The 243705-nt window shown below is 37.3% G+C and overlaps 1 protein-coding gene and 1 long non-coding RNA gene across 6 annotated transcripts; both read left to right on the top strand.

Annotated features, from left to right (window-relative positions):
• Window positions 1-14584: 14584 nt before the first annotated feature.
• Window positions 14585-181351, top strand: CFTR (CF transmembrane conductance regulator). 5 transcript variants are annotated; one of them, XM_047695523.1, is made up of 27 exons: window positions 14585-15035; window positions 44052-44162; window positions 48061-48169; window positions 58651-58866; window positions 61546-61635; window positions 62500-62663; window positions 63454-63579; window positions 67136-67382; window positions 69291-69383; window positions 75870-76052; window positions 83537-83728; window positions 104010-104104; window positions 106708-106794; window positions 108740-109469; window positions 111856-111984; window positions 119684-119721; window positions 120187-120437; window positions 121957-122036; window positions 127529-127679; window positions 128555-128782; window positions 131994-132094; window positions 144921-145175; window positions 159892-160047; window positions 168976-169065; window positions 177326-177498; window positions 178325-178430; window positions 179641-181351. In XM_047695523.1, exons 3-27 carry the CDS (start codon window positions 48140-48142, stop codon window positions 179839-179841), a joined length of 4212 nt encoding a protein of 1403 aa, XP_047551479.1. In that variant the 5' UTR covers window positions 14585-15035; window positions 44052-44162; window positions 48061-48139; the 3' UTR covers window positions 179842-181351. The 5 variants fall into 5 exon arrangements, with proteins under 5 accessions (XP_047551479.1, XP_047551476.1, XP_047551480.1 ...); XM_047695520.1 differs by lacking the exon at window positions 14585-15035 and adding an exon at window positions 15305-15465; XM_047695524.1 differs by lacking the exon at window positions 14585-15035 and adding an exon at window positions 15305-15465 and having other exon boundaries at window positions 109100-109469.
• A 6232-nt stretch (window positions 181352-187583) lies between these two features.
• On the top strand, window positions 187584-203848 carry LOC125080920 (uncharacterized). Its single transcript, XR_007121540.1, has 3 exons — window positions 187584-187741; window positions 202400-202513; window positions 203733-203848. It is a non-coding gene; the product is annotated as an uncharacterized LOC125080920 (long non-coding RNA).
• The last annotated feature ends 39857 nt before the right edge of the window (window positions 203849-243705 follow it).

A 243705-nucleotide genomic window follows, 5' to 3' on the forward strand; every position in this document is an offset into this window, starting at 1 on the left:
TCTTTACTTCCCCTTTGTTCTGTAGCATGGACTTCTTGGGACTTGAGGAAACAACCCCACAGAATTCTTTTTTGCTAAATGCCAAAAATCTGTGTGATGTTGGGCCAGTTGAATTTTCTAGTTTAAATTATTTCACTGGTATTACACAGTAAAAACTTAAAAATTCTTTTCTCAGTTAAGATCTCTTGTTAAAAATATAATGGAAATTAATACAACTTCCTATTCTCAATGATTTTGGTTCACTGAATGACCTTTTTACCCCACAACAATGTAGTGAAGGAGAATGGTCTTGGGATTGGCTAGATCTAATCCAGGACAACCTGTACTCGATGATAAGTATGTGAAAGATTCTTTTGAAACTTCTTTTCTTCAAGAGTAAAATGGTATAATAATAATTATCTTATGATAATAATTATAATAATACTGAGAGAGTTAAATGAGGAAAACACATTAAAAGTATAGCACTTTAGAGACTCCATACTAATTAATTTCTTGCATTTAGATAATCCTGGGTATACAAGTGGGTTTGATTCAGATTGGAAAACAAGCCAGGTACAATCAAGGGAGGAACAAAGATGCATGTGCCTCAATGTCTTCTAATATTAGTGGTTCCACAAAGAAAAATATTGTGTTTTTAAAACAGGTGTTACTACACATTTTTCAAAGGAGATGTCAAACCTATGGCTGAAAAACTATTTCCAGAATACTTTTTTTGAGGTAAATGTGACAGCTCTTTGTCAATTCATAGTGATCCATGTAAACATTTAAAGATGAAAATCAGGGGCACCTGGATGGCTCAGTTGGTTAAGCTTCGGCATTCGGCTCAGGTCATGATCTCAGGGTCCTGGGAGTAAGTCCCACATCAGGCTCCTTGCTCAGCAGGAAGCCATGCCTACCCCTCTGACTCTGCTCTCCCTGCTTGTGCTTTCTCTCTCTGACAAATAAATAAGTAAACTCTTTAAAAAAATAAAAATAAAGCTAAAAATCAGTAACTATATAGTATAGGAATGAGAGAACAGAGTGAGTGGAAAGGTGGAAAGGGAATTACACAGATTGAATACAATTATTTAAGTAAAACATTCAAAGAAAATATTTAGAGAAATTAAAGACTAGACCCTTGAAGGTGCATGTTTTAATCCATTTTTTTTAAGAATCCAAATTTTTTTTATGCAATACCTGGGAGTAAAAAGATGTTATCACCCTGTGGCCAAATTCACTTTTATTTTTAAGTCATACAACTTTTATAGTGAGTAGCTAATATTACCTTGAAACTTTGGCATGATTGATGAATTCCATCTTCTTAATAGTAGCTATAGATTATTGAATAATTGCAGATGAGTTTGATGGTCCTGAGTTGACAAGGGAACATGAGGATTTTATTTTTCTTGTGAACTTTCGTGGGATCAAGAAATTTAGTAGGGTTTTGTTTAGTTTTGATTTATTTTAAAGAAGTGTTCATTGACTCTTGTTTTTTACATGAATTATTTCCCACTGGGAATGGGAAGTTTTTTTAAGGTCAAAGAGGAACTAAATTTTTTTTTTTTTAAAGATTTTATTTATTTATTTGACAGAGAGAAATCACAAGCAGGCAGAGAGGCAGGCAGAGAGAGAGAGGAGGAAGCAGGCTCCCCGCTGAGCAGAAAGCCCGATGTGGGGCTCGAACCCAGGACCTGGGATCATGACCTGAGCCGAAGGCAGCGGCTTAACCCACTGAGCCACCCAGGCGCCCCAAAGAGGAACTAAATTTGAAGCCAATTTTCCAGACCTATGAGGTTTTATGTTCTAAGACCCAGATCCTATTGTCACCCCTTCAAAAGAAATAATTAATTGAGAATTATAAATGTGAAGAATATTAACTTTGAAAATGCTAAATATGAGATAAGAGGATCTGACTGGGCTTGAGTTATTATTATTAAATGTTATTTTCTTAAAGATTCATTTATTTATTTTAGAGAGAGAAAGAGCAAGTGAGTGCAAGTGGGGGAAGGAGCAGAGGGAGAGAACCTTCAAGCAGACTCCCCATTGAGCACGAAGCCGGAAGTGGGGCTCGATCTCAGGACCTGTGAGATTATGATTGATCCAAAACCAAAACTTGGGCACTTAACTGACTGAGCCACCCAGGCGTCCCTATTAAATATTACTAATGTTCAAATTGTTAATAATTTGTTGTTACATGGAAAATGTGCCACATACGAAACATTTTCCTTAGCTTTTAAATACAAATTTTAATTTTTATATCAAAACAGTTTTAGGGGCGCCTGGGTGGCTCAGTCATTAAGCAGCTGCCTTTGGCTCAGGTCATGATCCCAGGGTCCTGGGATTGAACCCCGCATCGGGCTTCCTGCTCAGTGAGAAGCCTGCTTCTTCCTCTCTCACGCTCCCTGCTTGTATTCCTTCCCTCTCTGTCAAATAAATAAATAAACTCTTAAAAAAAAAAAAACAGTTTTAGATTTATGGAAAAATTATGAGGGTACTACAGAGAAGTCCTGTATACCCCACACTCAGTTTTAATATTATTAATATCCCACATAAGTATGGTACATTTGTCAAAATTAATGAACAAATATAGATACATTATTATTAACTGAAGTCCATACTTTATTCATATTTTCCCAGTTTTAACCTAATGATCTTTTTCTGCTCCAAGTTCCCATCCAGGATAACACACTAGATTTACTTCTGTTGTCTCTTTAGGCTCCTCTTGGCTGTTACAGCTTCTCAGATTTTCCTTATTTTTGATGACTTTCAGGGTTGGGGATTTGTTAGTTTTGTTTTGTTTTTTTCCTATGATTAAACCAGCATTATGGATTTTTTGGGAGGAGGACCACAAAGGTAAAGTACCATTTTCATCCCATAATATCAAGGGTATGTACTATCAACATGACCTATCACTGTTGATGTTGATCTTGATCATCTGAGTTAGTGTTTGTCAGTTTCCTTCATAGTAAAGTTACTCTCTCTCCCCTCAAATACTTCTTTGGAAAGAAGTCATCATGTACCGTCCACACTTAAAAGGAGTAAAGAGTTGAGCTCCACTTCCTTGCGAGTGTTGTATCTTCATAAATTATCTGGAATTCTTCTGTATAGGAAATTTGTCCATTCTCCCCTGTTAATTTATTAAATTATTTATTTATGTCAGCATGGACTTGTGGACATTTATTTTATCCTTGGGTTATAATTAAATTGGTTTATAATTTCATTGGCATATTGTTCTAGCTTTTACCATGGGGGGGGGTTTACCTGACTCTTGTGTCCCTTTAAAATACACATCATTGTGATTTTTGTTGTTACTGTTTGTTTGCTGGTTTTTTTAAAGCACTTCCTAGCACTACAGGTTGCTCCACACTCATCTTGTGCATTTCCTGCCTTGGTCCTAAAAGGAATTCTGATTTCTCTTATTAAGGAATAGTATTACAAATCAAGATCTGGGTGTTAGGGTATGTTGGTTGCTACTGAGCTGACAGAGCAAGAAAATATATGTATGTATACTCACTTTGTGCATACACACATCTATAAATATTTCTGTATGTAAACATCTATATCTTTATTAAGCTAAATGTGAGTTTGTACTGCTGTCTCTAATTCTAATTCATTACCACACGGATCATTCTAACCTCCTCCCCTTGCTTATCTGTCACTTCCCACTCAAACAGTGGGAAACCTGACTTCCATCATCCACTATCTGTTTATTTAATTTTTCATTTCCATTATACGTGCATGGTGTTTTCAGAATTGTTCATTGGTACCCTGTGGGATACAATTTCATCAGCCAGAGGTGTACTTCATGTTGGCCCTTCTACTGTTAGCATTTCCAAAGTAAGTTAGTACACAGCCTTTTCCTCCCACTCCTTCCAGTGACATTGTTTCATATATTCGTAATACATTTAGATTTCTCTTGTCACATTCTGCATTCCATCCTGGAATTTCTCCCCACCCCCCATCTCCTAAATTATTTTCTTAAAAATTCATATACTGAATAGTTTCACTGTCCTAAAAATATTCCTTGTGCTTTACCTATTATTAACCTTAAAAAATAAACTGTCAGTTATTTTACCAGTAAAAAGGGTTCATCCAGGAATAATAGAGAATTGCAACTCGGGACATGTAGGCTATGGAAAAACAATAAGCAAGTCTGAGGTCCTCTTTTATAGAGGAAAAGCTGGGGGTTGGGGAGGAACAGGGTTTGGTTGGGAGGGGCTGTTATAAACAAAAAGCCCATTGAAGTTAACTGGGAGTTCTCAGTTTAGTGGCTTTTCATTGGCTGTGTTTTGATAGTCTCTCATTGGCTGGTCTGTTGCTGGACAAGGAGAAAATATTTCTTCTTCCTAATGGGGTATAGACTTCTTTCTGTGAGGAATGCAGGTTGTGCCTTCCTGTTTATATCTGCAATTAAGGAGGAGTATTAGGGCATGAGAGTTCCCCTGATCACCAGCTCCATTTTAAGTGAAGTTTCATTTTATTAATTTTCACACTATTTAACTCTTCCCTTCCTCATCCCAAACTCCTGGCAACCGTTGATTTGTTACCATCTCTATATAGCTGTGCTTTTTCCAAGATATGTGTAATTGAAATCATACAGTATGTAGGCTTTTCATTAGCAATATGCATTTATGTTCATTCATGTCTTTTCATAGCTTAATAATTCATTTCTTTTTGGAGTGCCTGGGTGACTCAGTCTGTTGAGCATCAGACTCTTAATTCTGGCTCAGGTCATGAACTCACTGAGATCGGACATTGTGGGGCTTCGTACTCAGCGGGGAGTCTGTTGGAGACTCTCTCTCTCTCCTTCCCTCTGCTCCTCTCCCTGCTTCTTCGTACTCTCTCTCTCTAAAATAAATAAATAAATCTTTTTTTTTTAAATGTTTGTTCCTTTTCATCACTGAGTAGTATTCCATTTTGTAGATGTACCACAGTTTATCTATTCACTGATGGAAGTATACTTGTTTACTTACAGGTTTTGGCAATTGTGTATATAACTATAAACGTTTGCCTGGAGATTTTTGTGTAGATTGAAGTTCTGTAATCAGTTGGGTAAATATCTCAAAGTGTGATTACTAGATTATATAGTAGGACTATATTTAACTTCGTAAAACACTGCCAAACTGCATTCCAAAGTAGCTATACCATTTTGCATCCCCGCCAGCAATCCTCCCCAGTGACTGGAATTGTCAGTTTTTTGGATTTTAGCCATTCTAAAGGGTGAGCAGTAGTATCTTATGGTTGTTTTCATTTACAATTCCCTGATGAAAAATGAAGATGAGCATCTTCTCATAGGCTTATTGGCTATCTGTATATATTCTTTGTTGTAATATCTGTTCAGATGTTTGGCTTATTTTTTAAATTGGGTTATTTCCTTATTGTTGAGTTTTCTTTTTCTTTTTTTTCTTTTTTTTGAAGGACTAAATAAACAAAAACTAAAACTGGTTGAGGAGATGTGCATTTAAAAAGTCATAAAGAATTATCCCATACATGTTTCCTTCTTTCTTGTAATAAAAAATCATGGAAGGACAAGTTTAGCTTTCAGTAAATCACTAATGTGAGGGTATGATGTTTGAAACACACACACACAGACACACAGACACACACAGTATTATTGAGCACTTATTCTGTGTCAGGCAATGCATTAAATTTTTTTCCTTATAGGAACTCATTTACTTCTCATAACAACCCTATGTAATGGAAACTCTTGTTTCCCCCATATTACAAATGAAGAAATCTCAGCTTCCAGTGGAAGAGCTATGATTCCCTGTGCCATGCTATCTGATAGAAAATAAATTTTAAAATGAGATAATCACACAGTAAAATGAAATTATATTTTAAAATTAAGTCTGAGTGAACATAGAAACAGATTCCAGAAAATAGTCCATTTTTCCTGAATTACTCAGATTGTTACAAGCCTCAGATTGGTTCAGGTTTGTGTGAACATCCACTCAGGAGATTGAATAGAGGTCTACACTTTCTCTCAGATCTTTAAATCTAAATTTACTTTGGAATTTTTTTTTAACCCTCACTTTCTTGAAAGCAAACAAGATATAACGTTAATCATCAAATAGGCTGGTCTTCCCTACCTGATCATTTCCAAGACTCATTTGCTTTATTATTTAATAGGTATTAACAAAAAGAATTCCTAAAGACAAGTAGAATGATAACCAAAGTGGGTCTTCAAAGCGACAATAGCACATTTGCAGCTGGGGGCTGGCTTGGAGCCTGGCAAGGAGCCTGCAGTGTGGGACTGTGTGTTCCACCCAGCCTGGCTATCCTCCAGGGAGCTGTCAGTTGCCGGGTTCCCACAGTGCCAAGCACTAGCAGGTGCAGAAACGTTCAAGGTTTCTGTTCCCTAGTAGTGTTGAGGGCATGCAGGTTGTCTGACAGTTAACATGACGAGTACTCTGTGGACCCTGAGGGGCATGAGGAGTGGAGCTCCTGCTTTACTTTGGGGGGGTTGATGTTGGCATTGACAGGTGTGTGAGAACCCACTACTGCTCCTCACAGGCTTCTGAGAGGAGTGAGGAGTTTGCACAGTCTTCTGGAGAAACAGAGGACTGGGACGTTCCCATTTTGGAGGCTTTTAGTGTTTGTTTGTTTTAAGGAAGAAATTGCCAAGGTAGAATTTTAAAAATTGTGTTTTATTTTATATGTTTGTGTTTTAAAATTTAATGCTCCTAACATGCAAAAAATAAAATGTGGTGTACTGTGCACTTACACAGATATGTAAAGATATACATAAAACTCCTAGGATTTATCAGAATATTATCTTCTAATGAACTACCGGTGGTGGGAGCAGATTATGGGTCAAATGTTTAAAGTTACTTGAAGCAAGGATTTTTCTTCTACTCCCCACAGGGCATCTTTGTGACTGGATGTAATGATCTCTGAGATGATTTTGTTTTCAGTCTCCAAACCAGGAATGGGGAAAGAATGCAGGCCTGCCGTTGGGGGTAAAAGAAAGGGAGGTGAAAGAGATTTAGGGAGTTACTGTAGATTTTGCAGGGCCAACAAGAATCCAGAGTAAATGAAAGAAACATTGATGCTGGTCATTTCCTCTGGGCTCAGGCAACTAATGCTTTGCTTTGTCAGTTTGAGTAGCAATTTAAGATCCAAGAAGCCCTTTGAAAGTTGTAGCAGAATTCTGTCTTGTTCATTTTTCCCCTTTCCTGGCAAAAAGCTGGAACTATAGGCTTTCCAAAAACATTTGTGGAATGGAGTCAGAAAGCCACTTTATTTCTCAGGATGCATTCCTTTTGCTTGTTCTGCAGAAATACTTGAAATGTTTAGAAATTTATGGCATGAAATGATTATTACATCTGTCCCTCCAAGCTTTTATTCAATATATATATGCAACTTGTATGTCTTGTATGTCTCTTTTCACCTACTTTTTGGGATACAAGTAAGGTCACATGGCTTTTTAACTTTTAAATGTTGAAGTTAGCAAGAAGCCTGGAAATTTTTTCATAAGCTGGACTTCCAAAGTTTCTTCAGTAGTTTCGAAAGCCTACCCAGCATCCCATGCTGGGTATGCAAAGGCAAACTTCCAGTTTCCTCAGCTAAGTGGCCCATCTCCCACCAAGCAGTAAGCATTGGCATTAAACTTCTCTCATGGTGCGTCATGTCTTCTTTGGGCACCCTTCGCATGCATATTTGAACAATTCAGTCAGGATCATCTCCACTCATGAAATAATTTCTAACTATGTTAAATCTCAAAAGAAAAGAAGAGGAAAAGTTTTTCTTCAGTCCTTACTGCCCTGTGGATCCCAACCTACTTTACATTCCCATAACGAATAGTCGTCTTAGTGGTTTCCGAAGAAAAGAAGAAAAAAAAGGAAAAAACAAAACAGAAACTCCTTTATGATAAATACCTGTTTTCAGCTAAACAGAGAAGCAAATGGGCAAACTGTAAAAGGCAGCTCCTCTTAAAACAATCCTATATGGTCCAGTTATACACCCAGCGTGGTGATTAAGTGCCCAGCTTTGGAGTTTCATTCAAATTCTGGCTCTATTTCTTGAACTGATGCTTGGCATTTAAGCTTCTATATCTCAATTTCTTTTTCTGTGAAAGGGAATGAGAGGATAATCAAATATGCCAACTTTTGGGGCGCCTGGGTGGCTCAGTGGGTTAAGCCGCTGCCTTCGGCTCAGGTCATGATCCCAGAGTCCTGGGATTGAGCCCCGTGTCGGGCTCTCTGCTCAGCAGGGAGCCTGCCTCCATCTCTCTCTCTGCCTGCCTCTCTGCCTACTTGTGATCTCTGTCTGTCAAATAAATAAATAAAACCTTTAAAAAAAAGAGTTCCAAAGTCTTTTGCCATAGTTCCATCAGTGCTGCCTCTTAACAGCCTTTGAAATGAAGACATTCCAGTCACTCTGGGAGATGTGGAGATGTGGGTGGTAGAGGCCAATGAGCTGTAGTCACAGAACCAGGAATTGGTTGTCCTTCTGATCATACGGATTCATCACCACAGTTTCACCCATTGTATTGAACTTGAAAATCAATAAATGACCAGCATAGTGTCCTAAAAGAAGAAGATCTCACAAACTCTGTCTATGTAGGCTAAGTTAAAGCAAAGCAGAACCTGGGGGTTTTCAAGTTATAGTTTCCGGCTGAACAAGAACTCCCTTGAATAATTGACTTCCTGTTGTATCCTTGATGTTCATCGGCATAAGAAATGACCATGAAACAAATGATTCTGAAAAAAAAATAATAGCTAAAAATGCCATCTGTGATATCAGTCAGTGACAATTCTACAAGCTCTCAGGGGCAACCCTTCCAAATTGGGTTGAAGGGAGGATGGCTTTTATTTCCAGGTGAACTTGAGCAATAACTTCTACCAAATATCAGACAATAGGAATAATACAACATGTTGGAGTTTGAGGGTCAAGACATTCATAATTACTTTTAGTTCCTAGGTGCATTAACAGTCTCCCACTGAGTCTCTCTTATTCTTTATTTCACATATTTCTTTATTTACATGTTGTTATTATAAATTATCTACTTGGGGGAAAATAGTTATAACTGACTACCTGCTGTACTCCAATGCCTTTCCAAATGTGACTCTTTTATGTAGCATATAAGTTAGTATAGAATTCACCTGAAGAAATAAACTATCACTTTTCTTCCTAGAGTCTATATATATAAGACCACAGTTTCAATGCTGTAGATTGCACCTGGTTTTCAGCCTGCTATCACTAGTGAAAATTTAATCTGGTGTTATAAATTCTCTTGTTTCTAAAAAAGCTTCAGCAGGAAAGTGAAAAGAAAACCAGCATAAATATGAAACGTTTCATCAACAGCAGTTTTAGAAAACCCCAGAATTATTAGCTTTTATACTCATGACAAAGCTGTATCACTGAAAATATTGTTCATAATTGTTCCAGTTTATTAATAGCACTAGTAAGTTCTCATTTTGTACAGATTGAGGATCTTTAAGATTTCCTTTATGAGGAGGTGTCTTTAATTTACAGAAGACCCATCAGGGTGCCAAATTCTATCTGGATACAGTAGTTAACAATATAACACTGGTGATGAGCTGAAAATTTAAGGAACTGAAAAACAGAGGTTTCAAATGTCATTTCAATGCAAAGGAGTGAGGACTTTCACCATACAAAAATCTAGTTCTGCCTCTAAATGTAAATTACCATATAGTTAGAAAAGTACCTAAATTTCCCCCTTTTCATCTTTCCTAAATACAAGCAAATAACTTCAGAGGGAATGAGAGAATCCAATGTTCCTGAGAATTCTGATAGCCTTAGGGAGTTCAGTTTTCTGTAGCATTTTCTTTTGCAATGCTACTGATTTCTGATTTATCACCAGTGATATATAACAACAATTTCTAAAATTCATTGAGTGCTTATTCAGTTTGAAACACTTTATGTCTGTTACATGCATCATATTTAAGTAATTTCATCCAGTGATTCTCAACCAAGAGCAATTTTGCCCTTGCCACCTTCCAGGGGATTTGGCAATCTCTGGAGACAATTTTTGTTTTCACAACTTGGGTGCTGGTGGGAGGCTAGTTCTACTGGCGTTCAGTGGGTAGAAGTTAGAGCTGCTGCTAAACATTCTATACTGCACAGGACAGTCCACCACATCAGTGAATTACCTAGCCCCAAATGTCAGTAGTGCCAAGGTAGAAAGAACCCGACTTAATCCATTCAACAACCTGGTGAGGTGGGTATTTTTATTATTTTTGTTATTAAAATATATTTTAACATTGTGTAAATGTAAGGAGTACGAAATATTAATGACACACTCATATTATAAGATGAGTGCCACTGTCGTGATAATTAGTGCCTCTATCACCTTACCTAATTATTCTTTCTAGTAGTTGGAATAGTTACATTCTAGTCTCTTAGCAAGGTTGATGATTATAGTACAATATTGTTGTCTGGATTCCCTGTGCTGTGCATGAGGTAGATATGATTAACCTCGTTTTCAACGAAGAGAACTGACACGGGAAATGTGACCATACAGCCAAGTAAGTAGTGGTGCCAGGACTGAAAGTTTAGCTATTTTCTCAAAGCCCAAGCTCTTTCAGTTATGCTGTGCTACCATCTTCAGAGAATTTTGATGATCCCTGGTAGAGTCTGAGCTTTGAAGAGTGGAGATTCTGCCATATTCTGTGTACGTGCCTTAGCAGTGAGCTCTTGCCTGCCAAAAGATTGATGGTAATCATCCATCTCTTGAGCATCTTCAGATTTCCCCTTGAGCATAATATTTCAACTCTTAGGTCAGTAAGTCCAAGAGAAAATTGTTATTTGATTACATAGACTGTATTACTAAACAAAAGATGAGTAAAAGGAAAACAGAAGACACAGTTCCTGTCTCCAAGCAGGTTGTGGGGCAAAGAAGGTAAGTGTGTGTGTATATAAATAAAAGTATGTGTTATGTGTATCTATAAACATATATAATTGTCAGATCAAACGTAGTAGTGAAAGCAGTAAAAGTAAATGATCATTTGGCCTCCCATGTGCCAGGAACTTCTATCTGGGTCTGAAACGTCTTTGTAAGCCTATATAGTGTGTCTTTACATATGCTTGGTCATCACTGCAGCACACTAAAGAGCCTTGGCTGCCCTTGCCCTTCCCTCTTAGATGAGTTTATAAGCAGAACCAGCCTATGAACTTGAATCTAACAAGGCCTTGCCTTTCTCTTTTTTTATGAGCTTCCTGATGGGGGCGACTTTTCCCTTTCTCGTTTTACTTGGCCTGTTTTCAGTGCACTCATGGCCACTACTTAACTTATCACAATTAAAGCCCATTCTCAGGAAAGAATCTGAGGAACATTCTCAAATGAAATGGAATCTAATGGATAAGTAAAGTATAGTGAAGTTTTGCTCTGGTGATATCTAATGATGGGACTTGAGCCATCATCTGGCAGAGTAACCTATGACAGGAAGGTTATCTCATAAGCTTTCATATATCCAGATCATTTGTAGGAAGCATATGACACATTGCTGAACACATAGTAGGTACTAAATAAATGTTGGCTTCCTTTTTTTCATCTTTTTTAATTAATTAATTTACAAATATTTAATTTACTTATTAGAGAGAGAGGGAGAGAGCACAAGTGGGGGTGGGACTGGGGGAGGGAGAGGGACAGAAGGAGAGGGAAAAGCAGACTCCTCGCTGAGCCAGGAGCACAACAAGAGGGCTTGATCACCAGTTCCAGGGATCATGACCTGAGCCTGAGCCGAAGACAGATGCTTAACCAACTGAGCCACCTAGGTATCCCTTATTACCTCATTTTTTTAATCCATACCCAGCCTAGGGCTCAAACTTACAACCCTGAGATTAAGAGTGACATGCTCCTTCTACTGAGCCAGCCAGGTACCCCTCTTCTTGCTTCCTTTTAACATACTTTAACATACTTTTAAAATGATGCCACATAATTTGTACACCACTGTTCATAACAGTGTCAGTCAGTGGATGAATTGATAAACAAAATGTGATATATACCTACAATGGAATATTGTTTAGCCTGAACAAGGAAAGAAATTCCACAATATGCTACAACATGAATAAATCTTGAGGATATTATGCTAAGTGAAATAAGCCAGTCACAGAAAGACAAATACTGTCTGATTCTACTTCTATGAGGGTACTTAGAGAAGTCAAAATCATAAAGATAAGAAAGTATAATGTGGTTGCCAGGGGTTAGGGGGAGGGGAGAATGGGGAGTTACTGTGTAACGGGTATAGTGTTTCAGTTTTTCAAGATAAAAAGGGTTGTAGGGATGGATAGTAGTGATGGTTGCACAAAAATATGAGGGTATTACCACTGAACTGTACATTTAAAAAATGGTTTTAGATGGTAAATTGATGTTATGTATATGCATTTTACCACAATAAAAAATGCTATACAAATGGCCACCTAATCTTTTTAAGATTTTAAAAGTAATCTCTGTACCCAATATGGACCTTGAACTTAGAACCCTGAAGATCAAGAGTTGCGTGCCACCATGTAACCAACTGGCCAACCAGGCAGGCACCCCTAGTCATCTAATCTTCTAAATTGAATATCAGTTCTGCTTACAACAATAGGAAATTCTGTCAGGGAAGTATGTGTAGTGGGTAAAAGTTTGGCTCTGGCAACAGAATGTTTAGGTTCAAGTCTGTTTTCTCTGTTATATACTGTGGAACTTGCTTGGGAAAATTGCTAGCTTCTTTGTACCTTAGTTTATTCACCTGTAATGTGTGGATAATGAAAAAGATACCTATCCCATGAGAGTGTTATAAAGATTAAAAAAGGCAAAGCATGTCATGTATTTGACACAGCAGTTGGCATATATACAGTAAGTGCTCAACAAATACAAGCTATTATAATAAAATTTTATGGGTTGATATTTAGGCAGCTTGGAGGGAAGAGCATCACAATTTCTTACTACCTCTTTCCATTCTCATCCTGGCTATTGATTTCTTTCCTATTCTTGACATCTCAAAGCCACATTTAGGATTTCAGTTATGACCTTCAGCCACGTTTGAGCACTTTCCTGCAGCATAAGTCTGCATTCCCTCAGTAGGTATGTACCTAGATGCAAATTTAGAGTATCATGTCTCAGTTCATTTGTTCATATCTGCTAACAGTGTTAATGTTCTGAATAATAGTGACATCCTACTTATACCCAGAACAAATTTGGGGTGTAATCTTTTATGATAAAAATCTGGGGTCTTCCTATATGCATGCATGTGTACATGCTTAAAATAGACTATCATAATTAAATGTCTTTTATTAAAAATATAAAGCTTCAATAGCTACTTGGTTTGTAGATTTTTGCTTTCTTATCTCAGTCCTGAAAAGGTCTAGCAGTTATGATTTCATGAAACCAATATGAGGAGAAAAACTGGGTTCGTGTGTAAGTTATAGTATATATCAATATAGGAGGGATGATTTGATTAGAACCAATGTTATATACTGGTAGGAGTCCTGGTTTGGAATTAGACCAAGTTTGAATCTTAGCTCTACCATTTACCTAATTGAGACATTTACCTAATTGCTCTTATCTGTTTCCTTAACCAAAAATTGGGGAAAATAACACCTGTTTACATGGTTGTTATAAGGTTTACATGGGATGATGCCTGGCAAATAGTAAGAACTCAAGAAATAGTCACTGTTTTATTTATTCTTTCCAGAGGAAGGTGATGGATTAACATACTTGGGGTCTTTTCAAACCATACCACTTGGTCAGCTTCTGTGTTCTTTGGATATAATTGTTAATCCCTTTATTATCACTTGCTGTTTGGTAACAAAGAGGAACTGATTGCTAATTCATTTCAAAATGTGTGTACTATATTTGATGGGTCACACTAGCAGTTATAAAGCAAACAATAGAGTGGGGGTGGGGAAGTGGATGGAGTGAGTTCAATCACATACCTGGGAAAAGTCAATAATAAAGACTGAAAGAACCTTGATTTGTATGTCAAACCAGAGGGAGGAAAACATGGGTACAGGATTTGAAGCAAGGATCATGAATTAGAAATGCTGAAGTTCTTTCTTGGTATCTCACTCCATCCATTTTGGTTTATATCTTTGCTCTATTTTCTCTACTGTTAAAGTTTAGAGTAATGGAATTTAAATGTTTATACAACCTAGATTAAGATGGGGAAAAAAAGGTAGCATTGAAATTGAAAGTGAAGCTATAAAAACTTGCTGAATATGTTTATTAATTTAAATGTGTATTCCTATTACTGTGAAATGCACGTTTTATTTGTACTGTATTTGGGTGACCACAAATCAACAATATGGTAATTTACAAGTAAACACCCTTTCCTTACTTGTAGTTTCCTTAGTTGTAGGCAGTTATCAGACCAAAATTGAATTTGAATTTTTCAATTTAAATTCAGTGTACCCTTGTTTTTACACAACAGGATTCAGGTCGGGGTTAACACGCTACCTTCCCTTCAAAGACTGGATTCCTTTCGGTGTATTAGTCAAGATGTTTTGCTGACCGAGACTAGGAAATCTATAGGAGGGCGGGTTAGTTTACACACTGTCGATTTGTCATCTTAGTCGCAAACACACACAAAAGCCTTCCTTCAGAACTTAAGCCGGGCTGAAAATTTAAGACAATGAACAAATCCTGAGCGCGTACAGGACAAAGCGATTACCATTTTATAGGATTTCCCCCCATGAGTGCGTCTCCCAGGGGTTTGAGCAGCACTCAGCTCACCTAAGCCTGAAACTAACAAAGCTTGGTTCTTCCCTCCGACACTCAAAGGAAGCGCTAAGGTGAACACAGCATTCGCTGCCTCCAAACTTTTCTGGTCTCTAAGGCTGCATTTTGTTACAGCAGAGACATATTTTCGTTGCCCCTTCAGAACGCACCTTGCAAAAACGGAACGCGAGCCTGGCTAGGTTCTCGGAAGAAGCGAGAGAAAAAAGGCTCAGAAGTTGGCTGCCGTGTGCCTCGCGTTCCCCCGAACCTGGCGCGGAGGAGGGTCCAAGAAGCTGCCCCTGAGCAGTTTTGCTCCCGCTGAGCGTCGGAGACGGGACCCAGAGTAAGGCCGCGACTGTCCCCCACCTGCAGGCTGGGTGGGGGCTCAACGGTAGGGACGCGGGCGTGGAAGGAACGCGCATGAGGGAGGAAGGCTGGGAGTCAGAATGGGAAAAGGGAAACGCGGAGCAGCCAGGGAGCAAAGGAGAGAAGGAGCGGTCAGGGTGCGCAGAGGGTGGGGAAAGCCGCTAGGGCAAATTGGGGGCTGGACTAGGCAGCGCCCAGCTTTTAACCTGGGCAGTGGAGGCGGGGGAAGGAACTAAAGGGAAGGGGAGGTGTGTGGGATGGGGTGGGGGGGTTGGAAGCAAATGACATCACAGCAGGTCAGAGAAAAAGGGGCGAGCAGCCTGTGCCAGAGGAGTAAGGCGTTTGGCATTAGGAGCTTGAGTCCAGCCTGCCCCGGAAGGGACACCGACGCCCGCAGAGACCATGCAGAGGTCGCCTCTGGAGAAGGCCAGCGTCCTCTCCAAACTTTTTTTCAGGTGAGGGGGTGTCCTGCCGAGTTTTGGAAGGACACGTGCCCATGAAAGAAGAGGGCGTGTGTGTATGGGCTGGGTTTTGGGGAAAGAAGAATAGCTTTTTTTTTTTTTTTTTTTTAAAGATGTGCTATCATTCATTGTTATGGGAGAGAATGTGGGTTTTGTGAACAAAATAGGAAACATGAAAAAGAGATTAAAGAATAAAGGGAAGCCAATTGTTTGGATAGAGAGCTTTAGCTTAACTGAAGTCTGAACGACTTGGAACTGAAAGTTGCACTTTGGAGACCCAAATGTGCTCTGTGCAAGGGTTTTCTTTAAATTTTCTAAGAAATTAGTGAATGAAAATCTTGTTGATAACAAATACTTCAATTTGGTCTCTTACTGTTGCCATTTAGTGCCTTGGAAACTTAGATGTCTTTGGCATCCTATTCCAAGTGCCATGTTTGCATGTAGTAGGTGCTCAGAAAACACTTTTTTGGAGGGAGATGTGTGAAGTGGGTAAGATGACCTTAAAGTTCTTATTGTTATGATACTGAGTAAATCTAAGAAGTATTTGCCACCATTCCATTATTTTTTTAAGGATGAAAGCAAATCCTTTGAAATATCTTTTTAAAGAAAAACAAATTCTACAAGTTAAACTTTTCTTTCTTTCTTTTTTTTTTTTTAAGAGGGGAAGGAGCAGAGGGAAGGGGAAAATCCCAAGCAGGGCAACACTGGGCTCCATCCCAGACCCTGAGATCATGACCTGAGCTGGAATCAAGAGTCCAGTGCTCAACCAAATGAGCCACCCAGACACCCCTGCAAGTTACACATTTAAGCGCAGGGGGGGGGGGAGTGGGGGGGGATCAGAATGATCATGGAAATGTGAAGATATAGGACAGGATACGAAGTTATGCACAATTGACATGTAATAAATTTTACTCTTATCTTCCTTTGCATGTGATGAGTCATAAAAGCTTGGAACTTCATCTAATGATGTTCTTAAAAATGCAGTCTAAATTCAGAGTCTTAGGCAAAGTGTAATTAGATATAGCATTTTAAATTTGAGGTGTTCTTTGGATACTGTATCTACTTTGTTCCTGTCACATTATGTGAATGAATGAATGAATAGGTATAGCTCTGTCATGGAATATTACTTGACTCATGATTATCCAATGAATCGGCATACTTTGTATCAGAGAAGCCAAATATAAATATGCGTGTGTGGGGGGGCGAAGGGACTCGCTTATCTATGTTTTATTCTCTGCATGTGCAGTAAATGTGGAACTCAGGTGCGAAGGAATGACTCCTGACCATTGATCATCCCTGTGGATAAGAGAGAAGGACTATACTCTTTAGAATTACCTTTAGTATTTATGTTTTCAGCACCTTTTGTTACCCCATCTATAAAAATTAGATTATCTGTCCATTTATTTTCCTACTATTTACAAAATCAGAATGCTAATTGTCATAAATTGTAGACTTTTTAGCAGAGCACTTTGCGGAACATAAGTGCCAATCAGTCTAAAATGCAGTTTTCAGAAAAATGAATATCCTAGACCTACTTCTAAGTGTTAAGGAACTTTTAATTAATACATTGTTGATTTAAATTAGATCACTCTTACTCTATCAAAATATTTTTTAGCAGATCACCTCATATATTTTAGGATAGTTTAAAAAATGTCTTGTGGTTGATTTATTAAAAATATGTATTATAATCACTACTGAGTTTGTTAAGAGCATACTCATTCTTGTTCTCCAAATATTTCATAATAATTTGCTCTAAGAAGAGGTGTATTTTTTAAAAGTTAAGTTTCTACTATTTATGGGAACTGACAGTCACCTAAAAGAGCAGTGATTATCAACTTTCTTCTTGGTTTTAATTCTAAAAGGGTAAAAAATTTATTTTCTGCATAGGGTCAGAAATTTACTTTCTGCATTGACCACTACTGCTTTGGGGTCAGGGGTTTTACCTTTGCATTCAGACTGTTTTGATTCAGATTGTTTAGATTGAGCTGTGTGACCTGAGGCAAGTCCCTTAACATCTCTGTATTTGTGTGACTTGATCTTTAAAACTTGAGACTAATAGGACCTAAGGCCTAGGGGTTTATCTGTTGAGAAAAATGCATGTAAAGTGGTTAGCCCAGTAAATGTTAGCTAGTTTTATTATCATATTTTTACATTCATTATAATACCAAGCACGTTGTTTATATAAGATCCTCAATTCTTCTTTGTTGAATATAATTTTGTGACTATCAGTCTGTAAGAAGCCTGGGCCTGGATGAGAACTTAATTTAGGTACTATCTCAACTAGAATGGCAGGTTAATTACTTTAGAATTTAACTTTCTGAATATGATCCATTCAGTTTCAGAGTCATCAAAGAGTAAAGCTATTATGGTCTGGATTAGAGATTATATTAAATCCTTCATTGTTCAGGTTTTATTATTAGAAAAGCTAGTAAAGTTTGGGATAATTTTAAGTAGTACTTTCTTAATTTTGCATGGGCTTCACATCAAGTACAAAATTTGAAAGACATCTGAAGTCTTGAATACCTTGAAGTGTAGTCATGGCATCCATACCAGGAGTCTAGATCAATGCTTGAAGAATTGTCAGAGCCCCACAGAATCCAAGTGCCACAGAGTCTTGTAAAACTGGACAGAGTGGGCGCCTGGGTGGCTCAGTTGGTTAGGTGACTGCCCTCAGCTCAGGTCATGATCCTGGAGTCCTGGGATCGAGTCCCACATCGGGCTCCCTGCTCCACAGGGAGTCTGCTTCTCCCTCTGACCTTCTCCTCTCTCATGCTCTCTCTCACTGTCTCTCTCTCAAATAAATAAATAAAATATAAAAAAAAAAACAACAAAACTGGACGGGGTTCCTGATAAACTCCACAGAGAAATGTCAAATAAGATCAAAGAGTAAATACAGCAATATTAGGATCTAAGGCCAAGAATTACAGAAGTCTCAGTTTAATAATAGAATCATTTAAGATACTTTAATAAGTACTAAATAATTTAAGATACTTTTAAAAAAGGTTTTATTTATTTGTCAGAGAGAGAGAGAGAGCGCACAAACAGGGGGAACCGGAAGGGCAGGTGGTAGAAGCAGGCTCCCCACTGAGTAAGGAGCCCAACCCTGGACTTGATCCCAGAACCCTGGGATCATGACCTGAGCAGAAGGCAGCTGCTTAAATGACTGAGGCACCCAGATGTCCCTAAGATACTTTCATAACTACTAAATACAAAGTAATAAGAGGTTTTTAAACAAACTAGAATTTATGTATTAGAATGGGTATGGTGAATCAAAATAGCTATCAATGAAAAATAAACTCTCATTCTAAACATTCTGCTTTTGATCAAAATAGTTCAGATTCTTTTTATGAAATTACCTTTAAAAATAGTATATAAGTTTCTTCTCATGGGTATATAGTGGGCCCATTACTTTTTAGCCACTATTTTTAGTTGTAGCTTGCATTAGATTATTAATCCTATTACCCAGACTGGAACTTGCTCTTAAATGACTTATGGCTGTATCTTGAAATCAAATCCACCCTGATAGTATAAAGATTCCTCATCAGAATTTGCTTTGTTAAAGCCAAGTGCTACTTAAGTTTAGGTATTTTCATTCAAAAAAATGTATTGCAAACTTTAGACATTTCCTAATGAAGAGAAACATAAGTGCTTTTTTTTTTTTTTAAATATAAGTGCTTTGAGCAACAGAAGCATACTTGCAATCAGTTTATAATGAAAGAACCATGAAATCACAGTTCTGAAGGGGGCCATACTTGTTTGATTAAATAAATTATGGCATATTGTAAAAAAATATAGTGATTTTGTATTTAGATTTCACTACTTGTTGGTAAGGCATGAGGAAATCTAAAATTACGGCAGAATCATAAACATTTTTGCAGTTTGTTGGCAGGCATTTGTAGAACCATTGCAGAGAAAGACCAGTTGGCCATTCAAACAAGGGTCTAGTCTTATCCTGATCAATACACATGCATTATCTCGGGTTTGTCTCTCAGACAAAGTTGAACCTCTGCAGATCAGAAGACACAGATGCATGAAACAAAAGACCAACATGAAACACACAATTCATCTTGAGATGTCCAGCTGCCAAGGAGGCCTGAATACCATGAGTCCATCTAGTCAGTCTGTGCACAGATGTCTTCCAGTGAGGATGACCCAGGGTTTCCTTATGCTCTCTTGGCTTTGTCTCCCAGAGGAATTGAAGGAGACCACTTTTGGAACAGACACCTCTTTCTCTTGGACGGTGTTGTCTGAACACTGTCAAATGTTGACTCCCTACATCAGTCCTTGACTATCCCTTTCTATCCATCCACCTTTTGCCGATCATGTATAATACAGTTCAGATTTTCCAACCTGGGATGTGTCAATCTTGATTGATTTAACTTTATGAATTCTAAAATTATCTCTTTCGTATAATATGACTGAAACTGAAGTTATGTATATATATTAATATGTAAAGTATATGTATATATAATTAAATTCCTTTTAGTTAATTTTGCTTGTTTAAAAAATTCCTCCCCCCCCCTTTTTTTTTAAGATTTTGTTTATTTATTTGACAGAGATCACAAGTAGACAGAGAGAGGCAGGCAGAAAGAGGGGGAAGCAGGCTCCCCACCGAGCAGAGAGCCCTATGGAGGGCTCGATCCCAGGACCCGGAGATCATGACCCCAGTGGAAAGCAGAGGCTCAACACACTGAGCCACCCAGGTGCCTCTCCTCCTTGGTTTTGAAGTGTATTTCAGTGGTTCAAATTATTACTTACTTTACAGTCCAGGAGTATTCTTTTTTTTTTTTTTTTTAAAGATTTTATTTATTTGTTTGACAGAGAGATCACAAGTAGGCAGAGAGGCAGACAGAGAGAGAGAGGGGGAAGCAGGCTCCCTGCTGAGCAGAGAGCCCAATGCGGGGCTTGATCCCAGGACTCTGAGATCACGACCTGAGCCTAAGGCAGCGGCCCAACCCACTGAGCCACCCAGGCGCCCCAGGAGTATTCTTATACACTTAAAAATGCATAGAAGGGGCACCTGGGTGGCTCAGTGGGTTAAGCCTCTACCTTCAGCTCAGGTCATGATCTCAGGGTCCTGAGATCCATCCCCACATCCAGCTCTCTGCTCAGTGGAGAGCCTGCTTTCCCCTCTCTCTCTGCCTGCCTCTCTGTCTACTTGTGATCTCCCTCTCTGTCAAATAAACAAATAAAATCTTTAAAAAAACAAAACAACAGCAGCAAAAAAATGCATAGCAGATGGTTTAGCTTTAATGTTCAATTCTTTCTTAAACAGAGAAGTGGAATCTATTTTTCTTAAACTCCTTCGTCAATATTTTATTTTATTTTTGAAGATTTTATTTATTTATTTGATAGAGATCACAAGTAGGCAGAGAGGAGGCAGAGAGAGGGGGAAGCAGGCTCCTTGCAGAGCAGAGACCCTATGCCGGGCTCGATCCCAGGACCCTGAGATCATGACCTGAGCCTAAGGCAGAGGCTTAACCCACTGAGCCACCCCGGCGCCCCATCAATATTTTATGTTTGATGTGACAAACAAAATATCCCTCGGAGCCAACTGATACTCTAGGGAAATCACGGTTTTTCAGTTTTCCGTTTGTGTTTTGTGGGAGGAAGTAGGACTTAGTATGATAATATTCAATGCATAAATGTTCAAACTTGTTTAAAAGGCCCTTAAAGGAGCACCACTATAAGATGTATTATTATTGTTAGTGTTGTTTCACAGGAACCTGTAATTTCAGTGTGATACAGTTACAATATAAGTATAGGATTGCGAAACCATCAGGAAAGGGTGTTAACCATTTAGCATGCAGCTATATGTTGTTTGTTAAATTTTTAAAAACACCTCTGACTCAGCAGCAATTTTGGCAATTTTGATTCCACGGATTCCTGACGCATCTGTGTAAAGCACGTCCCTGGAACCGAATCCCGGAGCTGTAATGAGGTCAAGAGGGGAAAACAGATTACAATGGAGGTCTGGTTGTGGACCCTGCCTGAAGGTGTATTGTATCCAAACCGTTAAGTACTTTATCACCAGAGCAAAACATTACCATTTCAGAGGTTTCTCACCAGCTCTGGAAGAATTTACCTGGTAGTTGTTTGAGAGGGAAATTAGCATTACAAAGTGGCTTAACTATTGAGTTTCGTGTCAGCCCGGAGCTTAGGCTTCTTTTAGCAAGGAACCTGTAAAAATTCAATTAGATTTTTCTGTGTAGAGAATGAATATATTTCTTACAGAGCTCTGAAAGATCTGGCTTTCGCAGCTGTTTCCAAGTGGCAAGGCTTGTCAAGGTTGCTATTCTCTTTGCAGCTCCGTTAGCTTATTACTGTCTTTTAACATCAATGATGATTTTCTAACTATAAAGCCCTGGATGTCAGGACCTTCTATGACTCGTTTAATATAGTATTCAGACCACAGCATGTAATGGTTTAATAAATATTTCTTTGTGATGATGGTGATTCCATGATCAACCTGAGAGGCTTATAGGTACTGTACACTCAACAGTTTTGTAATGCACCACTGTTCTGATAAAAAGGGGTCAATGCAAGCAGGGCCATGGACAGATTTTTTATTGCCCAGAACAATTATTCTGTCAAATGTTTTTTGTGTCCCTTTATGGCCAGGTCTTAGCCTTTCTGGGGAAGACTGCTTGGTTGTTCCTTGCTTATGGGATAAGGAAATGATTTAAAGGTTTCTGCTAAGTCCTTATTGTTAGGATTCTCAGCCCTGAAACTTGGCTTTACTCTGGTATAATCAGAGAAATCTCCCAGAGGTTGCTACAAGGAGCTGAATCAGAACAGTACTTCCTTTGTAGGTTCATTCATTCACTACCTTCTGTATGCTACGCAGGGCGTTAATAGAGTTGAGATGAACAAGAAAGAAATTGGTGTTGCCTTAGTGGAATGAATTCTCTGAAACCCAGAGTCACAGAGGCTTGTAAAAACACTCTGTGGCACATCCAATCCAGTCTAAGGCTGGTTAAGGAAGGCTTGCTGGAGAAGTGACTCCTAAGTTGACACCTAAAGGAGATTGTCCAGAGAGGGCGGGGATGTGTTAGGAAAAATGTAAACATGGAAGCAGCAGACTTTGTATAGGACTGTCAGCAAGAGGGAGCATGACACCTTCAAAGAATTCAGAGACTTTCCCTGTGACTTTCACTTCCCCAGTGACTAGAACATAAGATAAGTGACAGATTTGTGGGAGATGCATCTGAAATACTAGTCAGGGCCTGATTAAAAGGGACTTGGTGAGCTTCGTTTGGGCTTTATCATATTAGAAATGAAAAGCCATGGATTTCAAGAAGAGTGACATGACCAGTTCAAAGCTGTTGCAGTTTTGCCAAGGAAATAGGAGGCTGTAGGGATAGAAAGATGAATTTGAAAGACATAGTGGGGGGGGCGTGCACATGGCTGGCTCAGTTAATTAGAGCATGTGACTCTTGATTTTAGCGTCATGATTTCTAGCCCCATATTGGGTGTAGAGATTACTTAAAAGTAAAAAATCTTAGGAATAAAAAAGAGAAAAAGACATTTGGGAGCGGGAGTAGGCTTGGCAATAGATTAGAAGTGGAAGGTGAAGGATAGAGAAGCATCAAGGATAATGTCTAGATGTGCTGTCTTGGGTAATTGGGGGATGAAATGTGCTGGGTGAGGAGATTGGGAAAAGGCTTGGGGGTGGGGGATGGAAGATCTAGTGGACCCTCTGCTCCCTTTTAAACTTAAAAAAGAAAATGATATATATGGCTCAAGGCCAGGTAATAAGACTATTTGAAAATATCGTAAAGTGATTTCCAGCTTGAGGTAAGAAAATTAAGAAGTCTGAAGTGACAGGATTATAAATACTGTCCTCGTGCTGTTCAGTAAAAAGTCCAGGACAGTGTCCAGGGAAGGATTTAGAGTGGCTCCTTGTTTGGCTTTATTGTGCTATGGAGTCACCTTGAGAGTGTCAGGAGTCAGCAGCTGTGTTCTAGGGATGGCAGGAGATAAGATTTACTTAGATATTCTACCTTCCCCGCTCCAAACCCACTGACTCAGGTGGGGTCTGAAGTGCCTCCATGTCACTGAAAGTTCACTTCTTTCAGTGGTTTTTACATATTTGATTTCTAAGATCATAGACATTCAGGGAGGTATGAAAATCGGCTGGGGCTGCAGGTCCTGTCTGCAGTGACTGAGTAAATAAAAGCACACCTACTAGCATGAAATATTTTGTGTTTGTGTTAACAAAAGATTCTCATTACTCTGGAAAAGATCAGGTATCATTGTTTCGTGTTCAAACTTTGAGCTTTTTAAAATACACAGAGCTTTCTTAACACTGCCTACCGAGCTTCTACCCAATGTCATCCTCCCACTCCCCCCACTCCCCCCAAATGCCTAGTGATTTTCTCAAAGTTCTTAATTTGAAAGAGAGACCCACAAATTCCATCTTGTACCATTCAGGTCAGTATGTGAAAATGAAGCTGAAAAGGCAGAATCCCAGATGTCTGACAGCTGTGTTTAGAAGTTTTTCAAGGCCAGAGTTTGGAGGCCAGTGTTGGTTGTGGGAGCAACAAAAGAATAATCTCCTACTGGTGGGGTTTACCAGTCCTACTTCTAGAGGAAGTATCTTGGAGAAACTATATAGGAAGCTCTGTACACATCTTGTTTATTTTAAACATCCTTATAAACTCTGGAAAATAGAGCTAACAAAGCTTCACATTCTCAACCCAGGTTCATTGCTATACTTTATTATTTATTTATTTATTTAAAATAGTGTTTATGCCTTATGCAGAGGCCAATGCAGGGCCCAGTGTGGGCCTTGAACTCACAACACTGAGATGGAGACCTGGGCCAAAATCAAGGGTTGGATACTTAACCGACTAAGCCACCCAGGAGCCCCAAGTTCATTGCTATTCTTTAGATTAGAGTTTGGCAAACTTTTCCTGTAAAGGTCCAGGTAGTAAATATTTTCAATGCTGTGGGCCATGTGCTTTCTGTCATTGTGGAAAAGCAGCCAGAGACAATATGCAAACAAGTGGGCATGGCTGTGTTCCAATAAAACTTCATTTATGGGCACTGAAATTTGAATTTCATGTAGTTTTCTTCCTTCCTTTTTTTTTTTTTAAAGGTTTTATTTATTTATTTATTTATTTGTCAGAGAGAGAGAGAGCGCGTGCACAAGCAGGTAGAGTGGCAGGCAGAGGTGGAGAGAGAAGCAGGCTCCTGTCAAGCAAGAAGCCCAATGCGGGACTCGATTCCAGGACCCTGGCATCATGACCTGAGCCGAAGGCAGCGGTTTAACCAACTGAGCCACCCAGATGTCCCTCATAGTTTTCACCTATAATTTTCAACAGTTAGACATTAGGTATTTACATAATCAGTCACAATATATTCTTTTTTAAAAAAAGTCTATTGCAAGAAGCTTCAAAATGTACAGCTTTAAAATTACTTAAAGATCTAGAAAAAGTTTCTAAGGCTTGTATATAATTCATATTATTGTTATTCAGTAATTGAGTAATTTTAAAGGGGAGTGAAACACACAAAGTTTAAAAGTGAAGCAAAATGGTTTTTTCCGAAGAGGAAAATAGTAGCTTAACAGCTATTAATTTCTCAGAATAGTTTTTTCTCTTGGGAACCTGTTGACCATTTCTTCTTGACTTCCTGTTTGCCTAAGCACCTTTTCATGTGTCCTTCAAGGCAGAAGCTCTTATCCAATTTTTTGGTACTAGGCATCTGTCTGACTCCTTGACCTAATAGGCCCTTAAGATATACTTGTTAAGTGAATAAAACTTGACTAATTCAGTTTATGGATATACTTCTAAAATTTAATTTTTGATGGAAATGTAAAAATTTACTTGTACACATGGACATTAAACTTTGATATTCTGAAGATAAAATGTCTAATTTTGAATAAAAATATTAATTGTTTTTACCAAATCCATGTGTTCTGAAGTATTACATGAAATAGGAAAATCAGTTTCCTTTGTTTTCTTGTGTAATATATGGCACTTTATAGGAAAATTCCAGCTTAGTAAACTATCATTTTTCTTTAGGAGATCGATGATGACCAACTTTGCTATAGATAGACTTTTCCCCTGAAGTATTTTATTCTTCAGATCTCATATTAGTCTTCAGTGTGTCTGACAGTTTAATTTTAAATCAGGTTATTAAAATGACTATTTCTAAAATGTCTTCCTAAATGTATGTACCACAATTTAGTCTTTTAAAAAGAGGACCTTTAATTCATTTTAGTCTTGGACCTCTAAATACATTTTTCAACAGAATAATAAGCAGGCTAATGAATATTTGTTACCAAAAGTACTTCTTTCAACTCAAAGATAGGGTTGACTTCTAAAAACTCATATTAGCTTTTTTTCTTACCCTTCCATCTGATATTTAATAGGGTTACTCTATTTTATCCACAAAAGTCAATGTATAGCTGGTATATATGCTCTGTGAATGAAAGTACACAACACAAATAAATCCCCCATGGGTTAATTTGATTCTAGAGTCAACTGGGACCTACATCATTAAAACAATTAGACATTAGGTATTTACATAAATCAGTTAACTGAGAGCATAAAATATAAAAAGAGTGAGAGAGGCAAACCATCACTATTGAGGATAAACTGATGGTTACCCAAGGGGAGGTGGGGGAGAGGGATGGGTTAGAAAGGTGATGGAAATTGAGGAGGACACTTGTGATGAACACTGGGTGTTTTATGTAAGTGATGAATCATTGTATTGTACATCTGAAATGAATATTTACACTATGTTAACCACCTGGACTTTAAATAAAAACTTTAAAAAGTATGTATATGCTTATAATGAGATCCAAAATTGTATTCACATATTGAAGAATTTATGAACTGATGAAATTAAAGCTCAGAAGTAGCTTTAATCAGAACTAAGTTTTATGTAGTGGAATTTTATAAGAAGGACAATCACTATAAAATGAACTAATTAATGTAAAAATAATAACTTTGAAATGCCTATGTGATTGTCAAGTCATTCATCCTTGAACACATACATGCATTTATTTAACATAAATATTGAGTGTCTGGTATGTTCCAGGAATATAATACTTTGAATTAGAACACGTCAAAACTTATTATACATTCTAATTATTATTCTTTTATGTTTGTATTTTTTACATAAAAATATAGAATTTTTATATAAAATTCTATATATAAAACATAAGAAAGAATTTTTATGTTTATATTTTTAATGATGCAGTTGTTTTCCCTTTGGAGCACAGATGTCATCATCTATACATCTTTCCCTTGCCCCGTTTAATGAAGGAAACTTAAATATTTTATTGATTTATAAAATTGACTGAATAAAGATCATCTCACATAATAAAATTAACTTGAAGTCAACAGTACAATTCCTTGACAACAAAAATTGATGCATTTTTTAAAATTAAAAAAAATTTCCTATGAAATAGAAACTTAAGGTGATTACATTTAGAAATGTATATTGGAATTTTTTTTTTAAGATTTTATTTGATAGAGTGAGAGAGCACAAGCAAGGGGAACAGCAGAGGGAGAGAGAAGCTGGTGCTTGATGCGGGGCTCGGGGCTCACGGCTTGCAGGACCCTGGGATCAGGACCTGAGCCAAAGGTAGATGCTTAACTGACTGAGCCACCCCAGGTGCCCCTGTATGTCAGATTTAATCCTTGAACAGAGTATTTGGATCCCTTGAGGTATTAAGTTGGTAATTTGGCAGCCTTTTTGAACTCATGTAAACTTTTGCTGACTCAGTTGTTTTGTTTTTTTAAAGATTTCATTTATTTATTAGAGGAAGAAAGAGAGAGAATGTGTGCATGAACAGATGGGCACATGCATGCAGGTTTGGGGGTGGGAGTGGGGAGTGGGGTGGAGCAGAGGGGAAGGGAGAGGAGGGAAAAGGAGAGAATACCAAGCAGACTCTGCACTGAGCACATAACCCAATGTGGAGCTCAGTTTCACAACACTGAGATCACAACCTGAGCAAAACCAAGAGTCAGAGGATGCTTAACTGACTGAGCCATCCAGGTGCCCCTGATTCAATTGTTTTTGCTGCTGTTAAGGGTATCGACACAACTCATGGCTTTCCCAAGTCACACTCTGTCACGCTAGCCACAATTACTGCAGGACAGAGTCAAATTCTGGGATTAGGAGATATGTATAAGTTATTATGAAAAAAACAATGAGCATCAAATCTGCTGCTTCTGGAAATTTGATCGAAATTTAGTTATTCTGTTGAAAGAGATATCTAACTAGAAATGAGATAAAGAAATTCTTAAGGTGAATACATGTGCTCTGAAAATTAGGAGCCTCTTCATAATTAACAATATTTGTATAGCTTTAGGGAAGTGCTCATCAGACTGCCCTGCCAAATACCTGCTTTAAAAAATATTGACCTATTAATAAGTGGATTATTAAATTAATTATCAATTAAGTAAAGTTAAATTAAGATAGAAGTAACACATCAAATACGCAGATTCCTAGATCTCACTCTGTCCTTACTAAGTCACAATCTTTGGGAGAGGGCAACCACATTTTTCTCAATATTCCAGGTGATTCTTCTTGTCTACTAAAATCTGGAACCCTTAGGTCAGTCTTAAGAAACTGTTTAAATGGCCTGACTACTGCTTCTCAACCTTAGTAAAAGATTGGAAAACTATAGATTTGAGGATAAACAATGGGATTCTACCACATAATCATAAAATGAGGGATATGGAGGTGATTCCATCTTCTCCCAGCTCCAAGAAACTTCTCTCTCCCAACATTCCTCTTTTCCAACCTTAGTGTCCAAGGGAAGAGGATTTTGAATTTATTGACATTTTTTCAGTAAATTAACAACAGAAACATAGATACAGTTTAATGTGCCACAGAATTCAAAATTTCCTCTCGCATAGTTATTGAGAGATCTGTACTTTGGTCTCCCACTACCTCCTAACATATTTCTAAGCACTTTCAATGTACCAGGGATTGTCTGTATTACCTTGGTGAATTCTTCAATTCCAAACAGATTCTACATGTAAGAAATATGTGGTTTAGAAAGATTATGAAGAGTTTATACAAGGTCACCCAGCTAATTACTATGAAATCAAGATGTGTATTTATATTGGTCCAAATCCAGAGCTCTGGATATACTGCTCTTAACCAGTACAACACACTATCCAAAAGCCTAGAATGGAGTTGGTGAATTTAATAATTTCACTTCGTTCTTATATAGATTTTCTTACCTCTAAAATTTATTATTTTTGATATAAGCATTATAAATAATGTCATTTAAATAAGGCATTAGACTCTATTCTTCTTGGAAGTTCCAGAAACATACCTTCCCACTAGGTCCATGTGACAAGCTGCTTGGGATGAAGATGAGAGGATGGAGAGGGGTGAAAGGGCATTGTCTTATCTTGGGTTAATGGTGTCTTCAAAATTCCAAAGGTCCCATTGGAGAATGAAAGATGTGATCAGCCAAAAAGCATGCCACTAGCCAACCATTATCACATGGGAACACCTCAGTTGTACAATACCAGACCGCACTTCTTATGCTGATTTGTTCCATCCAGGTACTAGCCATCACCCTTCATTGTTTTTGTTTTCCAATCCACCTTCCTGTCATTTTCCACTTCATCACATCTGCTACTCCAGGCTTCCTGGCGAGTTTTGCTTCCATTCTTCACATGACCAACTTCAGCCCTCACCTGCATCCCCAGTTCAGTCTGTTCAGTGTTCCCCTCCTTGGAGCCAGCTGTGATCACCAAGTCCTAGATGTTCATCATTTTTGTCTTCTGTTTCTCTCTGTGTACTCTTATTCTGTTTCTTTGAATTGAAGGAAGAGGCAGAGAGACCCGTCAGATGGTTCTTCAGCATGAAGTTTGACACTTTGTTTTAAGTAAGTGTCAAATTTTCCTACTCATGGTGGTTTTCACAATTTTTTTTAAAAACAATAGGTTCATAAATGAATCCCAGCTTGCAAATGGAATCTCCCATGAAACTGCAATATATGCAAATAAAAGTGACAATGTAAGACAACAACTCTTCCATTAACACAAAGATACAGTTAATTTCTTGCTCCCAAATAAAGGTTGAAATGATTATATAAAATTTATGCATTATTTTCTTGGTCCCATATGTTTGCTTTATGCACAATGTTTCTGAAATTGAGATGCCTCTTACAACTGATGTCAAAGGAAACTTGTCAGCCAGCAGGCCCAGGAAGGAATTATAATATGGAAACTTAGCAATATATTGAAGGTATATATTCCTGTGGCCTCAGTTGAATTATTTGTACTCTTTGCACCTCACAAGGTTGACTTTTACTTAAATTTAGTTTCTTGCTTGCAATTTCTTGAGAAAGATTACTCTGTGGTTTAGTTTTGAAAGGAACAGTTAATATTTATTGTGAAGTTTGTCAGCCCAGACTCTATAATTAAAGTTGAAGTTGCCAACCTCAGCACTTCACTGTGCCTCAAAATTATCTTGCCTCTCCTACAGGAGGCTCTGTTACGAATGCAGCTTGTCACTGTAACCCTCTTCATAGCTGTGAGTAGCCAAGAGTGAATCAAAAGAATATTTTTGATCTGAATGTGAAGAAGCCTTAGAATAAAACTTAGATTATGATAATAAATAGAAAGGGATAGGTAATTGCCTAAGTGTTTAATATTGAAAATTTCTTTAAAAAAGGATTTTTAATGTAGTAATTCTTTTTGGAAAGGCTAGTACTAAATTGATGGTGAGTTTTATAATCAATTTCACTGTATTGTGGTATAAACATGATAAAGTATTGTAAAACCATGATGATACCTGATGTGGCTTGTTAGTATTCCCTGGAGATTGCACAATTCTGTTAGTGCTTGTGTGAGCAGGAATGCAGAGATATGGTGGGCTTGGCCCACCTGAGCTTGGCCCACGTGCATCCATAGTGACAAGCTCACTTCTGAAGTGTGAAAATAACCAATGGCAGATGATAATATTTTAAAATATGTGCAAAGAGATGTCAAGGGAACCCTTCCTCCAGAGTGGACACTGAATGAGTTGGCCTGACTGTCCAGGAACATGTTTGGATGAATCCAGTAGGCTAAAATTTTCATATAATACATACAAGAATGTGTGATGTTTTTAATTCCTATTTTTAAAATAGTTAAACAAGCTTAAAAACATTGACACCTCAAATCAACAGTTGGTGAGCTCCTTGAAGTATTTCTGGGGACTATCAGATGGTGGGACCCACAGTTTGAAGATCACAGAGCTAGTGTTCCCTCCTGTAATTGTTGTTTTTGACCTTCTCTTGAGTTTCTTAGTTCACCCACTCCATACTCTGATAAAATAATCTCACATTCTACTTTGTGTCTAATCCTTATTGTCAACTCCTAGATGGCAATATATAGTGGAAGAAGATGTACTTTGGAGTCAGACAAACCTGGTTGGAATCCTTACTTTGTAACTTATTAACAGTGTGATCTTGGGCAATTTACTTATCTTCCAATGATGATATTATGCTCGTCAGTACAATCACTTGTCCTCATTTAACACAGCTCAGCATTCATATGATATCTAACATTCATTGAGTGTTTACTGTGTGTATTAGTCAGGGTCAGAGATGTCAGAGAAACAGACCAATAGGATATACATATGTATATACATATGATTTATTCTAAGAATTGGCTCAGGTGATTATGAAGGCTGGCAAGTGCAAAATCTGCAGGGTGGGCTGTTAGACTGGAGACCCAGGAGAGCTGATGTTCCCAGGTTATTCTGAAGGCAGTACATGGGGCAATTCTCTTTTGCTTTGGGTGGCCAGCCTTTTGTTCTGTTCAGGCCTTCAACTGACTATATGAGACCCATCAACATTTTAGAGGGCAATCTGCTTTACCCAGAGTTCACAATTTAAATATAAATCTCATTCAAAAACACCCTCTAAGTTAACACATGAAATTAAGTACTGTCCATATATTAAATGACAGCGAGTAATGCCAGACAGGGAATACATCTTTAATAAATGGTAAAGACTGCCATCAGCATGATTATTATAGTTAATCCTTATTCATCTTCACTGCCAGGCTTTAAGAAAATACCTTTCTCTAAGTTTAACCCTTCTCTTTTGTGAATGAGGCCCAGTGAATTCTCTAAATTATGGAGGTTGCATTCTCCCAAATGCTCCTGCCTGATTCCACATCTGCACCCTGTACTTTGCTATTGGCTTTTATCTCCAACTTTTAACCTTATCTTAAAACCTCAGAGTATCTCCTTTGTTCACTTGTCCCTTTGCATGCACTGTCCTAACATGGAGTTTTTCTGTTGCTGGGGGCCAGGGTATTAGTTTGCTAGAGCTGCTACAACAAGGCACCAAAAACTGGGCAGTTTAAACCACAGACATTTATTGTCTTAAAATTCTAAACTTGAAAAGTCCAAGATCAAGTTGTCAGCAAGTTTGGTTTCTTCTGAGGCTCTGAAGGGGAATCTGTGCTGTGCTTCTCCCCGAGCTTCTAGTGATTGGCTGGCACTCTTGGCATTCTCTAACTTGAAGAGGCCTCACTTTGACCTGTGCCCTCATCTTCATGTGGTATTCTATCGGTGTCTCTGTCTCTGTGTTCAAATCTCCCTTTTTAAAATAAGGGCACCATTTGTATTGGGTCAGGGCCCACTCTGCATGAATTCATTTTTACATGATCACCTCTGTAAAGATCCTATCACCAAATAAGGTCACATTTTGAGATACTGAGAGCTAGGATTCCAACATATCTTTTTTGGGGGAATACAATTCATTTCCCAATAGTAACAGTGGTCAGAACAGAATGAAATAGAGAAGCAATTTGAAACTGTAAAATATAATACACATAAGGAGTTATACTTGTTTATGAATCTTTTAAAAAGTTGTATGTATTTCATCTTTCATGTACAGAAATGACATGGAGATAATGGAGAAAATGGAGAAGATGACATGATTGTCAAGGAGGGTAGAATAAAAGGGACCATTTGCTCCTACTAGAGTGAAGAATTACTTTCCATTTATGAAACTTTGGTACATCTCCATTAAGAATAAACAGAATGGGGGCGCCTGGGTGGCTCAGTGGGTTAAGCTGCTGCCTTCAGCTCAGGTCATGATCTCCGAGTCCTGGGATCGAGCCTCGCATCGGGCTCTCTGCTCAGCGGGGAGCCTGCTTCCTCCTCTCTCTGCCTGCCTCTCTGCCTGCTTGTGATGTCTCTGTCAAATAAATAAAAATAAAAATCTTAAAAAAAAAAAGAATAAACAGAATGAAGGTCAGATATTTGGAAGAACATTTGGTAATGAAAGATGTTAAATATGAAAATATTTTATTGAGAATTAAATAATTTGGGCTAGAATTTTTAAGATTATTGGCTTAGGTTATGACTCAGAAATCTTTTTCAAGAATGGTCACTAAGCCAGCCCTAACATTTGAGTATATATCATATGAGGATATAGACCCCTTGACATTTGCATTGCATTTACCATACACTTTAAAAATGTGTTGACCTTGTTTTTGACTTTTAATTCATTTGTTGTTTATTTTAATTTGTTTGTTTCTTGTTTTGTTTGCTTCTTGTTTTAAGATTTTATTTATTTATTTGACAGACAGATCACCAGTAGGCAGAGTCAGGCAGAGAGAGAGGGGGAAGCAGGCTCCCCACCAAATGAAAAGCCCGATGTGGGGCTTGATCTCAGGACTCTGAAATCATGACCTAAGCCAAAGTCAGAGGCTTAACCCACTGAGCCACCCAGGCGCCCCCTTTTAATACATTTGAACAGATGTATTGGCTGAACAGCACTTATTTGCAGTCATATCAGTGTCCTCAGATGGGCTATAAACATCCCATCTTTGAGTAATTAGTTAATACATTAACTTATTCTATTTGTTGTTGTCCTAAACACTGAAGAAGAAAACGGAGATATAAAGATTTATATGACACTTACATTGTTCAAGAAGTCTGTCTTATAAGGAAAATAAACTAGCAAACACAGTATGATGTAACATTAACAATTTTGAAAATAATTATTGAAAGTTATGCACTGTATGATAGGTGGAGGGGATACAGCAGAAAAAGAAAAAATCTATAAGGTCTTTGCCCTCATGGAGCTGACGGTGCAGTGTGTTTGGAGACCGGGGATTTTAGACGAGTAAACAGACAATTTGTGGTTACGGCTCAGGTGGAGGAAGTACAGGTGAGAATAGAGCACACAGGAAGAAAATTAAACCTGGATTGCAGAAAGGCTCATGCATACATAATATATATGAAACTATTTCAGTGCATTTGAATTTTCTTGGAAATAGGGGTCAGATTTTATTTCAAGGAATTTATTAATTTTTCTTCAGGGTAAGCTGGCACCTAGGTTAGTATTGGTATAAAACCAGAAAATGCCCTGTTAGGTGATGAGAGTAGGAGAATCCTTTCAAAAATTCAGAGCCCCCTTATTACCAATGGTTTCATCCAGTGGGAACCCCTGCAGAGTTCAAAAGGAAGAGAATCTGGCTCGGTATTTCCTTGAAAGTTCATTTTCCTAAAGTGCATGTGGAAGCAAGAGATCATGACATTTTAAGATCACAGTAATTCCTAAATGCCTATAAAATGAGTTTCGCTAAACTATCATGATTTGTTTTATGATTTGTGTTTTCAGTGACCTGATTGGAAAGGTGACCATTTTGAACACTTAACTTGCTTATTAGGATCAGTTAATAATTCAGGCATCTTTTATTGTGTGTTTTACTATTGGGGAGAGAAAAGCTACGCCGAGTGTCGACCTTTATTTACCTGTATGTTTCTTATATGATAAAAGATGTAAATATTAAGCGAAGGGGATTTAAAGTAAGACTCTTACAGTAGAGTTTTATTTCCTTGGTCATCCTTGAACCACTGGCTGTCTCCATGCCTTGCCTCTGTCAGGCTCCTTTATTTCCGGGATTCACAGTGAAGCAAGGGTGAGGTTATAGCCACCTCTCCTCCTCCCTGAACCTCTCAGGAGTTTGATTGTCAGTGTCTTCTGCCTGCCTCCCCACAGGAATATCAAGGCTCTAAGAAAATGAGAAATAGCATTAGCATTGCTCCACAACCTTAGGAACGGGATCTAAAATTTAACTCTTGAGTTATGCAATGTGTCACCAAAGGGAGAAGACATAGAGAGGATGCTAAATTTACCGTTCAGTGCTATAATTTGAATAATAAATATTTGAAATAGCAATAGAAGCATAAAATGGGTTAAAATGTGACTGATAACGAAATTCCACATATAGTTTGAAGATGGGAAATCATCTGAAGCTGGGAAGTCTGAATCCATTGCCATGGTCCTCTTTGAATCATTCTGAGAAGTAATCATGAGTAACAGCAGACAGCATAAATAAATTAAGGTGAAGAAAAGGTTAAGATAAATGAGAAAAAATCTAAAATGTGACTGACCATTTATCTGGCTAGATGATTTCAAGCAGAACCCTCAAGACCAACTTTATCATGACTGAATTTAAAAAATCATCAACTTTGTTTTCCTGACGCAGCATGTATAAGTGTTACCATGGGAGTATTATTTCCAAGGTGGCCTCTAACCTCCATTTTATCATTTCATCTTTCAAGCAAAATAAACAAATGAGTGAACATCAGAATAAACTGTGTTGGGTTGGAATCACACTGTATTTTTATTTTATTTTTTTATTTTATTTTTTATTTTTGGGAAAGGCTTTGTCAAGGCAGTGAGTAGAAAGTCTATTTCAGAGAGGATTTAATAAGTAGTGATACTTGTTGTACAGAGAGGTATCATTAAGTGATTTGGATGTTAAAGGTCATGAGAGTTAGCTTCTGCTTTGCCTGTGGTGGCTCATACCAAATATACCTCAGAGCTTCTTAGAGGATTACTGTCCCCAGGAGAGACTTATTATCTCCACACTATGAGAAACATTTTAACAGAGAAAAATCAAGTACCTTTGATTCCAGATGTTGAGTTAACTCTAGAATGAAAACCAGGCCTTAGAAAGGTTATGGATATTTTATTGCTGAAGAATGAATGCAGAAGTGCATCAGACTGTTTACTTTGGGTTGTAGTCATGGGGTCCAACCAAACAAAGAGCTTCCATAAAGGATTCAGGGTTTTACAAAAAGGGAGGGAATACCAGGTAAATGGGATAGTTATAAAATAAATACCAGCAAAGTTAAATCAATATATCATGTGGTTGATATCCTTAATATATCATTCCTGTGAAGTAGGTTTTGTTCCTACCTCAGAGAGAAGAAGAGACAGAACTTGTTTTCCTTCTTTGCCTCTCATCTCGCACTGAGCATGCTTGGAACCATTGCCCCACTCTGTTCTCCAGAATGCAATTGTCTAAAATAACAGTAAGAGTGGTGAGGTCCTGACAGTAACACAGGTTTCTCTCTGTAAGCTTTTACAAATGCCAGCCAGTAACCCAGTGGCATTTCTACCGTAAAATCTTAAGGCCAATCCATTTCCCCGCTTCCTTATTTTCTTGGTTTCAAATATATTTTTTATTGCCAATGGAAATAAAACCCAGAAATTAGAGAGCGATGGTGTTACTTGTCTTTCTTAGTTGGCAAAAAGCTCCTAAAAGTGAACTTATATAGGACATAGCGATTTTAGCGGACAGTTCATCATCCTATCTTTCTGGCAGTTGTTCCAGCTATGAAAAATTGCGTGGCTTTTATTGGTGGCTTCCTGCCCAAATAGAATAAAAAGCAAACAAAAATCATGGAATACCACTTGGAGGCTGCTTTTGAAAAGTACATGGGCATAGGCTATAAATCACAATGCTTTGTTTCTTCTCTGTTATCTTTCAAGATGGATGGGCATTTTTGTACCATTGCTTATTGTCTCACTTGCTTGAGTTCCTGAAATCCAGTGAATGAGGTCGAGCTGGTACAAACAGTTTTTTGTCAATGGTACCTATTCCTCGGTTTCTTTATTATCACTATGGTCACTTTTTCTGTATTTATAGTAATTTAAGCTATGAAGCACCTTGCTTCTGGGGGCAGGCAGGAAATAAGCTATTTGTATAACTTACAATGCATGTCACCAATCCTTAGATCCCTTTACGGAAAGGGTGTTAATCAGTTGCAGGTCCTGCCCACACACTAACCTGTTGGAGTGGGCTTAGAGTGTCAAAGTCACCATAATAAGAATTTGCCTTTTGCAAGTTCTAGGGGTGAAAAATAAAATGTGGTAAAACTTTCCAAAATCAACACTGACAGTCAATTTCTGTATGCTATTTGTCGTAATACCAGCTTTATTGAGATATAATTCACATGCCAAACCATTTACCCATTTTAAAATACTCAATTCCACGGTTTTGGCAGATAGTGAAACAATCTCTATCAGTTTTAGAATGCTTTCCGGGCCTGGGTGGCTCAGTTGGTCAAGCATCTGCTTTCGGGTTGGGTCACAGTCTCAGGATCCTGGAATTGAGTCCCTCATCAGGCTCTCTGTTCAGTGGAGAGTCAGCTTCTTCCTCTCATCCTCTGTCCATGCTCTCCCTCTTTCTCAAATAAGTAATAAAGTCTTAAAAAAATTTTTTTTTAGAATACTTTCATGACTTCATACCTGTAAGCAGGCATTACCTGTCCTCTACCCCATCCTAAACAGCTGCTGATTTGCTTTCTATCTCTATAGACTGATGATTCTGGGCATTTCATATGCATGGAACCATGCACTTTTAATGACTGACTTCTTTCATTTAGTGTGATGTTCTCAAGATTCGCCCATGCTGTACTATGTGTCAGTACATCATTCTTTTTTTATCACTGAGTAATATTCTATTTGTAGGAATACCCATTTATCCATTCAACAGTTGACATCTGGATTATTTCTACTTTTTTGCTTATTACAAAAAATGCTGCTGTGAACATTCGTGTTCAAGTTTTGGCACAGACGTCTGTTTTCATCTCTCTTGGGCATGTACCAGCAACTAGAATTGCTGGATCATAGGGAAACTTTATGTTTCATATTTTGAGGACATGCCTCAAAGACCATTTTAAGGTTATTTTTTGCAAAGTGCCTACATCATTTTACATTCCCACCACAGGAGATGAAGTTTCTAATTTTTCCATGTCTTTTTGGACACTTATTACCTCTTACTTATGATAACCATCCTAGCAGGTGTAAGGTGGTATCTCATTGTGGTTTTGATTTACATTTCCCCAATGGCTAATGAGTTTGAATATCCTTTCATTTGCATTTTTGGGAGAAATATCTGTTCAGATCCTTTGCCCCTGACTAAAGTGAGTTGTCTTACTATTATGAGAGTCCCTAAATACTAGAGATGAGATAAAACTCTTTATCACATGTATGATTTGCAAAAATTTTCTCCCATTCTTTGGGTTATTTTTCCACTTTCTTGACAGTGTCCTTTAAAACATAAAAATGTTTAATTTTTATGATGTCGTTTATCTAATTTTTTTCTACTATTGCTTGTGCTTTTGGTGTTACATCTAAGTATATGCTTTTTTTTTTTAATTGGTCCTAATATTGCACATTTGATACAAGTATAGGCTTTGGTATCACAGTCTTATTTTTTAATTCTAACTCTTCTGTGGACAAATTATTTAAGCTCCCTCAGGCTCAGTTATTTATCTGTAAGAGGGAGATACTGCTAGGACTTATGAATTGTTGTGGAGGGTCAAATGAAATAATATATATGAAATCCCTAGCATTTTGCAGGGCTGTGGTAAAACTCTATTAATGTTTGCTGTTACTATTATACTCCCAGTAATAATAAACTCTAGCGCTCTGAGAATTAAACTGAAGCCAAGCATTTTCTTACATGAAGAAGTGCTTAAGAAAGTACATTTGTACTGCTTTATAGACAACATTGCATTTGGCCTCCATGAAAACCAGGTAAAGTAGTCATAGTAGTTGTTCTTTCCATCAGGAGCTGCAGCTGAGAGATCCAGAACATTTTCCAAGATCATGTGACTGAAAAATGCTAGAGACAGGGTGAGAACCTGGAGTGGTCTTTTTTTCTTAAAATCACAAATTCAGGGGCGCCTGGGTGGCTCAGTGGGTTAAGCCGCTGCCTTCGGCTCAGGTCATGATCCCAGGTCCTGGGTTTGAGCCCCACATCGGGCCTACTGCTCAGCGGGGAGCCTGCTTCCTCCTCTCTCTCTGCCTGCCTCTCTGCTTACTTGTGATTTCTCTCTGTCAAATAAATAAAATCTTTAAAAAAAAATCACAAATTCAGTTTCTTCAGTAAAAGATTTATGGTAGGAGTCAAGTGACTGGTATTTTGTAGTCTTCATGTTGAGGTAGTACCTCAATCATATCAGGGGAAAAAATTATTTTGTGAGAAATTAGCACTGATAGTGAACATTATGTAAGAATCATGGAGTTAGAACACATTTGACTGAGACTGGGTGACTCAGTCAGTTAAGAGTCCGCCTTTGGCTCAGGCTGTGATCCCAGGGTCCTGGGATTGAGCCCTGCTATCAGACTACCTACCTGCTCGGTGGGTATCTGACTACCTGCTTCTCTCTCTGACTCCCCCTGCCTATGCTTGCTTTCTCTCTCTCTCTCTCTCAAATAAATAAAAATTAAAAGCAAACAAACACATTTGACTAGAAAGTTTATGTTGGATAGCCATTACAAGTAATGGATTATAACTATATGTTTCTTCTTTAATTAAAAAGAACTTCCTTATTTCCAAAGTTACACATGCTCATAGTTAAACACTGGAGAATATAGATAACCAAAAAAGAAAATATCCTTTCAGACATTTCCTTATATGCATACATTCCTAATATACTTATATTTAGAAGCATCTTATAAAATGGGCAGATAGATTTTTCTATTTAATGTTTGGATTCTTTAGGCATGAAGTTAAGTTAATTTATATTAGGATGCCTGTATGGCTATAAATTCTGGACTTCCAGAAGATTTTCAGATTTGGTTCGTTGTCTTTTTTTAAGCAGCAATTAATTATCTTTCCAGACTGTCTGAAATTCATTGACTACATTTACTATACTTTTCACTCATCTAGAGAAAGAAAAAGAACTTAATACAGTTTTCCTGGTAAAATTAGATCCTCATAAGTAATTAACTCTCAAATGCAAAAATGGCTGATCTTTAGCAAAGCATGTTCTTCCTAAAGGTTTTCGAGCTGACTCAAGTTGCTGTTACTTATAAATTCACCATTTTATGGATAAGCAGCAAACACTGCTTAAACATGTCCATAATTAGAGAATGACTCCCTGACCTGATCTGCACCCCAGAGCTATTACTTTGGGGTGCACCCTTGAAGCCTGTAAGATTTACACAGGACTTTTGAGAGCCAAATATCACTACTATCTCAAGTGTTATTTTCACTAAAATTCAATGAGAATAATACATCTGACTATGAGATAATGTTGAATCTAAGTTGATAAAACAACTGTGACATTTGAAGTATTATTTCTTTTCTTTTCTTTCTTTCTTTCTTTTTTTTTTTTTTTTTTTTAAAGATTTTGCTTATTTATTTGACAGAGAGAGAGACAGCAAGAGAGGGAATGCAAGCAGGGGCAGAAGGAGAGGGAGAAGCAGACTCCTGCTGAGCAGGGAGCCCAGTGTGGGACTGATCCTAGGACCCCTGGACCACGACCTGAGCCAAAGGCAGACACTAACACCTGAGCCACTCAGGCACCTCTGAAGTATTACTTCTACGACTTTTTTTCTTTAAATCCTTATAAAGATGAGAATGACTTCTGGTCTCAAATCAATCCTTCCCATCATAGCCATTTATCAAAAAACAAAAACAAACAAACAAAAGAAGCAACTATCCCTCCCCTGCAAAAAACCAAAGCAAAATGATAGTGCTTTGCTGCAGAAATTTGAGATTTATTATCACAATGTGTTTAAGTGAATCCCCATCTTTCGTCTGCATTGAATTTAGCATTCCCTTCAATTAGGACTATTCAGATTATTTGGGCTAGGAAAATCTCTGGTATATTTAAATTTGTCTACACAAAATATTTTAGAGTAATTTCTACTTAATTCCTCAAACATTAATTATATCATGCAAAAAGGAAAAAGGCTATTACTCTTGAGTATATCAATTTGTCAGTATTTTCAAGAAGTGTCATGTAACCAGTGTTTGTTGGATTTGCTCTTTTATTTCATTTGGCCAGTTAAAATGTAAAGTGAAATACTGTGGAAACATGATGGTTTTATAGAGACAAAATCATTTTGAGGTGAAAAGGTCTAACACCTGACCTTAATCTTAAATTCTAGCACATGAAAATGTCAGATGTCTCTGTTGGATTAATAAAGCCAAATGTCAAGTGGAAAAATGATTATGAGCTCTAAATATGTGGTTTTAGGGAGATAGGTTTTGTGAAAATCAAGGCTTTAACAGTGGCTATGATTGAAAAATTATTTTCATTATAAGAAATTACAAGTCACTCTAGGGGCACCTGGGTAGCTCAGTTGTTAAGCATCTGCCTTTGGCTCAGGTCATGATTCCGGGTCCTGGGATGGAGCCCTACATCCAGCTCCCCGCCCAGCGGGAAGCCTGCCTCTCCTTCTCCCACTCCTCCTGCTTGTGTTCCCTCTCTCGCTGTCTCTCTCTCTGTCAAATAAATAAATAAAATATTTAAAAAAAAAAAGAAATTATAAGTCACTCTGTGCAAAAATTGGAAGTATTATCCTAAGAAATGAAATTTTTAAAAATTTCTTCTATTTGTGTGTTTTTAAAAAATGAAGTGATAATATCTTTCCTCAATAGAACCTGAAGCCTCATAGAGTTAAGTGAATAGAACAGCATATCCTGAGTACTAGACCCTTTTTTTTTTTTTTCAAAATTACTTTAACACTTTTAAGTTATAAAGAACTGTATACCTTAGGGATGTCTGTTACCCCATATGTAAATATTAGCTAGTTTTGTTAGAAATAGCCAGAATTTTGGAAACTGACACAATTTCTTTTTTCTTTTTTTTAAGTTTCTTTTCAGTGTAACAGTATGCATGTTTTTTTGCACCACACCCAGTGCTCCATGCAATACGTGCCCTCCCTAATACCCACCACCTGGTTCCCCCGCTGACACAATTTCTAAGACCATTTTTTAAGCCCATTGTCACTATATACTGACTGGTTATGAATGAAGAAGGATAAAATTAATTAGAGATGAGAGGAAAATATGGTGGGAGCAGATTTGAAGAAGAGAAGGACAGGGTGTATTGTTTTGATTATTCCAGGCATATCTGCTTTGCTTCATGAACCACCTGACGTTCATTGATTCCCAAAGAAAGAAATATGGAAGTAGCAATCCTGACCAGACATTCCTAAATTCTATCCAAGTATGTTTAATCTACTCAGGATTATTCAAAAGGAGTGGCGGCTGGAGTTTTACAGTGTCTAATGTTTCATAAAGTGTTTAAAGGTGTAGATATCTGGGGAAGTTTTTGTTTTGTCTTTGTTTTTATATTTCTAAGATTGGCTTGAGGCAGGCATGGAGAACTCATTGGAGCAGAAATTTCATTCAGTGTTACCAGTTTAACCTAACAGGATACAATTTTGTTTTCTCTAGGGTAAGTCTGGTGATTGCTAGGCTGCCTAAAGTCAATTGATTTTAGTTCTCATAATTCACTTTAAGCCAAGTTTCTATTTCAGAATACAAATACGGGTTCACTGTGTTAACCTATCAGGAAACACTAAATTTTATTAATAATTGTAAATGGCTAACTTGAGTTTTAATACTACTGAATATGTTTGGTTTGATGATGCTGGGCTATGGAACTCTGATAATCAAACCTAGATATCAAGGTGTAATATACATATTAAAATGGGCACAAATTACACAGGAAGCTTTTGATAGAGGCAGCCAACAAAGTGTATTACTTTAAAATGAGCTTGAAACTCATTCATGGGAATGATCATCACATCTTAGATATGGACCAAAAGATGTATGTTTATATATTTTCTAAAGAGATGAAAAGATTTATTTTTTAATTTCCTGCTAATGTCTTATTGTATTTGAAATTTATAGATAGTAAAATTCTGTTTACTTGTAAATTTGGTATATTTCAATAATCTTAAATATACTGAACATGGAATATTTATTAATTGATGGAGTATATTTTTCTTTTTACTAGATCTTCTATAGATCCCTTCCTTTCTGTGTTCAATGCCATTACCCTTGTCTCAAGTCTTTCAACTATCTGGTAATCATGATCTTCTGCCGTTGGCCTTTTCTGGCTGAGCAGATTGTTAAATTTTTAGGAAGTCTGTGAGCTCATTGCTAAGTACAAGAAGTATTAAAAATTGGGTGATATAAACTTACACTTAAATTATATTAAAACAAATGTAATAAAAACTCAAAAATTGTTACTGCCTACTTTGATGTTTTACTATTATCTATGCGATTGAGGTTATTTACCTTCATTGTAGCTGAAAGGTGAACGTACTATGTAATAATATGCAACTGTGTATCTCTTCCAAACTCTATGTTCATTGACTTCACATTTGGTAATTTGAAACTGGACAGAGTGGGAGTATTTACACCACAGAAATTGGCAAATGACTTAAGTCCCTTTTTTTTTCTCCTGGAGAAGGGCTGGTTGAAGATTTGCCTGAGTACCACCCCACTCCCTGCAGTCTGCCAGCTTTTAGTCTGTGTCTAGGCTCTTTATCTCTTTGGAGATTGTTTTGTCTTATCCATACTAGTTAGAAACAATATACTTAAAAATAACGGAAAGAAAAGAACCAGAGTATCCTGTCTCATTATTGACCACACTAGCTTCACTAGTTTCCACCAAAAATTGTTCTTTATTAGAGGTATAGAGGGCAGGTGTGTTAGCTGCTGTGGGATGCAGCTACAACTGCAGAGGAGAGACAATGTAAAGTCATGATCCCCACCCTCAAGTAATGATTCAGGAGTGATAATTAGGTTAACAAACCCGTACAAACTATTTATTAATCCTTCAGCTATAGTCAGTTCATTTAATAAATAACTTGTTGCTGAGGACCATGTACTACAAGAACAACATTGTGTAGGGATATTGATTGAGAGTCCATTCTGTCATCATTCATAAATCATTTTATACTTAAAATGATAGAGACTGGACTTCAGCCCTTATAAACTCCTAGTATCTTGTTATTTGGGACAGCTTTAAAAAAAAAGATTATTTACTTAAGAAAGTGTTCAGTGGGGACAGGTGCAGGGAGAGGAAGAGGGAAACTTAAACAGATTCCATCCATGCTGAGGGCAGCAACTGATTCGGGGCTTGATCTCAGGACCATGAGAACAGACCTGAGCCAAAACCAAGAGTCAGACACTTAACCAACTGAGCCACCCAGGTGTCCCTGGGGCAGTTTTTGTTTATTTGTTTGTTTGTAAGACTACTTTTAATATAAAATGTGTAGTGGCTTGTTTTTTCCTCTGGGAAGGAGTCTACTATCATTCCTGATACTTTCTCTCAGTCCCATTAGTTCAAAGGTATTGGTGTTTTATACAGATGTGTTCTATAAGAGATGACACACTGGTATTTTTATACATTGGATTGTTTATTCTCATATTTGTGTATACACCATTTCCCATCTGCCAGAAGATTTAAAACAGTGTCAGGTTCCAAGTCTATATTGGAGACCAAATCAAGTGAATATTTACATCTGTCCCATCTCTTTGTTTTAGCTGGACCAGACCAATTTTGACGAAAGGATATAGACAGCGCCTGGAATTATCAGACATATACCAAATCCCTTCTGCTGATTCTGCTGACAATCTGTCTGAAAAATTGGAAAGGTATGTTCATGCACAATGTTCGTTAGTTGAAGGGAGGAATTAACACTGTTAATTATTTATATTATTAATACTCTGTTTAGATGATGGAGAACTAACTTATTAGATGGCTTAAATCTCAAAATGGTATCTTTAAAATAGGAGCATCTTAATTTCTTGCTGAAGTGTTGATCAATTAAAAATTAAACAATGAAAGTTTGAAGGATTAACCATTTTCCTGGTAAATGACTTTTTTCTGAAATAATTCTGAGAAGTTACTTGTCTTTAAAGAACATGAAATGGATATTGTAAAGACTGAAGTAGCATCTTTATGAAGCAAATTGTGTATGTTTGTCTCCAAAATCTTAATTTGTGAATACGAATACATATACTTGCAAATCCTAAGGTAATGGCTATTGGATATAAAAAAATGTAAATATTTCATATTTTTGAGTACATATTAAATGATAGGTATAGTATTTCCTCTCAGCTCTTGGAAGAAAGCATTGCTACCTCCATCTTGCAGAGAGCGAACAGAGACTCAGAGAGGTGATGGAATTTTCCATCTAACCCCTCACAGTGCTACGATTCTAACACAGATCTGCACTTATCACCTCCTCATGTTCAGTGCTTCCCATTGTAGGCAAGTTCTCAGAGTTCCCTTTTCTAGGTATTGGTTAGAACTCTTTTGATTGCCAGTGACAGAATCCAATAACTAGCTTAAGTAAATAGAAGGAACTTGTTGGCTCCTGTACCTACTTGTGTGAGGGGCGTGGGCAGAGGACTGGCCTTAGGGACTCAGTGGAACCAGGGAGTCTGATGCCACTTGGTGGCATTTGCTTGTGTGGTTTATTATTTCGGATTCCTCTGTGCAGCAGGTCCTTAGAACTCTGCTCATTTCTCTACAAACCACAGAGAAAAGAGACCTTTCTCCTTGGCCAAATGTGAAAAATCCCAGAGACTCTAGGGTCACACACTCACTCCTTAGACCAAAGGGGGAAAAAAAAAGAAACAAAAAGAAAAAGCTACTACAGGACCCAAAATTTAAAAAAAATAAAAGTTGAGACTTGTAATTTGTTTACCTTATTTACAATCAACTCATTTTCCTTTAAAAAATATTTTCAAGGCAAAGTAAGACATTCAGTCTTATTTTTCTTGATTTTATTCAAAGAATTAGGCTAGTGGGAATAATAGATTCATATTTCCAAGATCAAGGCCCCATTTCTATTATCGAGGACTTAGTGTGTGGAAATGCCATGAAAGCAAGGATATTTTGGTTGGTTTGGTTTGGTTTGGTTTAGAATAGGGTCTGGCATATAGTAGATGCTCAATAAATATTTGTTGAATAAATGATAATTGAATGAAATGACTATCATTATGTAAAACCTGTAATATTGTTACAGAGATAAGATATATAAATATAAAACATTGTAGGTATGTCAGCAAGTTCACAATAAAACAGTAGATATTGAATACCTATGTTCTAAATGGATGCTGAGGTAAAGATTAATCAGAGAAGGGGTAGGTTAATAAAAGACTATGTACTCCAGATAAACATTTATTTATGGCCAAATAGAGGATACCTGAATTTGTAGGATTATCTGGCCTAAGGCTTTTTTCTCCTGTTTTTATTATATCTCCCATATCAATTCAATTAAAAATATACCTATTTTTTTAATTCAACAACTCTGTGCCAGCATAGGTCCGTAAGTTCTGTCTTTCTTACTTTTGCCTTTATTTTGTATCTGTTTTAACCCTATGCACTTCTTTTCTTAAAAAAAATTTTTTTATTATAATAAAAAATTTAAAAAGTAAAATTATTATTTAGAATTTATGGAAACATTTTGGAAGATTGACATACCATTTCTAGTACTTTGTACCTCTGCAACCTTAGAAGTGACCCCGGCCTCCCATATCATAACTGCCTTGTGACAAAGGTCCTTGGTGGTCACCACTTTGTTGAGGCCCACTGGGCCTTTGGGCTCTGTTTGTGGTATTGAACCCTTTACATCACCCCTTCGTGCAATCTGCTCATCTGTTCCATGAAAAGCTACAAAACTGATAATTATAGAGCTTCTTCCTTTGTAATTTAACTCTCAGTGTTTGGGGATTCTTATTGTGTCTCTCATGGTGCTGAGGAAACCACATCAATTCCTCTTCCCTACTCATTCCTTCTCTCAGGCTATCCATTGTTCAAATCCCACCCATTAAAATAAATTCTCCCACCTGGCCTCTCCCTCAGGTTGCTGCCTCAATCTCCCCTCCCCCCCTTGTTTCATAGCTGTTATTTCTCTGCTCTCCTGATCTCTCCACTTCTTCACCTTACCTTTATACCTCAGTTCCTTAAAATATGGTTTCCGTGATTGCTGTGTTGCTAAAATGACATTGACTAGGGTCACCAGAGGTCCCTTAATGTCAAATAAAATGGACTCTTTCCTACGTGACTTCATGTTGACTACTTCTTCCCACCTTGAAACCATTTCTTTGGTGTATGTACCACCTCTCTTTCATGACTTTCTCATCTGACTCATTCTTCCTTTAAAAGAGAGGTTGAATCTGCCTCCATACTTAGCTACTTACCCTGTTGTGAGTTGTTGAATGATATGGATGGGAACAAGTCCTGTGTATTAGTGAAAGAGTGAAGAGGTGTATAGATGGGAGAGGGTGATTAGGCATTGTAGACAGTAAGCTTCTTGGGGCAGCCAGAGTCCGTGCACAGAGACTGCCATGTTGCCGTCACATCCCACTTGTTCCCGTGTTCTTCCTTCGGTGTAACTTAAAACCACTTCTGATAATCATAGAGGAATAGTAATGGACATAGTTCTTAATGAAATGCAAAACTTCACTTGTTATTGCCTGTGAAATTTTCATCTCTGTACAGTTTAGTAATGAAGGCCAGGGTAATATTTAGAGATATATTTTAACCATTTGGGAAGAGAAAGAGCCTTCATTAACAGATAGAAGTGGTTATAATGTAAATATAATCCATCGATAAACTTATGGTTTTTATTTTTTTATTTTATTATTTTTTTTAAAGATTTTATTTATTTGACAGACAGAGATCACAAGTAGGCAGAGAGGCAGGCAGAGAGATAGAGAGGGAAGAAGGCTCTCTGCCGAGCAGAAAGTCCAACACGGGGCTCGATCCCAGGACCCTGGGATCATGACCTGAGCTGAAGGCAGAGGCTTAACCCACTGAGCCACCCAGGTGCCCCAAACTTTCGGTTTTTAAAAGAAAACTTATTTGATACTACAATTCTTTCACACTATATGGTGTCTTTTCCTACCAGAAAATATAGAATGTGATTCTGTTCTAATTTTCTAGAGAATTTTACTCTAATAAATGACTTTAATAGTTGAAAATGAAGTTTGACAGTATTTGTTTTATACCCTTACATTTAATAACAGCCATTTAGACAAGTTTTTCTAATGTTAAGTAAAAGAAAAATCTACCTGACTTTTTACGTTGAGGTTTTGGGGTTTGTTTGTTTTTTTGACTTTTAAATTTTGTAAAATCTACTAAAGTTTTAAGCAAGTAAAGATCAAAGGGTGAAGGGGGAAAAAGTTAAATTTTTGCTTATTTTTCACTTTGTCCCAAGCACAGTAATGTATATTTGTAAGAAGTGTATTTTGTCCACCTATTGCGTTGCTCTTAAGCAAGAATCTTCCTTTAATTCATAAAATCTGACCTTGTTATGGAGTCAACTCCCTGAAAATTGATATATGGAGAAGCATCAAATTCTGCAAGATACCTTACTGACTGTTGGTGTTGGAAGGTCTCCACAAGGTGTTTTTGTCTCTCCAATCACTTGGGTTAATCTCCTTGGATGTCTTTCTGAGACTAAAACTATGTTAAGGGAAATAGAACAACTCAAATATTTGTACATACAACTTATTGGTCCTGTTTTTCATTCTTTTGCAGAGAATGGGACAGAGAGCTGGCATCAAAGAAAAACCCCAAACTCATTAATGCCCTTCGGCGATGCTTTTTCTGGAGATTTATGTTCTATGGAATCATATTATATTTAGGGGTAAGGATCTCATTTGTAAATTTATTATGGATAATAAGTGTATTCATTATTACGATTTTATTAATCTAAAGGACTTACATCCATTTTTATGACGAGGGTAATCTTGTGTTTAGCTAAAAGGACTAATTCAACTCCAAATACAAAGAAACCACTAAAACTCTAGTAGAGACAAGTAAAAATGCCCTAAGGTGCCCTGGAATGCAGGTGGCAATCTACTTTAAAGTGGGTAAATAAATAAATAAACAAATAATGGTTTCAGTAAGATAGATTTTTTTGAAGAGGTTTATTTTCTGTTATGATCCCAAATCATGTTATCTTACTAGAATATCAAATTGCTGGTGCTTTTATTCTTCTGTATTTGACAGTAGAATTTCAAGATATAACATCAAGAGAAGATTGAAGTCAAGTTTAGCCAATTATCTATATGAATACCTGTAATATTTTGAAATCATATCTGCATAATGAGTTTCAAGGAAAAATAGCAAAAATTTAAAATTTGGCAGGGAGGTGTGGTTGCAATATATTTTCTCAGTCTTCTATGTCTCCATCAGTGAGAAGAGAGTTCTGTGCCTGAAAGCCCCAGGATTTCTGGTGTTTATATGCAGTCTGAGATATTTCCCAGCTGCTGTTAAATTTGACTTGGATTTATTATTTTTTATATCACCAGAGCATCATTTCATATCCTTGGTTATAACCTATAAAAGGCAATGATGGGTTGAAATTTGTTTAGTCTTTAAGTAAAGGATGTGTATAATATTTGCTTTGGTAAAAGTACCATCTGGATTCACATATATTCATATTGGTCTTCATGCATTGGAGAATTAGAAGTGCCATCAAGTCTCCCAAAAAAATGTCATTCAAGTTGTATGTTTTTAAGAATTTGTAGTTTTGTACATGACAAGAAAAAATGCATTTAAAAATTTGTCTCAACAAAGATGATCACATTTAGATCCAGAATGTTCTGTAATGCTCCTGACAATCACCTGTAAACATTCTTCTGGCTTTTGAAATTATCTGTCATCCATCCATCCATCCATCCATCCATCCATCCACCCACCCACATCTACGTACCTACCTACCTACATACCTATCTGTCTGTCTATCTTTCTTCCACTCTATTCCTGTAGAAACCTGCAACAGTTTGGTGGTAAAAATATTTTTTTGTAAATATGAGTAAGGTAGCTCAAGAACTAATTACCTTTTAAGATGTCTTTGAGGTGATTTTTCTCTGTGAGAACACTCAGAACTTTGGGAAATAGTTTTATCCATAACATCTGGCTCTATTTGACTTAATTTAAAAAATCTTTTATTGTTGTTTTAATGATTATACTGTATACATTTGAGTCAGTGTATAGCAATACAATTCACTCTGGTTATTGTTGGATTGACATGAATAACACTTCCAACAATTGTTATGTCATGACTGAGACGGTGGTGAGACTGACAGTTCTCCTCAGTCATGCTCCATCACGAGCTGCTTCCACTGATTAACATAAGCACTACCAAGTAGAAGCAGGAAGAGAGGCCTCATGATCAAGCACCTTTTATGCCCTGGCTTCTGAAATAATTTATCCAGCAGCATCAAAGATTCATGCAAACAAAAACACTCACTAAATATGAAAGTTAAGATAATACATGAGCATATTTATCAATTTTTTTTGTCATCTGTACAAAACCACAATGAATACAGTTTAATATTTATTGAGTTTAATGTTTATTTTACCTAATCTATTCCAAGTTCAGCATTAAGTCCTTTATGCAGATTGTTTTATTTAATTCTTCTAGTAACTCCATGGAACAGATATTATTATCCTAATATACAGAGAAGAAAATTGAAACTCAGAAATTATGAAACTTCCCAGAGTCACACATATGGTAAATTTGAGTGATAGGTCTCTTTAGCTCCAAAGTCTATGAACCTTCTGCAATAACAGATTATAATTGTGATATCATTATATCTGTAATGATTATATTTAGTTACTCAACAGAATGGTGTCTCTGGTAACCAGTCTTTGGTCTGCTGAGTTTTCTTTGCATCTTCTCAGGAGACCTAGGTTAACAGAAGCTGAAAGATTGAGGATTCTTCCAGGGTCATCTCGGGGGCAAATCTGCAGAAAGTTCACAGTAGGAAGCAGGATGGGGACTAAAGAGAATCTTCTCCCTTGCTTATGCTCCAGAAGGAACTATGTGAAATCCACCCAAGGACCAGTAGTGCTAGGGTCAAACTTATAAACAAAATTAAGGGAGAATGGAGTGGGTGTGGAGAGGGACTCACTCTTAAACTTCTCAAGTCTTTAACATATCCCAGCAAAAGGAATCTGAAAGCTTTTCCCGGGGGTGGTGATGAGGGATGAGGCACTCTTCAGCTACCCTGAGCCCTGGGTTGTAGGTCGGAACCATCTGCATGTTTGAAAGGCCATAGTTTACTTCCAGAAGAAAAGAAGGGGAGAAAATGTAACTGTTCTTATAAGACCTCTGTCTTTTTAAACAACTTACACCAATGCTTTAGTATTGATGGTATTCTCTTTGACCGTTCCTTTTTTTTCCTCTGTGTATATCAGCTCGGTAATTGTTTAAAGTCCATGAAATGACTGAAGATTCTTGAAATTGCTGTAACGCCACTCTTGGTAAAAGGTGGACGTGCTTTCAAAATGTCCTATACATCCTTAGTCCCTCTGAATAAGGGCAGTTGTGATATAAGGAGCATTTGGTTGGTTTCAGGACTGATAGAAAAAGTACTATGAAATCTGCTCTCGACTGTGAAAGGTTAAAAAACAAAAAGGAAATGCTATCATAAAGGAGCTTGTCTCTCTGTAAGAGTTGATATAATTTTAAATCATATTAGCTATGGCCTCTCTTCATTAGTTAGCTCTGTGCTTGTTTTTTTTCCTCCATCTGACTCAGCAGCCAAATAAAACATTATCTTTCACATTTAAGACTCATAGCATAGAAGAGAAACTAGGAGACTGGCTATTGAAAAGCTGAGCATGAGAGTCAATTAAGGATCTTGAGAGGCAAACCAAGTGCAGAGAGTTCTGTAAGCAGATTACTGAGAGAAGATGGTTATCCTTTCTCAGGTCCTAGGCAGCTCTGGGCATATTTCCATTATCAAGGTGAGATGCGTGTCAGGGCAGCTTGGGTCAAACTCTTTTTACTCATTAAAACCCAAGAAGGTTAAGGACGTAAAGGAGAAGCCCTAGTACTAATGTGAATAGAGTTCTCAAGTCCTGCGGTCTGTATTGCAGAAGATCTTTGTCTGTTATGGTTTGACAAAGACATTGAATGGGGATTTGAATACAAGCCTACTGATAAGGAAAGGAAAATCTTTGGGGAATTCTGCATACAGACCCTGGTTTAGGCTTTGACTTATGTTATGTCCCTTTCGCATGATTGTTTACCTAAGGATAGCTATCTCTAGCAAATCTCCTTCTTGCAGATGCCTACTAGGTAGGACCCCTTTCTCACCTTCCTTCCCATGCTACCTCTCCCCATCTGTAGCTCCCTCTCTAATCCCAGCAGTGACTTGCCTGCTGTATTCCTTAAACTGGCCCTATATCCTATTTCTACTCCCTACTAGAACCCCATCTCTAAAACACACTTTCTTGTGCTCTCTACCTGAATGAAGACAATGTACACCTTCCCTCAGTTCCTGTGATAAGAAGAGTTTGAAGTTCTTGGGGTTTGGATTTCTTTGAAATATAAGGAATTTTTATGTCACTCTTTAAAGTATACAGAAGTGCCACCCTAGATAATGTGATTTAATTTGTTTGGGCCCTGGGATACTAGTATCCTTGTCAAGGTCCCCTGGTGATTCTGATTCAGGTAGACAAGCACCATTATCACTGAATGTATCTCACTTTTGCTAGAATCTAAGGGAGGCATTGGGTAGCCCACTTTGAGAGAACTCTTTAGGGTTAGTTTGATTTTTTTCTTAATGATAATATGGAAAAATTTTAAAACATATAAAAATGAATATTAACTCTTAGTGACAAAAGAGCAATGCTTCTCAAACTTTAATATATGTATTAAAGATATATATATTTATTGAGAGGGAGGGAAAGAGAGAGAACAGGAGTGAAGGCCGGAGGGAGAAGGAGAGAGAACCTCAGGCAGACTCTGTACTGAGCATGGAGCCTGACATGGGGCTTAATCTCAAGATACTGAGATCAGGACCTGAGCTGAAACCAAGAGTTGGGGTCTTAACCAACTGTGGCACCACAGCACCCCACCTTGAAGGTTAAACTGGGAATCCAATACTATGTCCAGTAGAATACCATTATCTAAGACAAAGTGCATCTCCTGTTCACTCATGTAGAATTTTGGAACAAAATTGAATTGTAAATTAGGAATTGTGATCATATTTTTTAAAACTTACACTGATTATGAGGGCATCCAGGCCTCCCTTTCCTGGTGGGAGTATGCTGCATTTTTTAGCTCTTATAGTTAACCACTATCCAGTAGTGACTAATGAATAAGATATGCTGAAATAAAATAAAATATATGGGATGCACTCAAGTATGTATTTTTTTTCAAAAGAGGGATTTTTTTTTTTTTTTCTTAACTCCTCTTGGGTGTGCTCGTTCCTTGTTGCCACAAGTTTGTTTTACGATCTTGGGACAAATCGAAGAACTTGCTGGATCTCAGTTTCCTTGACTATATGGTGAAAAGGAAAAGTGTATAACTTCTGTGATCTCTTCAACCTTTTAAATTATGTGTCCATGCTATGGGTTCTAGAGAAGTGGCATTTATCTTAAATCACAGTGATCTAAACTTATAACATGATTTGCTGTTGGATGTTGAACTAATCATAATCCTTGCACTAATGGTCAGTTGAGAGAGAAACAGTTCATGTTATAACTTTTCCATTTCAGTTTATGGTTATGAATAAGAGGAAGGCTTTGGAGTCAAATGGTTGGTTCGAAGCCTAGCTTTACCACTTGGTAGCTGTGTGACACTGGGCGAGGTTTTCAAGCTTGAAGAGATTGTAGTACATAGCAAGTGCTTTGTAAATGATAGCTATTACTATATCTTTAACTTAGAATATCTACCTACCTGCATGAATACTCACGTCATTTGCATTTCCCTCTATATGCTGCAAGCAATCTTAAAGCACACGTATGATTTTTATAGGGCACAGAAATATGTTTTGCTAATGTTTAAAAATGATAGCTATTTTCTAAGCTTTATTTCAGAAATTAAAATTAATATTTTAATGCATATTCCATTATTGCATTTTCTGGATTAAACCTATTATTCCTGCTATTCAACAAATCCAAAAACTTTTTCCTATAAAATATGAAGAATATAGCTTAGATTTCCAGTGAGGACGTTGCTGAAAAGTTAACAAATCAATAAAGCCTAAAAGGAAAATAGCAAAAGCAAAACATTTTGTGTTAAGCATTGAATCTAAAAGCACGATTCAGAGGTAGACAGAATCTCAGTATTTTTTGAGATTCTAGTCTTGGTATGGTATACAGACAATTTTATAAAAACTACAAACAATTGAGGCAGGGAATAGGTGTTATTTTCTATGCCAAATATGGGCAAATTCTTCCTTTAGCGCTCAGTATAAAGCCAAAAATTACCATCAGACTCTAGTGTATCAAGATAAACAAAAACATGACACTCTTGTTTATCATGTCAAAAGCAGAATCTGAAGCCTTTGCTTTGGTATATAAGCCAGTACTCTTTGTATCTAATGAAAAGTTCTAGGCGTATACCTGCATGTGTGTTTACTTTCTTTTAGAAATGTTTTTGTGTGCATGTTTTCTTTTTACCATTTATTAATTATCAGTAAGTTATATGCAATTTTCTTTCCAAAATTTTTTTATTCTTTTAAGTATTTTTTATGATTATGAAAGCAATTAGATAATTACTGATAGATTTATGTCTATCCAGTTTTTTTTCCCATGGGAATATATACTTAATAAAGGGAGGGTGATCATTGCTTTATATAATGTTATAAATCTGTTTCTCTTCTTAATGTATTTCCTGTCATTAGCTGCTTTTCTACCTAGTCACCTTAATGTTTAATGACTCATGTGGCTATGCCATAATTTATCAGTTCCCCATTGTTAAATATTTATATTGCCTCTAATTTTTCATAATTAAAAGTAGTCCTTCAGAGGCCGCCTGGGTGGCTCAGTGGGTTAAGCCTCTGCCTTCAGCTTAGGTCATGATCTTATGGTCCTGGGATCAAGCCCCACATCGGGCTCTCTGCTCAGTAGGGAGCCTGCTTCTTCCTCTCTCTCTCTGCCTGCCTCTCCGCCTACTTGTGATCTCTCTCTGTCAAATAAATAAAATAAAATCTTTAAAAATCAAAACAAAACAGTCCTTCAATGCACATTCATTTAAAACCTAATTTTAGCAGATTTGCAGATTTTCAAATTGCAAATCAAGAGGTATACTAATTTACTTTCTTGCTACTAAAGTGTGCAAATTCAGTCCTCGCCAATAATAGGTATTATCATTTAAAAAATATTTCTAAATTGCTCGGTGAGAAAGAGTATGTTATTATTTTTACTTGCATTATTTTTGGTTTCCAGTGAGTTTAAACAGTTTTTATATATCAAGCATTTGTATTTCTCTTTGTACATGCAACTGAATTTTTGTATTTTTTTGTCTATTTTAGTACTTGTCTTTTTCTTTTTGACATATGAGAAAATAATTTCCCCAGCCTACCATTTGTTTCTAGTGAATTTTTACCTTTTAACGATTAGAAGTTTTGATTTTTAAAAATTTGCTCCCAAATCTATAAACTTTTTCCTTTGTTCTCTGCTTTTGTCATCAGATGTTTTTAAATGTCCTTCCTACCTAAATATTTATGTTTATACATGTAAATATCTAATCCATTTGGGATTTATTTTGGTGTATGTTTGAGATAGAAATCTAATTTAAAAAATGAGTGTCCAGTTTCTTCATCATTTATTGCATAATCTAGACCTTCTCCACTGAATTAAAATGCCATATCCTACGTAAAATTATTACATGTACTTGGACCTGTTCACAGATAAATCTGTTTCTTTGTCATGCCATGTATTATAACAGGTGTATAATATGACTTCGTATGCAGTATTGTAAACCTTCTCACATTTTTCTTATTCCTCAAATGTTTTTGATTAGTTTCTCATTTTTTCAAATGGAATTTAGAATCCTTTTTCCATTGATTCAACAAATACTCACTGAGTGGATATTTTGTGGTAGGTGTTGTGCATTATGTTGGGATTGTTGTAGAAACTAAAACAAACAGTCCCTGCTAGTTTGGTGCTGAAATTTCAGTTCCAAAGAATCTACTTGAAATTCTGGTGAAGATTGTGTTAGTCTTACAAAATAATTTGGATGAGAATGGAATTTTCATAGTGTTCAGTTTTTCTTTATAGATAATTTTTAAGTCCTTCAGATTTTTATTTAAGACTTTATGTCTTAGGAATGTTTAGAAAATACATTTAAGATATATATATATATATATACACATATATATACGCATATATATATATTTGGTATTTATAATGTCTCATATTATATCAATTGTTATATTAATGAGATCCTTATTTAATATTATGCTTGGTATAAAGGAATTTATTTTCTTAGTATAATTATTTTTTTAAACTTCTACCCATTATACTCTTGATTCACATAAATTTTTGTATGGATAGTCATATTCTATGCTGATAATAATAATTTTCACTTTTTTAAAAGATTTTATTTATTTATTTGAGAGAGAGAGAGAGTGAGAGAGAGCATGAGATGGGAGAAGGTCAGAGGGAGAACAGACTCCCTGGAGCTGGGACCCTGATGTGGGACTCAAACCTGGTACTCAGGGATCATGACCTGAGCCAAAGGCAGTTGCTCAACCAACTGAGCCACCCAGGCGCTCTAATTTTCACTTCTTTATGATAATCATACATCGATCATTTCTCTTGAGTTGTATCAGCTAAAAGTTCTGGAAAAATGTTAAATTGTTCTAATAACCAGTATTCCTATTGTTTGTGTTCGCCTAAACCTAAAGGTAATGCTTCTAGAGTTTTATTACTTACTTTATTAGTATTAATTAATTAGGTGCTGATTGTTGTCTTGAGGGAGAATTTCTTTCTTATGTTAATGTAACACTTTTATATTCAAGAATATTTATAATGTATCAGTGCCAGTTTTGAATGAAGTTTTATCAGATTTCTTTACGGTTGTTTCTTGAGATAAACATAGATTCTTCTACAGTCTTTTGGTACTCTATTAATTTCTCAATATTGAGAAATCTTAACTTCTTAATATTTCTCAAATAATGTCTAGTATTCCTGAGATAAAGACATAAAATATATTTAAAACAAGTTGATATGATGATGATGATGGTGATGATTTTGCTGACCACACACTATAGAAAATCATGTAACTTTAGAAGTTCTTCAACTAATTGTGTACCTTTATCAGAAGAAACAACTGTGCTTTGGACTTAGAAATGTAGTTTTTAAAGTAGTCTTGTAATTGCAAGCCTGAACAAAGTTTCTCTTTTCACCTGAATTTTCTTTCATGATCTGAATATCAGGCAGACTTCCCTTTTTCTAGAAGCATTTGGCCCTGTCCAAGGTATGCAGGTAGAACAGAAATGATGAAAGAATTTAGGCTCATCTACAGTGATTTGAGCTTTGGTATGGAGGATCCTTATGGAAGACCAGATGTGGCTCCCAGCAGGTCTTTTCAGTCTTCTTAAATTTTCTCTGGGAGGCTGATCTGAATTGAGACTCACGATTATTCCCACCGGGAATGCAATCACTTGTGTATCTAACTTGACCCTCTCTACCCAAATAGTCTTCTGAACTCACACTGTTCTGACCTGCATCCCCCTAAGTAGATGCTGCCTATGGCGGTGGCAGGATATGGACCAGGAAAATTGCCAAAGGAATCTCTAGCCTCTGTCAGGTGACTCCTCAGACTCAAATCATATAAACAGAGATATTAGCACTGGAGGGGACCTTCAAGATCACCTTGCCCCCACTTGGTTTGTCAGTGGTGAAAATGTCCAGAGAAAGGAAGAGACTAAGGTGACATAGATAGTGTAGGTAATGTAGATAGGAACTTGGGTTTCATGACTCTGAATTTCACTGTTGCGCTAGCTTAAAAATAGATATTCAGGCTTCTGTTATCTAAGTGAAACATTAAGTGAATTGCATCTTGGTTTGTGTCATAAAATATGTAATAAACATGTAATAATAAAAACAATAAACATGTAATAAACAATATAATGAAACGTAATCAAATTTTCAAATAAATTTATGTTAGTCCTTATGACATTCGAAGCTCAGTTGGCTTCCACTATTCTATTTGGTGGCAAATTGGGAAATTTCTTTAGTCCCAGAATAGTCCAAACCATGAAGTATACAAAGCTCTCACATATCAAGAATAGAGGACTTTGTTATTCCTAGTCATTTATAGGGATGATTTTTTTAAAGGACTCTGTTTCAGAGACCAAGCTTGTTACCATCATTTTCCTTCTTAAAAAAAAAAAAAAAAAAAATCAGATGTTATCTGTAAGTGGTTCCGTTGTAAATATTAGAGAACATGCTGCTTCAAACAGATTAGGGAAAATACTGTTGAGGGGAGGATTGGAGTGCTGACTTTGTCCTTGAATGTTGACAGTTCCATGTTGTGGTGAGATTTATATTGGTTTGCTATTTGCAGATGATCCTATTATATTGACATTTTTCTCTACCAAAAATAAACTACATTTTTTTTCTATGAATATGAACCCTCCCAAAGTAGTACTAGTGATGTCTTTGTGGAATAGCCATTACTGTTCAAAGAGAGTATGTCATCTTTTGGTGGAGGCAAGATGAAACTAATTCAGTACTGACATATGTAAAATAGATGCCTGAATCAGATTAAGACACATTTTACTTATTTTGTTAAAAACTGCAGCTGAATAACCACTCACCAAGTAGGTCTGTTGTGTAAGAGATGGCAGCTTATGGGAAAAATATACTGGCTAGACAGTCGCAGGGAGTGTAGTTCAAATTACTCAAGAGGAAGAACATTTAGGTACAGCTGTACATTTCTAATTCTAAAAACTCTGTGTACAGCTCAACTGCCAAAATATTTCATGTATGTCATGATAATCAACTGAAACTATTTCATAAACCCTGCTATGTAGCTATAGTAGTGCTATGTAGATTATTATTATGTAGGTCATTAGTAATGAACACACCATTCCAGAAACCACAGCTTTGCTCTATGGTCACTATTCACTTTTCAGTCAAAATACCCTATACATAAACTCATCTCCAAATGACTTTTGCTAGAATCAAAAATCTAATCTTATTTCAAAGCTCTAAGATATTGAAAGTAATGTCAAGTGTTTTAAATATGGTGTGGCCCTCTGTGTAGGCCCGTTTTAAATCCTCCTCTAAAAATGAGAATCCTTGTGTTGAAATTGTGGGGCCATTTGATGAAAGGGAAATGAAATCTAATTTCTTTGTTTTTCTTCTTTTCAGGAAGTCACCAAATCGGTCCAGCCTCTCTTACTGGGAAGAATCATAGCTTCCTACGATCCAGATAACAAGGAGGAACGCTCTATCGCGATTTACCTAGCCATAGGCTTATGCCTTCTCTTTGTCATGAGGACGCTGCTCCTGCACCCAGCCATTTTTGGCCTTCATCGTATTGGAATGCAGATGAGGATAGCTATGTTTAGCTTGATTTATAAGAAGGTAATGCTTTCTTGCACAGTCTCCGTGTTTTAAATGTCTTAAACATCATGTTGATATACATATGGGATAAACACAAGTCAGTTTTGTATGCTTGTGAAGTAAATGGCAGCAATAATTAATGTTTCTACTTGGTAATTAATTCAGTACATTTCAGCTAATAATTATTGATCATCTTCTATAAACTGCCTGTATTATAGATTTCATTTTTAAAAACTAGTCATGTCATCATTTTTTGGAATCTTTGGCTCCCCATTAAAATAATACTTACTGTCTGCATTAAAGTCATTGACAAATTATTATCTTGTGGTAAAATGCCATGTATCATTATGTTCGCTAATGAGTATAGTACACAATTGTTAGTGATAATTCAAGCACTAACAGTATCTACCTTAATTAGTTGTGATACTCATCCACTATTTTATTTTGAGTTAGATTTTTGTCATCCTGTGGGTCCTGCAAATTAAAAATTTTTGCAACAACACATGCATGGCAACCCTAAGATCCTTTTCTGCTTTTCTGTATGCATTTTCCAGTCAGAAGGCCAAGTTGCTGAAGCTTGATTTAGGTGAATGCAGATTAGACCTACCCATCTTATAAAAACAACTTAAGGTCATTTCAGTGACATGTGTTTTCTAGACTATGTGTCACTGCTTGGCTCTACCAAGTCATTATAGAAAGCTCTTTTGGTTGAATCATTTGGGTATTGCTTTACCCTTCTTTTCTTTTTCTTCCCCCCAATGTGAAAACTTTATATACTTGGCTTATAAGGGACATGGATCTGAAATTACCTGGCAAATAACCCATAACACTTCCATAATATAAATGCAAGGTCAGGTGTACTGTAAAACCTTGATAGTCATACTTTATTGTTCAAAACAGCCTTTTATGGAGGCAGAAGAAAAAAATGGAGTCCACAGTTTAATCAGATCACCTCAGCTACAATCTCCTCAGTTCACAAGTACCAGGAAAACATATGTAATAAATCAACAAAAATTTTATTTTGATCCAGAAATTTTAGGTAAGCGAATAAATTATTAGGTATTACTTGGGAGGTAGAATTGCACACATGAATATTAAAAGAAATTCAATTCAGTCTAAAAAATATTTACAAAAACTGCTTATTATCATCATAATAAGTGATAGCTAACGACGTACATGACAAGCTTCTAAGTGAACTAGGTGTATTATTTCGTTTATCTCCTCCAAAACTCTCTATGGTAGGAACTATTATCCCTGTTTTATGCATAAAATGTTTTAAGAAACTAAGACCTAAAAAGTATAGAGAATTGTGCAAAAACTTCAAAATTTCTGAAATGGGTAAATCATAGTCCTTGATGTGGAGGATTTTCCAAATATTAGAGCGGAAAAGCACTGGAATAATATAGCAAGGCAAATTGTGTTATATGGGAGGAGAGAGGTATAAAGTACTCTGGGCTAAGGGGGAGGAGAGATCAAAGAAGGAGCAGGTTAGTTTGTAAATAAGTCCATATATAACATTGAGCACAAATACAGCAATATATGTGCTTTCAGATCCAGAACACATTCACGAAAGGTTTGAAGCTATTTTATCTGTCCTTCTTTCTGTGTTATTACCTGGTTTATTTACCCCTCTGGGCACACTTATTGGCCTGCCTTGGCGTCATCACCAGAAAATGCAGTTGTATCTTCATGTGGCTGTGGTTGTTGGGTCCCTAAAGTGAGCCTGAAGTTAACTGGTTCCATATCTGACCGGCTCCATCCACATGGCAGGCAGCTACTAGCTCTAATAGTATCCCAGATTTTGTCCCACAATGCTGTTTTGCTTTGTTCTAAAGTCTGCAGCTATGATACATTCAAATTATATTTTAAATAATGAACCTAAATATATTATATAAATGTCAAATCACTATGTTGTACGCCTGAAACTAAGATCAGATTGTATGTCAACTATACCTCAATTAAAAATTAAGAAATACAAGAATATAATGAATCTAAATACAAACTAAATTATCTTTACCTGTGAATTTACCTGTGACTAGAAGATAGAGATAATTAAATGAACAAATATTTACTGAGGTGCTTACTCTGCACATAGCTCCCTGGGAAGCCCTCTGGAGAACTCAGAATCACCTGAGACAGTCTGCTACTGAATCATGTGTAATACAGCTCTGTAGAATTTTCCCTGTCATCTGTTCTAATAGTGTTTTGAAATTAACTGCTTTGATTCCTTCTTCATCTGTGCTTACCTAAATGCTAGTCATTATTCCACACCCATCTTAAATTCTACCTCCTCGATAAAATCCAGATTTTCGGGGCGCCTGGGTGGCTCAGTGGGTTAAGCCTCTGCCTTCGGCTCAGGTCATGATCCCAGGGTCCTGGGATCGAGCCCCACATCGGGCTCTCTGCTCAGCAGGGAGCCTGCTTCCTCCTCTCTCTCTGCCTGCCTCTCTGCCTGCTTGTGATCTCTATCTGTCAAATAAATAAAATCTTAAAAAAAAAAATCCAGATTTTCATAATCGGGTATGTGGACTTTCTCTTAACCACCCTATTAATATATACTCATTTATATAAGTTAATGTATATATTATAAATTAACTCATTCAATTTATCATATGTGTGTACTAGGTTACCTTGAGGCAACCTATTCATATCTTTTTCTTCTCTTTGTCATGATCACCTAACTTCCCATTTTCCCTTTAGACTTTAAAGCTGTCAAGCCGTGTTCTGGATAAAATAAGTATTGGACAACTTGTTAGTCTCCTTTCCAACAACCTGAACAAATTTGATGAAGTACGTACCTACTGATTTAATCTTTTCTGCATTATTGTTATAACTCATACAAGCCCAAGGGTTTTCCTGGGTCAGTTAACAGTGATATGGGGTTAAGTTATACACATCCCTACCCTTGCCCATTTCTGCCATTGATGGTTGTGTAGCAGAGCACTATTCTGGGGTTTCATAGTACCACCCAATGCAAAGACAACTTAGCTCACTGTGTATTTAATAACGTTTTTCAAAATTCAAGTTTTATCAGATCTTGTTTCCTTTTAATACTTTAAATCAGTTATTTACTTTGGCTGAATATGATTCTCTGAACAATTCTTGTTCAGTGCTCTCTTATTACACAAATAAATGCAAGGTCTTTGAGGACAGACCGTGTAATGTGTTTTATTTATTTTAGCATTCTCAGTATCTAACAGATTGTTAAACCCACAGCAGGTGCTAAATAAGTTACTATTAAATTAAGCATGCATTTATTCTTAATATTTTGTCAGGTGATAGAGTTAATACACTGAGAGCCTTTGGAAACCCCTTTACTCTTGCGTGTTTACACCATGGCTCTTGCGTTAGTCAAATAGAAGTAAGTTATGAAAAATAAATCCCTGACATGATACCTAAGATAGTTCATCTTAAGCCCATTGAATAAAAATACATTGAAAAATGCAATGACTCGAAATTTGTTCCTTGGGAAATCCTAGTCTATTTGTAGAATGTTTAAGCACGTTGCTGTGTGCTCCACGGAATGAACACCTTGATGTTAGCATTTTGGGAACCATGATGTATTTGATTATCTAAGTTCTCTGTGCTCACTTTCTCTCATCTAGCCTTGTTTGTCTGTCCATCACTGGTTTTCACTGTGATTTTATTTTCCAGGGACTTGCATTGGCACATTTTGTGTGGATTGCTCCTTTACAAGTGACGCTCTTGATGGGGCTGCTCTGGGATTTGTTACAAGCCTCCGCCTTCTGTGGTCTTGCTTTCCTCATAGTCCTTGCCCTTTTTCAAGCCGGGTTGGGGAGAATGATGATGAAGTACAGGTAGCAGCACTCTGGTTACATAGCTCAGAAGGGTTTTAAATTAGATTTTCACAAAGTCTACTGTAGTAAATCCAGGACCACTCTATTTACTGAACCGGGATCTACTTACTGGGTGTCACTGAAAAGGAATTATTTTAATGATGTAAATAATATTCCCTATATCAACAGGGCATTTTTTTTGGTTTATCAGCCTGTAGGATTTCTTTTTGAATATGTGAAGATTCAGTTCATTTGTATAGATCACAAGGTTTAGGTAGAAGGGATAATGTGTGTATGTGTATGGGAGGGAATGCATGTATTTTGGATGGAGTTTCATAAGTTTTTCCTACTCTAGTTCATGGATCATCACACCAGAACCATAGTTACTTTTTATTACAGAATGAATCAGTGATACCAGTGCCAGTTTATGATAGAGGACTTCTAGAGTTTGTCAGCTAGAAGATGATAGAATGTATACAAATTTTGGAGTCTATTAGCTCTTGGCTTGAATTCCAAGTCACTTTGCCTCACTGAGTCTCTGGTTTTTCATCTTTAAAATGGAGATAACCACTTTTCGTGGAGCACCATGAAGTGTCCTATACTGCGACAGTCTATGGAATGTGTCCAATAGTGTCTGGTACAGAGAGGGCATTTATTAAAAGATAGCTATTATTTTTTGTTATCCTCCATCAGATAGTAAAATAAATGTCCACCTGTTTAATAAGAAGTGTGGCCTTTAAAAAAAAAAACACCTTTGTAGTTCTTAGTGACAATTTGACTTGGTTTTACTAAGTATTTGATTGATTTACAGAGATCAGAGAGCTGGAAAGATCAACGAAAGACTCGTAATCACCTCAGAAATGATTGAAAATATCCAATCTGTTAAGGCATATTGCTGGGAGGAAGCAATGGAAAAAATGATTGAAAGCATAAGACAGTAAGTCCTTCTGATAATTTTAATATCATTAGCCAGTTAATGTTTAATATTTTAAAAATTAGTATGTCACAGTGGACTTACTTCCAGTTCGTATTTGAAGTTTCTGTCAATTGTTTTAAGTTATATCAATATTCATGCATCAGTATTAAGTGGCATAAAGTCATTTTCATGGGCTGTACTTTTATGTAGTTGGTAAAGTGTGTTATTTTTCATTACAAGGATATTTATGCCTTATAGAAGAATCTCCTATATGTGTTTCTAGCTGCTTATTATACTTGCTTGACTAAGATAATGATCACAATGCTGGAGGGTGATTGAAACCTTAAATGAAACTACCAGAGTCCTAACTGTATAATTCTGAACCAAATAAGCGGTTTTCTGTTACTCCATTTCACTTAACTTCTGTTACGGCTCATGAAAAATGAAAGAAACCCTTCTCTTCGGTTAAAATATCATATCATTGTTCTTCCCTAACCTAAGAGTAATAATGCACGTAATATCCATAAACTGTGTTTCTAAAAACCTCGTAATTGAGAGGTCAGCTGAAGCAAGAAAGCCATCACCTGAGATAGAATCAGAACTTGGCACCTGTCTCTAGTCTTGTTTCACATCAGATATCCTCTCTTTCACTGATCAGTAAAGATTATATCCAACAAAAAAAGTACAGCCCAGATTGAGATATTCCTGTGACAGTTTGGGGCACAATATAAATTAGGACATTTCTGGAGCCGTGAGACCATTTTTTTCTTCAGTCAATGTCCACATTCTATAAACTGTAGTCGAAAAGGATTCTAGGAGACTCAATGATAGACGTACTACTGTTGAAGACCAGATAATTTCAGGTCCTATAGCACATGAGAGTTTCACAGGGGAAAAGTGTACAAGCATAGTACCTTTTGGATGGTGTGAATATGGTTATGAGGAATTGGGGCTGCTGATTCTGGTAGACAGTGCTAACTGAGCTGCAGGTGTGTGATTGGAACAACAAAAGAAATGCTGAAATATTAAGTCCTTTGCCATGTAAATAGAAAGAGTGAAAGAGTAAATATTTCCCAAACATCATTGGTCACCTGTTTTTATTATGCCTTTCAAGACAAATCCAGGAAAGGAATTGTATTTTCTTTCCAGAAACATCCTTAAAGATCTTAGGGAATTGTTTAGTCAGTTGAAGTTGTTTTTCTTATTAACAGTGAGTTCTCCATCAGACTTACCCCCTTGGTCACTTCTATGCCTGTAAGCACAGGCATACCAAGAAGGGGATGAGGAGTTGATCAGAAGATCTGGTTGTCTCAGACCTGAACTTAAACTCCTGGTCATTCTAGGTGCTGACTTTTCTTGACTTTGGTTTTTATTTTTCTTCCTCAGAAGATGAAATTCATCCTTTCTATTTCGTATTTCTGTCTGACCAATTCTAATACCAAATGGTTGGTTGTAACGTGTATAATCTGGTTCCTTAATCTGGCATGAAATTGTTACCCAAAAAGGCTGGGAAGTGCTGACGTAAATATGGGAAAACAAGAGTTGCTTGCACTCAAAAAAATAAAATGTGATATTCTGAAAGAAATTGCCAGGATATGCTTCGAAGGGGTGATTACCTCAGCCTGGGCCTCTATTGAACTGGGCGGAGACTATGTAAAATTCCCTGGCAAACTACTCCTTTACTGCTCTTCTGTAATAAAGTCACTTTCAAGTTCTTTTTTTTTTTAAATAAGAAACTGATAAAGTATTTTTATGACTCATAAAGTACAAGTGATTTTATTATGGCGGATACTGCTTTCTGTAAGTGATCCCTATAAATGTTCTTGAGTCCATTATTCTTTTCTTGTCATACCACTTCTTCCATTTTCCTCAATGGTTTCTAACACATTTCAACAACAATTTTCACAGATTTGTGAACATTTTGGTGAACAGGGTTTTCTAGCATTTTATTAACATGAGCCTAGCCAATATTATTCTTTTTTTTTTCTGTTGAAGATTAAGGATTCTAAGCGTAGATTCTTAGTGCCAGGCCCTCTGCTGTGTTCTCATTTATCGTGGCAACGACTCTGCCTGGGAGATGGTATGTTTCTCTTCTACACATGTGGATGTATGTAAGATGGCGTAGCTATCACTGGCAGAACCAGGAGTCAAGCCCCAATGAGATTCCAAAATCCTAGTCTGCCTTCAGTGCCAAATGATTGAAATAAGTAAGCCTTAGACCACGTTAGAATGTGAATCACTGTCTAGGTTGGGCACATGGAACTCAATTTTCTTTATCAGAGTGCTCAGGATTAGACTTTTTTTCAGACTAAAAAAAAAAAAAAGAAAGAAAAAATTTTTTTTCCCCTGAATTCTACCACTTGAGAATGAGAACTTCTCTGAATTTTACAAATGTGTGAAACTAGCCCCCAGATGCCAGGCACAGCTCTTGTGTTGCTCTTTGCCACAGAACCCTCTGTTCTCTGTTCCTGGCTGCCTTTCCCCCAGCAAGAGCCGAAGAGGAGGATCACAACTGACTTTAATTTTTCTGGTCCTGGCAGAGTGGGGTGGAGGTTGAAGACAGCTTTGTTCTCTTATTACCAGCATCGGCACTCCCTGTTTTCTATCTGCTAGAGTACCGAATCCTCTTTGATATGTGTTAAAAAAAAAAAATAGTTCACATTTGCAGTTCAGATTAGAAGATCAGAAGTAAAAAATGATTGTTGCAGGGGTACCTGGCTGGCTCAGTTGGTGGAGTGTGTAATTCTTGATGCTGGGGTTGTGGCTTTGAGCCCCAGGATGGGTGTAGAGATTACTTAGAAATCAAATCTTTAAAAAGATGATTTTTGCAAGTAATTATACTAACGTGAGAGACAGAAAGGATAGAGTAGCTATTCTTTTCTAGCTTTTCAAAAGCTACCTGCAACAGAATTGCTTGGGTTCTAGTTTAAAACATGGATTCTGGAAGCCTATTGAAAACTCAGTCAGTATCTCTCAGTGGTGGGCCTGAGGCTGTATTTTAACAAGTTTTTCAGGTGATTTTCACCCATGCTAAGGTTTGAGAAACTATACCTTTGTTGCTTAGTTGTTGTTTTCAGTGTTCCCCAAAGCCAAGCTAGAATTTCTAAAATGTTAAGAATCCATTAGGAAATCACAAAGGAAAAATCACATTTTCCTTTATAACTCTTACAATGTTGTCCTCATTCCCACACTTAACTGCTTGAAACACCAAATAAAAAATTGGAATCAAAGTCTTACTAATCTTATGAACTAATAATGAAGTGATTAAAGATATTAACATATTGTTATCCTAACAATATAAATAATAATTGAGATTATGAATTATAATATAAAAATAATATTTACAGATATGATGTCCAAGACACTGGTGCATTCATTACCATCCCTCTCTCAGAGAAGGTAACTGAGGCCCAGGGAGATTAAATAACTTGCCCAAAATCACACAGCTCATATAGGGTGGTGCTAGGATCAGAACACAGAAAACCTTGAGAGCTTCTGGTCAGGTATTTACATTCCAAGATGCCTGATATTTGAAAAGTTAATAAGAATTCCAAATTTTATATATTTTTTTTTATAGAACAGAACTGAAACTGACCCGGAAGGCAGCCTATGTGAGATACTTCAATAGCTCAGCCTTCTTCTTCTCAGGGTTCTTTGTGGTGTTTTTATCTGTGCTTCCCTATGCACTGATCAAAACAATCGTCCTCCGAAAAATATTCACAACCATCTCATTCTGCATCGTTTTGCGCATGGCAGTCACTCGGCAATTCCCCTGGGCTGTACAAACATGGTATGACTCTCTTGGAGCAATAAACAAAATACAGGTAATGTACTTAACATTGCATCATATGCAATGATTTTAGAACAGTTTTGAACTTTTATAGCAAGCAAACTCTCTGGAAATGAAGTCTTGGTCTTGGGCTGGTTCGATGCACAGGATTTCCTCTCTTGGTATCTATGTGTGGTCTAATGAGCCTCTGTGATGAAGCCCAGTGAAATAAATGAAGGCCTGTGAGATTCTCTTAAATCAAAGAAGTTGAAGAAAATATTATTTCTGTATTCTGGAGAATTTTATTTAAGTAATCAACCAATAGATCAGTTCTAATGAATTTGGTGAATGTGCAAAAAATTAACCAGGAAGTTATAAAATATTCCAGCTAAAACTGAGAATATTCACCTTAAACTTTTAAAAAATTTTTCAACATACTTTCCAGAATGTAAGATAGATGAGAGTGACATTTTATGTCACACGCTGGCAATGCTGATGTAGCTGGTAGCTTGGAAGAGAAGTTCTAAAGCCCTCAGGTGATTATACCCAGTATATGGGAAAGCTAATTGAATCACCAGCATGAATTTCTGTGTGGTTATAATTTTTATAATTAATGTGCAGATCAAAAATGTATTATTATACTTTTTTGATACTCATTTAAATATTTAACCAGAAAAAAAAATCACTGTGATAGAAGGAAAAATGAGGGTGCAGCATGAGCCGCTTTTAGGTCATTCTGCCATTATGTAATCTTGTCCAGACTATGCCAGTGGTTGCCCATGGACCTAATTTTGGCCTTGAAACTGTTTCTACTTGACCTTTAAATTAAAAACAACCCATTTGCATTAGTTGCGAGCATTTAAAAGTTGGGAGATGTTACATATACAATAAATCGTATCTTCAGCCTCTTTTGAAGAATTGGAATATGTAGGAACTGGGTCCTCTTTCCTTATAAGCTGTGGCAACTCCTCCCTCAAAGGGGGACTGCCCTTTCCAGTTCTGCACAATCTCTACTCAGGCACCCTCCTTAAGTTTATCTTCTTGAAAATATGTGAGTTTGAGATCTCTGAGTTAGACTAATTGGAGAATGTAGCTCAGGACCATAGCAGCTCTTGGACTAATCTTATTTTGTCTGTTAACCCTTCTCAACTGAGAGAGAGCGAGAGAGAAGAGAGAGAGAACATGAACATACATACAGACTCAAAGAGAGAATATCACAAAGACAGGGAGAGTCAGTGAATAGGAACACCGGCAGAGAAACAAAACTGGGAGAAGAAGAGAGAAACCAAAACAGAGATAGTGAGTGAGAGAAGATTAGAGGAGAAAAAGCAAAAGTGAGGCAAGGAGCAGGCTGTCCTCTATACCTGCTGTGGTGAGTACTTCAGGATATAGGCACTTAATTCTTCCTGATGCTCCCACCTTTCCTCATAGAACCCTACCAATGTCTAATAAGGCCCTTCTTTTAGAGTCAAGGTTCTGATGCTTTATAATCAGTTATATCAGCTCTTCATACATTTACATAACCCAAAGAAATGATGCTATCAATGCTTCTAATAAGGAGGGTGCTGCAGATGTGAAGACGTTAGCTTTCTGTCTGTCCTAATGTTGAATTGAGGTACATTGGTGGGTAACTCAGGGAGGCCTTATAAATTTATCACCAGGTTCATATGTAAGAATAGAAGGAAGAATCAGTTGTGTGTTACAATCTCATGTATAAAACCAGTTTTATAAAATAGCACACATTTTAAAAGTGCCTTTCAAATGTGATAAATCCAAGTGCTTGGCAAATTAACTTTAGAATATTGTGAACAATTATTTTATTAAGAAGCAATTTCTAATATATTCAGTAGTCTTCATAAAATCCAAATACAGGATACAGAACCATCAGAGTGTAAAATAGATGTAATAATGCAGTAATGCTATTCTAGTTCTACAATATGTTTTTGCCTTCTTTTGTAAACAGGATTTCTTACAAAAGCAAGAGTATAAGACGTTGGAATATAACTTAACAACTACAGAAGTAGTGATGGAGAATGTAACAGCCTTCTGGGAGGAGGTCAGAATTCTTTCTTTAATTGTTTGCTCTAAATACTTCAACAATTTCTCCTTTGTGAATCTGGTTTTCATCCTAATAGACAAGAAAGTTAGAATGATAATTGAACTGGTAGCTCCGGGAGGGGAGCTGCTACTTTTACTCGATCAATTACGATTGGGAAGTGATTCTAGCCTCATAGGTTTTGGAGCTCAGGAAGAGCAGGGCGTGAATTCTAGCTCTGCCATGTCTTCTGTGTGTAATCAATATCAAATTACTTGTGGAGAACTTGGTTCTCCAGCCATAAAATGAAATATTAATATTTCCCTTGCAACCAGTGCCTGGTTTCTTGCAAGTTTGTGGTGAAGCATGAAGCGTGAAGTGCTCAGCAGAGAACCATGCACATAATAGTTCCTCAAGAAATGCTCCTTTCTGTGATGTCATGTTCCTGTCCAGTGTGTTTGCAACATAGTGGTCTACATAAAGATGTTGGAAAGACACATGCCTGTGTTGTTTTCTATTTTTACTTATTTCCATTCCCTCCTAAAAATTCTCTTGTATATCTCCAAGTCAGAAAAATATTATCAAGAATATTCAGCCTCTCAAGAAGGAATATTTGATGATTGAGAACACCTATTGAGTTCCTATTATCATTTATATCTGTTGCGTAAAGATAGGAGTTATGAAACCACTGTCCTATTTCTACATTTTCCAAAATATCTGAAACTGGTTTTATTTATATAAGCAACTTAATAGCCAGGACTACATTTTACTTCATTTTTGAAGATGCAGATTAGAGAATAATTCTTTATCTGCCTAGCAAAATTGTTTGTGGGAAAGTGTCATGTCAGAAAGGGATCAGATTGATTTTACTTCTTTGTTTTTAGGAGTTTCCAAGGCCATTCTAGGCATGAGGGGAAAATAAGAAGTTTAACATTTTCCCTCCTAATTTCAGACAAAATTGTTTCCCTGCTTGCTGTGAAAATCTTCCATTTCCCCCTTCTTCCATCTTATAAAATAGGTGGGATGTTCGAAACCTTACTCTGTGCCAGGGCCTAGGATGAGTGCTTTAAACGTGTTGTCTTGTTTAATTCACTTAACATTCCTGTGACCTAAGTAATTTACTGATAACAAAGTGGAAGCTAAGAAAGGTTAAGTGTCCTGCTTCAGCTCACACACCTGTCAGAAACTGAAGCCAGAATTTGGATCCAGAAGTCATAGTCTACAAGCCGTTCGCCTGACTGTTGCCTCCCATCTGGCTATATCCTTGTCCTTCAGTCTTGATCACCTGCCAAACTCCGGATACTTCTTGATCATATTTGCTCAGGATAGTGGTGCTTGTTTACAAATGTTACACTCTGAAATCTTGTTCCCAGCCCAGAATTTCCTAACCAACCGTTCAGCTCTGTCTCTAAATCCTACCAGTACTATAGTCTTTCAGGTTCAAGGTTTCTAGTTTCTTCAGTGCTCCCTTTGGACCCTGCCTGTTTGAACATCTGCTTATTCCAAGACCGGTCATTTCAGTTCTTCTACAACTCTCTCAATTCCCCTTTCCTTCCACTGAATCCTTTGCTGCAAAACATTACTTTATGGACCTTGGTGAAGTAGGTGTTGGGAAAAATAATACAACTCCGTCATTTGTAAGCTTTACACTGCTCTTGTTTCAACTCAGTGGGGCCCGTAAACCTTCTTGGGAAATCTTTTCATTTGTCTTTAGTTCATTTTCTTTACCATTTCCCCAGCAGCTATTCCAGATTTTTACCACTTTCCTGAGTCCCTACTTCTCTCATGATCTGCATGGCCTTTCCTCCTACAAAACAGGAAGAAAGGAGAAGCCATTATCATGTATGAATGCTTCTGGCTTCCTGTTCACCTTCGGAATTATGTGTTCCTCTTTCCTTCATGTCTAAGAGAAAGACGGATGTTTCCCCCTGCCCTTGACTGAACTATTATGACCTTGCTTCATCTTCTTAGAAGAGGAGGCCAGCAGTCCTCTCTCTAGAAGCTTCAATAACTCCTTTCAACTGACTCCTTTTCCCATTCAAATATTTTCCAGTTTAAAAAAAAAAAGTCTTCTCTTGTTTTAGCCCACCCAGCTTCATCCTCCAAACCTTATTCATCTCTCTGTCCCTGTGTTGCCACAACTGTTGTCATTTCCTCATCTTTCATGGGTTTCTCCCTATTGCAGTCTGGATTCTGCACTCGCCAACCCAAGAAAACAGTTCCTTTCTTCTTGAATTGATGACTTAGCTTTAGTGTAACCTCTCTTTCCATATTATTTATCCTCAGATCACAACTTCTACCTCTTCCCTGCTGCTTCCATGGTGATGGGCACTGGGTCCCACTTAGGTTTTCTTTTAGCATTTCGTGCCCTTTCTGGGTGACTTCAAGCTCAGTGCTTGAGCTCAGGGCCAACTGACATCAATGTGCTGATGGTCTTAAAGGCAAATTTATGGCCCCGGCTTTTTTCATGACTTCTTACATGTATTTCTAAATTTCCTGCATGCTCCTCAAGCACTTTACATTCACCACTCACCAAACTTCACACACCTGCCTCTTCTAGTGTATTTGCTATTTCCTTTGCTGGCGTCACCATTCACCCAGTTACCCAAGGGGCAAGTCCTTGGTGAATTATATATGATTCCATACTCAGTCCAAACCTGGCAATGGGTAGAATTACTACTTACTTATTAGGAAGCTGAAACTTAGTTTAAACAACTGGAAGATAACTAATTAGGGAAGAGCTAAAAGGTCAGCCTGTTTCTCTGACTCCAAAACCCTTTGCTACTCACCATACTGCTCCATATTTAAACAAAACAAAAAAGGGTGACTGCTGCCTTACCATATATTGCTTTCACATGTATATGATTTCATTTGATACCCTCAACAACACCAGAGACTGAAGTTCAGTATGTTACAATGACTTGTTAACTATTAGCCAGATACATGAAAAGATGTCACAAGAATGGGGTAAAAACAAAGGATATCATAAGCATTTCATGTACAACTAAGGGGACATGTAACCATGGAAACTCTTCAGTCTCATTACGGAGCAAATAAATAAAAGTGAGATCAATAGTGAGATTCCATTTTCACCTATAAAACCACACAAAAAAAGTTAAAACAAGTCTAAAACCAAAAATCAGTATTGATAAGGGTTCTTGAAAATAGCACTTGAAAATGCTAAGTTTAATAACCATCTGTCACCATACAAAGTATTACAATAATATTGACTATATTTGCTTTCCTGTACCCTTCATCCCTGGTTATATGTATATATTTATATATAAAATCATATATATTTTTATATATATAGGTAAGAAAGTGGAGGGATTTTTTTCTTTTAATATTTTTTATTTATTCATTTGAGAGAGACAGAATTAGCAAGAACACAAGCAGCGGGAGGGCAGAGGGAGAAGAGAAGCAAACTCCCTGCTGAGCAGGGAGGCTGATGCGGGGCTTGATCCCAAGACCTTGGGATTATGACTTGAGCTGAAGGTAGACACCTAACCAACTGAGACAGCCAGGCGTCCTGAGAAAGTGGAGGGATTTCAGTTGAAAGGTTAAGTATGGTTTCTTCACAGTGGTAGTACTACAAGTGATTTCTATTTGTTCTGCTTTTCTGTATTTTCCAATTGTCTTGAAATAAGCATCTTAACTTCTGTAAACAGAAGCGAAAATTATTAGCTACAAAAGCCTCCCGTTGGTCCTATTGGTTAAAAGTCCCACTTTCAACAGACTGCATTACCCTTCTTACCAAGGACATCTTTTGTCATTTTGTCACATACATCTGACCTGGCCACTCACCATTTCCGAGACATATTCTGTTTTTTAAGCCTGAACCATTGTATATGCAGATCTGTCTTCTGGAGCCTATACCATTTGTTGGTCTTGTGAGATCTCACTTCTATCCCTCCTAACTCAGCCTACATGTCATTTACTTGGTCAAGTTCCAGGCTGAGTTGCTTTCCCTCCGTAATATACTCCTATAAAATTTGGTGTAATTTTCAGTTCTAGCACTAAGCATGTTTCAGTACTAATATCTACTCATAGTTATTCTCTCATGTGGGATTTTTGAAGTGGTCTTTATTTTTTTTCTTAAGATTTTATTTATTTAGGGGTGCCTGGGTGGCTCAGTGAGTTAAGCCTCTGCCTTTGGCTCAGGTCATGATCTCGGGGTCCTGGGATCAAGCCCCGCATCAGGCTCCCTGCTTGACAGGGAGCCTGCTTCCCACTATCCCACCCTCCCTGCCCCTCACTCTGCCTGCCTCTCTGCCTACTGGTGATCTCTGTCAAATAAAAAAAAAAAAAAAAAAAGATTTTATTTATTTATCTGACAGAGATCACCGTAGGCAGAGAGGCAGGCAGAAAGAGAGAGGAGGAAGCAGGCTCCCTGCTGAACAGAGAGCCCGATGTGGGTCTTGATCCCAGGACCCCAAGATCATGACCTAAGCCGAAGGCAGAGGCTTTAACCCACTGAGCCACCCAGGCACCCATGAAGTGGTCTTTAATACAGAGGTGATGTTCAATAAATATCTGTGAGGTAAATAAATAAATAAGGGAGGGGTCCCTGACTTTTGGTTTTGGCTCAGGTCATGATCACAGGGTCCTGAGATTGAGCCCCGGGTCAGGCTCTATGTTCATTTGGGAGTCTGCTTGAGATTCTCTCTCCTTCTCCCTCTGCCCCTTCCTCTGCTCACACTCTCTGTTTCTAAAATAAATAAATAAATCTTAAAAAAAATTTAATAGGGGCGCCTGGCTGGCTCAATGGGTTAAAGCCTCTGCCTTCGGCTCAGGTCATGATCTCAGGGTCCTGGGATCAAGCCCCACATCGGGCTCTCTGCTCCACGGGGAGCCTGCTTCCTCCTCTCTCTCTCTCTGCCTGCCTTTCTGCCTGCTTGTGATCTCTGTCTGTCAAATAAATAAATAAAAATCTTTAAAAAAAATTAATAACAAAATAACAAATGCCTTTGTCCTATTTTAAAAAGACTTTTTATTGTCTGCTTCTTAAAAGCTTTGCTTTTAGTTGTTTGATTACTAAGGGGGACGTTAGCTGTCCATATCATGAGAACTCAAAGCAGTGGTTTCCAAACTTCATGGCTTATATATGACATAAAGGAATTTTGGAATACTATGACACATAATCCTCTGACACATTGTCGAGTTGACATAAATTCTTATGTAGTTTTAAGTGGTGGCAAGACATGTAATTCCTGTTTATTATATATTGTCTAAGCATGTTAAATGGATTTTTGTCAAAACTTTGGCATTATAGTTTGAGTGCATTTAGTTTATGGAAAATAAATCAATTTATGAAGTCAGTTCTCATTGTCAAGCCTTCAGCTTGCTTTATGTCAGAAAAATTATCATAACCTTACAATGCAAATAATTAATATGTACCAACTAAATTTATTAAATTATTAAAAATTAAGTAAGTTATCAAAGAATTAGTTAATTAAAATGCCTTATCCTGCCACTCATTTCTACAATCTTATTCTAATCTTGGTAAGACCCACAGGTTGCCTTCAGGTGAAATGAGATGTTTTCTCCTTCAGTATTCCTGGCTTTGTTTCTATGGGACCCTCTTTCATGAAAAAATTATTCTTCTGTGGTCCCTTTCTGTGTGTCTTAGAAGATTTTAGACTCCAGGAAGGACAGCACAATAAGACTTAGGACTGAGGACAAACTCCTCTTCTGTGTCAAGTGAGACAAGTATGATTGTGAGCCAGGAAGTGGGAAAGAAGAAATGATAAACAGCTAGTGGATCTCAGGCAGACTGATTTTAGGAAGGAGTGTATTTGGAGCCTGAGGATGTGGAATCAATTTCCTTAAGACTGTGTGCATGAGGTTCCTCATGATCAGTCTTTGGGGCTGGTTACTCTGGATTGAAGACTGCTCCCCTAAAGCTTCTCATGGGGCAATAGAGAAACAGGGCACTTTCAAAAGGGAATTCCTTCCTCCCACTATTCTCCTATAAGGGAATTCATCTGAATTATCTGGCATTCTTATCACATTTATACTTGATTATTACTTAAATGCTTTAGGCTTCTTAGAAGAAGGTGCCAGCAGCATGTTAGAATAGAGATCAGATTGGGTTGTAATTCACTCTGGCCAATTTAGTCATTTCATCTCTGAGTCACAAGGTCTATAGCTTTGAAAGAGGTGGATTGGAAAATCTACCTCTGATATTATTATTGTGCTGAGGATTAGATAACATTTATTTGCTCATCCTATAGGAGAAGGTACACATATTCTTCAGTATTAAATAAAGTTTAATTTAGGGGTGAGTGACAGTCTAGGATATTGAGGTTATGTTTCTGTTAAACGCTTTATTAAAATTTTCAGTGTTTCGCATCATGTGCTCTAGAACTCATGTATATAATTACATGCTATAAAGTGTGGATCAGATGCCATGTGCTAATACATGAAACAAATACATATTGTTTCACAAATACCCATTGATAATACCTGAAAAACTTACCTTTGTATTTTCTATATTTTTTTTTTCAGGGATTTGGGGAATTACTTGAGAAAGCAAAACAAAACAGTAACGACAGAAAAATTTCCAATGCTGACAACAGCCTCTTCTTCAGCAATTTCTCACTTCTCGGTGCTCCTGTCCTGAAAGACATCAGTTTCAAGATAGAAAGAGGACAGTTGTTGGCAGTTGCTGGATCTACTGGAGCAGGCAAGGTAATGTCTCCTATTTCTTATCATTGAGAACTTAATTTGGCACGCATTTCTTTCTTTTCCTAGTTTCTAGTGTAAGAGGATCTATTGGAGAAATTCTAACATCGGTAGTAGGAGAATTCTTGGATAGAGTGTCCCTTATAATATAAATTATTCCACTGACAATATTCTGTAGTCTTATTTTTTCCCTTCATTTTACTTCCAGTGACTTTTTCTTCTGCATCTTTATGTGGCACATGGCACACAACACAGTGGTTTTTTTCTATGAGTTGATATTTATATTTATTAAAAATGTTTTTCTTTTTAAAATTGGAACATAGTTGACATCCAGTGTTACCTTAATTTCAGATGTACAATATAACGATTGAACACCTCTGTACATTACACTGTGCTCACAAATGTAGCTACTGTCACCACACAAAGCTATGATAATATCATTGGATCTATTCCCTATGCTGTATCACACATCCATGTGACTTCTTCATCCCATAACTGGAAGCCTGTATCTCCCACTCCTCTTTACTCATTTCGCCCATCTCCCCATACCTCTTCCCCTGGCAAACATCAGTTTGTTTTCTGTATTTATGGGCATTTTAAATGTTTGTTTGTTTATTCTTTGTTTTTTAGAGTTCACATATAAGTCAACACAGTGTCTTACACATGGTGGACATTCAGTAACTTTATTGAATAAATGAACCATTCATTTTTACCCATCTTTGGCATAGACATTTTTTCAGGGCTGGTCGAGGAAAATCATGGCATAGATTTTACCTCGGAACCACATAGGCAGAAGGTCCTTATTTTGTTGATTTAGGATTTTAGGGAATGGACTCAGACTTGCTTAGGATTTATTATGAGGAAAAATTACTGACTAAGATAGCTTTTTGAAAGAAATACATAGGAATGTTGATTTATTCATTGCTGGTCAGCTTCCCAGTCCCGGTCAGCTTCCCAGTCCCTACCCCATCCCAACTTATATAAGTCAAGAATATTTAGAGATATGTCTGACAAAAATTAATAGGTTAAAAAGCAAAAATAGCTAAAAGGTTAAACTCAAGGATGAAAGGGAAGGAAGGAAAGAAGGAAGGGAGGAAAAAAGGAGGGAAGGAGCACTGAAGCTTCAAGATAAAAATGTATGTAAAAGTAGAAATTAAGAAACATTTTTGAAACACATTCATTAATATCTAATATGGGAAGAACGATATATTTGGAGAATTTAATTTTAAACTTGGGAAACAAAATGCTGCAGAAAATATCTAGTTGTTAAATTTGGTGTCCACAACGCTACTAATGCAATTTGGTTGTTTCTCTCTCCAGTTATGTTTTTTACATGTGAAACAGGTTTTTTATTTTATTTATTTACTTATTTATTTAGAAATAGGCCTTTTAAATAAAGTAGTTGTAGTTGTATATTTTCTTCTTAGGAGAACTTATTCCTCCTTTTAAGTATTATTTTTCCTTCTATTTCTTATATAGTATTAGTAGTAATTTTCACTATTAAAATAAAAAGATAACCATAGTCTCTCATTGGTTTGAAGAGGTGGGGGGGTAGGAGGTTGGGGGAACCAGGTGGTGGGTATTAGAGAGGGTACGGACTGCATGGAGCACTGGGTGTGGTACAAAAACAATGAATACTGTTATGCTGAAAATAAATTAAAAAAAAAAAAGATTAAAAAAAAAGAGATAACCATAGGAGGAGCTGTTCATCAGCAAAGTATCGATGATCTAAACAAGAATGTTTGCTGCTGAGAGGTAATTGTATTTCATGTAATTCTTAAAATTCTGTTTATAGGCTTAAAGTTACTTCTCTGAAAGGTATACAAAAATAGATTTGGACTCACAAATTGCAAGACTTACCAACAATTAAATTTCAGGCAATTCTATTAAAAATTGGTGAGCAGAAAATTGCTGGCTGGAGTTGAATTTGCATCTTCTGAGAAGTTGCTCTGAAGACCGAGTCTAAGGAAAGCAGTGGTTCCTTCGGGATACGTTTGAGGGTTTGGCAGCTCAGTCCAGGAGGGAGGCTTTTCATAGTATTAGGAATGGAGTATTTTATAATCTACCAGACAGAAGATCTAGCTAACATATAAGATTGAATAATTGCAAATATTAGTATTTGAAGTCAAATCCCATCTCACCCAGTTTGATATATCAAAAGCCCTCAAGATAACTGAATAATTCTTCTACTTGTATGACTTAACCTAGTATGTTTGCTGAGATTTTATAGCATAGAGGTATTCATCACAACATTGTTTGAATAAAAAAAATTGGAGGGACCCCTAAATATCTACTATTAAGGAATCGATTAGACAAATTTTAGTGTAGTGATAGAATGGCATGTTATTCAGTCAGTAAAAAGGATGTTTAAAATGGTTGTGAAGGATACGTATTTATATATTGTTAAGAAAGAACAAGTTATAAAATATTATATACATAATGATTTGTGTTTTTAAAAGCATGTATATATGTATATGTGTGTCTGGAAGGATATTTATGGATCAAGTGGCTATCTCTGAGATTTTGGGTATATTTTGATGAGATCGGGCATGTTCAGGGTGGTATGGCTGTAGATAATTTCGGGTATGTTTTGTATCTCTAGATTTTCCAAAGTTACAACAATTTATATCTATATTAATATATATTATTTTCTTTAAACACTAAGGTCAGGTTTAATTTTATCCCTCTTTCTTGTTACAATTATCTAGACTCTAAGGGAACCATGTCTCCTTTACTCTGTATTCCAAGGAGTATCTTAGCGGTTGATACAAATTTATTTAATTGAACAATCTTTGGGAAAACAGATTTTTTGTTCTAATCCACATTAAGTGTCTTTCATCTATGAAACCTCTGTGAATTGTTGTAATTAAGCAAAATTGGTATAAGAGTCTGCAGTACTGGGTACACTTGACTGAAGGCTTGGTAAATAATTTTTATATATTTCATATATAATATAGTTATTTTAGTATTTGTATTATATCAATAAATATTAACATTAATATATAATATAATATAAATATATAATGTAAATATATGCATTTAACAAGGATAGTAAGATCTTTTCCATTTATAAAGCTCATCTATAGTAAGATATTGTTTCTAAAAATATTTAAAAATAACTATTTTTTCTAGCTTTAATTTTTTTTTTTAAAGATTTTATTTATTTGACAGAGAGAGAGAGATCACAAGTAGGCAGAGAGGCAGGCAGAGAGAGAGAGAGGGAAGCAGGCTCCCTGCTGAGCAGAGAGCCCGATATGGGGCTCGATCCCAGGACCCTGAGATCATGACCTGAGCCGAAGGCAAAGGCTTTAACCCACTGAGCCACCCAGGCGCCCCTCTAGCTTTAATTTTTATACAAAAGGATTTTACATAGAAATAACGTATTTTAGATTTTTCTTCATATAATAAAAATTACAAAATATACCGAAATCTATAACATAAAGAGGTCTGTTACTTAATCCTGCCTTCTTCCTAATGTATTTTAGGTGATATTATTATTTATTAAAATTTAATTGACAATTAAAAACTTTAGAAAATTAGGGGCACCTGGGTGGCTCAGTGCGTTAAAGCCTCTGGCTCCGGCTCAGGTCGTGATCTCAGGGTCCTGTGATCCAGCCCCTCTGCTCAGCAGGGAGCCTGCTTCCTCCTCTCTCTCTCTCTCTGCCTGCCTCTCTGTCTACTTGTGATCTCTGTCTGACAAATAAATAAAAAGAATCTTTAAGAAAAAAAAAACTTTAGAAAATTAGAAGATATAAAAAGTTGAAAAATTTCCCTTTCAGTCTATTTCTGCTCAGTTTTCACCACTTTTTCACTCACTTTTCACCAATCTCTCCCCCAACCCACATAGCCAATTTTAATCTTTTTGAATATATATATATATATAAATAACTGCATAGTATTCTACTGTACAGGTGGATGTTATATGATGTAATGAATCATCAATTGATTGATATTTGGGTTATTTCCAGAGTTTTGCTAACTCAAAATGACACTGAATATCCTTGCACACATGTCATTTAGCACATCTGCAAGTGTATCAGTAGGATAGCTTCCTTGAAATGGTAAAGCATTTGTGTATTCATTGGGCTTCTATCCCTGAAGATTGCACTAATCTATGTGTGTACCATATGATCTATGTAAAAGTGTGGATTTCATCGTAGCATCACCAGCAGATGATGTTATCTAATTTTTAATTTTTTTCCAGTCTTACTATAGGGGCGAGTGGCATATCCATGTATTTTTAATTTGGGTTTTTCTCTCTTTTTTTGAAATTTGGGTTTTTCTTATTATGAATAAAGTACAGTATCTTTTCATATGTTTAAAGGTCTCCTCTATTTTCATTTTTGGTGAAATAACTATTCACATACTTGGTACATTTTTTAATGGATTTGCTTCCTTTTTCCTTTTGATTTTAGAATCATTTCTTTAGAGAGAAATTATTTTTTTGTGTGTTCTAAGTTGTAAAGTTTTACTTCAATTTTCCACTCTTTTCTTTAGCTTTCCATGCATAAGTTTTTTTAAAAATGAGGTTTAATTTATCTTTCATTGCGTGACTTCTGGATTTTGAGTTATAGGAAGGCTTTCTTACTCCATAGTGTTTTTTTTTCCCCTTTAGGCATCCCCCAGTGTTTTCTTTAAGGACTTATTTTTGTACTTTTTCTTTGACCTATTTGGAATTCACCATGAATATAGTATGAGGTATAAACACAATATTTTTGTTAGCCCTCTGGATGGCAGTCCAGCTTCCAACACCATTTATTGAATAATCCATCTTTCCCCACTGATTGTAGATGCCACCTTTATTGAATACTAATTCTTTTGTGCATTTGGATCTGGTTTGTAGTTTTATTTCTGTTCCATTGGTTTGTTTCTTATATAATAGTAATTCATTTTTCAAGTTATTGAGCCCTTATAATTTAATATAATGTATCATATTCTTAACTTATATCATTTAACAAATTTATTGAGTCTCTACTTTGTGCCAAGTATTATTCTAGGCCCTTAAGATATAGTAGTGAACAAAACCTACAACATATTCTCATCCCCATCTAAGGAACTCACATTTTATGGGAAACAAACAAACAAAAAATGAGTATATGTAATATCACCTGATGGAAATTGCTATAAAGATAAAGCAGAGAAAAGAATATTGGTGATAGGGGTGCAATTTTAAATAGGGGAGATAGAGAAAGCCTCACTGAAAGCCTCACTGAAAGGTAACATTTGAGCAGACACTTGAGGGAGGTGAGGGACAAGGTCATGTGGATTAACTACAGAAGAGTCTTGCAGAGAGAGGGTGGAGAAAGCCTTGAAATAGAACTTAGCCTGTATGGTTCACAGAACAGCAAGGAGGACAGTGGGGTTGCCACAGTCAGCCACAGAGGGTAGAGCCATCAGAGGAGTAAGGTTGGCTAGACCAGTACTTGGGCTTTTCTAAAAGAGCCTGAAGCGCCTTACAAAGGGGCTTGTAAAGAGTGAGGCTTTTCTTTCTGAGGAAATGAGAGTCCATTGGAAGGTTTTAAGAGAAAAGTAATATGATTGGACTTAGGTTTTGATGGGGCCGCTTTGAAAATAGGTTTTAGAGAAACAAGGGCAGAAGCAAGGGGAGCTTTGAAGCAGTTGGGAGTTTTGGGGCTAATTGGGCAGGAGATTATATTGGCTTAATCCAGGTAATGATGGAAGTAGTAGTCAGATTCAGGACATATTTCTCTCTTTCTTTCTTTCTTCCTTCCTTCCTTTCTTTCTTTCTTTCTTTCTTTCTTTCTTTCTTTCTTTCTTTTTAAGATTTTATTTATTTATCTGACAGAGATCACAAGTAGGCAGAGAGGCAGGCAGAGAACGAGGAGGAAGCAGGCTTCCCGCTGAGCAGAGAGCCCGATGTGGGGCTCAATCCCAGGACCCTGGGATCATGACCTGAGCCGAAGGCAGAGGCTTTAACCCACTGAGCCACCCAGGCGCCCTTCAGGACATGTTTCTAAGATACCACAGAATTAGATTGAAGGTGGCGTATGAAAAAAACGGAGATCAAGGATGAGTCCAAGGGTAACTGGAAGCTTGAAGGTACAATTACCTGAGAAGATTATGGGAGAAACTTATGCATTTAGTTTATAATGCATATTCAACATCCAAGTTGAGATGTTAGTTGGTTATACAGGTCTGGTTTCAAGGGAATGGGGTCTGGCAGTGAAACAACTTGAGGTCAAATGAGATTCTGAAGGACAGAGTATGGATAAAAAGGGAAAGGGGTCCAGGTGTGAGCCCAAGGACCTTCCAACTTTTAGAGGTGCAGGAGGTGTTTTGTCATAGAGATTATATTTATAATAACTTTATGTTAAATCTTCAGGGTTTTCTTTCCTTGATTTCCTGATGTGAGCTCTGATAAAATCAATGTTTTTTCTTTCTCTGCTGCCTCCTTTTCCTCTACACCATTTTAGTCAGTCGTGTTATCTTTCTTTCTTTTTTTTAAAGATTTTATTTTTTTATTTGACAGAGATCACAAGTAGGCAGAGAAGCAGGCAGAGGTGGAGGGAAGCAGGCTCCCTCCTAAGCAAAGAGCCAGATCCCAAGACCCTGAGATCATGATCTGAGCGGAAGGCATCGGCTTAACCCACTGAACCACTCAGGCGCCCTTGTGCTATCTTTCTTAATGCTTTATCTTTGTATTGTTAAATATGCTTATGCTTCTGTTACCCACTGTGTTACGTTTAAGTGGTATCCTTTGACTTCCAGCTTTTCTTGATAAGGCAATCAGCAAATTTCCTTTATACTCTCTTTCCTTTGTTTTGTTTGTATTTTACTTAAAACTTTTCCTATTGTCAGGGCATATAACGTATTTAAATTATCTTCTTCAACTCTAATTCCCACATTAGTTTAAATTTTAGTTCACAGTCTTTTATATAAAGTCTTTGCTCACTGATAGTCCTTTTGCTGAAGCTTCTTCAGTCATTTCTTGGATGATTTTGTCCTTGTTTCTTCAAGAAGGGCTCATGGAAACAATATTATCTTTTTTTTTTTTTTTTACTAATCTCTTCTTTGTTAGATGAAGATCAAAATGAATCTACATTGTTGGTTTAAATAAATGGACAGAATTTATTTAAATTGTGATTAAATAAATGAATGCAGTTAAATCACAAAGAACAGCACCCAACATAGACCGAGTATCAACAAATATTAGCTGGTATTTATCTTTCCCTGATGTTCTCCAAACCTATCCCAATGATCTGAATCAGTGGCTCCATCCCTGTGAACCTCTACTACAACACTTACACACTCCACTGTATATGTCTCTTTTATTCCTCTTTGTATCTTTTGTGCATAGCAGCAAATCCAGAATAGGAAGTGCTTAATAAGTTTTGAATCAAATGAATTAATCTGGAATCCTTTAAAATCAGAACAACTATATCTGCTTAGGATAATAGCTGGAGGCAGGTATATTCTGAGAATGATTTGATCAAGTGATTTAATTTAATAACCGTGGTTTTTGTTTCCAGACTTCACTTCTGATGATGATTATGGGAGAGTTGGAGCCTTCAGAGGGCAAAATTAAGCACAGTGGAAGAATTTCATTCTGCTCTCAGTTTTCCTGGATCATGCCTGGCACCATCAAAGAAAACATCATCTTTGGTGTTTCCTATGATGAGTATAGATACAGGAGTGTCATCAAAGCATGCCAGCTAGAGGAGGTAAGTAACTATGTGACATAATTCTGACTATGCATATGAAATCTTTAAACTACTTAAGACATATAATTAAGCCCCTATTCAATCAGTCAGTCTACATATATTAACCAAATTTCCAACATGGGCAAAGTACTCTAAGTAAATCCACTAATAAAATATGTATGTCTAATAAATATATGACCACTAATAAAATATATGACCCCTGCTCTAGGAGACTTACAAAAACATAGAGAAGGTACAATTTATTTTTAAAATGATGGGCTGATTTGGTTACAATAAAACCTTTATGAAATGGAGAGAATTTTATTGACTCATTCGTGAGTCATGTGTCCTCAATGGACACTTATATGCATGCATTTTTTAAAAGATGCTTCAAAATTACTTGAGAGGATTTTAATAATTTTAAATAACAACCATAGCCTAGCAGAATGAGCAATGATCTGCCAGTAGAGAATCAGAGATAAAATTGTGATTATATTTTATCCAAAACAAATCTGGGTGTTTTTAGAGACCACAGATATTTGTCTAGGTGGGGACTGGGATATAGGAGTGGTAGTGTCTTGCAAGATAAATCCAAGCCTTATTTATTAGTTGAAAGGTGTTGGAAGGTTTCTGGTGAGCTTTATTATTACTGTTATTATTTTTTGCTTTGAATATACCTTTCCTCACGAAATAATTTTATAAATGGTGATTTGATTCTAACAAATAAAAGTATATTTAACCCAAATAGACCATAGCTGTATTACTAATAATAAATTCAGAACTGTGGGTCCCTCATTCATGAAATGAGCATTTACTAACATGAACATTGCGCTAAGTGTGGGAAAACCAAGCTGAAAAATACACAGTCCATTTTGTAAAGGTTCATGTTATAGTGATCTGTGTTTTAATGAACTATTGTAAGGTATGTGAATTATATCATAATAAAGCTGTTAAAAATAACGAAAGTAAAGAGGATAAGAGGAAGAAGAGCATATTCTTTTCTCATTCTATGACCAACCTCAAAATTATTTTTAATGTGTATAAGTTAGTTTTTTTAGTATATTCATATTTATGGACTATTTCCATCCAAAGGAAAGGCCATCAAATCTTTAATTCCTCTAAAAGTAGTTTCACTAACACTCAGTTTTTTTTTTTTAAAGATTTTTATTTATTTGACAGAGAGAGAGAGAGAGATCACAAGGAGGCAGAGAGGCAGGCAGAGAGAGAGGAGGAAGCAGGCTCCCCGCTGAGCAGAGAGCCCGACGTGGGGCTCAATCCCAGGACCCTGGGATTACGACCTGAGCCGAAGGCAGAGGCTTTAACCCACTGAGCCACCAAGGTGCCCCCTAACACTCAGTTTTCATTTCTTCATACCTACCTTGCCCCCCAGCACACATACCTGGCTCTAAACAACCACTAATCTACCTTGTATCTCTAAAATTTTCCTGTTGTGGACATTTAACACAAATGCAAACATTCAGTTTATGGCCTTTTGTGTCCAAATAAACTTTTAAACTAGAAAAAGTTAAGAAGTCTTCATTTTGAAAACATTTGAGGCTTGCTGCATTTCATAAAAATATAAATAGGATAAGATCCTTATACTTGAGAGGTTCATGGACCAGTAGGGGAAAGAGACATATTAATAAGGAATGTAGTTGGTGCTCTAATAGAAAATGAAAGAGTGATTTCTGTAGGAGTGAAAAGAGGGAGCATAAGAATAGATCTCCCGTCTGCCTGATGTAAAGAATAACCTCCAAAGGTGGTACAAGGATAATGTCCTCTAATAGAATGATTCACTGTGGAATTCCAATGTGACAAGAGTGAAATTGATGGCTTTGGAGGAATTTTTTTGATTAAGAACATTAGAGCTGCCAATAAAGTAGAGAGAAGTTTAGGTTGGTCCGAAGAAGTGGGAGATTGATGAATAAATGGTAACTGGATTATTGAGAAAATTAAATGGGATGAATATAGGGTATGTAACATAGTGTCTGGTGTAAATAAGCTATTCTATAAATATTAGCTCCTTTCTACTTTCTTTTGAGGTGGCGAATACTGCTAGAGAACGTGATGTAAGATAGATGTGTTCTTAGAGTCAGTTCTTATTAGAGAGTGACTACTATGGAAATCAGATGGAACTTGGTATAAATAAGATGGCTATAAAAAGTCATCAATGTGAATTTTAATGATGATGAAAGTCATTATAAGAAAAATGATAAAAGTGGTTATCTGTAAATATGGTAGTTGTTCTTCCTGACCCAAACAGGAGTTAGAGTATCCTGTCAAAGAAACCAGATGGCATTGTACAGTTTAGAGTTCAGGCACATTGTTTCCATGCTCCAGAAATGGCAGTGGGGTTGGGCAGTGATTCTAGTTTCTATGTGCCTTTCACACCCCAAAACACGACTCTGTACCAGACACTGTTCACTGTAGTGGGGTCAGGGCAGGTACAAAATGAAAACATTATTATCCCTCCTCAAATAACTTATGGGCTGGTTGGGGGAAAACATAAAGGAAGAGATAGCAAGTATTGGAATAAAGGTATTCTTAGGGCACTGCGGAAGCCCAGTTGAGGGCTTTCGGTTTGCCTCAGCAGTTCAGGAAAGGCTTTCTCTAAAAGTGGACAACCTGAGGGATGAGTAAAAGTGGGAAGGATATTCTGGACAAAAGGAACTGAGCAGAAACACAGGATGTGAAACCAGTTGGTTAGTGCAGGGAACTGTGTCTTGGTAGAACCAGAATATAACTTGGGGGCACTGAGTGTGGAAAGAGGAATGAACCCATTGGACCACGGCCTGGGGGCCTTGTACACCAGTCTCAGGAATTTGGTCTTGGAGAGCTTTAATCAGGGAAAGAAGGATGCAGGCAGTTTTGTGTTTTTGATATATCACTTGGCTGTAATATGAGAAACAGAATTAAGGTGGGTGCATTTTGAAACTGGGATGGCAGAAAGAATATATATTTTGAAATCTGACAGAGTTGGGTTACTAAAGAAAGTTATTTATTTCTATTATACAGTGAGTTTTGTCCTTTTAATATGGAGATTATATTATTTATTTTGATTTTTTTCTGGCACACCAAAATTACTTAATAAAACAGCCAGTAGTAGTTGTCGTCGTCATCATAGTAGTAGTATTTGCTGTTCTGACTAGAAGGAGACTAACAGGAACTGTTTCAGTAATCCAGATAATGGTTTGGAGGGACAAGAAGAAACAGAAATTAAGCAGAGGCATTGTGAGGAGATCAAGAATGCCATATTTATATACTATTTCCATCCAAAGGAAGAGTATCAGGGAAAATGGGCCTTCAGGGAAGACTGAGAGTTTTTTTCCTGAAGAAATTAGAAGAAGAGATAAATTGGTTTAGGATTAAGGATTCCTTGCACAACAGGAACTGAAAAGGGGGCCAGGTAGGATTGCTATGGGTTTAGGACAGAAGCATGTGAAGGTGAATTACATACAACTGAGACATCTGATCAAGACAGAAAGATCATAAGTCTTACTAATAAGGTTTCCAGTGGAGGACACCATTAGGTAGAATTGAATAAATAACTTTATAATGATGATGACATGCATTTTGCTTCTGTAATGTACACTTCGCTCTTCTTCCCCTTTGCCTTAAATTGTCAAAACACTGAGCTTTTCATTTCTAATGATCTCTGAGTCCTTCCTCCCTCCTGTCCCGCTGACTGTTGCAACTAGGCCTTTCTAGTCATCTTGTAACAGGCAAAAATACATCCAGCACCCTAAATTCTCTGTACTTGGTACTGGCAAATGTAGTGAGTACACTGAATATAGAGCGTGTCTGCTTCTTTTCTTGTTGCTGAATATTCCCTGTATATTGTTATCTATCCAACCACATGACAAATTGCTTGAGAGCTGTGACTCTTAAACATTTATTTTGGTATATTCCGCCCAGGATGTGGAGAGGCAGTCTTGTAAATTCTTTCAGGTGACAGTTCAGCAATATCTTGGAGTAGGCATGCCAGTTATGGAAATCGTTCTCAGCAGCTGTTCCCCTCTGAGTCTCCCAGTCTCAGGGTTGGACGAGATAGTTCCATGGCGGGAGTATGTTACTTAGTAAGGAATAAGGAAAGGAATTACAAGTGCTAGACTATCTTAGTCGAACTCAAAGGTGTCCTCTATTTTCAGTCCCTAAGAGTTTCTACTTTTGGTATTTTTCTTGTTGTCATGAAATAAGTATTCCTCACCTTTCAAGAAGAGGCCAGTGGGGCCCTTCCCAAGGGAGGGTTTTCTTTTTTAAATGTGGAGGAGTTTGGAACTGAGGACCATGAAACTCCCACAGTGTCCCCAAGGGGGAGCAGCTGGTGCCCGCCACAGTCGCCCTGGCAGAGTCCCGCGCAGGGCTCCAGGCCCCCAGTACAAAGAGTCATGAGACCATCTGTTTTCATTTTGACTGCCAGCGTTGATCTGTTTCTGAATGTGCTCCAGCCAGACTTGGAACTGGAGATGAGAACGGGATATTTTCTTCCTCATTTTTGTGTTTTTGTTCAGCTCTAATATCTACAGAGCACTTGCGTATGTAGTGACGCCTGCTGTCAAAGGAGCAGGCAGGTAGGGGTAAATTGGCGTGGATAGGAAATAGCACGCACAACATATTTCACATAGTTTTCTGATTTCAGTCTGCTGAAAACTCTTCCCTCAGAGGGATAGCTTAAAGACTTTATCACGGAGAAGGGCCCGGAGACAGCTCTGTGCTGATAGAATGACTTGTAGTGTGCAGACCCGAGGGAGCAAGTCAGGTGTGGATCCTTCGCCTTCAGCCCTTCTCCTTTACGAATGTCTCCATGTCTTGCTTTATGTTTCCTACTTTGGATCTAGATGATGTTACCACAGATTCCTAGACAAATGTAGAAGTGTTTGTTTTCTTCGTGTTTTTTTTTTTTTTTAAGATACTATTTTATATCCCAGTGCCAATCAACTTATTCTCTTCTTTCCATGTAACCAGACTACCCCTGAGGGTTCTCCTAAATATTTGAATGCTTTTGTAACCAGCCCTGGAAATTTTTGCTAGCTTAAAAAAGATGACTCCGTTTAACTGGGCCCTTGTTAACTTACTTATCTCTTAAGGAGATTGTAACCCTGTTTAGTTATTAAAAGAGGGACAGACTTCACTGTTCTCTTTCTTTATTTTTAGGTTATTGGTTTTTTTCCACACTTCACCAATACCTTACCCTACCATAGAACCCCACAGTTGACAGCAAGAGAATTCTAGGCGGGCTGGTGTTTGGGTAATGGGTAGTTGGACTGACTATATTCAGTGACTCACTCTCTTGTAAAAGTACCTGGGTTTGGCTTTTATGATAGTGTGTGGTGGGGCGTGGGATATGAGAAGAAGCTAAGGACTTAGGATATATAATCGGTTTTCACAAAGTTGTTGAGATCCTTTTGTAACCGCAAAATGGTCTTCATTAAGTATTCGTCTTGGCAACCATTACATATGCATTGTAATAAAAATATTTACTATGTTTGTTGCAGAATTAAAATCTGTTTGTGTTTTCTTTACCACCACTGCTTGGCAGTTTTCATCTTTAAGTCACTAGAAGAAAGCAAATTAGGAGGAAAATTGGCAAGAAGTTGCTAAAGAAAAAAAAAAAACTTGGGAGGGAAATTGGCAAGAAATATGAAAAACTTGGGAGGGAAGTAAGCAAAGAAATGAGTTAATGACGGTTCTGGAAAATAAATTCCATCCTGCAGATACCGCAAGTCTAATTAAATTTGAATTTGACCTCTGGATATCCAGATCTGGCCAAAACTAACCTGTGTGAACAGAGGCTTAACCTTTGGATGGTCAGTCCACAGGAGAATTCAGGAACGTTCATTTGAGAGATCTGTCAATAAAAAGAGGCCATAGGAATTAACATCTGCATTCAGTAGCAGCCAAGACATAATGGAGACATAAAACAGATATTTGAAACACGTTGAACTATGTCCCCTAAGCCAGAATAAACGGTACTTAATGACTGCACCTTGAACCACCTGTAATCTTCTCCTAATAGGTAATTAAGTTGGAAAGCACAGCCATTTATTTACTGTAATATGAAGCAAGTACATTTATTTTATAGAATCACTGAGCCAGAACCTCACAGAAATGCCATAGCACTTCCTGAACTGAACTGTTATTTCACTTCATTTGAGCCCTGAAACTTAAAAAAATAAATTCTAGCTAACATCTGTCGAGAGAGTACATGTTGGCATTGCTGTGCTAAGCACTTTGCACACATTGGTCCATCGAATTCTCACTTTCTTATTATCTAGTGACAGCTTTGCTTAGAGTTTGCTGTCAGAGAGAAACTGTGCTGAATTCTTAAAGTGTGAACCTGGTTTTAGGAATTGAAATTACAAATTCTGGAATTAATTATTAGCTTAACAAATGAGAGTTTTACATCTCTAAAACCAAAATAGCCATAAGACTGCTGGTCTCAGTAAGATTTGGACAAGTCAACAGAACAGTAATATAAAAATTTAATTATAATGGTCTGGGACCAGGCTATCTCAGGAAGAAATAATGAAATGAAGATATTCAAGGTAAGGTTTTTTTTTTTTCAAGGTAAGGTTTTATATTAAAAGACAAAACAAAAAAAAATGACATTTTCCAAAGGTAAAAACCATGATGTATCATCATGTCTATGCTCAAGATTTCACCCCTCCTGAAGAACTGGGATTCTGAGCCATGCACTCTCAGAATTATCTTCTTTGTAGCAGTGGCTAACAAAACAAGATCAAGGGAAGATTTTACACTTATATTTCATACCTTAGAACTCAGTGATGTTCATAAAGGTCTTTGTTAGGAAAGGAAACTTGTTTTTTCTAAAAATTCTGAGTATAAGTGTTCCCTTGACAAAACAGCCCTCAAAATGGCAATTGTATTACCGTTAGTGTCTTTCAGAATAAAGTCTGAAATTTCTATTCAGAAGGTTTAGGTAGGCTTGATTCAAATTTTCTAAATTAAAAAGTTGACTTCAGCAAATATTTGAGTTCCTCTCATGGATGTGTAACATTTTAGGCACTGTGGATGCTGCCTTCAATTATAACAAGGGTCCCTGTCTGCAATTAATTTTTGACTTATAGATATTTGGGGGGAAAGATTATATATATATTCATTTAGTAAATATTTGTAAGTGCAAACATTGAACTAAGTACTTTGCCAAACTCTGGGAATTATTAATGAACAAGACACAATCCCTGTCCTTAAGGGGGTTTTATTCTAGTGGAGATGACCAAGTAAAAACCAGAGCAGTTTGATAAATTCTATGATATTGATTAATATAGGGTCCTTTAATGAGTACAAGGAAGTAACATTTAATCTGATCTTAGAAGTTCAGGCAAGGCTTCCCTGGAGGAAGTGACATCTCAGGTGAGAGATGATGGATGAGCAGGAGTCATTTGAGTGAAGAAGAACAATGAGAACATTCCAGAAAAAGAACAGAATGTACAAGGCCGAGAACCCAGAGGGAGCACTCTATATTTGAGGAGCTATAGTCAGTTCTGTGTGGCCAGAGTGTATAATGAAATGGGCCTGGAGCCAGGAGAGAGCACTGCACTTTTGCAGGAGCTCTAGGTAGGGCAGCAAGACTGGGATCTAGAAAAACAGGGGTATATCATGATAGCTGAACTAGGAGAGGCCAATCAGATCATGGTTTCTATCCTATTTGCCAGCAATTTAAAAAAAGCCAAAAGAGGCAGAAAGACAAAGTCACACCTTTCACTTTGTGTCTCATATAAATCCAGTTGGTGAAATCCACTTCTCAAACAGCCTTCTAGCTGCAGAGGAGTGAGAGAAAGGTGATAATTGGTGGGAGCACAGGGAAGTACCCTGGGAGGAGAGCAAATGGGTCTCTAGCATCCTCCACCGTGGCATTTCTTTATTGGAGGAAGTGTCATAATAAAAACAGTATTTTAGGAAGATTCATCTAATATAATATGCAAATTGGAGGGGGATAATGGAAGTGTTGTGGTTAGAAGTTAATGAAATATTGGCATTCCAATTTTAAAGAAAAGAAGTAAAATTTTTAAGGGACTTGTTGAAGATCCAAAATTGATGGGATCAGCAAGAGAATCCAAGTCTTCTGACTCATTTTTTTTTTCTGTACTCTATTAGGGTTATTTCTTATTAGAAAAGAAACTCTAGATTAGACTCTAATGACTTATCCATTGACTATTGCTGACTATAAGTTAGAACTTTAGGCTAGTTAATCTCACTGTGATGTTAACAGTATCATTAAGCCATTAAGACTATAAATCTACCAATTGTAAGAAGTTATGATAGCAAAGACTTGTGACCTAATGGCATTGAGAATTCCATGACATAGTTGTGAAAACTATTTGCAGCTCCTAAATAAGCGTATCTTGGAAAAACCACCTATACCACACACTTGAAATTTAAATAAGTCAGGACATTTCTTCCTAGATCCTCTTCCAAATTATTTTCTCCTTTTCCTTTGCCCTTGAGGCAGAATCTCTTCTTCAAGCCTCATAACCTCAACTTTAAAATATGGAAGTCCAGGGGCACATGGGTGGCTCAGTTGTTAAATGTCTGCCTTTGGCTCAGGTCATGATTCCAGGCTCCTGGGATCAAACCCCTCATCAGGCTCCCTGCTTGGCAGGAAGCCTGTTTCTCCCACTCCCCCTGCTTGTGTTCCCTCTCTCACTGTGTCTCTCTCTGTCAATTAAATGAATAAAATCTTTAAAATAAATAAATAAAGACAGGTCCAAGTAGGAGGGCAGTCTGTAGAGGGCAGGAAGCCTGCTTGGAGCCACTTGGGCAGCTAGGCTCCAATGTCAGGTCTTGAGGGAACAAGGAACATGGTGGAATTACTTTAGAGGGCGTGAGTGAGTGCATTTTGAAGCCTGGCAGCTAAGGAACTGAATTCCAAAGCTGATTTAGGCACTGGGGATCTGGGAGCTGAGTTAGGAAGTCCAGAGCAGAAGCAACTGCAGGATAGCATAGTAATGTGGCAGCAGAGTACTGGGAGAGAAGTGCTTTATCAGGCATTGGATTTGTCCCAGAATCTTGGGTGGGTAGACCTAGAAAAGATAGTGAAGGAATTAACAGCTCCCTAAGTGCCAATTCTTAGACCAACTGAATCAAAATCATCTAGGAAGCTTTTAAAAACTGGATTTTTAAATGTCATTTCAGAGAATCTGAGATCTGGAGTCCAGAAATTAAATGAATCTAATGTAGAGCCAGAATAGGAGAAATAAGATACTTTGTTTAAGTATCTTTTCTAACTTTACTTCCTTGGGAGCATTTACTCAAGGACACTTTAAATCATTGCTTTCCAGTTCTTCCTTTAAAAATGCTTATGTGGGGCGCCTGGGTGGCTCAGTGGTTAAGCCTCTGCCTTCAGCTCAGGTCATGATCTCAGGGTCCTGGGATCGAGTCCCACGTCCGGCTCTCTGCTCTGCGGGGAGCCTGCTTCCTCCTCCTCTCTCTCTCTCTGCTTGCCTCTCTGCCCACTTGTGATCTCTGTCAAATAAATAAAATCTTAAAAAAAAAAAATGCTTATGTGGGGTGCCTGGGTGGCTCAGTGGGTTAAGCCGCTGCCTTTGGCTCAGGTCATGATCTCGGAGTCCTGGGATTGAGCCCCGCATCGGGCTCTCTGCTCTCTCGGGGAGCCTGCTTCCTCCTCTCTCTCTGCCTGCCTCTCTGCCTGCTTGTGATCTCTCTGCCAAAAAAAAAAAAAAATGCTTATGTTATCTTCAAATACAAATACAGACCTACATACATACGGAAATAAACACTAAAGAGGCATAGAGATATCAACAGAATTACGTATATACTCACAAGTTCATACATAAAACCATGTATACATATGTATATCCTTGAATGTTAAGCAATAGTTTAATATTTGTGACAAGACTGTAACATCCATTATATAAAAGAACTAGCTTTTTGTATATTTGTTGCCGGCAATAAAAATTATATTGGAATTTGAGTTTTCTGCTATAAATTTGGTCCATATCAAATCTCAATGAAAGAAGAGCTTTTATTTTTCAAGTTGATAAAAAGTTCTCACTTCTTATGCTTTCTAGCAAGGATTAATCTTTAGCCAGTGTTTCTGTGTATAGCTACTTGTAATCAAGTTTGACTTAGGTCAACAAATTATCTTTCCTAATAAGCAGAACTCCAGGGTTTTTTTGTTTTGTTTTGTTTTGTTTTGTTTTGTTTAAAGATTTTATTTATTCACCTGAGACAGAGAGAGAGCAATAGAGGTAGCAATAGAGCACAAGTGGGGAGGAGTAGAAGCAGGCTCCTGGCTGAGCAGGGAGTCCAATGCAGGGCTTGATCCCAGGACCCTGGGATCATGCCTGAGCTGAAGGCAGACGCTTAACCCTGAGCCACCCAGTTGTCCCTGAACTCCATGTTTTAATTTATGAATTCGTTCATGTGTATTTACTGCTGTAGGAGTTAAGTTCTGTTAATAAATCATAAGAACTTCCCAGCACTCTCAGGATAACATCCATGTTTACAAAAGCTCTGTGCAAAAATTGTTAAAATTCATTCTTTCACTCTCTTTCTAGAATGCTTTAGCTTTCTCCATTCTCTCCGTCCCTTCCTCTATTCTCCTACCCCTTCATCTGTTCCCCAACACTTCTTTTCATCTTCCTCCTTGCTCATTTTCCTTATGTATAAAGCATAAGAGCTTAGTAATTATTAAACATTAATAAAATTGGCACTGTCTAGTGATTTATTCTTAAAAACATGTTTTATTGCATGTTATTACCTCTAAAGTTCATGTTCCCTCAACCCAAGTTTCACACCCCCTTCCTTACGACAAGCAGCTATGTTGTCAAGGTTGTTCTAAAGAGTGATAAGGTAGCCTTAAAACAAGTTTTATGATATTTTCCTATCTACAAAGTCACAGGAAGCTCAAATGTACTTAGCAAATATTGCAAAATTGCAAAGAACCATTAAATGTAACACTCCACCCTTTTCTTAAAGCTCTCCCTCTCTTTAATGTAATGACACCTTGTATCATTCCTTTGTCCAATGTTCAAGTCAGTTAGTGAGCTTTATATTAGCAATTCCTCTTTAACAACTTCTGGTTTGTCTGGCTCAGTTAAATAATATTAGGGTGGTGTTTAGGTACATTTTTATAAGTAAAATGATAAACATTTGTGTGAAAAGTGCATGTATCATGCTGAGTATACTATATATTTCTTAATAATAATCTTTATTGCATACTTATTATACTATTACTTTGACCTTCTTTCATGCTCTTTATCTAGGTATTTTCAAGTGTTTTACAATCTCAAACAGATCTAATATATGCATAGAATCCTTTTAAGTTGGCATTTGCCTTTCTGACCAGCATATTGTAAAGGAAGTTAGCCAAAAGAGTAAGGAAATGTTTGAGCAGGTAGAATAACTACAAGATGCAAATTCCTGGGCTTTTCTCTAATTCATCTGAGTGAGAATAGGTATAACATTTTGAACAAGCTCCCCAGGTGAATCTGAAATAATTGGCTCACATACTTCACTTTTAGAAACAATGATCCACATATTTGATTTTATCTGTAGATAAGCTGTGCTGAGAAAATTACTAAAAAATGAAATGGTGGTATAGCAGAGCTTCAGAAAAAGGGTTTTCAGTGTCTCCTTCAACAAGAAAGTTTAGCACAGTGTTTAAAAGTTTATATTTGATTTATGTTATGGCTTAGGTTTTTTATTTAAAAATCTCAGTAGTCAGTTTTTACATAAGAAGTCACATCGTGCCCAGCATCTTAATGGCACTGAATGAGTTCCTCCAACATTTTTTATGGATAGCTGCTGAGGAACTCAAGTTTTGTGCCAGTGAAGAGAAAAACCATTTGTTTCTGTGCACGGAGTCTTCTCTAACCAACCCATGTCCTTACGGTGCTTGTCAAACTCATGTCACAGTACCAGGCGGTACAATTTTTTTTTTTTTTTTTTTTTAGTTTATAATTTTCACGTAGAAGAAAATATGTTGTGGAGACTGAAAACTACCACCCTTAAGATAAATATATTATCAGGTTTGAGTGCCGTTAGTAATTAGCAAAGATAAATGTTTAACAATGTATACAAAACAAAGTGTTCTATGTTTAACCAAATAGAAAAAGCCAAACACTAATAAAGAAATCTACAAATGAACAATAAACTAGGCAATCAGGGCAAGTACTCACATTAGCAACAGGATATTGGTATTACTAATTTATTTGATCTTAAAATAATGAGCTTATTCACAATTCTATTCAATGTATCCTTACTATTTTGTTTCCTTTCAATCTCAACTGTTTTCTATGACTTACATTCTTTGAAAAACTTACCTAATTATCCACACTTATACATTTCTCTTCATAAATGGCTTCTATCTAGAAAAAAGAGGCCAAATATGCTGGCTCAGAACCTCAAATCTTTTCAGATGTGGGCATCTTTTATTTTCATGCTTTTTGAAAGATAGCCTATATCACTAGTATCCATTCTGGATAGGAAATAACCATATGACAACATCCCTGATTTCTAAGTGCCTCAGGGGCTTGGACAAACTCTAAGTAGAACTTCCTAACAAATCTTTCCACCACCATTTTCCCATAAAACCCCAAGCTTCAGTCACTATGATGAATGTGATATATATTTTTGCAATCCATTTAATGGAATTTACACCTATGTATACATGTACTTATCAATAAACAATATTTAAGTTCTGTTTGGGTAGCTTAAAATTTATGTAAGTGGTGGACTTTCCACACATCATTCTCAACTTGCTCTCTTTGTCCCTATTACCTTTTTGAGGTCTAGCCATACTACTTATATGTAGAAATTTTTTTCATTCTTCTACTCCTATGCCACATTTTATTTACTCATTCTGCTACTGATGAACATTTAGATTTTTCCAAGATTTTACACAATAATGCAGTGAAAATTCTTTGAATATTTCTTTTTGCACATCTGCAAGAATTTCTCTGGAGTAGATATCTAGCAATTGAATTTAGGTGTTTTTGTGTACATAGGCACATTCTGAATTTTACTAGATACTGCTAAGTTGTACTTTAAAGTAGTTATACCAATTTATACTACTACCAGTCATTTTTGAGTATTCCCATTGATTCACATCTTTGAAAGCTCTCATTATTGATACTTTTTTTTAAATGTTTTTTTTTAAAAAGATTTTTATTTATTTATTTGGCAGAGAGAGAGAGAGATCATAAGCAGGCAGAGAGGAAGGCAGAGAGAGGGGGAAACAGGCTCCCCGATGAGCAGAGAGCTCGATGTGGGTCTCAATCCCAGGACCCTGAGATGATGACCTGAGCTGAAGGCAGAGGCTTAACTCACTGAGCCACCCAGGCAACCCAATACTTTATTTTTTTCTGAAGATTTTATTTCTTTATTTGACTCACAGAGAAAGAGAAAGCACAAGTAGGTAGAGTAGCAGGCAGAGGGAGAGGGAGAAGCAGAATCCCTGCTGAGCAGCAAGCCTGATGCAGGGCTCGATTCCAGGACCCTGGGATCATGACCTGAGCCAAAGGCAGATGCTTAACTGACTGAGCCACCCAGAGGTCCTCTCTCTCTCTCTCTCTTTTTTTCCTGATTTGTAGTTCCTTGATTACTGGTGAGATTATACATATTTTCATATTTGTTTGCCATTCTGATTTCATATCCTTTGCCAATTGGGGGGGGTGAGATATTGTGGTAGTTATGAGATATGCCTTACAGACCACTACAGTGAAATTGAACAATGGTCCCAGTTGCTATACATGAAATCTTTCACACATAGTTTGTGTTGAGACTTCTTCCACAGGCAGCTTCCTGTGGATCATGAATATGGCAGGATACTAAAGCAGATTTGTGTTTAGAGGATGTGGGACCTAGTTATTAACTGATTTTGGCTCAGAGACTCCCAGATGGCTTTCCAAGAGTTGGTTAGATTTAGATAGTGGTCTTGGGTTCTTCCATCCAACCTCTGTCCTTCTCTCCTTCACTTGGGGGTTGGACTTGCATCTAGGTCTGACATATCTCCCAGCCTTCCCTGCTCCCTTCCCTGTTATCTTATACATCAATATTTCCCCTAATAAGATCATTACATGTTTAATTCTGTCTTAGCTAAAGAGAAGTGATCTTTAAAATTACTTGGAGGGGATCTAAACTAATAGGAAATTGAATATGTCTTAAGTGTTAGACAAAATTTTTTATCTTCCAGCAATGCTTTCCTCAACAGCCTTTTAATGGTGTGTAAAATGCCATTTTTTTTTAAGTATAGTACATCTAAGCAGGGGTTATCACAGCTGCTACCCAAAATTAAAAACCTAAAAATATATGTATCTATTAAGAATAAATAAATAAATAAACAAAAACCTAAAAAAAAATTTCTTCACCCAGAGAAACTGGGTAATTTACTAACAAGTGATCAAAATTTATTTCAAAGCACAAAAGGACTTGAATAGATATATTACCATTGTAAAGCTGGTTTAGAGTCTACGAGTTCAAACAACACTGTCATTAGATGATTTTAAAATTGAATTGTATCTTACCCTTAAGTAACATATATTTCCTACATTATTTAAACTATACCAAACCAGAGAAAAAGATGGAAACTCTTCAACTAGTTTTTCTTTTTAATTGAAATGTAGTATACATACAATAGTATATTAGTTTATGGTATACAATATATTGATTCAACACTTAGACATATTATGAAGAGATCACCATGATAAATCTAGCTACCATCTGTCCCCATACAAAGTTATCACATACTGTTGCATACTTTATTCGCTATGCTGTACATTATATTCTTGTGCTTTACAGTTTATACCTTTCATTCCCCTTCCTCTATTTTGCCCATCTTCCATCCCTCTCCCCTCTAGCAACCACCCATTTGTTCTTTATAAATCTGTTTCTGTTTTGTTCGTTCGTTTGGCTTTATTTATTTATTTATTTGATTCCACATATAAATGAGATCACCACGTGCTTGCCTTTCTCTGTGTGACTTATTTCATTTTTTGTATTCCTGCCAACAGTGCACAAGGATTCCCTTTTCTCCCATTTTCCTAGAGCCAGGATAGTCTTAGTACAAAAATCTGTAAATTAATATAAAAATAAAACTATAGCTAACCATAATAATGATATAGATATTCAAATAAAATGTTATCAGATAAAATATTAACAAATAGATTCCAGCATGGTATAAGAAGTGATAAAATATGACCAAGAAAGATTTATAATAGGGATGCAAGGGTGCTTGTATTGCAATAGAATGAAATCTGTAAATGGAGCATAATTTGTTATATTGATAAGGAGGAAAACCATATAGCAGTGTCAGTAGATGCTAAAAGTGTACAAAAAATTCAGCAGTCATTTATATTTATAATAAAATTTTAAAGTAAAAATAGAAGTAGGAGGAAACTTTAAATGCAGTAACTTTTTTTAATCCACCATCCCCAAGTAGACATGATTTTAAATGTTGAAAAATTAATGTCATTTGTCTTAAAATAGGGACAATATTAAATGTTTGTGAAGAGATTGTTTATACAAAAAAAAAAAACACCAAAAACCCAAAGAAGTTCTAACAAAGAACAAACAAACAGAAAACATAAGTCCGTTAGAATTATTAAGGGGGCACCTGGGTGGCTCAGTGGGTTAAGCCTCTGCCTTCGGCTCAGGTCATGATCTCAGGGTCCTGGGATCGAGCCCCGCATCAGGCTCTCTGCTCTGCGGGGAGCCTGCTTCCTCCTTTCTCTCTCTCTGCCTGCCTCTCTGCCTACTTGTGATCTCTCTCTCTCTGTCAAATAAATAAATAAAAAATTTTTAAAAAATCTGTAAGAATTATTAAGGGAGTACAATAACATGGCTGGATAGTAGATAAGCATGCAATAATAACTAACTTTTCGTTAAGCTAGCAATGATCATCAAGAAATAAAAATGTAAAGCTATTCAATTCACAATAGTAGAAAAAAAATAAAATACTGAGGAGTACTGGTAGGAATGTAAATTAGTGTAGCCACAATGGCAAACTTTAATTAAAATAATTAAAAATTTTACTACCATATGACCTAGCAATTGCACTTCTGGGTATTTAATCAAAAGAAGCAAAATCACTATCTTGAAAAAAATATCTGTACTCCCACGTCCATTCCAGCATTATGTAGAATAGCCAACACATGGAAACAACATAAGTACCCATTGACAGATGAGTAGATAAAGAAGATATTTTCTTCTCTGCCTCTCTACACATACATATAATGGAATATTATCCAACATTAAAAAAATGAAATCTGTTTGTGACAACATGAATAGACCTAGAAGATATGCTAAGTAAAATAAATCAGACAGAAAAAGACAAATACTGTATTATCTCACTTACACATGAAATCTTAAAAAACTGGAACTCATAGATACAGCAAACAGATAGGTGTTTTCCAGAAACAGGAGTGGGGTTGGGGGTGTGAGAGAGGATGAAATAGATGAAGGTGATCAAAAAGCACAGACTTCCAGTTTTAAGGAAATTAAGTCCTGGGGATATAGTGTGTACACTAAAGTGACCATAGTTAACAATACTGTAGTATATTTTGGAGGATTAGTAAGAGAGCAAATCTTGTAAGTTCTTTTCACAAGAAAAATAAATTTGTAACTATGTGTGGTGATAGATGTTAACTAAATTTATTGTGTGACTCATTTTACAAGATATACATACAACAAACATGTTGTACACCTGAAATTAATGCAATTTTATATGTCAATTATATCTCAATTTAAAAATATTAGGGATGGGGGTGCCTGGGTGGCTCATTCAGTTAAGGGTCTAACTCTAGGTTTTGGGTCAGGTCATGATGTCAGGGTTGTGAGATTGAGCCCCCCATCTGGCTCTATGCTGGCTGTGGACCCTGATTAAGATTCCCTCTTTCTCTCTCCTTCTGCCCCTCCCTACTGTGCACACATGTGTACGCACTCTCTCTCACTCTAAAACAAACAAATAAAATAATAAAAATAAATAAATAAATTAGGCATAAATCTAACAGGAAGTATATAGGACATATATGAAGAACTGTAAACTCTACTGATGGATCTAAAACAAGATCTGCCTTGGTTTGAATCCTAGCTCCAAACTAGCTGTGCTATTTTGGAATGATACTTATCTTTCCTAACTTTCAATTTCCTCACATTTAAAATAAGTATAAGGCTGTATGGAATATTTAAAAAGTTAATACATATAAAGTGCTTAAAATGGGATGTGACATACAGTAAGCCCTCAGTATACGTTAGCTAATATTACTATTACTTTTGCTGTTTATTATATAGAAGACTAAATGAACAAAAAGAGCCATAAGATTTATGAATAAGAGTTGTGCTTTGTCAGATATTCTAAATCATACTTAATGCCTGTAAAAGATCAAAACCAAAAAACCCAGCAGAGTAATTAGTATAGGAATAGGAAATGGATCAGAGGAATAAGACAGAGAGCCCAGAAACAGATCTTAGAAAATATGAGAATTTTATATATAGTAGATGATATATAAATTCAGAGGAACATTATTTAATGAACTGTGTCTCCTATCCAACTAAAAGGAAAGAAGCTGAGATTCTTACACCACTGTATAAAAAAAATTGTACCTTGAATATCTTTTTTTAATTTTATAAGAATAATAAACATTTTAAGAGAAAATTTAGGATATTACATGAACAACCTGAAAGTGGAGTAGTACTTTTTAACCAATATAGGAATTCCAGATAGATATATTGACTTCATGAAAATGAAAATTTTGCAGATCACATGGTATAAACAGAGTGAAAACAAATAGCAGAAAAAATTGTTAATATCTATAACACACAAAGACAAATGAGAGAAATTTGGCTGGAATAACCTCTTATTTATTATCTTAATAAACTAAAATTAATGTAATAAAATTGCATCTGTGCTCTTTGGACATTTAAATTCAGTAGGGAAAGTGAAAATGTTCATTCATGATCTTCTATTTTTTCTTATTTTCCCCTTCAGTTTTCTTGCCTCTTTTATCCTGCCAATATCTTCTTGCTTTTTTCTAAGAACATCTACTTCTGACACTATTCCTTTCCCATTTTCTTTCTTTACTCTGTACACTCTTCTTCATTTCCTTTTCTTATATGCACACCTTTCTTTTTTGCTTCATGTTTAGTTACCCACCTTTCCTTCATTCTCTCTTTCTCTCTTCTTACATTCCACAAATCATTATTAAATGTTTGCACTGGGCTAGGATTTTGTATCCTCTAAATTCACAATCTATTCCCTAAGTGTAACTATGTCATAATCATATTATCAACATAACTACTGGTATTTCTAAATTTTAAAAATATTAAAAGCTTTTAACTAGTGTAGAGTTGAATTCAAATCTTGGGAAATGAAAACTCCAATAATTCCAGCACTGTATGGCTTTTTAACAGCGTGTTAGAAAATTTGCCTCCTTTATAAAAGCCTACACTCAATATATTCACCTAAGGCAACCTCTTTATCTTTTTCACTGTAAAAGATTTATTTTTAAAAAGAGAATGGGATTTGGGGAAGTAAATGTGGTATAGGAGAAAAATACACATGCGAGCTTTCTTGTTAGTTGCCCTCAACCAAGTACAGAGGGTGTGGTTCAACCAACAGCTCAGTAAAAACATAAGGACTGAGGTGTTCCTGGAGGTGCTTCTTCAGTGAGGTTACAGAATTTAGACTCTGGAGTGTGGAATTCAACTGTAGTCCTTGTATTTGGATAGACTCCTGCTTATGTGCTTTGGCTCATGAGTTGAAAAAAAAGCATTTAGTTCAGTAGAAGGAAATGAGGCACTTGGTTTGATACATCTCAACCACCAAGGTCTTCCTCACCTGCAGGGCTGCTGGCTGTCGGTGACATCTTCTTGTGATCATTCTTCAATGCCTGCATGGCCAGCTCTGCTGAGTCCTGCTGTGTCTCCTCCAATATGTCAGCATTTTTTATCTCTGGCCTCTGGTCCCCCTATGTCAGGAGTATTGACTTTAACAGTGCGTTAGGGGCAGTGGCTACCATGGTTCTACCCTCCCAGAGCTGCCAAATAGTTTTTAGTATAAATGAATATTTGTTCATTTACCTGATTTGTGAGTTTAGAGTTTTGTTTAGGAAGTTCTATTTAATTTTCATAAGGTAGACAACAGAAACCAATGAATTATAGAAGTAACCATTTTGACAATTTAAATATTGATAATGGTGGTGGTAGGTCAAGGAGAGATGGCGGATTGCTTCTGGATTGTGAAAGAAAAAGGAGAAAGGTTTTTTTTGTTTTTGTTTTTGTTTTTTTTAGTAGAGGGAGAGAGAAGAAGGTGGTAACAAAAGAGAGGAGTAGATGTTTGGGGATGAGTAGAGCACAGGGAGAGCAACTTTTTTTTAACTAAAGGAAGAGTTCTACCTAACTCCTTCTTCGTGTCTCAGGAGAACCTCATCTCTTCCAGAAGGCCTTCTTGGATTTTCTATTATAGGATACTTTTGTTACAGGATACAATTAATTTGCCGATTAGTCGTATACTGTTTTGTAACTTATCTTAAAAGAATTAATTAAGTCATTGAGATATTATTTAGCATTCTCCAGGACTATGGCTTGTCTTCCAATTTAGACTTAACAATGAGTGGGAATCAAGGACTATTTTTTATAAATTCTAAACTTCTTTTACAATGCCTGGCATGGATATTGCACGGAGAAGTTCACTAACTGGGAGTAAGGATGTTATGACCCATGTGGACAGTGGTGACAAGAGAGGCAGAGTTGATGACAGAAGAATTTGGATTGAGGTGCTAAGGATGGTGGGGAAGAAGACTGGTAGGTGGGCAAGAGATGTATGGAAAGGAATTGCCAGTATCCTTGGCCACCCCTCAGAATGCTTAGGTACCATAGGGGATATGAATAGTATTTTTAGTTTTTCTTGTTAGGAGGATTATTCATGTTTGGAGATTTCCTTTTAAAAGAGTGAGTTTAATTTGGAAGGTAATGGCATTTTAGCATGTTAGCAGTATTTGAATTTGTGTAATAGACTTGTGGATTATATACACACATTTACATACCCATACATGTACATTTAGTTTGCCTTTTGGTTTTTCCAAATCTTATTTCACGGTCATGAAGGACATTCTAAAAACTGAAGAAAAATTTATTTCTAAAATTTCAGCCACATTCTGCCCAATTGAAGTGGATTTGAAATAATTGAGATGTGGTGTTTTAAGTTTCGGCTATGGTTAGAGCAACAGTCTGATATATGACTGCATTTGAAGGAAAATGTACCTTTCAAGTTCAGAAACACACTAACAATTCCTCTCTAACTTTCTGTTTTTGATAATAGGACATCTCCAAGTTTGCAGAGAAGGATAATACCGTCCTTGGAGAAGGTGGAATCACATTGAGTGGAGGGCAGCGAGCAAGAATTTCCTTAGCAAGGTGACTATCTCATTATTGGTTCAGCGAGCATTTGTTGTAAATATCATGCATGTAAAAATTATAGACATTTCTCTATTTTTTATATTCTGTTTCTGAAATTGAAAAATGCCTCGGGTTTTATGATTAGCAGGTTGAGAATCACCTTTAGGAACTATAGATAATGGTTTAGTATTCATATTTGATAAAGGTGATGGCTTTTTCATATTGCATGCTCTTTGGCATCTCTACATTTATTTGCCTTATGGCATGATTTAGTACAAGTAGAAAACTCTGAGATTCTGCATAGCACAAGGGAAAAAGTGTGCTTTTGTTAAGTCTGTCACAGGACTTCTCATTTACCCCCACCCCACAAGGCACTCACCTGCTTTAAGCTTCTGTTTCTACTTCTTAGTTTATATAAACATACATTTTTTTTTTTTTGGCAAATGATGTCACTTGGCTTCAAGTCTGTAATCTTTAAAGGAAAATAAATAGGGTAAGCACATCTAACATTGTGGGGGACAGTGAAGTCCCTTGGTAGAGACATTGGTAGAGTCTCTGCATTTTGAGCTGTCAAAGAGAAGCACATAAAGTTAATTTGTGTCAAGGAGAAGGCTTTGTGGTTAAACTGTAACTTTCAGGGACGCCTGGGTGGCTCAGTTGGTTAAGCAGCTGCTTTCGGCTCAGGTCATGATCCCGGAGTCCTGGGATCGAGTCCCGCATTGGGCTCCTTGCTCGGCGGGGAACCTGCTTCTCCCTCTGCCTCTGCCTGCCACTCTATCTGCCTGTGCTCACTCTTGCTCTCTCTCTCTCTCTCTGACAAATAAATAAATAAAATCTTAAAAAAAAAATAAAAAAAAATAAACTGTAACTTTCAGTTTAAAACATTATTGGTAATATGAGAAGTCAAATATTCCTCCAGTTTTATTTGAATAGAATTCTTCTCACTGTGTTGCAAGGTTGTTAACAAGAAATCACATTGACTTATTGATATGTTGGCTCCTTTCTTCTACTTTCTCCTGCTTTCAAAGGCTGGAACAGTAAACCCACTGAGCACCTGCAATTGCCTGGTATTATTCTAGGTGGACTGTGTGTGTGTTTGTATGTATGTGTAATTTTACTTAACCCTCATATTTCCCTGCAAAGAAAGAATTGTTCTCTCCACTTTGTGGAAGAGATCATCAGATAATCGAGGCTATTAGAGCTTCACTTGCCAAAAACTGTATCAGGAAATCGTAGAGTCACAGTTTGAACCAGATCCTCTTGACTCTCGACATTAAACCATGACTTGATTTTGGGATTACTTGTGAAGTCATAAATCACTAGATATGGATCATTCACAGACAATATAATAGCTTCCAAATAGTTAGAAACTGATTAATCTGGGAGCCAAAGGAAAACTTACCTTACGCATTCCATTTCAAATTTAAGATATGTTATATGGCTTCTTGGCATTTAACACAGAATTGAGTTTGTATCAATAAAAGTTTAAAATTTGGTTTTATTGTAAGATACACACAATTTGAGGTACTACTGAAGGTAATTATTTATTCTTATTCTGATTGGAATGTGTCATATGTTGTCCAGTTTTAGATGGTGAATGTATTATTTCCATTTCTTGAGAAGCTGTGGTCATAAGTATGAAGGGGAGAGAGAAAAACTGAATAGCAGAGAGGAAAGACCTTGAGGGTACATTTTCATAGGGGTCTTTTATCTAGCTCTTGCATGTTATCTTCAAAAATAATTTACACTGCAAAATTCTTTAAGATTTCACTGCCTTTTTGCCATTTCTGATTGTTTAAAATTACTTCTCCTAGTTACAAGCCGACTGAATACAATTTTTATAGAAAGTACCAAGAATTATATGTAAACACTGAATCCTATGTGTGGGATAGGGGTAATGTCACTAACAACCCACACCTGAAAAATTTAAATGTTATGAAGATTTAGTCTCATTTCCGTTAATACGGGACTATACCTTCATTTTATTACTGTTCTAAGATCAGTTTGATGAAGATTATACTTACTTGTAATTTTTTTTTAACTTGAAAAGTAAAACTGATATGGGTGTACATTTTTGTTGTGAATTATTTATCCTTCACTTGTTTGGAATTCTTACAAATATGGTGCAGAGATTGAAATTCTATGGAACAAAATATGATAGTAATTTATAGTTGCAAGAATATTTTGGTAGGGGGTCAAATTTACCTCTACTTCAGTGCTGCTATTTCGTTGTGGTCTCTGACATTTTACAGCATCAAAATAGTGTATCTTCTTCTTTGCTTTCCCACCACCATGCAAGATCTTTGAGGGCAGGGACTATGTAATTTTTACCATCGTATTCCCCGCACATAGCATAGTGCTTAGCTCTAAACAGATACTATTATTAAAAATATTCTGTTTTTAAGGTAATGTTTTAAATTGTGTGGTATGATGAGATTCAGATTAACTTCTGCTGGTTGATGCCACTTAGTTTAGCAAAGCCACTTCAGTCATTCTTGGGATATTGTAAAAAACCACAAAAATCATTTGTGAATTACCTTTTTGATTCTGATTTAGAACTGTCTGTACTAAATGACAGGAAATATTTTAGTAATCTAATTTCATATCAATTTTCTTTCTAGAGCAGTATATAAAGATGCTGATTTATACCTATTAGACTCTCCTTTTGGATACCTGGATGTTTTAACAGAAAAAGAAATATTTGAAAGGTATGTTCTTTGAATAACTTATAATGCTCATGCTAAAAGACAAGAAAGAGCAACTATACCATCAGAGACTGCATTTTACTCTTGAGAATCATGGCCACCATTGTGACTCATTGTGGCAGAAAGACTCATAGTACTTATTTAAATCCGATCTTCCCTTTATAGTCAAAATTCAAGATCACTAACCTTTTCTGACCACCTCATGGTAAACCAATTTCTTCCATTGCTATTGTTACAAAAATCATTATCTATGTAGTTTTTGCATTATTATTACCTTATGGCATCTGTTATTTTAATTGGTTATTGTACTTAATGTTTTTACTTTTCTGTGTTAGTGTTTTAGTCTATCTTCTCCTTAAATAGGATATTTCTTAAGAAACTAAACAAGCTGAATGTTTTAATGCTCAGACTCTTCATCTACCTTGATACCTCCTACAGAATTTCTTCCTTAGTCACACGAAACTAGGGACTTATATTTCATGGGAGCTCCCACTGGGATTCAGCATACGTAAAATTCCTAAGAGGAGCAGTTTGTTATATGACTTGATTTCAGCTTCAAAATGATTTCATGAACTCTAAAGTAGTTTGTTAGGAGAATTATTACAATACTCTTCTGAAATAAGTATTTTAAGCAATAAGGATATAGAGGTGTGTGTATGTATAAAATGGTTTGATTACCCCTAGAACACCTTTCCTGGAATTTAAATTTAATACCTAAGATTTTACAATCTTATGAGTGTGATAAGTAACTTCTTACTAATATAAACTTTGTTAGCTATATTAGTATGTTAAAGTATAATCTTGTATAACTTCTTTCTTTCTTTCAAGATTTTATTTATTTTGTTTATATTTTATTTTAGAGAAGCTGGGATGAGCATGGGGGAGAGGGGCAGGAAGAAGAGGAGTAGCAGACTCCCCACTGAGCAGGGAGCCCAAAACAAGGCTAGATCCCAGGACCCTGGGATTGTCACCTGATCTGAAGACAGATCAAGTCTGACTGAGTGACCGAGGTGCCTCTAGAATGATGCCTCTTTCTATACAATATATGATGTCTTAATGTCAAAACAAAAAGAAACTGGTCTCCTTAGATGGTTCTAGTCAGGATTTACTTTTATACTAAAAGGAAATTTTGTTAGAGGAGGGTCAAATTTATTATTCAATTCTCAGGTTTATTATTATTTTTTAATAAATCAGATTAGTCTTGATATTATCTCTTGAGAACTAAATTTGTAGCCAACTTAAAATGTAAAAGGAAATTAATAGAAAATGTAAAGAATGTGAAAGCTCTGACATCTGAAAGGACACAGAAATATAGACCCCCAGGGATCTTGAAAGGTTACTGACAGTTCTCTCATTTTTTATTTTTATTTTTTTTATTTTTTTTTTTAAAGACCCTCTGGCCTCTTTTTTTTTTTTTTTTTTTAATTTATTTGACAGAGAGAGATCACAAGCAGACGGAGAGGCAGGCAGAGAGAGAGGGAAGCAGGCTTCTTGCTGAGCAGAGAGCCCGATGTGGGACTCGATCCCAGGACCCTGAGATCATGACCCGAGCCAAAGGCAGCGGCTTAACCCACTGAGCCACCCAGGCGCCCAGTTCTCTCATTTTTTAGATGAACAAACCAAGACCCAGAGGATAACCAATTTGCTCAAATCCAACATTTATCTAATATCAGATTTTAATTTCACTCTAGATCTGTTAAACACTCAACTTTAGGGTATATTATACTGTAATAGTTCAGTAATAATATAGTTCATGCTGTACTAATTCAAGAGGTACCAAATTAATTGCTATTATTTACTTTTAGAATTATTTTAAGTATAATAATGACTGTATGATAGCCGTTTTACACAAGAATACATTAATAAAATGTTAGAATATAATACAAAGACTTGTAATAAAGTATTTATATAATTGATATCTTGTTTATATCTTTTTATATTCTTAAAGCTGTGTCTGTAAATTGATGGCTAACAAAACTAGGATTTTGGTCACTTCTAAAATGGAACATTTAAAGAAAGCTGACAAAATATTAATTTTACATGAAGGTAGCTGCTATTTTTATGGGACATTTTCTGAATTACAAAATCTACGGCCCGACTTCAGCTCAAAGCTCATGGGATATGATTCTTTTGACCAGTTTAGTGCAGAAAGAAGAAATTCAATCATAACTGAGACTTTACGGCGTTTTTCATTAGAAGGAGATGCAGCTGTCTCCTGGAATGAAACAAAAAAGCAATCTTTTAAACAGACTGGAGAGTTTAGTGAAAAAAGGAAGAACTCTATTCTTAATCCAATGAATTCTATCAGAAAATTTTCAGTTGTACAGAAGACTCCATTACAAATGAATGGCATTGAAGAAGATTCCGATGAGCCTTTAGAGAGAAGGCTGTCCTTGGTTCCTGATGGTGCTGAGCAAGGCGAGGCCATCCTGCCTCGAAGCAACATGATCAACACTGGCTCCATGTTGCAGAGACAACGAAGGCAGTCTGTTCTGAATCTGATGACGTGCTCCCCAGGGAACCAAGGTCAAAGCTTTCACGGAAGGACAGCCTCATCCACACGTAAAATGTCGCTGGCACCTCAGGCAAACTTAACTGAAATGGATATATATTCAAGACGGTTATCTCAAGATAGTGGCTTGGAAATCAGTGAGGAAATTAATGAAGAAGATTTAAAGGTATGTGTAAACGATCAGTGGTTTTGTGTTTGTCACTGAGTGCAACTGAGTGAAATACAGTCTATAATATGATATAAAACTTACTCAAATTATGGGCTGAAGATGAGGATTATTTTAAGAGCCAGAAAGTCCGGAGTCCACGAATTATATAAGCAACTTCAAAATGTACAAGAATAAACGATTTCCTTTGGCAACAGATATATCTCTTCCCGTAAAATGTATTGAAAGGGCTAGTGTTGGGTCCTTGAGTAGGGGCAGTGATAATAATTATTATAAATTTAGTAAATTATAAATTATTATAAATCTGCTTTGTTACCACCTTAAAACCTCTGTGGAAAGAAGTGGAGTATAAATAAATATATAAACAAATAGCAGCTTCAGTTAGAGGCCAAGGGGTATTTGGTATGGAGGTGACCTGTGTAAGGTATATAAGCATCTAGTGTCTCGGTTATACATTTGTGTGGGCTTCTTTTTATCTTTTATTTTTTTTTTTAAAGATTTTATTTATTTATTTGACAGAGAGAGATCACAAGTAGATGGAGAGGCAGGCAGAGAGAGAGAGAGAGGGAAGCAGGCTCCCTGCTGAGCAGAGAGCCCGATGTGGGCCTCGATCCCAGGACCCTGAGATCATGACCTGAGCCAAAGGCAGCAGCTTAACCCACTGAGCCACCCAGGCACCCCTTCTTTTTATCTTTTAAATTTGCTTTATAAGGTGGCTTTCTGGACAGGTTTCTCTTAAAGAAGTTATATGAAATGCAATGTATGTTAGTGCCAACCTTCAGATAGAAAGTCTTCTATATCAAGTTTTGAAGAATTAAAATGCTTTTTTTCTTCAAATAGGAGGCAACATAAAAGGGGAGGGTTTTTGTTTATTGTGGTTTTTGTTTTTTTGTTTTGTTTTTGTTTTTGCTAGAAAAGTTCCTCAAGCGCCTTGCATGAATTGGGCAGCATTGTAATGAATTGACCTGTTTTAATAGCATAGATCATTTAAGAGTAGTATGACCTTTGGCAAGGCACAAGTCATTTGACATCTTTGGACTCAAATTTCCTGCTCTGTAAAATGAGAGAACAGAACAGATGATTTCTAAAATGCATGATTTCAGTATTTCTACAATTTTACGAAGGGTTCCTAAGGGATGGTTTATCTGTATGGTTTTAATTTCAATCCGAATGAAATCTCTCAAACCAGAACTATGAATTTCATTGTAAAGAATGATCTCTTTAACTGATAACAGTTAGTATTTACTGATTGCTTCTGTGCCAGGCAGTATAGATTTAGTCCTCGCCACTATCCCAGGAGATATGTATCCTTATCCTCGTTTACAGACAAAAAAACCTAATGTTTGGAGAAGTCCAGCTGCCTAAATTCAGACAGCTCCTAGGAAGTCAGTGGTGGAGTTCAGATTCAAATCCAGGCTTGTTCACTTCTAGAAATTTTTACTTTGAATCGGTGTGCTGTATTCCAATTTCACAGAAACTCTCTGAGTTTCTGAGGCTGCTTTTATGGATTTTGTTGACTTCGTAAGAAAACAAAAGTATCTTTTCCCTTGGGAATATCTGGGCTTGCTCTTTTTCAGATTTTGGAAACACATCTACCAAAGGACAGATAAAAACTTCAGGGAAATATGCTGAAGATTAGAATTATATAACTTAAGTCATATCTGGAAAGAGAGATAATCCCAGGGGAGCCTGGGTGGCTCAGTGGGTTAGGCCGCTGCTTTCGGCTCAGGTCATGATCTCGGAGTCCTGGGATCGAGCCCCACATGGGGCTCTCTGCTCAGCAGGGAGCCTGCTTCCTCCTCTCTCTCTGCCTGCCTCTCTGCCTACTTGTGATCTCTCTCCCTCTCTCTGTCAAATAAATAAAATCTTTAAAAAAAAAAAAAAAAAAAAAAGAGAGATAATCCCAGCTCCTGAGGAACATACAGACATCAGCTGGCCTTTGCTTCTCTAGGCAAACCTCTGTAGCCAGCAAAATTCCAAACGATATTTGTCCACAGAGCCTTGAAGAAATGGGTTAAATCAAGGAGAGTTCTAGGCAACTTCAGCTTGATGGTACTATTTATTTGATAAAAGGTGTGACGTCACTGTTGAACATTAAAATGGTAAAAGTTGTCTAAAATCAATACAGTTGTATCATCAGTGACTTCCAGAATTTTGAAAAATTCCAGCATTTCTCATTTTTCAAAAAGTTGTGTTCTTCTAGTGGACATTATAGTAGCTATAGAGTGACATCACACAGGTCATTCATAATGGTTCATATTTAATGAAACTTATTAGCTTCAAATACCAGTGTTCCTTTATTTCCACATATTCATTCCAAATAAAACCACAATGGTGGTGTGAAACTCTGTTTTCGCCCTGTGATAACCATGATTCTCTTTGTTAGGAGTGCTTTTTTGACGATGTTGAAAGCATACCACCAGTGACGACATGGAACACATACCTTCGATATGTTACTATCCACAAGAGCTTAGTTTTTGTGCTAATTTGGTGCTTAGTTATTTTTCTGGCTGAGGTAAGAATTTTCTGTTGTAAAATATTACTGTGATTTAAAGTTACATTAAGAAGAGATAAGAAGGATATATACATTTATATGCATATATAATGTGTACCTATCTACACGTAGATATAAATATTTGTGTATATTTATAATTTTACATTATATAATGATATGTATAGTTTCATATATAGCATATAAAATATATTTAAGTCATCTAGTTGAAGAGCTTTTAGTAGAGAGGTTCAAAACCTCTAAGTAGAATGCCTTTATATGGATTGAAATTAAAGAGTGAAAATTATTCTTTACTCAATTTTAAGTTCACTTGACTATACCTATTGCGTTATTGAATATGCAAGTAATGAATCACCATCTTTAAATGACTATCTTCACAAATTGAAATAAATATGTATTAATGGCTTAGTAACCATTTTAAGTAATCCTTTCAGAGAGCCACATCATCTCCTTGCTTATAGAATTTATCTCTCTTTGGTGGCACCATCTTGGTCTTTGTTACACCCTTGCTGTCTGTTGCATCACCAGATTAAAATAACAAGGGAGGGAAGTGCCAAGAGCATAGTAGGGGCTGCAAGTGCAGTACACAACCATGTAAGACATTCTTGAAGCTAGATGGTGGCTGAAGCTTCTCTCTAGATGAGGAGAAGCCATCAAAATGCCAGAAGGAGCCTGGCAGAGAATGTCTGTGGGTGAAGTGGCTTGGAGGCTGAATGGAGAGCATTTGCCCTCCAGTTGTCTGATGGGGCCATGGGAAACGCGGCACCAGCCAAGGACTTGCTGTGAGGGAAGCTGGGATCAGTTTTGCTAAATCTTTTTGTTTATTGAGATAAGATAGAAATCCAGATTTTTTTTTCTGTGAAGTCTTCCCATTTTTTAAATGTAGATAGTTGATTAAATAAAAACAAGCAAATGAGCGCTAAGTGAGTTCAACAAACACACATGTGGGTTGGATTCAGCCTGTGAATGACTAGTTGCCCTAGATATTTTTCCCAGGGGTCACCGCTGGATACGCCCTAATATACAAGCTAAATCTATGAAGTCCCATACTGCTTTCAGGGAAGAAATGACCGAGGTAAAGAACTGCCTCTCCTGAGACAGTGTAAATGTATATGTAACCGAAAACCAATCTTATAGCTACAGGTGTTTTCCTATTGTTGGGATGTTTCTAACCTCAGTAATGAGGTCCACATAGAATATCAACGCTTCTCCCTGATCAACTAAATATCAAAAGGTATATATATAACAAAAAGTTGTAGATACTTTTTTTACTGATAAACCATCCGTTTCCATTTATTCCTTGAGTTCTGGTGATATCTCTTCTTTTGTAAATTAAGACACCAGATGGAGGTTTGCTGTGAGTTGTTGTGTAGTACAGTCCCGACTCTGGTATTGCATGCACTTGGCCGTGACCTCAGTCTGTCTTGTTAACACTCTGAAATGGAGCAAGGTAGTTAATCACTCTGAGCCTCAATATCCTCATCTACAAAATGGAGATTGTAATAGTACCAACTTCCTAGGTCATGTTTGTGAGTTAAGACACATCATGGCTGTAAAGCACTTAATGTAGGGCTTGGCACATGGTGAGCAATGCTGGTTGCTGCTCTCATTGACATCCTTAATGTCATACGTTATTATAAAGCTCAAGATAGTCTGAGGTGGGCAAGTCCATAACTGAGATATAAGGAAAGTTTCAATAATCCCTTTTATACTTTAATAAAAATACGGGGTTGGGTAATTTGACACTCTTGCATGAATCAAAAATTGCTTTGAAATGTATTTTAAATTTACCTCATTAATCTCTGCTAGTCATGCCAAATGACCAGCACTAATGTGAATGAAACCTAGTCTTGTGTCACATTTAATCTCAAACCAGCCCTTTGTAACTGTTAATGATTTAAATCTCTGCACTGGAAGGTCACATTTCTTGGTTGTCCCAAATTTATAGAGTTACGTAAGAAAAAAATGGTCCTCTCTGAATATGGTGATGATGTATGTTATGTTACGGGATCTTTGTCCTATCCAGCTCCGTAGAGTTTAACTTAATGCTCCTTTCAAAATGGTGTATAATTAATTAACTAATTAGTGATTGAGCATTGTGCTGCTGTACTTGCATACAATATTACTAGCTCATTTAATCATGAAGACAGTGACCCTTTGTCTTTAAGTTAGAAACTAAATTACAAGAGAGAATGTAAATGATTAGTGGAGCCCTCCCGGTTATTGCCAGAAAAAAATGTCTTTTTAATGGACCAAAGACATTGATAATGCCATTTTCTAGGCAATAAATGATATACTATGGTGAGGTTTTTTTGGCCAATATCCTGGGGGCATTGCCAATAAAGTGGCTGTCAAAATTTTGATTAACAAACCTTGGTGTGATAGTAGACAAACAACAATTGTTTTAATGATGTGCATGCTATATAGCTAAACACTGATGTTTACAATTACGTCACCTTCTTTGAGTCAAAATTTACATGGTTCTTCTTTTAGATTAAACTTCCCTCTTAATACCAGTGTGCCCCTTTCTCATTACCATTGACATAATCTCTTCAGTATGCATCATGGTGCAGGTACTAACCCCAGAAGATAGCTTAGTTCTTTTAAACCTTGTTTAGAGCCTCATACTCATCATGATCAGAAAACCTGAAGAAAGGTTAAGATACATTTCTTCCTTGATGACAGTAATTTATCCATTTTTAGTTTTCATAGGTGCCATACTTCAATTTAGATTTTATGATTTTATAGAGTTGGTTCCAAATGTTTCCCTTTCTTATTTCTTCAAAGCATGAAACTGAAAAAATTAGTTTGATTTATGCAGTTTGTTATCACATATCATTAATGTGTTATTTTGATAAGAGAGTCAGTCTACCTTTATATTTTTATATGATTTTTTTCTACTGCAAAGCAATATTTTCTGTAAGTTCTTTGATATTAGCACCAGGGACATAGGCTATAAAATTTCTTTCTTTTTTAAAGATTTTATTTATTTACTTGAGAGACAAAGAGGCAGAGAGGGGATGAGTGGGGGGAGGGCAGTGGGAGAGAGGGGGGGGGAGAAGCAGACTGCCCGATGAGCAAGGAGCCCGACATGGGGCTGAATCCCTGGACCTTGGGATCATGACCTGGGTGGTAGGCAACCACTTAACTAACTGAGCCACCCAGGTACCCCAGGCTGTAAGATTTCTATCATATTGGGCTTTCTAGTGCTTCTGCTTGACAGTCCTCACTGACTAGGTAGAGAAATACAAAGAAGAGTAGGAAACAGTTTCCTGTTTCTTCTTATAATAACCAGAGGGTATTGTTGACCGGAGTATCTTAAGATCCTAAGCTTAGTATTTTCATTCTGTAATTTTTTTTCTTTTAAGATTTTATTTATTTATTTGACAGAGATCACAAGTAGGCAGAGAGGCAGGCAGAGAGAGAGAGAGGAGGAAGTAGGCTGTCCACTGAGCAGAGAGCCCAATGCGGGGCTCGATCCCAGGACACAGGGATCATGACCTGAGCTGAAGGCAGAGGCTTTAACCCATTGAGCCACCCAGGTGCCCCTTCATTCTGTAATTTTTAAGAAATGTGTCAGAGTACTGCTGTATCCTCTTCTTTTATGATTTATCTTCTCTTTGTTAAGAAGGAAGCCTTGAGTAGCCTTATATTACTAGTAAAATAGACATGTAATATACTCCTATAGTACTTCTGTAACTGATTAATAATAATCCTTTTAATGCAGCTTTACTAGCATGGATCTATTTTGGGGGCATGATCTGAAAAGGTGTCACTTTGCCACTACTGCCTGCCATTCATGCAGCCATTTACTCCTTCAACGCATATTTCTTTCAACGTATTATACAATTCTGTGTTTATAGTGTGTGCTGTATCGATCGTGAACAAAATAGAACTCACGGGTGGGATGCACTAATGTACTGATGTGCATTATGTTAGCTGAACACTTATAATGCTGTGCTCCTTTGGTAACAACTCAGAATAACAGTTGTATTTTAATAGGTATTCATTTACGTACAGATCTCATTGTGTGATTTAGGAGTAGATCTGAATCCTGTGTATCTAAAAACTTGTAGAATAAATTGATTTGGATTCTTTAACTTTACCCTACATTACATGACATGTAATCTGCTTTTTCAAATGTGTGTTGTTTTTTTTTTTAAGATTTATTTACTTATTTCAGAGAGAGAGAGAAAGAGCATTGTTGGGGGAGAGGGAGAGAGGGAATCTCAAACAGACTCCCCACTGAGCACAGAGCCTGAGGCAGACTCAGCCCCACAACCCTGAGATCATGACAAGTTAGATGCTCAACGAGCTGAGCCACCCAGGGGCCCCAGTACTAGCTACTTCTTTTTCATCTTGGGGTCATTTGCACAGTTCATGAATCATCATCTTGATAATCCATGGAGCAGTCCTCAGAGATGCCATCATCAGATTTTGAGTGCAGAGATACCATCATCGGATTATTACATGGATATGTAATAAATACTGTCTGCAGCCCTATAATTATTATAATCTATACATGCATTGTCCAGTGCAGTAGCCACCAGCAGTATATAAATTTTAAATGAAATTAAGTAAAATAAAATGAAATTTAAAATTCAGTTTCTCGGTCGCATATACTAGCCACATTTCCAGTGATCAAGTTTCCCATGTGATAAGTGGCAACAAAATTGAACAATGCAGATATAGTAGAAATCAATGTAGAAATTTCTTTTGGGCATTGCTGATTTAGACTATACTGTTTCCTAGGTAATACGGATTGAAGTTTAAATCCCTCAAAAAAAAATAATACAGGCATTTTGCTTTTCCTTTTTATCGACTCTCACTCTATCATAAGCTGCATGAACTTTGAAACATTTTGAAATGAAATGATAGAACTTGCTTAATCAATTATTTCTATTATGCCCCAAATATTTGTACTTATATCATTATATCAAGTCCTTGGAAGTGTTTTTGTTTCAGTAAACAAAGGTAGTTTGCGGTGGAAGTTCTGTGTCTCTATCTACTAGTGGTCTCTATTCACAACAGCCAGGAAATAACTTTATATTATGTTGACTAGACCAGTTCTTTGGAAAACTGCTTTCTTTATTGTTCATCACTAAATATTATAAAGTATTTGTTTCTGGGATTTATTCTTATCCCAAGAATGTTGGCAATGCCAGAAATATTGACACTCCTTTAATTGGAGTGTCAGTATTTCTTTAATTGGAACAAAGAGGGGCTATAATAACCAAAGAGAGACTCAGAAGTATACCCTTACCTAGGTTCTTGAGTGATTTTATTAGTCTTAGGAAATAGGAAAGCATTTGTACTGGAACACAGACTTTTGAAATAGACAGATTATTGCCTTTTTTCTTTTCAATTTGAATTTTCTTAAATTTCAAGGAAACAGGAATTATTTTTTTCTCTTCTTTACTAATGCAATGCATGGAGACTATCTGTACAATGAAAAAAGTAAGAAAGTAAGATGGTAACATTAGATGTTTCATTATTATACTGATAATGTGAATTAAACTACAACTTATACACCTCTTTTTTTTTTAAACAATTTTATTTATTTATTTGAGAGGGAGATAGAGGTAGTGACAGAGATAATGAGAGAGAGAGAGCACGAGTTGGGAGGAGAGAGGGAGGGAGCCTGATGTGGGGGCTGGATCCCAGGACCCTGGGGTCATGACCTGAGCCAAAGGCAGATGCTTAACTGACTGCGCCACCCAGGCACCCTGTACACCTCTTTAAAATACAGAACCTTATAGCATAATTTCTTAGTTAATCCCAAATGTTCTCTATACATTTTTATATAGTACTGTTAGATACTTTGAGTATGAAAGAACACTTGAGACTTCTTATACCAAGTATATTTGTTTCTTCTCTATTAATTTTTATGTAGTATTAATTTTCAGATAATTTTACTCACAGTTTCTTGGTTTTTTGTTATTAGGTCTTTGGTAAAGTTAGATTTGGGAGAATTGTATAATCATGGTCATTTCTAGTATCACAATTGTGATGGCATTAGCAGAAGATTGTCCAGAGGGTTTAGGAGAATAGAATAGCAAATTGAAATAGAACTGAGTGCAGATCTCTTAAATATTGAAGGAACTAAAAACATCACAGTTGTTAAAATAATTTTATTTTTTCAGTTATGATATAGAATATTTATTCCTTAGACAAAAGCTTCCACCTTGGGAAAGTCTGAGTAGTACTAGTTAGTGTATATTTTCACCTAAAGTGGATGTTTTGTCTTTATACAAACTGAATTTATAATAAACTGAATTTTCATACTGTTGAGACTTTTTTTTGGATGAATGATCTTTTTCTAATTTTAATTTGTTTGTTTTTAAGTTTTTATCTTAATCATCCAGTGTTTATCACAAGTACACTCCTTAATCCCCATCACCTATTTCATCCATCTCCCCATCCGCCTCCCCTCTGGTAACCGTTGGTTTGTTCTCTGTAGTTAAGAGTCTGTTTCTTGGTTTGTTTCTCTCCTTTTTTCCCCTTTGCTCATTTGTTTTGTTTCTTAAATTCCACAAATGAGTGAAATCCTATGGTATTTGTCTTTCTCTGACTAACTTCACTTAGCATTATACTCTCTGGTTCCTTCCATGTCATTGCAAATGGCAAGATTTCATTCTTTTTTATGACTAAATAATATTCCCTGTGTGTGTGTGTGTGTGTGTGTGTGTGTGTGTGTGTGTGTGTGTGTACACCACATCTTCTTTATCCATTCATCAGTCAGTGGACACTTGAGCAGCTTCCATATCTTGGCCATTATATATAACACTGCTATAATCATATGGGTGCATGTATTCCTTTGAATCAGGGTTTTTGTATTCTTTGCATAAATATCCAGTAGGGCAATCGATGGATCGTAGGGTAGTTCTATTTTTAACTTTTTCAGGAACCTCTATACTGTTTCCCACAGTGGCTGTTTGCATTCCCAGTTTGCATTCCCACCAACAGTGCGCGAGGCTTCCTTTTTCTCCACATCCTCGCCAACACCTATTATTTCTTGTGTTACTGATTTTAGCCATTCTGATAGGTGTGAGGTAAAATCTCATTGTGGTTTTGATTTACATTTCCCTGATGATAAATGATGATGAACATCTTTTCGAGTGTCTGTTGGCCAGCAGGATGTCTATTCATATCTTCTGGTGATTTTTAAATGGGATTTTTTGTTCTGGGGATGTTGAGTTTTATAATTCTTGAAATATTTTGGATGCACTCTTGAGACTTTTAATTAATTTTCATAAATATTTATATATTTTCCAATAATTGGTTTCATAAGAATTAGTCCCTCATCCATTGCAATAAATGAAATTATTTATGACAACTAACTAAATAAATGATCTGCCAGTAGGTTATTAGTCTCTTTAGAAGGAACAAAGTTTATTATTTAAATAATTTTACTATAATCTTAGCTCCTCTGCGAGATTCCATGAATAGTTCCTGTTGAATGATGGAGAGAAAAGGCAAAGTATTTAATACAGTAAAATTTGAATTCTATTAACTTAACATGTTATCACCACAAATAATAATTTCTAGAACAATTATTGCAGCTGCTAGACGCAGGAAAGCAAAGCAAAGGAAAATGAGATTGTGTGTATTTTGCTATTGGTGGTGGTGGCATTAGAGGTGGATACAGGAGGAATAGATAGAGACGTTGAAAGAAAATCAAGTGTGTATTGTTTTATTCCAGGTGGCTATTTCTCTGGTTGTGTTGTGGCTACTTAAAAAGTGAGTATTCCATATCTTATTGCAGATTGTATTTTGGTCTATTGATTCTATGGGTCTTATTAAATATTGTAATATCCATGGTACTTCCTTTCCCCATAGTACTATAAAAATGGAAAATTAAGTTCTCTTGTGTAAATTGTGAGCATACGCAGTTTGGGCAGCTGTTTGCCAGTTTCCAAAGGACTTAGCTATGTTTAGCTTCCATAAAATGCAATACAGATCTTGAAAGGGGCATTTTATATTTAGTATTTCCTCAGACTGATTAGTAATGGTCAATTTTATGTTTCAGTGGTGAAAAAATGTACTCTACTTCATTGCAGTAGTAAGTCCTTGAGATCAAAGGCAATAACGCATGCTAATGAAATATGTGTGTTTCTTCAGACTCAAGTTCAGTTTTATCTACATGTATTGGAAATGCAGTGGGTGAGTTTGAATGCCAAGTAATGATTTGTTTTTGCTTTGCAGTACAGCTTCTCAAGACAAAGGGAATAGTACTCAGAGCATGAATAGCAGTTACACAGTGATCTTCACCAGTACCAGCACATATTATGTGTTTTATATTTATGTGGGAGTAGCAGACACTTTGCTTGCACTGGGATTCTTCAGAGGTTTACCACTGGTGCATACTCTAATCACAGTGTCGAAAATTTTACACCACAAAATGTTACATGCTGTTCTTCAGGCACCTATGTCAACCCTCAACGTGTTGAAAGCAGGTATTTGAGTAGGTATACAAAATGATACTGCTGATCCACAATCAAAAGGTCCTATGATTTCATTGGTTTTTTAGCAGCAACATTGACTTTTGATGGAAGCATCTTCCTTCTGACTGGCACACACATTTCTTAGATGATGTAGGCTATCAGACATTGCTGCTCCTCGTGTTTCTGTCTTAGCTAAACATGTTGCTGATGGGAGTGTAGCAACAGAAACAGGCCTTCTGGGTTAGTTGTCCTTCTCGATTCAGATATTTGGTCTAGCCCCATTTTCAGGTATCTTATTGTCAATGTATAGTATTATTTAAAAGAAAAGATTTGAAGTGACCAAGGAAAATATAAAATTCTTTTAAATGAAGTCTTTTGATGAGGTAGAATAATCTAGTTTCATGTAACTGTTGAAAGACGATCAAATAAATTTGCTCTAAGGTTTTCTTTTTTTTTTTTTTTTTCTTTCTTTCTTTCTTTTGGTGGAAGTGGAAGAATAAATCCTGAACATATTTTTAAAATATTTTTTGACACCACTATAGAGGTTGGTAAAAGGGCAAAAACTTGCCCTGTAAGATAAATAAGGTCTGAGGAGTTAATCTATAATATGTTGACTATAATTAAAAACACTATGTAATATAACTGAAATTTACTAAGAGAATAAAACTTAAATGTTCTCACCAAAAAAAAAAAAAAAAAAAAAAAACGGTAAATATGAGAGATTATGGGGAACTTACTTTGGGTGGCATTAAATATTAAAATATGAATTTTGGACTTTATCATGCAGATAATGAGGGGGTTGGATGATAAGATTCAGTAAGATAAGATTCAATATCACTTTCTTTGTACTGTATGATGTCTTATCTAATTGTGTCTTTAACTGCACCTAGACAATGAATTCCTTAAGGGCAAGGAGCATGGCTTATTCACCTGTTATCTCAGTGCCTAGCATTATGCCTGGCACATAGTACACACTACATATATATTTTTTGTTCATTGAAGGGAAACATTATCAGATTTATAAACATGAGTCTGGAATTCAGAAGACAGGCTAAAGCTTAGATTGCCAGTAAAGAGGGTGGAAAGAGAGAACATGACAAAGAAGGTCCACATAACAGGCAGGCAGAAATTAAGAGTAACCATGGGTTCTGCTTAGGTATGTCAGAAAGGTGTAGAAGTCAGAGGAGAGGGAGAGCCACACGTTATGGAATAGAGATATACGGGAATCGTGATAGCATATCTAGTAAATTATCATTAAATTCAGGCTTGCAAGTGTAAGATGGTAGTAGTAGGATGAATCTTACCTCAGTCTGCATTTTATGAAGTTTTAAAAGTAGGAGACCGTAAGTGGAGCACAGTTGCTTTGTACAACACTAAACTTTTCTGATTTCTTATTTATCTTATTACATGCTGATCCTTACTTGAGTTCTGAATGCTTCTGCTGTGATCCAGGTTGATCAAATATTTATTTGTCTTTTCAAGATTACTGTTTTTTTTGTGTGTGTGGAATTTATCTTCCTTTATATTATAGGTGGTATTCTTAATAGATTCTCCAAAGACATAGCAATTTTGGATGATCTTCTGCCCCTTACCATATTTGACTTCGTCCAGGTTTGTAAAAATAAGAATTACTAAGTGTCTTTACATTTGTCATACTTTTAAAAACAATTAGAAAAAGAGGTAAATTAGTCTTGCTTATTTTTCTTTTGAGAGTTGAAATCCTATCTACTGTGTTAATTCTGTCAATATCAAAAGTCTTCAAAATGGGCATAAATTTAGTAAATTCAGTGATAAGTCAGAACTGTTTACTGGACCCAAACCTAAGGCAATTCCACATTTAGATATAATAGCCGTGTGCTTGGGAATGGTTTGAAAGATATAATAGACCATCTTTCCCCAAATCACTGTCTACAAAGTATGACATTCTTGAATCGGCATTACTGTTTCATGGAAGTCATCTGTCTCCAAGGGGCCCATGTTAAAAATAAAGAGCTATTCCTTGATGGGCTCCAGTTTCAACCAGTCTTATCCAATAATAATGGATAATGGCCCAGACTGGCTAGCCGCATCCTCACAGTAAGGACCATAATACAGGGACAGAAGAACGGATACATTTCCAAGCAGATGAGAGGCGAAAGAGCCCTAGTGAGGACTGTCCCTGGGTGACAGATCTGAAGAGGCCGCCAGGGCTGCCTGGCTCTGAGCGTGTATCCCTGGGGTGTGATGATTGACTGAAAGTGAGAATGAGAAGAAAAGGAAAACATGGAGATGAAGGTGACTTAGGGGATGCATATTAGGACTCTATGAGTGGCAGGAATGTTGAGAGTTAATGACCTTGGCTATTGGACCAGGTTTGAAAACAGCTTCCTGTGTGGCTTAGGTCAAGCAAATACACAGTCTCCATGATCTCCTTGGAGAGACAGCTGGAACATTACAGCCCATCTTATAATGAGTCATTCTCTCTTCCCCCTTCCCCATAATAATAATTTATAGAGAAGACCTGTAAAACAAAATAAGGGCTACCACATTTGTGTGTATACACAACTGACATTGGCAGGTGCAGAAAAACCAGATTGTCAGTTTGCCTCATCTGCAATGATTGGCACAATTAAACATATTAACTGTTCCACGTGAGCATTTTGGATTTCCTTCAGTTTCTCTGTTTAAAGATATAACTCAGTAATTGCTGCTGGAATTCTTTTACTGATGCTTTGGGGCCATACATTTGAAGGAGCATGTCCCATGTCTTTCTTTAAATGCAGTTGATTTGTTCCTCATTCTAGGAGTGTAATGGACTGGTCCCAAATATAGTATTATTAAATTAGGTACAAACTGGAGCATGGACATCTTGACATGATTGCAAAAGGATTCACAAATTGGCCCTCGATAATTTTTTTTTTATTCTAGTAGTTTACTATTTTCTGAATCAGTGTGAAGCTTGCTTCAGAAATACTGTGGGACAAAATATTTTATTAGTCTTTATTTTATAAATTAACACTTTTTAGAAACATGGCAATGGGTCTGAGATCCTTTCTGTTTAAGGCAATGTGAACAGTTTTTCTTCAACTTCTAATGTTTTTTCGATTCATTTGTTGTGGTTTCACAAGTAATTTGGAAGGGCTCTTTTATTTATTTAATTTCCCTATTTTATTTATAAGAGGGCTTCACATGAAACATAATATATAATAACCAAATGGCAGGAAAATCTGGTTAGTTTTGTTTTTATTTAAAAATCAGTCATTCGCGGGGCGCCTGGGTGGCTCAGTGGGTTAAGCCGCTGCCTTCGGCTCAGGTCATGATCTCAGGGTCCTGGGATCGAGTCCCGCATCGGGCTCTCTGCTCAGCAGGGAGCCTGCTTCCCTCTCTCTCTCTCTGCCTGCTTCTCTGCCTACTCGTGATCTCTCTCTGTCAAATAAATAAATAAAATCTTAAAAAAAAAATCAGTCATTCGGGGTACCTGGGTGGCTCAGTCGGTTAAGTGTCTGCCTTCAGCTCAGGTCATGATCCTGGGGTCCTTGGATCAAGTCCCTGCATCAGGCTCCTTGCTTAGTGGGGAGCCAGCTTCTCCCCCTTCCTCTGCTACTCTCCCTGCTTGTGCTTGCTCACTCTCTGTCAAATAAGTAAATAAAATCTTAAAAAAAAATCAGCCATTCATCACAGTTTTATTATAAAAAACTTGTCTAGATTGTGAGCTTCTCTAGTTATATTAATTATGTTCATATTAAAGAAATTTATTTAATTCAGAACATTCCAGGAACAGATTTTTGCCCAGAATAAGGCATACCTTTAAAAAATTAGTTTCTGTTTACTCTTTTTTTCCAACATTTAATAATGTTCTAGTAAATTTGCTTTCTGGATTGGAACATTGTATAGTGGAAATGGAAGGTCTGGATTCTATTTCTAACCCATAAAATAAGGTAGATAAATCTGATGATGGTCACTTTCAGTACTCAACTTCTTCGCCTCACATTAGCATACTGGAAATGGCCCATATTGACGCATGTGCTCAGGCCATCCTTAGGCGCTGAGGTCAGAAGCTAATAATTTTAGCAGTGTGTGCAAAACTAAAAGCACTGGTTTAATATAGTTGACATTCTTGTTACACAAAGAAACCTTAAAACCTTGTTTTAAATGGGCATTTATTTATATATCTATCTCCATTCATTAACTTACTGCAGATTTCAGAGTGATCCTTCACTCTTACCCACTCTAGTTTCCCAGGCAGTGGTAGGTGCCCTTCAGTGACAGGAATGATTTTGAGCTGGTTTCAGGGGGTGAAAATGTGCTGCCTAATTCCTTGAACCATGAATGGATGGTGCCTTGCAGGCTTTACTGTCTGTTGAAAAAAATTTTTTTTCCTGAAGAAGTTTAGGATTTGGGTAAGGATGATTAGGAATTAGAATTCTGTGTTCATATTTTCATCTTGTCTTGAATTCCTTCTATTTATTTTGTTGTCATCTCATGAATACACCTAGTCTAAAATGATTGGGTTTTTATCCACTGTGAATTAAAAACTAGAACAGAATTTAATGTGTCTTTTGTAATGAGAATATCAAATATATTACACCAGTGCCTTTAGTTAAGCCCCAGTGCTAAATTATTAGCTTCTGACCTCAGTTCCTAAGGATGGCCTCATATGGAGCGAATAGAATTGTTTTTCTCAGTGTTTAGACTTCTTTTTCTCTTATGTCTTAGTTTGAGCTATGTTCAGGGTCATTCTAATTGCTGGAAACTTATATTGTGACTGTTTCATAATTTCCACTTGTACCCACCTTTCTCGTTTTTCTCTATGACATCTTGGGTAGTCTGTCTACCCAGTTCTACCTATTCTATTGTAACATAGTTGCATTTTCAGTCCTAAGAATCTCTAGCCTATCAGCAATCATGAAAACAGAACCATCACTTTCTATAACTAATATTATAATCCAACAGCACCAAATTGGAATTATATGGTAAAAATAGCACAAGCCAAACGCAGTGCTGTTCACAACTGTCAACAGCAAATGAAGGATCCCGATCCTAATGGAGTCGTTGAATGTTTCTATTACGCCAGTGCAAGAGCTTTTGTCTTTTAGACATACTGGTACTTAATGTGATGGTCCATTTTAATTAAATCATATTCCCTAGTTAATTGTGCTTGGAGCTTAATTTTTCTCCCCACCCTGCAAAGATCCTGTTTCTGGAAAATAAATGTCTTTGTTTAAAAAACTGTGGTTTGTCATTGATGAAGTCTTATCAGTCTTGTCAGTCTTACAAGTAAGTAAGTAGGGTCTTTGGGGCCTTTTCATTGTATTGGTGGCATTCGTAGGGCAAGAATGGAGAAGGAAGACTGTCCTGAGATTACTGAGTCATCATGTGTACTTGGGCCAGTGACTGGCCCAGTAAAGATTTATCTGAGTATTTGTTGATGAGTGAGGGGCTGGTATGGCAGAATTGATTAGAGACATAGAGGCATTTTCCCTAGAAAGGTATCATTGAGAGATCATCATCTGAAGTTTTAGATGAAAATAACAATCCACTCAAAGAAGATGCAGCTGTTAGCTATACCCTTATCCCCACTGATGTCTTCCAAAATGTTCTGCATTTCACTGCATCATGGAGAAATATGCATGTGTCACCCATGGAAATTGGTAGAGAACTGGCTCACTGATTATCGCATGGATGTTCTAATAAGTTTATTTTTTAAATTATTTTTATTTTTTTAAAGATTTCATTTCTTTATTTGACAGACAGAGATCATAAGTAGGCAGAGAAGTAGGCAGAGAAGCAGGCAGAGAAAGAGGAGGAAGCAGGCTCCCTGCTGAGCAGAGAGCCAGATGTGGGACTCGATCCCAGGGTCCTGGGATCATGACCTGAGCCGAAGGCAGAGGCTTTAACCCACTGAGCCACCCAGGCGCCCCTAAGTTTATTTTTTTAACCTTTGTTGTGACATTATTGTGTATTTTATTCACATGGGTTATTGTGGAGCAAATGTTAACAGACTTTTTTTTCTTTTTAAAGTGTATGGATTTAAAACAAAAAAAAGTGTATGGACTTAGTGTCATGTGGAAATACGAGAATATAAACTTTTCACTTGATTTGGAAGAACGCCAATATGGTTAGCTTGTTTCTGAGACTGCCAAGGGCTCCCATGTTTTGGTGGATAATGTAAAGAGATATCTCTGATGGGTTTGACTAAAGCTCTAAGTTCATTTTGACAACATATAAAAGTAAATCAGCCATATCCCAAAAATCTTTTTTTGAGTCTTTAGGTCATCTCTAATTATTTTGAGGAGTGGGAATAGAAGTGTTGGGAGGGGAGTAAACTGTATTAAATATAATTTTTAAAAACTTTAAACATGAGTCAACTGTGTTTGGAAAAACTAAGTAGCTTGTCTAAATGACAAAGCCTTCACTTAAACCAGATCTTTCTGACTCAAAAAGCTCCCAGATGAATGCCTGATTTTCAGAAATTGTCTAAACAAATCAATCCTAAAATTTCACATTTATGCCAAAACAATTTCAAAATTAAAAAACATTATTTTAAAAGAAGACCAGGCTAGGAAAAAACATCATACTCATCTATGATTATTTATCATACAGCATTTTAAGGCATATGGGAAATGAGAATATACTGATATCCAAGAACACCGTGTTTTCAAAACTTCAGAATGTTATTCTAAGCAACCAGACAAATATTTTGAATTTTGATAGAACTTATGAAAAACACTATGTTCACATGGCTGTCTTCCTACTAGGAAGTTAGCTGGCTCTTGTTAAGAATGGAACAGAGTGGGGCGCCTGGGTGGCTCAGTCTTTAAGAGGCTGCCTTTGGCTCAGGTCATGATCCCAGGGTCTTGGGATCGAGCCCTGGGATTGAGCCCCATGCAGGGCTCCCAGCACCATTGGGAAGCCTGCTTCTTCCTCTCCCACTTCACTTGCTTGTGTTCCCTCTCTTGATGTCTCTCTCTCTATCAAATAAATAAATAAAATCTTAAAAAAAAAAAAAAAAAGAATGGAGCAGAGTGTGAAAAGGGTCTTTAGAAAGACATCTCTGACATACTCTTGTATGCTTTGCAACATGAAAACATTTAGTCACCCAAGTGCTTTCTCTGATCCTGCAGTTGTTACTAATTGTGATTGGAGCTGTGACAGTAGTTTCGGCTTTGCAACCCTACATCTTCCTAGCAACAGTGCCGGTCATAGTAGCTTTCGTTATACTGAGGGCCTACTTCCTCCACACCTCACAGCAACTCAAGCAACTGGAATCTGAAGGTATGAAGCTGCACGTACAATGCTCGCCATGGAAAACGACCACAAAGGCTATTTGTGATTCTCGATCATTCACCTACTTTTCTCACCTTTTCCCCTGCTTTTAAACTCTTGCATTATGTAACAATAAGAAGGTGTATGCAAAAGGACACAGTAAATTACAAAGCACACATAGATTGTGTTTGTTAATGACCATGGGACTTCATTTTGGTTTTAAAACAAGTGTGTGGTCTTAGAAGGGCTGGCGTGTAAGATGTTCATACATAATATACATAATTATATAAATTAAATTTTAAAATGATAGTGCTACTATTACTAAAGTTTTGTCTGGGTTCTCAAACAACACTGGACAAAATTTTTCAGATACCCTTTCTTTTTCCCTGGGGGTTACCTTTTTGTGTGCCCCCTGAGCACTGTTTGAGCTATTTGGGAAGCACATTTTTCAGTAATAGCATTGCTGCTGGTGCATTTTCAGAGTTAAATACCCACTGTGTTTTTACTGAGATTATTATCTAATTGAACTCACAGAAACTTAAATAAATTGTCTTTAAAAAAAAAAAACATTTTCTCTCAGCAGTGATTAATTTAGAATAAATTAATTGTTAAAATTTAGGATTAGCTAGGGTAGCCAAGAAATATAAATAAAACATGGTATTGATTTTATAATAAGCTCCCATCCATGGTGGCCAAGTAACAAAGGAGTCTAATTCATTTAAGATTAAAAAAAGACAACTATTCAAAGTATGGCACCAGTATGAAAGACATCTAATCAATGATTTTGGTGAATGATTACTCTTCCTTTTTCAGGTACCTGGTAGTAAGAATTTGCATTATGTAACTACATCATTTGCATTGTTTTCTATGGGACTATTTTGCAGGCAGGAGTCCAATTTTCACTCATCTTGTCACAAGCTTGAAAGGACTATGGACACTTCGGGCCTTTGGACGTCAACCTTACTTCGAAACTCTATTTCACAAGGCTCTGAACTTACATACCGCCAACTGGTTCTTGTACCTGTCCACACTGCGCTGGTTCCAAATGAGAATGGAAATTATTTTTGTCATATTCTTCATTGCTGTTACCTTCATTTCCATTTTAACAACAGGTAATATGAACTTGTTAACTATCGAATCGACCATTTAATTTAAAACTTTGTCAACCCCAAAATGCTACATTCTCATTGGTTGAACATTTTAGATACCTTTAAATAGATTTTGGAGGGAGTTTATTAATCTGAAAATTCATTTATTGTGGGACAAATAATTTCTTTGAATGAGAGCTCTATTATTTTAGCTTTACAGTTTGAAAAACAGACACAGAGAGTGTCAGATAACAAATCTGTGATTGAAAGAAAAAAATCATCTTTTGACTCTCATATTGGTAAAGCATCCTGGTGTCAAAAATTATAGATTTCATTTATTCAAGTGCTCTCTGAATGGGGGAAAGAAACATCCCTGTTTATACACATATGCACACAAAATGCCCCCACCCTAGTAAATTTGTTTCTTTTTACTACCAGTTGTGCAATTCACTATCCTAATGTGAATTTTACATGATGGAAAACTACCACAGGAGTGAATAACTTAGATAGAAGTACTATATTCTTTTTTTTTTTTAAGATTTTTATTTATTTATAACAGAGAGAAAAGCATGGGGGAGCTGGAGAGGGAGAAGTGGGCTCCCCGCCAAGCAGGGAGCCTGATGCAGGGCTTGATCCCAGGAGGGTGGGATCATGATCCTGCTGAAGGCAGACGCTTAACGACTGAGCCACCCAGGTGCAGAAGTACCATATTCTTAAAAAATAATGTCTTGAATTTTAAGATCTTGAATTTTAAGATCTTTGGGTGAAATACACGGAACTTTTCACCATAAGTACAATGAAACTCTGTATGAACAAATGAGTTCTTCTAAGTTAAGAAGCTGAATTAACTGAGCTAGAAGTGTTGAAATAGCTTATACATGCAACAGTGGACAGATTTAGATTACCTGCCAAATCTGAGGGATTGTTCAGTTGTTAGAAATAGAATCCTTCTCCAACAGAAGGAAGCATAGGCTGGAATCCCAGGAGGGTCCCGTGAAGCCCAGGGCAGGAGCATGCTGGGTCTTCAGAGGGAACAGAGGAGACGTCCTCATCTCTTGTGGCTGGATGCTGCCTGAGTGTAGTCCTCTGTGGCTGCTTCCTGTATTCTGTCTCTCTCTCTGATGACTGGTTTTCTGGGTGAACCAGAGCTGTGCCACAGTGACTGCCTATGGCCCCTTGAGTTAACAGCAGCATTCCTTTGACCAGGTACAGAGTACTGGAAAGAATAGAAAACAGGCTCACCTTGACTGCTGTGAGAGGAGTGGGTTCCTTACATCCATCATTCTCTCAACTCACAGTGGGAAATGACTCTCTGTGATGAATATAAGTGAGCAGGCAAATGAACTAAAATTCTTCGTACTATAGTCAATTTTCTTCTTAGGCTCAGAATTTTAAAATTTTTCCTTTAAGTTATTTGAAACAAGATCAAGGAGGGCTGAATGGATGAAGATTTGTTAACAGTGTGTCATGTGCTGTAAAATCGTGGTTAAGGATCTGATTAGGTCCTGATCTAATAGGGCGGTAGTCAAAGCATTGACAGATCACGTTAGTTCAGGACCAGTCAGTCAAACCTGATTCTAAGCCAGAGTGAATGTTAGCCACCTGATGAATAGCAATCCTGCTTCTCCTAGTCTTCAGCTATGATAACTTGTATATACTAGTTAGCTTCTCTAAGGCCCTCATTTTCCTCGTATTGTAAATACACATGATAACAGTACCTATCTATCATATAGTTTGGGTGAGTATTAAATGAGATACTTTGTATAAAACACTTGGTATAGTGCTGGTTCCTACTAAATACCCATAAATATTATATTATTTATTCTTGTTATTTTTAAAATTTTATCTTACTCTCATCTTAACCTTCAGAATGAGTAATATACTGGGGTTCTGATAAATCTTACCTATTTGGAATAAATGATTTAGTATTAAAAGCACATGCCTACTGTGTATGGTTTGTCTTCTGTCAGAGGAAATGTGGAAGAAAAAATTTCAATTAATAATAATAGGACAAATAACTTCCCCCAATTTTAGAACCCAGTAATGATCTTATCCTATAATACACTTGCCAGGACTGACTCTCAATGGAGACTTGATAACCTAAAGTTTTAAAAACTTTTCTGTTAGAAGATTTTTATAGTCATAAATTAGTGGTCCTCTCCAGCCCCACACATAGAAGCTATGTTTTCTAATAAACACTTAAGTATTATTCATCCTGGGCAAACTGGTCATTTTTTTTTTTAATATAAAAGGCAGTTTTCTCCTTTTCTCAATGGCAGACCCATGAGTTTTGACTTCCTCATGAAACCCTAAGTCCACTTTGTACCCCAAAGTGTCTGATTAGTAGAGAAAGTTCTCCTCACAAAGGCAGGAGACCTATCTAATCATCTAACAGATGCTGCTCAAACCTTTCTCCTGCTTTTGACTTTTTTTTTTTTAAGACTTCATTTATTTGAGAGAGAGAGAAAGAGAGAGAGAGCATGAGGTGGGGAGGGTCAAAGGGAGAAGCAGACTCCTCACTGAGAAGGGAGCCTAATGCGGGACTCAATCCCGGGACTCCAGGATCATGACCTGAGCTGAAGGCAGTCACTTAACCAACTGAGCCACCCAGGAGCCCTCGTGCTTTTGACTTCTTTGTGGAGGACCTCATCCAGACATAGAAGTTTTTTGTCATTGCCCATTGTAGACTTTGAAGGTATTATTACCTACAGAGGAGTAGTAGAAGAGATGACCATGGTATTTACCTGACACCAGCAGCCCCTTCAATATCTGACACATTTTTTTTTTAAAGGGCAACTCTTTCCTAATAGTCACTCTTTAATTTATTTTTTAAAAATATTTATTTATTTATTTATTTGAGAAAGAAAGAGAGAGTGTGTGAGAGAGGATAGGTCAGAGGGAGAGCAGACTCCGCACTGAGCAGGGAGCCTGATGTGGGACTCGATCCCTGGACTCCAGGATCATGACCTGAGCTGAAGGCAGTTGCTCAACCAACTGAGCCACCCAGGGGGCCCCAGTCACTCTTTAATTTAAAACATTGGTTTATTACTTAACTATATGCAAGATATTATTACTAGTGGTAGATACTGTAGTGAACTGAGATGAAAGATGGTTAAAATTAGCACAAAATTGGAATGCAACTTTAATATGATGCATGCCCTAGGAGCAGCATAAAGAGGTTCACAGCAGAGGGAAATAACATAAAGCCTGTTTATATTTTTTTCCCCACCTATAGGTGAAGGAGTAGGAACAGTTGGTATTATTCTAACGTTAGCCATGAATATCATGGGTACATTGCAATGGGCTGTAAACTCCAGCATAGATGTGGACAGCTTGGTAAGTAATTATTATTTTTTAACTTTTATGAAAAAATTTGGACAAACCAAAAAGCATAGGTAATGACATAAGGGAGGACTACATATCCAACACCCAGCTTAAGGAATAAAACATCACAGAAGAATCAAAGACTACTATGTATCTCAGTTTAGACCTTCCTTTCTCCACATAGACAGCCACAGTCAAGATCTTGTGCTACAGTGAAAAACCCTTGTCAAGGGATGGATACACAGGAATGGCTATACTGGGTTATAGAATTCACCCGTATTCAGTTTTACCAGATGGTGCCCAATTATTCTCAAATATCTTGTATAAATTTATACTCCCATCAAGAGAGTTTAAGAATTTTCATCGGTCCACAGTTTCAGCAGGTTGTCAGACCTTTTAGTTTTGGCAATCGGATGGATGCAAATTGACTACTAAAGAGATAGGACTGCTTAATACGTATTTATTGGCTTATGGGCTTCCTCCTCTGTTAATTATTTGTTTCTGTCAATTGCCCATTTTTGTAGTAGGCTGAATTTTTTCTTAATTGATTCATGAAAGTTTATGAATTCTGGGTTGTCGATTCTGTATATTTTAAACATGGTCCTCTAGTCAGTGGCTTAGCTTATAGTATCTTTTGATGAAAAGAAGCTTCTAAGTTTAATGAAGTTAATTTCATTAGTCTTACCCTTTATCTTTTGGTATCTTGTTTAAGAAACCCTTCCCTGTCTTGGGTTTTCCAGTTCAGCAGCATTATCTTTTTTGTAGTATTCTTTTTTTATTTCTAAGTTTTTAAATTTCCAGTGTTTAGTGATATTTCCTTTCTCATTCCTAGAGTGCTTCTTTTTTTTTCCTTTTTTTAAAAGATTTTATTTATTCATTTATTTATTTTACAGAGAGAGATCACAAGCAGACTGAGAGGCCAGCAGAGAGAGGGGGGGAGCCAGGTCCCCCGCCAAGCAGAGAGCCCGATATGGGGCTTCATCCCAGGACCCTGAGATCATGACCTGAGCCGAAGGCAGAGGCTTAACCCACTGAGCCACCCAGGCGCCCCTAGAGTGTTTCTTTTTGCTTTCTCTCTCTCTCTTTGGGCCAATATCCCCACACATTTATATACTTTATTAGTGGGTACAAAGACCATGTTTTGGTTTCATTGTTTCTCTTGTCTTGGGTCTCTGGAATGCAGAGCCTGCAGTAGTATATAACTGAGTTAATACTGTGTCAGGTGCACAAATCCCATGGCAGCAAGAATGAGAGGTAAAAGGAAGAAGGACAAATTTCCCACTGTTAGTTAAAAAAAAACACATCATTTTCATTGTCAACTTTGATTAGTCTGCCGGGAATAGCGTACTTAAAAATCAGTCATCCATTTCTGCGTTTGCAGAGGGGCTAGAGAGCCAAGTTGAAAATGACCATACATATAACACCATCATTACACTTTTTGCCTAGATTCCTTCTCCAGTCGCCTAATAGGTCCCATGTTCCCAGAATGCACACGTTCATTCAGCTGTGAAAATTTTATAACCAATTCCTATCAGAAGAAATATCATCATGGGATACCTGAGTGGCTCAGTCGGTTAAGTGGCGGACTCTTGATTTTGACTCAGGTCATGATCTCAGGGTCAAGAGATGGAGCCCAGAATTGGGCTCTGCCCTCAGGGAGGAGTCTGCTTGTCACTCTCCCTGCCCCTCCTGCTGTTCTCATGCTCTCATTCTTTCTTTCAAATAAATAAATAAAAATCTTTTTTAAAACAAGAACAAATATCATTATAAAACAATATCTCTGGGAAAAGCAAAACTTTTCATGCCTTCTGCCTGCCCATGTATCTAATATTTTATTTAAGCAAAGCATTTTATTAATTTATTGAAATGTAATTTAACCGTAAGACGATTTATAGTAAGGTTTCTCTCTTTTCCTTGAATGTTATTTTTTGGGGGGTTGGCTAGCTTTTTCTGTGACTCCATTTATTTCCTCACTTAACTCTTAACACTTTTAAAGTTGGGTCTGTATACTTAGAAATATTTCAGTTGAGGCGCTTTTGAGGGGCTCAGTAATTAAGCATCTCCCTTTGGCTCTGGTCATGATCCCTGGGTCTTGGGATCAAGCAGGGACCATTGGGTTCCCTGCACAGCGGGGAGTCTGCTTCTCCCCTCTCCCTTTGCCTGCCATTCTCACCACTTGTGCTCATTCTCTCTGTGAGAGTGAGTATAAATAAAAGTGAGAGTAAATAAAATTAAAAAAAAAGAAATGTTTCTGTTGGAAAATAGCAGGAGAGGAGTAAATCAGTATTGTGCTTGCATTTATTTTTTTGTTCAAATTTTCTACAACTTTGACTTTACAATTAAAATCCTCATGTACTGGGGCGCCTGGGTGGCTCAGTGGGTTAAGCTGCTGCCTTCGGCTCAGGTCATGATCTCAGGGTCCTGGGATCGAGCCCCGCATCGGGCTCTCTGCTCAGCAGGGAGCCTGCTTCCTCCTCTCTCTCTGCCTGCCTCTCTGCCTGCTTGTGATCTCTGTCTGTCAAATAAATAAATAAATAAAATCTTAAAAAAAAAAAATCCTCATGTACTTCACTTCTTTATCTAAAAATATCTCTTCACCTTGTATATGCACAGTTCCTTTGCTATATTAATTTTCTTGGTTTATGAAACAACCTGTGTATATTTGATGTTGAAACCTTTGTCTGGTACATTTCTATTCTGCTTGTCCAATCTCCATTAAAGTTTAGTGTAAAAAAAATAGTTTGTTTAAGGTATGTTGACTTCTCTAAGTTTTTCGCATGGGCATTCCTGAGCTTTGTAACCCTGTGCTTTGACATTGTGTCTTTGATCTTATGGCATGAAAGAATTTTGCAAAGAACTATTATATTTTAATACAGCCTATGAAAATTATCAATATTTGCATTTGATCTCATTTTAAAAAGTCATGTTCTTTTGTTTAAATATCAAAGTGATCATGTTAGTTTTCATTTCCCTGCCAAATATACAAGCAGTCTTTCCTGGGCCCCTGTGGACATTCATCTAGTTATTAATATTAATTCCCTTTTTTACCTCTTCCCCTACTAAAGTTGTACAGTAATCTTGTAGTTTTCACCTAGCATATGTTGTGGGTAGGAGGGGAGATAGCTGTGCCCTCAAATTCTACATCTATGTGATATTAACACTGAAGGTCCTTGTGACCTCTGAAGGAGAAATTCACTGTGTTCTCATGTTACATTACTGAATGTCTTAACTGAATTTAGATCTGAGTTTAAATGCAGTAAAGAGGGTGTTTTGTATGATATGGACTTCCAGTTTTCCAGTGCAGGGCTACTCTGAAAAACAAAAACAAAAAAACAGAAAACAAAACTAGACTTAGAAAGAGTATTTCATTTACCTCTCTAGCCTAGTTTAGACACGGGCACAGAATCAAACATAAACAGAACTATGAAGTTATAAAACGGCAGAATGACTTTTCTTTTACTGTGCATCAGTTGCTTACACCCAGGTGCCTGAATTTTATTAGCTTTCAGCCAGTAAGGGTAATATTTGGATGATAACACTTCCTCATTGTTACTTCATGTCACTTTGTAACCAACTGCACATCTCAGTTATCAGCACTCAAAGCTGACCAAAAACCCTTTGATTACATATTCCTAATGAATTCTTCATTATATTCCCTAAGATAGTTCTTTCCCACCTTCTTATCTTTTCTCGGGAGCTCTGATGATTCTACCCCCTGCACTCTCAGCCAATGACCTTGCTATATACTTCATAGAAAAAAACAGATGCAACCAAGAAGAATTTCCTTATTTCTCTCTACCAGTTGTACCAGCCTGTTCACCTCTATTCATATGCCCTACCTTCCCTCTGTGTCTTTATTCCTATTTAAAGACCAGTAACACTCAATTAACTGCTCTTTGTGGGACCTCTGTCCCCATCATAAAACTACCTTCCCTTGATGTATAACTTGCACCTCTTTTCTTTGATCTATTTATAGCACAACTTCTTGAAAGAGGGCCTGTCTCCATTTCCTCCTTCCCATTCTTGCCACAGCCTACTTCACTTTGTTTGCACCAGCCCCATGACTCATGGCCAATATTTTGCCAGATCCAATGTCCTTGTCTCCCGTACCCTCTCAGCAGTACTTATGCCATAGACAAATCCTTCTGCTGGATACTTTCTTCTCTCAACACCATGATGATCCTCCTGTCAGTCTCTGCTACCTCTTGGGTTCCTCCTTACTTCTCTTTGCTGGCCCTCCTCTTCTTACAGGTCTCTGAACATTAGCTATATTCCAGCCCTCTTCTGTCTTCTCTCTAGCTGCTGCCATCTAACTCTGTGCTATAGAAACCATCTCTCAATCACTCATTCATATCTCTAGTCTAAACCAGACTCTCTGAAGATACACTACAACTTGATGCCTCTCTGTGTTTAGAAAGCACAGTGATAAGAATATCTTCCAGTAAACTTGACATTTTGGGGCCTAAGTTCTTGTCTAGAATCTCCTCAAAATACAACATGTGGTATCATGAGACCATTAAAAGGGAACAGAACTTCTGTTCTACCTACTAATTTGTCTGGCTTTATATAGTAGTTTGGAAAGAAAAATCATCTGAACATTGTCACCTTATGAATGATACAGATTAGTAGGCTGTGAGTCACCCAGAAATTTAAAAAAATAGTAAAATTGCCAGAGAGTCAAATTTAATAATTCCCACTGAAAACCCCCATTATAGGGAATTTCCAATTATTTCAGTTGATATCATGATATTTTAAATACTGTTATTTCAAATTCACCCTTCATTTATGTATATAAATGTGTATATGTGTATATGTCTGTCTGTTTGATTTGTGTATTTTATACCATTCTGTAGATGGGGTGAAAAAGAAGTATTAATTCCTTTTAACTCCATACCTCAAGTACTAAATGAATTACATTTGTTATTGCTGAAGCTACTGTTTTAAATTTTTGTATTTTTTTAAAGCAGATTTTATTTATTCATTTGAGAGAGAGTGAATAAGAGACAGAGAAAGAGAACAAGCCAGGGAAGGGGTGGAGTTAGAGGAAGAAGCAGACTCCTCTCAGGGCAGGGAGCCCAATGTGGGGCTCCATCCCAGGACTCTGAGATCATGACCTGATCTGAAGGCAGATGCTAAACTGACTGAGCCACTCTGATACCCAGTTTTTTATATTCTTAACGAATCTGTGTACTAATTTATTTTCTTTGGACTCATAAGATACCTGCCATTTTTAGTACCCTAAAGTGTGTTTTTGTCCTATTTTTAGCTATGTAAGCAATTACATATGTTAAACAGGCAATGTATATACCTATATTTCTGAATACCTATATTTCTGATAATTAAATAAACAAGAGTTAGAATGGGTGCAGAGGTGATGTTTCAGACTTAGCAACATCAAGCCATCTGGTGACTGGTGGATTACCCACACTCAAAGTCGGTTTGAATGAGGCAGTTGACAATTCATGTATTTTTCAGGACTGTCTACCACTTAGTGAGCACAACTAAAAGATCTGAGCGTGAATAGTATCCTGCTTCCTTAATTCTCTTGACTACAGCAGCAGATAAGACATACCTATTGTACTATGTGTTCCTAATAAGACAAGGGGAAGGAAACCACCAGGATGAGAGGGAAGACGGTGTATCTGCAGGGCTCACATTTAGATTCCAGTTAATGAGGCTCCAGAAAGTTCTTGCAAGAGTGATGCAATCTGAGAAGAGTTTTGTGTCAATAGAGACTCCCTCTGTATCTCTTTTATCCTTTTATTACCTCTGTTTTTTTTTTTTTTTATTCCAGTAAAGATCAAGTGACTGATGGTACAGTAACCAACAAGAGAACAAAAAAGGGGAAACTGGCTTCTCTTTGTTGCACCCGATGCCCAGTTCTCTAGTATTGAATCCAGTTTTGCTCCAAGAATTTGAGGGGAGAATTCAGTTCTCCTCTTTCCCCCTTCCTTCAATGGTCTGTTGATCATATCTTTCTTTGTTTTTCTGTCCTCATGAGGCTTTGTAACATGTTTTCCATTCATGACATCTGTCCCAAGACTTATTTTCTTCCAAACATGTCCTTTCTGTCCTACAGAGTGGCTCTTCTACTCTGCATTCCACTCTTGCTTTATCACCAAGATGTATGGTCTTAGGCAAGTCATCACCCCCACTGAGGGCTTCACATTTCTCTCTGTAAAAGGAAACAGTTTGGTTACAATTTTTTTTTAAGGTCCATGTTAGCTCTGACATTCTCTTCTGAATCTAATCTTTCATATGAAAGATTTCAAGTCTTGATTGGCATAGATGTAGGTATTATTCCAGATGTCCATAGGAGTCAGACTTATCTGCCATTGTCCTTCACCCCTAAACTCCACTGATGAAGTCATTTACCACTGCAGTTGTTGGAGCAGAACAAAGAACTGAACCAGTCTGTTATTAGAGCCAACAGAGAAAGTGCCATTGAGATGCTCTAGAGTCTTGAATTTGTAAGGGAGGCTTATGAGAGCCATAAAGAACTGCTGGAGTGTTGGAAAGTTGAGAAAATTTGTTGAGTTTTGCGACTGTCACTTTAGCTTCCTGGGTTTAGGTTTTTTCATTTGTACCAAGAATGAAAGGATTAGATCAGAAGTTCTCAACCTCAACAGCACATGAGGAAAGTTTACAACAATATAGATTACCCGGGGTCCTGTAAGATCAATTAAATCATTTCTCCTGGTCAGGGGCAGGGTGACTGAAGATGATGTCTATATTTTTAAAAGTGTTCCAGGTGATTCCAATGTGTATCTAGACTTGTGAATCACTGGAGTAGATACTAACATTCATTTTAGCTCTGACTTTTTGTGTGTGTCATAAGAGGAGGTCAGCAAACATTTTCTATAAAGGGTTGGATAGTTACTATTTTCAGCTTTGTGAGCTATATGGTCTCTATGGTAACTCCTCAACTCAACCTTTGTAGGGCAAAGCTAATATAAACAATTGGATGTAGCTGGATTTGACCATTGGTCCATAGATCTCTGGTCTATGGAATAGAATTTAGTTTGGAATTGATGGACCACCAGCAAATCATTTTTGCCTTATATATTAACTAATGTATCTGTAATAGGATATAAAAGGATGATGCTTAGTAATAGTACTTTGGGGAAGCCAAAATATTTCAAAATTAAGATGTTTAGAGAAAACCTCATTAAAATTGTATAAACCTTGAAAAAATATCTTGATATGATATTTTAGACCCCTCTTCCTGAGATTTTCTTTGAAATACTTTTAATGGATACCACATGGACTCAATTTTATCCATTAAGTACTTGCTGATGGCGTGTCATTGCTTTTAAAAAATAGTAATACCAGACAGAGTGTAAGTTCAAGTGTGAGTAGTAGATTCAGTAAGTGATATGATATTTTTCAAATTAAAATTTAAGAGTTTTTCCTGCCTATTGGCACACTTAGTACCATGATTACTGACATTGTTAATTACCGAAAATAGACACCAACATATTTGATACCTCTGTGTTTCTTAGGTTATTCCTTTTGTCATTAGCTATGATAGACTTTCTTTCTCTTATTTAAAGAACACCATTTCTATTACTTCTTGCGGTCAGAAAAAGTAATATCGATTTGCCATGTGATTTGCCACAGGTTGGCAGTAAACAGTTTGTGTAGCTAGCAGACTATAATAATTTACAAAGATGTAGAGTGTCTAGTACACTATAAGTAGCTCACTTATGCTGTTAATAATTTATAACAGTGCAGTTCTTGACTGACTTTTTAAATGCTCTAGAAGCATAAGTGATAGACACAGAAGGATAGACTAAAGTTTCAGGAATATGTTTTAGGCAGAGAAAATGTTTACATGATAACCATTATCTCATAAGTCTATGTGCATGGCCTAAAGATTATGCTAATGACTGTAATGTGGCTTTGGTCACAGGCTGTGTTAGTGAGTCCTGAAAAACATTTCGTTTGGACCTAGCAGGAAGGATCTACGATGTAAAGCCTCCCTTTTGTATACTTCATGGTTCGAAAATATCTCTTGTAAAATGTGTGAAGTTCTTCACCTTGTATCAGTTTTGCTGATGATCCTCCTCACATTTATTTCTTGTGATTCTCCTATAAAAACCATTTGTGAAATCTCTGTAAGTGTTGCCCACCAGACGTCAGGCTTAGGAAATATATTTTTTTATTATCATGACTCTTCTGGTGTTAAGCATATAGTTTTGATGTCCATGCATAATTTTGATGCCTTGTTTTCTACACAACCCAAAGGATAAAAGGAAATAGAGCAAATATTTTTGTGGAGGATGGGAGTCTGGCTTTCTGACTTATTCTAGAAAAGGTTTTTAAGAATTTTCTTCACTCATCGTCAACAGAGAGGGAAAAGGAAAGTCAGGAATCACTTTTTTTTTTCCCACTGAACACATCATTTATAAAATAAGGTTATCATAAGGCTGTGGAGCTTTCTTTTCATTAACCATCACATTGCCTAAAGACTTTGTTCTTCTGATGCTTAGATTAGAAACTTGAGAAGTTATTATAAAGATAATGAGATTTGGTGTTAGAGATTGATTTGGGAGAAGTTTTGGAGCATAATAAATTTAAATAACAAAGCCAGAAATGAATTAATTAGTTAATTAATTGTGTTATTATTATTATTTTTAGCAAAACCAGAAATTTAAAGCAGCCATTTCTCAAGTAAAAATCCCACCTCGTTTTGGCTAAACTTTAATTTTATAGAAGTCTGTACAGATGTTCTCAGGTTTTCCTTTTCACATGAAGAACATGTTGAGCATCTCAGCGTCTGAGTCTCATTTTGCCTTCATCGTTTGTTTCTGAAAATCTAAGACAAATGCTCTCACCTAAGCTGGTAATGGCTACTTTGAGACTTTTCCTGTCAGAGGGCCAGGCAGAGCTGTTCCTCATTCCTCCTCAGGAACACCCTTCACTGCCCAGGAAGAGGCAGCTCGTTCACAGTCTGCAGTCACTCTGAGAATGACCAAATCTGAATTTCTGTCCAGTGGCACAGTGGTTTTTACATATCACTTGACAGTGTTAGTAGACATTCTAAATTAGAAAAAGGATTAAGTTAAAATAAAAAGCTCAATTGAAAACAACTAGATGAGACTAAAAATAGTTTGGTATGCTGCCATTTCCTTCAAATCCAAATAGCAATGTCTATTTTCAGACTGAGAAGCTGAGAGGTACAATGGCGGCCTCCATTGCCTGCTGAGGGACTCAGCGCTATCATTCACCCTGCCCAGATATTGCTTTCTGCAGATGAGGTAGAACAATGGGGTCACTCATCCTTAACAAAGATTTATTAAGGGACTGCTTGGTGCTAAGCCCTAGATGGGAAGGATACAACAAGGAATGCTTTGAATAAGGTTACTGTAATAGTCAGTGTGGGCTCAACCAGCAGCCTGTGGAGGATCAGCTTCAGATCCTCTCTCTTGCATGGACACCTTCTGAGGCCCCATACTTAATTGTAAATGCGTAATTTTGATGCTTTCACATAAGAAGAAACCCTTCAATTATTTAAGCTTTAGTTTCCACCAAACTGGGGTCCATCCCTGGTCAGTCATGAATCTTTGGCTATGAAATCAAGTGTGTAAGAAGTATGACTCTCCTTTTGCTGTAGTTGAATTTATTTTCTGCTTGAATACATGTGCTGTGGAGTGCAAGAAGCAATCTCAGCATGTTCAGAAATTCTGCTGCAAGTGAATCTAAATTCTGAATGGAGTTTACAGAATGCCAATGCACTGGGGGAGGGAGCATCTGGCCCTAGGTTTCTCCTTGTCTGTGCTGTCTCTGAGGCATTGACGCTGCTCTTTGACCTAGAGGTGTACAGTCCATGGAGACTGCATCTTTGTTTTTCTGATCCTGATTATGAGCCCTACTTTGATGAATTCTCTCTCAACTCCCCCATGACCAAGGCATGGAAGACCCTGAGGGACCAAAGGATTGGAATTTGGCTTTCCTCTAGCACCACTCTGGAAATAAAGGGAAGTCTAAAACTGTCTGTATATAGACACGCCAAGCACCCATGTCCACTCTACTGCTTCCATGCTATTCCACATACTGGAAGTTTCTCTAAGGCATGCCTCATTCCTGGGCTTCACCTTGATATTAAGGCATAGGCCTCCTGTGTCCAAAAATTCCCCAAATCTACTCAAGGATAGAACTAGAGTTTGGTTGCAAGTCAGGACTCCTTTTTAAAGGAATTGGTACCTAAGTCCTCTTGTTGACCCATTCATGAGTCAGATTGTGGGACAAAGAGAGGAGCTGTTTCTCATCCATCATAAATTCATCTATGGCTACCGTTTTTGCATAAACACTGCTTTGAGTCTTTCAAGCTTTGATTTTTGAAACTTAATAGCCAATATTCAGGTGGCTCAAAATTTTCAAACTATCTATCACTGGTTCCAAAAGCCAATTTTTGAAACTTGAAGGACCAAAATTCATTTTTTCCACTCTGGTTCTGTTGTGGCTTCTCCTTTAAAAAGCAGTAGAAGTAGAATGTGCCAGTTGGAGAGCCTGTGAGGGACAAGGAATTAGTAACTTATAATATTATCTGGCCACATCATCTATTCAGTAACAGCATTTCAGTGGTTGCAAAACTTGCCATAATGCAGGTGTCTGCACTAGCCACCTTTCTGTCTCATCAGAAAATGTCCTAACCCGCTGAACTGAACGGGTGTCTGCTTACGTGCTATGGATCAGTGCCCATTGTTAAGACGAACTTGTTCTTGTTCAGGGATATTTGACTATGCTGTGGGTAACTAGAACAGTCTGTCTTGGGGTCACTTTAAGCAACTAGACTATATGGAAGATGATGAGTTGAAAACTTCATTTTGTAAATTTTTTTAAAAAGATTTTTTTTTTTAATTTGAGAGAGAGAATGAGAGAGAGAGAGAGAGAAAGAACTTGAGAAGAGGGAGGGTCAGAGGGAGAAGCAGACTCCCTGCCAAGCAGGGAGCCTGATGCGGGATTCGATCCCAGGACTCCAGGATCACAACCTGAGCCAAAGGCAGTCACTTAGCCAACTGAGCCACCCAAGTGCCCCATTTTCTAAATTTGATAGGTACATTCCATTTACTAATTTGACATTATAAGTTCTAGGTTCACCCTCAGTGGTAAGCCTCACTAATGGAGTACATAATTTGCTATACTCTTTACAACTCCTTATGCAAAAAAAAAAAAAATTGTATACATTTCAGTGCTGCCAAAATAATGGTTTTAAATGTCATTTTCTAATAGTACTACATAAAATTTTGAGTAGTTTAGATAGCAATATTTAAGTGTTTTGCTTACTGTTTGGAAGTATTAAAATATAAAGGTTTTTTTAATATGGTGTCTTTTCTGATGTGCTAAAGCATTTATCAAAGACTAGTTTAGAATTCTTCACAGCATTGACATGCAGAAATGTCAACAGACTTACTTTATTTCATAAAATTAAGCTTCATTTTTGCATTTCTCTCAGTCATTTCAAGAGTGTAATATTATTCTTATGCAGGATAAATACAATAAAATATTTTAAATGCATTTTTTTTTTTTTTAGATTTTATTTATTTATTTGACAGAGAGAGAGAGCACTGGCAGGGAGAAGTGGCAGGCAGAGGGACAGGGAGAAACAGGCTCCCCACTGGGCAAGGAGCCCAATGAGGGCTTAATGGGCTTAATCCCCAGGGTCATGACCAGAGCTGAAGGCAGACGATTTAATTGACTGAGTCACCCAGGAACCCCAAGAGGGTTGAATTCTTGACCAAGGAAAGCCAGAATCAGTAATTACTTTAAAGACAAAAAAAAAAAAAAAAAAAAAAAGGCAGTGAATTTCCTTCCAGTAAGCTAGTAATTCCTGGGCAGGGCTGAGCCATCAAGGATTATATCTATTAAAAATAGGAAGTGAGTGAATTCAAAGTCTTCAACTCTTTCTTATTGTTCATTTACTGATTCATATATATATAAAATCATTCACATATTCATTTGTTTATTCTTTTATGGATTTTTCAAATATTTATTAAAGTACCTATTATTTGTAAGTCTATTTTAAAAATTATATTCAAAATCCAGTAAATCATAGCTAGCCAAAGGAACATGTTCTTGTTAAAGAATTTAAGCACCTTTGAGAAATAGTTGAGCTCTTTTATTTCTGTATACATTCAAGATATACTTTGTTAATGTTACATGAATAGATTTATAGAGCAACCATGTATTTAATTTCAAATACAACTTTTATATGCAGTGACATTTTACAGTGTCAGCAATGGAAATTGACCTATAAGTAATTTATATAAAAAATGTAATTATTTAACCACAGATATAGGACAATGACTTAAATTTGTTTAAAGATTATTGTGGAGTCATTCAAAATTTATTAAGCATCACTTGCCACCCAGCTGACATACAGAATTATAGACAGTTTTTCAGGCAGTTTGAGAGAAAGGTGAGAATCTTCAGTAGTGGTTTTGAGGCATGGGACTTTTTTTATAATATACCACTTGTGCAACAGTGTGCAGTGTTGCTCATAGTTGAAGAAAAAATTTCCCCCTGACATCATCTATCCCTTTGAGTATAATTTGGCCATTTATGTGTGGCTTGCATAACTGTTAAATGATCACAAAAATAAACAGGTCTACACAGAGCCCATTTATATAAATCTTTGTTAATTCTCTTTGGTTAAGCTTTTAATTATATCCAATTATTTCCTGTTAGTTCATTGAAAAACCTCCTGATAAATAACCAGGTGACGATGAGCAGCGTCACGTCTTACATGTTATTTTTAAAGGAATCACCACACTAATTACGACATTGCCTACAGTTATTAAACAGACAAACATAAAATGCTGTTATTTCATTTCAGATGCGATCTGTAAGCAGAGTCTTCAAGTTTATTGACATGCCAGCAGAAGAAAGTAAATCACCCACCAAGTCATTCAAACCATCCAAGGATGTCCAGCTCTCAAAAGTTTTGATTACTGAGAATCATCATGTGAAAGAAGATGACATCTGGCCCTCAGGGGGCCAAATGACTGTCAAAGACCTCACAGCAAAGTATACAGATGGTGGGAATGCCATATTAGAGAACATTTCCTTCTCAATAAGTCCCGGCCAGAGGGTGAGATTTAAATATTCCTTGCTTTGTTTGACCTGCTGCGCTTAGTAAGTAAATCTCAGGAGCCTCAAGCAATGTGTTGGTAAAATCCATGGGTAACCTTATTATTGTAGACTAAGGCCAATACTGAATATACATATTTCAAGTTATTAATTATGAAGCCATTATTTTTTCATATGCTATTTAGTTTGCCAAGGCCAGAAATGATATAGTTGGTTCATTTTAAATGTGGTTCTACTTGTAGAATATATAATCGATTGCTAGGTTATTAACTAAAAGAAGCTGTTGAAGAAGTCAAAATTATCACATGTTCTAAATTTTGCATCTTTAAACTGTTTTCCATTTCAGGTAAGAGAAATATTTTGTTGTTGACGCTAACTAATTTCTTCATGAATTTTACCTAATTGACACTCTCAAAAAAGTGGTACTTTTCTTCTTAGTTTTGTTCAGTTTATTTATTTGGAATTCTAATCAATGTAGGGATTATTTAGATTTTTTTCCCAGTAATTTACCAAGCAAGAGCTATTTACAAAGCAACAATTTTATTGTTTAATAAGCAAAAATAACCATGTATTATTTTGAAGAATATCTCAGTCCTGGGCTGAGTACATGGATGGTATTCAGCTGTACCAATTCTGGAACTGATTCTTGGAGAAAGGGGCAGTTCTTCTCATATTTCATGTTCTAGAAATGTGTTGCATTTTATATTTTAAATTATTTCAAATTATAATTTATATTTCAAATCTCTTATTTTGGGCTGCTCCATGAATCTAGATAGGATTATTATATTCTTTTGATTATTTTTAAAAATTGAGATAGGATACAATAGAGCCACTTCTTATGAAAACTGAATTTTAAAACTTTCTCTCTTGGTGGTTTAATTTCAAATAGAGATTTTTTCACCATTGAAATAATGGTCAGTAAGCTTCGTGAGGCCACCATCACTGTCACCAACACAGATCATTATCACTTACTTTGATCCATTGGTTTAGGGATATTTCATAATTTGATGCACTGGAAAAAATTCTATTAAAGAAAATATAGGTTGAGGAAGAATGTTTCTGTATACCTTGCTAAATGGCTTGAAATGGCACAGCAGAAATTCTGGCTCTCCTTTTTAATATTATCATTAGGATAAATAAATTCACATACTACTAAAATTACCTCTTTATTATATTTTTGCTCATCAAGAATGGGATTTTTTTTCCTTTTTTTGAGAGAAAATAGTTTTTTTTAAGTTTTTATTTTTATTCCAGTTATTTAACATACAGTGTTATATTAGTTTCAGGTGTATAATATAGTGATGCAACAGTTCCATACAACACCTGGTGTTCATCACAAGTGCCCTCCTTAATCTCCATCACCTGTTTAACCCATTCCCCCAGCCCACCTCTTCTCTGGTAACCATCACTTTGTTCTCTATAATTAAGAGTCTGTTTCTTAATTTCTCTCTCTCTCTCTCTTTTTTCCTCTTTGTTCATGTCTTTTGTTTCTTAAATTCCATGTATGAGTGAAATAATATGGTATTTGTCTTTCTGTGACTTACTTTGTTTAATGTAATACTCTCTAGCTCCAACTATGTCATTGAAGATAATAAGATTTCATTCTTTTTCATGGTTAAAAAAATATTCCATTCCATTGCACTACTGGGTATTTACTCTAAAGATACAAATGTAGTGATCCAAAGGGGCACGTGCACCCTAATGGTTATAGAAGCAATGTCCACAGCAGCCAAACTATGGAAAGAGACTAGGTGTCTATCAACAGATGAATGGATAAAGAAGATGTGGTTTGTGTGTACACACACACACACACACACACACACACACACACACACTGGAATATTATGCAGCCATCAAAAAAACCCTGAAATCTTGCCATTTGCAGTGATGTGGATGGAACTAGAGGGTATTATGCTAAGCGAAATAAGTCGTCAGAGAAAGACAATTATCATATGATCTCAATGATATGAGGAACTGGAGAAATAAGACAGAGGATCATAGGGAAAGGGAGGGGAAAATGAAACAAGATGAAACCAGAGAGGGAGACAAACCGTAAGGGACTCTTAATCTCAGGAAACAAACTGAGGGTTGTTGGAGGGGAGAGGGTGGGAGGGATGAGGTGGCTGGGTGATGGATATTGGGGGAGGGTATATGCTATGGTGAGTGCTTTTAATTGTATAAGACTTGATGAGTCACAGACCTGTACCCCTGAAACAAATAATACATTATATGTTAATAAAAAATAAAAAATATTCCATTACATGGATAAATAGATAGATAGATAGATAACATCTTCTTCTTTTTTTTTTTCAAAGATTTTATTTATTTATTTGACAGAGAGAGAGAACACAAGTAGGCAAGAGGCAGGCAGAGAGACAGCGGGGAGCAGTCTCCCCGCCAACCAGAGAGCCCGATGCGGGGCTCGATCCCAGGACCCTGAGATCATGACCCAGCCAATGGCAGAGGCCCAACCCACTGAGCCACCCAGGCGCCCTGATAGGTAACATCATCTTTATCCATTCTTAGTCAGTGGACACTTGGTCTGCTTCCATATCTTGGCTATTATAGATATTGCTGCTGGAAATATAAGCATATGTATCCCTTTGAATTAGTGCTTTTGTGTTCTTTGGGTAAACATCTGGTAGTGTGATTGCCAGGTTGTAGAGTAGTTTTATTTTTTAACTTTTTGAGGAATCTCCGTACTGTTTTCTATAGTGGCTCTATCAATAGACATTCCCACCAACAGTGAGAAACAGTGCATTATCTGTATTTCTGTGGTGTTGGTTGTTTTTTCTCTTCTCTCATTTGTGATTTTAGAGAGAAAACAGTTTTAAATCAGGATAAATGGAAAGATTGGATTTAGATTAAATTTATCCCTTATACTAGAATGAGGTTGTTTGCATTGTTCAAATTATGCTTTAGAACTATGTAAAATTAATTATTTGCCTTTGTTCCTCCCTTGCATTGAGAAAACAATGAATTAAGTATTCTCTTTTGCTTTGCACATAAGTGAATGCCACAGGAAGCTGAGAATGTCCTTGAGACCACCATGATAGATTCCAAAAGTGATGTCAAGTTACAAACAATAGCAGCAAATAGGTTGATATAAACCAGAGTGAAAAGCCCTGGTAAATTATTTCCTTTCCCTCCTCCTGACACCCTCCCAACCCTTTGCTCTGGTGATGCTCAGTTGCCCACTAAATTACATTCAACCAAGTCCTAGTGGAGTAACAGAATTTGCAGAGTCCTCATTTCTATAGGTAGTTTCCTTGATGTAAAAGTAATAATGAGATCTACTGTAAAATGAGGAAGAAGCAATATGCTTAGGCACTTCACTTTCTCTGAACCTTTATATAGAAAATAGGCCATGTGTGTTCAGTAACTATTCTTTGCAAGGAATGGTAGGTTCTTTTGGAGGAATTGAAGATTACTTACATAAGGCTACAGATCTTGCCATCCAAAGAGGGAAACTAAAGTTTATCAAGTGCTTATCATGTCCTAGGCACTGTTTAAAGACATTTATTTGCTATCACATTTGATCTTATTTTAATTCCAAAGGTTGACATTATTAACCCTTTTGTGCAGTGGAAGAAACTGAATTTCACTTGAGTGAGTGAGTTAGCAGGGATCTTAAACCCAGATCTGTCTGACTTTAAAATTCTTTTCACCTGCTTCTCTTAAAAGTAGAAAAAGAAGGCGCCAAAGGAGAGAGGGAGAAAGAGAGAGAAAAGAGGTATCTGTCCCAGAGGATGGCCATCTAAGAGGGGAAATGCAAGATCCAGTAAGAACTGAGGCAGGCCACTGTGAAGTTAGCAAAGCTTAATTTTCAGAGAAGTTTATTTGCCTGAGCCCCTTCAAGGCCCTGTACTTAATTTTTTATTTATAATTTTGAAAATCTTTATTCATGGAAAGAATTCCTCTTCCATATTGTATAAGCTTCAGATTCCAAAAGCTTTGTTATATCCTTGAATAAAAAATATATAGGTAAAATTCTAAGGTAAGGAGGAGGTAATTAGTATCAGTTGGCTATTCATGGAGTTGGGCTATTCATGGAAAGTTTTTTTTTTTCTTTTTTTTTTTTAAGATTTTATTTATTTATTTGACAGAGAGAGAGATCACAAGTAGGCAGAGAGGCAGGCAGAGAGAGAGAGAGGGAAGCAGGCTCCCTGCTGAGCAGAGAGCCCGATGCGGGACTCGATCCCAGGACCCTGAGATCATGACCTGAGCCGAAGGCAGTGGCTTAACCCACTGAGCCACCCAGGCACCCCATGGAAAGTTTTCTATAGGAAGTGGCATTTAGAGGGAGACTTTGAGACTTGAACTGTGTATTTGAACAGGCAAAGGTGAGTGAAAAAGGGTGCTATAGGCAGAAGGAATAATACAAGCCATGGGGCACATGCAGAAAACAGTGACTGGTTTGATCACATTGGGAGATTCATAAAGGATAAAATAGAAGACAAGATTGAAGCAAGATGATGGAAATTATGAATCTTGAGAGTTGAAGTAATAAAGGAAGTTGAAGACTCTAAAAATCCTACCCAGTTTAGCTACTAAGTGGTTTTTGGTCATCTTCAAGAGAGCAGTGGTTCTCAGAGTGTGGTTCTCTGGACCAGGATCATCTACATCACTGGAGAACTTGTGAGAAATGTAAATTCTTGAGTCCCACTCAACTCTACTGCATAAAAACTCTAGGTGTAAGGCCAGTGATCTGTATCACTGATACATGCTCTTCTAAGAATGAGATCATCATTAGGTGTAGAGAAATGAGGGTACAAGTCCAACTGCAAAGGGTTAGGGAATGGGTGAGTGCTGAAATGAGGAGTTATGTAGAACACCAATGTTGGTGGTGGGAAAGAAATAGCACGAACTCCTGCCTAAGAGGATGGCTACGTGGAGGGATTTTGCCTTTGTACTATAGAGATTTTGTGTTTTGTTGTTGTTTTATTTTTTATTTTTATTTTTATTTTCTTTTATTTTTTGAGACAGAAGGAAAGCAGATAACTGGAGTTAAGGATGAGTAAAGAGTTGGGAAACTGAAGGAGTTCATATTATACAGTCTTCCTTGATCTTTTAAGTCAATTATAAGTCAATGTCATGGGCATCGAATAGTGTCAGTCCTGTAACTTTGTTCTCCTTCAGTAATGTGTTGTAATGTGTTGGTTGTATTCAGGGTCTTTTGCATCTCCATATAAACCTTGGAATCAGTTTGTCAGACCCACAAAATAACTTGCTGAGATTTTGACTGGGATTGCATGATCTATTGATCAAGTAGGGAGGAACTGATATCTTGATAATATTGAATCTTCCTTTTCATGCACATGGACCATCTCTCCATTTACTTAATTTTTCTCTGATTTCATTCATCAGAGTTTTGTGGTTTTCGTCATCTAGACCTTGTATATATTTTCTTATATTTATATGCAAGTATTTTGTTTTGGGAATGCTAATGTAAATGATAATGTATTTTTATTTTTTTATTTTATTATTTTTTTAAAGATTTTATTTATTTATTTGTCAGACAGAGAGCACAAATAGAAAGGCAGGCAGAGAGAGAGGAGGAAGCAGGCTCCCTGCTGAGCAGAGAGCCTGATGTGGGGCTCCATTCATCCCAGGACCCTGGGATCATGACCTGAGCAGAAGGCAGAGGCTTTAACCCACTGAGCCACCCAGGTGCCTGATAATGTATTTTTAATTTCAAACTCCACTTGTTCATTGCTGATATTTAGGAAAGCAAATGGCTTTTCTATATTAACCGTGTATCCTATAACCTTGCTATAAATAATCACTTGTTAGTTACAGGAGTTTTATTGCTGATTCTTCTAGATTTTCTACATATATAATAACATCATCTGTGAACAAAGACAGTTTTATTTCTTTCTTCCCAATCTGGAGGCTTTTTATTCCTTTTCTGGTCTTAATGCATTAACAACTTTCCAATATAATATGGAAAATGAGTTATGGGAAAGGACATACTTGCCTTGTTCCTGACCTTAGCAGGAAGTCTTTGAGTTTCTCACCCTTACATATAATGTTTACTATAGGGTTATTATAGATGTCTTTAACAAGGTAAGGAAATTTCCCTCTTTTCCTAGTTTGCTGAGTTTTTATCTTGTCAAATGAATTCTGTATCTATTGTTACAATCATGTGGTTTTTTTCTTAGTTTAACCCACTGATAGAATGGATTATATTAACTCATTTATAAATTTTGAACGAACTTTGTGTATCTGGAATTAATCCGACTTGGTTATGGTATATATAATCTCTTTAAACATTGTTGGATTTGATTTGCCAATATTATGTTGAAGATTTTTGATTCTATGTTCATGAGAAATTTGGTCTCTAATGACTTTGCCTGGTTTTGGTATTCTGTTAATGTTGTCCTCATAGAATAGTTAGGAAGTATTCCCTCTGCTTCTGTCTCCTGGAAGAAGTAGAGTATTGGTAGAATTTCTACTTTAAATATTTGGTAGAATTCACCAGCAAATCTATCTGGACCAGGAAATTTCTGAATTAGAAGGTTGTTAATTATTGATACAGTTTCTTTAAAGAATATATATCTACTTTAGATCATCCATTTCTTCTTGGATGATCTTTGGAAGATTGTATCTTTTGAGGAATTGGTTCATTTCATCTAGATTACCAAATTGGTGTGCATATAGTTATTGATGGCCTTCTTTTATTATTCTCTTACAATGAGATATGTAGTGATGTCCCCTCTTGCAATTCTAATATTAGTTATTTGTGTCACCTCTCATTTTCTTAGCCTGGCTAGAAGCTTTTTATTTTATGGATCTTTTCTAAGAATCAGCCTTCATTGATTTTCTCCACTGATTTCCGATTTTCAATTAGGTGATTCTGCTCTAATTTTTATTATTTCTCTTCTGCTTCCTTTCAATTTAGTTTACTCTTTTTCTAGTTTCCTATGGTAGAAACTTAGACTATTAATTTTAGATATGTTTTCTTTTCTACACTTGATCTTAGCCAAAAGGCCGAGAAGTAATATGTTATGTTATGTTTTCTTTTCTAATATATGCATTTAATACTATAAATTTCCCTCTGTACCACTTTCACTGCACGCCACAGGATGGTTAGTGTGAGCTGGAGTTGGGTATTTTCATTCCCTAGATTAGTTGGGTTCTAATAAAAACCCCAGTAGGTTACGGTCTTATAAAATAATTTTTCTTGTGGGAGGCTTTGTGAAGAGCAGAATTCTTTAATGCTCTGGAGTATTGCAAAATTGTTGCTTTCTCCCTCCTCCTGCTGGATGCACCAAGGGATTTTTCTGTTTTTCACTTTGGGGCTACTGGAGGTAATACTTACAAAAGTCTGGGGGTCCCTCTGCAAATGGCCTCCCCTGGACTGTTTTACTCTCAGACTTGTCCACACTGAGCCTCCAAAATTTGTCAGTTACAGTTTAGGATTTTTTTTTTTTACCCGGGTTCTGTTTTCTGCAGGGGTTTCTGATCATGGTTTCTTCTCTAGTAATTTGTGATTCTCTATATCTGTCTATCTGTCTCTTCATTTATAGTGGTTGTGGTTCTGGATCTTCACTTTCTAACGATGTTAGAAGACTTTTGATTTTCAGTATGCTCAACTTTTTACTTGTTAGGACAGAGTAATAATATTCAAGTTCTTCATAGTTTGGACTAGAAACCAGAAGTCCTGTTTTTCATCTTTTCATCTCTTTGCATAGCACATTGCCTAGCTTACTATATGTTAAATAAGAATGACTGAATAACTTATACCTACTTCTAGGTCATAGGGTTATTTAGTGTAGGAATTGATTGTCAAAATATTATTCTGAGCAGCTTTCTTAAGATTGTTATTTCTACTGCCTTGCCCTTGGAACCTATAACAGCATCTATAACAAAATGCCCCAAACATACTTCTTGCATGCTAAATTCAGAAGAAGACTCAAATTCAGTATTTTTATTTTTTTTAATAATTTCATTATTTTGATTATCCAAAATCCTGCAAGATCAGCTATGGTCTAATTCATTTAAAAAAAAAAATTAAAAAGGATGTAAGGGGACATTTCTTGTTTGATTTTTTAATGGATTTCAGCATTCTAGGCTAGATGGTATGCCTGAGTCCATCTGGGCTGCTGTAACAAGATATCATAGACTGGGGTAGGCTTATAAACAACAGAAATTTATTTCTCATAGTTCTGGAGTCTGGGAAGTCTGAGATCATGGTGTCAGCAGATTCATTGTCTGGTAAGAACCCACTTCCTCATAGATGTTTGTCTTGTCATTGTATCTTCACATGGTGAAAGAGGTGAGGGAGCTTTCTGGGGTTTCTTTATAAGGGCATTAATGTCATTCATGAGGGTTCCACCCTTATGACCTCTTCACCTCCCAAAGGCCAACATATGAATTTGGGGAAGACACAAATATTCAACTCATAACATAGTGAAAGATTTAAAAAATCTGTATTTTATGCAGAATGGTTATTCAGTCTCTATATGAAAACAGTTTGTCCGTAACAATTATTTTAGGGAAGTGGTGTCTCATTATCTTCTTTGCTCTTAATTTAGGCCTTTACTTCCTAGAATCTGTATTTTAAATTTTATTTTCAGTGCATGAGAAATAGAGCAAGATTTTCACAACTTTTACTTTTTAAAAAACCTGTTTTTTCTTTGTAATCTCAAATAGCTGTTTTCTTAAAAGCTTTTGATTTTTTTTGTCTGAATTTTAATATCCATATTACCTTCCCCCGACAGAATATCTCTTCCTTTTTCCATTTTTTTCCCTCTCAAAAAGCAGACTAGGATTCTAATTTGGAGCCAGCCATGTCCTTCATGATACATGTGAACTTATCAAAATGCCTTAGGTGGGGGCGCCTGGGTGGCTCAGTGGGTTGAGCCGCTGCCTTCGGCTCAGGTCATGATCCCAGAGTCCTGGGATCGAGTCCCGCATCGGGCTCGCTGCTCAGCAGGAAGCCTGCTTCCCTTCCTCTCTCTCTGCCTGCCTCTCTGCCTACTTGTGATCTCTCTCTGTCAAATAAATAAATAAAAAATCTTTAAAAAAAAATGCCTTAGGTGATAAGTTGTATCTATCACAGTCCTGGACAGTCCTCTGATTAAATAGATATTTAATAATACTTCAAGGTTTATTCTTTTGGGTGAGTTTGCCTCCCTTCTTTATTTGTAGTCTTTTCAAAATCCTGAGATTTTGAAAGCAATTTGAAGCAATTCAAACAGTATCAAGGGTTCAGATCATAGCAGCATATACACTTATATGTCTGTTTCATTTGTTAAATACACATAAGCATCCTATCTTGATAAAAATTGTTATTTAGTAGCTGGATCTTATTCAGTAATTTATCTTGGAGTTATGAGGAGCATATTCTCAAGAACTTGTTAGAATTATGATTCATTGGGGCACCTGGGTGGCTCAAGTGGGTTAAAGCCTCTGCCTTCGGCTCAGGTCATGATCCCTGGGTTCTGGGATTGAGCCCCACATTGGGCTCTCTGCTCTGCAGGGAGCCTGTTTCCTCCTTTATCTCTCTCTCTCTCCCCCCACTTCTCTGCCTACTTGTGATTTCTGTCTGTCAAATAAATAAAATCTTTTAAAAAATTATGATTCACTAATAATAAATATATAAAGGTAAAGTTATTATCACTGGAGATCTAAATTTCTTTTTATTTGGTATCTTGATTTCTGGAGACCATAGAAAATGAAAAATAAATTATAGTAGGTTTTAGTCTGTTGCAATACTAAAATCATGAATCAGGTGCTCTGAAAAGAATTGTACTGAGACTGTTCTATTCATGGTATGATGCAATTACAGCCAACACCAAATTCACACTGTTTAGCTGTCCACATAATATTTTGATTTATCTTGATCCAAAATTCTCAGAAAGGAAGTTCACTGAAGTTACTAGACATCACTGACTTAGAATTAGGATATACCTTAAAAGCTCATTTGTGGGAAGTACTCTGGCCTTATTCAACAATGAGAAGCCTGGAAAAACAAATCCCGGAAAAGAATATGTGCCAATTATATAAACAAGAAGACTTTGTTAGGTATGAACATGTAAGATTCCTTGCTGTTAAAAATTGTCAGACACAATGCAATATCAGCAGTTCAATAATATAGAAGAACCAGAGAATAGCTACAAAACTTTAAAGCTAAACAAAAGATTTACAAATTGCCTCTCAATTTAGTCTTATACCAACATAAAAACTGAGTTCTCTAAAACTTTCCATATTTGCTTCTTGAAAGGGAACATGGTCATTTATCCTAGTTATTAGAGCCCTGGCCAATGATATAGAGGTCTGGACCTCAGGGTACTTTTTGTAAAAAATTTGTGACATGACTTTATTATTTTTTATCTATTTTTTAAAGTTTTTGTTTAAATTCCAGTTAGTTAGCATACAGTGTAGTATTAGTTTCAGGTGCACATACAGTGATTCTATACTTCTGCACAATACCCAGTGCTCATCACAAGTGCCCTCCTTAATCCCATCACCTTAATATTACCCATTTCCCATCCCCCGCCCCACCTCTCCTCTGGTAACCATCAGTTTGTTCTTTATAGTTAAGAGTCTATTTCTTGGTTTGCCCCTCTCTCTTTTTTTCCCCCTTTGCTTATTTGTTTTGTTTCTTAAACTCCACATATGAATTAAATCATGTGCTATTTATGCTTGTCTGACTAACTTATTTCCCTTAGCATATTACTGTCTAGCTCCAGGAGCACCTGAATGGCTCAGGCCGTTAGGATTCTGACGCTGGTTTTGGCTCAGGTCATGATCTCAGGATTGTGAGATCAAGCCCTGTATTGGGCTTCACACTCAGTGAGATTCTCTCTCTTACCCTTTCCTTCTGCTCCTCCCCTACTCATGCTCTCCCTTTCTCTCTCTCTAAAAAAATAAAAGAGAGAGAGAGAAAATTAAATACTCTCTAGCTCCATTCATTTTGATGAAAACAGCAAGGTTTCTTTTTTATGGCTGTGTGGTAGTCCATTGTATGTACATACCACATCTTTATCCATTCATCAGTCGATGGACACTTAGGCTGTTTCCATAATTTGGCTATTGTAGATAATGCTGCTATAACATTGGGGTGCATGTATCCCTTTGAATTAGTATTTTTGTATTCTTGGTAAATACCTAGTACTGCAATTGCTAGATTATAGGGTAGTTCTATTTTTAACTTTTTGAGAAACCACCATACTGTTTTCCAGGGTGGCTGCACCAGTTTGCATCCCCAGTTTTAGTATATGTGCTGCAAAAGCGAGCACCCAGCTTACACAACCACCAACAGTGCAGGTGGTTTCCTTTTTCTTCACATCCTTGCCAATACCTTTTGTTTTTTTGTGTTGTTGATTTTAGCCATTTTGACAGGTGTGAGGTGACATCTCATTGTAGTTTTAATTTGTATTTTCCTACTGACCAGTGATATTGAGTATCTTTTCATGTGTCTGTTGGCCATCTGGATGTCTTCTTTGGAGCAATGTCTATTCTTGCCTTCTGCCCATTTTTTAATTGATTATCCATTTGGGGGTATTGAGTTTTGTAAGTTCTTTATAGATTTTAGATACGAACCGTTTATCAGATACATCCTTTACAAATATCTTCTCCCATTGTGTCGGTTGCCTTTTTAGTTTTATTGATTTTTATTGATTTTTATTTTGATGTAGTAGAAATAGTTTATTTTTGCTTTTGTTTCCCTTGCCTCAGGAGTCATATCTAGAAATAAGTTGCTATAGCTGATGTCAAAGAATTTACTGCCTATGTTCTCTTGTAGGATTTTTATGTTTCATATCTCACATTTAGGTCTTTAATCCATTTTGAATTTACTTTTGTGTATGGTGTAAGAAAGTGGTTCTGTTTCATTCTTCTGCATGTTGCCTTCTACCTTTCTCAGCACCGTTTGTTGAATAGTCTGTTTTTTTTTTGTTGTTTTTTTTTTTTTTTTAACCATTGGATATTCTTTCCTACTTTGTTGAAGATTAACTAACCACATAGTTGTGGGTCCATTTCTGAGTTTTCTATTCTGTTCCAATGATCTATGTGTCGGTTTCTGTGCCAGTACTGTACTGTCTTGATGATTACAACTTTGTAATAGAGCTTGAAGTCTAGGATTGTGGTGCCTCCAGCTTTGCTTTTCTTTTTTAAGGTTGCTTTAGCTATTAAGGGTTTTTGTGGTTCCATACAAGTTTTAGGATTGTTTGTTCTAACTCTATAAAAAAAAATGCTATTGGTATTTTGATAGGGATTATGTTAAAAGTGTAGTATTCTCTAGGTAGTATAGACATTTTAACAGTATTTTTTTCTTCCAATCCATGAGCATGGGATGTCTTTCAGTCTCTTTGTATCATCTTCTCTTTCTTTCTTCAGTATTATGTAGTTTTCAGAGTAGAGGTTTTCACCGCTTTGGTTAGATTTATTCCTAGGTATCTTATTATTTTTGGTACAGTTGTAAATGGTATTGATTCCTTAATTTCTCTTCCTGTTGTTTCATTTTTGGTATATAGAAATGCAGCAGATTTTTGTACATTTGTTTTGTATCCTGTAGCTGAACTGAATTCGTGTTTCAGTTCTAGCAATTTAGCAAACAGTCTTGCAGGTTTTCTATTTAGAATATTATGTCATCTGCAAATATTGGAAGTTTTACTGCGTTCTTACCAATCTGGACGCCTTTTATTTCTTTTTGTTGTCTGATTAAATTTGTGATATGACTTTAAAGCAAAATCACTTCCTCTTATTGAACTTTCCATCTCCCATACCTCACCTACACAAGGCATATTCAGATTACTTATAAAAGCTTTACTGTCAAAAAAAAAAAAAAAAAAAAAGCTTTACTGTCGTGATTGAAAAATCATGGCATATGATGAATATATTTGTATAGCATGGGCTGATTCAAAAATGGAGGGATGCATATTAAATTTCACAAGATTTTTAAATAAAACTTGATTTGGTATTTGACCAAAATTAACTAAATTCATTTGTTTGTTAGATCAACTAAATAGGTTTATTCATTCATCTGCCTTCTCTCTCTCCCTTTTCCTCTCTTTCTTCCTTCTTTCCATCCATCTCTTCTCCCACCCACCCATCCATCTATCCATCCATCTCATCCATATTCCATTTGTCCATTCATTCATCCTTCTGTCTACCTGACCCTCAGTCAATTCAAACAACCATTTATTGAGTACTTCATGTGCACCCACTATGGCAGGTGCTGAGAATTTAGTGGGAAACAATGTAGAGCACCCTCTCCTTATTGAGCTTAAATCCTTAGGGCTAACACAAGGAATAATCAAGAAAAAGTAAATACAGTAATCACTGCTTCTGATTAGTTGTGTGAGGAACATCAAAAAGGTGTTGTGTATAACTTTTGGCTTATCTTATTTTCTCAGTTGTCTCAGAGAATAAGCATTTGTAAAAGTCTCATTATAGAGCTCTTATGAACAAGACATGGTACCATTATTATTTGCCAACTTATCCCAAAGGCCTAGTTTATTACCAGATTCCTAACAAGTATTCAATAAGCTATTATTATCATGGGTTGTTGGAAGCTCTAAAGCTTTCATTGTGGTCTGTGAACTAGTTCTGGTTTATAACCTGTTAGTGGTCTCTGATAAGTATAAGAACTGAGAGTAAGCATGTTGAAATTCATTTTTATTATCTTTTATTTTAAAGTACTGATATGCAGTGGATCAGAAACTAAAAATAACCAAAGCAAAATGAAACTGTCCTTTGCCACAGATAGTGTAAAAAGCATTACTCTAAAAGACCACTGGCTCAGCTCTCCTGTAAAAGAAAATCTAAATGATAAAAGAGAAACAGAAGTCATGTAAGGGGAAGGAAGTAAACATTTATTCAGTGCTACTAAATGTTGGGCCATATTTCAGTGTTCAGTTAATGACTGCTAAAATGTTCTGCCCAATCAAAGCATCTTCGTCCAAGTGCTGGATGTGAACCCACATGGAATACAGAGGTGGGGCCCCTGTGGGCTCCCTGTAGCTAACCTGCTCTTCCCTTGCAACACATGGCATTGTCTCTTCCATTCTGTGTTCTTAACAGTCTTTGGAAACAAGAATAGTTTTTTTTTTTCTTCTTTTCCTTAATATCTCTTTTGTTTCTCCAAGTTCTCTTCCTTCCAGGCAGGGTAGATATAAGAATTTGATTTGACAACTGTCCAAGTACTTATCCACCAAATGGCAAGGCTTGGGCTGCCTTCTCTGGGAACACAGAGCTCACTGAAGATTTTCTTGTTTATTGTCAGGCCTAAACTGGTGCTTAATTTATTATGGACAGTATTGGAATGTTAGAACTCTTTCAGATTCATTAATTTTCAAGCTCATATTCATGTTAGGAACAAGATCAAGCTATATAGGTTCCTGCTTTTGGTTTAGGCCGTCCTTAGAAATGATATGCATTGAGACACTGTATCTTTGTTTTCCTTGATGCAAAATGGGTATTTTTAACCTATATGCCATTAATAAAGGTCAGCGATAAATGAAGCCTCCAGGGTTAAGAGTCCAATTCCTTATGGCCACTTTCCGTATTCCTCTCCAGGGTTACTTTGCCCCAGGACAGAATTGGGAGCGTTAAAGAAAGGTTTGAACGAATAAGTTGAAATCTTCCCCTGGTGACATTAAAAACAAAAACATAGTTCCAGTGTTTTTTAGTGAATTATAATACCAGATTACATTTCTTGCATGGTATCTGTATGTCACAAGAGTAATTCTGTCACTCTTATTTTCTAGGTGGGCCTCTTGGGAAGAACTGGATCAGGGAAAAGTACTTTATTATCTGCTTTTTTGAGACTGCTGAACACTGAGGGAGAAATCCAAATAGATGGTGTGTCTTGGGATTCGATAACTTTGCAAGAGTGGAGGAAAGCCTTTGGAGTGATCCCACAGGTAAATCAGAAAGACTTAGTTAAAAAAAAAAAGAAGAATAAGACTGTATATTTTTTACCATTATTTGACACTTAAGAAAAAAAATCTTTGTTATTTATTGCTATCTTTTTTTCTGCAATGCAGTGTTTTCGTAGGGAAAAAGGAAACTATCTCTAAAAGTTTGGAACTCTCTGTCATACAGTGATTGAACTATTAATAGTTTTGACAGCCTTTCCCAGAAGACACAATCCACATGGAAGCATGGCACTTTTGTTTTTAATCAGTGTTTTCTCCCCTCCGTCAGTGGTCTGAACTCCAACTTAGCAATCCCAGCAGGTTGAGAAATGCTTTGCAAGATGTAAATGATGCTCCTGAAATAAGAAACACTTGGAAGCACGAAGTAGTGGAATTGAAAATAGAAAGTATAATGATTGTTTTTTGTTCTTTGGATAAAATGAAGCATGTCAGATTAATCTGTAGCTTTTTTTTTTTTTTTTTTTTTTAATGTCACTCTTTGATTCTGGTCACAAAGGATAGCTAGCTTCCCTGGCTTAGTAGCATTCTCCCTGTGTCATTGCAGAGGAGGATTTCTTATATATCAGAGAAATAGCAGTTTCAGTTTAAAATGATCTCAGTGGAAACCAAGGAATGTCGTTACTAGAGCCAAATCTGAAAGGCACATGTTGCATTCCTACTGACATTTGCTTGCTTCTCTGTGGGCATAGACCCTGCTTTAGTAACCACATTGCTCCCTTTGTACTGATGGGCCAAGTTCATTCCACCAGCACTTTCCAACAATTCTCTACATTTAACACAAAATTCAAATGCCAGGAACATCTCCAGATAGATGGACTATAAATCTAGCCTGAGAAAAAAGCTTGTATTTCTTGACAGATTACCTTAGTGGAACATTTGCTTTTTTTCACCTAATGAGGCACTAAATATTGTAGCTGCTATATTGATGCTTTTAATTTTTTTGTCTAGACTTTGCCATATTGCCAGAAGCTTAGTCCTGGTCGAACTTTTGAAAAACAGTATTGTTTTTCAGAAAGAAAAAAAGGATTGTCAGATGGTCTAAAGATAAAGAAACACTGGGAATACAAGTATCCCGAGGAGATAGCCTTAGGCAGGATAACAATGTTGAAGAACACAAAATAGAGTCTGGTTGTCCGGTTGTCCAAGACGCGTTGCTATTCATTTGACTCTAAGTCTCCCGGTCCTATTTTTAACAGCAGTAGTGAAGTTTTCAGTTTTGTTGTTGTTGTTTTGTCGTTCTTGTTATTCACAGAGATCTATGTATTAGTATAAATACTGCTCTAAAATATATTAAATTTTACTGGGGATCCTTTAGTTTATCTGCCGTGTGATAGATTTTTTAAAAATTATGTGTTTTATTAGAAATCTAAGTATAGGGGTGCCTGGGTGGCTCAGTGGGTTAAGCCGCTGCCTTCGGCTCAGGTCATGATCTCGGAGTCCTGGGATCGAGCCCCGCATCGGGCTCTCTGCTCAGCGGGGAGCCTGCTTCCTCCTCTCTCTCTGCCTGCCTCTCTGCCTGCTTGTGATCTTTCTGTCAAATAAATAAATAAAATCTTTAAAAAAAAAAAAAAACAGAAATCTAAGTATACAAGACCTAAAGGAAAACTGAATGAACCAGTTATGAAAATTCTTTATCGACTCTTTCTGCTGAAGTGAATCTTCCGAACTTGCTTTTATTTCATTTTCCCTCTCTGTGGCTTAAAGCTTTATAAAATTATACAAACTAAACAAGAAATACTTTGCGATATGCCTTCAAAAATGTGTGATCAAGTTAATACTGGTGCATCTCATTCTACATTTTTATGACCCAGGCCTCTGGGACTGTCTTCTAGTATCACAGGGATATCTGAAGACGGAATGTCCTACTTTTTCTACAGTGGGCTTGAGAACATTAAGTGAATGACTGAGAAAGAGAGAGGGCAAACTCCTCATGTCTTTTTAATATCCTAACTAGGAGATGCTTTTATTTTCCTAGCTTTCCTTTAGAAGTTCAAATTAAGTGATTTTTTTTCTTCTTTGCCTGGAGTTTGATCTTAAAAAAGAAGAAGAAGAAGAAGAAGAAAAGGAAGAAAGGGTAAAAAATATCCAAGAAGAACTGTTATCGTTTGCTTTTCCATCTTGCTTCCTTCCATCTTGCTGACCATGCAAGGGCATCTCTGACATGGAAACATCAGATACCTCTGGGTCAAATAGTCACTTGTTTTGAGACATATTAAACAGGAACAAACTTTAGACAAAAAAACTTTTTCTCTCCCTCATAGTGATTCTGAGAAATCAGCTGTGGAATCACAAGATATTATTAGTTTTGGCAAATTCTTGCTTTGTATGTGTGTGTGTGTGTTTGTGTGCACACACTATAGCTAAAAAGCAATGTTGGAGAACTCACCAGCCTAGAGAAAAGGGTACTGTGTATGTTTCAAGGTGGAGCCTTCTTTAATTTGGCTCACTTCACTTGTGAGCTCTGTCTGATGGCATGAAGGGGAGGCAGTGTGCTCTCCAGTCAGAGCCCCATTGCCTTAGGCAATTTGAATATCAAGACTTGAAATTGTTTATTAGCCTTGAACTTTGTAGAGTACTTTATTCTTGAAAGACAAGAAAATTATTTTTAAATGTACTGGTAAAACTTCAATTAGGACTTTGAAAGGCTGCAAGCTGTTTCAAGTAAATGATCAGTTATACCTGCAATGAGACCTTATGACCTGAAAATAATCCATGCCCACATACGACTGTCTGCCACAGAGTTAGAATGTCTTTTGCTGTGAAGGGTATCAAATAGGGCCAAAACATGTATCTCTAGATTTGAGAAATGGAATTGGGAGTGCAGCAGTTCCCATTCAGCGTAATAACAATTAACAATTAAATAATTAGTTGTAAAACTCCTATAAGCTTGAAATTATAGCATACTATAACTCTATATGCTATAGATTCTATAGTTATATGAAAGATATTGAGGTCCGAATCCTACCTATGAGCCTCCAATGAGAAGTTCAAAATTGAAGTCAGAGACGAAAAGAAGAAACCAAAGTGATAAACCAAAGATAGTTAATTAGATATAGTTATGAGTCAAGGAGGGCACCTGTTCAGGGGGTGCTGTGGGTACTTCTGAGGCTAAGGACAGCCGGAAGCCCTGTTGTTGCTGCTTCCACCAGCTCACTTTCACTGTATCCTTCCTTCTTTTCTCCTCCCACTGCTAGGAACAAATTAGATACAGGCAGTTTCAAAGAGAAGGTGGTAGTTAAGGTGGGTCATAATGGGCCATAACGTTTGCAGGTTTTAGAAAGTTGGGGGCAGGGTGTGGTGGAAAGGATATTCCAGGATCCCAGACAGACAGGGATATTATGAACAAGTACAGAGAAGGGGATTAGAAAGAGTTGGGGTACAAAAGGCAGGGGAGGCCACTTGTTAGGGAGTGTTAGGGGAGAGGGAAAGACTTGGTAAGTACTGACATGGGCCTGTGAGGAAGGAATGGACTCTTCCTGAGCCAGGAAGAGCAGGGTGAAGGGGTGGCGGAAGTGCCTGCTGCTGACAGCAATGTGTAGAGGACCGGCTCCTGAGAAGGAGCTTGAGAGGCAGGGTGATGGGCTGAGAAACTCTCCAGCTGTGATGTGGTGAGATCTTGGACTATAGCAAAGACCATGGTGGGGGGGGGGGGGTGCCAAATTCAAAGGAAAAGGGAAGTAGTGTTTGGTTGGCTCAGTGGGTAGTGCAGTGGGGGTTCTTTATCTTAGAGTGGTGAGTTTGAGCCCCATGTTGCAGGTGGAGTTTGCTTAGGAAAAAAAGGGAGAAGAGAAAAATAACTAGTATGGATAGTAGTATGACACAACTTTATTTCTGAGCTGAAAAACTTGAAAATTTTAACAATTTGGTCAGATCTGGAAATCATTTTGTAAAATGCTATCTCTAATAAGTGTATACTGGAAAGTTGTAGAATAAAAGGTTGTGACACATTAAATGACTTTACAGGAACCAAATATTTGAATATCCAACATGCAGTCATTTACATATAAATAAATAATATGTACCTTAACATTATAAAATTAGTCTTTACTCAAATCTGAAACATTTCTAATATTATTCACCTTGTTCTCATTAATAGGTATTCTTAAAAGCCAAACAACTTATTTTTAGACATTCTATAATGCAACCTTAGAATATTGATTTGTTCAAATTGAATAGATTTTTTGTTGTATAAATTCAACTTAAACAATAAAATTTTGCAGACATTGGGGCGCCTGGGTGGCTCAGTGGGTTAAAGCCTCTGCCTTCAGCTCAGGTCATGATCCCAGGGTCCTGGGATCGAGCCCCGAGTCGGGCTCTCTGCTCAGCAGGGAGCCTGCTTCCTCCTCTCTCTCTGCCTGCCTCTCTGCCTACTTGTGACCTCTGTCTGTCAATTAAATAAAAATAAAATCTTTATTAAAAAAAAAAAATTTTGCAGACATTGAGAGAAGGTAAGCTCATAGCCACTCTGCTGCTTATAAGCATTGGGGCCACATTTTAATAGAGCTTTACATGATATATGCATATATATATTTCCCTTCTCACCAAAGCAAAATATTCCTCCTGCTAATTTAATTGATGCTGTATTCAATCACCATGGAAGCCAAATTGCTTTTTGTTTCATTTGACATCCAAGGCTAAAGCCTACTGCCTGCTGTAGTAGGATATGAGCCCCTTTGTGGTATTTGAGCACCCCACGTAGGCCCAGCAGACTCCACGGAGTTGAGGAGTGGAGGAATCAGCTCCAGGAAAGAGATTAGTCAGCCAGTGAACAATGGTGCTCTCTTCATTCTTCCTGGAGTCCCAAGAATTGCTCTTTGTGCCATACATCCATGACATTAAATAAATATCAAATATTTGCACATCCTCATTTTCCTATTGGTGGGTAGGTTCTTAAAAGAGAAGATCATTGTGATTTTTCATTTCAGCCGTATTTTTTTGCTGTCTAATCCATCTGACTGTGTCACCTTGGCCAAGCCACATAACTTCTTAGGGCCTTGGCTGTTTCATTGGTAAACCTGGGGAAAGGCCGTAGGTCACCTGTAAGGACCTCTTGGCTTTAGAGATGCCTTTGTGGAAACTTCATACAGTTTAGAAACAGAACCAAGACATTGGCTGGCACCTCCAAAAGGAAGAGATGCTATTTATAAGACAGGAATGAAATGTGTAGTTAATTGTATGAAATTTAATTCTAACTGAACTGGTCCATTCAGTTCATTTTAAAAAAATTAAAATGAAAGCATTACTTTAGTGCTAGACAACAAACTATAAACAAAAGACCTACAGAATTTCTGGGTAGTCTCAAATCCACTACATCTAAGGCTTTTGGGTGTCCAGTTTCCACATCTTTCTTCCTTCACAATTTTGAATGTGTATCTTTTTTAAATAAAATAAACGTATAACATACTGACAACCACTTGGTAAGTCTTTTGTATAAATGATTAAGCTGTCACGAGATAAAGTTAGGTATACCGTTTCCAACAATGACAGAAAAATCAAAGTTTTAATGGGTAGTTACTATTATTCTTTTAAAGACTGGCCATGGGAAGAATGTACAGGCTGAGATTCGTAAGCAGGATGAAGGAATGTATAAAGAAACTGAAGAAGTGAAAGAAAGCCATGTGGCTGGGTAAAAAGGGGAGAGGACAGAGCAGGATGCTGAATGAGCCTGAAGTAGTAGAAGGGGCTAAATCATGTAGGTTCTGCAGGCCATCTGAAGGATTTTACATTTTGCCTCGAGTGTAATGGAAAACCAAAGGTTAATGATAATCCAATTTAGATATGTAGCAATTGCTTTGGTTGCTAAATAAAAATAGACTGGAAGGGAAGCAAGAGAGAAAAGAAGAAATCAATTAGAAGGTTCTTGCAGTGTTCCAGAGCACAATATTGGTGTTTTGAACTCTTTAGTGGCCTTAGGGATGGAGAAATAACTGGATTTGAAATATATTTGAGGGGAAAATGCACAGGACTATGACTGATTCCATTTGGGAGGACCAGGGAGAAAGAAGTCACAGATGACCCCAAAGTTTCTGGATTGAGGAAGTGAAGTTGCCATACACTTATCAAAATGGGAAAGCCTGTAGGTAGAGTATGTTTGAGAAGAAAGGTGCCATTTCTCCCACTTGACAGTGAGAACACAGGGGCTCAAAGAGCGTGGGTTCCTGTTCGTAGAGTTGCATTGTTATAGCATCTTTGCAAGTCACATTACCTTTAATCACTTCTGTGGCGGCTTTGTTGTCATGGCCTCCACCCATCACCCTCCAGAATAATGACATTATTCCATTTGGCCAAATTAAAATCTCCTAGTGTTCTGTTCCACTGGATGTGTAAATATCCTTGAAGGTTACAAAGACATTGTAACCTGTATAAAAACCCTTCAACTCTGGTTCTGCCTAGGTAGAGGAAGAAAGCCTCTTCCTTCAAGGTACAGGAACTGAGCCTGTTGCCAGGGAATGGCTAGTGATACTGACACAAGGATACGCTGCTGAGCAATGATCGGCTCTTTATGGACCCATTTGGCTGCTTCTGCCCAACCTTTAATCATTCCTGAGTCCCAGATCAGGAATAAAAACTGATCTGCGTAGGACTTGAGACATTTCGTTGTGGTAATAAGGAGCACATATTTGGAAACAAATACCCTTGGGTTTGAATTCTAACTCTATGATCTACTAGCTAAGTGATGTCGGAAAAGTTTCTTAAGTCTCCCAGCTTCGATTTCTTTGTGGGCCATAAAGGGTTTATTTTGTTAGGCTGATTGGAAGATGAAAAGAGATAATGCATGTTAAGAACCTTACCTAGCCTACGCCAAATCTGTCATAAAACGAAGCTCTGTATTCTGTCTGCTTGGTTCCCAATGGAGATGGCTTCTCCAAAGCGTGTCATGCATTGTCTGATATTTGGTAAACCTCACAATGGTTATTTCCTGTCTTTCTCAGTAATGCAAGAAACCTTTTATATAAAGAACCATAATATTTAAGAAAATGTAAAAAACAATAAAAAGCAAAATTCTCTTGGTAAGCCTTTGAACTTTAGGTACTAAATAAACCCTATTGCTTAAATAATGAATTGACTCGAGTTTTCAGAGCCACTTCTTATTTTATTCTTCATTTATCAGAATTCCCTGATAATGCTCTTTGTCTGTCTGCTCTCCTTTGCTTATTTGGACATTACTTTCATTTCCTGGGAAGCTAGGAGGAAGATGCACAAATATATTATGAGTTACATATTCATATAAATATATATATTATATATTCATCCCTTATATCCACTTCTGTAAAGCAGTATAAGTGCCCCCAAAGGAAGATTTTTTTTTTTAAGAGAGAGCAAATGCAGGAGCACAAGCAGGTAGTGGAATGGGGGGCGGCTAGAGAGAAGGAGAGAGAATCTTAAGAGGCTCCATGCTCATGACCCTGAGTTCATGACCTGAGCCAAAACCAAGAGTCAGACACTTAACCAACTGAGCCACCCAGGTGCCCCAGGAAGATGATTCTGATGCAGGTTAAGAAATACCAGCATCAGTCTTCTTCTTCCTTCTCCAGATGGTTCCTGAGATATTTTGTGCAATGTTGTTCTTTAAGCCTTAAACTGTGCACTGGAGAATGAGGTCTTTAATGTGACCCTCTTTGAACTTGATTGCCATGGTGAAGATACTCTTGTTCTATCCAAGAGGTGCAGATACCCACCTGTCTTGTGCAGTTCCTTTCAGATGAAATGGACGCTGAGCTTTCTCTCTCAGTATACGGCAACTTGTGAAAACGAAGACTTCAAAAAGTGTAGTTCTTAATTCTCTACTGGATATTAATCAAAGGCAAAAGAAAAAAGGCAAAGAAAATATTATTCTGAGTGTTAACATCAAAAGTATTTTTCATTTCACCCGTACGCACAAAAAGAGGACTAAATATTAGTATTGTGACATTAGCACTTCTCAGTGAGACAGTGATTTTCTTTTAAAACATTTTCTTTAGCCCCCAGGCAGCCCTGAGTAGACAGTGATATGTCAAGGAGAGTAGCTCAGGGGGGTAATTGTGCATTTCTCCTGGCAGGACATTAGATGGTCATTTTGTCCACTCAGCGGGTTCTACCACATCTGGTTCATGCTGTCACATAGACAAAGACTCAACTTCCATTTTTGCACTGATTCCTAAGTTGTGGCTTTCTCTTGGGTGTACAAGTCAAGGTGTGCCTTGGTTTACAGACCAGATGAACATGTGTGCTTAAAGAAAGTGTCTGTACATTCAAACAATCTCAAAATCCTTTAGGAAGCTAGATTTATCAAAGGAATCCAAGGAACATATGTGAACAAGATAGTAAATTGTTCTAACATATTAATTATATCTCATAAACATAATTTTTGACTGCTCATTTTTCTATTATATTTGCTCTTGATAGGGAAAAGTGCTAGGAATAAAATAAAATTTTAATTTCCCACAGCTTACAACTATCTTTTTCCTTACCCTAAGGACATTGGGATGAGATAAGTGTTTGTTAGGGGCTTCTAATGTAGCTGTAATGTTTTATTTCTTTAAAGAAGACACAAAGCAACTATGATAAAATTTTAAAATTTAAGAAAACCAGGAGTGCCTAGGTGGTATAGTCACTTAAGCATCTGACTCCTGGTTTTGGCTCAGGTCATGATCTCAGGGTCCTGAAATCGAACCCCATGTTGGGCTCTGTGCTCAGCATGGAGTCTGCTTTAGACTCTCTCCCTCTGCCCCTCCTCTCTGCATGCTCTCTCTCTCTTTCAAGTAAATAAGTAAATCTTAAAAATAAAATTTAAGAAAACTAGATGGTAAGTATATGGACATTTGATTTTAAAGTATTTTTTTCTGCTTCAAGTATTTTGCAATAAAATAGTGGAAACATACAAAGATGTTTAGGTTATTCATACTTTCCTCTTTTGTTTCTTTACTGCTCTAGAAAGTATTTATATTCTCTGGAACATTTAGAAAAAACTTGGATCCCTACGGACAGTGGAATGATCAAGAAATATGGAAGGTTGCAGATGAGGTAAGGATGCCTACTAAAATAATTTTGAAAGAGGTAGCTCGTACACACGCAGGAGTGGTTGTCATAGCTAAGATAGTTTTACACGCTAACCTTTAGGCTTATAGGTATGTGTATAACTTTCGAGTGGAGAACACTAATATACCTGGAGCCCCCAGTACTTTGCACTAGGCCTCCCTCTTCCTCTGTGATGAGTCCCCCACTCTCAGACCCCAGAGGTAGCACTGCATTAGCCTGCTTCCCTACCAGTATACGTCAGTGAGACAACAGACTGGGAGAGACCCAGGCACCCTACAGGGCACCAGAATTATTTGGGATTCTAAGTATCGTCTCTCCACATCTTCTCATCCACCCTTTTCTGGTTCTGAAGCTTTCCTAGCACAAGGAGAGGCCTTGGCCTAACATGATGTACTTCTCTAGGAAGCATGAGTTCAGAAATGATGATCCTTCTAGAGCATCTGCAAATGGCCACAGCCTTCTCTGGAAGTCACCAGGAGTCAGTTGCTTTAAGAGGATGTGGCTATGAGTCTTTCTAGGCAAAAAGTCACATGACCTAGTTGTGGCGTGCACCATCCCTTGAGGTCAGTAGGGCCATATTAGGAATATATGGATTAAAATGGAATTGAAATTTCAAGTAATAAATCCCCCGTATTTACCCAATAGGTGGTTATAAACATAAACTGTTCTATTTCATTAAGCTTGAGGCTTACATCCAAAGCCCTGGTTGGTGGCAGACTGTAATTATGAGCCTTAAGAACACTGAGATTCAAAGGTCTTCTTAGAGAACAACTTTATTTCACTATTTCCCATAGTTTTGGTCTTTATTATAGCCCAATTCTGTTTATCCCAAATGTTCTTCCCTTTCGTGCCTCCCTTTGGACTGGATCTTGCCAGGAGCTTTGACAGCCTTGTGAGTGTTAAACACTTATCCACTGAGTGCCCAACCTTAATGTGCCCCTCATAAAATATAGTTAGATTAACTATTTTTATTATCAAAGTTTCCTTATTACCCAACAAACAGGGATTTTAAAGAAAACATTAACTAAATTACAAGCGGTTTATTTGAAGGTCTTTTGATGTGATTTCAGAGAATGAGCTATAGGAACACGATGTGGTGGGACAGAAACTGCGGAAGAAGACATTAGACTTTATAAAATCTGCAACTGTTGCCGAGTCACAATAAAATTTACAGGAATCAGGGTCATAAAAAATAATCTAAAATTTTAGAAAACATGGTTAAAATTTTAAACATCGCTATAGTGCGTAAATTTTACCTGTCTGTATTTTCATTTGATCAACCCTTATTTAAGTCTTTTTTACTGATTTAAAAAAAAACTACTTTGCTACTCATAAACCAAGATGATGCTGTCCTTACATTCATGTCATGTGCTTTGAATACTAATGATAACTTTCTATTGAGGAGGCCCAAAGATAGCATACAAATAAGCAAGGGTTCAGAGGAGCTGAGAAGCAGAAAATCATTGGTTTAAAAGTTACAAGTCCTGGGCTTTTGTCCATGTGGTTGATCATATAATTTATCCAAACAGGAACATTTTGCGGTGTGTCAGTTTCTAAACTAGACAGGATACTTGGACAAAAAGCATAAACTAGTATGGTCTGGGGCAAACCAGGACACATGTCATCTCATCTAGTCCTCGCTGTGACCTGCTGTGACTTGTTTCAATACAGGAAAATGAACTAAGTAACAACAGGTTAGCCAAACACCTGAATCTTATCTCAACAGCACCTCCTTCATGATTCCGCTTTCCACCAAATGAAAATCACAAGTACACATGATGACAACACCAGGCCAAGAGACACTTTATTCCTACCTTGCATTTGGCCCCATACTACAGTGTGAAACTTTACTCTTGCTGATCTGGATGAGATTTTGTGAAGCCATGAGGATCATGCCTAGTTACTAGTTCTAAGGCTTAGAAGCAAAGCTGGCATAAATAGCTTCCTTACTCTTTGTGCCCTAGGCCCACACCTTCATCCTGGCACACTGAGACTCATCGTTCTTGGATGAAGTTAAAGCAAGTGCAAAGGAGGGCAAAAGGGTTTCTGTCTGAGACCTCACACCGAGATGGTCTAACTTTCCTATCCCCGAATGCCTCCGAGCCAGATAGCTTCTCCCCAGGAGCACTGACTTTATCAGCTGTGTAGACCAAAGAGAATTTCAAGAGACTGAATCCTAAGAGAAAAAAAAAAAACAAAATAGACCCTTAACATAATTGATAGAGTTGCTGTAACTTTTCTGACTTTCACATATAATGGGCAAGAACAGTGCCTGGCGAATGATAGGTGTTAGGTGACTGTTAGCTATCTGATCCTATTTTCATCTGATTTTCACCTGGCCATCTCTTAAAGGTTAGTGTTTGCCCTTATAGTTAAGTCCTATTTTACTCCTTCTTCCTGGAACATTTCATGCAACCTCTTGGCTCTAATGCCACAATGCTGTGACTCCCAAATCTGCCTGTCAGCTCCCTACCTGACATCTCAGAGTGGACAAGCACCTTGTTTCCATAGTCACTTCTTCGGCCCCAGTGCACACAGCCATCCTGTCTTACTAATTCTAGCAAATAGCATCAGCACCTCCCAGGTGCCCAAAGCCAAGACCGGGGACTTACTCTTAACTCCCGATTTCTTCACCGCTCTCCACCTATCAAGTCCTGTTAATGCCATCTCCTGCAAATATCTAGAATGTTTCCATTCCCATCTGATAACACTACTAACTCTCAAGCAGATGTCTGAAATAGCCTCCTCGCTGGTTTCCCTCTCATTGGCTTCCTACGATTCCGTCTGCTCTTTGTGGCTCTGGTGATCTTTCTTAACCCTACCTGATTGTTTGTTTCTCCCCTTCCTAGGGCTCTTCATCACCCTTTAGATGAAGTCCACCCTGCTCGAGGCGGCTTCCAAGGGCCTTCACGATTTGATCTTCGCTTGCCTCTCTAAACTCATGCCTCAGCCTCCCCCTGCTTACCATGATCTAGGTCCTCTAAAGTACCGTGTGCTCTCTGACCTCGGGACGCTTTTTCTCATGCTGTTCTCTGAACCTGGGAAACCCTGCCAGCCCTTCAAACCTGCTTCTCCTCATCATTCAGGTCTCTTCTTACATATTCCTTCTTCCAGCACCCTGCAGTCCTGAGGAGGAGACCCTCCTCACTGTGCCCTGTACCCTCAGCTCTTTCATAACATTCTTTGCGTGGGATAGACTCACCTCTTAATTTGTCCATGTTCCCCATTGGATTGTAAGTCCCTTGAGGACAGGGATTTCTGTCCCATTCACTGCAGTATTTCCAGTACCTACAGTAGTATTGGACTGTGGATGGAGGTCAGTAAATATTGGTTGATTGAACAAATACATAAATGGCTTAATTCATTTTTTAAATGAATGATTTGATTCATTTGTTTATTCACAACTGATTCACTTGTGATATATCACAAAGACAACCTTGTGATTGGTATACGGCAGATGTTGCCATTAGTAATGAGCATTCTGAGCCTTGAGAAGTTTGAGGGGCTTGGTGGATGCGGGAACAGCTCTCTCTGCCTGCTTGGACTTCGGGTTCACAGGCTCTTACCGAAGTGAGCTTTCTTAGTCCATGGTCGGAGCAGCACATCTGTTAGTTTTAGAATGAAAGCTTTTTTTGGTAATTGTTTGCTTTCTCTATACCTTTAACATAGTTCTCTTCCTAACACATTGATAGGTAAGTTATTTTAAAGATCAAGCTAAGTAGTAGACACAGTGGCCTTTTAACTTGAAAATCTGCCTTGGAAAACCTGCAGAGCAACAAAAGGAGTGCCTAAAGGTGTTGAGAATGTCTGTTTTTATAGCTGCCTGCTAATGGACTGTTCAGTCCAACCACAATTCACTTTTTTGTTTTCTTTCCCCATGTTTTCTTGTCACAAGAGCAAACTCTTGCTCCATAATAACATTCCAGAGTGTGGCAATAGCAGAGTCAACATTTTGAAGAAAATATCTGGTCCTTTACAGACCGTAGTACATTTTTTTTTAGTTTGATATGTCACAAAACAAAATTTTTTCCTTGTAAATACAGGATTTATCAGCCCAACTGGGTTAAGCTGGCAAATTCTTTTCTCCTAAAGTTTTTATTTCCAAAAACTGTTGATGCTTTTATTTACTTTCCAGGACAAGTTACGATAAAATTAATTAGAAATGTTTGGATCCTAGTAAATTTTAATTTACCTTTGCTTAGACAGAGATAAGCTAAAATTTATATTTATTTTAAACCTACTGAAAAATAATTTGTGATATATATCAATGACATTATATCAGGAATATGTATGGATATATTATGTACATGTTAACATATAAAGAATTCTGCTACTAAATTAGATATCTCTATGGCAATTACCTTTTCAATCCTTTTTTTTTTTTTTCCTCACAGCACTTTGAACAGTAATTTCTCATATATTAATTTTCTCCCTGTCTGGACCGTGAATTTCTTCAAGGAAGGGCCTAGTGTTATTCATCTTTGAATCCCCAGGTCTGCCATTGTACCTAGAATTTAATAAACCCTCATTAAGAGCCTATTAAAGAATGCATGACTCAATAGTCATTTACATTCAAATAATCTTCAGGCTAATTTAAGCCATTCTTACCAGCACATAAAGTTGGTTACACCTAGAGTATAACTTTGTATCTTTTCAAAAACAATTATTAGTCTGTCTTGCTTCCAATTTTCTCTCCAAAACCTACCACAATATCTAGTGGAAAATAGGTAATTGATAAATTTGTCAACTGTGTACTTACTTCAAAACTTAAAGTTTTACTAACTCATGTTGATCTTTCTCTAGTGAATGTGATTCAAAATTTTTTTTTACTCTACTTGATAGTAGAACAGTGAGATAGGAATGTTGCAGAATCGACCCTAGATTGTTATGTCTCACTGTCATTTATTTTTATAATTTTGTTCTCCAAATATTGACAGTGATAAATATTTAAGTATTTAATTATTTGCCTAAGAAATAGTTTTATTTGGGAAAATACACACACAAAATATAAGATAGTAAGAGGGCTTGGGAAAAGACTATAAGATTGGTATGGATCTTGGGGGAGAATACTGTGTATGCAACCACATTTTCACCAATACCTCAACCTTGTTACTAGAGGTATAATATAAATTAATAATGTTGCAGTACTTCCTGCTAATGCACCTCCCAAGGCAACTTATGAAGGCAAAATCTTGCAAATCTTGTCTTACCAGGGTAGTGTTTCAGGACCAGGCCCCTGCCCTTGGGATTTCCCAAGTTGTACTAGTAGTTAGGGTGGATTAGGTACTTAACATGTGCAGCACTGTGTGGCAATCTCTTTCCAGAAATTATCTCACTTAATCTATGCTATAGTCCTTTGAAGTCCATACTAGTATTTTCCCCATTTTTTCCAAGGAAGGTAAATGAGACTTACAGTAACACACCTGATACCATCAGCAAATGAGTGAAGTGCAGATGCAAAGCCACTTCTGTTAGACTTTGGAACTCCAATCTTTAACCAGTACTCTTATTTTTTAACTGAAGTATAATTGATATATAACACTGTATTAGTTTCAAGTGTACAACATAATCATTTGATACTGTATAGTGTGAAAAGATCACCATGATAACCCTTGTTAACATCCATCTAATCTGTACTTTTCCTGATAGTTAATTTGACTTAAAAATTATATTAAAAAATTCTTATTAGTGTTAAGGAACTTCTAATTTTATACTTCTATTTTTAAGAGATTTTATAGAGTTTCAACGATGAGATAAAGAGGGGTGCCAGGGTGGCTCAGTGGGTTAAGGTCTCTGCCTTCAGCTCTGGTCATGGTCTTGGGGTCCTGGGATTGAGCCCAACATCGGGCTCTCTGCTCAGCAGGGACCCTGCTTCCTCCTCTCTCTCTGCCTGCTTCTCTGCCTACTTGTGACCTCCGTCTGTCAAGTAAATAAATAAAATCTTAAAAAAAAAAATGAGAAAAAGAGAGCACACAGGGGAAGTGGCTTGTCTTAGACTGCATTCTATATTGGCAGAACAAAATCAGCCCTTGTTCACTTAGCAGGTATCATTCCTAAGTTTGGATTCATTGTTATGTTCATCAAAACCATGTTTGGAGTTTTTTTGGGGCCATCAGTGTAGGGTCTCAGTACATACTTGTTGAGTAAGTAAACAAATGTTGAGGCTGACAGTATACCCAGTATTGGCATGAGGGACATAGAGCTAAAGAACATATGTTTTTACCCTCGGGAAGCAGTCTAACAGGGAAAACTTACACAGATACTACCATGGCTACGTGCCTGACTGCCCTAGAGGATGATCAGGGATATTTAGAAGAGTATGTCGCAGTGTATAGGGAACTACAAGCTGTTTGCTGCTGCTGGAAGCAAGGGTGGAGGGGACTTGATTCTGGATGCCATTTATGTCACGTGAGAGAGCTTGGTTTTTATTCTGTCAGGAAGAGGTTTCAAACAGAGAAATGAGGTGGTCAACTCTGTATTTTAGAAGGATCCCTGGGGTGTTTGTGTGGTCAATTGACAGATCGACCCCTTGGGATTTACCGTGTGAAGCTTAAGGGATAATGATGGCTCCAAAATGGGGCTAGCCAGGTGAAGGATTTAAGAAGTATTCGGAATATGGCCGGGACTAGAGATAAAGATTTGAAAAATCATTAGCTTATCAGTGGTTATTGATATCCTAAAAAGGAATGAGTTCTCAGAAGGAGAATTTGGACTGTTAGGGGTGAGGAAGACTGATATTCAAGAGACAGGAAGAGGGAGAGATTCCCACACATGATAATAAGTGGTAATAGAGTATGTGGCTTATCATAAGCCAAGGAATATATGTTCAAAGAAGGAAAAAATGTTCTCTTTTGTGAGGCAGTGGTGACAACAGGCGCATCCTAATTTTTTTTGAGATTTCTACAACAAAGAGGGTAGATATGGAATAATAGCTAAAGTACAACCTGGAGGTATGTGATGGGAGAGACCATAGCAAGTTCACAGACTGAATCCAAGAAAAAGCAAAAAGATGAAGATGAGAAGAAAGAGCACAGGTCCTCTGACTCCTCCCCAATGTCTCTATTCACATTCTCAGATCCTTGAATCTGAAAGCAGTTTTACATTTGAGTCTTCTAAGATACATCAGAGTAATCTACCTTGTCTAATTAATATGTTTACCTTCCCTACTATCTCAGAAACTCTTTTTAAAATTAATGAATTCTCACAAAGTGAGATTGCTTTAATGAGAGCCCGGTCAAGGAAAGAAGTATCACCTGCAGTACCTATCATGGACACACAGTGTTTGCTGATCAAACATGATGATATGGGCCATCTGTGAATTCATCACTGAACTTGGGACTCTGTCCTAAAACCATAATCCCATTCTGTCTGTATTACAATTAGTATTCTATCTTCTTTCCCAGTACTAAATCCCAGATTCCCCAAGGGTAGGAACAATCATCCATGTATCTCTTTGGCCCTCAAACACTCAGGAATATTTGATGAAAAAGAAGTATTAATGCATACTTATCTGAATAAGTGATAAAAGACAAAGCTTTTAATCATTTTTGTCTTACCTTGAAAGAATTTATTTCTATATCTTGTTCACATTTTCACCTTATTATTTCCCATCTAGCTTGAAAAAATAAGCTGTTGGCCCTAACACAACTTGCATATTCCACCTCACGATCTAAGTACCTTTAAATCTCATAGTTATATACCACTATGTTAACTTCTTTTTTTTTTTTACTTCATAGTTTCATCAGTTTCTTTAAAAAAAAAAAAGTTTTTATGACTTGAGGAAGCTCCCCAATTCTTTTCTCTTACCTTTAATGCTCTGTTATGACAGAGTAGGGGATGGAAGGTAGAATAAAAGAATCTGTTGTAATATATACATAACTGCATTATATATGTATTATCTTTTCTAGCATATTTGATTGTAATTATTTGTGTATGTCTTTATACATCCTGAGCCTTGCAGGGGCCATGTGCCATTTACCATTTTTTTGATCCCTACTTGGAGCACCGGGCACAGAATAAACACTCACTGAAAATTTCCTGAATGAAATACGGAACTGAACCCAGTCATAGGTTTATCCTTTAGAGCTGCCATGATTATATGTAGATTTTGGTTCAGTCAAACCCAAAGAGCAAGAGTGATGGGTCGTTGATATGAAATCGAAACTTGACCTCTCAAGTGTCTTTAACCTTCTGGTATCTAAATTGCCCTTCTAAGCACAGTGTTTTCCCTCTTTCTTTTCTGCAGGTTGGACTCAAATCTGTGATAGAGCAGTTTCCTGGGAAGCTTGATTTTGTCCTGGTGGATGGGGGTTGCGTCCTAAGCCATGGCCACAAGCAGTTGATGTGCTTGGCCAGATCTGTTCTCAGTAAGGCAAAGATCTTGCTGCTTGATGAACCCAGTGCTCATTTGGATCCAATGTGAGTTTCAGAATTCCTGCTATTGAATACCAGGATGGGAGCAGAATCTTTTTTTTTTTTTTAAGATTTTATTTGTTTATTTGAGAGAGAGACAGTGAAAGAGAGCATGAGAGAGGAGAAGCAGACTCCCCATGGAGCTGGGAGCCCGATGCGGGACTTGATCCTGCTACTCCAGGATCATGACTTGAGCCAAAGGCAGTTGCTTAACCATCTGAGCCACCCAGGTGCCCCTGGGAGCAGAATCTTTGATGCTTACCTCATACTGACACAAATTCTCATTAGGCGGTCATGTCTGTAAGGGGAGGCCACCCCTACCCCCCCAGGATATGAAATGATTGCCAGTAGAAAAGTCACTATTTGACATGAGCACAAGTGTTTATTTCCTGGTATAAGAAACCTGTGTTCTCTTCTGTGTGTAATTTTTGGAATTTCATACAAATTTACCCCCTTGTCAACGCATGAGGAAATATTTAGTTACATAGGCAAATCTGATTCTTACAATTTTCCTTTCTGTGCTATTTATACAATAAGAAATTTTTATAGCACAAAAAGAACCACTCATGATTCCACATGATAATAAAATGTATTGACTTGTGAAATTTTCTTCAAAGTATCTGTCCTGTTTGTTTATGGAAACTTAGGATCTACCCCATGGTTGAAAAGCTGATTGTGGCTGACTCTATATCAGGACTATGTTAATAGAATTATTTAAGAAAGAGAAGTAATTTGAAGAACGAAATCAATAAGAAAATAAGTACATCATCAAAGGTAAGGGCAGATTATTGAGAATCTATGATGTTACTGTGGTATTTTCTTTCTTTTCTAGAACATATCAAATCATTCGAAGAACCCTAAAACAAGCATTTGCAGATTGCACAGTAATCCTCTCTGAACACAGGATAGAAGCTATGTTGGAATGTCAGCGATTTTTGGTGAGTTTATAATTTGCTTAAGATCTCATTTCTCCTTTAATTCTTGTTAACCACATCTTACATAGGAGTTCCTGCAAATCACAACACAACAATGTACAGGTTATTCCTTAAAATAAGTATCACACAGCCATCCAGCTTTGCTCAAAAGAGCTGCACAAGTTTGAGCTCTGAGGTGAGGTTGGAATCCAGTAAATCTAAAATAGCAGCATATTATTAAGTTACATTAATAAATTGAAACATCTATACATTTGAATCCTTTATTTGGGGATCAAGTCATGATAAAGTCTAAGTCCCAATGCTTTTTAATAACTAAGTCTCCCTTGGATGGGGTCCAGCACAGGCCTGCATTGTCTTGCAATCCGATGTGTGGTTTAAATGCAGTAGTTTGAAAGACTCATTTCATTCTTCTGGTCATTGTTTGGAGCTCAGGTTAAGTGCCTCTCCCATCCACCTTCTTACCACGCTTTTAAAACTGTCACAGACTCTTTAATGTGATGTTTACATAATCCCTCGGGTTTAGTCACAAGGAAGTTCTGGGGATGTTGTAGCTCGTCCTTTCTATTGAGGCTTCTGAGGCTCCTGGAGGTAAATGCTTTTCCTACTGAAGGATTGTTATTACCAATAAGCATCAAGTGACAAATCAGGGGGCCAGCCCACAGCCTCTTGCCTGGCTGTGGCCAGGTTCAAGAGATTGGGTAAAGCCCCTCTATCATCTGGCCTTGGGTTTCCCCCACTTGAACGTGTCAGGGAGGCCTGTTAAACTCAGGCACATCATGACCCATTTGGGACTGCTAAGCTTCAAGCCCCCTGTTGGAGAGGCTCAACTCTTTCTCATGCTGCGGATTTACATTCATTTTTAAGGTCATAAATGAGGATCTGTCAGAGATTGTTCTGGCTTACCAAGCAATGTTAGTTCCTTTAAAGTTCTCTGAAGAAGCACATTGCTCAGTCCTATACCAGTTAAAAACCAACCAAACAAAACTCTTCCAGCTGCTAAGTAGACAATTTTAGCTAATTTCACAAATGGAGAAGCTCCAGAAGCAAGAGGACTCCCCAGGGAAATGAGATCTCTGACTATCCAGCCTGCCAGCCTGTGGACACCTTGTTTGCTTTTTGGCTTTTATCTTCCTTTGAGCCTCTGCCACTTTCTGTCCTTGCTCTGGTCCACCCCGCCTTCTGCCCAAGACCTCACTAATGGCCACTTCCCTAGGTCATAGAGGAAAACAAGGTGCGGCAGTATGATTCCCTCCAGAAGCTGCTGAGTGAGAAGAGCCTCTTCCGGCAGGCCATCAGCCCCTCGGACCGGCTGAGGCTCTTCCCGCACCGGAACTCGAGCAAGCACAAGTCTCGCTCTCAAATTGCTGCTCTGAAGGAGGAGACGGAAGAAGAGGTGCAAGAAACAAGGCTTTAGAGAACATTCCAGATACCGGCATGGGCTGCCCGCTCATGAAATCGGAGGAGAACCCAGTTTCTGCCCCTTCTTTCTGCCACAAGGATGAGTAATGTTTATTTTTAAAAGGAAAAATTTTGAGAAGCGGAATTAAGGACGCTCAGATGGGTCTGGATAAGTGGCTTCCTGGCAGTGGTCAAATTGTGTGAAAGGTACTTCAAAGCCTTGAAGATTTACCACTTGTGTTTGCAAGTCAGATCTTCCTGAAAACTTTTTCCCCTTGGTAGTAATTGGAAGGGTGGCTATCCATGTCAGCCAGTGTAATTGTTCAACGTACTGCTTAGTGAGACTTGCTAATTTGTATTATTGGAGGAGAACTATAATCATACTACTTCGAGATATGATTAAGTAAAGATGATTGGAAACTTTAGTGGTTTATGTAAGTTTATATCACTTTGCCTCTACTCTCCCCAGATACTTAAAAATACAACTTTGTTGTCCCTTACGTATTCGGACTGTTCTATTTCAAAGCAAGTATTAAAGAGTACTGCAAAAGTCACCAGTCAGCTCAACACAATATACACCATGTAACATCTAAGTATCAGGAGAGAGAACTTCCTGATCTGGAAAATCTGTGTTAATACCACTTACTGCTTTACCAAAAATCCAAATAATTCAGGCAATTAGTATACATCCCTTACCCAGGAAGAGGGTTGTTACAGTCCCATGTCAGGGACAGGATAATTGCCTTGATGCAGAAGTTGACATGACTTTCCCCAGTTTCCAGAAAGTAACAGGCTCATAAGACCTTTGAACAGAAGGATAGCTAGAAAAAAATGCTCTAATGAAAATTGGCACAGGAAATCCTTCTTGCCCCCAGAAACTCTGGGAAGAATATGTAAGCATATAGGCTGTGGGCACTGCAGGTAGATGTACATGAAATCCAAAGATGTAGGGTACGTATAGGGTAATGTCAATGCAGTTTCAAGCTAACTGTAGGCCTTTCCTCCTAGTGTAGACTGAGTGGGACAGATAATGGGAGATACAGAGAAGAGTCAATCAATTCGTTTTATATGCTCTGTTTTATAAGTTTGTAATGCAAGTAAAATTTTCTCTAGGAAATATTTATTTTAATATTTCAAACTCATAAATGGCTGTATTTTAAGATGATTCTATTATGAATTATATTTGTATTAAAAGAATTTTATATGTGAAATGTTGGTTTTTTATGACACTAGCTCTTTTTATGATATGGCAAAACTGAAGGAAAAAAACTGGGGGGGCTATTGACCAGAAGTTACAAATTACCTTGATGGTGTGGAGAGAAGTATGGGGGCTCACAAAGATTTGCACCTCTGTACGATTCCCTGCCAGCACACAGTTTCCCTCTTGGAAAATGGTACCATGAAATCTGACCTCTCCTATCAAGGACACACACCTTCCCAACTCCAAACTAACTGTTAATATTACATTCTATTTATTACTGTAAGAAAATATCATGTTCCAATAAAATCCCTATATTTGTGTGAAACTTAGCTGTCTTCAGATGTGTTCATTACTCATGTCTCATTGATCTCTTACTTCAGTCTCTAAGGATCATGGAACACAAAACATGAATCATTTCTTTAAATACAGCTTCTTGAGAATCCCACATAAATTTAAGATGCTCTTAAAAAATGATTTATTTTTTAAAATTGTGGTAAAATACACATAACTTAACATTTATCATTTTTGAGTTTACCATTCAGTGGCCTTATGTACAATCCCATTATGACGTGGTCATCATCACCATCCCTCCACAGAACATTTTACATCTTGCAAAACTGAAACTGTGAAGCCATTCAACAAAAACTTCTATTCTTCCCTTCTCCCAGTCCCAAGCAACCTTTGTCTCTATGAATGTGACAACTCTAAGTACCTCGTGAGTGAAATCATAGAGTGCAACTGGCTTATTTCACTTACTGTGTCTTCACAGTTCATCATCTTGCAGTATATGTCAGAGTTTCCTTACTTTCTAAAGCTCAGTATTGCATTATATGGACATATCACATTGCATTTATTCATTTGGCCACTTCGGTTGCTTCCACCTTTCACTGTGTTGAATAACGCTTTTATGAACAGGGTTGTACAAATATCTTGTCGTGTTCCCCACTTCATGACTTAGGATGGTTTTGAGGGTATTTGTGTTTTGAAGGTGAGGCTAATAGAACAAAAAAGTTGTATATTCTGTGAGTGTCCATTTATTTATTTGAAAGCCTTTTCAAATAGTGGTAGCTATCTGATAGGTCTTGATGAGCAAATCTCATCAAGGGAAATAGTATTTCTAGAAGCTGAGTGGTTTTTCTTTGTTTAAATCCTTATGTTTAATAGGTGAGGGTTCTTCAGTCTCCCTTTCTTCCTTGCAGAGTTTCTTCATGTAAGTTGCAGGGCCATGGTGTGATAGATAGAAAGTAGACCCCTACTAAGTCCTCCAACCATGTCTTTCCTTATTTAAGAGGTTTGTTTTCACACATGACCCCAAGAGGTCAGTCTCAGAGCATGTGCTATTCTAATTTTTTTTTAAACTAATGTACCTTATATTTTAGGGCAGTTTTTAGCTCATAATAAAATTGAGCAGAAGGTACAGTCCCAATAAACTCCTTGTACTTCCATACACATAGCCTCCCCCCCACTGTCAACATTCCACACCAGAGTAGTACCTTTTTTATAATCAGCATATCATTATCACCCAAACTCAATGATTTATATGAAGTTTCACCTTTGGCGAACCCTTAGTCATCTGCTCCTTCATCCTACTCCCAGGCAACAACTGACCTTTTTACTGTTTCTGTAGTTTTGCCTTTTCTAAATGCCACATTGTTAGAATCATAGAGTATGTAATCTTTTCAGATTGGCTGTTCTTACATAGTAATATGCATTTAAATTTCCTTTTAAAGACATGGAGCCATGTATTTTCATGGCTTGATATTTCATTTCATTTTAGGGCAGAATAATATTCCATTATCTGGATATACCTACTGATGGACTTGATTGCCTCCACGCTTTGGCAATTATGAATGAGGCTGCTATAAACATCCTTGTGCAGGTTTTTGGGTAAATACAAAGGATCTTATGCGAGTATGTTTAGTTTTATAAGAAACCATCAAGCTGTCTTACAGAGTAGCTGTCTTTTTTGCATTTCCACCACAGTGAAGGAAAGTTCCTGTTTCTCTGCAAGCTTCCAGGCACTTTGCATTGTCTAGTGTTTGGGAATTTGACCATTCTAGTATAGATGTTTAGTGGTATCTCATTGTTGCTTTAATATGCATTTCCCTGATGATACATGCTATTAAGTGTCTTTCCATATACTAATTTTCCATTTGTCTATCTTCTTTGGTGGGGTGTCTGTTCAGGTCTTCTGTGCATCTTCTAATTAGGCTGTTTGTTTTCTTATGGGTTCTTATGACTTTGAAGAGTTCTTTGTGTATTTTGGATACAAGTCCTTTTTCAGATATGTCTTGTTTTGCAAATATTTTCTCCTAGTCTGTGGCTTGTCTTTTTATTCTCTTGACATTTTCTTTTGCAGAGCAGAAGTTTTAAATTTAAATGCAGTCCACCTTATCAGTTTTTCTTTCACTGATTGCACCTTTGGTGTTGTATCTAAAAAGTCGACATCATACCGGAGGTCATCTAGGTTTTTTTACTATGTTATCTTCTACAAGTTTTACAGTTCTGTGTTTTACATTTAAATCTGTGATCCATTTTGAGTTAGGTGTTCCAGCAACATTTGTTGAAAAAATCTTATCTTTTCTCTATTGTATTGCCTTTCCTCATAGTCACAGGTAAGTTGATCATATTTATGTGGGTCTAGTTTCGGGCTCTCTCCTCTGTTCCACAGAACTACTTGTTTATTCTTTTGCCAATACTATACTCTTGATACTGTAGCTTTATAGAATATCTTGAAATTGGGTAGTATCAGTTCTTGGACTTTATTCTTCTTCATTATTGAGTTAGGTATTCTCTGTCTTTATTTTTTCTGTGTAAACTTTAGAATCAGTGTGCTGATATCCACAAAATAACTTGCTGGGATTTTCACTGGGATTATGTTGAAACTATAAATCAATTTGGGAAGAAGAACATCTTGAAAATATGGAGTCTTCCTACCCATGAACATCGATCTCTCCCTATTTAATTCTTTTTAGATTTTGTTCACTAAAGTTTTTATCAAAGTTTATTATAATTTTCTTCATATATTGATTTTATATATATTTTGGTAGATTTGTAATTATTTCGTTTTTGGAGGGCTACTAATGTAGCTGGTGATGTGTTTTTAATTTCTAATTCCACTTGCTTATTGCTAGAAATAGGAAAGTGATTGAGTTTTGATATTAACCTTATATGCTGCATCCTTGCTATAATCACTTATTAGTTTCAAGAGGGTTTTTTTTTTTTTTTCAATTCTTTTGAATTTTCTACATATATGATCATGTCATCTGTGAGGAAGGACAGTTTAATTTCTTCCTTTCCAATCTGTGTATCTTCTTTAATTTTTTAACTTTTTTTTTTCTAGATTTATGTATTTGAGAGAGAATGTGAGCCAGCTTGGAATGGGGAGGGGCAGAAGGAGAGAGAGAATCTCAGGCGGACTCCCCACCAAGGATAGAGCCTGATGTGGAGCTCAGTCTCACAACTAACTCTGAGATCATGACCTGAGCTAAAATCAAGAGTTGGACACTTAACCAACTGAGCCACTCAGGCATCCCAATCTGTATAATTTTTATTTCCTTTTTTTGTCTTGTTCCATCTAGGAACAAGGACTTCCAGTAGGATGCTGAAAGCAATGGTGAGAGGGGACATCTTTGACTTGTTTTTATCTTGCGGCAAAAGAGCTAAGTTTCTCACCATTAAGTATGTTGGCTGTAGGGTTTTTGTAGATGTCCGTTATCAAGTTGAGACATTCCCCTCTATTCTTACATTCCTGAGGGTTTTTATCAAGAATTGGTATTGGATTTTGTCAATGTGTTTTCTGTATCTATAGATATAATCATGATTTTTTTCTTATTTAGTCTGTAACTATGGTAGATTACGTTAATTTATTTTCTTTAGAACAAAAAAGATACACTTATTTATTTTAGAGAAAGAGTACAGGGAGTGGGGAGGGGCAGAAGAAAAGGGAGAGGCAGTCTCAAGCAGACTCCTCACTGAGCATGGAGCCCAACAGGGAGCTCAATCTCATGACCCCAAGATCGCAATCTGAGCTGAAAGCAAGAGTTGGATGCTTAACTAACTAAGCCACCCAGGTACCCTGATTACATTAATTGATTGTCAAATGCTGAACCAGCCTTGCGTACCTAGGATAAATCCCACTTGATTATGGTGTATAATTCTTTTTATACATTATTGGATTAGACTTACTGATATTTTATTGAGCCTTTTGCATCTATGTTTATGAGAGATAATGATCTCTTTTCTTTGTTGGTTGAAGTATTAGGGTAATGCTGGTTTCGAGGAATTACTTAGAAAGTATCACCTCTGCTTCTATCTCCTGAAAGAAATTGTAGAGAATTGATAGAATTTCATCCTTAAATGTTTTGTAGAATTCATCAATGAACTCATCTAGGCCTGGTGCTTTTTGTTTCAGAAAGTAATTAATTACTGGGGCACCTGGGTGTCTCCGTTGGCTGAGCATCTGACTCTTGATTTCAGCTCAGGTCATGATCTCAGGGTCCTGGGATAAAGCCCTGTGTCAGGCTCTGCAATCAGTGTAGAGTCTGCTTGAGGATTCTTTCTCTGTCCCTCCACCCCTCCCCCGCATTCAAACACACTCTCTTGCTCTCTAAAATAAATAAATACATAAATCTTAATAAAAGAAAGTTGCTATTGTTTTAATTTCTTTAATTGGCTTATTCAGATTGACTCTTCTTCTTATGTTTTAGCAGATTATATCTTTCAAGGAATTGGTCCATTTCATCTAGGTTATCAAATGTATGGCCATAGAGTTTTCCATAATATTATTTTATTATCCTTTTAATGTCCAGTAATGATTTCCCCTCTTCCTTTTCTGATATTAGTGATTTATGTCCTCTCTGTTATTTTCTTAGTTAGCCAGGTTAGTGGCTCATCTATTTTACTGATCTTTACAAAGAACCAGTTTTTTTTTGTTTGTTTTATTGGTTTACTTTAGGATCTCCTATTTTCAATTTCATTAATCAGTTTTAATTTTAATTAATTTCTTTCTTCTACCTAATTTATATTTAATATGCTTTCCTTTTTTAATTTTCTAAGGTGAGAGCTTACATAAATAAGTTTAGATCTTTCTTCTTCTCTAATATATTCATTCAATGTAGTAAATTTTCACCTAAGCACTACTTTTGCTTCATGCCACAAGTTTTGAGAAGTTATTTTTTATGTTTATGTAGTTCAAGATATTTTTCATCTACGTTGAGATTTCTTCTTTGACTTACATGTTATTTAGAAATGTAATGCTTTATCTCCAAGCATTCTGGAATTTTCCAGCTTTTTTGGTTGATTTCTAGTTTAATTCCATTGTAGTTTGACAACAATTAATTTCTTTTCTTTTAAAGTTGTTAAGGTATTTTATGGCCCAGAATGTGATCTAGCTTAGTGAATGTTCCATGTGAGGTTGAGAAGAGTTTGTATTTTGTTATTGTTGGATGAAGTAGTCTATGGATGTCAATTGCATCCAGTTGATTAATGGTACTATTAAGTTCTACTATGTCCATACTGATTTTCTATCTGCTGAATCTGTTATTTACTTTGGAGTGGTAGTAAAGTCTCCAACTGTATCTATTTCAGTTTCTCCTTAAGTTCCATCAGTTTTTGCTTCATGTATTTTTATGTGCTGCTGCTATTAGGCACATGTGCATTAATGAGTATCATGTAACCCTGCTATAACTTTCTTCATGCTTTTATTTTTAATCTATGCTTCTTAATATTAAAAATAGGTTTCTTATAGATAACATATAACTGGGTCTTATTTTTTGATTCCCTCTGACAACTTCTATCTTTTAATCAGTGTTTCTAGACTATTGCAATGTATAATGATTATTGATACAGTTCAATTAAAAGCTACTGTATTTTTTACTATTTTCTATTGGGTATTTTTGACATTCTCACTTTTTCTCCCCTTTGTGGCTTTGAGGATTTTAGATAATTCCATTTTCCCTCCTTTCTTAGCATAGCAATTGTACTTTTTTTGGGTTTTTTTAGTGGTCACCCTGAAATTTGCAATATATGTTTACAATTGATCTAAGTCTCCTTTAGTAACACTATACCACTGCATTGGTAGTATAGGCAGCTCAGAATCACAAAATATTCCTAATTCCTCTCTCTTGTTCCCTGTATTATTGCTATCATTAATTATATTTTATTTAAACATAATCATATTTATATATATAGTATATGTGATCGAATACATTATTGTTACTACTTATTGAACAGCCTATGGTTTTTGTTTTGTTTTGTTTTGTTTTTTGAGAGAGAGAGCAAGAGTGTGAACAGGTGAGGGGCAGAGGGAGAGGAAGAAAGAGAATCCCAAGCAGGCTCCATGACCAGCCTGGAGGCTGACATGAGGCTCAATCTCAGACCATGAGATCATGACCCAAGCTGAAATCAAATCAGATGCTTAACTGACTGAGCCACCCAGGTGCCCCCAGACTGTAATTTTTTGATCAATTAAGAACAAGAAAAAAAAGCTCTCCTTTTCTCTACCATTGCAGCTTTCACAGTTGACTATTCCTCACCATGTCTTCTCCCAAGATTTTCAAGATCAAGCGATTCCTGGGCAAGAAAACAAGAGCAGAATTGTCCCATTCCCCAGTGGATTTGGATGAAAACTGGTACTAAAATCACGTACAACTCCAACAAGAGACATTAGAGAAGAACCAAGAACCTGGGTCTATAAGGAATCACACATGAGATGGTATAACTATTTATACTGCATAAAGGTCACTTGCTTGTATCATATCACTCTGTAGATATCACTATACTTGAACAATAGACATGTTTTATCAGGGAAAATGATTTTTCTGTTACCAGTTAGGTTGGTTCAGTATTAAATATGTGAGACCTTTCATTTAGGGAAAAAAAAATGAAAAAATAAAAAGTTTTTTTTTTTGCCTTCACTTTTTCATTCTCTGATGTTCTTCTTTTTTAAATGTAGATCTGAGTTTCTGACCTAAATAATTTTCCTTCTCTCTAAAGAACTTCTTTTAACATTTCTTTTAAGTTACGTTTACTGGCTACAAATTCTCCCAATTTTTGTTTGTTTGTGACTGTCTTTCTCCTTTACTTGTGTAGGATAATTTTGCAGAGTACAGAATTCTAGGTTGGTGGTTTTGTTTTGTTTTTTTTTTCCACTCTCAGTGCTTTAAATATTCCACTCCACTCTTCTTGCCTGCATGGTTTCTGAGGAATAATCATATGTAATTTTTATTTTTTCTCCTCAAAGATAAAGTATATAAGTATTTTTTTTCTCTGGCTTCTTTCAAGTTTTTTTTTTTTTTTAATTGATTTTCTGCACTTTAAATATGCCTAGGTTTGGGAGGGTTTTTTTGGCATTTATCCTGTTTGGTGTTCACTGAGCTTCCTGGACCTGCAGTTTAGGTTTTGACATTAATTTGGGAAGCTCTCAGTCATTATTGCCTCAGATATTTATTTTGTTTCTTTCTCTCTTTTTTCTTCTGTATTCCAGTTATAGGTGTATTATACTTTTTCTAGTTATTCATGGTTCTTGGACATTCTGGGTTATATTTTTCCCGTCTGTTTTTTTCTGTGCTTTTCAGTTTGGAGATTTCTATTTTTATGTCTTCAAACTCAGGGATTCTGCCATGTTCCACCTACACGTGAGTCCATCAAAGACATTCTTCATTTCTGTTACAGTGTTTTTGATCTTCAGCATTTCTTTCTGATTCCATCAAAATTTCCATCTCTCTGCTTACATTATCTATCTGTTCTTCTATCTTGTCTACTTTTTTATTAGAACCCTTATGATAATAATCATAGTTTTTATGCATTTCTCATCTGATAATTTCAACATTTCTGTCATATCTTCCTCTAGCCCTGATGCTTATTTGATCTCTTTAAACTGTGTTTTTTGCCTTTGAGTATGCCTTGTAATATTTCTTCAAAGTCATACATGATATTGTAGGGAAAAGGAGCTTTGGCAAAGAGATCTTTAATTGTATAGTAATAATGTCTGGGAGGAGGCAACCATTCTGCAGTCCTCTAATTAGGTCCTAGTCTTTTGGTAAGCCTGTCTTTAGACTGTGAATTTCGCTAGTGTTTCTTAGATTTTTCTCCTCTTTTAAGTGGAGTAGGATGGTTAGAATAGACTGGAATTGGGTATTTCTTTTACCTAGGTAGTTTAGGCTCTGATAAAATAGTTTCTCCTGAGGGTAGGTCTTGGTAAGAAAAACAGAATGCTGTGTGTGTGCGTGTTTGTATGTGTGTGTGTGTTCCAATAGTTAGTTTTACCCTCACTCTGCTAGAAGCAACAGATGTGAGGGTGTGAGTACCTGTTTGAGGTCCTGGAGGTAAAACATGGATGTGTATGTCCCTCTCCTCTGAAGACTGGGTCTCCTTAGAATTTTCATCTCTCAGGTTTGTCCACACTGAGCCTCTAACAAGTCATTGGTTATAGTTTAGGTTTTCCTAACCCAGGACTGGTTCCATAGCTTTCTGCTTGGTGGTTTCTACTCAGGTAAGTGTCTGTATCCAACTCTCTTGTTTCTCCACCTGTGGGGTCAACGGTTTGCCCTGTGACCTTACTTCTCTGACATATCTAAGAAGAGTTACTGTTTTTTCAGTTTGCTCAACTTTTTACTTGTTGTCAGGTTGATTGGAGTCATGACTTCTAAGATTTGTACATGCCAGATTTGAAAGCAGGAGTCTTTGTAGTTCATTTTGAGTTAAAAAAAAAAAAATAGAGTTTTCCGGGTAGAAGGAGTCAAATGCAAACAATATGTGACAAAAGAATCGCTACTTTAAGAAGAAAAGTATTGAAACAAGATGGAAAGTCAATATTGGTCACCCAGGCTCCGTTGCTCGAACTAACAGTTGGCCCTTCTTTATATCAGAAATTCTTCCCCTTCCCTTTAATGTTTTAAAAAAATAAGCTATTTTGGTGACAGCTTCCTACTTTTAAATAATTGTTTCTATATTCAAGTTGTGAGTTGGGTTTCCCATTTCTCAGTCTATGCCTAATTCCATCTGACACACACTGTTTCATTTATTTCTTAGCCCTTTTACTTTACAAAAAAACAAAAACGAAGTTAAAACAAATACATTTCCTTCCAGTAACCAGGGAACTTCTGGAGCTGGGAAATTGTTACATATTAGAGTGAAAGGTTAGTAAAACCCCCAATGTAAATATTTTAGTAGCTTGCTAAATAAAGAACCTCAAATACTATGTGGAAGACAATTTACAATGAGGTTTAAAGGGCTCAATAAAACCTGCTTGGCCTGTTAAAACAGGTGTGGACTATCAACTCCATATTAAAAAACCCCTTTTAAATCTTTATAAATTCAAGACAAATACATTAGGGCATGAGAACTCCAAAACAATAGGTTGAGAATTATAAGCTGTCTCCAATGTGTAGACCCAAAGAGACCCAAGTCATTATTTGTCATTTGAAAGGGAATTGGGGGAATTAGTCTCTATGTACTTTCTCAGAGAAGTGAGAATTCTTGGCAGAATTTTAAGGTTTAGCCTTAATTCATTATGGTAAGAATGCTCACTTCTTTTTTAATAACTCAGTTTTCTCTAGTTGTAGAATGATACAGTGTATTGGAAAAGGTGGTCAAAATTTTTTGTTTAAGTGAATATGCTAATGCTGGCTTTAATTTCAAATAGCAAAATGAATTAATGCAACAATAATGCTGAATAGTAACTTGGATAAAAAGACACAATTTATATCTTCTATTCTTCAAAGTATGGAATCTTCCAAAAATTTGGAATCTTCAGAACTGCCAAAAATCAAATTACAGAATGACCTTTAAGAACTGCCCCCTTGTGGATATTTGGTTCTATTTTTAGAATAATTGGTTTTCCCAAAAAACACATATGCCAACTACTAAATTGAGCACAGAGAGTCACACACCAACTTAAATGAACCTCCAAGACATTTTCTCCTTAAACCATTGTGAATATTAGAAATTAAGTTAAAAGTTTTGCTGTATAAACAACTCTTTAGCTCACCTGGACTTTGATGGAATTATAGCAATGATCTTTAATTATCAGGAATGACAGATATGCTGATAAATGGAACTAAAACTGAATTGCATTCTGATTGGCAAGTATTGGCACAAAAGCTTAAAAAATACAGAAAGGTACCTTGCAATTAACTCCTATGAAATAAAAGTTATAATTTAACAAAAAATTTAATATAAAAAAATAAGTCGTCCTGTTTTCTTTAAAAAAGAAAGATTAATACACAGGGCAGAATAGTGGTTACCAAGGGCTCATATATAATCCCAGAAATTTTATAACTTCAGCTGCATATATCTTTAAAAGACAAGGACCTTTTCTCTTATTCTGTCCCCCCTTTTTGTAACATTTCCACAGTGCCATTGCTACAACCAAAAAAAGTCCTTAATATCCTCAAATATCCACTCAATATACAAGTGTCTTTGTCTCATTTTTTCAAATATAGATGGTCTCTGTTTTGCATAGTAGTATAGAATTATAAAAGTGACCATGCAAAGATAAAACAAATAATTGAAGAGAAAAATTATAATTGTTCCATGACCTTTAAAAATAGTAAACAATTAAACATTTAAAACTCCCTTACTGTTGGTTATACATATGGAAGAAAATGAAAAATCTAGTGTTAACTAATATTTATTTACTACGGTAATTTAAAACATTATGAACATTGAGAATTAAAGTGTTTTATTTCTTGGTAAAATACTTACCAAGAAAAGTTTGAGCAGTACTTGCCTTCTGGTCGAGAGACTTACAATATGAAGACAGAATCTTTTCTATGTCTTGGCAACCCCATCCTAAGTTTGGATTGCCTTCCAACATTTTATCCTTTGGGCCTCCAAAGTTATGCAATATCTCCAATATGTCACTTTCTCTGGGACGTCTTTGTCTTTTTGTCACAACCACTTTCCTCATTTATGTCCCTACGTTTGCCTTCACTAAGTTCTTCTGGCTGTGTATCTGCCGTCTCTTGAATGGCTGCAGTATCAGCATGTCCTCGGTCTGTTCTTTCTTTCTTCTGTAACTCGATTGAATCTCATTTCTGTCATTATTGCTTTTTACCTCTGCTGCATTTTCATCTTTGTTGGCCAGTTGTCCCTTTTGATTCTCCATTTTTGTAAAGTATCATGTCGGTTTATCACTGTGAGACAAGGAGGCCACTTAACCACACACTCCACACACCTTGTTGTTTGTTAGTGTGCTGAGTAACAATTGCACAATGACCGATCACCCACAGCCTGTGAAAAAAATGATATGATTGGTCACTGAGCATGGTGCAGATCTGTTATTTAGGTAGTGATTTGTGGACTGAAAAGCTAGTAGTGACGTTTACACTTTATCCGGTAATTCACTGTTGATAATACTGTGGTAACTGAAATTTGAAACAACAGTACAAAACGTAGACAGCCGATAGTTTGTTTGAATCAAGATCCAGTTAAGGTTTACCTGTTATGATTGATTCATATATCTCTTAAGCCCTTTATAGAGTGTCCCTACATTTTCTTCTCTCTCTCTCTCTCTCTCTTTTTTTTTTCCATGCAACTTACTGGTTGAAGAACGGGATTGTTTATCCTTTGCAGTTTTCCAGTCTGGAGTTTGCTATTTTCATCTCCATAGTCTTGTTTAACAAGTTCCTATCCTCCTTCCTATAAATTTGCAGTTAGATCCAGAAGCTTCTTCTTGGCTTCTAAATCTTTTTTGATACACCCTAGTAGGTTTTGATAGTTCCCTTGCATTTTGGTATATGAAGATATTCTAAGCTGACTCAGCTTACTTGCAAACATGGAATTAATCATTCCTTCAAGGAGCTGTTGTTCCTTTCAGTGGGAAATGGTGTTTGAAGACCAAAATTTGGTCACTAGAGTTGCTAAATTGGATTGGTCCTTGAATTAGTCTTTCCAATGGATTGACCTAAGAAATAAAAAATATTGAAGTGAGCCAAGAAATATATCTCCATATATTTCTATTTTTATTTTTATATCTTTACCTATTTTTATATTTACTATCCTGAAAACACATCATAAGTTTATGCTATTACTTCCAATTCAAATTCTGTACTTCAGGGTTTTTGCTTACCCTCTTCTATCATCTATATGTATTTTCTTTCTTCCATGCCAAGAGTCTTGGGTCTCAACAACACCCACAATGTTAAGAATTAGGATACTATATAATTTTCCACTTGTCCTATCCCATTCCAGCTTCAAAATAACAGTACAACACAACACCAACAATGTGATTACTGAAGAATATTTAATTTCCTTTTTCTTATTTTCCCTCAAGTTGTTTTCATCTTTAGGGTATATTCCACCAGAGAGATGCAGGAATATTACTATGATTTAAAATCACTTGGAAGAATCCCTCTATGTGATTAAACTACAACTGGAGACATATTTAGATTTTTTTTTTTTTCTTAGCTCTTTCCCCCGATGCTCTCTGATAAATTAACTGACCCACTGGTTTAGCTTGTTGTGCTTATTGTTCTGATGTTTTTACCAGCCATCTCAATTATTTACTGCCTAAATCTCCATTGTTTCTGAGAGTGTTTTCAGGCTTGAGCTTCCCTTACTCTGTCCCAAATAAAGTCAGTTTTTTGTGGGGGGAGAGTTCTCTGTCCTTATGGTGTGGCTTTCCACCTAGACAAAATCTGGGAGTCAGATTTTCTGCTCCAGAGCTGGGGGCAAATATAGTTTCTATTTCTCTTGGAGCTACACCCTAGCTTTATAGCAAAGTTTTGGGTAGGGGATGGTAGATTCTGGTCTTCTAAGCTTGCATCTCTTGGTATAGAACTTCTAGCTATGAATGAGCTGGAGTGATGGCAGTATTTTTGGCCTGCCATATCTGGGATGATCCTCCGTCCTACAATGGGGACTTGGTGGAGGAAGGGAGCCCATGACCTCCCCGTTGCACTCATCTGGAGTTAGCCTTTGCAACACAGAGCTGTGGGATAGAAGAATGAGAACTGCTGTTGACCTGCACCCCTAGGGAGACACTATGGTCTGACTATAACCTTTGGGGAGAGGGAACCCCGCAGCTGTCTTGGCCATGGCAGGTAGAGTAGAGCTTCTGTCGCAGCTAGGGGAGGCAAGAGGGAGTAAATTGTGGCTAAAGTGCGATAGACTTCTGTTGTTCTGCTAACAGTTACATATTTTCTTGCATAAGTGCTTCTTCATTTGCTGTGTGCCATTAGGACAATTTCCAGAGAGTTTAAATAGTTGTTTGATAATTTCTACCAGTAATAGTTTTTTTTTCACTGGGTAGCATGTCTACAGAGCTCCTCATTTTGGTGTTAGGGAAATTGTCCTCCAGCTTAATACTAATTCCTGTGGTTTTTCAATTTTTTCTGATCTTTCACCTCCTGGGTAACCCCTTGAACCAGCTCTTTAAACAAACACACACACACACAAAACCAACTATGTGCCAGTTGCATTTTATATATAATTCTCATTTTGTTTCTTACATAATCTAAGGAGGTTCTTTCATTCTGAGGCTCAGAGAGGTTGCAGGTCTTTCCAGAAATCATATCTCACTCCTGAATTTTGAGCCACTGGAAAATTTAGACTAATTTCTAATCAGAGGAAAGTCGTCTGAGTTTGCCACACGGAGAGTCAGAGAATCATTTCCTAGTTATGCTTTCATCTTTAGAGAGCCTACTGGCTCTTTTCTACCCTCCCACAGTCTTAAACTGCAGAAAATCTCAGAAAAACAGAAGGCTCACAGCAGGATCAAGCTCATGTTTTCAAGCACTACCAAGATTCAGCATTATGGCTCTGTCATCTATTTTTAATAGTCTTTGCTAATGTCTGAGTGCTTCTTTTTAACATATTCCGAAGTCTATAAAGTTGTAATAACAAAGGGTTTGAATTAACCTGTATCAGTAGTTTCTCAGTCTGTTTAGTGGGATGTTTTAGGTTACTAGTTGTAGTAACCTCAGAGCCTATAATATGCAGAGGTTCATTTTTGACTTTATAAGAGTGGAATATCGTATGCAATGTTTCCTAGTATATTTGAGCATGCAACCCTTTTTTCATGTTCCACTTGACCTGTGTTTTGGGGAAGGTTGGCCTATAACATTTATTCAGCAAGGAAAGGACATGGGAAATCCTTACCACTGGCTGTAAAATAATTGCTTATCAACAGTGTTATTGTTATCCTTTAGGGGAGATAGTACCTGATTTTTGTTTCTTAAAGGTAGAGTTCTTAGACAAACTGCTAGTAGCTGCTAGGGTCGTGAGGGCACACCCAGTTTCCCACAGAAGCCTAATCTGCATTCCCACCTGGAGAACTCTGGAATAATCCCATAGACTAAATGCCAGTCCTTGGAAGGAATTCAGAAAAACACATTGGGACAGGTGGTTAATCTTGCTATGGCAACACACTTGTATTCTCCAGTGTCCAGCATGGTGCCTCGTGAATCAGAGGAGTTTAATAAATATTCATATAAATACTTTAAATAAATACTAAATCAACACAATTCAGAGTCAGACTTTCTAAAAAAGGAAAATTAGCTGTGTCCTCACTACTGGGGAGGAGACTTATTTTGAGGAAAGGGTGAGTGAAAGAGCCTCAGCTGTGGGATCTCTTGGAGCAGGTGCAGGAAATGCTGTCCCACTAAGAATTCCTAAACTCAGTTCCTGGAAAGATACTGAAGTTACTCCACAGAAATATTAATCAACCTGAAAGAACTAGACTAGTGGTTCTGAGAGGGTGATTCTGGGGCCTGTAGCATCTTAACATTCCCTATGAGCTTAGAAACTCATAGAAACCCTCCCCCAACCTATTGAATTAGAGTCACTGGGATTTGCCCAGGAAACTGTTTCAACAAACCCTCCAGGTGATGATTATTCACATTCAAGTTTTAAAAAGCCACTGATCTAGACTATCCTTTTGAAGTCAAAGTGCTTCCTGTGGACTGAACATTTGTGTTTTCCCACCCCAAATTCATATGTTAAAGGAAGCAGGAAGCCAGCTCTCTCTTGCCAGACACCAGATTTGAGGGCACCTTGACCTCAGACTTCCAACCTCCAGAAATGTGAGAAATAATTCTCTTGTTTAGGCCACCCAGTCAGTGGTATTTTGTTATGCAGCCTGAGCTAAGATTGAGATAATCATCAGAGCAATCCTTGTGAAAACCTCCAGAACTTGAGAAGACAGAAGACAAAGCCCCAGGTCAAACCAATTAAAGGTGAGTCTTAGGAGCATGAGATTAGGTTATTGATGTGTAAAATGCTCTCCAGGTAATTCTAATGTGCATCCAGCTAAGAATCTTTAACCATGTAGAGTGGGCTTTCAAAGTGGGTTTATGCTCAGGAAACCAGTGGAGCCCAGCAGCAGTTTGATCAGAGAGACTGCAGCTTGTCAACCAGGGATAAGTATAGTAGACTGGTACCTAGCACCTGAGGGTACTTTTTTTTTAATTAAAATTTTTTTTCTCTCTTCCTTTTCTTTTCTTTTTCTCTTTCTTTTTTTCTTTTTCTTTCTTTCCTTTCTTTCGTCCGTCCTTCCTTCCTTCCTTCCTTCCTTCCTTCCTTCCTTTCTTGAGAAAGGCGTGGGTGGGAAGGGCAGAGGGAGATTCCCTCTTAAGCAGGCTCCATGTCCAGCACGGAGGCCAACGTGGGGCTTGATCTCATGACACTGAGATCATGACCTGAGCCAAAATCAAGAGTCAGATGCTTAACTGACTGAACCACCCATGTACCCCACCTGAGGGTACGTCAGAGGCATTTATTAAAAAATTGGTGGTGACACCCAGTGAAAATTCTTAACCAGATACTCAACAGATTGAGGGCCATCTCATGTGTTCTAGGTGCTAGGGACACAGCAGCAAACAAAAAGGCAGTTTTCAGTCTCGTGGAGTTTATACTCCAGTGAGCAGACACAGAAAATACGTGGTTAAACTTTGTAATATAGCAGATGGTAATTAAGGAGAAAAATAAGAAATTTAGAGGGATAATTTTATATTCCATAGTCAGAAAAGCCCTCATCAGTAAGGTGGCAATATTTTAAAGATTATTTATTTATTTGACATTGAGCACGTGCACAAGCAGGGAGCACGGCAGAGGGAGAAGCAGGTTCCCCGCTGAGTAGGGAGACCAATGAGGGGCTGGATTCTAGGACTCTGGAATCATGACCTGAGCCAAAGTCAGCACTTAATGACTGAGCCACCTAGGGGGCCCAGTAAGATGACAGTTAAGCAGAGACCTGAAAGAAGTGAAGAAGTAATTTATGTTGGTATGGTGGAGAAAAGTATTTGCTACAGATGGAAGAACAAAAGCAAGGACAGAATCACGGTCAATACTTTGGAGGTACAGGACAGAGGCACTGTGTCCAGATTATAAAGGAAAATAGAATCAGGAATGAAGAAATGTGGAGGGTTGGGGGCAGATGATATGGGCTTCTATAGGAACACTGGCTTTTACTCCAAGTGATAAGGGAAAAAATTGGAATGTTTTGAGTGAGAAATAAAGTGATTGGAGTTATATTTTACAGGGTCACTCTGCAGCTATGTTGAGACTAGGCTGAAAGACATAGAGGGTAAATGCAGAGACCAGTTAGGAATATCTTGCAATAATCTTAGTGAGAGACCAGCCACTCAGACCAAGGTAGAAACTATGGTGTAGCTGAGAGATGGTTGGATTTTGCACATGTGTATCTTGAGACAGAAGCAACAAAATTGGATGATAAACTAGATACTGGATGAGAAGACTCAAGGATGGTGCTAAGGTTTTTGGTCTGAGAAGCTTTAAGGATGAAATTGGTATTTACTGAGATTAAGAAATCTGAAGGAGAAGCTGGTTGAGGGATGGGACTGGATCAAGGACATATTTTAAAGATGTTAAGTTTGAGACATTCCAGTGGAATGTCAAATGAGCAGTTGAATATATGAGTCTGAAGTTCAGGAGAGTGGTCCAGAGTAGAGACAGAAATAGAAATCTATACCATATCAGTTGTGTTTCACACCTGGAGAGTGAACTAGATTTTTGCTACTTGTAGCACTGACATCATCTAAGAGCTTGTTAGAAATACAGATTCTCAGACCCTGCCCCAGGACTATAGAACAGTTGGCACTTCATCATGATCCCCAGGTGCTCTGTAGGCACTTTGAAGTTTGAGAAGCTTTCAGATTAGATGACCTAAGGTCTGAATGAATATAGAAAAGAAGATGAGAGCCTGAGACTAACTTTGGAGGCCATGGAAAAGAGATGGAGACTGAGATAATATGGGGGGAGGATTCAGAAATAAAAGTGTTCAAATCCAAGTTCAGAATGAGTTTTGAGGAGAGAGTGATCATCTTAGTCAAATGTTGAGGTCAATTAAGATGAAAGAATGAGAACTGGCCATTGGATTTAGCATTACAAATGCCATTGGTAACTTCTACAAGAACATTTCAGCCAAATTCCAGAGACTGGGAAGAGAGAAAATAGAGACTGTGAGTATAGATTTTTATGAGTTTTGCTTGGAGGAAAGGAGAGAAATGGGTGGTAAGAAGATGGAGAAGTGAGGTCAAGTTTTTTTGTTTTTAAGATGAGAAAAATAACATTTCATTTAAGGGGAGGAGCAGTTGGTGGAGCTGGGGGAAGAGTTGAGAGTTGTCCCAGAATACCTTGAGTAGGTGAGAGGAAAGGGACCTGAAGCACAAGAGGACGGGGTCTCCTTTAGTGAGGATTATGAATCTCATTCATGGGAACAGGAGAAGCAGTTTAATAGATGTGGGGTGAGAAATTATGAAAGTTTTCTTTTGATTGACTCAGTTTTTATCAATTAAATAGAGTAAAGCCAGATGTTGAGCATGAAGATAGGAAAGCAAATATTGGGGATTTAAGGAGAAGGAAGTGTGAACTGTTGTCTAAGACTGCTTTCCCAATCTTTCAAAGTCATGGCACACATTTAAAATATATATATAAAAAATATTTGGGTTCCACTTTTGGATAATTAGGACATTTGGAGCCCTGGGCAAGTTTATTGGGGTGGGGGCCCCCTAGCTCAGAGGTTCTGGTGGCCACAGGTCCTGCCTAGATGCCCAGATGGCTAAAGAAGGTAGTACCTTCTAATATCCTGGTTCTGTTTGGTACATGGCTTTGGAGTAAGATGTGGGAATGAATGGACTAGAGAAAAGAAAAAAGATAGAAAAAAGATAGCCAGGTATCATAAAAGGATCCATTTACAGTGGATTGCATGAATCTTAAGGGAGACTGGTAAAGATGACTGGGTTTTTTAACCATTCTCAGCTATATGTATGTAGTCATGCAATAGGTAGAGACCTAGATTTAACTAGGTTTGGGGTTATGCCAAGCAATACATTGGGAAGAGAAAAAGGGTGAGGGAGTTGAGAAGAATACAAAGGGAAAATGACATTTTGGAATCCAGTAATGTAAACTAAGTGAGGAGAGAAATTGGGACACAGAATGGGTGTGGTATATTGAAAAGGTAGGTGGTTCAAAGGACTGTGAATTTTGTGGGGTCTCAATGTTTTTGTAGTTGGGATACCACAGAGAAGGAGTTGGTTTGAGAATAGAATGCTTGAAATATGGTGAGATGTAGAGATTGGTAATGATAAAGCCAAGGTACTGCATGGGAGTATGTAGTTGAAGTAGGGTAGAGGAAGAGGTTGCCAAAGAGAGATGCCAGGGTATCAGGAATAATTTACCTTAATATTAAAATCACCAAAAATGATACCATATAAGGGTAACAGTAAACCTGGAGATAAAAACCTTCAACAAATGAGGGAGAGTAACCCTAAAGACATAGCTACTATAGAAAGAAATGGTGTAATGTGGTGGTAGAGTCGGTTGTCAGAACTTCAGGGAAGGGCATTTGCGGAGGAGGAAGGTACAATGTGTGGATGGGACAGTGAGGGTCAAAGAGGAAATCATCCTCTACCTCCAGATCTGGTGGTACAAGATGTGTGAAAAAGAAAACATTCCACTTGAATGGGCCCCAGAAAAAAATAGTGTGCTTGGAAGGAGCCAGGTTTTCATTAAAACAATGTGATGAAAGAAACAGTTGGTCAGATGTGAGGGCTGTGATTCTAAAGGGTAACAATGGGAGAATTTGAGGGAGTTTGGGAGATCTGAGAGATGGGATCTAATGGGGGGGTTGGTATGTGGAGTCCCGGGGATGAGAACTCAGGTGATGAGGTGGTGGGTTTCTTGCTACTGTTACTCTGCTTTTATGGTTACGGGTGAACAATAATTCCAGATAGTTCAGTTTTCTACCTGTGCATCTATACACTAACATCATTTTTCAGAGAAACTTTAAAAAAAATAGAAAATCTTTTTCATAATCTAGCTGAGAAAACTGCTTTGCCTTTCCTTAACACTTTCTTGGAATTTTCCTTAAGATTATCAATTCCAGAAATGAAAAATGAGCAAGAGAATCTTGTCTAATCCCCTGCCTTCAAATAATTCATTCTAGAAAAGTGATTATCCATTTTCTTCAAGACTTTCTCTTTAAAGACTCTTTGAGTCCCCTTTGATTTCAACATTGATCTAAATCTTAACCCTGGTTCCATCTTAATCTTACATATCCGGATATGAGCCTTTGCTGTAGAAGTGAGGATATATATGAGTACATGTGTGTGGTTGTTGGAGTGGAAGTGGTGATGTCCTGAATGCTCTTTAGACCAGATCTTTATGCATCTCTGTGGTGCTTCTATTTCCTGTAGCCTGTGGAACTTTTGTTGTGACTCATTTTGGCTAGTACTCTCTTCAAAAACGCTGTGTACTGAAGGACAGTTAGAAAATCCTAGGAATCTGTCCAAGTTCTAATTGAGATTCAATTCCCCACCCTCACAACCTTTTATTAGGCAACCTTTATGAGCAGTTGTTTTCCAGGTTACCAGATTACTCATTTCAGAGCTCAAGTACCCAGAAACTTCCCACTTCCATGCCCACAATAAGAGGCAAACAGCAGATGTTTGCAATAAAGTCAATCAGTAGCTAGGATAAGGGCTGGCATGTGGGGTGGTCCCATCTTTGTTGTGATCTTACAGGGAAGAGGGGAGGAGAGAAACCAGCTTTCTAGGAGGCAGTTGAGTAACCCAAATGGACATCCCATCTCATATCTTGGCAGTTGTATTAGTTTGGCTCTTGAAGGTCACAAGAAGTTCTGTACACATCACCTTAGTGATGGGATTTTATTGTCCATCTATGTGAGAACATGGGATAGGATGGGAAATTTCTCAACAGCTTTACAATTCCTCTTGGTCTCAAGGTTTCAGAGCTGAGATGATGATGATGCACAACCTATTTCTTAACCTATAATCAAAGGGGAGGGAAGTAATGTGTTTTCTGTTTGTTCGCTTCACACAACGGAGTGATTGAATCAGCTTTTGGCTGCTGACTGTGGGGCTACCCAACTATAATTGGGTCCCAATAATTCACCTCGTTGGTGGTCAGCTTCTCTAGTATCAGAGATTTTTAATCTGTGGCATTGTGTATCCATGAACCTCCCAACCCCTAGAATTATATGCCTGAATGTGGGTCTGTCCATATGTCATTTTCTTGGAAGAGGATTCAGTCCCATTTCCAAAGAGGCCTTAATCCTTCAGTTGACTGGGACTAATATACCAGATTTGCATGTTAATCATGGCCCATCACAGAGTAGGCAGGCATGAGTTTGTCCAAATCCACTACCCTCAAAGGGGATTCCTCTTCTGGCAGGAACAGGAGGCTTCGGAGACTCCTCTATAGCTGGTCACATAGTAATGTATTATGTGAGGCAGTTTTCTCAATTCCTTAAACTGATTTCTTATACCTCCTTCTGGTCCTTCCATGAGTCACAGAGATTTCCCCATCTGTCTGCAAGTGCTCATATACAACCCCCTGACCTGGAGACAGAATGCAGAAAGTTTTTCCTGTGTGGTTCTAAGATTAAATCAATCCCATTCAAGCTGTTCAAGTAGACTCTGCTTTATGACTTTAATGCCAGGTTCCAGAGTTCCGCCTGGTTCTGTTTATCTCCTAAGTGATTGAAGTTGAGTAAGTGAAAGGTATTCCAGGATTTTCACTTATTAGAATGTAGACGGTTTAAACATCAGTCTCCCACACTCCAGTAGCAAAGATTCTACAACTGTATATACAAAAGAATTCCAGGCAACCCCAAAGGTTCTTCTCGTTCATGCCTTTGTGCAGAGGTAAATTTTTAACTACCTCCAACAGGGTTTTCAGTATTAGGAGGGTTGACTCAGGCCTGATCAATAACAGCATTAAAAAAAAAAAAAAGAACAAAAAACAAACAGCAAGTCTCAGAAGAAACTCTAAATGGTGTTCTTCAATCACAAAGGTGGAATGGGTGACATGAATTTGTGTTGTTTTTTTTAGTCGTTCTAAGTCAAATTCACTTCCCTCTTAATATAATTCACCCCTTTCATGATTGTAGGTCTGCCCTGGCTTCAGACTGAAGAGTTAGGGAAAATGGGAAGGACCTTGAATACTCTTTGGCTTTGGAGAAATGCAATATGTGGTTGAAATTCAACTTGATATCATTAACTCTGTAAGTGACTTAGCCAGTAGCATTAACCAAAGCTAGGAAATAAAATTTATTTCAACAGAGTTTTCAGTTCACTGACAGTGAAATGGTTTAGAAATATGATCATGTGAATATATCATAAATATCTTATAGTTTTTAAAGGCAACTCTGTCGAAAACAGACATGGTCACTATTCTGTTAAATTCCATTGACATCAAGGGTTATTTCTAATTTTTGTAGAAACTTTCTCATGGTGAAGATCAATGTAATTTATAAGAAATACATTTATCCTTTGGAAAAGCTAAACTCTTTTTAAAAAGGGAATGAGGGGGCACCTGGGTGGCTCAGTTGGTTAAGCAACTGCCTTTGGCTTAGGTCATGATCCTGGAGTCTCAGGATCAAGTCCTGCATGGGGCTCCCAGCTCCATGGGGAGTCTGCTTCTCCCTCTGACCTTCTCCCCTCTCATGCCCTCTCTCATTGCCTCTCAAATAAATAAAATCTTAAAAAAAAAAAAGGAATGTGAACTCATTTCAATCAAAAGAGCATTTAGGGGGGCGCCTGGGTGGCTTAGTGGGTTAAGCCTCTGCCTTCGGCTCAGGTAATGATCTCAGGGTCCTGGGATCGAGCTCCACATCAGGCTCTCTGTTCAGCGGGCAGCCTGCTTCTCCCTCTCTCTCTACCTGCCTCTCTGCTTTCTTAAAACAAACAAACAAACAAACAAACAAAAAAAGAGCATTTAGGGCTTTAATTTGTATTTTCCACATTTGTTTTTGGAGGATTGTTTATAAATACCAAGTCTTTATAATATTCTATCCTTTAGGGTGAAAAAAGGCCAGTATTTCATTAACATGCTCTATACAAATCTTGAATACTGTTCCCATATAAATATGTAATAGCCTCCAGGAAAGGCATATAAAGCATGCTGGTTACAGTTTACTTCACTCTTTAGAATTGGAAGGGGCTGGAACAACATTTAAACTGGAACAAGTAGAGACAATACCCTTATGAAAGAAGACAGATTAACACAACTGGCTGGCGTTATGTTTATCCTCTCAGCATTTTTTTTTTAAATGTTTTTGGCTATCTTCTAACCTTGCCTTTTACACTGTGGTTCATTTGGTTTTCAGAGGGCTTAGTTCTTTTCATTTCATTTGAACAGACATCCTGTTTGTTGGAAGAAGTTCCATTAAATTATCTCGTCAGCTCCCACCAAACTTTCTTTTCATGGCTCTTGCTGTCTAGGTTATAAAAACCCATGGCAAACACAAGAGGCCCTAAAGGAATGTGTGTTCGATCTTCTGGAAACATTATTGCTGCAGATCCTGTGAGATCTTTGGCTCTGGAACAGTAGCGAAGAGAAGGTAGGTCGGCCTGCATAAAATCTCTCCTAATGCAAGGGATTTTTGTTGAGATTAGCCATGGAAAGCAGTGGAGACTCAGGCACTGACTGATACCAAGGTGAGGGGTTGGGCGTGTGTTACTACTAATAAGTGTGAAATAAACAACTCTCCTGTAGGTATTTCTTGGATGATTTCCATCTAGTGCTGTTGAGTACATTCTCCCAGAGTCCAAAAAGTTGCCTCCTTTCTCCCTCAAAAACAAATGAGTTACGGATTTCAGGATTTTTGCTATGAAGACAAAAATAATATAAACATCTATGCCAACCATATCTTACTTCGGTGACCAGTTTTCTCTCCCCTCATGAGCAGTTATGTACCATGGGACTGCCTTAGGTTAGCATAGGTGACAGCACGTCTGAAATGATCCACTCTCCCCAGGCAGGCTGCTATCTTTGGAATGCAGCCTCCGTGGGCTGTGAGACTTCTTCAGGCTTGCCTTAGGTTGGAAAAGAGATGAAAGAAAATAATCTATTTCCTTGTGCTTTTAAAACCAAAGGATGGTTTTAATCAGTACAGTAAGCAGACAATTTATATTTAAAACAAAGTGATATGCAAGTTAGACTTTAAAAATATAAAGAAATATCATCTAGGTTTGAGTGATTTTTTTTTTTATTGAAGTATAGTTGACCCACTATAAGGTAACATAATTATTACATTGTTACATTAGATTCAGGGGTACAACATAGTGTTTCAACAACTCCACACACCATGCTTTGCTTACGGTGGTACAATACCATTGGCTATATTCCCTAAGCGGTACGTTTTCTATCCATGACTTATTCATTCCACAATTGAAAGCCTGTATCTGCCACTCCCTCCACCCATTGTGCCCATTCCCTCCCCTCTAACAATCCTAGTTCTCTTTGTTTACGGATCTATTTCTCCTTTCAGTTTGTTCATTGGTTTTGTTTCTTAAATTCCACATATTAGTGAAATCATATGGTATTTGTTTTTCTCTGACATATTTCACTTAGCTTAATTTCCTGTAGGCACATCCATGTTGTCTCAAATGACAAGATGGCATTTTTTTTTATGATTGAAAAATAGTCCTTTTCAGGTGTCCCAAATTAACTGTTTTTTGAATACAGGCTTTAGGGGATAGTGCCAGAGCCAAGATTAGGGTTAGTGTAAGGGCCCAAGGACTGGAGGGTCTTATCTGCCCCTAGTGTGAGACTTCCATTCAGGGCTGAGTTAAGGACAAGGGTTAGGGTTAGGGTGAGGTTCAGTTTAGGGCTTGTGTTCAGGGAGGCACTAAATGTGTGAATTGGTTTAGGTTTTCATTCAGATTACTTCTGATATAACCCAATTCCGATCTTCCAAATGACAGGATTTCCTTCTGTGCTGCTGGTTGAATTTTCTGATGTTGGTCAGGTGTGCCAAATCCCTTGTTTTTCAGAAGTAGACTTTAGGCCTGGGTGGTGCTAGAGCCATGACTAGGCTTAGGATTACAGTTCTGGATCTTGAAGGGTCCTATCTGCCCGCAGTTTGGAGACCTCCCCAGAGGCCTGAGTGCAGGGCGAGGGATAGGCTGTGGTTTGGCTTAGGGATTGTGTTCAGGGGACTCTGAATATGTGAGTTGGTTTAGGTTTTCTTTCAGATTTCTCCTGTACTAGCCTGATTCAGGTCTTCTAAGTGGCATGATTTTCTTCTGTGTTACTGGGTGAGTCTTTTGGTATTGGTCAGTGTCCCAGATCCCTTGGTTTCTAGATCAAGTATTTGGCCTTGATGGTGGCAGAACCAAGTCTAGAGTTAGAGGTAAGGCTCAGGAGCTTGGAGGGTGTTATCTGCCTGCAGTCTTCCCCTGTGGACTGATTTGAGGGTGAGGGCCAGGCTTTGGGTTTTGTGTTCAGGTAGGCCCTCAGTGTATAAATAGACTTATTTTTTTTTCATTCAGATTCCTCCTGTTCTAGCTCCTTTCTGGTCTTCAAAATGGCTTAATTTCCTGCAGTGTTGCTGGCTGCATCTTCTGATGTCGTTCAAGTGTCTGAAATCCCTTGGTTTTCAGAGACGTTTTGGGCCATGGTAGTGCCAGAACCAGTTCTAAAGTTAGGGCCCAGGAGCTTGGAGGGTCCTATCTGCTGACAATATGGAGACCTCCATGGAGGCCTGATTCGAAGACTAGGGTTAGGGTGAAGGTCAGGCTTAAGGGTTTGTGTTCAGGGGGCGTGAATATGTATGTTGGTGTAGGTTTTCATTCAGATTCTTCCTGCACTAACCCCATTTTGGTCTTCCAAATGGCAAGATTTCCTGTGTTGCTGCCTGAGTCTTTTGTTGTTGGTCAGGTGTCCAAAATCCCTTCATTGTCAAACCAGTGCTTAGAGCTTCAGTAGTGCCAGAAACAAATCTGGGCTTAGTGTTAGGGCCCAGGAACTTGGTGGGTCTTATCTGCTAGCACAGTAGAGACCTCTCTGGAGGGTTGAGTTATGGACATATGCCAGAGTCAGGTTTTGCAGAAACCTAACCTATATACCTATATAATGTATATATATTTGTATTTAAGTGGTTATTCATACATATATATGTACATACATATTGTGTGTGTATATATATATATATATATACACATATATGTACACACACACATTCATACACACACATGCACACACATAATACACACACACCCCCACATATTTTTTATTCATAGACACTTACTTGTCTCTTTACTCTATGTCTTGACTACTGTAAACAATGGTACAATAAATACAGAGGGGCAATCATCTTTTGAAATTAGTGTTTCTTTGGATAAATACCCAGTGATGGGATTACTAGATCATATGGTATTTGTATTTTTAATTTTTTGTGGAATCTCCATATTGTTTTCCATACTGGCTTTACCAGTTTATATTCACACCAACAGTGCACAAAGATTCCTTTTTCTCCACATCTTTACCGACACTTTTATTTTTTGTCATTCAGATTCTAGCCAATCGGACAACTGTGAGGTGATAATTTCATTGTAGTTTTGATTTGCATTTCCGTGATCACTAGTGATGTTGAGTGTCATTTCCAATGTCCCTTGGTCATCTCTATATCTTAGAGAAATGTCTATTTGGGTGGTCTGCTCATTTTTAAATGGGATTCTTTTGTTGGTGTCATGTTGTATGAATTTTTTAGATACTTTGGATATTAACCCCTTATCAGATATATCATTTGCAAATATCTTTTCCAGTTAGTGGATTGCCTCTTTGTTTTGATGATGGTTTCATTCACTGAACAAAACTTTTTCATTTTGGTGTAGTCCCAGTAGTTTAATTTTGCTTTTGTTTCCCTTGCTTGAGGTGACATACCCAGAATATGTTGCCAAGGCTAATATCAAAGAAATTACTGCCTTTCTTTTCTTCTAAGACTTTTATGGTTTCAGGTCTCCTATTTAGGTACTTAATCCATCTTGAGTTTATTTTTGTGTATGTTGTAAGAAAGTGGTCCAGTTTCATTCTTTTACATGTAGCTGTCCAGTTTTTCCAGCACTATTTATGAAGAGACTGTCTTTTCCTCATGTATATTCTTGCTCCCTTTGACCAAATTAATCTAACTCACCAAATAAGCATGGGTTCGTTTCTGGGCTCTCACTTCCATTGATCAATGTGTCTGTTTTTGTGGCAGGACCATACTGTTTTAATTACTACAGCTTTACAGTATATCTTGAAATCTGGGATTCTGTTACCTTGAGCTTTGTTCTTTTTTCTCAAGATACCTTGGCTATTCAGAGTCTTTTGTGGTTCCATGGAAATTTTAGTATATTTGTTCCAGTTCTGTGAAAAATGCTATTGGTATTTTGATAGGGATTGGATTGCATTGAATGTGTTGATTGTTTTGGAATGTGTTGATTTTATAGAAATTTCAGCAGTATTAATTATTCCAACCCATGTGCATAGACTACCTTTCCATTTATTTGTGCCATCTTCAGTTTCTTTCATCAGTGTTTCACAGTTTAGTTTCTTTCATCAGTATTTTACAGTTTTCAGAGTACAGGTCTTTCACCTCCTTGGCTAAGTTTATTCCTAGATATTTTATTATTTTTGGTGCAATTGTAAGTTAGATTTGATTTAAACATTTTCATTTATAAAATTAAGGATCATTGAGGTTTGCTAATTTGGCATGGAATGGTAAAATGTTAAACCCCGCCCACTCTGCATCAGGGGACTTATTTAATAATGTTATAGACAGTGGAAAAATCTTCCCTTTGGACTCAATGTGAATGTTATTCCTCTCACCAAAAGGAGCAAAGAAGATAGTCCTCTACCTAAATAGTCCAGGCAGAATGCATGAAGTTGAACCTTCTGAAATTGCTGATATTGACCATTTTTGCCTAACAAAATAAGTACTTTCACTCATGAAACATTAGGATCAGCAGCTCCTCCCATAAAGTAGATAGTGTGTGGCCTATTTCATTTTTTTCTCCTTCCCATGCTTGAGTAGAAATCCCCAGTAAGGCCACTTGTTCTGCCACTAGAATGCACAAGGAAATGTTTCCTTTTCTCTCATCCTTCTGCAGTATCACAAAATATCTTGGAGTGTCCCATGACACCTCAATATTATGCCTGTTCTTTCCTGAGACCCAGCCTTCTCCATCCCAAGTAATAAAGCCTCACATGTTTACTGGGGCAGAGGGAGGATGTGGGTAGAGGAGGGAGTGTTTTTCTCTTCGTGTATAAAATTATTTTCCCATAGGGTAGGTTCAGTTATTCTCAATTCTTTTTATTTCCAAATTTCTTGGGTTAAGGAACTCCTTTAGGTATTGTTAGTGAGATTTTATATATATATATATATATATATATAGATATAGATATAGATATAATAAAATGTGTTTGTGTGTGTTATATATACACACACACAACCTCAACTGATCATTTCAGTTAGGATTGTGTTACCCAAAAAGTATAGGCCAAATAAATACCATTCCTTACCTAATGCTGTGGTTTAAAGAGTATTTTACCTGTCTAGGTGTGTTACATGTTATACATATGTAAATTTTGGCTTTCCTAGAGGCTGTCTCAGGATATATTCATATGAATCAACTAATTCTATATTCTTGGCTTTCTGTCAGTAAAGGTAATAGCAGTGTATGTTTGTTCACTTCCCCCTCTGTGAAACTGAGCACTTATTCTCTGGCATGGGAATAGGACTTCTAATTTCTTCAAGCAAATGTCTAACAGGTCAGACCAGAGCATGGTTAGTTTCCTCCTTAAACAATCTTTCTGCTTATAGAATCTCCAGTATTTAAAATGGACAAAATTTCAGAGATCACTTTTGAACTCTTTTCATCATATTTTTAATTTTGATACCATCATGTCGATTTTGATTGATATTTTTTTGAAAAGAGAGAAGTGGTATGTTAAGTTTACTCAGGATGCTGTAACAACATATCACAAAATGAGTATGTTAAAACAACAGAAAGTTCCTCTCTCACACTACTAAAAGTTCTAGAAATCTAAAAGCATGCTGTTGATAAGGCTGTGCTCTCTCTGAAGGCTCTAGGGGAGGATCCTCTCAACTTCTTCCTAGTTTTTGGCAGGTGCCAACCGTCCATGGCATTCCCTGGCTTGTATATGCAGCACTCCAGTTTTCGCCTCTTTCATCACGTGGCATTCTCTTTTGTGTCTCTCTGTGTTGGTATTTCCTCTTATAAAGACACCAGTCACTGGCTTAGGGCCCACTTTCATCTTCAACGTAATGTGATTACATCTGCAAAAACCTTATTTCCAAGTAGGGTAGGATGGGATTTTGTAGCAGAGCCAGTGGTAGTCAGATAGTAAAAGTGCTGTGAGGCAAACAGAGCATAATGGAGGGGAGGCATGGGAAGGAAGGTAATTATTTGGGTAGCCAGGAGCTAAAGAGGACATCCCTGAGAAGGTCAAACACAAATGAACAGAAGTGGTCAGCCTTATAAGATCTGGGGGAAGGTGGAGGGAAGAGAAATTGGAAAGCCCTAAATTTGATGTGTCGGGTGGAAGAAAGGAGAGCTGGAACCTAGAAGATTCCAGTCTGGAAAGTCAGAAGATAGCCACAGGCAACGAGGGAAAAGAGGCAGGCGGGGCAGCTTCAGGTGAGCCTCTGTGGGCCGGGTCTTGGTTTTTCTGCACTTCCTCAGAACACCAGAAGGAACAGAAGCTCTATGGCTGCCTACAAGGAGCCAAAAACTTCACCCATGCCCACGGAGTCACTATTGGTGGTATGTGGGCTCCCACTGCATTATAAGGTATATAGTATTCTTCAATTAAGAGGGAGTGACCACTTTCTAAGATACCTTTCTTTCATTCAAGGTTGGCCCTCCTCAAAGTGTTAGAATTCATAATTTTTTTTTTTTTTTAAGTAGGCTCCACACCCAATGTGGGGCTTAAGTGAGTGACTCTGAAATCAAGAGTCACATGCTTTACTGAAAAAGCCAGCCAGACACCTTTCACAGCCTATTTTGGAACATAGTAAAAGAGCAGAACTTTGAGATTAGTAATACCTGGATTGTAATTCCAGCCTTGCCTCTTCCTGGTATATTAAGCTCTCTGTGGGTTTGGCAACTAATTTAATCTACATGATCTTCATTTTCCTCAAATGCAAAAATGTAGTACCCACTAGGATTATGGTGTTTATTAAGTCAGATGAAATGTTCACAGGGCCTTTGATGTTGTAGAAGGTCAGAACATCGAAGTAACTGAGATTCTCTGAGGAAAAATGCACTGAGCAGAAGAACAAGTGCAAAAGCTGTGGTGTGGGGACTTTGGAGGTGAACAGCTCGAGGAGTCAGTGAAGGAGGCTGAGAGGCTGCCACCGGGGAGTAGAAAGAAGACTAAGCTTGATGACCTGGGGACCATGGGAGGAGAAAGTCTTCATGGTGAGGGAAGCGTGGTCAATGGTGACACATACAACACAGAAATATATTAATTTCAAGCTTAAAAACTGTCTATTGGTTCTGGGAATTAGAAAGTCATTGGTGATTTAAGGAATAGCAGTTTCACTAACTGAGCACATTTTAGTTGATTAAAGAATAAAGGAGCAAAGGAAAGGGCTGGATGAGAAGACATGGAAAGAGATGTCATTTGCTAGAAGGTGATCCTTTTTATTTTTTTAATGGGGGCTTTTTGAGCTCACATGCAGGCTTCAGTGAAATCCTGAAGTGAAAGCCTCACTACAGTGAGGGAAAATAAAAGGTACCTAGTAGGTACCTTTTGAAGGTAGCTACTTCAGAGGTAGGTATCTCTGAAGGTACCTACTTCAGAGGTAGGTACCTCTGAAGGAGCTAGGTCCTGGGATAATCATACAGGTGAGAGAGAAAACTTCATTTGTGATAGAAGTATCTTAGTTAGGGTTCTCTGGGAAGATACCAAGATGTGTTTAGATGTGTAAGACATTTATTGGGGAAAGATCAAGAAGAGGGAGCAAGAGAAATTGGGGACAGCAGCTGGAATCATCAGCATTTATGCCTGCACATCAGGAAATCTGGATGGTGCCTTTTCATGGGAAAGCTTTGCTGTAATGCTTTGGATATTTGTATGTCAAGAAATAAGAATAGGAGGATAAGGGAATTCCCAGCTGGTAGCCTCATTTGTTATGTATTTATTTATTTACTTACCTATTTTTTATTAACAGATAATGTACTATTTGTTTCAGGGGTACAGGTCTGTGACTCATCAGTCTTACACAATTCATAACGCTCACGGTAACATGACCCTCCCCAGTGTCCATCACCCAGCCACCTATCCCTCCCACCTCTTCCACTCCAGCAACCCTAAGTTTGTTTCCTGAGATTGAATCTCTTATGATTTATCTCCCTCTCTAGTTTCATCTTGTTTCATTTCTTCCTCTCTTCCCCTATGATCCTCTGCCTTGTTTCTCAAATTCCACATACCAGTGAGATCATCTGATAATTGTCTTTCTCTGAGGGAATTATTTCACTTAACATAGTACCCTCTAGCATCCATGTCATTGCAAATGACAAGATTTCATTTTTTTGATGGCTACATAATATTCCTCTGTGTGTGTGTATGTGTGTGTATGTGTGTGTGTGTGTGTGTGTGTGTGTGTGTGTACATATATATACCACATCTTCTTTACCCATTCATCTGTTGATGGACATCTAGGCTCTTTCCATAGTTTGGCTATTGTATACATTGCTGCTATAAACAATGGGGTGCAGGTGCCCCTTTGGATCACTACATTTATATCTTTGGGGTAAATAAAAGTAGTGCAATTGCTGGGTTGTAGGGTAGCTCTATTTTCAACTTTTTGAGGAACCTCTGTACTCTTTTCCAGAGTGGCTGTACCAGCTTGCATTCCCACAGTAGCCTCATTTATCTTTGGAATAGGAAGCATAATGCTTTAGTCTGGCTAGAAAGAGAAAAAAGGAGGTGACAGTGTTGGGGAAGGTACTTGCATGATGAAGTTTTTGAAGAACAGGAAATGAAATAAAAAGATTTTGTGCCCCTCAAGATCTCTTTGAGGCTAGGCACTGACTGGACTGGACTGTGATGGATGGGAATGGCACTACCAAGGCAAGGGATATAGTAAGAATAAAAAAAATAGATTGTACAACTGTTCCCTTTCCTCTTACAGGCACCCCTGCTTTCAAGGCTGCCTCAGTTTTGTAATTCTTAAGTTATTAGTAAGTTATTCCTCATTTAATTAAATGCAAAATACATATGGATTTATTGAGCACTTACTATGTATAAAGTACAGAGGGAGATATAAATATGGGTTTCTGCCCTCAATGAGTGTGTAACTTAATAACAGCAATACCTCGGACATAAGGCAGATGATAATAAGTGGTATAAGAGAGGCACAAATAAAGCCTGTGGGACTTCAGAAGAGCACCTGAGTGGGTGATGGGATAGGAGGGTGGAGGTGGCTTTGTATAAGTGGCTTTAGGTTGGGACTTGTGGAGTGAGTATCACTGTGACAAGTTTGTCATTTTCTGTGCTAAGACAGTACTGGGCACCAACCCTTTTTCCTCCCCTGTTCTTAGTCTTCCTACTTAGGGCCTTGAATTGGGCTGGATAGTGACCACCTCATGCTTAGATTGCTAATCAGCTGCAGAGTCCCTCTTTAAATCTACTCTCTCGGGACGCCTGGGTGGCTCAGTTGGTTGGACGACTGCCTTTGGCTCAGGTCATGATCCCGGAGTGCTGGGATCGAGTCCCGCATCGGGCTCCCAGCTCCACGGGGAGTCTGCTTCTCTCTCTGACCTTCTCCTCGCTCATGCTCTCTCTCACTGTCTCTCTCTCTCTCAAATAAATAAATAAAATCTTTAAAAAAAAAATCTACTGTCTCATATGCTCAGTTTCAAACACAACTGGTAAGTTATGTTGTTCATATACTCCAGAAGTTTTTGGAGACCTCTCTCCTATTTCTCAGGTATAACGGATGCTATGCATTTTGCACTTTTTTGTACATTTGCAAGTTTTGCACATTTGCACAATGTCTTACTGCACTAGAGTGTGTCCCTCTACAAGACTGTGATAACCTGTGGGCAGGAAATGACACATGTTTGGTACCTAATATTGTTGGTATAAGGTCTTAGCTTTCTCACCTGCCAATGAGTCTGTAAATCATAGTCAAGGTCTGGCTTTGGATAGGAAGGGAGGTAGTCCTGCTATGTTATCTAATTTACCTTAACCAGTAAACAAGCTTATTCTCAATGTTGATTCTTGGCTTAGTTCAGGATGCTATACCAAAATACTAAAGTCTGGGTGGTTTATAAACAACAGAAAAGTATTTCTCACAGTTCTGGAAGCTGGGAAGTTCAAGAAGATCAAGGCACCAGCAAGATCAGTGTCTGGTGGTGCCTGTTTCCTGGTTCATTGACGACTGTGTTTTCCTGTGTCTTCCCATGGTAGAAGGGGCAAAGGAATACTCTGAGGTCTTTTAGAAGGGCACTAAGCCCATTCATGAGGGCTCTATCCACCTGACCTAATCATCTCCCTCCTTATTATCACCACAGTGGGAATTGTGTTTCAACATATGAATTTTAGGGAGGTGCTCACTTCGGCAGCACATATACTTAAAAAAAAAAGTGAATTTTAGGGAGACACAAACATTCATTCTATGGCGTTTCTTCACTTGGATCGTTTTAATGGTTTCCAATAGGTAGAGATTCCCACTGTTCATAATATATGGAATTATCTGAATGAAGTTTTCACCTCTCTGTGATAAAACTATTATGAGTTTCTCTTTTGCCTTTTAAACAACTTGGAGTAAGAACTACTAGAAATATAGTAAGGGTAACATCGTGTGCTAGGGTCTCCATCTTATGATGTAAAAATGGCCACTCTTTCTGGGAAATGTACTTACTGTACAGTCTGGAGGTCATTCAGTACTATCGCTAAGTTCTTCAGATGAAGCTTAATACAGTTTGTCAACTAGGCATACCTAGGCTCATTGTCTTCATTGTTAATGTTGCACAGTAGACTCCAGTCAAGAGATCTCCTTTAAGACCCTTCACTTACTCAGAGGTATCAATAAATAGTCATGAATGAATAAAAATCACAAAAGCTTTGTCCAACATGGTAAGCCCCTCCAAGAGACTTTTCAGATGTTTACTCACATAACCAATGCTTTGATGTTTCATAATTAGTCATTTTACATACTTTCTGAAGGTTGACATTTTATTCTCCATTTAAAGGTAAACACTGAGAACAAAGACTTCAGCTCCAATATCTGCCTGTTATATTGCTACCATTGGTCTATCAAAGTTCCTTTTCTTCAGAGGAAAAGACCTCTTTTAGGAAACTTTGTCAAGGTCAACAGAACACAGAATGGATTTTATTTAATAATCCTTTTGTATCAACAGTATTTACTTTTAGGATTATTGAGTTATATTTTTCCTCCCAGACAGCAAGTTGGGTTGTTGCCCCTTGGGAAACAAAGCGGGGGTGGGTGTTGTGGTTTGGTGTTGTGTTAGCGTCAGGGAAGAGGCTGAAAATTTAATATCATAAAGAAAAGGAAAATGTAAATGGTTAGTACCTCAGGGCAGATAAAGAATTGGCTCCCCAGTGAATGAGGGAGGTTTATTCTTCTCTCTCAGGTGTGGTAGAAACTTCCATGTGAGATCATTCTCTAACCCATATGAAAATCTTTATTTATTTTTTTTTAAGATTTTCTTTATTTATTTGACAGAGAGAGATCACAAGTAGGCAGAGAGGCAGGCAGAGAGAGAGGGGGAAGCAGGCTCCCCGCCGAGCCGAGAGCCCGATGCGGAACTCGATCCCAGGACCCTGAGATCATGACCTGAGCGGAAGGCAGTGGCTTAACCCACTGAGCCACCCAGGCGCCCTGAAAATCTTTCTTTTTAATTCTCCATGTATCTAACTTGAAGCTTTTCCTTTGCACTTTATTTTATTCTCTGAAGGTTGGGGAGGTAAGCTGCCTCTCCTTTGATTTAAGGTTCTCGCATTTTGCATGTATAACTCACTGTCTTATCTGCACACAGAGGCCATTCAGAGCTCCATTTCAAGAAATGATTACATCTCTGATCCAATAATCCTCTAGAACCAGAATTTGGCAATCCTTCTCAAGATCTGTTTTCCAGACGGTGCTTACAACCATCATTTTCATTAGGTAAGTGCCAGGTGGATAAACCTGGCCAAACACTTTTCATGCTGCCTTGGCAAGAAACCTCTAAGACATGAAGAATTCATTGACCCACAGTTGTTGTAAGTTTGCATAATATTCAGCCACCTCTCAAGTTTGCTTTTTTGACTGCTAGGTCACCTGTGACATTGAGCTGACAGCCTACTTTTAGGCTTTCTTGTCCTCACCTATAAAATGTGATAGAATTACTTGTTCAGTGTCTCAAAATGACTTGTGTGTAGACCACCGAAATATATTGGCTGCCTCATGTCCATATTCAGCCCTTACCTTCCTCATAATCTTCTTCCTCTCCCCTTCCTTTCTGACTTACTCAGAGACTCACAATTTAGATAAATGGCCAGTTCTCAAGCCTAGGCTTAGGAATCTGCCAAAGGAAATCACATGAAGCTAATGAAGCTTCAGTTCATGAACTGTATCATGTATCAACACTTTCCAAACCTCCATACATTCTCAGAGGTTGCAGGATAAGATAGTAGCGAAGCATGTTAGAAATACAGGGCACTTCACTTGAAACCTTGATGGTCCTGGACCAGTCCTACCTCTTTGACTCTAGAATTTGATCCTGGTAGACCTCAGTCAGCAATTAGGACATTCAGCACTACCAATAGAGCTAAGAAAAAAAAAATTATTGCCCATACTGTCAATAATTAGAATGAGTTTTGAGTGGCTTTGATAGAATCAAAACTGAATTGTCTATTTTTTTCTGTAAAAATTTCATAATATCATTGTCCTATAAAAAGGAAAATAATTATGTGCAGTCTGTGAAGATAGTACAATCCTCAGATTGCAGCTTTTTGTTAGCTTTCTTAGAATCTAGAATGTTCTCTGAAGAGATTTGTGAGGGTTTCTTAAACTATTCTCTGGCTCAGATTTCCTCCTGTTTCAGTTCCTTGGTGAGGATAAACAGATACTGGGTCCTGTTCTCTGCGCTCACATTGGCCTAGTACCCATAACTAATCACACCAATTCCTTCAAAATTAAGACAGAACAAAGTACAATTTTCTAAGACTTTATATCAATATATCAAAGCATACAGTGAAAAAGGAAAAGATAACTGCATTATATTAGAGAATGTCTTTGCAGGTTTTAGGTGGGCTTTCTTTCCTTTTCACAAAATTTGATCATTCATGGCACTGTATAATAGAAAGTGTATTAGTGGGAATTTCCAATCATGAGAGACAAAAATTTGACTTACTCTGGTTTAAGCCAAAAGGGGAATTGATTTACTCATGTGAGCTCAGCGTGGCTTGCTCCTTGACGTGGTAAGCTAGCTGCAGCAACTCCAGGCTTATAGTCTATTCTCTCAACAGCGTTGGTAGTGGAATGAATGACTACTGGAACCTGAAACATAGTCCTAGAATTGAGTATGTCTGGCCCTGATTGCCCAAACTAAATCATAGGCCAGCTCTTAAAACTGGGGAGGGAGTCAGCTCTGCCTGGTCCAGTGTCTGAGAAGAAAAGGACTTGTTTCCCAAGAAAAATCAGGGTGCATTACCAGAAGAAGTGATTATGATGATGGATTTGGAGAAGGTAAAAATAAAGGATCTTGATTAAAGAGTGCTGCAACATGAGTCATAAAATCCAGACTATAGTCTGATTGGCTACTAAGTACTTTTATTACCTTGAACAGTCATTAACTCTGTAGGCCTTGGTTCCCAGTTCTGTAAAATCACAGACTTACATAAAAAAGTCCCCACAGTTCTCTGTTCATGTAAAGTTCTAACTCATTGATGAATTTGCTAGATATTTTGGTATTAAAAACATGACTAACCTGATTTTCTTTGGTAAAATCAATATAATGACTTTCATGGGATAGCAATATATATTTATTTTTAAAATTTTAAATTCCATTAGCCAACATATAGTACATCATTCGTTTCAGATGTACAGTTCAATAATTCATCAGTTGCCTATAACACCCAGTACACATCACCTCATGTGCCCTCCTTAATACCTATCATACAATTACTCCATCCCTCCAGCAACCCTCAGCTTATTTCCTATGTATGAGAATCTCTCATGTTTTGTATCTCTCTCTGATTTCTTCCCATTTAGTTTTCCTGCCCTTCCCATATGATCCTCTGCACTGATTCTTATACTCCACATATGAGTAAAACCATATGATAATTGCCTTTCTCTGATTGAGTTATTTTGTTCAGCATAATACCCTCCAGTTCCATCCAGGTCAGTGTAAATGGTAAGCATTCATCCTTTCTGATGGCTGAGTAATATTCCATTGTATATATGAACCACATCTTCCTTATCCATCCATCTGTTGATGGACATCTTGGCTCTTTCCACAGTTTGGCTATTGTAGACATTGCTGCTATAAACATTGGGGTGCAGGTGCCCCTTCTGCCCATTACATTTGTATCTTTGGCGTAAATACCTGGCAGTGCAGTTGCTGAGTCATAGAGTAACTCTATTTTCAACTTTTTGAGGAAACTCCATACTGTTTTCCAGAGTGGCTGCACCAGCCTGGATTCCCACCAATAGTGTAAGAGGGTTCCCCTTTCTCTGCATCCACAACAACATTTGTTATTTTCTGACTTGGTATTTTAGCCATTCTGACTAGTGTGATGTTGTATAGCAATATACCTTATAGTGAATGCAGTTCTGTCTAGAGTTGTAATGTCGTGTGCCGTCTTTGAAAATGTGTGCTGACTATAGTGTGCAAGGTTTCTAACTCATTTTTTAATTCTCCAGTCTGATTAGAGAAAGTCAAACCCTTATTTTTTAGAAGCAGTCATGCTGGATATTATTTTTATATCTTTTATATCTTCTTTATTTTTATATCTACTCTTGGGGTTTACTTAGAGCACCAATGAAGTCTTGAAGTAGCAGGGATCAATTAGAAAAAAAAAATGAGATAGAATCAGGTTGTGAGCATAATCGACCCTTTTAGTATGCTACTTAATAAAGGGGGATATGGTTATCATTATAAGGTTATCATTATACGGTAAGAATTACAGAATTGAGCTGGAGAAAAGAGTAAATCCAAAAGAAAAGTCTTAAGATATTTGATTGGTGCCATGACTAGCACTCAGTGCAGACAGCTGGCCTAGCTCATGCCATGATTAAGAAGCTGGGAAAGACCTCAGTGAAGAAGGGAAAAATTCCTTATGTTTGGGTATGGCACATGAATTATCTCAACTAGAGATTCTTGCTTTGGGTGTTAAAAACCTTTTATTCTTATAAGTTTTCGATCTAAATGCAAATATGTGAGTGGCCCACAGATTATTGAGATTTAAATTAAAAATCAAGACTGAAAAAAATATGACTGTTTTAGAAGTTCCATCAAAACTTGTATGCCTCATTGGTCTGTGATACTGGCAATGTATATATTGGCTTCTGATTTTGGTATAGATGAATCAGTCATCTGGAGTTTCAAAGCAATACCTTTTTAATTTATTGTAGGTTCTTGATCAGCTTAGACAAGAATGACAGGTACTATGGTAGGTGGACATTTTTAAGAACCCAAAGGTACCATTCACATGAAATTCAATATAAACAGTGTCTGCTGAAGCACAAGTCTCTATCTCTTTAAAGACAGGTACTGGTTAGACTCTACAATATAGAGGTTGCCTTCACAAGGGGGAACGAGTCTTGATTTGAAATAAAACAAAACAGGCATTCCGTCTCAGGTCTACCCCAAAGTACCTTATGCTTCCATGAATCTGGACCTTGTCTTTGAAAAGTCTGAAGTGGTTATGAAATAAATCTGTCAAGGAAGGCATGAGAAGAACAAAATAATAATCCATCTTGGTAATGCAAATGCTCTAATGAATAAGAGAGATGGGAGCTTAACAGGGTATAGGCTTAAATTGGAATACATATAAATAAGATTTCCATGACTGACATAACTGCCCAGTAGTGGACGCTGTATAAAATGTTAGTTGGTATGGTTGTCTTCTTTAAAGTACACTGGGGTATGGGGCACCTGGGTGTTTCAGTGGGTTAAAACCTCTGCCTTTGACTCAGGTCATGATCTCGGGGTACTGGGATCAAGCCCCGAATCGGACTCTCTGCTCGGCAGGGAGGCTGCTTCTGCCTGCCTCTCTGCCTACTCATGATCTCTCTCTCTCTCTGTCAAATGAGTAAATAAAATCTTTAAAAAAAAAATAAAGTACATTGGGGTAAATATTAAGTTTAAAGGTAAAAGTACTTAATGTGTAATGTTCACAAAATTAAATGAGGTATAATTTAGTATTTAACACTTCAAAAGAAGAAAAAGAAGATGATGATGTCATTACTCTGTAGAAGAAACTGTAACCCTTCATCTAAAATTTGGTTCAGATATCAAAACTGATGATTTTGCATGGACACACACACACCCAAGAAGGTATGAAAACTTTATTACTCCTATAATAAGGTTTTCTGGGGAAAGCAAGCCAGGTACCAAAGCAAGTCCAAAGGTGGATTGGAAGTATGGAGGATTTGGGATTTCATGGTGGTTAGGTAGTAGGGGTGGGGTGAGGGTTCCTTTGTGTATGTGAGACTTGCGTGACTGAAACTTCTCAGCCATGAGAAAAGAGAGAGCATCCAAGGTTTCTTAATAGCTTGTCCAGATGTAAATAAGGGGAAAGGGAAGTTATGCAGGTCAAAAGCTGCTACTAGTCAATTTTAATAATTAGTACTTTTTATATCCTTAGAAAACTATGCCTAATCTAATCTAAGGTAAATTCCCCCCAATCCATGATTTCTTTCAGTAGTTATATACTTTTAGCTCTTACATTTAGGTCTTTAATTAATTTGAGTTGATTTTTACATATAATGTAAAAGTTGAAGTTTTTCTTTATTCTTTTACATCTGAGAATATGATAGTTTCATGCCATTTGTTGTAAAGATTCCCTTCCCCATTTCCTCATTGTGGGTAGGTCTATTCCAGACTCACTATTTCCAGGATCTGTATATCCGACCTTATACCAGTACTACTTATTCTCAATTACTGTAACTTTGTAGTAAGTCTTGAATTCTGTTAGTGCAGATCCTACAACTTTACCATTCTTTTCAAAATTAACTTGGCTTTTTCATTTCCTTTATATTTCCGTACAAGTTTAGATTTCAGTTTGTCAACTTCTTTAAAAAAAAAAACTGCAGAAATTTTGATGACTCTTGCTCTGAATCTATGGGTCATTTTGAGGAGAAAAAGACTAATTCTTATATTCCCTTATATGTATATACCACATTTCCTTCATCCATTTACCCATTAATGAACTCTTAGGTTGTTTCAGTGCATTGGTTATTGTAAATAATGCTGCAATGAACATAGGGATACAGATATCTTTACATCTTTTTGAGATTGTGATTCCTTTTCCTTTGGATAAATACCCAGAAGTAGGATTGCTGGATTATATAATTCTATCTTGAATTTTTTTGAGGAAACTCCGTAAGTTTTTCCGCAGTGCTGCCATCAGTTCATATTCCCACCAACAGTACTTGAGGGTTTCCTTTCTCCACATCCTTCTCAAAACTCATTATTTCTTATTTTTTTTATAATAGCCATTCTATTGGTTATTTATTTGCATTCCCTGATGATTAGTGATGTTGAGCATACTTTTCATGTTCCTGTAGGTCTTTGGGAAAAGCTCTATTCACATTCTCTGCTCATTTTTAAAATGAGATTGTTTTCTGCATGAGTTCTTCATATATTTTAGATATTAACCCCTTACTAAATAGATGATTTGCAAATATTTTCTCCATTCTCTAGGTTGTCTTTTCATTTTGCTGATGGTTACCTTTGCTGCACAAAAGCTTTTTAGTCTGATATAGTCCCACTTTTTTTTTTCTTTACTTTTGTTGCCTTTAGTGTCAAATCCAAAAAAGTCACTGCCAAGTTCTATATATATCTATATTTTCTTCTAGGAGTTTTGTGGTTTCAGGTCTTACCTTTAGGTCTTTAATACATTGGAGTTAATTTTTGTGAGTGGTATGGATAGTGGTCCAGTTTCATTCTTTTGCATGAGGCTGTTCACTTTTCCCAGCATCGTCTATTGAAGTGACCATCCTTTCCCATTGAACCTTCTTGACTGTTTGTCATAAATTAATTGACCATCTATGTACAGGTTTATTTCTGGATACTGTTCTGTTCTATTGATACATGGGTCTGTTTCTATGTCAGTACCATGCTTTTTGATTAGTATGGCTTTATAATATAGTTTGAAATCAGGGAAAATGATGCCTCTAGCTTTGTGTAGTTTTGTTTGTTCATTTGTTTGTTTGTTTGTTTGTTTTTGTCCTCAGGATTGCTGGCTATTTGGGGTCTTTTGTGGTTTCATACAAACAGGAGGGTTGTTCGTTGTATTTCGGTAAAAAAAAAAAAATTCCACTAGAAATTTGATAAGGATTGCATTGAATCTGTATTGCTTTGAGTAATAGGGACATTTGTGACAATATAAGTTCTTCCAATCCATGAACAAAATGAGCACAGAATATCTTTCCATTTATTTTTGCCATCTGTAATTTCTCCTTAATTTCTTTCATCAGTGTCTTACAGTTTTCAGTGTGCCAAGTATACCAAGTCTTTCACCTCCTTGGTAAATTTATTTCTAGGTATTTTATTCTTTTTTAATCAAATACAAATGAGATTGGTTTTTTAATTGCTCCTTCTGATAGTTTGTTATTTGTGTATAGAAACGCCTGATTTTTATATATTTCTTTTACATCCTTCAACTTTACTGAATTTGCTGTTTTAACAGTGTTTGGGTAGAGTCCTAAGAGGTTTTTTATATAGTATCATGTCATGTAACTAGTGACAATTTTACTTCTTCCTTTACAATTTGGATGCTTTTTATTTCTTTTTCTTGCCTAATTGCTCTGGCTGGGATGTCTGATACTATAGAATAGTGGAGAAAGTGGGCTTCCTTGCCTTGTATATGATCTTAGATGAAAAGCTTTCAGTTGGTTGTGGATTTGTCACTTATGGCTTTTATTAATATTGAGGTATGTTCCCTCTATATGCTGATTGTTGTGAGGTTTTTTTGCATGAAGGAATGTTAAGTTTTGTCAAATGCTTTTTCTGGTGTACTGAGATCATCATAGGATTTTCCCAGTTTTATTGAGAAATAATTGTACATCACTGTACAAGTTTGAAGCACACAACCTTGCTGGACACACCCTTTGAGTATGACACAGTGTCCTTCCTCATCCCTTATTATAGTCTTTGGCTTAAAATCTAATTGATCTGATATAAGGATTGCCACCCCAGGTTTCTTTTGATGTCCAGTGGTATGGTAAATTGTTTTCCACCTCATCACTTTAAATCTGGAGGTGTCTTTGGGTCTAAAATGAGTTTCTTGTAGACAACATATTGACGGGTTTTGTTTTTTATTCCATTCTGATACCCTGTGTCTTTTGATTGGGGCATTTAGCCCATTTAATTCAGGGTAACTATTGAGAGATACAAATTTAGTGCCATTATATTGCCTGTAAGGTGACTGTTACTGTATATTGTCTCTGTTCCTTTCTGAGCTACTACTTTTAGGGTCTCTCTTTGTTTAGAGGACCCCTTTCAATATTTCCTGTAGAGCTCATCTGGTGTTTGCAAATTCTTTCAGTTTTTGTTTGTCCTGGAAGCTTTTTATCTCTCCTTCTATTTTCAATGATAGCCTAGTTGGATATAGTATTCTTGGCTGCATGTTTTTCTCTTTTAGTACTCTGAATATATCATGCCAGCTCTTTCTGGCCTGCCAGGTCTCTGTGGACAAGTCTGCTGCCAATCTAATATTTTTACCATTGTACGTTACAGACTTCTTGTTCCGGGCTGCTTGTAGGATTTTTCTCTTTTTCGCTAATACGTAAATTTTACTATTAGGTGACGGGGTGTAGACCTATTCTTACTGATTTTGAGGGGGGTTCTCTGCACCTCTTGGATTTTGATGCTGGTTCCCTTTGCCATATTAGGGAAATTCTCTACAATAATTCTCTTAAATATAACTTCTGCTCCCCTCTCTCTTTCTTCTTCTTCTGGAATCCCAATTATTCTGATGTTGTTTCGTCTTATGGTATCACTTATCTCTTGAATTCTCCCCTTGTGGTCCAGTAGTTTTTCGTCTCTCTTTTGCTCAGCTTCTTTACTCTCTGTCATTTTGGTCTTCTATATCACTAATTCTCTCTTCTGCCTCATTTATCTTAGCAGTTAGAGCCTCCATTTTTGATTGCACCTCATTAATAGCTTTTTAAATTTCAACCTGGTTAGATTTTAGTTCTTTTATTTCTCCAGAAAGGGCTTTTATTTCTCCGGACAGGGTTTCTCTAATATCTTCCACGCCTTTTTCGAGCCCGGCTAGCACCTTGAGACTCGTCATTCTGAACTCTAGATCTGACATATTACCAATGTCTGCATTGATCAGGTCCCTAGCCTTTGGTACTGCCTCTTGTTCCTTTTTTTTGTGATGAGTTTTTCCGCCTTGTCATTTTATCCAGATAAGAATATATGAAGGAGCGAATAAAATACTAAAAGGGTGGCAAAGACCCCAGGAAAATGTGCTTTAACCAAATCAGAAGAGACCCCAAATCATGGTGGGGGGAGAGTGGGTAAAAAGAAGTTCAGAAAAGAAAAAATTTAAAAAAGAAAACAAAAATATAAAAAAGAAAAATATGTATATATATTAGACTAGTGACTAGAACAGGGTCACCCACTTAATTCTGGTAGTATTTTGGTCTCTTAGAAGAAACTACATCCCAAAATTTTAAAGAATGAAAAACATATATAAGGGTAAACACAATGAAGGGATGGAATATGACTATAAGGATGAAAAAAAAATTTTTTTTAATTTCTAAAAAAGGGAGTTGATAAGGTAAGTTGGTTGGGAGAATAAAGAAAAAAAGTGGAGAGAATTTGCTCAGGCTGGAGACTGGAACAAGCCCAGTGCTGGATTTAGGGTGTATTTTGATCTATTAGAACAAGTTGTACCCCAAATTTTTTAGAAGAAAAACCCTATGTGTATACAAAAAATAAAGTTAGATATAATGAAGGATAAAATATGACTATAATAATGAAGCTTCAAAAAAGATTTTTTTATGAATAGTATTGTTAAGATAAACTAGTTAAAAAGCATTAAAAGAGGAAAGAGCAAAAGTTAAAAAAAATTTAGCATAAGAAAAAAATAAAATAAAATAAATTAATTTTGCAAGACTAAAGAATCATGGGGAGAAAGCCATGAATTCCATGCTTTGCTTTCTCCTCCTCTGGAATTCTACTGTTCTCCTTGGTAAGTGAACTTGGTCTTGGCTGGGTTTCTTGTTGATCTTCTGGGGGAGGGCCCTGTTGTAGGGATTCTCAAGTGTCTTTGCCGGAGGTGGAATTGCACCGCCCTTATCAGGGGCCAGGCTAAGTAATCCGCTCAGGTTGGTTTTTGGGAGCTTTTGTTTCCTGAATGCTTTCCGTAGGGTTCTGGAGGACGGGAATGAAAATGGTGGCCTCCCAGTCTCCAGCCTGGAGGAGCCTAGAGCTCGGGGCTCCACTCCTCAGTGCGCCCTCAGAGAAAAGCACCCAATCACTCCCGTCTCCATGGCCTCTGCCTGCGCTCTGAGCTCACCCAGCCTGTGCCCAAGCATCTCTGTCTCTGGCACACAGCTCTCCCTGGAGTCTCTGAACCCTGCAGATCCCTGAGCTCTTCCAGGGGTGTCTCCCTGGATCTTGTGGGGGTACCCACTTACAGAGCAGTGGCCTGTGCCACGGATTATGGTTCAAGGTAACCCCAAGTTGAGAGCTCACTCCTTGGCTCCGTCTCTAGCTGGCTTCCCTGCTCTAATAGCTGTGAGCTCTGTGACATTCAGACACCCCCGATCCTCTGTTACCCCGTGGGACCTGAGGCCACGCTGTCCCCGCCTGGGCTTCACCCTGGTTTAGCCTCTGGAGTGATGTCCCTCAGTGGAGCAGACTTTGAAAAGTTCGGATTTTGTGCTCCGTTGCTCTGCTGCGTGCTGGGAGCCGGCCGCTCCCCCCGCGGTCTATCTTCCTGTTGCTTTGGATTCACTTCTCCTCTGGTCTTACCTTTCAGAAAATGGTCGATTTTCTGTTTCTAGAATTGTTGCTCTTCTGTTCGATCTCCTGTTGGATTTGTAGGTGTTCGGAATGGTTTTATAAACTATCTAGCAGATCTCCTGCTGTCTGATGTCATCTCAGCCTGCTACTTCTCTACCATCTTGACTCCTCCCCCTGAAGCACACAACCTGATGGTTTGGTTTATGTGTATTGTGAAATGATTGCAACAATAGGTTTAGCTCCTCTCTTTTCTCATATAGATACAAGAAATAAAAAATATAGAAAAAAGTGAAAAAAAATTTTTGTGATGAGAACTCTCCAGACTTTCTCTCCCTCTCTCTTTAAGATTTTATTTATTTATTTGAAAAGGAGAGAATGAGAGAGAGAGCGAGAGAGAGAGAGCGTGAGAGCGTGAGACAGAAGTGAGAAGCACACTTCCCGCTGAGCAGGGAGCCCGACGTGGGACTCGATCCCGGGACTCCAGGATCATGACCTGAGCCGAAGGCAGTTGCTTAACCAAATGAGTGACCTAGGCGCCCCCAGACTTATTCTCTTGAAACCTTTCTTATATGTCATACAGCAAGGCCTGCTGTACTCAACATGTTCTACATTACATCCTTACTACTTATTTATCTCATAACTAGAAGATTATACCTTTTTCCTTTACTTTGTTAGTGTAGTGTATTACATCAATTTAGCACATTTTGGGTCATCCTGGAATCACTGGAATAAATCCCACTTGATCATGGTATGTGATCCTTTAATGCATTGTTGAATTTGATTTGCTAGTATTTGGTTGAGGATTTTGCATCTGTGTTTATGAGGAATATTGGCCTATTCTTTCTTGTAGTGTCTTTGTCTATTTTTGGTTTTAGAGTCATGCTGGCCTTATAAAATGAGTTTGGAGGTATTCCTTCCTTTTCTGTTTTTTGGAAGCATTTGAGAAGGATTGGTATTCCATAAAAATGTGATAGAATTCCCCCAATGAAGCTGTCTGGTCATAGACTTTGTGTTGAGAGGTTTTTAGTTACTGATTCAGTTTCCTTAGTAGTAATCAATCTGCTTAGATCTTCTTCTCTTGAATGAATCAGTCTCAGTTTATGTTTCTAAAATTTATTTCTTCTGAGATTTTCTTACTCATTAGTGCATAATTGTTCATAGTAGTATCATAATTTCTTGTATTTCTGTGGTATCAGTTGTAATGTCTCCTTTTCCATTTCTGATTAAATTTATTAGAGTCCTCTGCTCTTTTTGGTAAGTCTAGCTAAGTGGGTCTGTTTTGTTTATCTTTTCAAAAAACCAGCTCTTAGTTCTGTTGATCTTTTCTATTCTCTTTTTAGTCTCTCTATATATTTCAGTAATTTCTTCTCTGATCTTTGCTATTTTCCTTCTATCTTTTTTTAAAAGATTTATTTATTTATTTGAGAGAGAGACCAAGAGCACAAGTGGAGCGGAGGTGCAGAGGGTGAAGGAGAAGCAAGCTCCCTGCTGAGTGCAGAGGCCATCCCAGGACCCTGACATCAAGAACTGAGCCGAAGGCAGACGCTTAACAGACTGAGCCACCCAAGCACTCCCCTACATTATGAGCTAATTACAGCCACGGAGAGGTTCACTCCACTATTACACTATTACACTCTGTAGTCTGTTATTTTGGCTTACATAAAAAATACAACACTCAGTGGAATGGATGCATACATAGCTATTGGGAATGTAAAACTGCACAGCATCTCTGTAAAACACTTTGGTATATGTTTTTTGTTTTTTGTTTTTAAACAGCTGTATTGAGGGACGCCTGGGTGGCTCAGCTGGTTAAGCCGCTGCCTTCAGCTCAGGTCATAATCCCAGGGTCCTGGGATCGAGTCCCGCATCGGGCTCCTTGCTCGGCAGGGAGCCTGCTTCTCTCACTGCCTCTGCCTGCCTCTCTGACTGCTTGTGTGTGCTCACTCGCTCTCTCTCTCTCTCTCTCTCTGACAAATAAATAAATAAATAAAATCTTTAAAAACAGCTGTATTGAGATAAAATTTACATACCTTAAAACTCATGCATGTTAACTGTGCTAGTTCAGTGGTTTTTATAATATGTGCAGGATTATGTAATTATCACCACAATCCAATTTAGGAACATCTTCATCACCCCCAAAAGAAACTCCATATCCATTAGCTATCCTTCCTTATCTCTGCACTCTTATCCCAGGTCTACCCAACTAATTTACTTTCCTTCTATAGATTTGCTTGTTCTAGACATTTTATATAAATAAAACTGTATAATATGCAGACTTTTCTGTCTGGCTTTTCTAACTGATTTCAAGAATCATCCATTTAGCATATCAACTGTTCATCACTTTTTATTGCAAAGTAGTACTTCATTGTATGGGTAAACCACATTTTATCTACCCATTCATTTGATAGACATTTGAGTTGAATCCTCTTTTTGGCTACTATGAATAATGCTGTTAAGAATGTTCATATACCAGTTTTTGTTAAACATATATGTTTTCATTTCTCTTAGATATATATCTGGGAGTGGAATTGACAGATCATATAACTGTTATATTAACATATGTTAATTAACACAATTAGTTAATTAAGTTAACTAATTAAGTTAATTAATATGTTATGTTAACAAACTCTATGCTTAACATGTTAAAGAACTGTGGTAATATTTCCCAAAGCAGCAGTGCCGTTTTGCATTCTTAGCAGCAACGTGTAAGACTTTCAATTTCTCCACACCCTCATCAGTACTTGTTAATGTAGTTTTTTGTTTGTTTTTGTTAACACATATGTATTATTTGCTTCAGGGGTAAAGGTCTGTGAATCATCAGCCTTACACAGTTCACAGCACTCACCATTGCTCATAACCTCCCCAATGTCTATAACTCAGCCACTCTATCCCTCCCCCGCCACCCCCTAGCAACACTGTTTCCTGAGATTAGGAGTCTCTTACTGTTTGTTTTCCTCCCAATCTCATCTTGCTTCATTTTTTTCCCTCCCTATCCCCCAGGACTCGCCAGGCTGCCTTTCAAATTCCTTATATCAGAGAGATCATATGATAATTCTCTCTCTCTGGCTTATTTCACTTAGCATACTACCCTCTAGTTACATCCATATCATTGCAAAAGGCAAGATTTCATTTCTTTTGATGGCTCCATAGTATTCCATGTATATATGTATACCATATCTTCCTTATCCATTCATCTGTTAATGGACATCTAGATTCTTTCCATGGTTTGACTATTGTGGCCATTGCTGCTATGAACATCAGGTGCACATACCCGTTTGGGTCACTACATTTGTATCTTTGGGGTAAATACCCTGTAGTGCGAGTGCAGGGTCATAAGGTAGCTCTATTTTCAACTTTTTGAGGAACTTCCATACTATTTTCCAGAGTGGCTGCACCAGCTTCCATTCCCACCAACGGTGTCGGAGGGTTCCCCTTTGTCCTCATCCTTGCCTAGATCTGTCCTTTCCTGACTTGTTAATTTTAGCCATTCTGACTGGTGTGAGGTGGTATCTCATTGTGGTTTTGATTTGTATTTCCCTGATGCCAAGGGATGTGGAGCACTTTTTCATGTGTCTGTTGGCCATTCAGACATCTTCTCTGCAGAAATGTCTGTTTCATGTCCTCTGCCCATTTCTTGATTGGATTATTTGTTCTTTGGGTGTTGAGTTTGATAAGATCTTACAGATTTTGGATACTATCCCTTTATCTGATAGGTCATTTGCAAATATCTCCCATTCTGTCAGTTGTCTTGCAAAATAAGCTAAATTAAGCTTTGCCTACATGACTAAACTAGTTTTGTCTTCTCAAGGAAACTTTAAGCCTGGTCTCTGTCTTTCCTTGATTTTAACAACTACTACAAGGGCATTGTAGTAGTTGGGTTTTTGTTTTTTTCTTTTTAAATATTTTATTCATTTGTCAGAGTGAGAGAGAAGAAGAATGCATGTGCACAAGCAGGGGGAACGGCAGGCAGAGGGAGAAGCAGGCTGCTGGCTGAGCAGGGAATTCTGATTCCATCCCTCAGGATTTAGCTGGAGATAATAATATAAAAAACTATTCTGAGGGGTGCCTGGATGGCTTAGTGGGTTAAAGCCTCTGCCTTTGGCTCAGGTCATGATCCCAGGGTCCTGGGATGGAGCCCCTCATCTGCTCAGCAGGGAGCATGCTTCCTCCTCTCTCTCTGCCTGCCTCTCTGCCTACTTGTAATCTCTCTCTGTCAAATAAATAAATAAAAATCTTTAAAAACTATTCTGAGATAATTTGAGTTACCTGATAATTACAGAAGGAAAGATTTCTGAAGTTTAGAGGTACTTTAATTTCAAATAAAAAAATCTAGGCCTAGAAAAGTTAAGTTTCATAAGGCCAGTGACACAGGTCACTCAAGGGCAGAACAGGGAGTTTGATTTCAGTTTCTGTGCTCTATTTACCATAGCACAAAATACCACAAAATAGCACATTTAGTAAGACAGTTCAGAAACAAGGAAGAAAGGAGCAGGGACATCCTTTCTCCCCTCTCAAATTACCCCACCCAGGTGCAACATATTTCACTAGTTCCTATTTCATAACTAACAAGGGCAGTCTTGAAAATTCCAGGGTAAATTATCAGAAATGTGTGAACAACAAACTGGCTTGACCACACCAACTTGTGCTGCTTTTGCTTTAAGAAAATATTTTAGTGAAAATATTATATTTGGACTTAAATACCCTTTGAAGGATTTGTCAGGAAGGAAGTAGAACGTGAATTGTTTAGGCACCTCGAAGACACAGGGGCTCAGAAATCAAGTGAATTCGATCAGTCTGTTTTCTCCTCCTAAAGGGAAAAAAAAATCCTAAATCTCTGGGTGAAAAATGCAATTGATTTTTGTAAACTGATCTCAAATCCTGGACCTTACTAAATTCACTTATTAGTTGTAGTAACTCATTTGTAGATTCCTTAAGATTTTCTGTGTATATGATCTGTCACCTGCAAATAATAATAGTTTAACTTTTTCTATCCAAGTGAATAGACATTTAAAAAAAAAATGGTGAGGGCATATGTCCTTGACTTCTCCTGATCATAGGGGAATGCATAAGTCTTTCCACATTAAATATCATGTTGCTTACAGGTTTTTCCTAGATGTCCTTTATCAGGTTGAGGTAGTTCCCCTCTATTCCTCATTTGCTGGGAGTATTTGTCACAAATGAGTATTGCATTTTATCACTACCTTTTCTGCATCTGTTGAGATGATCCTATAATTTCCTTCTATATGTGGTAAATATGCTGAATTGTATTGATTGTTTTTTCCCTAGCTTTATTGAGATGTAATTGACATATAATATTGTATAAGTTTAAGGCATACAACATTATGGTTTAGTATACATGCATCACAAAACGATCACAACAGTGAGTTTAAATAACACATCCATCACCTCATATCATTACAATTTGTGTTTGCAATAAGAACTTTTAATATATACTCTCAGCAACTTTGAAGTATACAAATAGTATTCTTAACTATAGTCCCCCATGCTATGCATTACATCCCCAGAACTTATGTATCTTACTGGAAGTTTGTATCTTTTAATCATCTTCACCCATTTCCCCCAGACCCCAACTCCTGCTTCTGGCAACCAAAAATCTGCTCTGTGCATGAGTTTGGTTTTGTTTGTTTGTTTGTTTGTTCATTTGTTTTTTAGATTCCACATATACATGAGATCACATAGTATTTCTTTCCCTGTCTGACTTACTCACTTAGCGTAATGCCCTTAAGTTTAATCCACCTTAACCCAGATAGCAGTATTTCCTTCTTTTTTATAACTTGGTAAGTCCATTGTACATATATACCACCTCTTCTTTATCCATTCATCTGTTGATGGACATCTAGGTTCTTTCCATAGCTTGGCTATTATGGACACTGCTGCTATAAACATTCAGGTACACGTGCCCCTTTGGATCACTACATTTGTATCTTTAGGGTAAATACCCAGTAATGCAATTGCTGGGTCATACGGTAGCTCTATTTTCAACTTTTTGAGGAACCTCCATGCTGTTTTCCAGAGTGGTTGCACCAGCTTGCATTCCTACCAACAGTGTAGGAGGGTTCCCCTTTCTTCACATCCTCACCGGCATCTGTCATTTCTTGACCTGTTAACTTTAGCCATTCTGACTGGTATGAGGTGGTATCTCATTGTGGTTTTGATTTGTATTTCCCTGATGCCGAGTAATGTGGAGCACTTTTTCATGTGTCTGTTGGCCATCTGGATGTCTTCTTTGCAGAAATGTCCGTTCATGTCCTCTGCCCATTTCTTTTTTTTTTTTTTTAAAGATTTTAGTTATTTATTTGACAGAGAGAAATCATAAGTAAGCAGAGAGGCAGGCAGAGAGAGAGGAGGGAGCAGGCTCCCCGCTGAGCAGAAAGCCCGATGTGGGGCTCGAACCCAGGACCTGGGATCATGACCTGAGCCGAAGGCAGCGGCTCAACCCACTGAGCCACCCAGGCGCCCCATCTGCCCATTTCTTGATTGGATTATTTGTTCTTTGGGTGTTGAGTTTGAAAAGTTCTTTAGAGATTTTGGATACTAGCCCTTTATCTGATATGTCATTTGCAAATATCATCTCCCATTTTGTCAGTTGTCTTTTGGTTTTGTTAACTGTTTCCTTTGCTGTGCAAAAGCTTTTGATCTTGATGAAGTCCCAATAGTTCATTTTTGCCCTTACTTCCCTTGCCTTTGGCAATGTTTCAAGGAAGAAGTTGCTGTGGCTGAGGTAGAAGAGGTTGTTGCCTGTGTTCTCCTCAAGGATTTTGATGGATTCTTTTCTCACATTGAGGTCCTTCATCCTGTTTTCATGTGTGGTGTAAGGAAATTGTTCAGTTCCATTTTTCTGCATGTGACTGTCCAATTTTCCCAACACAATTTGTTGAGGAGACTGTCTTTTTTCCATTGGACATTCTTTCCTGCTTTGTCAAAGATTAGTTGACCATAGAGTTGAGGGTCTATTTCTGGGCTCTCTATTCTGTTCCATTGATCTATGTGTCTGTTTCTGTGCCAGTACCATACTGTCTTGATGATGACAGCTTTGTAATAGAGCTTGAAGTCCGGAATTGTGATGCTACCAACTTTGGCTTTCTTTTTCAATATTTCTCTGGCTATTCGAGGTCTTTCCTGGCTCCATATAAATTTTAGGATTATTTGTTCCATTTCTTTGAAAAAACTGGATGGGATTTTGATATGGATTGCATTAAATGTGTAGATTGCTTTAGGTAGCATAGACATTTTCACAATATTTGTTCTTCCAATCCATGAGCATGGGGCATTTTTCCATTTCTTTGTGTCTTCCTCAATTTCTTTCATGAATACTTTATAGTTTTCTGAATATAGATTCTTTGCCTCTTTGGTTAGGTTTATTCCTAGGTATCTTATGGTTTTTGGTGCAATTATAAATGGGATCGACTCCTTAATTTCTCTTTTTTCTGTTTTGTTGTTGGTGTAAAGAAATGCATTGATTTTATACCCTGACACTTTACTGAATTCCTGTACAAGTTCTAGCAGATTTGGAGTGGAGTCTTTTGGGTTTTCCATGTATAGTATCATATCACCTGCAAAGAGTGATAGTTTGACTTCTTTGCCGATTTGGATACCTTTAATTTCTTTTTGTTGTCTGATTGCTGAGGCTAGGACTTCTAGTACTATGTTGAATAGCAGTGGTGATAATGGACAGCCCTGCCATGTTCCTGACCTTAGCAGAAAAGCTCTGTTTTTCTCCATTGAGAATGATATTCGTGGTGGGCTTTTCATAGATGGCTTTGATGATACTGAGGTATATAACCTCTATCCCTACACTTTGAAGAGTTTTGATCAGGAAAGGATGCTGTACTTTGTCAAATGCTTTTTTGCATCTATTGAGAGTATCATATGGTTCTTGTCCTTTCTTTTATTAATGTATCACATTGATTGATTTGCAGATGTTGAACCAACCTTGCAGCCCTGGGATAAATCCCACTTGGTCGTGGTGAATAATCCTTTTAATGTACTGTTGGGTTCTATTGGCTAGTATTTTGGTGAGAATTTTCGCATCTGTGTTCATCAAGGATATCGGTCTGTAGTTCTCTTTTTTGATGGGATCCTAGTCTGGTTTTGGGATCAAGGTAATACTGGCCTCGTAAAATGAGTTTGGAAGTTTTCCTTCCGTTTCTATTTTTTGGAACAGTTTCAGGAGAATAGTTATTAATTCTTCTTTATATGTTTGTTAGAATTCCCGTGGGAAGCCGTCTGGCCCTTGGCTCTTGTTTGTAGGGAGATTTTTGATGACTGCTTCAATCTCCTTACTGGTTATGGGTCTGTTCAGGTTTTCTATTTCTTCCTGGTTCAATTGTGGTAGTTTATATTTCCCTAGGAATGCATCCATTTCTTCCAGGTTGTCAAATTTTCTGGCATATAGTTGCTCATAATATGTTCTTATAATTATTTGTATTTCTTTGGTGTTGGTTGTGATCTCTCCTCTTTCATTCATGATATTATTAACTTGCCCTTTCTCTTTTCTTTTTGATAAGTCTAGCCAGAGGTTTATCAATCTTATTAATTCTTTCAAAGAACCAGCTCCTAGTTTTGTTGATTTGTTCTATTTTGTTTTGTTTTGTTTTGTTTCTATTTCATTGATTTCTGCTCTGATCTTTATGGTTTCTCTTCTGTTGGGTTTAGGCTTTCTTTGTTGTTCTTTCTCCAGCTCCTTTAGGTGTAGGGTTAGGTTGTGTATTTGAGACCTTTCTTGTTTCTCGAGAAAGGCTTGTATTGCTATATATTTTCCCCTCAGGACTGCCTTTGCTGTGTCCCACAGATTTTGAACTGTTGTGTTTTCATTATCATTTGTTTCCATGAATTTTTTCAATTCTTCTTTAATTTCCTGTTTGACCCATTCATTCTTTGGAAGGATACTCTTTAGTCTCCCTGTATTTGGGTTCTTTCCAAATTTTCTCTTGTGATTGAGTTCTAGCTTCAGAGTATTGTGGTCTGAAAATATACAGGGAATGATCCCACTCTTTTGATACTGGTTGAGACCTGATTTATGACCCAGGATGTGATCTATTCTGGAGAATGTTCCATGTGCACTAGAGAAGAATGTGTATTCTGTTGCTTTGGGATGGAATGTTCTGAATATATCTCTGATGTCCATCTGGTCCAGTGTGTCATTTAAACCCTTTATTTCCTTGTCTATCTTTTGCTTGGATGATCTGTCCATTTCAGTGAGGGGAGTGTTAAGGTCCCCTACTATTATTGTATTATCGTCGATGCGTTTGTTTGATTTTGTTATTAATTGGTTTATATAGTTGGCTCATCCCATGTTAGGGACATAGATATTTAAAATTGTTAGATCTTCTTATTGGACAGACCCTTTGAGTATGATACAGTGTCTTTCCTCATCTCTTTTTATAGTCTTTGGCTTAAAATCTAATTGATCTGATATAAGGATTGCCACCTCAGGTTTCTTTTGATGTCCTTTAGCATGGTAAATTGTTTTCCACCCCCTCATTTTCAATCTGGAGGTGTCTTTGGGTCTAAAATGAGTTTCCTGTAGACAGCATATGGATGGGTTTTGTTTTTTTATCCATTTTGATACCCTGTGTCTTTTGATTGGGACATTTAGCCCATTTACATTAAGGGTAACTATTGAAAGTTATGAGTTTAGTGCCATTTTATTGCCTGTAAGGTGACTATTACTGCATATTGTCTCTGTTCCTTTCTGATCTACTACTTTTAGGCTTTCTCTTTGTTTAGAGAACCCCTTTCAATATTTCTGGTAGAGCTCATTGGGTGTTTACAAATTCTTTCAGTTTTTGTTTGTCCTGGAAGCTTTTTATCTCTCCTTCTATTTTCAATGATAGCCTATCTGGATATAGTATTCTTGGCTGCATATTTTTCTCATTAGTGCTCTGAATATATCATGTCAGTTCTTCCTGGCCTGCCAGGTCTCTGTGGATAAGTCCACTGCCAATCTAATATTTTTACCATTGTATGTTATAGACTTCTTGTTCCGGGCTGCTTTTAGGATTTTCTCTTTGTCACTAAGACTTGTAAATTTTACTATTAGGTGACGGGGTGTAGACCCATTCTTATTGATTTTGAGGGGGGTTCTCTGCACCTCCTGGATTTTGATGCTGGTTCCCTTTGCCATATTAGGGAAATTCTCTACAATAATTCTCTTCAATATAACTTCTGCTCCCCTCTCTCTTTCTTCTTCTTCTGGAATCCCAATTATTCTGATGTTGTTTCGTCTTATGGTATCACTTATCTCTTGAATTCTCCCCTTGTGGTCCAGTAGTTTTTCGTCTCTCTTTTGCTCAGCTTCTTTACTCTCTGTCATTTTGGTCTTCTATATCACTAATTCTCTCTTCTGCCTCATTTATCTTAGCAGTTAGAGCCTCCATTTTTGATTGCACCTCATTAATAGCTTTTTAAATTTCAACCTGGTTAGATTTTAGTTCTTTTACTTCTCCAGAAAGGGCTTTTATTTCTCCGGACAGGGTTTCTCTAATATCTTCCACGCCTTTTTCGAGCCCGGTTAGCACCTTGAGACTCGTCATTCTGAACTCTAGATCTGACATATTACCAATGTCTGCATTGATCAGGTCCCTAGCCTTTGGTACTGCCTCTTGTTCCTTTTTTTTGTGATGAGTTTTTCCGCCTTGTCATTTTATCCAGATAAGAATATATGAAGGCGCGAATAAAATACTAAAAGGGTGACAAAGACCCCAGGAAAATGTGCTTTAACCAAATCAGAAGAGACCCCCAAATCATGGTGGGGGGAGAGTGGGTAAAAAGAAGTTCAGAAAAGAAAAAATTTAAAAAAGAAAACAAAAATATAAAAAAGAAAAATATGTATATATATTAGACTAGTGACTAGAACAGGGTCACCCACTTAATTCTGGTAGTATTTTGGTCTCTTAGAAGAAACTACATCCCAAAATTTTAAAGAATGAAAAACATATATAAGGGTAAACACAATGAAGGGATGGAATATGACTATAAGGATGAAAAAAAAATTTTTTTTAATTTCTAAAAAAGGGAGTTGATAAGGTAAGTTGGTTGGGAGAATAAAGAAAAAAAGTGGAGAGAATTTGCTCAGGCTGGAGACTGGAACAAGCCCAGTGCTGGATTTAGGGTGTATTTTGATCTATTAGAACAAGTTGTACCCCAAATTTTTTAGAAGAAAAACCCTATGTGTATACAAAAAATAAAGTTAGATATAATGAAGGATAAAATATGACTATAATAATGAAGCTTCAAAAAAGATTTTTTTATGAATAGTATTGTTAAGATAAACTAGTTAAAAAGCATTAAAAGAGGAAAGAGCAAAAGTTAAAAAAATTTAGCATAAGAAAAAAATAAAATAAAATAAATTAATTTTGCAAGACTAAAGAATCATGGGGAGAATGCCATGGATTTCATTCTTTGCTTTCTCCTCCTCTGGAATTCCGCTCTTCTCCTTGGTAAGTGAACTTGGTCTTGGCTGGATTTCTTGTTGATCTTCTGGGGGAGGGCCCTGTTGTAGTGATTCTCAAGTGTCTTTGCCCAAGGCGGAATTGCCCTGCCCTTAATAGGGACCAGGCTAAATAATCCGCTTGTGTTCACTTTGGGGAGCTTTTGTTCCCTGAACACTTTCTGTAGAGTTCCAGAGGACAGGAATGAAAATGGTGGCCTCCCCATATCTGGCCTGGAGGAGCTGAGAGCTTGGGCCCCAGTCCTCCGTGCACGCTTGGAGAAAAGCACTCAATCACTCCCATCTCCCTGGCCTTTGGCTGTGCTCGGACCTCACCCAGTCTGTGACCAAGCATCTCTGTCTCTGGCACACAGCTTCGCCTGGAGTCTCAGAACCCCACAGATCCCTGCTGTCTTCCGGGGACGTCTCCTCAGATCATGTGGTGTCCCTGCTCACAGAGCAGTGCCTGTGCCACGGATCACAATTTAAGGTAACCCTGAGTTGAGACCTCACTCCTTGGCTCTGTCTCTGTAGGCAGCTTCCCTGCTCTAATACCTGTGATCTCTGCAACACTCAGACACCCCTGATCCTTCTATGACCCTGCAGAACCTGAGACCATGCTATCCCCACGTGGGCTTCACCCCAGCTTAGCCTCTGGAGCAATATCCCTCAGAGGAGCAGCCTTTTAAAAGTTCGGATTTTGTGTTCCATTGCTCCACCACTTGCAGGGAGCCGGCCCCTCCCCCCATGCTCTATTTTCCTGTCGCTTTGGAGTCACTTCTCTGCCGGTCCTACCTTTCAGAAAGTGGTCCGTTTTCTGTTTCTAGAATTGCTGCTCTTCTTCTCTTCAACTCCTGTTGGATTTGTAGGTGTTTGGAATGGTTTGATAAGCTATCTAGATCTCCTGCTACCTGATGTCATCTCAGCCTGCTACTTCTCTGCCATCTTGACTCCTCCCCTCAAGGTATTTTTTTTTTTTTTTTTTTTTTGCTTTTGATTTCTTCATTGACCCATGTTTAGTCTGAACAACCCATGTTGTTAACTCTTCACATATTTGTGAGTTTTTTCAGTTTTCTCCTAGTAATTGATTTCTAGTTTCATATCCTTGTGGTCAGGAAAGATGCTTGATATGATTTCAGTTTTCTTAAATGTGTTATGACTTATTTTGTGACCTAATACATGATCTACCCTTGAGACTGTCCATGTGCATTTCAGAAGAATAGGTGTTCTTGGTGTGCCAGTTGGTGGCTCAGTTGGTCAAGCGACTGCCTTTGGCTCAGGTCATGATCCTGGCATACCATGTTTGAGTCCTGCACTGGGCTCCCTGCTCATCGGGGAGTCTCTTCTCCCTCTGACCTCTCCTTTCTCATGCTTTTTCTCTCATTCTCTCTCTCAAAGAAATAAATTAAATAAATAATCTTTTAAAAAAAGAATATGTGTTCTGGTGTTTTTGGGTAGAATGTTCTTCATGTATTTGTTAAGTTCATCTGGTTTAAAGTGTTGTTTAAAGCCAGTGTTTCCTTATTTTCTGTCTGGATGATCTGTCTAGGAATGTGAGTAGTACATTAAAGTCCCCTATTATCATTGCATTGCTCTTCAATTTCTCCCTTTAGGTCTGTTAATATTTGCTTTATATATTTAGACATCCCTATGTTGGGTGCATAATTACCTACAAATGTTGTATGCCCTTGTTGGGTTGACCCATTTATCAATATGTGATGCCCTTCTTTATTGTTGGTGTTTGTTTTAAAATATTTTGCCTGATATAAATATAGCCATCTTAGCTTTCTTTTGGCTTCCATTTTCATGGAATATCGTTTTCCATTTCTTCCCTTTCAGTCTATGTGTGGCCTTATGTCTAAATTGAATTTCTTGTGGTCAGCATATAATTGGGTCTTTAAAAAAAAAAATCATTCATTCTGTGTCTTTTGAGTGGGGAATTTAGTCCATTTATCTTTAAAGTAATTATTGTTAGGTATGTACCTGTTGCCATTTTGTTTCCTAGCTATTCTATAGCTCCCTGTTTCTATTTTCTTCTTCTGTTCTTTTCCTCTGTGACATAATGACTGTCTTTGGTGATAGGCTTAGATTCACTTCTTACTAACTTTTGCACATATGCCATAGGTTTTTGCTTGGTTATTACCATGAAACTTATATAACTTATTTCTATGACAGTCTATTTTTAAGTTGATACAGCTTAAGTTTGAACACATTCTAATGCTCTATATTTTTACTTTTTCACTCAGATTTTATTTCTGATGTCACATTTTATACTTTTGTATCTTGTGTATCCCAACATAAGTATTATATTTATAGTTCTTTTTATTACTTATATGTTTAAACCTCAAACTAGTTTTATGAGTGATTAATGTACTACCTTTAATATATATTTTCCTTTGCCAGTGAGATTTATTCTTTTATGTGTTTTCCTGTTGTTAATTAAAATCCTTTTGCTTCAGCTTAAAGACAACCCTTTAACATTTCTTGTAAGCCTGGTGTAGTGGTGCTGGGCTCCTTCACCTTTCTGAGGTGTTATCTTATTCTTTTGTTTGAAACATATTGCTGTTTCTTTATTTTGCCTTATTACCTGTATTGGTTTCTATGTGTTAGATGAAACAGACATATCTCCGAGTCTGGAAGAGTTGGTCTTATGTAGAAGATAAACCTTATTGTTCAACTGTCTGCCCTAGCTCTTGGTTGACTCTCAGAACTTTGTGGTTGTACAAGCAGCCTATTTTTAATAGTTCCCAATAGTTGTATCCCCTGATCTACACACCCGGAGAGTATCTGTGTAGTCTCTAGGTGTGTGCCAATCTTGAAACTTCCCCTAAGGCCAAAGCTCTAGGACTAGCAAGTAGACTTCTCAGAAAGGCTGGGGATGTTTCACTCTGCTCTCCATGCTGTGCCTTGGGAATAGTAGCCTGCCAAGAATGGTCTCTTGAACTGTTACAGTCCTGGGAAACCAGGAATACCAGACCCCTGGCCACCAGAGCCTGGTGATCAAGGAGTATCTCCTGGATTGCAGCCCCACAAACTAGTGCACCATGTGCAGAGTGTGTGATGTTGGTGTTTTGGAATGCAGTGGAATGAGAGTGTGGAGATATCACCCAGCCTCCAAGGCCTCAGGAAAGGTTTACAGTCAGCCCATGGATGTGTTTTTGGATAGAAGCCTGCCTCTAAGACTGAGGCTGTGATGATAAATTTAAACTCTTCCAGGGTCTGTTTCCTGTGTCCTGGGGTGGTAGTTGTTTAAGAACCCTTTTTGCATTCAGTTACAGTCCTGTTGGACCCACCAGCACAAGCTGCACTGGGTCCCCAGCGCCAGGCAATGTAAAGGTGTTCTTTGGCAGCAGCTGTAAAATCAGGGTGTCTGTAAGACACCAAGCTGGAGCAGGCAGAGGAGAGCACAGAGATTGCAGCCACCAGACTCCTCTCTCCTCTTCCTTCATTCCTCAGGGAGAAGCTCTGGCTTTTGAGTTCCGTTTCAACTTTGGTTCACTCTGCCAAGGGTGGAGTTTATGGTGAGGTTGTGCCTCAGACCTTCTTACTTTCTCTGTTGTTTGCTCCATGTGAAAGAGTTGCACCACCACTTTGTTTGTTTGTTCTTTCTTTCTTTCCTTCTTAAAGAAGAAATTGTCCCAAATATAGCTGTAGACTCAGTGAATCCATGTCAGGAGGTGAGTTCAGGATCTTCTTATATCACCATCTGGAACCAGACTCCAGTACTGTGTTGATTATTGTAATTTTGCAATATAGTTGGAAATCAGTATGATGCCTCAGCTTTTTTTTCCTTTCTCAGGATTGCTTTGGCTATTCAAGGTCTTCTGTGGTACGATGCAAATTTTAGACTTTTTTTTTTTAATTTCTGTAAAGCGTGACATTGGAATTTGTTAGGGATTGTACTGAATTGTAGATGGCTTTGGATGATTTGGAAATTGCAACAATAATTCTTCCAATCCATGAACCACAGGATCTTTTTAAGTTTAGTTTTTATTTCAATTTTAAAGTTTTTAATTTTAGTTTTTCTAGTTGGCAATATGAATATTTAACTTATTACCTTGTACCTTTGAATAATATTATAATATTTCAGGGATAATCTAAGAAACTTAGCACAGTTACTTCCATTTCTCTCCTGTCCCATCCCTATGCTTCATCATATATTTACTTCTATTTAGGTTATAAACACCATTCATTAATTGTTACTTTTTTCCTTTTGAGTATTGATCTTTTAGATAATTAAAAATAATTTTATTTCCCATGTGCATCATTTCTAGCATTGCTCATTTTGGGGAGTAAGTTAAACATTTTTATCAGGAATCAATTGAAAACCTTCCTTTGGCATTTCTTGGAGTGGAGAGCTGAGGACAGCAAGTTTGTTTGTTTGTTTTGTTTTTTGTTCTTTGGGGTTTTTCTTCATCTAAAAATACTTTGTCTTCATTTTTGCTATGAAATTTACTATCTGTCAAAGACTTAGATTGAAAGAATAATGTAAGATATCTCAATTTTTTTTATATTGATTACTTTTTAAGATAATGTTTTGGATGTAGTGGTTAAATAAACATTATTTCACCTTTTAAAGTATGGCTACTAGGAAGCTTAAAAATATGTATGTGGTTTACATTTTTGGCTAATACTACATTTTGGGGGGGCAGCACCGATCTCTCTAAACAGTCTTTTAAAAATATAAATCAATGCCTGACATTAGCTTAAAACTCTTCAGTGACTTCTATTGTGCTACAGATTCTTAGCAGAGCCTACACTCGCTGCCACACCATCCACCTTCATCCCTTTTAGTTCTTCCCTTGGTGGAATGTGTTTCAAGCCTAAGGCTCCTTCCTGTTACTTCCTTAGGGCAGTTGCCAGTTCCATAACCCATGACTCCTATGTAGATCCCTTTCATTCTTCAGGTGTCAGAGTAAATGTTAGGTCCTTGAAGACTTTTCCTTGAACTAGTCTGCCCTAAAGATATCCTTCCTTCATGACCTTTCCCAAGTGTGTTCTGTCACATTGTTCTACTGGTTTCCTTTACAGAACACATGGAATATGAAGTTATTTTGTTTTGTGTATTTACTCACTGTCTCACCCCAATAGGCTGTAAGCTCCAAGCTGAGTGGCTTCCAGCACATCCTAACACTTTATCCCAGGTCCCAAGCACTTAGCATTATTTTAATAAATGAAGATCTGAAGCCACTCTGAACAAACTTACTTTTGAATTAGCTAAGGAGAAATATATCCTTGATTTCCTTAAAATATAACCCAAACCATGTTCAGGGTATGGTTAGCTAATACTCTTTTAAGGTATCGAAATGTATGGGAACAACTAACACGGTTTCTGATTTTCTGTTGTGCTTTTCTTCTGGGGAGTAAGAAAAAGCTCTAATTTTTTTCCCACTGAGGATACTGAAACCTAGAGATAGAAAGAGTCATCTTAGCTTTGTGGCCAGAATTTGAGGACATGGCTCCTGATATTCCAGTGTTACCTTCACCATTAACTGCATATCTGTTCTCAATGTATTTCCATAGTCCCCTCTAATTAACATTCAACAGACATCTTAGTCTGCAACTAAACATATTTGTTTATATGTTTGGATATCTGTTCACTGATTTACTCTTTTGATGTTTGTGGGATGTTCCCTGAGAAAAATGGATCTTGTAAAAGGGGCAGCATAGAATTCAGAAAGTATCCCAGAACTTCAGACTGACTTTGCTATAATGGATCATAACTGTTCATAACAGGCGACTAAGTCAGGTGATGGCTAGGGCTAGCCAACTGAACTTGATTTTCAGTTATTAGGTATTAACTGCAAAGAAAAAAAGATCGCATTTTTAAAAATTCAACCTCGTCTCTCTCAAAATCGGCTACTTAATCCGCTTTTGTGAAGTCTCTCCTTGTTTTCTTTTATGTAAGCAACTGAGAAATAAGGTAGTCTAATTTGGAGACACCTTCAAGTTCACAGAAAAGGAAAATGGAAATTGCCGGTGCATTTTATAGTTAATAGTCCGCACTTACATCTCTCTCGTTTCATACAATTTGCAGCTCTATTAGGAGCATCAGATTTTAAACCCTCAGTATTTGTGAACTGATTATACTTCAAAAAGATGTTGGAACACCACAAGGAGATGGAAGATCCCTTATTTTATGAAGAGGGAGAGGAGTAGGAACGCTTGCTTGTGTTACCTCATTTAATGGCATGAACAACTTGCAGTGTTGTCATGACCCTCCCTAGTCTCCTACTGAGAAAACTGCATTAAAGAAATTAAGTAACTTGAGTTAGACCAGCCAGCCAAGACCTGGCAGTGCTTAATTCAGCCCCAGGGCAGTTGATCATCGAAGACCTTCTTATCCCACGCTACCCCCCACCCATAGGCTCCCTTATATTGTATTGACTTTGAAAAATTTGTGGCCATGACCCGCAGGAAACTATGCCTCACATCTCAGCCCAGCACATTCATGTTTACATGTACGTCATGGAAACAAAAGCGTCATAAACTGTTTTTGCTTGGATTGATGGACACTATGACGTACTGACACTTTCCATTCTCCTTTCAAAAACTGCTAGTTGTGACTCACTAAATTGATATAATGAGCCATTAGATCTCTACCTGTATTTTGAAAGACCCTGAGCTAAATGACCTCTTTAGACCTCTTGCAGTCTGCGCGCTGAATGATACAGATCGAAGCTGTATGGATCAGTCACTATAAGCTCTATTCATCACGCATTTTGAATTTGGTTTGGTTTTCTCTGGTGCCTGAGTACTCTAATGGGATCTTTAGTTTCAGAGAAGCCCTAAGAT

This window comes from Lutra lutra, chromosome 11 (genome assembly GCF_902655055.1).
Source record: "Lutra lutra chromosome 11, mLutLut1.2, whole genome shotgun sequence".
NCBI classification, from domain to species: Eukaryota; Metazoa; Chordata; class Mammalia; order Carnivora; family Mustelidae; genus Lutra; species Lutra lutra.

Bases quoted from the DNA above. Each gene is read 5' to 3' on its own strand.
- CFTR (XM_047695520.1), top strand. From the start codon at position 15,413: ATGCAGAGGTCGCCTCTGGAGAAGGCCAGCGTCCTCTCCAAACTTTTT. The intron at 44,163-48,060 runs GTATGTTCATGC...ATTCTTTTGCAG, and splicing joins CTGTCTGAAAAATTGGAAAG to AGAATGGGACAGAGAGCTGG. The intron at 127,680-128,554 runs GTATGAAGCTGC...ACTATTTTGCAG, and splicing joins CAAGCAACTGGAATCTGAAG to GCAGGAGTCCAATTTTCACT.